The sequence below is a fragment of the Pogoniulus pusillus genome, chromosome 13 (assembly GCF_015220805.1).
Source record: "Pogoniulus pusillus isolate bPogPus1 chromosome 13, bPogPus1.pri, whole genome shotgun sequence".
Lineage (NCBI taxonomy): Eukaryota > Metazoa > Chordata > Aves > Piciformes > Lybiidae > Pogoniulus > Pogoniulus pusillus.
In genome coordinates this window covers 3,708,166-3,996,523 of record NC_087276.1, presented here as the reverse complement: position 1 = coordinate 3,996,523, position 288,358 = coordinate 3,708,166, and the positions used below count along the sequence as shown (strand labels likewise).

The 288,358-nt window shown below is 48.0% G+C and overlaps 1 protein-coding gene and 1 long non-coding RNA gene across 4 annotated transcripts; both read right to left on the bottom strand.

The window, feature by feature from the left end:
- Window positions 1-83,355: 83,355 nt before the first annotated feature.
- On the bottom strand, window positions 83,356-275,064 carry NYAP2 (neuronal tyrosine-phosphorylated phosphoinositide-3-kinase adaptor 2). 3 transcript variants are annotated; one of them, XM_064152797.1, is made up of 8 exons: window positions 273,897-275,063; window positions 264,865-265,107; window positions 188,840-189,138; window positions 154,748-155,845; window positions 129,904-130,116; window positions 120,200-120,303; window positions 87,901-88,174; window positions 83,356-85,102 (listed from the first exon to the last, which is right to left on the bottom strand). In XM_064152797.1, the coding sequence occupies exons 2-7, from the start codon at window positions 265,068-265,070 to the stop codon at window positions 87,947-87,949; spliced, it is 2,148 nt and encodes a 715-aa protein (XP_064008867.1). In that variant the 5' UTR covers window positions 265,071-265,107; window positions 273,897-275,063; the 3' UTR covers window positions 83,356-85,102; window positions 87,901-87,946. The 3 variants fall into 3 exon arrangements, with proteins under 3 accessions (XP_064008867.1, XP_064008866.1, XP_064008868.1); XM_064152796.1 differs by lacking the exon at window positions 83,356-85,102 and having other exon boundaries at window positions 86,532-88,174; XM_064152798.1 differs by lacking the exons at window positions 83,356-85,102; window positions 87,901-88,174 and adding an exon at window positions 103,760-104,214 and having other exon boundaries at window positions 273,897-275,064.
- Window positions 160,521-163,087, bottom strand: LOC135180414 (uncharacterized). The gene is made up of 3 exons (XR_010304420.1): window positions 163,003-163,087; window positions 162,846-162,917; window positions 160,521-160,672 (listed from the first exon to the last, which is right to left on the bottom strand). It is a non-coding gene; the product is annotated as an uncharacterized LOC135180414 (long non-coding RNA).
- Window positions 275,065-288,358: the final 13,294 nt, after the last annotated feature.

Below are 288,358 nucleotides of genomic sequence, written 5' to 3'. Positions count from 1 at the left end.
GGAAATGTGGTGCCAGCTTTTCACTGAACTACATTTGTGTGGTCCCAGTGAAGGTAATGGGGTTATACGAGGGGAAAGCCCGTGCAGAAATGGGCTCAGCCAGACTCTCCAGAGGCACACTGAAACCATAGGGGCTGGGGCTGATCTCTTTGGCTGTGATTTGAATTTGAATTATGTTAAAGCCTATTGATTGCAGTGGATGAACTGTGAATGTATGCCTGTGTAAATGCTCCTAAGAGTCAGATCACCCACAGCTTCATCCAGCCCTGCAGCTGTGAAACAGAGTCAAATTTTGATCAGCTGGGTTCAGTGCTTCTGGGCCGTGTCACTTCCTTATGCAAACGCTGAGTCTGCAGGGAAACAATCTCCCAGCCTGTCTGCTTCTCGGTTGTGATGGTTTGGGTGTTCCCTGCCCCCACACACTTCAGAAATCACCCAGACTAGACTCAGACAGCTCTGGAAATATGAATGAAGCTTATATTTACAGCTAGCACAATATACAAGCAGATAGTTACACTATAGACAGTTATAGACAGAAATAGACAAGGTAAAAGAGAGCCAATGGCATCCTGGCATGGATCAGGAGCAGTGTGGCCAGCAGGATGAGGGAGGTTCTTCTGCCCCTGGACTCAGCACTGGTCAAGCCACACCTTGAGTGCTGTGTCCAGTTCTGGGCTCCTCAGTTCAAGAGAGATGTTGAGGTGCTGGAGTGTGTCCAGAGAAGGGCAACAAAGCTGGTGAGGGGCGTGGAGCACAAACCCTATGAGGAGAGGCTGAGGGAGCTGGGGGTGTGCAGCCTGCAGAAGAGGAGGCTCAGGGCAGAGCTCATTGCTGTCTACAACTACCCGAAGGGAGGCTGTCGCCAGGTGGGGTTGGGCTCTTCTCCCAGGCAAGCAGCACCAGAAGAAGGGGACACAGTCTCAAGTTGTGCCAGGGGAAGTATAGGCTGGATGTTAGGAGGAAGTTGTTGTCAGAGAGAGTGATTGGCATTGGAATGGGCTGCCCAGGGAGGTGGTGGAGGCACGGTCCCTGGAGGTGTTGAAGCAAAGCCTGGCTGAGGCACTTAGTGCCATGGTCTGGTTGACTGGCTAGGGCTGGGTGCTAGGTTGGCCTGGATGATCTTGGAGGTCTCTTCCTACCTGCTTGATTCTATGCTTCTATGATTCTAAAAGGTAATACAGAAACACAGCTCCTCTCCCAGAAACCTGAGTCCCCAGGAGGGGCTCTCAGCTGCCCCTTCACCTTCCCCCTGCCCCTCTCAACCTTACCCCAGTCCCAAGGAAGAATGGAGGTCCTGAAAATGGCTTATTCTACCCTCTTGCAGTTAATCAGCAAATGGGATTTTCAGTAGTAACTGTTCATGTGCAGCTTCCAGTAAATCAAGGAAAACAAGTTTCGCTTGGACTTCAGCCAGGAGATCTTTAGATGACTGGAAAAAGCCTTACTTGGACAGCCAGGAGCAACAATGAAACCCGAACAGCGAGCAGCCTTTGTCGCTGAAACCCAGCGATCTCATTTCAAAGCCACGCACATTCGTCAAGCAAGGAAGCCTTTAGCTGCTGCAGTCACTTGTCTGAGTGCAGCTCTTTTAAAATTTGATCACCTACATAAAAGTAAGAGCAGGATCACAGCGTCGCATTGGCTGCCAGTCATAACCTCCCTTCAAAAGTGCGCGCTACCGACGGGGTCCTGTAGATGCAGCAGGCAGTAAAAGCCAGCTGTTAGCCATACATTACCTAGCTTGGAACAACAGACAGTCTCTTGGGGTGGAGATCTTTTGTCAGCATAGTAGGGCCAAGTTTTTATGGTCCAGCCAGTTCAGCTTTCTCCTGGATAACAAGGAGGTACTGAAGGGCCAGGCTGGGCGCTCTATCCACTCAAGTACATGACTTTGGCTGTTGACACAGATGGTGAGCACCTGAATGTAGCTGGCTGGCAGCTGTGGCACTGGCGTTTCAGATGTAAGGGTGCCTAAGTTCCTCTGACTTGTAACAAAGCCAGGGATGTCTCTGTCCCAGAGGCAATGTCCTTTGTAGACTCATAGATTCATAAAATCATAGAATCAACTAGGTTGGAAGAGACCTCCAAGATCATCCAGTCCAACCTAGCACCCAGCCCTGTCTAATCACAGAATCATAGAATCAACCAGGTTGGAAGAGACCTCCAGGATCATCCAGTCCACCTAGCACCCAGACCTGTCCAATCATAGAATCATAGAATCAAGCAGGTTGGAAGAGATCTCCAAGATCACCCAGTCCAACCTAGCACCCAGCCCTGTCTAATCATAGAATCATAGAATCAACCAGGTTGGAAGAGATCTCCAAGATCACCCAGTCCAACCTAGCACCCAGCCCTGTCCAGTCATAGAATCATAGAATCAACCAGGTTGCAAGAGACCTCCAAGATCACCCAGTCCAACCTAGCTCCCAGCCCTGTCCAGTCATAGAATCATAGAATCAACTAGGTTGGAAGAGACCTCCAAGGTCATCCAGTCCAACCTAGCACCCAGCCCTAGCCAGTCATAGAATCATAGAATCAACCAGGTTGGAAGACACCTCCAATATCACCCAGTCCAACCTAGCACCCAGCCCTAGCCAGTCATCTAGACCATGGCACTAAGATCATCAAATCCAACCATCATCTATCGAGGTTGGTACTAAACCATGATCCTTAGCACCACATCTCTGCACCTTTTATAGACCTCCAGGGACAGGAATTCAACCACCTCCCCCTGGAAATTGTCCCAGTGTTATACAACACTTTCAGTGAAGAATTTCTTCACTGAATGCAAACCTCCCCTGGTGCAACTTAAAACAAATTCTTCTTGTCCTATCACTTATTACTAGGAAGAATAGACCAGTGGCCACCTTGAGGCAATACTAAACAACCCCAGCTCCTTCAGCCACACCTCAAAAGACCTTTTCTCCAGACTCTTCACCAGATTTGCTGTCATTCTCTGGACCTGCTCCAGGATCTCAATGCCTTTCTTGTAGTGAGGGCCCCAAAACTGAACCCAGCACTTAAGGTGGATCTTTAAGGTCCCTTCCAACACAAATCATTCTGTGACTTTATGAACACCACAGAGAACATCTGATGTGAACAGAAAGATGCAGTCTGGCAGGGGAGGGCAGCTGATCTGCAGGTTGGTTCTCACTGCAGTTTTGCTGTATGGTTCTTCCCTCTGGATGGTCTTCATCTTTAAAAACATGATTCTAAAGTAACCTGCAGAATTATAAGCCATTGATAATTTGGACTGGGTGAGCTTGGAGGTCTCTTCCAGGATGCTTGATTCTATGCTTCTATGATTCTTTTTTGCTAAAGAATACCCAGCCTGTTCACCTACTGACTTGTACCTGTGGTTTTACTTCTTTGCCTTAGAATTCAAATTGAGTTTGACCATCCAACTTCCAATACAGTGAGTAGTAGTGGAGTCATAGAATCATAGAATCAACCAAGTTGGAAGAGACCTCCAAGCTCATCCAGTCCAACCTAGCACCCAGCCCTATCCAATCAACCAGACCATGGCACTTAGCCTCATCCAGGCTTTTCTTGAAGACCTCCAGGGACGGTGCCTCCACCACGTCCCTGGGCAGCCCATTCCAATGCCAATCACTCTCTCTGTGAAGAACTTCCTCCTTAACATCCAGCCTAGACCTACCCTTAATGAATTTCCCCTTCATAACACCCAGAGGAGAGAAGTTTGGCTTTGTTAAGTTCACAAGCCACACCACTTACGCACATACTTAGAGCACAATATGGAAACTATGTGAAAGGAAGCGAGGCTCACGTAATTAATCTCAAACACTGCAGTTATAAGTGGGGTTGCTTTGTCTGTTTATTTGTTTGCTTGTTTTTCCTGCTGTTGTTTGGTCATTTTTGTTTTGTGTGGTTGGGTGCTTTTGTTTATTTGTTTGCTTGTTTTCCTCAGACTCTTAAGCAATCACTTTGGTTATCACGGAAATTACTTAATATCAGAATATCACAGTATCACCAGGGTGGGAAGAGACCTCACAGATCATCAAGTCCAACCCTTTACCACAGAGCTCAAGGCCAGACCATGGCACCAAGTGCCACGTCCAGTTCTGCCTTGAACAGCTCCAGGGACGGCGACTCCACCACCTCCCCGGGCAGCCCATTCCAGTGTCCAATGACTCTCTCAGGGAAGAACTTTCTCCTCACCTCCAGCCTAAATTTCCCCTGGTACAGCCTGAGGCTGTGTCCTCTTGTTCTGGTGCTGGCCACCTGAGAGAAGAGAGCAACCTCCTCCTGGCCACAACCACCCCTCAGGTAGTTGTAGACAGCAATAAGGTCTGCCCTGAGCCTCCTCTTCTCCAGGCTAACCAATCTCAGCTCCCTCAGCCTCTCCTCGTAGGGCTGTGCTCAAGGCCTCTCCCCAGCCTCGTCGCCCTTCTCTGGACATGCTCAAGCATCTCAATGTCCCTCCTAAACTGGGGGGCCCAGAACTGAACACAGCACTCAAGGTGTGGTCTAACCAGTGCAGAGTCCAGGGGCAGAATGACCTCCCTGCTCCTGCTGGCCACACCATTCCTGATGCAGGCCAGGATGCCACTGGCTCTCTTGGCCACCTGGGCACGCTGCTGGCTCATGTTCAGGCAGGTATCAATCAGCACCCCCAGATCCTTCTCTGTCTGGCTGCTCTCAGCCACTCCGACCGCAGCCTGTATCTCTGCATGGGGTTGCTGTGGCCAAAGTGCAGCACCCTGCACTTGGAGCTATTGAACACCATCCCCTTGGACTCTGCCCATCTGTCCAGGCGGTCAAGGTCCCGCTGCAGAGCCCTTCTGCCCTCCAACCCAGCCACATCTGCCCCCAGCTTGGTGTCACCTGCAAACTTGCTGATGACTGACTCCATGCTCTCATCCAGATCATCTATGAAGATGTTAAAGAGGATGGGGCCCAATATGAAACACCTCAGGTTAGAAATGCTAATGGCAAATGAGCTTAGGTGAAGGTCTTCTAGTGGTGGATCAATGGAAGTGGTGTAGCTGGCAGGCAGCCATCAGCTCAGGGGGTTTCTCTGTTTTAGAGCTGTTTCTTGCAGAATCTGGCAGTTTTCAATTTCACTTTTCATATAAAATGAAATGGAAAACCAGAGGTATGTTTTCCTTAGATTTACCTACCTAGTGCACTATTTCCTGAGTGAAGCAACAGTCAGGTCTTGGTCTCTAATGTAGAAAGGCTCATAATTTCCCACTGCACAGCTGAAGCAAAACATGGCCTTCGTTCTTACTCCAGAACACACCCTAATGTGGTAGGAATGACAATTTAGATACAATGCTTAAGTGACTTGTTCTCCTCTGCTCAGTGTTGGAGTCTGCTAGCATATCATGATAGGTTGGATGTTAGGAGGAAGTTGTTGGCAGACAGAGTAATTGGCATTGGAATGGGCTGCCCAGGGGGGTGGTGGAGTCACTGTCCATGGAGGTGTTGAAGCAAAGCCTGGACAGGGAACTTAGTGCCATGGTCTGGTTGATTGGACAGGGCTGGGTGCTAGGTTGGGCTGTAACACTCCAGAGCACGACTGTAACACTCCAGAGCATGACTGTAACACTCCAGAACCCATCTGTAACACTTCAGAGCACGGCTGTAACACTCCAGAACACATCTGTAACACTCCAGAGCATGACTGTAACACTCCAGAACCCATCTGTAACACTCCAGAGCATGGCTGTAAGACTCCAGAACACATCTGTAACACTCCAGAGCACAGCTGTAACACTCCAGAGCACGGCTGTAACACTCCAGAACCCATCTGCAACACTCCAGAGCATGGCTGTAAGACTCCAGAACACATCTGTAACACTCCAGAACACAGCTGTAACACTCCAGAGCACGGCTGTAACACTCCAGAACCCATCTGCAACACTCCAGAGCACGGCTGTAACACTCCAGAGCATGGCTGTAACACTCCAGAGCATGGCTGTAAGACTCCAGAACACATCTGTAACACTCCAGAGCACGGCTGTAACACTCCAGAGCATGACTCTGACACTCCAGAACACATCTGTAACACTCCAGAGCACGGCTGTAACACTCCAGAACCCATCTGTAACACTCCAGAGCATGGCTGTAAGACTCCAGAACACATCTGTAACACTCCAGAACACAGCTGTAACACTCCAGAGCACGGCTGTAACACTCCAGAACCCATCTGCAACACTCCAGAGCACGGCTGTAACACTCCAGAGCATGGCTGTGACACTCCAGAACACATCTGCAACACTCCAGAGCACAGCTGTAACACTCCAGAACACATCTGTAACACTCCAGAGCACGGCTGTAACACTCCAGAACCCATCTGCAACACTCCAGAGCACGGCTGTAACACTCCAGAGCATGGCTGTAACACTCCAGAGCACATCTGTAACACTCCAGAGCACGGCTGTAACACTCCAGAGCACGGCTGTAACACTCCAGAGCATGGCTGTAAGACTCCAGAACACATCTGTAACACTCCAGAGCACGGCTGTAACACTCCAGAGCATGACTGTGACACTCCAGAACACATCTGTAACACTCCAGAGCACGGCTGTAACACTCCAGAACACATCTGTAACACTCCAGAGCATGACTGTAACACTCCAGAACCCATCTGTAACACTCCAGAGCATGGCTGTAAGACTCCAGAACACATCTGTAACACTCCAGAACACAGCTGTAACACTCCAGAGCACGGCTGTAACACTCCAGAACCCATCTGCAACACTCCAGAGCACGGCTGTAACACTCCAGAGCATGGCTGTGACACTCCAGAACACATCTGTAACACTCCAGAGCACAGCTGCAACACTCCAGAGCACGGCTGTAACACTCCAGAACACATCTGTAACACTCCAGAGCACAGCTGTAACACCCACATGAAGGCATTTGGCTCTCAGTGAAAAGTCCAGGTTTAGAGGACATGTGTTCTTTTTCATAGGCCAAATTCTTTGGGTTTTGGTGACAGGCACAAGTATCTGGAGCTTATCAGTGAGGAGAGGAAATGTCTCATACATCCTATAAGGTGACCAAAACACTTTGCTATTTGAAGACAGAACAAAGTGTTGATGAAGTTGCTGAACCACTGCCCATCATATTTGAAAGGTCCTGGCAGACTGGTGAAGTTCCTGCTGACTGGAAAAGGGCAAACATAATGCCCATCTTCAAGAAGGGAAAAAAGGATGACCCCAGGAACTACAGACCACTCAGTCTCACCTCTGTGCCTGGCAAGATCATGGAGCAGATCCTTCTGAAAGCTCTGCTAAGGCAAATGGAAGACAAAGCAGAGGTGGTTGGTGGTAACCAGCAATGGCTGCACCAAGGGCAGATCCTGCTTGACACATTGAATGGCTTTTCATGATGTAGGCACAGCAACAGTGGACAAGGGAAGGGGAACTGACAGCATCTTTGTCAGTGACATGGACAGAGGAATCAGTGCACCCTCAGCAGGTTTGCAGATGGCACCAAGCTGTGTGGCACAGTCGACTTGCTAGAGGGAAGGGATCCCTGCAGAAGGACATGGACAGGCTGCAGAAGTGTGCCCAGGCCAAACTAATGACATTCAACAAGGCCAAGTGTAAGGTTCTGCAACTGGGTTGGCACAATCCCAAGCACAACTCCAGGCTGAGTAGGGAATGGCTGAGAGCAGCCCTGAGGAACAGGCCCTGGTGGTCTGGGTTGGTGAAAAGCTCAACATGAGCCTGCAGTGTGAGTGCAGCCCAGACACAACCCTGTGCTGGGCTGCAGCAAGAGCAGTGTGGCCAGCAGGGCAAGGGAGGGGATTCTGCCCCTTGGCTCTGCTGTCCTCAGACCTCACCTGGAGACCTGTGTGCAGTTTTGGAGCCCCAGCATAAGAAGGACATGGAACTGTTGGAGCCAGTCCAGAGGAGGCCACCAAGATGCTCAGAGGGCTGCAGCAGCTCTGCTATGAGGACAGGCTACAAGAGCTGGGGCTCTGCAGTCTGCAGAAGAGAAGGCTTCAAGGAGACCTTAGAGTGGCCTTCCAGTATCTGAAGGGGGCTACAGAAAGGTTGGGGAGGGACTATTGACAAGGTCTTGTGATGACAGGACAAGGGGGAATGGGTTTGAACTGGCAGAGGGGAGATTGAAAGTAGCTGTTAGGAAAGGGTTGTTTGCAGTGAGGGTGGTGAGACACTGGCACAGGTTGCCCAGGGAGGTTGTGGCTGCTCCCTGCCTGGAGGTGTCGATGGCCAAGCTGGATGAGGCCTTGAGCAACCTGTTCTAAGTGAGAGGTGTCCCTGCCTATGGCAGGGGGTTGGAAATGGATGATCCTTGAGGTCCCTTCCAATCTAAACCATTTTATGATTCAATGTTGGCTGCATCTTGGTAGAACAGGGAGACTTTGGCTACCATACCAGAACCATTTGCATCCTTAAGTTCTCTGTGTCCCCAAGCAAGAAATGGTGTTTCCCCTTGCATTATATAATCATTAATAGAAATCATTTAACTGATTTATTGTAATGACCAGCAACTCTGGCATTGAACACTTCAAAGCATTGCACAAGCAATTAAAAATCCAATCCTGCAGAAGGCATCATGAAACTTGTAACATAGCATTAAATAAGATATTAAAATTCCATGTAGAAGCCCTTATGAACCAATAAATATAGGATGCTGAAAAATGAAGTTACTTCTCCCCAACATAGATAGATAATGCTGAAACATGGTGAAAAATAAGGTATAGAATGAGAAACAAGGGACCTGAGCTTCACTCCATACATCTGAATACCTCTTTGCCACACAGGTTGTGCAAAACTATCTCACATGAGGATAACTAGAAATCCTTTGCTCCCAGAGATAGCATATCCCTGAGATTTGTCCCCACTTTGTCTATCCCAGAACCAGAGCATTATATTGTAATTGCTGATTCTGCAATAAAAATGCAAGCAATGTTGTTAACTGACTTCCCCTCCCACTTTCTGTTGGTAATACAGTAATTTTTCTACCCCTGGGATTATATTACCTGCCAACACAACCACAAATGGCCTGGAAAAGAAGGGAATTTTATTGCACTGCTTTAGGCCATGTCTACATTGGGTTGTTGAACCACTTTAACTGTGGTTAGCTTGCATTAAAGTATCTGGTGCATACATCAGGCTGGTTTTCAAAGTGATTTAGTACCCCAGGCTACACTAAGCACCCCTCCTTAGAGCAGGCGTGAATGCATTTTGCAGGGAGCATGTTCCCTGGGGAGTTCATGTGGTCCTGACTGCTCCAGTGCCACAAATCCTGTACTCAGTTACTTGCACTGTGCCTTAGAATCATAGAATCATAGAATCAAGCAGGTTGGAAGAGACCTCCAAGATCATCCAGTCCAACCTAGCACCCAGCCCTATCCAGTCAACCAGACCATGGCACTAAGTGCCTCATCCAGGCTTTTCTTGAAGACCCCCAGGGACAGTGACTCCACCACCTTCCTGGGCAGCCCATTCCAATGCCAATCACTCTCTCTGTGAAGAACTTCTTCCTAATATCCAGCCTAGACCTCCCCTGGCACAACTTGAGACTGTGTCCCCTTGTTCTATTGCTGGTTACCTGGGAGAAGAGGCCACCCCCCACCTGGCTACAATGCCCCTTCAGGTAGTTGTAGACAGTAATAAGATCACCCCTGAGCCTCCTCTTCTCCAGGCTAAACAACCCTAGCTCCCTTAGTTCTTTCTGTGTCTCCAGTGTGTGGAGGCTGCCTTGGCTAGATAGGCTTTCTGTTTAATTACCTGTAGCCCTACAGATATCAGCACATGAAGTTTAGATATCTGCTCTAGGAGATGTGTATTTCTCTGGGGTTCATGCATAGCTCTTTGGCCTGACTGCACTTGCCAAAAACACATAGCCTCACCACACTTAAGACATCCTACAATAAGGAATTTCTAGAGCAGAAAGGCAACAGGCTGACCAAAGATGCCTCTGGGCTCAAGCATAGCAAAGGACTCTGCAAAAGTGCCATAATAGTAAAGACTATGATGGAAACACAAGCAAAGCTCCTAGGTGTGAGATGGTGACTCTATTCACTCTGTGCTGGATCAAGAACTGGCTGGATGGCAGAGCTCAGAGAGTGGTGGTGAATGGTGCCACATCCAGTTGGCAGCTGGCACTAGTGGTGTGCCCCAAGGATCAGTGCTGGGCCCAGTCCTGTTCAACATCTTTACTGATGACCTGGACGAGGGCATTGAGTCCAGCATCAGTAAGTTTGCAGATGACACCAAACTAGGAGCAGCTGTGGAGCTGTTGGAAGGTAGGAGAGCCCTGCAGAGGGACCTGGCCAGGCTGGATGGGTGGGCAGAGGCCAATGGGATGAGAATGAACAAGGCCAAGTGCAGGGTTCTGCACTGTGGCCACAGCAACCCCAAGCAGCACTACAGGCTGGGTACTGAGTGGCTGAGAGCAGCCAGGAGGAAAGGGACCTGGGGGTACTGATAGATAGTAGCTGAAGATGAGGCAGCAGTGTGCCCAGGTGGCCAAGAGAGCCAATGGCATCCTGGCCTGCATCAGGAGCAGTGTGGCCAGCAGGACAAGGGAGGTTCTTCTGCCCCTGTACTCAGCACTGGTCAGGCCACACCTTGAGTGCTGTGTCCAGTTCTGGGCCCCTTAATTCAAGAGAGATGTTGAGGTGCTGGAAGGTGTCCAGAGAAGGGCAGCAAAGCTGGTGAGGGGCCTGGAGCACAAATCCTATGAGGAGAGGTTGAGGGAGCTGGGCCTGTTTAGCCTGGAGAAGAGGAGGCTCAGGGGTGATCTTATTACTGTCTACAACTACCTGAAGGGGCATTGTAGCCAGGTGGGGAGTGGCCTCTTCTGCCAGGTAACCATCAATAGAACAAGGGGACACAGTCTCAAGCTGTGCCAGGGTAGGTCTAGGCTGGATGTTAGGAAGAAGTTCTTCACAGAGAGAGTGATTGGCATTGGAATGGGCTGCCCAGGGAGGTGGTGGAGGCACCGTCCTTGGGGGTCTTCAAGCAAAGCCTGGATGGGGCACTTAGTGCCATGGTCTAGTTGATTGGTTAGGGCTGGGTGCTAGGTTGGACTGGATGATCTTGGAGGTCTCTTCCAACCTGGTTGATTCTATGATTCTGTGATTCTGTTTTTACACCCAAGGAATTTCTAGAGCAGAAAGGCAACAGGCTGACCAAAGGTGCCTCTGGGCTCAGGCAAAGCAAAGGAGTCTGCAAAACTGCCATAATAGAAAAGGCTATGATGGAAACACAAGCAAATCTCCTAGGTGTGAGATGGTGACTCTATTTTTACACCCAAGGCAGAGCAGCAGCCAAAACTAACATAGTGCATATTGTCTGCTACTGCACTGTGATAAGCACCCACCAGCAAACTGGCAGGCCCTGGAAAACCACTGAGAGCACCCAGCACCCCATGCACACATGAGGTCTGACCTGGAGAAGAATTACAGGGTGACTGAGACTCAGCAGATGTGGTGGAAGCACACAGAGACCCAGCTAGGCAGCCACATTGAAACACGAACTCAGCAGCCAGCTGCAAACCGCTGCTGGGACTTGCCAGCAAGTGTGGTGTGCTGTAGTTCCTCAAGTGCCCATGGGGATTTCAAAGAGCTGGGGTATTACAAGCTACACTGCAGCAGGCAGCCTCCTTCCACTTGCTTTTGAAGCCCCTTCACATAGACACTACCTTTGTCATTTGCTGCATAATATTCACATTGTTTCTTCACTGTTCCCAAGATTGTGTCCTTCCTCCTTCCAAATCCTGTCCCCACACTGAAAATATTGATGCTTTTAACTTCTGATTGAGAGTACATCTTTGTATTTATGGCTTCATCCTCCTCACCCAAGCCTATATAAGATTTCCAAGAGGACTGTGGCTGAGAGGAATGGGCAGGACTCAGCCCTTGCATGGCAGCCCCCTCAGCCTGATCTGCTGGTGGTGAAACCCTCTGCATAGCAGCTGTGGGGCAAACAGACATCAGGAGACTTTGCTGATTCAGGAGCAGGAAAGAATCCTTCCTTGGTGAGTGCTTGTTTGCAACAGGAGGTTGAGAAAGGAGAGCAAAGCCAGAATCCTCCCTGCCCTTCTCTACACAGCCAGCTGAGGGTACAGAGGGGATATGCATCTGTTCTCTCCCAAGCCAAATCACCTCATGTGATTTATTATGCAAAATTATTAATCTGTATTAATTTTGATATCCAGGTGAAGATTGTTAATAACTCATGTCCAGAGAAGGGCGACGAGGCTGGGGAGAGGCCTTGAGCACAGCCCTACGAGGAGAGGCTGAGGGAGCTGGGATTGGTTAGCCTGGAGAAGAGGAGGCTCAGGGGAGACCTTATTGCTGTCTGCAACTACCTGAGGGGAGGTTGTGGCCAGGAGGAGGTTGCTCTCTTCTCTCAGGTGGCCAGCACCAGAACAAGAGGACAGAGCCTCAGGCTGTGCCAGGGGAGATTTAGGCTGGAGGTGAGGAGAAAGTTCTTCCCTGAGAGAGTCATTGGACACTGGAATGGGCTGCCCGGGGAGGTGGTGGAGTCGCCGTCCCTGGAGCTGTTCAAGGCAGGACTGGACGTGGCACTTGGTGCCATGGTCTGGCCTTGAGCTCTGTGGTAAAGGGTTGGACTTGATGATCTGTGAGGTCTCTTCCAACCTTGGTGATACTGTGATAACCACAGTAAAGCATTGCCAATGTTTCTACTGACACTAAATCTGGTAACAATCAACAGCTACATCCAAAAGGAGTTGGTTTTACTTCAATTTAAATCAACTACAGGATGTCTTCTGCAACTCCTTATGTAAAGCCAATGAGTGTGGGTGCTCATTGCTGCCATGCAGTGACCTTGCAAGGTCACCAAGATCGTATCTCTGGGGCTTTTCCTTCTGAGTGAGCAGAGGACCAGGATCCACATTTGTGCTTCTGCAGAAGAGAAACAGCCTGGAGTTAGAATTTCAGAGATGAGAATGGCCTGCAAAGCCATGTGAGCTATCAATAGCCTTTGATTAGAATTCTCTCACTCATACTGCCTTGACTTTCACATTTCGGATAGAGAGGAGAGCACTTGATTCTCAATCCAATTCTTTCTCAAGAGAGAAGACTCTTTTCCTTTCCAAAAGCAACAAAAGGCAATAAATTCTGTTTCAGTGTTTTGCATGAATAGAAGAGGACTATAATTCCTGGGCAAATGAAAATAATATATCACAATGCTGCCTTTGTATTTCTCTTTTATGCTGCAAGCTCTTTGCTTTACTCTTGAACTGGCTATTAGCAAAGGGAGCGAAGAGAGCTACAAATATAGTATTCAGACCTCTATATGTGAAAGCATAAATCAGTGGTTACTGGTTTATTTGCCTGACAACAAGCTTCTAGTTCCAGCTAAGTGGCCAGAGCAGCCTGCTGACCTCCACGTTGCTATTCAGAAAGATGCAGGCCTGTGTGAAATCCTCCATTGCATCTCCTCTCCAGCCCCCATCCTTGATACCCAAATGTCTCAGACTTTCTCTCTTCAAGGTACCTAAATCAATCCCACTGATGCTTCTGCTTCCAAACCACAATATGTGTCAGTATGCAACACTGTTTCATATTCGATGTAGTAATGGACAGAAAAATAGGTGAAGGGAGAGCAATGGATATTGTCTACCTTGACTTCAGCAAAGCTTTTGATACTGTCCCCTGTAGCATTCTCTTGGGTAAACCAAGGTGTTCAAGGCCAGGCTGGATGGGGCTCTGGCCAGCTTGATCTAGGGTAGTGTGTCCCTGCCCATGGCAGGGGGGTTGGAACAAGATGATCCTTGTGGTCCCTTCCAACCCTGACTGATTCATAGAATCATAGAATCAACCAGGTTGGAAGAGACCTCCAAGATCATCCAGGCCAACCTAGCACCCAGCCCTAGCCAGTCAACCAGACCATGGCACTAAGTGCCTCATCCAGGCTTTGCTTCAACACCTCCAGGGACAGTGACTCCACCACCTCCCTGGGCAGCCAATTCCAATGCCAATCACTCTCTCTGCCAACAACTTCCTCCTAACGTCTAGTCTAAATCTTCCCTCTTCCAGTTTAAACCCATTACCCCTCATCTTGTCATTACAAGACCCTGTCAATAGTCCCTCCCCAACCTTCCTGTAGGCCCCCTTCAGATATTGGCAGGCCACTCGAAGGTCTCCTTGAACCCTTCATCTAAGACCCACATGATTTACAGCTACTCTACAGCAAAATAAGTCTGTCACTTTGATTTTATGCTGTGTATCCCTCACACTTGAAGAGCCAATAAGCTGTGCTCAGGCAAATGGCCTCTTTTAGGCTGTACTTGTAATTCTATTAGGAAAACACAATTAGAGAAGTGCCCATTTAAATTCAGAGGTACTAACAGGTCACTAAAAAGCCTGTCTGACACCAGAAAATCACATGGTGCATGTTTCTCTGAATAAAGCAGATTATATTTTATAGACAAATGCATAACTTATGCTGATTTGTACCTCTGGTAGCAGTTCTTCCACAGTCTGTCCTTCCTGTGCCAAATGTTGCCTGGTTTTTAGAGTCCTGTAGTTCTAGGACACTTGCATTCTCAGAACCATCCTTTTGGAATGTGCATGGCCTAATAACTAAGACAAATATTCCTGACTGAAGGACAGCTCAGTGAGGATTGAAGAATGGCAATCATTAGTGATGCTAAAGAGTTTTATGGATTTGGGGTTTGTATTGTCTCTGACAGTTAATCAGGGATACTACATTGTGTTGACAAATGAAACTGACTTCAGGTTAACTTGTGCATAAATTAACATCAATGCAAACATGCACTTATCAAATTATAGACTTGTTTAGTCTGGAAAACACCTTCACAATCATTTAATCCAACCATTAACCCCACGCTACCAAGTCCACTGCTAAACTGTGTCCCTCAACAGAGCTACACAGCTTTTAAACTTCTCCAGAGATGATCATTCAACTACTGGGGACAGATTGGCTAAACAGCAGCCAGGAAGAAAGGGACCTGGGGGAATTGGTAGACAGTAGCCAAAGATGAGGCAGCAGTGTGCCCAGGTGGCCAGGAGAGCTAATGGCTTCCTGGCCTGGCTCAGGAGCAGTGTGGCCAGCAGGACAAGGGAGGTTCTTCTGCCCCTGTGCTCAGCAGTGCTCAGGCCACCCCTTGAGTGCTGTGTCCAGTTCTGGGCCCCTCAATTCAAGAGAGATGTTGAGGTGCTGGAAGGTGTCCAGAGAGAAGGGTTACAAAGCTGGTAAGGGGCCTGGAGCAGAGCCCTGTGAGGAGAGGCTGAGGGAGCTGGGGGTGTGCCGCCTGCAGCAGAGGAGGCTCAGGGCAGACCTCATTGCTGTCTGCAACTGCCTGAAGGGAAGCTGTAGCTAGGTGGAGTTGGTCTCTTCTGCCAGTGTGGTGGTTTGGCTGTTATCCACCCCCACACACTTTAGAAAGAACCCCAGCTGACTCAGCTAGGCTCTGGGAATATAAATGAAGCTATTTATTTACAGCAGCACAATAGACAAGCAGCTATTTACAGTATAGACAGTTATAGACAGAAATAGACAAGGTAAAAGGCAATACAGAAACACAACTCCCCTCCCAGAAACTTGAGTCCCCAGGAGGGGCTCCCAACCACCCCTGCACCTTCCCCCTGCCCCTCTCAACCTTACCCCAGTTCTAGGAAGAAAGAGGTTCAGCTAAGAGGTTAAGGAGCAAGGTTAGTGGCAGTGAGGTTAGGGAGATGTAGCTCAGTCTGAAGCCAGAAGCAGAGTGAGAAAATGGTGAAAAGTGTTATCTAATGTTTACTTTCTTGTTCCCATACCTCTCAGCGAGACTGTGAGGGAAGGAGACATAACCATTGTTTTCCTTTCACAGCCAATTATCTACTTTCTCTCACCCAAACATTCTAGCCTGCTTCAAACTAGCACAGCCAGGCAAGCAGCAACAGAACAAGGGGACACAGTCTGAATTTGTGGCAGGGGAGGTCTAGGCTGGATGTTAGGAGGAAATTCTTCACAGAGAGAGTGATTGGCATTGGAATGGGCTGCCCAGGGAGGTGGTGGAGTCGCTGTCCCTGGAGGTGTTGAAGCAAAGCCTCGATGAGGCAGTGCCATGGTCTGGTTGACTGGCTAGGGCTGGGTGCTAGGTTGGAGTGCATGATCTTGGAGGTGTCTTCCAACCTGGTTGATTCTGTGATCTTTTAAACTTCTCCTGGGATGATGATTCAAATATTGCCCCATGCAGCATGTGCATTCACACAGCCTTGAAGTATTTACTACATTGCAGTTTGTGGATGTTGTTGCTTTATCACAGAATTTCTTAGATTGGAAAAGCCCTTCAAGATCATGGACTCCAATCATTAGTTTCACACTGAGAAGTCCTTGACTAAACCAAATCCCTCAGCACAACATCTCATCACTATGAATCACTGTGGTTGAAAAGGACCACTAGGATCATCCAGTCCAACCTTCATCCCCGCATCCTTCATCACTAGACCATAGCCTCAAGTACCACATCCACTCTCCTTTTAAACACCTCCAGGGTGTTATCTCCAGATGCATCAAGACATCACATCTCTTCTGTTTGTGTTTTTTTTTTCAAAGAACTTACTTTTAAACATAAAGATATATTCTTTGTATTTATTTAATGCCCTCCTCCTGACAGACATAAAGCACTTGCCTGTCTTGACAAGAGATATATCCTTACTAACTCCAAAGGTGCCTTCTCTATGTTCTAAAAAGCTAGCTGTTAGCAATAAAGCATCAAGGTCTCAGTGAATTATAGACAGTAATCTGGTACTCCAAAGTCATATTGCTCTATAAAGTGGAACAGACAATTCTTGACAGATGCCAGGAAAAGCAAGGGGAAAAAAAAAAGTCTATTAAAAGAATATATTTAAAATTAGAGGTTATCTTTGAGAAGAACAATTGTGATTACAGTAATTATACTGTAACTGCAAACCATGTCATTTAGTAATGTTATTGCCTGCCTTCAAGTGAGATGTTGCTGACACCAGAGGAACATAGAATCGTTTAGGTTGGAAGAGATCTTTAAAGACCATGACATGATCTGGTAAGAGAAAATTCTGTATATCAGGACAGAATTTCACCAACAGAGCATCACTGTTTCTCAGATTTCCAGAGACAATTTAAGTCGTTAAACACCTTCACTGTGAGGAGTGACAACCTTGAAACAGAAAAGATCTGGGGGATTTGACAGCCATAGCAAGGCACAATGTGACCAAGATCCCCCAGCAGTGAGGTTAACATACTCTAATGAAACTACAATAGTTGATGGAGGAGATGCACAGCACTCCTGAGTACAGAGGGGGGATACTTAGGGTCCTTATATGTGTCATAATACACTGGTGGAGACTCAAAAGTATGCTATAGCCATTTGACTCAAGAGTATGCTCTAGCATACTTTAGATTAAGTGAAGTCCAGTAGCTTAAAGTCAGCTGAGTTTCTTGCATCACTTAACATCATTTTTGCCTCATACCCTGATGAGTCTTCACTCCCACTTGCTTTATGAATGTCATTATCACAGTACCACAGTATCACCAAGGTTAGAATAGACCTCACAGATCATCAAGTCCAACCCTTTAGCACAGAGCTCAAGGCCAGACCATGGCACCAAGTGCCACGTCCAGTCCTGCCTTGAACAGCTCCAGGGACGGCGACTCCACCACCTCCCCGGGCAGCCCATTCCAGTGTCCAATGACTCTCTCAGGGAAGAACTTTCTCCTCACCTCCAGCCTAAATTTCCCCTGGCACAGCCTGAGGCTGTGTCCTCTTGTTCTGGTGCTGGCCACCTGAGAGAAGAGAGCAACCTCCTCCTGGCCACAACCTCCCCTCAGATAGTTGCAGACAGCAATAAGGTCTCCCCTGAGCCTCCTCTTCTCTAGGCTAACCAATCCCAGCTCCCTCAGCCTCTCCTCGTAGGGCTGTGCTCAAGGCCTCTCCCCAGCCTCGTCGCCCTTCTCTGGACACGCTCAAGCATCTCAATGTCCCTCCTAAACTGGGGGGCCCAGAACTGAACACAGCACTCAAGGTGTGGTCTGACCAGTGCAGAGTCCAGGGGCAGAATGACCTCCCTGCTCCTGCTGGCCACACCGTTCCTGATGCAGGCCAGGATGCCACTGGCTCTCTTGGCCACCTGGGCACACTGCTGGCTCATGTTCAGGTGGGTATCAATCAGCACCCCCAGATCCCTCTCTGTTTGGCTGCTCTCAGCCACTCCGACCCCAGCCTGTATCTCTGCATGGGGTTGTTGTGGCCAAAGTGCAGCACCCTGCACTTGGAGCTATTGAACTCCATCCCCTTGGACTCTGCCCATCTGTCCAGGTGGTCAAGGTCCCGCTGCAGAGCCCTTCTGCCTTCCAACTCAGTCACATCTGCCCCCAGCTTGGTGTCATTTTATCTGAGGCTTTGTGTCATAGAGAGCACTGTCTTGGTTCTAGTTTGTATTTCCCAGAGACTCAAATATGGGTAATAAAACCAATAATAATTTATAGGTTACTTTTCCCTCTTTCCCCCCTTTTTCAAAGAAAAGGAATTAGATGTAGAGAGGAAAAGGTAAAACACACACAAATAAAGAGTCTCACTTTGATTTGGAAGTTAAAAGAGAAACCTTTAACAATAAAGAAGAGGCATTTGAGGTAGGGAAGTTACAAAGATGTATAGGGAAGGGAAAACAAGATACAAAATATACATATACAACCAGATTGATGTCAGTGGTTTTGTCTGCCTCGTGGATTGATGGCCATGTGGTGAAACAAAGAGCAGCAGGAACAGGAGTATGATGCTGTCAGGCAGGGAGGCAGGGCAAGAGGGAGAACAAAAGTGAAGTTCCTCTGTTTTTACAGGGGGCTAGGCTGGCAGTGGGAGTGGGCTAACCACTACACCTGGAGTAAGGCTCAGACCCACCTCTGGGGAGGAGTTAGGAGGACCTGGAGTCAGGGTCAAGACCACTTCCCCAGGAGGGTTAACCCTTTACAAGCACAAATGAGAGAGACATTTTCTTAGGAAAGCATGAGAGAAGTTACAGGTGTCCTGCTTGATGCCTCAGCCCTGTGATTTCTGAGAGAACAATCCAAGGGTAGTGAGGCTGTTTGGTTAAACCCTTGTGTTCAGAGAAAGCATCTGACAGCTGAGGGCTTCAGCTTCAGCTTGGAAAGAATTAGAAAATAAGCTAAGTTTCCTAGAGGGAAATTATTATAACAACCATTGCTTAGATGTCATAATCATGAGTATTCCACATGTGAGGCTGGGAGAATAAAGTTTCAAGAAGCCAGAAGTCTTTTGTGTCTAACTGTGCTAGTTTGAAGCAGGCTAGAATGTTTTGGTGAGAAGAGCTAGATTACAGGCTGTGGAAAGAAAACAGTGGTGATGTCTACTGCACTCACAGGCTTGCTGAGAGGTATAGGAACAAGAAATAAAACCATTAGATAACCACTCTCACTGGGGCTGCTGGCTGAGCTGCATCTCTCTAACCTCACCCTCCCTTTTGGACTAATCCGCAGTCTCACAGTATCATCAAGGTTGGAAGAGACCTCACAGATCATCAAGTCCAACCCTTTACCACAGAGCTCAAGGCCAGACCATGGCACCAAGTGCCACGTCCAGTCCTGCCTTGAACAGCTCCAGGGACGGCGACTCCACCACCTCCCCGGGCAGCCCATTCCAGTGTCCAATGACTCTCTCAGGGAAGAACTTTCTCCTCACCTCCAGCCTAAATTTCCCCTGGCACAGCCTGAGGCTGTGTCCTCTTGTTCTGGTGCTGGCCACCTGAGAGAAGAGAGCAACCTCCTCCTGGCCACAACCTCCCCTCAGATAGTTGCAGACAGCAATAAGGTCACCCCTGAGCCTCCTCTTCTCCAGGCTAACCAATCCCAGCTCCCTAAGCCTCTCCTCGTAGGGCTGTGCTCAAGGCCTCTCCCCAGCCTCGTCGCCCTTCTCTGGACACGCTCAAGCATCTCAATGTCCCTCCTAAACTGGGGGCCCAGAACTGAACACAGGACTCAAGGTGTGGTCTAACCAGTGCAGAGTACCTTGTCTATTCCTGTCTATAACTGTCTATACTGTAAATCTGTGCTTGTCTGTAGTGCCAGCTGCAACTATAAGCTTCATTCAATTTCCAGAGCTGTCCGAGTCTAGTCTGAGTGATTTCTAAGGTGTGTGGGGGCAGGGAACACCCAAACCATCACACTAACTTTCATTGAGTTCCTCAGGTCTCTCTGAAAAAGCTCTTCCTTTATGAAGGCTGTGGCTGCAGTGCTGTTTCTAAAGCCCTCAGCAAGGTCAGGGTTCCACACTGGCTGTTACTCTAACACGAATACCCAGTTTCAGCTGCAGGCAAGAGGAGCTGCAAAGATTACTGTGAAGTTGTGTCATGCCTTAAGTAAGAGGCTGGCCCAGATAGTCCAAATGGACCCTTGTGGCCTCATGAAACAATCCAACCTCCCATGCCAAAGCTATTATAATTGGAAGAAAACAAAACTTTTGCAAAATCAAACCTTTTGGATACCGTGCACATACCTAAAGGCTCTGCCAAATCCAGATTTTTTTGCCTTGTTATTTTAAAGTCAGGCTTTTGTTGGCTGGAATTGCTTAGTAATTGTGGTTGTTGTGCTTTACTACAGAAGTACAGGACAGCTAGCAATTGGGCATGTCACTTGAAGAGTTCACTGGGCCAATTAGAATCATTATCCAAGTCTTATTAAACTCCTTGATGCAGAAGTAGCATGTCCCAGGGCTGCAGATTGGCAAGAGGGTCTCTTCTATCACAACTAAACAGCTCACTCTTGGGTTTCTTTTACCCAATCTATCTCACATAGACCGAGGCTCTATTCTAGCAGAATATGACAAGCTGACAAGAGCTGTGGTACCAAAGGGACCTGACTTCTTCTCCAACACCCAAGGCAAAGGGTCTCTTTGGGAGCGCGGTGCTGGACTAACTCTGTGATGATGGAGGAAAAAGGCTGATAAAAAGGAATTGACTCAAGGTGAACTTTTAACTGTCTTCAGTGGCCAACAACAATTTTTTCATCAGCCAGCCATGAAGCAGGGCATTTTCCAGCAAGGACATGGCAGTAGACTTCTGAACCTGCTTCAGCTACCTCCTCATTTCCCATTCTCAAATCCCAGGCATGTAACGGATCCTCCAGCCCTGCCACATGCATTAGCCACAGGTTTTATCTGGGGTAAGCACAGCTCCTTGCTTGGAAGAAATGGAGCTCTTTATCTGTGCTAGTTTGAAACTAGCTAGAAAGTTTTGGTGAGAATAACTAGTCTCTTCCAACCTGGTTGATTCTATGATTCTAAGTACTCAAAGCCAGGTTGGATGTGGCCTTGAGCAACTTGGTCTCATAGGGCATGTCGCTGCCCATGGCACTAGGGATGGAAGTGGAATGTTTTTAAGGTTCCTACCAAAACAAAGCATTCTGTGATTCTATGAACTACTTGTCAGTGAAAAAGATCTAAGTATCACCTAAGTAGCAGATGATCTTTTGTGTAGTTCTGTGACTCACACAAAGTCAAACCTTTCACTCGTTATCAGGAAGGGAGAAAACTGAGCCACTCTAACACTGCTACCCTAAAGAAGGTTAATATTTGACCACAGTGTTATTCTCAATTAACAGAAGGACTTTTTTTTCCTGAAATACTGTTCTCAACAGTTATCTATGGAACATACCTGATTAAGAAGAGGAGGCTCAGGGGAGACCTTATTGCTGTCTACAACTACCTGAGGGGTGGTTGTGGCCAGGAGGAGGTTGCTCTCTTCTCTCAGGTGGCCAGCACCAGAACAAGAGGACACAGCCTCAGGCTGTGCCAGGGGAGATTTAGGCTGGAGGTGAGGAGAAAGTTCTTCCCTGAGAGAGTCATTGGACACTGGAATGGGCTGCCCGGGGAGGTGGTGGAGTCGCCGTCCCTGGAGCTGTTCAAGGCAGGACTGGACGTGGCACTTGGTGCCATGGTCTGGCCTTGAGCTCTGTGGTAAAGGGTTGGACTTGATAATCTGTGAGGTCTCTTCCAACCTTGGTGATACTGTGAGACTGTGATACTGTAAAATAGACTGGATGAGGCACTTAGTGCCATGGTCTAGTTGATTGGCCAGGGCTGGGTGCTAGGTTGGACTGGATGATCTTGGATGATCTCTTCCAACCTGGTTGACTCTATGAAACTCAAGTGGGAGGAAAAGAGCATTGTTTGTAGTGTAGCTCTTTAACAATTTACACAGTAACCATCACTTTGGGTTTCCCAGCAGAACAAGCAGGAGTTTTCAAGTAATATCTGCCTGACCTTTTGCAGCTTATGGAAAATAAAAGTTAAAAACCAAATTTAATAAATACATTTTTAAAACTGCACATTTCTCTCACTTGTAGAAGCATGACACCAAATTAGGCAGAAGTGTGACACCAAAGTAAGCAGAAGTGTCAATCTGCTGGAGGGTAGGAAGGCCCTGCAGAGGGATTTGGATAGGCTGGAGCCATGGGCTGAGGCAAATTGCATGAAGTTTAACAAGACCAAGTGCCAGGTGATGCACTTTGGCCACAACAACCCCCAGCAGCCCTACGGGCTGGGGGAGGAGTGACTGGAGAGCTGCCTGGTGGAAAAGGACCTAGGTATGTCGGTGGCCAGCTGGGTGAAAATGAGCCAGCAGTGTGCCCAGGTGGCCAAGAAGGCCAACAGCAACCTGGCCTGGCTCAGCAATGGTGTGACCAGCAGCAGTAGGGAGGTGCTCATGCCCCTGCATTCAGCACTGGTGAGACCACACCTCCAGTACTGTGTCCAGTTTTGGTCACCACAGTACAGGAGGGACATTGAGGTGCTGGAGCAGGTGCAGAGAAGGGCAACGAGGCTGGGGAGAGGTCTGGAGAACATCACCTATGAGGAGCAGCTGAGGGAGCTGGGGGTGTTTAGTCTGGAGAAGAGGAGGCTGAGAGGGGACCTTATTGCCCTCTACAGACACCTAAAAGGAGGTTGTAGTGAGGCTGGAGCTGGTCTCTGCTCCCCAGTTACTAATGACAGGACAAGAGGAAATGGCCTCAAGTTGCATTAGGGGAGGTTTAGGTTGGCTGTTGGGAGGAAGCTCTTTCCTGAGCAGGTGGTCAGGCACTGGAACAGGCTGCCCAGGGAGGTGCTGGAGTAGCCAGCCCTGGAGGTGTTTAAAAGGAGAGTGGATGTGTTGAGGCTATGGTCTGGTGATGAAGGCTGCTGGGATGAAGGTTGGACTGGATGATGCTGGTGGTCCTTTGCAACCATAGCAATTCCTAGTGATGAGATGTTGTGCTGAGGGATTTGGTTTGGTCAAGGACTTGTCAGTGTGAAACTAATGATTGGACTCAATGAGCTTGAAGGGCTTCTCCAGTCTAAGAAATTCTGTGCTTCTGTGATTCTATATAAAGCAAGAGCAGGGATGCTGGCTACAGAAGATAGGAGTCTGCAAGTACATGAAAGGAAATATTACACCTGATCAGCTTTGACTTTACCTTTGAATTCATTATGGGACCAAGAACGGCTTGCAGCAGCTTAAGCAGGTGAGGAGAGAGGCAGGGGAGAGCTGCCAGCACTGATGTACCTTGTTTCTGTAAAGAGCATGCTTTCCCCTGGGCCCTCAAGAAGGGGGACTGAGGAAAATACCAATGGCTTCATGTTCTCTAGACTCACTACTATAAGAGGGATTAGTTTAATCCTTTAGAGTTTGAGGATGGAAGGGGAGGAGAAAGGCTTCATTCCAGATACATGCTCAGCTATAGATCTCAACTGAGACCAAGCTGGCTCCAACTTCCTTTTATTTTATTGAAGAATCATTTAAAGAATAAAGAACTTAAAGAATAAGGAATTGACATCAACATAGCAACCTTACAAGGCAGGTTTCAGCTGACACCTTATGTATTAGAGCTATCACACAACTTATTAGCTGTCAAGTTGATCACATTGCCTTTCAACTAATTTTCCCCGTTGTTTTAACCTCTTCTAGAGAGAGGGAGGCTCATTTTAAGTATGTTCCATATTTACAGCTCCTCAAGCAGTTTGTAAATAAACTCCATCTGTTAGGCCCATTTCTATTTGTTTGGCTGAGCTATGGCATTGTTCCTGCTCATGCTTTGGATTACTCAAACTTCTGAAGTGAGCAGCATCATTAGTCCCAGCCAACAAATGCTGCTGCAAGCTCTGTGCTCTGCTCTTGGCAGAGCTGTGCAGATTGAGTGGCCAGTAGGATGAGGGAGGTTCTTCTGCCCCTGTACCAAGCACTGGTCAGGCCACATCTTGAGTACTATGTCCAGTTCTGGGCTCCTCAATTCAAGAGAGATGTTGAGGTGCTGGAAGGTGTCCAGAGAAGGGCGATGAAGCTGGTGAAAGGCTTGGAACACAAACCCTATGAGGAGAGGCTGAGGGAGCTGGGGGTTCTTCAGCCTGGAGAAGAGGAGGCACAGGGGTAGACCTCATTGCTGTCCACAACTACCTGAAGGGAGGCTGTAGCCAGGTGGGGTTGGTCTCTTCTCCCCGGCAAGCAGCAACAGAAGAAGGGGACACAGTCTCAAGTTGTGTCAAGGGAAGTATAGGCTGGATGTTAGGAGGAAGTTGTTGTCAGAGAGAGTGATTGGCATTGGAATGGGCTGCCCAGGGAGGTGGTGGAGTGGCTGTTCCTGGAGATGTTCAAGAAAAGCCTGGATGAGGCACTTGGTGCCATGGTCTATTTGACAGGATAGGGCTGGGTGCTAGGTTGGACTGGATGATCTTGGAAGTCTCTTCAGACCTGGTTGATTCTGATTCTATGGTTACTAGGTTAAGGACCTGGTACTATACCATGAACAGAAGCTGCAGCCAAGTGGACTTAACAGGCAACTAAGCTACAGACAGTGCCAGTCTCAGCATTGGCACTGGGCAGTCAGGAAATTAAAGGCACCAGAAGAAAATTGGTGGCTTTCAGCTTTTCTTGAAGATTGGATCCACCATGTCTGTGCATTTTTTAGGCAAGTCAGGATCACTTCTCTGGAAGAGCTACATGCATGTCCAGAGAAGGACAATGAAGCTGGTGAGGGGTCTGGAGCACAGCTCTATGAGGAGAGGCTGAGGGAGCTGGGGGTGTGCAGCCTGCAGAAGAGGAGGCTCAGGGCAGAGCTCATTGCTGGCTACAACTACCTGAAGGGAGGCTGTAGCCAGGTGGGGTTGGTCTCTTCTCCCAGACAGCCACCAATAGGAGAAGGAGACAGAGTCTCAAGTTGTGCTGGGGGAAGTATAGGCTGGATGTGAGGAGGAAGTTCTTCACAGACAGAGTGATTGGCATTGGAATGGGCTGCCCAGGGAGGTGGTGGAGTTGCTGTCCCTGGAGGTGTTGAAGCAAAGCCTGGATGAGGCATTTAGTGCTGTGGTCTGGTTGATTGGCTAGGGCTGGGTGCTAGGTTGGCCTGGATGATCTTGGAGGTCTCTTCCAACCTCGTTGATTCTGTAATTCTGTGTCACAGCTCTGCTAAATCTGATGTTAACTGGAACCATTTTGATGGTTAAATTCAAGGAGACCAACTTACTTCCTTAAGGCAATATGCAAGAATTCTCCTGGCACATAGGCTTTCCTCTCAACAGGACTACATCAGTAAGGAAAAACAAAGCAGGGAAGGTATCCTCCCCTTCATTTCTCTGCTAGGCATGGTTTTAATTACAGAATCAGATGTAATAACTCAAGAAATAATTCAAGACTGAAACAAAAAAAAACAAACCTTTTTCACTTTCCTCTTTATTTTCTTTCCCTCCCAAAGGAATGATTTCTTTCCCCTCTTTCACACCTCTGAGTAGTTTTCCACAGAAACCCAATAACCAAATTTCCACTTCGTACCACAGGCTCTGACTTGGTGTTCAGTGTCATGGTCTTTTGATTTTTACAGTCCACAGCTCTTAACTTGAGAGTTGAGAATTCAGCTAGGTGGTGAGGACACCCCAAAGGCAACCAGAACTGGGTTATTCTACAAACTAGATTTTATGCTCTGCACAAAGTCTTCCTCATGAGGAGGTCAGCATGTGCCCAGAGCATGGCCATGGCTCAGTGCTTGGAGAAGATGACTGCTGCATTGCTCCTTGCTGTATGCCACCAGCCTTCCACGTCCTGCCAAGCACTGGTGGCTGAGAAAACAGAAAGTAGTAGAGATGGGAGGATCTCTTTGGACCATGCACATCATGAGTCACTGTCTGCAAGCAGTCCTATAGCGCTGCCATGCCAGCCTGGTAGCAAAGAGCTGTTGTCTAATATGAATTTGGAGAAGAAACAGTTTTCCTCCTGAGTTTAATTAGACTGAGTTATGTCTGTGTTAGGGAGGCATCCTCCCTGCCAAAAGCCATACCTTGAAGTAAGTTTCTCACATTACAAAATCTAGGATTAAAACCAGATACTGCTAAGTTTCCACCTTCACAAGTCGTGTTAAGATGATTAGTCAATGTATATATATATAATCATAGAATCACAGAATGGTCTAAGTTGGAAGGGACCTCAAGGATCATCCAGCATCACCCCCTGCCATAGGCAGGGACACCTCCCACTAGAACAGGTCACTCGAGGCCTCATCCAACCTGGCCTTAAACACCTCCAGGCAGGGAGCAGCCACAACCTCCCTGGGCAGCCTGTGCCAGTGTCTCACATCCTCACTGTAAAGTGTCTCACATCCTCACTCCTAGCATCCAGTTTCAATCTCCTCTCTGCCAGTTCAAACCCATTCCCCCTTGCCCTGTCATTACCAGACCTTGTCAATAGTCCCTCCCCTTCCTTCCTGTAGCCCCCTTCAGATACTGGAAGGCCACTATAATTTCTCCTCAAATCCTTCTCTTCTCCAGGCTGAAGAGCCCCAACTCTCATAGCCTGTCCTCATAGCAGAGCTGCTGCAGCCCTCTGATATATGTTTTACTACTAAATAAGATAGTTGCAAGGAAACACTAACATGGGGCTGGGTGCTAGGTTGGACTGGATGATCTTGGAGGTCTCTTCCAACCTGGTTGATTCTATGGTTCTATGGGTAAGACATTTCTTACACACCAGTTTTACTGGTTAAGCTGTATGTAGAACCCATGTGAAACTGGCAGTGGTTAATACAATGCAGGCAAATATGCTGACAGTCAAATGCAAGAAATGTGACCTTTAGAAAGGTTATAGCTTGCTAATTTCCATCTTCAAGAAGGTAGCAAATGGTGATACACAGAGTTTCATCTGCTGGACATTCACTTGCTCCCTAAGGGCAACAACTTGCACAGGCAAAGTGTCATTATGCTACAGGACAGAGTGGTGAAATGCAGTGATCATTCTGGAGAGCCTTTTAACAATGCTTTTGAAGTGATAGCTGAGTTTGTAAGACTCAACATTTGAGAACTTGCATCAAGAGAGAAAAGAAGCAGCAATATTTCTTAAGGAACAGAGGAAAGGTGACTCAAAGGGTGAGTTTAAGCAGCTTTGAATGTGAAAATGCTAAAAAAATCTAAGGACAAATTGATTCTTGTTCACAAGATTAACAAAAGATGCTTGCAAATGATGCTGTAAGGTCTGTAAGCAATGCATTGTAAAACACTGTCTGAGAGCATGAAAATCCGTGTTCAGGTGTGTGCTACTTTGAGTCTAGCTGGGGTATTTCAGTGAGTAGAATTAGATGATAGGCTGTGCAAAGGAAACAGTGCTGATGTCTGCTGCACTCATAGGTTTGCTGAGATGGGTAACAGATAAGGGAGACTGTCTCTGGGGCTGCATGAACTTCTTTCTAACCTAATCTGCTGTCTGTGTGACTACTCCTTCTGCTTCCTAACCCCCCTGGCCGACCCTCCAAACTACCTTAAATGTAAGGCAAATTCTGGGGTAAGGATAAAGTGGTGGGAGGTGGAATCATAGAATCATAGAATCATAGAATCAAGCAGGTTGGAAGAGACCTCCAAGATCATCCAGTCCAACCTAGCACCCAGCCCTAGACAATCAACCAGACCATGGCACTAAGTACCTCATCCAGGCTTTGCTTCAACACCTCCAGGGATGGTGACTCCACCACCTCCCTGGGCAGCCCATTCCAATGCCAATCACTCTCTCTGCCAACAACTTCCTCCTAACATCCAGCCTAGACGTCCCCCACCACAACTTGAGACTGTGTCCCCTTGTTCTGTTGCTGCTTGCCTGGCAAAAGAGACCAACCCCACCTGGCTACAGCCTCCCTTCAGGGAGTTGTAGACAGCAATGAGGTCTGCCCTGAGCCTCCTCTTCTGCAGGCTGCACACCCCCAGCTCCCTCAGCCTCTCCTCACAGGGCTCTGCTCCAGGCCCCTCACCAGCTTCATTGCCCTTCTCTGGACCCTTTCCAGCACCTCAACATCTCTCTTGAATTGAGGAGCCCAGAAATGGACATAGCATTCAAGGTGTGGCCTGACCAGTGCTGAGTACAGGGGCAGAAGAACCTCCCTTGTCCTGCTGGCCACACTTGAGAGCCTCTCCTGGGGACTCTGGTTTTGGGGAGGGCTGTTGTGTTTCTGTATTACTTTTTAACTTAAATATATATATATATATATATAATGTATGTATATATATAGTAAATATATATATGTATGTAGTAAATATCTGCTTGTATATTGTGCTCTCTATATATATACAATGAATATATAAATAGATATATATATATAGTAAATATCTGCTTGTATATTGTGCTCTCTCTATATATATATACAGTAGATATATAAATACATAAATATAGTAAATATCAGCTTGGAATGGGTTGCCCAGGGAGGTGGTTGAGGCCCCATGCCTGGAGGTGTTTAAGGCCAGGCTGGATGGAGCTCTGTCCAGCCTGCTCTAGGGTAGGGTGTCCCTGAGTATGGCAGGAGAGTTGAAACTGGATGATCCTTATGGCCCCTTCCAACCCTGACTGATTCTATGATTCTATGATTCTGATTCTATGATTCTATGATTCTGATTCTATGATTCTATGGTTCTGATTCTATGATAATGCTTTTTACAAAGGGATGCCACTTTGCCAAATCTAAGAGGTACCCTGAAGATAATATTGAGCAAGTGACATATTAAGGCATCGGCACACAGTGCTCTTGAAACTGCAAGAAGCATTAAGGGCTCTAAAAGAAACTGAACTGTCAGAAGATCTATGCAAAATCCTCTCAGGAAAGAAATTGCTCAGGAATAAGAAAGTTACTCTACAAAATAATTGAGTAGGCATCAAAATGATTGAAAAATTGCAGGACGACTTCATTACATCAAGCAAGCAATAAAGTGGCAAGAGAAATTCACATTGAAATCACATGTGCAAGGAAAATAACCCTAAATACATTAGAATTCATCATTGCTTAATTAGCTATAGCATGAAATTTACATTGGATTCCATGTAGATACCTGTCTGGAAAATGCAGCTTGATGCTGAGCAGCGCTCAAGAAGGCAAAAGGATGTGAAAGCAGGACAAGAAGCTGTGGTGGTAGGCTTGATGGGGCAAACATGGACATATCTATGCCAAGACATGTTCCCCTGCCCCCCTTACTCCTGTGCTGGGGGGAGGCAAATGTGTGTGCTAGTTTGAAGCTAGCTAGAATGTTTTGGTGAGAAGGATTAGATCACAGGCTGTGAAACAGAAACAATGGCGAAGTCTGCTTCACTCATAGGCTTGCTGAGATGTATAAGAACAGGAGTATAAACACAGATAAGGCATTTGAGCACTGCCTATGCTTTGAGCTGCATTTCTCTCTAATCTCACCTTCTGTCTCACTGATTAATCCACTTGCATCCTAACCCTCCTGGCTGACCCTCCAATCTTCCTTGGGTACAAGGCAATGTCTGCGGTAAGGTAGAGGGGTGGGAGAGGGTGGAAGGGTTGTTGGAAGCCCCTCCTGGGGACTCAGGTTTCTGGCAGGGCTGTTGTGTGTCTGTATTACCTTTTACCTTGTCTGTTTGTGTATATAACTGTATATACTGTAAGCATCTGCTTGTATATTCTGCTAAGCTCTAATAATAATAACCTTCATTCAGTTTTTGCAGAGCTGACTGAGTCTAGTCTGGATGATTTCCAAAGTGTGGGGGCTGGGGAACACCCAAACCATCACACTGTGGGAGGGGAGGGTGAAAGCCCTGGCTTCACCTAATATGGTGAGGCCTGGCAAAGTGCCATTCTGATTGGCTAATCTATGTCCAATGCCCCATTTGTCTTGGACTGGATATTGATAAAAGGGATAAGCAGGTAGCACAGGGGCTGCTGCTGCTGCTGTCTCATTTTGCATCCTGAATTTGCCTGGAGAGCTTAGCAGGAACAGGCTCTAAATGCCTGCACGTGATTGGCCTGCACAGCCAGCCAGACATGCGCATGGCAAGACATCCTGCCTGCACCTGAAAGTCTCCTGCTAAGATGAGAAGTCCTGGAGATACACAGATCATCCAGAGGAGCCAGCAGATAAGGTCAGCGATTGTCTGCCTCCTTTCCCCAGAAGCCTGGGAAGAATCAAGTCTCAGAGGCCAACATGACAGAGTTCCACCTGCTTTGGGCACTGTCTGATTTATAATTTTGTGAGTAAATACTTAAAAACCTCTTCCAGTACAATAATTGTGTTTGCCACTTTAAGAAACAAGTGCTCAGGTTTTGCCTGTGCCCTGCGTGTCTAGATTTCCAACTTGTGCATTTTTGAACCTGTGAATCAGTTTTCTGGTGAGATTTAATGTTAGTGAACAGTTCTCATAGTTATTAACCATCATTGCCTGGATAGCAAAATTAGTACAGATTGTTGATTTTGCATCTTCTGTCATGGAAGCATGGTGAACCTTAAAGAAAATGTCATTGAAGTGCTGTGCTAGTGAATAGTACAGCCACATGGTACTCTGTGTAGCTATGGTGTGCTAGTTTGAGCCTAGCTAGAATGTTTTGGTGAGAAGGACTAGATTACAGGCTGTGAAAGACAACCAAGGCTGATGTCTACCTCGCTCATAGGCTGGATGAGATGTATGAAAACAAAAATCAAAACACAGATAACTCTCTTCTGCTGCTGGAGAGTTCTGAGCTGCATCTCTCTTTGACCTCACCCTCCATTTGTAATCCACTTTGCTTCCTAACCCCCTGACCAAACCTTCATTCTTCCTTGGGACTGGGGTGAGGTTGAGAGTGGTAGAGGGAAGGTGAAGGGTTGGTTGGGAGCCCCTCCTGGGGACTCAGGTTTCTGGGAGGGCTGCTGTGTTTCTGTATTATCTTTTACCTTGTCTATTTCTGTATGTAACTGTTTATACTGTAAATATCTGCTTGTATAGTTGATTGGATAGGGTTGGGGGATAGGTTGGACTGGATGATCTTGGAGGTCTCTTCCAACCTGGTTGATTCTATGATTCTGTATTATGCTAAGCTGTAAATATAAGCTTCATTCATAATTCCAGAGCTGGCTGAGTCTAGTCTGGGTGATTTTCCAAAGTGTGGGGGGGCAGGGAACACCCAAACCATCACATATGGTCACCTCACCTCAGAACAAGAAAGAAGCCTAGAAAAGAACAATGAGAATAATCTGAGAAATCCAAAACAGCTTCCACATAATGAAAGATTGAACAACTTCTCGTGTCCAGAGAAGGGCGACGAGGCTGGGGAGAGTCCTTGAGCACAGCCCTACGAGGAGAGGCTGAGGGAGCTGGGATTGGTTAGCCTGGAGAAGAGGAGGCTCAGGGGTGACCTTATTGCTGTCTACAACTACCTGAGGGGTGGTTGTGGCCAGGAGGAGGTTGCTCTCTTCTCTCAGGTGGCCAGCACCAGAACGAGAGGACACAGCCTCAGGTTGTGCCAGGGGAAATTTAGGCTGGAGGTGAGGAGAAAGTTCTTCCCTGAGAGAGTCATTGGACACTGGAATGGGCTGCCCGGGGAGGTGGTGGAGTCGCCGTCCCTGGAGCTGTTCAAGGCAGGACTGGACGTGGCACTTGGTGCCATGGTCTGGCCTTGAGCTCTGTGGTAAAGGGTTGGACTTGATGATCTGTGAGGTCTTTTTCAACCCTGATGATACTGTGATACTGTGATAACTTGGGACTCCGATGGAACAGCTGGAAGAGAGTGCACAGATGTGAAGGGGCTTTCAAATAGCAAAGGGGCAGAAGAGGTCAGCACTTGACTGCCAGGCATTCACCATGAAAACACTGAATGAGTGCTGAGTTCAGAAATAAAAGCAAAATGCAATGTAGCTAAAGCTGCAGAACACCACTACTGGAAGCACTGAATTCCAACCAAGGAGCATTGCTTTTACGTCATTTGTAGAAGTCCAAAGGAAAAGGCCTCAAAGGGCTATTCAAAACAGCAGTGCAAATGGAGTTTTAGTCTTAAAAAGACTACAGGTTGCCAAAAAATAGTATTCCCCACCAAGCATCATTGTATATTAGCCCTAGTTTTATATCCCTTTCCCCAGCGTGTGCTGCTGGTTGGCTGCTGTCAAAGGCAAGATATTAGTTCAGAGGGACCATTAAGCTAACCCAGCAGGGCTGTTCTGGATTCAGCCAGGTCAGAAGGGCACATGGATTAGATGCTGTAAAAGTTTTGAGCATTCACACTTCACATCAATTATTGCAGGAATCTGCTTTATTGATGTTTGTAAAACAGACAAACCAACCAGCAAACAAAACCCAACACAACCAAACTCCCCCCCCCCCCTCTCTCTCTCTCTCTCTCTCTCTCTCTCTCTCTCTCTCTCTCTCTCTCTCTCTCTCCCCCTAGTAATATGAGTTTTCTTTGCATTCAGTCAGATCACAGAAACATAGAATCATAGAACCAACCAAGCTTGTCCAGTCCAACCTAGCACCCAGCCCTGTCCAATCAACCAGACCATGGCACTAAGTGCCTCATCCAGACTTGGCTTCAGCACCTCCAGGGACGGTGACTGAACCACCTCCCTGGGCAGCCCATTCCAATGCCAATCACTCTCTCTGACAACAACTTCCTCCTAACATCCAGCCTAGACCTTCCCCGGCACAACTTGAGACTGTGTCCCCTTGTTCTGTTGCTGGTTGTCTGGGAGAAGAGACCAACCCCAAATGTCAATGACTTTCAGCACAAAGCAGGAGTCTGATACATGATCTGATGTTGTCTAGACTTTCTTGGGACACACTTCACCCCTTGCATGAGCCACGTGGACACCAGCACAAGCTATCCAGGAGGATATATTTCTAGCATTTGCTGTGCCAAAGCAGAAAAATGAAGTAGGAAAATGTAACAAGTCAGGCAAGTGGAATTTCCTTTCACTCACAAAGTGTTGCTAGGCTGTAGGGCAGATCCAGTTGTGATATGTCCAAGTCCACTGCATGTGATACGTCCAAGTCTGCTGCATGTGCAGCAGAGCAACAGAGTGACCTCACTTTGCACATTGATCTGAACAGGACACCCCTGTATACTGAGTAAGTTGGTCTAATAAGAGGTGCTTCTGCTTTGCACAAAGCTTGCTTTGTATTGAATCAGTGACAGTCAATCTCTTCATGTTTCCTTGAGGCCATTTTGCCTCGGTTTAATAGCACAGAAAGAGCAATCAAAACAGATCTCCTCTGACTTTCAGAAGGTTTCTGACCATAAGGAAGCTAATCAAGAGTAACAACCTTCCATTTTGTCCTGAAGCACTGACTGGTAAACCAAGTGACCAAACTTAACCTCTCCTACAAGCATTGTTCAAACCAATTTATATACCATGTGTCTGCTGACTGAACTGGATTCTTTTTCATTCCACTCTCCAGATCTATCACTATTTGTAACAACCCTACTGTATTTTATTGCTGTGAGTGTCTGCTATTACAATAAAGAGTCTGTGCAGGTCATTTACATATCAGAGTTGTGTTTTCCATTTCCAATTTCTTCCTGCTTTCTTCCCGTCCTGGAGGCCTACTCCCACTTTATATCCTGGATGCTTGATATCCAAATCAGCCATACTGACATGAGTGACACCATAGAACCATAGAATCATAGAATCAATCAGGTTGGAAGAGACCTCCAAGATCATCCAGCCCAACCTAGCACCCAGCCCTGTCCAGTCAACCAGACCATGGCACTAAGTGCCTCAGCCAGGCTTTGCTTCAACACCTCCAGGGACAATGCCTCCACCACCTCCCTGGGCAGCCCATTCCAATGCCAATCACTCTCTCTGCCAAAAACTTCCTCCTAACATCCAACCTAGACCTCCCCTGGCACAACTTGAGACTGTGTCCCCTTGTTCTGTTGCTGCTTGCCTGACAGAAGAGCCCAACCCCACCTGGCTACAATGTCCCTTCAGGTAGCTGTAGAAAGCAATGAGGTCCCCCCTGAGCCTCCTCTTCTCCAGGCTAAACAACCCCAGCTCCCTCAGCCTCTCTCCTGAAACAGTTTGAAGGTTTGTCATTTCCCCTCTGTGCTCAAATATCCTTTAAAAAACAAAGAAGACTCAAGACATAACTGCAAGAATGCAGGTTTTCTGTTCAAGCTCATTGTCTGCAACCTTGTTCTCAGTATGCTCTACAGAATGTCTTTGCCAGTTGCTCTGTTATTACTTTCCTACCTCTCTGCACCCAATTTTCTTATGAAACACTTAGTATTTGGCTTAAGTTCTGCTCCCTAGTGTGCATAATCCGAAGTCACAAGCGTATCCAAGAATTGGAATTGGCCCTGGCTGCTCACCCACAGCCTGTCACATCTTTGATTGTTTGGGATTATGTCTGTTTTGGTTTTTTTATGTGATCCCAGAGATTTCCCTGAGGCAGCTTTTAAGAGACTGTGCTAGTTTGAGCCTAGCTAGAATGTTTTGGTGAGAATTAGACCACAGGCTGTGAAAAGGAAACAATGCTGATGTCTGCTGCACTCACAGGCTTGCTGAGGTGGATAAGAACAAGAACACGATCATAGATCACAGAGTTGCTGTCTGGGCTTTGGGCTGCATCTCTCTCTCTAACCTAATCTGCTGTCTGTGTGACTAAATCCACCTGCTTCCTAGCCCCCCTGGCAGACCCTCCAATCTTCCTTGGGCATAAGGCAAGATCTGGGGTAAGGGAGAGGAGTAGGGGGAAGGTGGAAGGGTGGTTGAGAGCCCCTCCTGGGGACTCAGGTTTCTGGGAGGGCTGTTGTGTTTCTGTATTACTTTTACCTTGCCTATTTCTGTCTATAACTGTATATGCTCTCTTCTCTCAGGTGGCCAGCACCAGAACGAGAGGACACAGCCTCAGGCTCCGCCAAGGGAGATTAGGGCTTGAGGTGAGGAGAAAGTTCTTCACTGAGAGAGTCATTGGACACTGGAATGGGCTGCCTGGGGAGGTGGTGGAGTCTCTGTCCCTGGAGCTGTTCAAGGCAGGATTGGATGTGGCACTTGGTGCCATGGTCTGGCCTTGAGCTCTGTGGTAAAGGGTTGGACTTGATGATCTGTGAGGTCTCTTCCAGCCCTGATGATACTGTGATACTGTGATACTGTAAATCTCTGCTTGTCTATTGTGCTAGCTGTAAATATAAGCTTCATTCAATTTCCAGGGGTGCTGAATATAGTCTGGGTGATTTCCAAAGTGTTGGGGGGCAGGGAACACCCAAACATCACAGAGACACAGGTGTATAAACAACAGCATCTTTACCAAATTCAACATTACTCAGATTTTGTGAGTTTAAGCTTCGCATGGAGCAGGTTCTTTGATATGATACATGCCATAGGCAAGCAGAACTTTGTTCTTCTCACACATCAGTGCCATTTCTAAACTCACTTCAATTAGGAAACCCAATTACACGAGTTATATCAGCTTTCCAGCAAATTTAATCTAGAATACAATATCCATTTGCCAAGTGTAGGGTCGTTTTGCTAATTGTTAGATTCCTCTGCTTTACAGCTCTGTAATGTATTTCCAGGCATTTTATCATTTCACTCTGCCTAAGCACATGGCAATCCTTTAGGCAAGCTGGTGTGCCTTTAACATAAGGCACAGCTGTTAGTTTGTGGAATTCAACATTTTGAATCCAGTAATAAAATCTTGTTACTTTCATAGAATCAGAGAATCAGTCAGGGTTGGAAGGGACCACAAGGATCAGCCAGTTCCAATGCCCCTGCCATGGGTAGGGAAACTCTACCCTAGAGCAGGCTGCCCACAGCCTCAGCCAGCCTGACCTGAAACACCTCCAGCCATGGGGCCTCAACCACCTCCCTGGGCAACCCATTCCAGCCTCTCACCACTCTCCTGCTCAACAACTTCCTCCTCACATTCAGCCTGAATCTCCCCACCTCCAGCTTTTATCAATGCAGGCTGAGATTAATTGCCCTTTGGACACAGAATAGCCAATCAGAATGGCAGTTAGCCAAGCTTACTGTATTAGGTGAAACCATAGAATCACAGAATCAAGCAGGTTGGAAGAGACCTCCAAGATCATCCAGTCCAACCTAGCACCCAGCCCTAGCCAGTCAACTAGACCATGGCTCTAAGCATCCCAGCCAGGCTTTGCTTGAACACCTCCAGGGACAGTGACTCCACCACCTCCCTGGGCAGCCCATTCCAATGCCAATCACTCTCTCTGACAACAACTTCTTCCTAACATCCAGCCTAGACCTCCCCTGGCACAACTTCAGACTGTGTCCCCTTCTTCTGTTGCTGCTTGCCTGGCAGAAGTGACCAACCCCACCTGGCTAAAACTCCCTTCAGCTAGTTGTACACAGCAATGAGCTCTGCCCTGAGCCTTCTCTTCTGCAGGCTAAACACCCCCAGCTCCCTCAGCCTCTCCTCATAGGGTTTGTGTTCCAGGCTTTTCATCAGCTTTGTTGCCCTTCTCTGTTAGGAGGAAGTTGTTGGCAGAGAGAGTGATTGGCATTGGAATGGGCTGCCCAGGGAGGTGGTGGAGTCACCATCCCTGGAGTGTTGAAGCAAAGCCTGCATGAGGCAGTGCCATGGTCCAGTTGACTGGCTAGGGCTGGGTGCTAGGTTGGACAGAATGATCTTGGAGGTCTCTTCCAACCTGGTTGATTCTATGAGGTGAAATAAAAATAGATGTGGAGAGTTATTTTTTCTCCCTTCCTACTGCCCAGTTACTCAACAGTGTGACTCAATATTAGAACATTTGCTAAGCAGGAAACATTTTGAAAGTTAGGAGGTTTATCTTAATTTACACTGAATTTTTCATATGAAAAAAATTATTCCTCCAAATGTTAATCTCAAGATAATTGCACACAAAGGTATGGATGCTCAATGGGAACATTCCTTCTCCGTCAACAATTAAACACCATGGAACTGCCATCAAGAAGTGGTAAATAACTTCAAGTAAAGATGACATACCCTGGATATTGTCATGGAGGGGGACTCTCAATACCTACACCAGTTTTGGTGGAGGAGGGAAATTAATTGAGGTGAGATCGTAGAATCATAGAATCAACCAGGTTGAAAGAGACCTCCAATATATTTACTAATCTCAATATTCTGAACTCTCACCACCCCCAACCACTGTATATTAATGTTAGTATTTGGCACACGGTTATGAAAACAATCTAGGATAAAATATGTAGAGAAACTGGTTAATTAACTAGCAAACATTCAAACTATAAACAGAGAGAGGAGTTTTCCCCATGGCTTAATGCTGTTTGGGGTCTGTATGCTATTTGTCCAGCTCTTATTAATTATTAATCACCCTCCAGGGCTATGTCACAGCCTGTATGAATGTTCAATTCCCCAGGGTCTCTGCCTGTGGACTCTGAGGCTGGAATTCTCCTGGCTTGAGGGGAAAGGATAAAAGGATAAATCTTCCCAGCTTCTGGGGAAATAGGTTTCTGACCTTGTTCTCCTTGGTGAAGAATGTGATCTCTGCCTTGGTGCTGCTGGCTTCTTCTGGATGCTGTATCCAGGAACTCTCAGCTGGCAGGATTTGAGGAGGATATTGTGCTGTCTCTGGCATGGTTGTCACGGCTTCAGGCTGTGTGTGCAGACAATCCAGTGTCTGCTTCCTGGTTAACTCAGCAGCAGTGGCTCTTACCAGGCAATGGGAGGCAGCAGGCATGCAAAGTGTGCAGCTGCTGGGAGTCTGAGATCTGTAGGTAAAGGCAATGCAGGATCTGGTCCTGATAACACGGTAGTGTGCAGATGTGCACAGCTGGCTTAGGAGACTATAAGCTCCTCATATATATACTATAGACAGGCTTAAATGAGCTCTGCAAGAAAGGTACGCAGGCAGGTGAGCTGCGAATGGGTCAGAGCATGAAGGTCTGAGCCTCTGAGCAGCTGAGCTATGCAATGGAGTCCGAGCGTGGGGGTCTGAGCAGCTGAGCTAGCAACGTAGTGGCTGAGCAGCTGAGCTAGCAACGTAGTGGCTGAGCAGCTGAGCTAGCATCGTAGCGGCTGAGCAGCTGAGCTAGCAACGTAGCGGCTGAGCAGCTGAGCTAGCATCGTAGCGGCTGAGCAGCTGAGCTAGCAACGTAGTGGCTGAGCAGCTGAGCTAGCAATGTAGCGGCTGAGCAGCTGAGCTAGCATCGTAGCGGCTGAGCAGCTGAGCTAGCAACGTAGCGGCTGAGCAGCTGAGCTAGCATCGTAGCGGCTGAGCAGCTGAGCTAGCAACGTAGCGGCTGAGCAGCTGAGCTAGCATTGTAGCGGCTGAGCAGCTGAGCTAGCAATGTAGCGGCTGAGCAGCTGAGCTAGCAACGTAGCGGCTGAGCAGCTGAGCTAGCATCGTAGCGGCTGAGCAGCTGAGCTAGCATTGTAGCGGCTGAGCAGCTGAGCTAGCAACGTAGCGGCTGAGCAGCTGAGCTAGCAACGTAGCGGCTGAGCAGCTGAGCTAGCAACGTAGCGGCTGAGCAGCTGAGCTAGCAACGTAGTGGCTGAGCAGCTGAGCTAGCAACGTAGCGGCTGAGCAGCTGAGCTAGCATTGTAGCGGCGGCGCAGCTGAGCTAGCAACGTAGCGGCTGAGCAGCTGAGCTAGCATTGTAGCGGCGGCGCAGCTGAGCTAGCAACGTAGCGGCTGAGCAGCTGAGCTAGCAACGTAGCGGCTGAGCAGCTGAGCTAGCATTGTAGCGGCGGCGCAGCTGAGCTAGCAACGTAGCGGCTGAGCAGCTGAGCTAGCATTGTAGCGGCGGCGCAGCTGAGCTAGCAACGTAGCGGCTGAGCAGCTGAGCAGGGGTCCGAGCGGCTGAGCAGCTAAACTGCAAGTGAGGGTCAGAGCACGTTGCTTACCTGTGCACCCCTATTTATTGAATGTGGGATGAGATTAATGGCCTCTGGCCACTAGAATGACCAATCAGGTTGGCAGTCAGCCAAACCTTCCCATAACAGGCTCTTGCCTGGGCTTTCTCAAAGATGGGGATCACATGGGCTTACCCAGGGAGATACAAGCTGGGTGCGTGGGGGCTTACACAACCTGTTTACAACCAGGGGTCCTGGCAGGAAAACATGTCCAGGCAAGGCAAGGCATAAGCAAGCCTCTTTTTGGGCCTACAGGCCCTCCACGACAGATATCTGTGCTGCTTACATTGGCAGCTCAAGCCTTTACCTTACACTCACAAGTAATGCAAAGTTAACATTCTACATCAGCAGGCTGCCTGCTTGATTTGCATTCTTCAGAGATAGCAACAGAATCCTGTATTCCTTTAGGTTGGAAAAGACCTTACAGATCATCAAGCTCAACCACTAACTCAGCACTTCTAGGTCACCACTTAATCATGTCACTCAGCACCACGTCTACATGACTTTTACATCCCTGCAGGGGTGAGGACTCAACCGTGGCCCTGAGCAGAATGTTTTAGGCCTTGACAACTTCAGGGATGAAATTGTTCTTAATGTGCAACCTAAACATTACCTGGCACAATTTGAGGCCATTTCTTTCTTGTAGTGAGAGGCCCAAAACTGATCCCAGTATATCCTCCCAGGCAAGCAGCAACAGAAGGGGACACAGTCTCAAGTTGTGTCAGGAGAGGTCTAGGCTGGTTAGGAGGAAGTTGTTGGCAGAGAGAGTGATTGGCATTGGAATGGGCTGCCCAGGGAGGTGGTGGAGGCACCGTCCCTGGAGGTGTTCAAGCAAAGCCTGGCTGAGGCACTTAGTGCCATGGTCTGGTTGACTGGCTAGGGCTGGGTGCTAGCTTGGACTGGATTATGTTGGAGCCCTATTCCAACCTGGTTGATTCTGTCTGAGTCTATGATTCCATGATTCGAGGTACACCTCAATAAACAAGCCCTTCTCTGAGCCACATCAGAGCTGTGAGACCCCCATGCTCTGTTGAGGAGCTGCAAAGAGGTCTCTTCTCACCCACTGAGCTGCCCTTGGCTTCAGAATCTGCAAGTCTGTGTTTCTGCAGACTGTTTCTCTGGCTAGATTGAATTAAGTTTCATTTCAGTCCTTATTTTGTCAGGGACTTTGTATATCAAGATGCTGAACTAATGCATGTGTTTGGTTTGTTTCTGTGAACCGCACGCTGAGCCCCACTGAAGCAGAACTTTAACAGTTATGGGGGAAGGTATGATTATAACAGAATCACTGAATCAGTCAGGGTTGGAAGGGACCACAAGGAGCAGCTAGTTGCAACCCCCCTGACATGCGCAGGGACACCCTACCCTAGAGCAGGCTGCACACAGCCTCAGCCAGCCTGGCCTCAAACACTTCCAGCCATGGGGCCTCAACCACCTCCCTGGGCAACCCATTCCAGCCTCTCACTGCTGAAGATCTTCCTCTTCACATCCAGTATGAACCTACCCATCTCCAGCTTTGCTCCATTCTCCCCTGTCCTGTCACTCCCTGACAGCCTCAAAAGTCCCTCCCCAGCATTTTTGTAGCCCCCTTCAGATCCTGGAAGGCCACAAGAAGGTCACCTGGGAGCCTCCTCTTCTTCAGCCTGCACAGCCCCAACTTTCAGTCTGTGCTCACAGCAGAGCTGCTGCAGCCCTCTGAGCATCCTCCTGGCCCTGCTCTGGACACACTCCAGCATCTCCACATCCCTCTTGTAATGGGGGCTCCAGAACTGGATGCAGTATTGTGGTGGTTTAGGTGTTATCCGCCCCCCCACACTTTAGAAAGAACCCCAGCTAACTCAGCCGGAGTCTGGGAATACAAATGAAGCTATTTATTTACAGCAGCACAATAGACAAGCAGCTAGTTACAGTATATACAGTTATGTACAGAACTATACAAATGAAAAGGTAATACAGAAACACAACTCCCCTCCCAGAAACCTGAGTCCCCAGGAGGGGCTCTCAACCACCCCTGCACCTTCCCCCTGCCCCTCTCAACCTTACCCCAGTCCTAGGAAGAAAAGAGGTTCAGCCAAGAGGTTAAGGAGCAAGGTTAGTGGCAGTGAGGTTAGGGAGATGTAGCTCAGTCTGAAGCCAGAAGCAGAGTGAGTAAAAAATGGTGAAAGAGTTATCTGATGTTTACTTTCTTGTTCCCATACTCTCAGTGAGACTGTGAGGGAAGGAGACATAACCATTGTTTTCCTTTCATAGCCAATTATCTACTTTCTCTCACCCAAACATTCTAGCCTGCTTCAAACTAGCACAAGTATTTTCCACGACCATTTTGAAAGAGAAAAGGTAACTCTTCCTTACCCAGATGCTGGGGTTTGGGCAGCGCTGAGTGATCTGAAATAAGAAAGCAAGAGGGGTAACATTATGTGGTGGTTTGGACTGTTATCTGCCCCCCCCCCCACTTTTGAATTTTGCCCCAGCTAACTCAGACGGGCTCCAGGAATATAAATGCAGCTATTTATTTACAGCAGCAAATATACAAGCAGCTATTTACAGTATATACAGTTATAGACAGAAATAGACAAAGGATAAACAATACAGAAGCACAACTCCCCTCCCAGAAACCTGAGTCCCCAGGAGGGGTTCTCAAACCACCCCAACACCTCCCCCTGCCCCTCTCAACCTTACCCCAAATCCTGAGAAAGAATAGAGGTGTAGCCAAGAGATTAAGAAGGAAGGTTAGTGGTAGTGAGGTTAAGGAGATGTGGCTTGGTCTGAAGGCAAAAGCAAAGTGAGAAAATGGTGAATGTTATCTAATGTTTACCATTCTTGTTCCCAGAGCTCTCAGCGAGACTGATGAGGGAAGGAGACACAACCATTGTTTTCCTTTTTCAGCCAATTATCTAGTTCTTTTCACCAAAACATTCTAGCCTGCTTCAAACTAGCACAAGTATCTTCCACGACCATTTTGAAAGAGAAAAGGTAACTCTTCCTTGCCCAGATGCTGGGGTTTGGGCAGCGCTGAGTGATCTGAAATAAGAAAGCAAGAGGGGTAACATTAGAACATAGAGAAGGATGTGAGGTAAGGAGTGGACACCTTCCAGTACCTCAACATCTCTCTTGAATGGACACAGCACTCAAGATGTGGCCTGACCAGTGATGAGCACAGGGGCAGAATAACCTCCCTTGTCCTGCTGCCCTCACGGTTCCTGATGCAGGCCAAGATGCCATTGGGTCTCCTACCCACCTGGGCACACTGCTGCCTCATCTTCAGCTACTATCAACCAATACCCCTAGGTCCCTTTCTTCCTGGCTGCTCTCCAGCCACTCTGTCCGCAGCCTGTAGCACTGCTTGGGGTTGCAGTGCTTCTTCTGCAGAGATTGCTCTCTGTTGCTAGGTTTTTCAGAACTGTTTGAGTACCATCTAGCATTGCAGCTATCTTTCTTAAATTAGCTACAGAAAATTTCACAACACTTCTTGAAGCAAAAAGTGCTCGAGGAAATGTATCAGAATTGGCCATAAATAGGCATAAATTGGTCTCAGCTTTGATTGAGATGAGCTCCAGATTGCAGCTCATCTTGAAGAAGCAGAATCTATTTAGGACTAAATAATTTTACTCTTGCTTGTGAAATCAAGCCATGCAATAACGGGGGACAAATTAGAAGCTACTCACACCTGCACCAGTGCAGACAAGAACAGCTCAAATGTCCCCTTGAGCACTGCCAGGTATGCTGCAATGATCAGATGCAATCACATCACATCCTGCCTACAGTATTACAGGTGTTGCCCATTTAAGTTTCTCCAGGTTTTTGTCTCCAGTTGAGAAACAATATCTGAGCACAATGCAAGCATGGACAGGGACTCATCCAGGCTGTGGTACAGCAGCCAAGGTGTCCTCTAGTCACAAAGCAAGCTCTGCCCATCCCTGAAACTTGTTTTCCCCTACCCATACACTGAGGTGACAAAAATTCTACCTGCGTGATGCAGCAGAGATGACCACAGTGCACCCTTGGGACTGGCAGCTGCTGCTGCCTCTTCATTTGCCAGGTTCTGTCTCGAAGGCACTACAGAGAAAAGGAAGAAATCATGTCAGAGTCCACAGCACTCTGTAAGACCATAGAATCATAGAATCAAGCAGGTTGGAAGAGACCTCCAAGCTCATCCAGTCCAACCTAGCACCCAGCCCTAGCCAGTCAACTAGACCATAGCACTAAGTGTCTCAGCCAGGCTTTTCTGATTGGCATTGGAATGGGCTGCCCAGGGAGGTGGTGGAGTCGCTGTCCCTGGAGATGTTGAAGCAAAGCCTGGCTGAGGCACTTAGTTCCATGGTCTGATTGACTGGCTAGGGCTGGGTGCTAGGTTGGACTGGCTGAGCTTGGAGGTCTCTTCCAACCTGGTTGATTCTATGATGATGATTCTATGATGGTGTGGCCTGAGCAGTGCTGAGCACAGGGGCAGAATAACCTCCCTTGTCCTGCTGCCCACACTGCTCCTGAGCCAGGCCAGGATGCCATTGGCTCTGCTGCTCACCTGGGCACACTGCTGCCTCATCTTCAGCTACTATCTACCAGCACTCCCGGACCTCTTTCTTCCTGGCTGCTCTCAGCCACTCTGTCCCCATCCTGTAGTGCTGCTTGGGGTTGTTATGGCCAAAAATCACTGTATCAGGGAGGGAAAATGAAACCACATAAGCTTTCTCTGTCAGTTTGTTTAAATCCACCCTTCGAGGTAGAGGGTACTAAAGTAAAACTGTTCTGTAGCCTGTGTGTCCATACTAGACACAACTATCACACATACAGTTAAGTTGTCCACAGGTTAAACCAGAGCATACTGGTCTTGCTAGATAGAATGTAGCAATTTTGGAGAAATAGCTCTTTTCAGTGCAATTTGACAATAAGGATGTCTTGGGTTACCAGGATTTAGCAGATTGTCAGTGGGATTTGGTAAATTTTGAAACATGCTCTCAGATTTTTGCTATGGAGGCAGTTCAACCTTGACAGATGCCAAGATAGTGATCCTTTAAGGGCATTGTGTACTCAGCTGACACAAATAACATATTTTAATTGCAGTTAATAAGAATCAGATTTTGTTTTGGATTCCATGATGTCAAACCTGGCATGCTTCTGTAAGGAGTCTGCACAGAGAGCACAATCACTTTTTTTTTCTGTAACCCATCTAGACTTCTTTTTTTTGCTCGTGTCAGTTTGACCTTGAAGAGAACATGATGCCCTTAGAGAGCCTTTTTAAAGAGAGTCACATGCAAGGCCAACAATTCTTTCACTGGAGAGACCTCTGACTCTTTAGCCGGTGAAATCTCCTGCTCTGTCATGCATTAAGAGGCAGTGTTCCTTGTGCTCCTTGTTCTGAGGTGCTGGAGGGTGTCCAGAGAAAGGCAACAAAGCTGGTGAGGGGGCTGGAACACAAACCCTATGAGGAGAGGCTGAGGGAGCTGAGGGTGTGCAGCCTGCAGAAGAGGAGGCTCAGGGGGGACCTCATTGCTGTCTACAACTACCTGAAGGGAGGTTGTAGCCAGGTGGGGTTGGTCTCTTCTCCCAGGCAGCCAGAAATAAAACAAGGGGACACAGTCTCAAGTTGTGCTGGGGGAAGTACAGGCTGGATGTTAGAAGGAAGTTCTTCACAGAGAGAGTGATTGGCATTGGAATGGGCTGCCCAGGGAGGTGGTGGAGCCACCGTCCCTGGAGGTGTTGAAGCAAAGCCTGGCTGAGGCACTTAGTGCCTTGGTCTGGTTGACTGGCTAGGGCTGGGTGCTAGATTGGCCTGGATGAGCTTGGAGGTCTCTTCCAACCTGGTTGGTTCTATGATTCTATGAGTACAGCTACAACTGAGCTTGCAGAAGCACCATCAGTAGTAGAGGCATTGCTTGCATCAGCGTCGGGAGTCTGATGAGCCAGGCTGCTAAACACGCAGCGAGGGGATGCAATTCTGTACACGCTTACACAAGGTCTGATCTTCCAGCTATTTAAGATACAAAGCAGGGCTCCTGGAAGTTACTAGGCTTGTGAATAGCCCAGTCAGTTTTGGCAAGGGTATTTACACATTAGCCATTACTAACTGCCTACAGATCTGGGCTATTGCACTACAAATCAGTTATAACTGATGTCAGTTGATTCATTACATTTGCCTGCATATAACACCTGGTGTTTTACTGATAGCCTGAGCTGTCCTTCAGCTTCCTTCATTCTGGAATAGTCCAGCAGATAGCAGCTGTGCTAGTTTGAGCCTAGCTAGAGTGTTTTTGTGAGAAGAACTAGATTCATTATCTAGTGTGAGGCTGTGCTAACATGCAGTGGTGTGTGCTGGAGAGCAAACTTTGAGCTTCAGCATCTTCCTTTTGGCTGTAGCTTAAGGAGTCTCAACTTACAAATTACTCAAGTCCCCAGATGTTTCTACCAAATGTCACAGTGTCTGGAAAACTTGGGTCCTTCCTAGATTTCCTACAAATTTAACTCAGAAATTGAGAGCTATTGCCTCATACCTAAGGTCTGTGCTGTCCCTGTGCACAGGCTGGATTTTAAGTACAGCTCACCAATATAGTTTTGGGATTGTCCCTGCCCATGGCAGGGGGTTGGAACTAGGATGATCCCTGTGGTCCCTTCCAACCCTGACTGATTCTATGGTTCTATGATACAGGCTGTGAAAAGGAAACAATGGTGATGTCTGCTGCACTTGTAGGCTTGCTGAGATGGATAAAAACAAGAACACAAATACAGAAAACAGAGTCACTGTCTGGGCTTTGGGCTGAACTTTCTCTATAACCTAACCTGCTGTCTGTGTGACTAATCCATCTGCTTCCTAACCCCCCTGGCCAACCCTCCAGACTTACCTTGAACATAAGGCAAGATCTAGGGTAAGGTAGAGGGCTGGGAGAAGGTGGAAGGGTGGTTGGGAGCCCCTCCTGGGGACTCAGGTTTCTGGGAGGGCTGTTGTGTTTCTGTATTACCTTTTCCCTTGTCTATTTCTGCCTATAGCTGTATAGATTGTAACTATCTGCTTGTCTATTGTGCTAAACTGTAAATATAAAGCTGAATTCAATTTCCAGAGCCACTGAGTCTAGTCTGGGTGATTTTCCAAAGTGTGGGGGGGCAGGGAACACCCAAACCATCACAGCAGTGAGTATGCTAGCAGCCTCACCAAGGCCTCACTGAATAGTTGAATGGAATTCATCAAGCAAGGATGATAATAACAGAGATCCTTTCCCCCCATGACTTTTCTAAGGAATTGGCTAGAGTTGAGAGAGGGATTTGCCATTAGAATGGGCTGCCTAGGGAGGTGGTGGAGTGGCCATCCCTGGAGGTGTTCAAGAAAAGCCTGGCTGAGGCACTTAGTGCCATGGTCTGGTTGATTGGACAGGGCTGGGTGCTAGGTTGGACTGGATGATCTTGGAGGTCTCTTCCAAGCTGGTTGATTCTGTGGTTCTCTGAATAGGCACTAGAACCATTGTTGTGGCCAATGAATTCAAAGCTTTGTGCCTCAAGTGATGACTCAGGCACACTGAGGGCCAGCACAAGGCACCTGAGATGTGGTGCTGTGCCCCTAGCCCTCAGAGCTTTGCTGAGGCCAAACCCTCCATTGTTTTGCTCATGCACTTAGCACAATATACAAACAGAGATTTACAATATACACAGAAGCATACAAGTTAAAAGCAATACAGAAACACAGCAGCCCTCCCAGAAACCAGAGCCCCCAGGAGGGCCTCTCAACCACCCTTCCACCTTCTTCCTACCCCTCTACCTTGTCCCAGACTTTGCCTTATACTCAAGGTTGGCCAGGATGCTTAGGAGGCAGATGGATTAGTCAGGCAGCAAGTTAGTTTAGAGAGGGAAGTGCAGCCCCAAAGTCAGAGAGCAAACTCTGTTATCTATGTTTGTGTTCTTGTTTTAATCCATCTCAGCAAGCCTATGAGTGCAGCAGACATCAGCATTGTTTCCTTTTCCCAGCCTAGCATCTAATTCTTCTCACCAAAACATCCCAGCTAGCCTCAAACTAGCACACACCTATAGTTAAGTCTGATTTCTCTCCACCATTAATATAAGTTTCTTTCTTTCACAAGTCTGTATGGGAGAGCTTGTTGCATTTTTACTTTACCAGATTTAAGCCCCCCACCCCCCCCCCCCCCAGCTTAATACTGCATGCAGCTGAATCCATTACTCCATTACTAAACACAAGAATTTCTTGTAACTACCCTTTACTTAACAGGAGTGAAACCAACTTCAAGTATTTTTAGAATGCCTGATTTTATCTAAACTTCATATTTGGGTGTGTCATGTTTAGCTTTAGGCTGCACTTCAGTTCCCAGAACCCTAAAAAAATAACAAACCCCAAACCCACCATAAAAAAATCTCCGTAACAACAAAACCACAAACTTCAGGCACTCTATTTTTTTTTTTGCTCACATTTACAGAGTCAGATTTGAGAGGAAAGAAGTTGTTTGCCAGTGAGGTCTGTATGGTTGGGAAATAAATAAACACAAACAAGCAATTAGTTCTACTTGGTGCTGCTTGGAAGTGGCAGGCAGTTAAGTAAGCCCCAAAACTTCTGAAAGTTTATGCGTGGGAACAAGCACTCCAAACAGCAGCCACTGACCTATTCCTTAGCTTGGGCCAGGAGCTCTTCTGTTTCCATGTTGAGATGTCTCCCAGGAAACTGAAGCAAGCAGTCACTTCTGGGCTCCTCACTTCTGGGCTCCTCAATGCAAGAGAGATGTTGAGATAATGGAACAAATCCAGAGAAAGGAGACAAAGCTGGGGAGGAGCCTGGAGCAGAGCCCTGTGAGGAGAGGCTGAGGGAGCTGGGGGTGTGCAGCCTGCAGAAGAGGAGGCTCAGGGCAGAGCTCATTGCTGTCTACAACTACCTGAAGGGAGGCTGTAGCCAGGTGGGGTTGGGCTCTGCTGCCAGGCAAACAGCAATAAAATAAGGGGACACAGTCTCAAGTTGTGCCAGGACAGGTCTAGGCTGGATGTGAGGGGGAAGTTGTTGTCAGAGAGAGTGATTGGCATTGGAATGGGCTGCCCAGGGAGGTGGTGGAGTCACTGTGCCTGGAGGTGTTGAAGCAAAGCCTGGCTGGGGCACTTAGTGCCATGGTCTGGTTGATTGGCCAGGGCTGGGTGCTAGGTTGGACTGGCTGAGCTTGGAGGTCTCTTCCAACCTGCTTGATTCTATGATTCTCTACTCTCCACAGATCTATGTACCTTGCTTTCCACTTTTTCTTCTTCCTGCTTATAACTGGGAGATCTCACTGATTTCTCTTGGCTCAAGCCCATGTTGTGTGTGTCTGTGCATAAATGTATGTACCTGCACATACATGTGTAGCTGAACTGGCTTTTTCCCCTCTTCTTTTTTCTTCTAAATTAGGAGGATTGCATGTGCACAAAGGCTTCTCTGGCCTTGGCACCAGTGCCCTGCCTAGGCCAGGCTAATCACTACACCCAGCTACAGTGTGAGGCTCAACAAGTACTGGGAAATTAGTTGTCTGTGTACCTCATGGAGACAGGGAGCTTTAGTGTCATACAAACAGGGAGTAGAATTCAACTCAAAAGTTACAAGACATTTGTTTTGTCTGCCTAACAACTGTTTGACATGGAGCTCTTTGCACCTTGTTAGACCTCATTATCCAAGACACAAAAAAGCTGGGGAGGACTTTTTAGGATATCAGGGAGTGATAGGACTGGGGGGAACGGAGCAAAGCTGGAGGTGGGAGGTTCAGGCTGGAGGTGAGGAGGAAGTTCTTCACCATGAGATTGGTGACAGCCTGGAATGGGTTGCCCAGGGAGGTGGTTGGGGCCTCATCCCTGGAGGTGTTTAAGGCCAGGCTGCATGGGGCTCTGGCCAATCTGATCTAGGGAATCATAGAATCACAGAATCAGTCAGGCTTGGAAGGGACCACAAGGAGCATCTAGGTCCAAGCCCCCTGCCATGGGCAGGGACACCCTACCCTAGATCAGGCTAGACAGAGCTCCATCCAGTCTGGCCTTAAACACCTCCAGGCATGGGGACTCAACCCCCTCCCTGGGCAACCCATTCCAGGGTCCCACCACTCTCATGGTGAAGAATTTCCTTCTCATGTCCAGCCTGAACCTACCCTTCTCCAGCTTCACTTCATTCAGGGTAGGGTGTCCCTGCCCATGGCAGGGGGTTGGAACTAGATGATCCCTGTGGTCCCTTCCAACCCTGACTGATTCTATGGTTCTATGATTCTATGACTGCATTGCATTGCACTAGAGAATCACTGAGGACAAACCAAACCAAACAACAAACCAAAGCTGCTTGGTGAATGTGAGATACCTTCTCTGATTGCTTTGGCTACCCAAACTCCTAATACACCCTGAGACATGCTGTCTTATTGCCTGCTTTACAGCCTGCACAGAACATCACATTCCTGAGCCAGGGCCACCCAGGATGGGGGCATCTTTTATCAATGAGTTGAGTATAAGGGCAAATGGGGTTAGGGGATTTCTGTTCTGAAACAGTGCTAGATCAAGAGCCAGCACAACTAAGTTCAAGGCTCTCATTAAAAATCTGGGTGACTTCTTTGTAAGCATTAAAAATTAGAAGCCAGCTGTGAAGATATGTTTAATAAGACTCATGCCTGAGGCCCCAGGGCTGGCAAGACATCTCTTCATATTTAATGCCTTGTACAGCTATCCCAGATCTCATCTTTCTGTTAAAGTATCTGTGTATATGGGACTGGGCAAGACTCTCTCTGCAGGTGCCTCTGCCTTGCTTTAACATGTAGTTGCTCCAGTTTATAAAGAACAAGTCCAGGTATCAATATAGGCTAGGGACTGACTAGGCCTATAAAGAGGAAAAGGATCTGGGGGTCCTAATGGATGGGAGGTTGATCATGAGCCAGCAATGTGCTCTTGTGGCCAAGAAGGCCAATGCCATTCTGGGGTGATTTAAAAGGGGTATGGCTGGTAGGTCGTGATTGGTTCTCCCGTCCCTCTCCTCTGCCCTGGTGAGGCCACATTTGGAATACTGTGTCCAGTCTGGGTCCCCAGTTCAGGAGCAACATAGAACTGCTTGAGAGAGTTCAGTGCAGAGCCACAAAGATAAGTAAGGGAATGGAACAACTCTCTTAAGAAAGACTGAGGGAGCTGGGGCTCTTTAGCTTGGAAAAGAGGAAAGTGAGAGGTGACCTCATCAAAATAAAGGGTGAGTGCCAAGAGGCTGGAGCCAGGCTCTTCTCAGTGATGCCTGATGACAGGGCAAGGGGCAATGGGTGGAAGCTGAGGCATAGGACTTTTCATTTAAACATGAGGAGGAAGTTTTTCATTATTAGGGTGTCAGAACCCTGGAACAGGCTGCCCAGGGTGGTTGTGGAGTCTCCCTCTCCGGAGGTAGTCAAAACGCGCCTGGATGCACTCCTATGTAACGTGGTATAGGAGATCCTGCTCTGGCAGGAGGGGTGGACTGGATGATCTTTTGGGGTCCCTTCCAACCCCTGACATTCTGTGATTCTGTGAAACCCAGTCTCAGCAGTGCTACTGGCAGCCCATCAGACATCTGGGTCAAACATGAAGGGATCAGTACAGGAAAGACTTAGCCTTCCCCCCATCCTCTGCCCCTGTCTATTCCATGTGAAGAAACATAATCATGAGGTCAATATAGCCTTTGGAACATTGTTTAGCAGCCATTGATTGAGCTGTTAGTGATCTCATTTGGATTATCCTTCTATTCTATGGCTCATTTATCTGCTGTGCTTTTGAGCTTTGCTTGCATTCGTATTTCCTATTCATAGAATCACAGAATCAACCAGGTTGGAAGAGACCTCGAAGATCATCCAGTCCAACCTAGCACCCAGCCCTGTTCTATCATTCATTCATACATCAGGAAAAAAGAAAAGAGAAAAGTGGTCATGTCCAGCCCAGTTACTCTGTGGGAAGCCTCCCTTGTTCTGGAAAATATGCCTTGGTTCTCCAACCTCTTCTGGTGCCCTCCATAAAAGAGGAAGGAAGCCTTAGCAACACAACAGGACATTTTTACCTCTCTACCCCTGTAAATTGAGCTGCAATCTTTTCCCAGACACCTCTAAGTATCCATGTTGGCTGCTCCAAGCCAAAAACAACCTCCTGCTCTCCCACAGTTCCCTCTGTGCAGGTGCCTGGGTGAATGCAACACACCTGAGCCTCATCACCCTTGACAAGATTAACTCCAGAGTTCCAAGGGAGACACAGGTGCTGGCACTTACCACACCCATGGTTAATGTAGGGACAAGCTGTGCATGTACTTAGATGCTGCACATGCTGTAGGGCTTCTCTGTTACACACAAAGCTGACTTTAACATTAATGCATTCAATTGCAGATATAAATATATATCTATATTATTTGGCAGAACATTTTACAGGTGCATATTGTGTAATTCATCAGGATTGCATGACTCATTTGAAAATTAGAGGCCTTTTAACAGGCACAGACAAGATCTCAGGAAGCTAATGCCTTACAGGAGACTTCCTTTTCCCCTCCTAAGTGTTGTATACCAGTGAGGAGTGGCTGACCACCAGAGCTGCTCACCTGGCAACTCTTATTGTGAGGTTACTGAAGAACCAAATTAGAGGCATTAGTGACCTTCATTAGACTTCATTGTCATAGAATCTTAGAATCAACCAGCTTGGAAGAGACCTCCAAGATCATCCAGTCCAACCTAGCACCCAGCCCTAGCCAGTCAACCAGACCATGGCACTAAGTGCCTCAGCCAGGCTTTGCCTGAACACCTCCAGGGACAGTGCCTCCACCACCTCCCTGGGCAGCCCATTCCAATGCCAATCACTCTCTCTGACAACAACTTCCTCCTCACATCCAGCCTAGACCTCCCCTGACACAACTTGAGACTGTGAGCCCTTGTTCTGTTGCTGCTTGCCTGGGAGAAGAGCCCAACCCCACCTGGCTACAGCCTCCCTTCAGGGAGTTGTAGACAGTACAAAAGAATCATATGAGAAAAAATGTAGAGTAAGAACATGCACTACTAATGGTACTATCTGCCCTTCTCAAGTACAATTTGGATTTGCTATTCATTTATTTGTATGAAGAAGTTAGGAAATTATTGCAGTATGTATATTGTTGTTGCTAGTAGGTGTTGATTAAACTCTTAGGAGCTTTAAAAGAAGCTTCACTCCTGTAACACTCTTCATCTTTGCTCAGCTACAGTATGATTGAGGAAGCAAGTGACTAAGGGGCTTGCAGTAGAAAAATGTCCAGTAGCAAGGAAGAGAGAAAAGAAGTATAAAAAGTCATAGAATCAAGCAGGTTGGAAGAGACCTGTGAGATCATCCAGGCCAACCTAGCACCCAGCCCTAGACAATCTACTGGACCATGACATTGCCTCATTCAGGCTTTGCTTGAACACCTCCAGGGACAGTGACTCCACCACCTCCCTGGGCAGCCCATTCCAATGCCAATCACTCTCTCTGACAACAACTTCCTCCTAACATCCAGCCTAGACCTCCCCTGCCACAACTTGAGACTGTGTCCCCTTCTTCTCTTGCTGCTTGCCTGGCAGAAGAGACCAACCCCACCTGGCGACAGCCTCCCTTCAGGTAGTTGTAGACAGCAATGAGCTCTGCCCTGAGCTTCCTCTTCTCCAGGCTGCACACCCCCAGCTCCCTCAACCTCTCCTCACAGGGCTCTGCTCCAGGCCCCTCACCAGCTTCCTTGCCCTTCTCTGGTCACCTTCCAGCACCTCAACATCTCTCTTGAATTGAGGAGCCCAGAACTGGACACAGTACTCAAGCTGTGGCCTAAGCAGTGCTGAGCACAGGGGCAGAAGAACCTCCTTTGTGCTACTGGCCACACTGCTCCAGAGCCAGGCCAGGATGCCATTGGCTTGTGTTAGCAATGTCCTTAGATTTATATTGCCTAATGTCCTCATTGTATGAATTTCAGTTTTTGTTGTCCTGCAGGGTCATTGTCATAGGCAGAGCATATAGTTAGCATAAATCCTGTCCTTTCTCAGGTAGATAAAGCATGCATTCACATCTAGTCCAGCACAGGCTACCTCTGACTTGGGCCACCTCACCTTTGTGACGAAATAATCAAGCTTAGTTTAGCTTCTGCTGCCTGCTGAAGGATCAACATCATCTGACAGTCAAGTCAACATCTTCAGCCTTGAGCAGGACAGAGGAAGAAGCTAGAATGAGACAGAGTAGGTGTAGGCAATCAGCTTAACATAGACTCATAGACTCATCGAATCATAGAATCAGTCAGGGTTGGAAGAGACCACGAGGAGCATCTTGTTCCAACCCCCCCCCCCCCCGCCATAGGCAGGGACACACTACCCTAGAGCAGGCTGGCCAGAGCCTCATCAGCCTCATCCATCCTGGCCTCAAACACCTCCAGGCATGGGGGCTCAACCACCTCCCTGGGCAGCCCAGTCCAGGCTCTCACCACTCTTATGCTGAAGAACTTCCTCCTCACATCCATCAGCCCGTGGCAGGCTGTGCAGAGCAGTTTCAGACACAAAGACAGGCTCGGTGCCTGAAAGCCTGTATTTTTTCCAAGAATATCAGCCTAATAAAAGCTACTCACTCTGCCTGCAGATCTTGCCTCCCTTATAAACTCCCATGGCTTCAGAAATGATCGTACAAACATCTGGGAGCCACCACTGGAGGGGATGGGATCAAGGCTGCTCCCTGCCAGACCATCCTTCTCATTTCCCAGCCAGAAATAAAGAGATGTGCTCCATAGAACAGTGCTTTGAAGGCAGGGTGGCCATCATCTTCCCCACAATTAGAGGGAAGCCTTGTAAAAAGTATGCTCTGGGATTATAAAAGAACAACCTTGCTGCTTTTTATGTCTCCAGTTCAAAGCTGCCCATCCTGTCTCTGTGTGTTGGAATAAAGCTGATTTAGACCACAAGATACAGATTGTTACAGATAAATGGCTAACTTCAGGCCAAAGTTAACACCAAAATATAGCTTTTAAAGAGGCAGGTAGAGCTTGGAGAGAAATGAATCAACCTTTCCCATTCATCCCTGACCTTTTACAGTATGTGAAAACTCAGTCAATTAAAGAAAACAAAAACTAAAACGGCCAAACCAAAAACCCCAAACCAATCCCAAACCCCTCTCTCTCTCTCTCTCTTTTTTTTCCCCTTTTACTAAACATCACAGCTGGATTTACTAAAATTATAGTTGAGACCACTGGAAAATTGCTAGGGTGATAAAACAGCTTGTATTATAACCACCACTTTCATTCTACTCTGTGGTTTCAAACTCATCTGAATTACTTGCTAGCATTTTTCTACTCTGACCCAAAAAAAAACCCTCTCGGTGCTGCACAATCCTTAGTGGTTAAAAATATGCCTGAGTCATTCTACTTTGTCACAGCTGATTTATCCCTCACAAACCCTGCTCCCACTAAGAGTGATTGGACAAGGTTTGGCTTTTGCAGAGCTGTCTCATGGAAGAAGAAAATGTAGTATTCCCACGGCTTGAAACCACACAGCAAGTTCTTTAGAAGCTAGAGACTAGCCAGGAAAGTGGACATGAGAAGGAGTGTCTAAAAAAAGCACAGGAAGAAAAGTGTGTTTCAGCAGTTGTTAGCCTGTGTCATGCTTTGACCAGCAGCTCTTCTGGGCAGTAGGCTACTTCTAACGCATCTCAGCTTTCTACCTGTAGGCTCTCAGCAGATTATCTCTGTCTACAACAGATTATCCATTGGACTGGGAAGAAAGAACAGAGGCAAGAAACTCAAGACTGGGAGAAATGTGAGGTTGAGACAAGGTAAAGAGAGGGCAAAATGGGTTGGAGAAAGGTGAAAAGGAAAAGCTCCATCAAATCAATTCATTACAACAAGATCACTTTTCAGTGTCTTCCCCTTCTACTTACCAATAGAATCATAGAATCAAGCAAGTTGGAAGAGACCTCCAAGATCATCCAGTCCAACCTAGCACCCAGCCCTAGCCAGTCAACTAGACCATGGCACTAAGTGCCTCATCCAGTCTTTTCTTGAAGACCCCCAGGGACAGTGCCTCCACCACCTCCCTGGGCAGCCCATTCCAATGCCAATCACTCTCTCTGTGAAGAACTTCTCCTAACATCCAGCCTAGACCTACCCTGCCGCAACTTGAGACTGTGTCCCCTTCTTCTATTGCTGGATGCCTGGCAGAAGAGGCCAACCCCCACCTGGCTACAATGTCCCTTCAGGTAGTTGCAGACAGCAATGAGGTCTGCCCTGAGCCTCCTCTTCTGCAGGCTGCATACCCCCAGCTCCCTCAGCCTCTCCTCATAGGGTTTGAGTTCCAGGCCCTTCACCAGCTTTGCTGCATGGCCATCCTATGCTGGCTTGTAGATCACAGTATCACAGTATCATCAGGGTTGGAAGAGACCTCACAGATCATCAAGTCCAACCCTTTACCACAGAGCTCAAGGGTTCCAGCAGACCCTGTTACTCCCTCTACTTCTGTCACCACATACTATAACTATGTTAGCTCCAAGCATCAGGGATGTGGTAAGTGTGCCTCTGGAGCTGTGCTGGAAGGTCCAAGTTATACCTAGAATACATATCCATCACATGCCCTAAACACCTGCCTGGAAACCCACCTTGCCCCACCCCCTCTCTTCTTCTTCCTGGGTGGAGGAAGCGCAGGAGGGTGGACAAAAGCCTCAGCACCTCTCACTCTATCACAGACCCCATATCTGGCCCTGTTTTGCAGCCTGCTTTGTTTGTGGCAAACACAGGTCACGGATGTGCATTTCCCTTTTCAGAGATGCAACTCAGGGTTGGTTCTAGGGGTGGTTTTATATGTTGCTGTTGGTCAAGGATGCTCATCAAAACACTTCAAACCGAGCAAACTCGTTTGTGTGCTGCTGCTGCTTTGTTTTGTTCGCTACCCCTTTGCCTTACCTGCCTCTGTGTATAGGGTTAACACTCCTGGGAGAGTAACCCTGAACCTGACCCTAGGGGTCTTGGCCCCTCCCCAGGGGTGGGCCACACTCCAGGTGGTGGTTAGCCCACTCCCCCCACTACCTGTCCTATAAAACAGAGGAGCTTCCTGCTCCTCTTCCTCTTTTCTTCGCTCCCTCTGGATACACACACACACACTGCATACCAGCACACCATGTGGCAGCCACGAGGCAGACACCATCACATTGCTCGGGTTGTATCCATCTCTTGTTGTATTTTGCTGTTTTCCCTTCCTTATCCTTTGTAAACTCCCCTACCTCCAATACCTTTTCTAAGTTATAGTTAAACTTTTTCCTTTTTAACTTCCAAATCGAGTGAGATTGATTTATTGGGGTGTGCTTACCTCTCTCTCCCTATATCTACTCCCTATCTTTTGGGAAAAGGAGAGGGAAGAGGGGAGGGCACTCTATAAATTCTACAAATTGTCATTGGGTCTATTAAATTTATTGGAGTCTCTGGGAACCTGCATTTGAACCCAAGACACTCTGTGTGCCACCACACTTTGCATCGTGCCTCAGTGGGGACTTGCCTATGACCGGCAGCCCTGGCCCTGCCTGACCGAGCAGAGGGACTGCAAACAGCTTGCCCTTAGGCTGGGACACAGCTGCTCACTTGAGAGCAACATAGCAGCAGCCTAGCAACGGGTTGCAACACTGGGACCTGCTGGCTGGCCATGCCAGCCCACTGTGCCAGCCCCAGGGTCAACTCATTGCCATACATCACACCTGATTGGACTGCTCCAGCCTGCAAACCTGGATCCTGCTTTGCCCAAGTGGCTGAGCACTCTGATGACTTCCTGGGATCCACAGAGGACTTGTCTTGTGCCTTGGGCCTTCTCTGACAACATGCTCGAGCTGAACTGAACAAGCAGCAAAGCCCCATCACGCCATTACCACTACCACATGGAAGGCCACCAGGTGGCTGTGACTATAATTTTCTCTGTTTATGCTTTTAGATCATAGAATCATAGAATCAACCAGGTTGGAAGAGACCTCCAAGATCATCCAGGCCAACCTAGCACCCAGCCCTAGCCAGTCAACCAGACCATGGCACTAAGTGCCTCATCCAGGCTTTTCTTGAACACCTCTAGGGATGGTGACTCCACCACCTCCCTGGGCAGCCCATTCCAAGATCACAAATATTGAGACTCTTAACCAGTGAGTAAACTAACTCTCTTTTCTCAAGTTTGTGAAAGTTTATGCTTAGCCTTTAAGCAGCAGCTTGTGCTGCAAGACTCTCCAGTCATAAAACTTTTAGAAGACCTTTCCTAAACCATTTAAATTTAATCTGACAATACATATATATATGTTCTGCAAATTGGTTTCATCACAGCATCACAGTATCATCAGCGTTGGAAGAGACCTCACAGATCATCAAGTCCAACCCTTTACCACAGAGCTCAAGGCCAGACCATGGCACCAAGTGCCACATCCAATCCTGCCTTGAACAGCTCCAGGGACGGCGACTCCACCACCTCCCCGGGCAGCCCATTCCAGTGTCCAATGACTCTCTCAGGGAAGAACTTTCTCCTCACCTCCAGCCTAAATTTCCCCTGGTGCAGCCTGAGGCTGTGTCCTCTTGTTCTGGTGCTGGCCACCTGAGAGAAGAGAGCAACCTCCTCCTGGCCACAACCACCCCTCAGGTAGTTGTAGACAGCAATAAGGTCACCTCTGAGCCTCCTCTTCTCCAGGCTAACCAATCCCAGCTCCCTCAGCCTCTCCTTGTAGGGCTGTGCTCAAGGCCTCTCCCCAGCCTCGTTGCCCTTCTCTGGACATGCTCAAGCATCTCAATGTCCCTCCTAAACTGGGGGGCCCAGAACTGAACACAGCACTCAAGGTGTGGTCTAACCAGTGCAGAGTCCAGGGGCAGAATGACCTCCCTGCTCCTGCTGGCCACACCATTCCTCATGCAGGCCAGGATGCCACTGGCTCTCTTGGCCACTTGGGCACACTGCTGGCTCATGTTCAGGTGGGTATCAATCAGCACCCCCAGATCCCTCTCTGGCTGCTCTCAGCCACTCCAACCCCAGCCTGTATCTCTGCATGGAGTTGTTGTGGCCAAAGTGCAGCACCCTGCACTTCGAGCTATTGAATGCCATCCCCTTGGACTCTGCCCATCTGTCCAGGTGGTCAAGGTCCTGCTGCAAAGCCCTTCTGCCCTCCAACCCAGCCACATCTGCCCCCAGCTTAGTGTCATCTGCAAACTTGCTGATGACTGACTCCATGCCCTCATCCAGATCATCAACCGCATAGTAGAAGGTCTCTGTGTGTTAGCTGCAAATAGGTTTGGGGAAAATGTCTTTATGTATCCAATAAACTATTTAATATTTGTTATCTTGGCCTCATTACAATTCACTCCTAACCCAGACTCAAACCCCTCCTTATCAGGAGCCTTGCTGGGTTTTCATGACGTGAGCCACCTATGAATTGAAAACCTGATTTTCTCTGGGAATAGCAATTTCTCACTCCTCAGCAATAAAATCATCAGCAATCACTGTGCTCTCTTCCAAAACTCAGCATCCTCCTCACTGAACTTTATCACCAGAGAAGATGGTGAGATTGGTCAGGCAAAGGAAAACAGCCACATAAAAATGAATATTTATTTAAAACAACCCTATGATCAAAATTGTTCTTTGGCTCTCACATCCCAAGAGTAATAACAGAAGAGCTTATTGAAAGTAGAGGTTCAGATATGACAGTCTTCAATGATCAGAGAAAGGGGAAAAGCAAGCTGTTCTTGGCTCCAAAATGCTCCACTGGATTAAATTTAACAGATTTACTGCAGCTCCCAAGGGTGCATAGTAAAAAGGTGTATTTTTCACTGTACAGTCCTGTCCCAAGATTAGAAAAGGATAAATAGAGCAAGGGTTCCCTCCTTGAGGTTACTCGCCTTGAGAGTTCCTGCCTTGAAAGAGCTTAGAATCATAGAATCATAGAATCATAGAATCATAGAATCAACCAGGTTGGAAGAGACCTCCAAGATCATCCAGTCCAACCTAGCACCCAGCCCTATCCAATCAACCAGACCATGGCACTAAGTGCCTCATGCAGTCTTTTCTTGAAGACCCCCAGGGACGGTGCCTCCACCACCTCCCTGGGCAGCCCATTCCAATGCCAATCACTCTCTCTGGGAAGAACTTCTTCCTAACATCCAGCCTAGACCTACCCTGGCACAACTTGAGACTGTGTCCCCTTGTTCTATTGCTGGTTGCCTGGGAGAAGAGGCCACCCCCCACCTGGCTACAATGTCCCTTCAGGTAGTTGTAGACAGTAATAAGATCACCCCTGAGCCTCCTCTTCTGCAGGCTAAACAGGCCCAGCTCCCTCAGCCTCTCCTCATAGGATTTGTGTTCCAGGCCCCTCACCAGCTTTGTTGCCCTTCTCTGGACATGTTCCAGCACCTCAACATCTTTCTTGACTTGAGGGGCCCAGAACTGGACACAGCACTCAAGGTGTGGCCTGAGCAGTGCTGAGTACAGGGGCAGAATAACCTTCCTTGTCCTGCTGGCCACACTGCTCCTGATGCAGGCCAGGATGCCATTGGCTCTCTTGGCCACCTGGGCACACTGCTGCCTCATCTTCAGCTTACTATCTATCAGTACCCCCAACTCCCTTTCCTCCTGACTGCTCTCCAGCCACTCAGTCCCCAGCTTCTGTCATTATAGAGTGCCTGGCAGGACAGGTTTCTGCTGAGACTGGACTGTCCCCATTTTTGGATGGCTCCTACCTTTTGGATGGCTCTTGGTTTTATCCTGTCCCTGCTTTTAGACAGTGCTCCCCACTTTTGCACCCCTTTGTGTAAACTGGCAGGCTTGGCAAGTCTGGCAAAGGTCCTTTGAGAGAGAGAGGCAGCAGCAACTGGACCTGCCTCTCTCAGACCCTATCAGTAGCCAACATCCTGGCTGCTTCTCAGACTTGGGGGCCCTAACAGTTTTGACTCTCCTCTGCTGCTGCGAGGGCAGCATCGTTCCATGACCATTCCACTTGGGAAGAAGTGCTTGAGACATTTCCAAGTCTGGCAGCTCTGCCACTCACCTAAGGGATTCTGTGGCATGGATCTCTATGACTGGATATTGCCTGCAGCGTCAGAAGCTGCTCCTGCAGAGGAACCCAGCAAGGGATCATTGCTGAATGCCAATCTCACCTCGGTGAGTAAACTGCTCCCTTAATCTTCTGCTCAGCCTGATTGCTAGTGGGGTAAAGCTGTGTTTGTAGCTTAGCCTTTGCCATTTCCTGACTTCCTAAATATCCTGATTTATCTCACTTTGCAGTGAGGGTGGTCAGACACTGGCACAGGTTGCCCAGGGAGGTTGTGACTGCTTCCTTCCTGGAGGTGTTTAAGGCCAGGTTGGATGAGGCCTTGAGCCACCTGTTCTAGTGGGAGGTGTCCCTGCCTATGGCAGGGGAGTTGGAGCTGGGTCATCCTTGAGGTCCCTTCCAACCTAGACCATTCTGTGATTCTAAGATTCCAGTTTATCAGCACATAGTTCCTCTTATTCAAGCACAGGCTGTCCGATAACCAGGCATGGACAAGGTGGCAACCAACAGGACAGCTGAGCTGTGTTGTTGTTTCACATCAGTCTGTGTATGAGCCCCTTCAGGAGAGATGCAAATTATCCATTTGGGCAGGTTTCAGTGGAAGTTTTTCAGGTCACAGGATCACAGATCACAGGATGTTAAGGGTTGGAAGAAACCCAAGGAGATCATCGAGTCCAACCCCCTGCCAGAGCAGGACAATGCTATCTAACATAGATCACAGAGGAACACATCCAGAGAGGCCTGGAAAGCCTCCAGGGAAGGAGACTCCACAACCTCTCTGGGCAGCCTGTGCCAGTGCTAGGGGACCCTTACAGGAAAGAAGTTCCCCCTTGTGTTGAGGTAGAACCTCCTGTGCTGCAACTTATACCCATTGCTCCTTGTCCTATCCCAGGCAGCAGTGAGCAGAGCCTGTCCCACTCCTGGCAGCCCTCAGATACTTATAAACATTTATCAAATCCCCTCTCAGTCTTCTCTTCTCCAGACTAAACAGCCCCAGGTCCCTCAGCTTCTTCTCATCAGGCAGTGCCATCCTGTCCCCTAATCACCCTTGTAGCCCTCTGCTGGACCCTCTCCTGCAGGTCCCTGTCCCTCTTCCACTGGGGAGCCCAAAACTGAAGGCAGTATTCAAGATGAGGTTTCAGCAGGGCAGAGTAGAGATGAAGGAGAACCTCCCTTGGTCTGCTGCACACACTTTTCTCCAGCAGACCCCTGCCCCTCTTCAACTGGCATGCTGAATGAAAAAGCAGAATGTCACCTTGTAGTGTCTTTGTGGCTGATGGAAGAGGACAAAGCATTCTTCTAAATATTGCATTGTGATTTGACAGCAAACATAAAGAAGTTTTGATTTCAAACAGCAAAGAGAATTTAAGCAAGCCTGAGTTGAAATGCCTTGCTGTTAATATTTTAAATCACTCGACCCAAAGTCCTTTCACATTCAGCAGATGGAACTCTTCCTCTAATGGCAAACCCCAATGTGATTAATCTTGGATTTAAAACCTATTTAACTCCAAAGGGCTCAAAAAGCTGAGGCCCAATGTTGTAACCATAACTAATCTCAAAACAAATGAGAGCATTGCAACACAATTCAAAGCAAAAGATGGAAGCTGAATGTTAAGAAGCATCTGGGAGAGGAGCAGGCATAGGAAGGGCCTTAATTCTAAACAATAATTGCAAATGGCCACAAAAAGCAATTTTGCTTAAGGAGATGAATTAGAAAAGATAAACACATTCTCCTGTAATGGAATAACTGAGCTCTACAGAGCACCTGAAGTGTCAGAGAGTGTAACTGAGGGGCAGGACACAAAGGATATTTCATAACTGTGATCTGCACTCCAACACAAGTGCTGACGTGAGAATTAATATGTCTTTGAAGCCCTTGAAGTCATTTAGTGCATCATGGGCTACAGAAAACCACAACTTCTCTCACTAGAAGTATCTAAAAGCAAAAGAAAGGGTTGCCAGCTGACTGCATTCTGGCTTTTATTCCCTCTCACACAGTCTGTCTGGAAATAGATGTGGTGACTCTTTGCTTTCTTTAATGGAAAAAGCTGCTGCTACAAAAGATGAAGAAATCCTGCAGAATCACACACACTGCTCAGAAAAAAAAAGTCATTGTTTGACAGGATGACAGCAAACATTGTCATTAAAATTCCAGGCAGACTTATAACAAACATCTGCCTGCTGAGCAGGAGTGCAGGCATGCTTAGACAAATGTAAGGTAGGGCTGCTGCTGGAGGAGAAGCTCAGCAGGAGCCAGCAGTGTGCACTTGCAGCCCAGAAAGCCAAGCAGAGCCTGGGCTGCAGCAGCAGAAGTGTGGCCAGCAGGGCCAGGGAGGTGATTCTCCCCCTCTGCTGTGCTCTGCTGAGACCCCACCCTGGAGTCCTGCATCCAGTTCTGGAGCCCCTGGGACAAGAGGGATGTGGAGATGCTGGAGTGTGTCCAGAGCAGGGCCAGGAGGATGCTGAGAGGCTGCAGCAGCTCTGCTGTGAGCACAGACTGAAAGAGTTGGAGCTGTGCAGGCTGGAGCAGAGGAGGCTCCCAGGTGACCTTCTTGTGGCCTTCCAGCATCTGAAGGAGACCTACAAAAAAGCTGGGGAGGGACTTTTGAGGCTGTCAGGGAGTGACAGGACTGGGGGGAATGGAGCAAAGCTGGAGGTGGGGAGAGTCAGGCTGGACATGAAGAGGAAGTTGTTGAGCATGAGAGTGGTGAGAGGCTGGAATGGGTTGCCCAGGGAGGTGGTTGAGGCCCCATGGCTGGAGGTGTTTCAGGCCAGGCTGGCTGAGGCTGTGTGCAGCCTGCTCTAGGGTAGGGTGTCCCTGGGCATGGCAGGGGGCTGGAATTGGCTGTTCCTTGTGGTCCCTTCCAACCCTGACTGATTCTATGCATACCTGCCATAATTCTGTGTGCATTTCTAAAGCAAATCTAATTAGCTCTCATCTGAGGCCCAAGGACCTTTTAGTCACTTGGCAAGTATTGGGTAAATACCAGTTCAAATGAATCAACACCACTAAATCCAGAATGGAGCAAGGCAAAAGCAAAAAACACCAAGGCCCTTATATTGCAGTATTTTAAGACAAAGAAAACCACACATTTCATGCAACTGTTTTCATGTTGCTGTCTTGGGGGTCCTAGTGGCTAACAAGTTACCCATGGCACAGCAATGTGCCCTTGTGGCCAGGAGGGCCAATGAGATCCTGGGGTGTATTAGGAAGAGTGTGTCCAGCAGATCAAGGGAGGTTCTCCTTTTCCTCTGCTCTGCCCTGCTGAGACCTCATCTTGAATATTGTGTTCAGTTTTGGGCTCCCCAGTTGAAGAGGGACAGGGATCTGCTGGAGAGGGTCCAGCAGAGGGCTACAACGGGGACAGGATGGCACTGCCTGATGAGGAGAGGCTGAGGGACCTGGGGCTGCTTAGCCTGGAGAAGAGAAGACTGAGAGGGGATTTGATAAATGTTTCTAAGTATCTGAGGGCTGCCAGGATGGGGGGGGGGACAGGCTCTGCTCACTGCTCCCTGGGATAGGACAAGGAGCAATGGGTGTAAGTTGCAGCACAGGAGGTTCCACCTCAACACAAGGGGGAACTTCTTTGCTGTAAGGGTCCCAGAGCACTGGCACAGGCTGCCCAGAGAGGTTGTGGAGTCTCCTTCTATGGAGTCTTTCAAGGCCTGTCTGGATGTGTTCCTCTGTGATCTGTGTTAGATAGCATTGTCCTGCTCTGGCAGGGGGGGTTGGACTCGCTGATCTCCTTGGGTCCCTTCCAACCCCTAATGTCCTCTGATCCTGGTCTTTCCTTTCAGGAAGGGAATATTGCTAAGACAGTGCTTGCTGCCCTTGTAGCTATCCTTGGCAAAAGCATTCAGGCTGTGCCATTTCATTTCCTTGCTTTTCCTGTGCCAGAAGGAATATGTTGTCACTGCCTAGTTCTTCTATTCTGTCCTGCATTGACAGTATCTTTAAATATCATGAAGGTTGAAGACACTCTTATCAGGAGGAAGCAGGATTGAATACAACAGATTCTCTGTCCCCCACCTTCAAGAAGGAAATTTCTCTGGAAAGAGACTAAGAAAACAAGGAGATGATATGTACTGAGAATGGTAGCAGAAAGAAAGGAAAGATAAACCAGAGGTAAAGATAAGCAAGAGAGAACAGATTGACAAAGCCCCCAGGAACAAACATGCTTTTAATGATTCAGTCAGAACAATATTCATGACCAGCTCCAAGTACTGTGTTGTGGCTCATTTTCTTTTAGGTGCAGGACACAAAAATGCAGAGTGTCTTAATTTCTCCTGTTCCACAGTACACTGTAGTGCTTTGGGTGTTCCCTGCCCTCCCACACATTGGAAATCACCCAGCCTAGGCTCAGCCAGCTCTGGAAATTGAATGAAGCTTATATTTACAGCTGGCACAATAGACAAGCAGAGATTTACAGTATAGACAGTTATAGACAGAAATAGACAAGGGAAAAGGTAATTCAGAAACACAGCAGCCCTCCCAGACACCTGAGTCCCCAGGAGGGGCTCCCAACTGCCCTTCCACCTTCTCCCACCCCTGAACCTTACCCTAGACATTGCCTTGTGCCCCAAGGAAGACTGGAGGGTTGGCCAGGGGGTTAGGAAGCAGATGGACTAATCAGAGAGATGGAAGGTGAGGTTAGAGAGAAATGCAGCTCAAAGCCCAGGCTGTGCCCGAATGCCTCATCTATGTTTTCACTCTTGTTCTTATACCTCTCAGCAAGCCTATGAATGAAGTAGATAGTATCACAGTATCACAGAATACTGTGATACTGTCTACTTCACTCATAGGCTTGCTGAGAGGTATAAGAACAAGAGGGAAAACACATCACCATTGTTACTCTTTCACAGCCTGTAATCTAGTCCTTCTCACCAAAACATTCTAGCTAGCTTCAAACTAGCACAGACAATCCTTGTCCACTGCATCCTTTGAACATTCACCTTTCCTGGCTTTACCAAGTCAAAGTGAGGTTGTAACCAGGTGGGGTTGGTCTCTTCTCCCAGGCAACCAGCAAAAAAGCAAGAGGACACAGTCTCAAGTTGTGCAGAGGAGATCTGGGCTGGATGATAGGAGGAAGTTGTTGGCAGAGAGAGTGATTGGCATTGGAATGGGCTGCCCAGGGAGGTGGTGGAGTCACCATCCCTGAAGGTGCTGAAGAAAAGCCTGGCTGAGGCACTTAGTGCCATGGTCTGGTTGACTGGCTAGGGCTGGGTGCTAGGTTGGACTGGATGAGCTTGGAAGTCTCTTCCAACCTGGTTGATTCTATGATTCTAAGTAGTCAGTGTAGACTAAATGCCAACAACAAGAAGTTGATTTAGTTTGGCTGAATAACATGAAAAGCCCAACACAGATCCAACCTCATAAAAAGTCCACCCTGTACCCAGTTTGCTTTGTGATTCTTTTGGATGCTGTGATTATCTTGCCTCAGAAACACCTCTGGGAAGACTCCCCTAAACTAGGAAGCCTTGTAAAAGTGTAGATGAGCTTATGAATTACCCTGACACCAACACCTGGCATCACTTGGTTGATATAATACTTTGTGTATTTGTCATCTTCTAAGAGCACTGTACACACTGTTCCTTCCAGAAAATTCCTGAGAACAACTGAGGTCTGTTCTTAGAAAGGAAAAAAGATGAACAAAGGAAGCACAATGCTGCTTTGTAAGTATTCTGGCAGAGACAACTGATGAGTTAAAGTCCTGATGAAGCACTGACAGCTCGAAACTGTCAGACCTATAATCATCCTCAATGTACTTTACAGGCTTAATTAATAAAGTCTTTAAACATTGGCTCCTTACAAACCATTAGTTGAGTCGTAGATCTCAGTGTAAGTCAGCACCTGGCAAATCTGAGCAAATCTTGCATGACACAGTTTGAAAGCCAAAATGGGCTTTATGGGGGAAGCCTCATTCCTTTGACACTGTCTGCCACAAGAAGCTCCTAGCCAAGCTGGCAGCTCATGGTTTGGACAGATTCACTCTGATATGGGTCAAGAACTGTCTGGATGGCAGAGCCCAGAGAGTGGTGGTGAATGGTGCCACATCCAGTTGGCAGCTGGCACTAGTGGTGTTCCCCAAGGATCAGTGCTGGGCACAGTCCTGTTCAATATCTTTATTGATGATCTGAATCAGGGGATTGAGTCCAGCATCAGTAAGTTTGCAGATGACATCAAGCTAGGAGCAGGTGTGGAGCTGTTGGAAGGTAGGAGAGCCCTGCAGAGGGACCTGGCCAGGCTGGATGGGTGGGCAGATGCCAATGGGATGAGATTTAACAAGGCCAAGTGCAGGGTTCTACACTTTGGCCACAACAACCCCAAGCAGTGCTATAGGCTGGGGACTGAGTGGCTGAGAGCAGCCAGGAGAAAAGGGACCTGGGGGTACTGATAAATAGTAAGCTGAAGATGAGGCAGCAGTGTGCCCAGGTGGCCAAGAGAGCCAATGGCATCCTGGGCTGGCTGAGGAGCAGTGTGGCCAGCAGGACAAGGGAGATTATTCTTCCCCTGTACTCAGCACTGGTCAGGCCACATCTTGAGTACTGTGTCCAGTTCTGGGCTCCTCAATTCAAGAAAGATGTTGAGGTGCTGGAACATGTCCAGAGAAGGGCAACAAAGCTGGTGAGGGGCCTGGAGCACAAATCCTATGAGGAGAGGTTGAGGGAGCTGGGCCTGTTTAGCCTGGAGAAGAGGAGGCTCAGGGGTGATCTTATTACTGTCTACAACTACCTGAAGGGACATTGTAGCCAGGTGGGGGGTGGCCTCTTCTGCCAGGCAACCAGCAATAGAACAAGGGGACACAGTCTCAAGTTGTGCCAGGGTAGGTATAGGCTGGATGTTAGGAAGAAGTTGTTCACAGAGAGAGTGATTGGCATTGGAATGGGCTGCCCAGGGAGGTGGTGGAGGCACCGTCCCTGGGGGTCTTCAAGCAAAGCCTGCATGAGGCACTTAGTGCCATGGTCTGGTTGATTGGATAGGGCTGGGTGCTAGGTTGGACTGGATGAGCTTGAAGGTGTCTTCCAACCTGGTTGATTCTGTGATTCTACAAGGTGCCCCAATCAAAATGAAGGTGGTGGAGTCACTGTTCCCAGAGGTGTAAAAGAAAAGACTTAGTGCCATGGTCTAATTCATTGGCTAGGGCTGGGTGCTAGGTTGGGCTGGATGATCTTGGAGGTCTCTTCCAACCTGGTTGAGTCTATGATTCTTTGCCTCCTCTGGCACAACTTGAGACTGTGTCCCCTTCTTCTCTTGCTGCTGGCCTGGCAGAAAAGACCAACCCCACCTGGCTACAGGCTCCCTTCAGGGAGTTGTAGACAGCAATGAGCTCTGCCCTGAGCCTCCTCTTCTGCAGGCTGCACACCCCCAGCTCCCTCAGCCTCTCCTCACAGGGCTCTGCTCCAGGCCCCTCACCAGCCTTACTGCCCTTCTCTGGACACCTTCCAGTACCTCAACATCTCTCTTGAATTGAGGAGCCCAGAACTGGACACAGCACTCAAGGTGTGGCCTGAGCAGTGCTGAGCACAGGGGCAGAATAACCTCCCTTGTCCTGCTGCCCACACTGCTCCTGATGCAGGCCAGGATGCCATTGGCTCTGCTGCCCACCTGGACACTGCTGCCTCATCTTCAGCTGCTCTCTCCTGGCACCCCCAGTTCCCTCTCTGCCTGCCTGCTCTCAGCCACTCTGTCCCCAGCCTGTAGCACTGCTTGGGGTTGTTGTGGCCAAAGTGCAGAACCCTGCTCTTGGCTTTGTTGAGTCTCATCCCATTGGCCTCTGCCCACCCATCCAGCCTGGCCAGGTCCCTCTGCAGGGCTCTCCTACCCTCCATCTGCTCCACACCTGCTCCTAGCTTGGTGTCATCTGCAAACTTACTGATGCTGGACTCATGTCTCCTCATCCAGATCCTTCATTTTAATTATAGTGTCAAGGTACTTGTTAATCTACAATTAGCACATTGTGAAGCTGAAGGCAAGCATCACTTGGATCCAGAATAACCTCCTAATTTTCTTCTTATTAGGTTTTCTAAGTTCTAAGGCTCCAGGTTACTCGATTCCTATTTGGATTTTTAGCCCATGGTGAACTTGACACAGTTGCTAAGCTACGTATCAGCCTGCACCATGTTGGTACAATATTACTTAAACACTTTAAAGGGCAGCCTAACAGCTCTCTGTGAACATGGAACCTGCTGAAAACTGCTCTCAGCAGAAACAGTCAGCCTGGCACCGAAATTAAGTCCAGGGTGATTCAAAGAGTACTATGGAAGGCTTCATGAGTGTGATGGTTTGGGTGCTCTCTGCTCCCCGCCACTTTAGAAATCACCCAGACTAGACTCAGCCAGCTCTGGAAATTGAATGAAGCTTATATTTACAGCTGGAACAATAGACAAGCAGATAGTTACAGTATAGACAGTTATAGACCTTATTGCTGTCTACAACTACCTGAGGGGAGGTTGTGGCCAGGAGGAGGTTGCTCTCTTCTCTCAGGTGGCCAGCACCAGAACAAGAGGACACAGCCTCAGGCTGTGCCAGGGGAAATTTAGGCTGGAGGTGAGGAGAAAGTTCTTCCCTGAGAGAGTCATTGGACACTGGAATGGGCTGCCCGGGGAGGTGGTGGAGTCGCCGTCCCTGGAGCTGTTCAAGGCAGGACTGGACGTGGCACTTGGTGCCATGGTCTAGCCTTGAGCTAGGGTTGGACTTGAGGGTTGGACTTGATGATCTGTGAGGTCTCTTCCAACCTTGGTGATACTGTGATATTGTGATAGACAGAAATAGACAAGGGAAAAGGTAATACAGAAACACAACTCCCTCCCAGAAACCTGAGTCCCCAGAAGGGGCTCCCAATCACCCCTTCACCTTCCCCCTACCCCTCTCAACCTTACCCCAGTCCCAAGGAAGAATGGAGGTTTGTCTAGGGGGGTTAGGAAGCAAAGTGAATTAGTCAAAGAGGCTAGAGAGAGATGCAGCTCAGCCAGTTCCCCTGCAGAAGTAGAAGTGAGAAGTACTTTATCTATGTTTTGATTCTTATTATACATCTATCTCAGCAAGCCAATGAGTGAGGTAGGCATCAGCCTTGTTTTCCTTCCAGAGCCTATAATCTAGTTCTTCTCACCAAAACATTCTAGCTAGGCTCAAACTAGCACAACGAGCATCCACCCCCCAGCAGCAAAGCACCCCACAGTTGTCTTGGTGCTGTGGCAGAGTCTCACTGTACGCAGACATCCTCCACCTCAGTGCCTATAGCAGACCTCTCCCTGCAGCTCTATAATGAGTGAGGCTTCTCTCCTGCCTGGGCTGTCACAAGGATGCAGGGAAGTTGATTGGATGTTGGTAGCTTAAGGACAAGAGTTGTTCTCAGGCTTCTGTACCCTGCCTGAAGTTCAACCTGGTGAAGAGCTCTGCTCATGACCCAAGGTCTTGTTGCATTGCATGATGCTGGAATAATAGTAATAGTAGTAATAATAATAATAGCAACAATATCAACAAAAACAGAAGTAGAAGTTCAGCCCTTTGCTAAGGCTGGAGAGTCACAGCCAGCAGGGAAATACAAGGAGATGTCACAGGCCAAGCTCAGGAAGCTTTTTGTGTCACTGACGTTTGCCATCCATGATACTTTGTTAATTTGGGTAAGCCTATGGAAAATGGTTTGGAGACTTGCAAAGATGATGCTGTGCAATTTTCACTGAACTACAAGGAAGTTCTTTCACAGAAGTAAGATTTTGTGACAATGTTTTCTCAGTCATCTTTGCTGCTCAGCTTTACTTAGTCCAGAGACTGATGAGCCACACACCACTTGATGTGACAGCCACTACTGCTCATAGGATTTCTCACCCAAGTGCTCACACAGGGAAGTGTTTGATGGTGCCTTGCAAATACCCAATAAATCAGAGCAGCTTGCTCACCACGGGACAACCATACACTGACATTTTTGTTTTCACTGCTGATACAAATCTCATTAACTCCCAAGCCCATTTCCAACTTTCTGAAGCTAGTGAGGAACAACTTCGGGGTCAAAGATTCATAGAATCATAGAATCAGTCAGAGTTGGAAGGGACCACAAGGAGCAGCCAGTTCCAACCCCCTGCCATGGGCAGGGACACCCTACCCTAGAGCAGGCTGCACACAGCCTCACCCAGCCTGGCCTCAACCACCTCGAGCCATGGGGCCTCAACCACCTCCCTGGGCAACCCATTCCAGCCTCTCACCACTCTCATGCTCAACAACTTCCTCCTCATGGCCAGTCTGACTCTCCCCACCTCCAGCTTTGCTCCATTCCCCCCAGTCCTGTCACTACCTGAGACCCTAAAAAGTCCCTCCCCAGCTCTTTTGTAAGCCCCTTTCAGATGCTGGAAGGCCACAAGAAGGTCACCTGGGAGCCTCCTCTTCTCCAGCCTGCACAGCCCCAACTCTTTCAGTCTGTGCTCACAGCAGAGCTGCTGCAGCCTCTGAGCATCCTCCTGGCCCTGCTCTGGACACACTCCAGCATCTCCACATCCCTCTTCAATGGGGACTCCAGAACTGGATGCAGCACTCCAGGTGGAGTCTCAGCAGAGCACAGTATAGGGGGAGAATCATCTATCTCACCCTGCTGGCCACACTTCTCCTGCTGCAGATTCATAGATGGATCCCAAGATCCAGGGATCATGGCTCATGCTGGGTGCTAATATCACTACCCTAGTGAAGACATCTGCTGAAACAAAACCAAGAGCAGCATTAACAGCTCAAGCTTTCAAAGACAGGAGGAAAATAATAATAAATAATAATAATAATAATAATAATAATAATAATCCCAAACTGAATTTTGTTTCCAGAGTAAAAATATTTGTATCCATAACATATCTTGACAAGTCCAGGATATCATAATATTGAGAGCTGTTTCACAAGGGCCAGGCATCTAGATAGGTAATGCAGGTGCTCCAAACACCTGAAAATTCTTCTCTGTTTACTTAGTTAATGCCTGCAGGGTTTGGTTTATTTTTTTCCCAGTAATTGTGCCAAGTTGCTTTGTGCCAGGCTGAAGTCTAATATTATCTTTGGCTGTTTTCCTAGTGGTATTTAACCACATTAGTGATGACATTAGTAAGTGCTTGTTTTCTCCTTTTTAGTTCTGCTTCCTCCACTGGAATGTGTTCAGTTTATTATTAAGTAATCAACCAGGTTGGAAGAGACCTCCAAGCTCATCCAGTCCAACCTAGCACCCAGCCCTAGCCAGTCAACCAGACCATGGCACTAAGTGCCTCAGCCAGGCTTTGCTTCAACACCTCTAGGCACAGTGACTCCACCACCTCCCTGGGCAGCCCATTCCAATGCCAATCACTCTCTCTGCCAAAAACTTCCTCCTCACATCCAGCCTGGCACAACTTGAGACTGTGTCCCCTTGCTCTGTTGCTGATTGCCTGGCAGAAGAGCCCAACCCCACCTGGCTGCAGCCTCCCTTCAGGTTGTAACATAGTATGAGACTTTTTTGATATGAAAGTCCTGAACAGCAAAAGAAGTCAAACTAATCACAGGCTCACAGGATATTAGGGATTGGAAGGGACCCAAGGGGATGATCAAGTCCAACCTCCTTGCCAGAGCAGGACAATGCTATCTAACACAGATCACAGAGGAACACATCCAGACAGGCCTTGGAAGTCTCCAGGGAAGGAGACTCCACAACCTCTCTGGGCAGCCTGTGCCAGTGCTCTGGGACCCTTACCGGAAAGAAGTTCCCCCTTGTGTTGAGGCAGAACCTCCTGTGCTGCAACTTACACCCATTGCTCCTTGTCCTATGCCAGGGAGCAGTGAGCAGAGCCTGTCCCTCCCCCACCTCCTGGCAGCCCTCAGATACTTATGAATATTTCTCAAATCCCCTCTCAGTCTTCTCCAGACTAAGCAGCCCCAGGTCCCTCAGCCTCTCCTCATCAGCCATGCCCTCCTGTCCCCTCATCATCCTCACAGTCCTCCACTGGACCCTCTCCAGCAGATCCCTGTCCCTCTTCCACTGGGGAGCCCAAAACTGAACACAGGATTCAAGATGAGGTCTCAGCAGGGCAAAGTAGAGGGCAAGGAGAACCTCCCTTGATCTGCTGGACACACTTCTCCTAATACACCCCAGGATCCCATTGGCCTTCTTGGCCACAAGGGCACATTGCTGTGCCATGGGTAACTTGTTAGCCACCAGGACCCCCAGGTCCCTCTCCACAGGGCTGCTCTGCAGCAGTCACCTCCCAGCCTCTACTGCTGCAGTTTATTATTCCTCCCCAGGTGCAGGACTCTGCACTTGTCCTTGTTGAACCTCATTTGGTTCCTCTGTGGCCTGCTCTGTCTGCCCAGGTCTCTCTGGATGGCAGCACAGCTTGCAGCTGTCTCAGCCAAGCCTCCCAGCTTGGTGTCATCAGCAAACTTGCTGAGCAGACTCTGTCTGTCTGTCTGTCTGTCTGATGTGGGCATCAATGTCATTAATGAAGATTGGACTGGCCCCAGCCTTACAGTAGAGTGTCAGGAGAACAGAAACATAGTGAAAGACTTTAACCCACAAGCCCAGAGCAAAACCTATGAGGAGAGGCTGAGGGAGCTGGGGGTGTGCAGCCTGCAGAAGAGGAGGCTCAGGGCAGAGCTCATTGCTGTCTACAACTCCCTGAAGGGAGGCTGTAGCCAGGTGGGGTTGGGCTCTTCTGCCAGGAACCAGCAACAGAACAAGGGGACACAGTCTCAAGTTGTGCCAGGGGAGGTCTAGGCTGGATGTTAGGAGGAAGTTCTTGTCAGAGAGAGTGATTGGCATTGGAATGGGCTGCCCAGGGAGGTGGTGGAGTCACTGTCCCTGGAGGTGTTGAAGCAAAGCCTGGCTGGGGCACTTAGTGTCATGGTCTGTTTGATTGGCCAGGGCTGGGTGCTAGGTTGGACTGGCTGAGCCTGGAGGTCTCTTCCAACCTGGTTGGTTCTATCATTCTATGATTCTATGAAACTAGCTAGTAGCAGGAATCTTTAAAGCATCTATAAGCTACACATGAAGGGAAATGAAACTAGATTTTAAAAGGTGGAAAGGTAAGGGAGGACTCGAGGTTAAGACCTCCAAAGTTAAGGTGCTCTCTGAAACAGAGTGGGACAGGTTGACATTAGGCCCTTGTTAAGGCTTTGGCTTACCTTCAACAGTAGCAGACAGCCAACAATAGTTTACCCAAAGATAAATCAAAAGTGTGTAAAATATTCTCACTGCAGGGTAAACCTGAAAGAGTATTTCTCTGTGCTAGCACAGCAGTACAGGTACCATTAATTATCCCTCTCAGTTGTATAAGGTAGTGCTCTTCAGTGGAAACACAGTTTGAAGGACAGAGGAGACTTTGTCACAAGCAGAAATCCCAAGTCAGCATTTTATCCCATTTCCTATGGGTTTGTCATGGAAACAGTGTAAAACTTTCCTAAGACATGCCTTGAACTAGCAGAATATGCACATTAAGCTCTATATTTCACCATACCGAGGCACTAAACCATCCTTCCCTCTCCTAAACTCACTAACCTCACTTGCCAGAGCACTCATTTATCTTGGACATGGAGATGAAGCAAAACCTGAGCAAAAAGCACTACATAGCCATCCTTCCTCAGAGAAGGACAGAGAGGTGATGTACGTGGGGCAGTGAGTGGGTGAGACTACAGCAGCAGCTCTGTGGAGGTGCAATAGGCAGCAAGAAAGCTTTCTTGGGGAAGTGGAGGAAACTCGAGCTCAGATTGGCTTTTCTTTGTTCCCAAAGGGAATCATAGAATCATAGAATCAGTCAGGGTTGGAAGGGACCACAAGGAGCAGCAAGTTCCAACCTCCCTGCCATGCCCAGGGACACCCTACCCTAGAGCAGGCTGCACACAGCCTCAGCCAGCCTGGCCTCAAACACCTCCAGCCATGGGGCCTCAACCACCTCCCTGGACAACCCATTCCAGCCTCTCACCACTCTCATGGTGAAGAACTCCCTCCTTATGGCCAGCTTGAATCTCCCCACCTCCAGCTCTGCTCCATTCCCCCCAGTCCTGGCACTCCCTGATGTCCTAAAAAGTCCCTCCCCAGCTTTTTTGTATCCCCCTTCAGATCCTGGAAAGCCACAAGAAGGTCACCTGGGAGCCTCCTCTGCTCCAGCCTGCACAGCCCCAACTCTTTCAGTCTCTGCTCACAGCAGAGGGAAGATTATGCTTAGATTGTGCTCACTTCAGTTAAAAGTTGTCAAATTTTGCAATTCCTGTTTGTACCAAGGCTCAGGATATTATGTGTGCTTGAATTCCCAGAGCAGATGGAAACTAAAGGAATCTGAAACTTTTTACTCATAACAAAAAAAGAAATTCTGAAATTATGTTTAGTTCACTCACAGGCAGCTCCTGGCACAGCTGGGAGCTCATGGCTTGGACAGATTCACTCTGATATGGGTCAAGAACTGGCTGGAGGGCTGGGCCCAGAGAGTGGTGGTGAATGGTGCCACATCCAGTTGGCAGCTGTCACCAGTGGTGTGCCCCAGGGATCAGTGCTGGGCCCAGTCCTGTTCAATATCTTTATTGATGATCTGGATGAAGAGATTGAGTCCAGCATCAGTAAGTTTGCAGATGACACCAAGCTAGGAGCAGATGTGGAGCTGTTGGAGGGTAGGAGAGCCCTGCAGAGGGACCTGGCCAGGCTGGATGGGTGGGCAGAGGCCAATGGGATGAGATTGAACAAGGCCAAGTGCAGGGTTCTGCACTTTGGCCACAAGAACCCCAAGCAGCACTACAGGCTGGGGACTGAGTGGCTGAGAGCAGGCAGGCAGAGAGAGACCTGGGGGTACTGGCAGAGAGCAGCTGAAGATGAGGCAGCAGTGTGCCCAGGTGGGCAGCAGAGCCAATGGCATCCTGGCCTGTATCAGGAGCAGTGTGGGCAGCAGGACAAGGGAGGTTCTTCTGCCCCTGTACTCAGCACTGCTCAGGCCACCCCTGGAGTGCTGTGTCCAGTTCTGGGCTCCTCAATTCAAGAGAGATGTTGAGGTGCTGAAAGGTGTCCAGAGAAGGGCAGTGGGGCGAGGTGGGGTTGGTATCTTCTGCCAGGCAACCAGCAACAGAACAAGGAGACAGAGCCTCAAATTGTGGCAGGGGAGGTTGTTGCCAGAGAGAGTGATTGGCATTGGAATGGGCTGCCCAGGGAGGTGGTGGAGTCTCTGTCACTGGAGGTGTTGAAGCAAAGCCTGGCTGAGGCACTTAGTGCCATGGTCTGGTTGACTGACTAGGGCTGGGTGCTAGGTTGGACTGGATGAGCTTGGAGGTCTCTTCCAACCTGATTGATTCTCTGATTCTATGATTTCACAAAACATTTTGAAGGGTTTTCAGCATCTCTCAAACAGACATTCAGCATATTCATTCAGACACCTTACTGGAGATTTGTGCTACTCTTTCTGTCTACAAAGATAGATATGTGATGAAGCACAGACCTAGGCAGGCACAACCTTCTGCCAGGAACTTATGGTAACAAATGTTTTGCATGGAGAGGTGATTATGGCTCCACTCCCCAGGGCAGTTCTTCATGACACAGTGTGCACCTTCAGAGTCCAGATTGTCACAGCCACCAGCAGTAGGCTCCACAAGCCAGACAGAGCCCAGCCAGTCAAACATGCTCTGCAGAGAAGGACTCAGCCTGCAACACACTCTGTATGCAACTCCCCTCGCCACATCTCACACACAGTGTAGGAGCTGGGAAAAGAAGTTGCTGCTTTCAGACTTTTTGGATGGGCCACATGCTTGAGCAAGTGGTGACAAAATTCTCAAACACTGATGGGCCCAAAAGCCTGGCAGGAAGCAAATCCCCCCACGTGCTCAGCCAAGGGCATCTCAGCCTTTTGAATGGGAAGGAAAAACATACCAGATGTTTGGTTGTTGTGTTTGCAAGAACAGTAAAACTACCTGAAGGACCTAGTCTGATGGTTTGAGCCTAGCTGGGGTGTTTTGGTGAGAGGAATTAGATGGTAGGCTGTGAAAAGGAAACAATGCTGATGGCTGCTGCACTCATAGGCTTGCTGAGATGGATAAGAACAAGAACATAAACATAGATAACGGAGTTGCTCTCTGTCTCTGGGGCTGCATGAACTTCTCTCTATAACCTAAGCTGCTGTGTGACTAATCTATCTGCTTCCTAACTCCCCCTGGCTAACCCTCAAAACCCACCTTGAACGTAAGGCAAAGTCTGGGGTAAAGTAGAGGAGTGGAAAGAAGGTGGAAGGGTGGTTGGGAGCCCCTCCTGGGGACTCAGGTTTCTGGGAAGGCTGTTGTGTTTCTGTATTACCTTTAACTTGAGTTGGAAGGCAGAAGGGCTCTGCAGAGGGACCTTGACCACCTGGACAGATGGGCAGAGTCCAAGGGGATGGCTTCAATAGCTCCAAGTGCAGGGTGCTGCACTTTGGCCACAGCAACCCCATGCAGAGATACAGGCTGGGGTCGGAGTGGCTGAGAGCAGCCAGACAGAGAGGGATCTGGGGGTGCTGATTGATACCCACCTGAACATGAGCCAGCAGTGTGCCCAGGTGGCCAAGAGAGCCAGTGGCATCCTGGCCTGCATCAGGAATGGTGTGGCCAGCAGGAGCAGGGAGGTCATTCTGCCCCTGTACTCTGCACTGCTTAGACCACACCTTGAGTGCTGTGTTCAGTTCTGGGCCCCCCAGTTTAGGAGGGACATTGAGATGCTTGAGCGTGTCCAGAGAAGGGCGACGAGGCTGGGGAGAGGCCTTGAGCACAGCCCTACGAGGAGAGGCTGAGGGAGCTGGGATTGGTTAGCCTGGAGAAGAGGAGGCTCAGGGGAGACCTTATTGCTGTCTACAACTACCTGAGGGGAGGTTGTGGCCAGGAGGAGGTTGCTCTCTTCTCTCAGGTGGCCAGCACCAGAACAAGAGGACACAGCCTCAGGCTGCACCAGGGGAGATTTAGGCTGGAGGTGAGGAGAAAGTTCTTCCCTGAGAGAGTCATTGGACACTGGAATGGGCTGCCCGGGGAGGTGGTGGAGTCGCCATCCCTGGAGCTGTTCAAGGCAGGACTGGACGTGGCACTTGGTGCCATGGTCTGGCCTTGAGCTCTGTGGTAAAGGGTTGGACTTGATGATCTGTGAGGTCTCTTCCAACCTTGGTGATACTGTGTGATACTGTGATACTGTGATACTGTGATCTCTGTCTACAGCTGTAGATATTGTAACTACCTGCTTATATATTGTGCTAAGCTGTAAATATAAAGCCTCATTCTTCAATTTCCAGATTGACTGAGTGTAGTCTGGGTGATTTTCCTAAGTGTGTGGGGGGACAGGTAACACTCAAACCATCACACCTAGGAAAGAAAAGAGCTCTTTAAGTGGGAGCTGGCTTCCACAGGAGTCCTTTTGAATTTCCCCAGCCAGCTGGAGTCAGGGCAAGGCTGATTTTACACTACCCTGCACCTCGTAGAATCATTTACACTCCTCGGGTGGATGAAAAAATGTTACAGACACTAACAGCACCATTTAACACCCACTTTGCAGAGGTGTTAATGTCTAAACAAAGTATAAGGTCATAGAGAGCAGGTCCAGAGATATCCAATTAAGAGGGATGGCTGAGCATGTGCAGGCTCCTCTACTCAAGAGCACTGACAGCTGGGGCACTCCCCACTGCTTCCCCAGACAGGAGTTGTTCCGTGGGGCACACTGTGATGGTTACCAAAACACTTTGCAGGGGTTACCTTTAGGTGAGTGGCATGTGTGCTGGGGAGCTATGCCTCCGTGGCCTCCCCTCAGTCTGAGATGTGCCTCCAAGACAACCTACAGTGCATTCCCTGCTTCTGCCCCAGCTAGCCATGGGCTCCATCCCCACAGAGCACTGCCCTGCTGCTGTGCTCCTCTGAAAGAAGTTTATGGGAGGGAGGTTAGAATCATATAACAGTTCTCAAGCCCTAGAACAGGCTGCCCAGGGGGACACAGTCTCAAGTTGTGCCAGGGGAGGTCTAGGCTGGATGTGAGGAGGAAGTTGTTGTCAGAGAGAGTGATTGGCATTGGAATGGGCTGCCCAGGGAGGTGGTGGAGTTGCTGTGCCTGGAGGTGCTGAAGCCAAGCCTGGATGAGGCACTTAGTGCCATGGTCTGGTTGATTGGCTAGGGCTGGGTGCTGGGTTGGACTGGCTGATCTTGGAGGTCTCTTCCAGCCTGGTTGATTCTGTGATTCTACGATTCTAAACATATCTAGTCAAACTATAGCTCAGGCACTTCACACACACTGCTCAGCTCTCACTTCTGGCTCTGCCTTCTTTCTGCAGGTCTGCTCTCTGTGCCTGCCTCTGCCTTTAACTCTCTAATCCACCTAACCTCTTTTTCCTCTAACCTCCTTGCCATCTTTTTTTTGACATCTCACCTCAGATCTCCAGATTTATCACATGACATCTATATGGGTTGATCTGGTTATTTCTGAAGGGGTGGAAGGAGGGAGAGGGAAGGGGGTTTGGGTCAGGAGCTTCTTGTGGATGGGCATCACATTGGCAGCTTCCAGTCTTTGGGAACCTCTCCAGTGAGCCAGGACTGTTGACAAATGATGGAGAGATTTAGTTTTAATACACATGATTATACTTTTGATATTGATATGTGATATTCAGTTTTAATACACATGCCTCCTGGCCTGCCAGTTGCAGTCAAAGACCCTAACCCCTAGCAGTACTCTTCCTGTTTCTCAACTCAAAGTTATCTTTTGGATGAGGATGTTTGGGTCCAGAACATGGATATCAGTCATGGCTTTGCTGCCCACCAACTGCAGATATGGTCCAGTCTACAGCTTCTCAGTACCTCTCTGTGTTTTATTAACTCCTTTTGGCAGCTTCTGAATCCCTCCACATAACCTGTTATGTATGTTCTGAGAACAGCATAGATAAATGCTACCCTCTAAAATAAAATCAGTGGTGGCTCCTGCTCTCATTGTTTGTTTTACTGAGTGTTAGAGAGCACAGAGCCAGCTGGGATCAAGGGAGGGAGAACATTAACAGGAACAAAAGATAATAGGGGAACTCTCATTGTACCCACAAATATATTTCCCAAAGCACATCACAAAAGAAAGGATGGGGACAAAAAGAGAGACAGGGGCAAAGCAAGATGAAAATGTGCCACAGGTGGAGAGAACACTAAACTCACCACCCTGCTCCAGTGCCAGCAATCTCAATTTAAAGGTGACAGATGCATAACTTTGTTTTAAAGGCAAAACCACACCACAAAAGAGACGTTGGCAGGTTTAGAAAATAAAGGCCAAATGTGTTGAGTCTTGCTTTTGAGCAGTGTTTCTTTTCAGCTGTCTTTTGTTTCTGTCAATGTTCTTTAGTTTCCTGTGGTTCCCTTGCCAGCCCTGTCAGCGCTGGCTGCAGATCTAAGAGATGCTGGCCCTTCTCTTCTCTTAACGGCTGCCTGACTTCTCTGCTTTGCTCAGGGCAGGTTGCTTGTTCCCAAGCAAGACAGGCCCCTGTGTGCTTTAATTGCTTTGCAGCCACTCTGGCACCAGCTAAGGTCACTCTGAGTGACTGCAGTGGGGAAACAGCCCAACTCCAGCCAGCATTACTCGGTTGGCTTTTAGGATGCGAAAGGAGCAGAGACCCAAGACAGGGAATTGCAGACAGCTCTCCACTTTTAAATGAGCTTAGAGCAAGGAGGAGCCTAAAACTCAGCCATTGCTTTTGATGGTCTCATCTCCTTTAAACTTAAAACTCTTCTCTTTAAGAAACAATGGCACAAAGAAAGTCTCTCTGCAGTGACAAATACACCGATTACAAACAGGGGAAAAGATTAATTTACCCCAGATTTATGCTCCCTGCTGCCCTGGGTAATTTTTGCCATCATGTTCCTTCTCTGGGTCAGGTGCTGCTGTCCCCAGCAGCAGACAGGCATGAGATGGAAACTCAGGTGGATATTTGACATCATCCTGAAAAGTCTTTATAAAACAGTTAGGACACAAGACTTTGTGAGCTGTCCCACTACACAGTACAGATAGCAACCTGACCCTAAAGCTGACAGAATCTCTTTTAGCTCTGGAGAAATGCCAGTAAAACCTTATTTTGTTAATTTATATTCATCCTTAAAGGATTTCCCTATGAAATATGGAGCCTGGGACAAAAGGCTGGAGTTTACTATGAAGGACTAGCCACCTGAACATCTATATCAAAAGCTGAGGAAGAACAACAAGAGCAAAAAGAAGTAGTCAAGCTCTTAATCTATTATAAAAGTCCTGGCAATAGGACTGCTGCTGAGGAGAGAGACTGAGCTTGGAAAAAGAACCATGGCGTGACTCCTGGGGCAGGGAAGCACTTGGAAAGCACTTTTTGGATCACCTGCAGCCTGACACAGAACTAGCATCTACAGAAGACAACCAAAAGATTCCCACTGGTTCATATCCACATACAGGTCTGCCCTGGGATACCCCAAATTCCTCTCTTCTCCCTCTCACTCTGTGGGTTTGAATGGGAGAAAAAAAGGCATGAAAACCTGCTGCCCCCCACCCTGCCCTGTGGGCTTGAAGGGGGGCAGCAAAAAGTGCCTTTTCTGCAGGTGGGCTGACCTGTGTGGAAGCCTGTGCCGGAATCAGGCTGGTGGTTGGCTGGGTTTCTGCACCCTGTATAAATGGTAAATGGACACTTTGTCTAGAAAAAGGATAAATGGAGCAAGAGTTCCTGCCTTGAGAGTTGCCATCTGGAGAATTCCTGTCTTGAGAGTCCTCTGCTACTGCAGAGGACAAGTTCCTGTTGTGACTGGGCTGTCCCCGCTTTTGGATGGCTCCTTACCTTTTGTATGGCTCTTGGGTTTTTCCTGTCCCTGCTTTTGGACAGTGCTCCCCACTTTTGCACCCTTTTGTGCAAGCCAGAAGGCTTGGCAAGCCCTGGGGTCCTTTGAGAGAGAGACAGCGATATCTGGACCACTCTCTCTCAGACTCTCTCAGTAGCCAACCTCCTGGCTGCCTCCTGGACTGGGAGAAGCTAATAGGTTTGGCTCTCCCCCGTTGCTGTGAAGGCAGCATTGTTCCAGACTGTCCCACTCAGGAAGAAGTGCTCAAGACATTTCTGAGTCTGGCAGCTCTGCCACTCATCTCAGGCTTCTGCGGCATGGATGTCTACGAATGGATATTGCCTGCAGCATCAGAAGGCTGCTCCTGCAGAGGAACCCAGTAAGGGAACATTGCTGAATGCCAATCTCACCTCGGTGAGTAAGCTGCTCCCTTAATCTTCTGCTCAGCCAGACTGATAGTGGGGTAAAGCTGTGTTTATAGCTTAGCCTTTGCCATTTCCTGATTTCCTAAATATCCAAATTTATCTCTGATAGCCTTTTTTTTTTGGTAAGATATTCCTGATTGAACTGAATCTGCTAATAAACTGAACCAATTCTGCATCTAGTTTTGGGGGCAGGGTTCTGGGAAAATAAAATCATTCTATTTTTTATGTTTCCTCACTCAGCCATGTTAATTCCCTGCCTCCATGACAAAGTCTACACTTTTTTTGGCATAGTAGAGGAAGCTTTTTCCAGGAAAGGAGAGAAATTTGGTGTCAATCCTGTTACAAGAACATTACTGTTTCTTGCTGGGCTCTTTATCACACATTTGCTCTTGGAAAGCTTTTTAAATTATAGTGTATTTTCTTAATAGAATTATAGGAGAAGTTCTCTTGGTCACAGAGTCTCACCTACAAAACTTTGCTATTGAAAAACTGAGCACTGGAAGATCAGTGTTACTTGCAAGACTGTACAGGTGCTTTTCTTCCCTCACAGCCCCTGTCCCATGCTCTCCTTCCCACTGTGGAATTCCTTGGTAAGGACTGGCTTTTGCATCCTGATGGAAGTAAGCCTTCTCTCTGGAGATAGGAAGATTATACTGACTTTTGGGTAGATATTTTGAGAGCTTTATGATAAATGTCCTTATCCCACTCCTGGATATTCTGCAAATGGAGATCTCTGAGGAAGAGGTCTTTGAAGTCAATATTTCCATCCCAAACTGTGGAAGGCACTTACAGAGACATTTCTGTCTGCCCATCAGAGAAGTCTTACTGTAAGAACTTAGTTGAGGGTGGCAGTTGTGACATCAGATGCAAGCAGACATGACTTGCAACCAAGAACTTAGTGGAGGGTGGCAGTCGTGACATCAGATGCAAGCAGACATGACTTGCAACCAAGAACTTAGTTGAGGGTGGCAGTTGTGACATCAGATGCAAGCAGACATGACTTGCAAATATCACCTATTAAAGCAATTAATTAATTCCCTACAACAAATGATACAATTGAAAATTGTGCTAGTTTGACCCTAGCTGGTGAGAGGAATTAGATGCTAGGCTATGGAAAGGAAACAATGCTGATGGCTGCTGCACTCATAGGCTTGCTGAGGTGTATAAAAACAAGAACATAAATATAGATAACAGAGTTGCTCTCTGGCTCTGGCTGCCTCCCTTCTCTCCCTAACTTGCTGTCTGTGTAACTAATCCATCTGCTTCCTAACCTCCCTGGCTGATTCTCTAAACTCACCTTGCACGTAAGTCTGGGATAAGACAGAGGGATGGGAGGGTGGTTGGGAGCCCCTCCTGGGGACTCAGGTTTCTGGGAGGACTGTTGTGTTTCTGTATTACCTTTTTAACTTGCATATCTCTGTGTATAGCTGTATAGATTGTAAATATCTGCTCGTGTGTCACGCTAAGCTGTAAATATAAAGCTCCATTGTGATTTCCAGCTCAGCTGAGTCTAGTCTGGGTGATTTCATAAGAGTAGGGGGGCAGGTAACACCCAAACCATCATAAAAATGTACCTAAAAAGTGTTATAAATCCACATTTAGGAGGGACATTGAGATGCTTGAGCGTGTCCAGAGAAGGGCGACGAGGCTGGGGAGAGGCCTTGAGCACAGCTCTACGAGGAGAGGCTGAGGGAGCTGGGATTGGTTAGCCTGGAGAAGAGGAGGCTCAGGGGTGACCTCATTGCTGTCTACAACTACCTGAGGGGAGGTTGTGGCCAGGAGGAGGTTGCTCTCTTCTCTCAGGTGGCCAGCACCAGAACAAGAGGACACAGCCTCAGGCTGCACCAGGGGAAATTTAGGCTGGAGGTGAGGAGAAAGTTCTTCACTGAGAGAGTCATTGGACACTGGAATGGGCTGCCCGGGGAGGTGGTGGAGTCGCCGTCCCTGGGGCTGTTCAAGGCAGGACTGGACGTGGCACTTGGTGCCATGGTCTGGCCTTGAGCTCTGTGGTAAAGGGTTGGACTTGATGATCTGTGAGGTCTCTTCCAACCTTGGTGATACTGTGATACTGTGTGATACATCTATGTCTTGACTTCTCTTCACGAGTATCTCTAGCTAGTCCTGAGCAATTAACTTGTCCCTGAGCTGATGCCACCAGATGAAAAAGAACAGTCAAAATATTTTAAACTATTGCTTTTTATTATAATTACACCGGAGCACAAATAAATAAGCACTAAATGATTGTAAAATATCGTCAATGCACTAAAGAAAGCAGAATTGATCTCCAAACAACATCTTATTACTTCAGAAGTATCAAAGTACGTTTAATTACATCTTACCTAAAAAAATCAAGTACAAAAAAAACCCAAAAAGCAAATGAATATGTATTTATACTGTGTATATAGAAACGGCTAAGAATATATGATTACAGTTAGCCTCTAGCTACTCCTTACTCCTACACAATCTCAGGCACATACCTGACAAGTTCTAATGACTTAGGAAAGAAAAGCAACATGACATTCAGTTTCAAGATATTGGTCAATGCATTACATCGGAATGAACACAGAATGGTTTCCTTTCAGTTTAAAAACCCTGTCATTTAAAAACATAGTGCTGTTGCCCACTTGAAAACAAAACAACCCAACCAAACGACCAACCAAAGAGAAAAAGAGTCCCATAACCATTTGATACCATTTGCTGCATCAAAAGGAGCAATAAAGTAGACATACATTGGCTAATATACGTAAACACATTTTTAGTGCAAGAATAACAAGACCTGTGACTTTTACTGTGCTTTCTTGGAATCACAGTGCACTTGACACGAATTGCTACACTATAATGTTCAACTTCAGGAGTTTAAAGCAAAGTAAGTGCATACCAAACAATTCCATATATACAGTCTTTGCAAGTGTGTGTATATATGTGATCTGTATGTATATACAGATTGCATATTTATACAGACTACAGCTTTAATGACCGTGTGTAACTAAGCACTGTCATTGACCCTGTGACGCAGAGACTGCTGAGACGAGAGGCGATGTAGGGAACGTCTGACGCTGGCACGCTCTGGGCAGCGCGATGGGGTGGGCCGGCGGTCACGGGAGGGGACAGTGGCCTGTGGCCTGCTCTGGCTCTGCCCATGACCTTGGAAATGACTCCACCTGAGCCTTGCTTCCCTCCTCTGCAAAACAGTTCTCGTGAGCGTGAGGTTTAGTTCACATTTCTAAAGTGCTTCGAAGGTTAAGTGCTAAGTTATATTTTACTTCTTAGTGTACTGTTGCAGTTTCAAACAAAAAGCCATTGTTTCCATGGGATACAATGGAGGTCTGGAAGCACATGGGTAGCTCTCTAGGAAGGACAACGCAAACAGTGCCGAGCAATAGAACCAAAGGAAGGAGCGGTGTTAGGGTGGGCTAAGTATACAGCAAGTCTGCTTAGGACAAGTATGCTTCAATTCCCTGATCATTATTCCTATTACGTATCGATATGAAGAGGACACGAGATGAACAAACACTGTTAAACATATCACTGTTAGCATTAATGTTTGCCTTCCCCCAAAGGGCCTGGCACTGCAGAGCCCATGTGTACCCCCAGGTCTGGACCTCAAGGTCGATGCGTCAGTAGCATGTTGTTCGTGGAACCAGCCCAGGAAGAGACCAGTGTGGGGAAGGAGCATCAAGACTGACTGAGCTGGCTCTCATTTTATTACCAGAGACTTGGTGCAGTTGGGGGAAACGGCTGAGCTAAGTGTTTTGCACTATGAAAACCTCTTCTCTTGCCATGTAACAAGGAAGACAAAGCATGAACACTTTCTGAACAATGAACGTGTTATCTCAACAGATTTCTCACAACCAACAAGCCATCTTCTTTCCAGCAGACTCTGGAACTTTGTGAGATCTCTGGAGTTTTTCTTCTGCCATTTTCTTTCTTTAAAATAGAAAAGAGAATAAGCAAAATATACAGTTGGTGTCTTTTGGTTGCAACATGTGTTCAAAGATTCCTTCACAGCCTCTGGGTTTTGTCACATCTTCTGTCACTGTGGCTGTGAGGGGCTCTTTAAATCTGCATTTCAACTGCGTACCCATTCCAGTCGCTGTATATTCGTAACACACACCAGTACTCAATGCATGTGGATCTATACCTATGCACACATCTATGAGCAGATATAGAGAGATACATGCATATATACATATATATGTGTGCACACATATGCATATATACATACACATAATGCTAATATACATACACACATATAAACACACACTTCATCTTTTACAGAAATCTCAGTTTGGACATCAAAATATACATCAATTAGTTATAAAATATCTCAAAACTTTATTTCAGAGGCTGAAAAAGAAACTATGACTGATAAAACATTACTCAAAATCAAACTTTTAGCAATATAGATTAGAAAAAACCTTCTAAAATTTGTCATTTTTGGTTTTTGTTTGGGGTTTTTTTTGTGTGTTTTTTTCTTTTCCTTTTTTTTTTTTTTTTTTTTTTGTTCAGGAATTGCAGCTGTGGCAATGCTGTAGGAATTGATTGCAAAGAAAAGCCGATATAACAAGAAGTTTCAAACAACACAGCTTTTTTTCTTCTTGGTGAAAATAGCATTAGAATGATTGTTTTAAAGAGGGGCTTTCGTGCTGCCGACTTCAGACGCTTGGATAGAAATTTAACTATACAAAATATATGCCATAGAGTTTTTTTTTCCATGGTTTTTTTTACCCCTACTCCACAGCAGTACCACATTTCCCTTGTCTTCAACAGATGCTTTTGGAAGATATTTCACCGCATGAATTTCACCCAGGATAAGCCATCTCTTTCCCCTGTTAAAACCAGGAGGTCATAATTCTTTGGTCACGACATCATGTTCTGTTACAATGGGTGTGATACCACACAGGATTGCAAGCCAATTGCAGAAGCAGCTGGGAAGACAACACAGTAGAACCCAGGAGAAGCTGTTAGGTGGGCCCTTGCTTCAGACTGTGTGAAATGGAGAGGGTTTTCCCCGCTGGCTTTCGAGGGGTCTGAGCTTCTGATTTACACAAGGAAATCTGACACGGCGCAAAGCAAGTATGTGTTGCTGGATTTAAAAACAATAAACATGTAAACAGATTCTGTCACCTCTATGTCCTGGTCCGCAGACAGACACGGACAGGAGCCGTGGCTGCAGTGCCACTGCCTCAACCTGCCAAGCGACTGCGTCTCCCGTCACGGGCTGCACTATGCCTAGTCACAGTGAACCATGGTCTCTGCTCGTCAGTGGAATCTAACGAAGGAAGAGTTTCTGCTGCAGGCTTTTCTGCAGAAAATTTAGTTTCTTGGCCAAATCATTCTAGCAACTGGTTAAAATCCAGGGCAATTAATCTGATGAACTGGATGGGAAATCCAATGTGGAAGAATCTGCATTTTTAAATGCAACTTTGGGCATCTGCATTCTGCACTTTCATTTGCATTGCTTGCAGTTTTGCTGTTTCCCACCAAAGCTCTCTCCTCTGTCCAAGTGTCCTCTCCAAGAAGCTAAGGATACCTAAAGAGCACAACTTGGGCATCTGCATTCAGCTCTTTCATTTGCATTGCTTGCAGTTTTGCTGTTTCCCACCAAAGCTCTCTCCTCTGTCCAAGTGTCCTCTCCAAAAAGCTAAGGATACCTAACGAGCACAACTTGGGCATCTGCATTCTGCACTTTCATTTGCATTGCTTGCAGTTTTGCTGTTTCCCACCAAAACTCTCTCCTCTGTCCAAGTGTCCTCTCCAAAAAGCTAAGGATACCTAACGAGCACAACTTGGGCATCTGCATTCAGCTCTTTCATTTGCATTGCTTGCAGTTTTGCTGTTTCCCACCAAAGCTCTCTCCTCTGTCCAAGTGTCCTCTCCAAAAAGCTAAGGATACCTAACGAGCACAACTTGGGCATCTGCATTCAGCTCTTTCATTTGCATTGCTTGCAGTTTTGCTGTTTCCCACCAAAACTCTCTCCTCTGTCCAAGTGTCCTCTCCAAAAAGCTAAGGATACCTAACGAGCACAACTTGGGCATCTGCATTCTGCTCTTTCATTTGCATGGCTTGCAGTTTTGCTGTTTCCCACCAAAACTCTCTCTGTCCAAGTGTCCTCTCCAAAAAGCTAAGGATATCTAACAAGTACAACTCCAGATAACTCCTACAGCCCTAGCACCAAGTTGCTTTGCACATTGTCTCATTCATAGAATCATAGAATCAATCATAGAATCAACCAGGTTGGAAGAGACCTCCAAGGTCACCCTAGTCCAACCAGAAGTACAACTGTAGGCTTTTGTACAGAGGCCAAATCTAGGCAGGCAAGAGAAATGAAATGGTGGCAGCAGGGTATTTGGGAGGGGGAACATTAGAATGCCACATAGAAAATAGGTAATAAAACAGTATAACAGTAACATTATATAGTAAAATTCTTCATAATTTTTTAACTTTATATATATATATATATATTTATGTGTGTATTTAAACAGTGTATTCGTTTGGGTGTTTTCAATATATTGGTGAAATATTTACATTTTGATATCTTCTGGATCCAAAAAAATCCTGGATAAATATGTGTGTCTTAATCCAGTTGGAAACTTAACTCTCTCTCTCTCTCTCTCTCTGAACAGGTGAGCACTGTATCGATGAGGTGTTCTCCTCTAGGAAGTTCAACACCTGTGGGTAAGTCTTAGGTTAGAGCCTTTGCCTTATTAAGAGAGCAGGCTACCTGTGCACGGTGCACCACAGTGGAGAGGACATCCTCCACATGCCTGTCAAATGGCAGTGTCCCAGAAAACAGTCTGCTGTTTGGAATAAGGAGGAGGGCTGTATTTCTTGGTCCCAGTGTTCTTCTTCCAACTGGGCAAAATAGGCATGCTGTCCTGTTTGCAGAGTCCCTTCTCTGACTTCTGACGAGCTTTTATTTCTTTGCAGAGGCAACGTTTCTTCTCAATCATATCCAGCATGGTGTGGTCCCCTTGCAACCACTGCATACATGTCACCTATTAGGGAGAGGGGGGTCAAAAAGAAGGAAAAAAGAGGGGGAAAAAAAGCATACAAATAACTGTTTTGGTGATAGATTGAATACATTGATTCTTTGCAAGGTTAACATCACTCCTTTTTGGAACACTGATATGTTTGATGAACAAAAAAATATTCTATGGCAACAACAGGAATAAAATCAATCTATTTTATAGAATCAAATATCAAGCAGGTTGGAAGAGACCTCCAAGCTCAGCCAGTCCAACCTAGCACCCAGCCCTAGCAAGTCAACCAGACCATGGCACTAAATGCCTTATCCGGGCATTGCTTAAACACCTCCAGGGAAAGCAACTCCACCACTTCCCTGGGCAGCCCATTCCAATGCCAATCACTCTCTATGCCACAACTTCCTCCTAACATCCAGCCTAGACCTACCCTTACACAACTTGAGACTCTGTCCCCTTCTTCTCTTGCTAGTTGTCTGGCAGAAGAGTCCAACCCCACCTGGCTACAGCCTCCCTTCAGGGAGTTGTAGACAGCAATGAGCTCTGCCCTGAGCCTCCTCTTCTGCAGGCTGCACACCCCCAGCTCCCTCAGCCTCTCCTCACAGGGCTGTGCTCCAGGCCCCTCACCAGCATCATCACCCTTCTAACCACTATTTTAAAAGAAGGGGAAAAAAAAAAAACAAAGGAAAAAAAAGGAGATTAAAAAAAAGAAAAAAAAAAAGAGGAAAAAAAAGGAGAAAAAAAAAAGAGAAGGCACTACAAGGTCCCATTTTAAACTTTTCCAAAGTACTAAAAGCTAATAAAGACAAATGTTTTCAGCAGACTAGCACTGGTTGGATTTTAAATGATGGAATAAATCTTAAAAAGACAAATGGATCCTAACAGCAGCCTGAAGTCGTGGAAATAAGAAATTCTATACAGTGAAAGCCTTGTTTTATATCACTCTCCAAATCCAATCTGCCACATTAAAAGCATGGTGTTAGTGCTTCTGAGTATCAAGCTAAATATAACTCTGGGCTTAATTTTGTTCAAATGAGTTAAGGAGCTCCATGTGAGCTATGTGAATTAACCTATCCTATCCTGCCTTGATCCTTCATGAGCTGAAAGGCACCAGGAGTTTAGGCATTCCGTGTTTTCTTGCACGTAGAATACTTGACAACACGATCATCCTGATCCAAAAAAAGGAGGTTAGCATATGTTGAGTTGTAAGGACTTGCCACAGCTCCTCTGAAGCCTGAGAATGTGGCTTCGTTTGAGTTCAGCAGGGTGCTCTTATGATTGGAAATGTGTGTGCCTTCAAAGGCTTTGCATTGGAGCTGAAATCACTGAGCCTAAGCTCTTGAGAAGGGCTCCTAGTACTCGGGTGACAGCCTGTCCACCTGTGAATCAGAAAACTTGCTCTGCACACTTACTTTTCAAATTGGAACCGTTGTCTTGAGTCTCCCAGCATTTGTTTTCCACATTAGCCACCTATCAAGGACTTGTGTGTAAGCAAATGCCTGCCACACACCGCATCCGTGGGGCTCGTCCCACTGCGGCTCTGATGTTGCCGTGAAAATGCACACTCACAGCAATGCTTTGGCAGCATTTTATGGCTCGTGGGAGCAATGAATGTTTATTGTTAAGACTATTTCATTGCATTTAATAATGCATACGCCTTCTGCTTGAAAAATCTTAGCATGCCAAGAGCTGGGGACTTGTCTTAGAAGCCAGAATAGAAACTTGCTTCCATCTCAGTAGGTTTCCAATCAGCTGGAAGCAGATATAGTGATTTTGATAGCTAGAGAAAATGTTTAGATTCATAGCCAGAAACAAAGCAAAAGATACAAATGTGAGCAAGACTACCACAAAAAAGTAACAATATGTACTTGATTAGCAAGTACTGATGTGCTAGTTTGAGCCTAGCTGGGATATTTTAGTGAGAAGAATTAGATGATAGCTGTGAGAAAGAAACAATGCTGATGTCTGCTGCACTCATAGGCTTGCTGAGATGGATAAAAACAAGAACATAAACATAGATAACAGAGTTGCAGAGCTGCTCTCTGGCTTTGGCTGCCTCCCTTCTCTCTGTAACCTGCTGTCTGTGTAACTAACCCTTCTGCTTGCTAACCCCCCTGGCTGATTCTCCAAACTCACCTTGAACTTGAAGCAAAGTCTGGGATATGATAGAGGGGTGGAAAGGAAGTGGGAGAGTGGTTGGGAGCCCCTCCTGGGAGAGCTGTTATGTTTCTGTATTACTTTTTAACTTGTCTATTTCTATCTATAGCTGCATAAATTGTAACTATCTGCTTGTATATTGTGTTAAGCTAGAAATATAAAACTTCCTTCTACTTTCCAGCTTGGATGAGTCTTGTTTGGGTGATTTTCTTAAGGAGGGGGGGTGGGGGCAGGTAACACCCAAACCATCCAAGAGAGAAAGAATGAGAAGACTCATTCAGTATTCATACAGAAAAATGAATATAGAAATGTCCCAAACTTTTTTAACACCTGTGTGGAAATAGGCTACAAGGAGAGACATGGGATTAAAAGAATTTCAGATAGACTTGTGTTTATGCTGAAACAAACCCACACTTACCTTACATAGCAGATAGTGCTTTGAGTAAAACAAAGTGTAAACCACAACATGAATTCTCTCCTTGAATTTTCTTATGGATTTAGAATTATACAGGAAATGTATCTGCAACAAGTCCTCCTGAACGGCTGAGCTAAAAGTCTTCTGCAAGTCTGCTCTGCCTGCTCATCCTAATCAAACACTTAGGTTTTAATTTCAGGAGTGAGCTAATGTTTAGTGCAGGCAGGAATGAGGCATAGTATCCATTGAGGCTGGGAGGCTTCCTCTCCTTGGGTACCCAAGTCCAGCCCAAACCTTGCCTACTGGACAGGAGATACTTCTCCCATCCCCCAACTCCTCCTCAGCTCTACACTGCTACTCTACTTATCGTTGATGGGTTAGTACTTACCCAGCAGTGTCTTCATGTTGGCTGGGTCCTCCTAAGTGGAGTGGGACAGGGGCACAGTCTGCACACAATTAATTATACAACATATTCACCACATACAGCTGTACAGCAGTTTCTGGGCTGGATTATGTGACAACGGTGCATGAGTGCAGGTTTCCTCTCCCAGGCATCAGGAAATACCTTCTCTTTTATAACTCATCATGTGAAGAAACAAAGCATGTGCCAACACCAGGTCCTTACAGCCACCATGCACCATAAGTACCATCCATAGAATATACCACACTCACTGTGAGGGTGTTGCATCCACATAGAATCATAGAACCAAACAGGTTGGAAGAGACCTCCAAGATCATCCAGTCCAACCTAGCACCCAGCCCTATCCAATCAACCAGACCATGGCACTAAGTGCCTCAGCCAGGCTTGGCTTCAACACCTCCAGGGACAGTGACTCCACCACCTCCCTGGGCAGCCCATTCCAATGCCAATCACTCTCTCTGACAACAACTTTCTCCTAACATCCAGCCTACACCTTCCCTGGCACAACTTGAGATTGTGTCCCATTCTTCTGGTGCTGATTGCCTGGCAGAAGAGACCAACCCCACCTGGCTACAGTCTCCCTTCAGGTAGTTGTAGACAGCAATGAGCTCTGCCCTGAGCCTCCTCTTCTGCAGGCTGCACACCCCCAGCTCCCTCAGCCTCTCCTCACAGGGCTCTGCTCCAGGCCCCTCCCCAGCCTTGCTGCCCTTCTCTGGACACCTTCCAGTCCCTCAGCATCTCTCTGCAATGGAGGAGCCCAGAACTGGACACAGCACTCAAGGTGTGGCCTGACCAGTGCTGAGTACAGGGGCAGAAGAACCTCCCTTGTTCTGCTGCCTGCACTGCTCCTGAGCCAGCCCAGGATGCCATTGGCTCTGCTGCCCACCTGGGCACTGCTGTCTCGTCTTCAGCTCCTCTCTCCCAGCACCCCCAGCTCCCTCTCTACCTGGCTGCTCTCAGCCACTCTGTCCCCAGCCTGTAGTGCTGCTTGGGGTTGTTGTGGCCAAAGTGTAGAACCCTGCACTTGGCCTTGTTCAGTCTCATCCCATTGGCCTCTGCCCACCCATCCAGCCTGGCCAGGTCCCTCTGCAGGGCCCTCCTACTTTCCAAGAGATCGACACTTGCTCCTAATGCTCCAATGCTCACTACCCAAATGCTCATGACTGTACACAGGCAGTGCTATTGACAATATTGTGTCTTCTGGTAGCTAATTTCCCTCCTGGGCTCAGAGGACAGAAGCACAGTTTTGACATGCTAGGCTCTAACATACCAATCGCAACTTCCTTAAGGTAGAAATGGTGTTGCTGAATGTATCAGTTACACAAACACTCTGCTACCCTTCCCACAAAACAGCCCCTAAAATAAAACTGGGTGTAGGCAGCTCCAAAATCAGCTTTTTATTGTAGCCACCACATTGTTGCAGTTAGTGAACAATTCATTATGAATAATTTGAGGTTTTCTATTTTCCTAGACACAGATTTCCAAGACTACTTCTGATTTTCTTAATGTTGTTTTTTGTTTGATGGTTAAGCCCTTAGATGTGCTGTCTGCATGGTACATCCCCCTTCTGTAACTGCATTCAGGTGATGGCCTTTGCAGCACAACCACGCAGAACCGGTGTGTGCAAAGCCATTTGCTAAACCTGATTAAGTGAACACACATGATGTTGAAAGGCTTGGGGGGAAAAAAGATGCTTAGAAGCAAGAACAAATGTTAAAGGGGGTTATCTGATGGCTTTGCTCAGTTCTGGTGTTGACATGCAACCAAACAAAAATGTGCTGAACAAGGTTGCATGCCTCAAATCTGCAAGACAGACCTGAGAGGGAATCACTCCTTTGTAGCTCAATGAGCTACAGACATGACAGGAATTCTGTTGCTAAAAGAGCATTAACCAACTTTTCAGTGTGCCCTAGACAAATGGCAGGCACTAAGGCTCACAAGCCAGCTCTCAGATTTTTAAGCACAGCAGTAGCCCTCCATGACTTCAGTAGGGCCACTGAGATCTTTAACACTAATGTATTTAACACTGCAGACTTAGGACTAATCCGTCCTGTGACTGGACTAATGCTGTCCACACTTGATTCCAGCACTAATATTTTTCGTATCCTCCCTCCTTTCTGGCTTCAACCTGCTCTGCTGGCCATGACCCAGTTGTTAATAACCCTGATATATCATAGCAGGGGATGTGTTCAGTGCCATAGGCACCGAAAAAAAAAGATATTACAACTTAATTTATGGGGGAAAAAAAGGAGCCCATTTATCACATTATACAGCTACACAGCCCTCCTGGTCCTGGAAGATTCTACAGCACATTAGAAGCAGTACTCATATAGAAGCAGCACTCATACTGCAGCGTATCACAGCTCGGCTGCAGATGGGGATGTAGCAAGAAGGCACAGAATGCATCAGCACTGGGACATAGCACTGGGACACAGTGCAACAACTGCAACAGCCAATGGGACACAGGACAGGACGTGCTAACTGGGTTTTGAGCAGAAAGTCTGGGTCCAAAGCCTGTTCTTACTGAAACCAGAAGAGCGAGCCAGCAGCTAATGGTAGGATGGTAAGAGGAGATCTCCTGGAGACTCCAGGATGCCAGCTGGGTACTATGTCACATAGTCACTTTTCAGTGATGACATTTCCTGGTTGTACATAAACTTTTATTTGGAAGGAAGTTTTACTGATCCAATTGTCCATGGTCTAAGGACACTTTTAAATTTAAATGTCTTTTTTTTTCCCCCCTAAGAGTAAGAAAGTGAAGCAAAACACCATCCAAAGGCCCAGGAGCTTGGACATTCACCTAGACGAGGGGTAGGGTCAAATTCTTGCTGTTAAGGAGGCAGTAAAATCTGTGGGAAGCCCTGGTGTGATGGAACCATAGAGAAACAGAGAGTGGCTCCATAAGTTCTCTTGCTTGCATGTGTCTGAGTGTAAGTACAGGTAAGCATGCCTCATGAGTCCCTGGTAAACACCCTACCTCTTTCATTAGTCATTAGTCATTGTTCTCTTTTTTTCCCCAAAAAATAATCTTTACAGTTCCAGACTTGAACAGGAACAAGTAAGGAAGTTCTTCCACTACACAAAACTGAATTCTTCTGTATGCTTTTAATCACCAGCTTTCTGAAGGCCTTGGGAGAAACCAGTCTATGTTTTCATTAGCAAAACGCTGGAAGTGAATTTTGCTAAGATCTGTAACGCGTTTTCAGATTTGATGTTGGCAGTGCCACAGACGGGAGGTGAGATTGTGTGTTAGTTTGAGTCTAGCTAGAATGTTTTGGTGAGAAGAACTAGATTACAGGCTGTGAGAAGAAAACAATGGTTATGTCTCCTTCACTCATAGGCTTGCTGAGATGTATAAGAACAAGAATCCAAACAGAGATAAGAGAGTCGCTGTCTGTCTGGGCTTTGGGCTGCACTTCTCTCTCTTTAACCTAACCTAACCTGCTGTCTGTGTGACTAAATCCACCTGCTTCCTAACCCCACTGCAGACCCTCCAATCTTCTTTGGGCACAAGCCAACGTTTGGGTAAGGTAGAGAAGGGTGGGAGAAGGTGGAAGGGTGGTTGGGAGCCCCTCCTGGGGACTCAGGTTTCTGGGAGGGCTGCTGTGTTTCTGTATTACCTTTTCCCTTGTCTATTTCTGTCTATAACTGTCTATACCGTAAATCTCTGCTTGTCTATTGTGCCAGCTGTAAATATAAGCTTCATTCAATTTCCAGAGCTGGCTGAGTCTAGTCAGGGTGATTTCCAAAGTGTGGGGGGCAGAGAACACCCAAAGCATCAATATTGTAAAACCATCTTCCAACCAAGGGAAAAAAGAACAGCTTTTTACACATCCTCAAAACAGTGCAGAATATTTTGTCTATGAAAACCTAAGTAAAAAAAAACAAACATCACCTTTGGTGAGTGTTCTAATGCTTCATGAAGATCTGAGAAACAGACTAGTTCCCTGCTCTGCAAAGTGCAGCTGAGGTACTTTTGTGGATGGGTGCCTCCAATAGAGGTGAGTCCATCCTCATCTCTTTTTCACCTCACAGGACTGAAAGTTTGCATTACTTCAGAAAGATAAGCAGCAGTCCTGATGGCTTGCAAATATGAGCACTGTTTAAATTAGATTGCCCTTAGCTAAATCCCAGCTCTGTCTCTGAGTGGAGATAAGCAGAACATCTACAGCTCCATTGCTCCTAGAGGACAGGCCCTGGAGCCAGAGGTCAATACATGTCACAGCTCTCTGCCACATGTGAAAATCTTATAATCCCAGAGAAAACTCAAAACAGGCTTTGGGGAACAGTGACTCACACTGCCAGGAACTCCCTGGTGTCACAGCAGCCTATTTCTGTTTTCTATGGCCCTGGCACAGTCTTGGCCCTGGCCTCAGGCAGCCTCATCACTGCCTAAAGAATGAAGCCATAGCAGCTCCTGCCAGTACTGGACCATGGCAGCCTGGACCAGCAGATCCATGAAAATGATCAAGATATGGGAGTATAAAGCAAAAAAATCCCCCAAACCAAAAAGCAAACAAACAAAGTATAACTAAGCAGGATAGTTTGGTTTGACAAAGAGAATATAGCCACAGATGGAAAAAGAAAGAAGAATATATTTTGCACTGATGCAAATAAGCAGCTCCTCATGGACATAACTACATGTGCTAGCTCTGGTCACTAAGCAGAGCAAGCAGTGTCTCCTTTGTTTGCTGACTATTCATAATGTGAGATAAGACTTTCTGGCCCTTCAGGAAATGGATTTTCACCGTAAGGGGCAGCAAGTGAAGTGCTTCAGTACTGTGCACATGTAGATCTCTGTTACTGAACTTACATGCATGGTGCTGAAAATAATATGCAACCTGTAAGTTATATTCAAAACAAATGATCCCATGTAGCATAGCCTTTCCAAATGGAAACATGAGGGATGGGTGTGAAAAGGAAACCTGGGAGCAGGACTGAAAATATAGAGTGAAAAATCCACAGCACCAGGCCTGGGACCCTCTCTGGCATGACAAATTTTGCTTGCTTGTGTGTGACACAAACAGCTACATAAGTACACAGACAATGCTCTCTCTTGGTGAAAATACACAGGTACTGCAGAAGTTCCCTTCATATGCTCTCATCTCAAACTGAGCCCCATGTAATGGCCTGTACCTCTGCTTGTGCTGGGACCAGAGAAGAGCAAGGGCCAGGAACAATTCTGCTCCTCCAAAGCCATGCTACAGGAGTGGAGTGTAGGTGGGATAAAAAGTCATGCTAGTTCCTGGTGATGAGAGGCAACTGTGCTGAAATTGCAGAGGTCAGGGCATGAGGAATGTGTGGTTGTCTCCCAGCCCTTGTGAGTGTCTCCCTCTCCTGCTGAAAGGGCAGACTTCATTTACAAAGGGGGACCACATCACACATACGTGATCACGGGTGTCAGGTGCAAACACCCTTGTCTTTGTGACAGCTGAATATCATAGATAAAACAAAAGGCCAAGAGCTCAGGTGAGGCTGTAACAAGGTGAAACTGACACAAAGCAGGATGAAATAAAAAAATCTCATCACCATTTGGAGGAGATTATGAGAAACGTCTCCAGCATCTGCAGCCAAAGCGATCTCTTGCAGTGCAGGCTGTGTGCAGTGCTATGTACGGTTCAGCAGAGGCAAGCATGCTGCTTTGTCTGGGCAGGCTACAGCAAGAGAAGAAGAAAGGCTTTCTGAAAGCCACTTACCATCCTTGGGGAGGAAAAGGTCCACCCTCCCTCTTGCCTGCTCTCAGACAGGAGTTTCCAAACTCTCTTTCCCATTGACGACATTTATCAGATACAGATGGGTCCCAGCCACAGGGCAGGGCACGGCATTTCCACTCAGGAGGGTGTGAAATCCCACTCCTTGAAGGCAGCTGTGTGCCACGGGTGCAAGTGGTGGAGGGCTATGTTAAGTAGCAGCAGTTACTTCACGATCTGCTATCTGATACTCTTAGCTTGACGCAGAAGTCCTCTCAGCACATGTTCATGAAAGGGGAGTTGTCCAAGGCAGAAGTTCAGCCAGAATCAGATTTCAGAAAATCTGAGCAGTGAGATTCTCACCCATGTGAAGCCAACAGGAATGTACTGGCTAACTTCATGGCTCCAAGATTCTGACTTCAGTTTGTGCAAACAACTATGTAAAAGCCCCTCAAATGATTTAAGAAGTCTTTGGAAGGGCACTTGGGAAATCATGTTGGGCAAGGTTTCTTTCACTAACTGTGGGCTATAACCATTGCACTGCAGTTGAACGGTGTCGCTTCCGATGGCTGCGGAGGCAGTAAGTGTGGGCAGAGCTACAGGCTAAATCTGCAGGCATTTCCTTCTGTCTGGAATAACACTGACAAGAAAGACAGCAGAATTGAATTTGGCCCAGGATAGTGAGTCGTTCGCAACAGCTCTGTGCTGCTAACCCGTTGTCCTCTTACTGTTAAATTCAAAACAACAATTGATTATTAACACAGAGGTGATTAAAAGTAGCAGCACATTCAGGTGCACGCAGGGTGTGCAAGGTGAGCTGTGAAAGCAGACACTCCTTGAGTGATTTGTGGTGCATGGTAAGGCTCCCCAGGGACACCAGATAGCATAACTGCAAACGCCTCTCTTCAAGTGTCCAAAGTGTTCCCTGGAAGGTGTTCTGTGACATCAGCAGCCACACCAGAATGAACCTGTGCATTCACAAGCACACACAAGGTGCTGACCACTACACAAACTTCTGTTTCTGGCCCCCCACGAATCTTTAAGAGATGCTAGTAACACCTCTAGTTTTCCTCTAAGCCCTTGGGAAAGAATTCCCCCTGCACATACATCTTAATTTTACCAAAACAGTTGGGTGGGAAGGAGCACTTTGTAACCTTCTCCTGTAGCTGACATTAAAAGAACTCACTGACACCTGCTACCTCCACTTACGAATCCTCACATGCACCTCATTCTAGGGCTGCTACTGGAGCACTCAGATTGCTGTGTTTAATGTTTTGCTTCACACTGCTCTGAATTTCTAAAGTTCTGGAAACTTGTTTTCTTACAAATGATGCTGCTACAAAGATAAAGGAAGATCAGAGTCCCCATAAGAACTCTTCTACCACTTAATGTAACCATACAGCGCAGTACTGGAACACAACTCTGGACACCCTTTGGCACGCCTAGGACTCATTAAAAGATTTGCTAAAATCTCATGCTGTATGGCCTGACTGATCTACCCCTGAAAATCATCTGACAGGAAGCTTTGGGGCTCCAGAAATTCCTGAAGATTCAAGATTACAAGCAATTAATATTTACCCTAGAATTCAATCAGGAAATGGTGAATAAACCTTCATCACCCTTGATTCCAGACCTCCAGTTTTACGATTCATTGCTTCCAATTACTAAATGTCACAGTTACTTTACACAGAGCCAGCCCTGCACATGCTGCTATGCCTTGAATTTTCCAGTAACCCATGAATTATTTCTGAGGCTATTGATCAAGCAAACTTAAATGATAAATTCACCCTTCCTGCTTTCTGGTTTTGTACTGGTGGTCAGTCTGGTGGTAGGTCTTCCTGAACTTGCATTATTCTCTTATTTGGAAGTGTTTTCTCCTCGTCCAAGCTTGCTTTCAAACACCAACCAACCATCTGAAATTTCTCCTTGATTTATCATTAGTTGACACACTGTGCAAGTGGCAGTACATTTAAAGTAAGAGCCTGTACAAGCAGCCTGCATGCAAAGTATTCTCATGCACCCCGTTTATGCAACGGATCATCTCACAGCTCATTCCTATTGAGATGGCTCATGAAAACTCACAGCGCAATCTACGCCACCTGAAGCAGTGAATACACAACTCTAGCAACACACCACACTACATCCAGTTATTCACTGTAAAGCAGAAAGGACAATTCAGCATTGTGTTAGGCCAGTCACAGGGCAGAGCACTAGAGGTTGGTGACAGAGATCTGCTGGCTGCGTTTTACAGCACAGCTTCCACAGGGTAGCACTCTGCTGTTCTAGATTCCTTCAGAGGTTACTAACTTTGTCTCCACACCTCTCCCTCTCGATGGAGGCTGCAGCTCTTCTGTCTGTGTGCCTTAACTGCTTATGAATCATCCTTAAAACAGGGGACAGTCTGAGGCAGTGGCCTCAATAACCATTAGAGGTGGCCCTTGCCTGTGACCATGTCTATGGTACAGCATACCTGTAATTAACGTTTCTTACTCTAAATCATGGCCATTTGGAAAAGCTGCAAGAGCCTAAATCTTGGCTGTCTACAACTACCTGAGGGGTGGTTGTGGCCAGGAGGAGGTTGCTCTCTTCTCTCAGGTGGCCAGCACCAGAACAAGAGGACACAGCCCAAGGCTGCGCCAGGGGAAATTTAGGCTGGAGGTGAGGAGAAAGTTCTTCCCTGAGAGAGTCATTGGACACTGGAATGGGCTGCCCGGGGAGGTGGTGGAGTCGCCGTCCCTGGAGCTGTTCAAGGCAGGACTGGACGTGGCACTTGGTGCCATGGTCTGGCCTTGAGCTCTGTGCTAAAGGGTTGGACTTGATGATCTGTGAGGTCTCTTCCAACCCTGATGATACTGTGATACTGTAACTGTTGAATATAGTAATATAGCCTATGACATTGACCAGCCCATCCCCTTTTGTATTAAGCGGTGTCATGGAGCAGTGAGAGCTGCCAATAGACAGGATCCTTTCCTCCTCCAGCTCCAACCCCTGCAGACTCATGTACAAAAGAAGCTGAGGACAGCAGGGTGTCGTGGTAGGCCTCATAGGCCAGAAATGGGCTCATCCATGTCCTGGCTTGCCCAGGCATGTTTTTCTGCTCTCCCTCCTTCTATTTTGGAGAGAAGCAACCGCACAAAAGAGGACAAAGAATTTGGAACCACTGAGTCTGAGGACTCTGCCTGCCCAGACTTGTTTTGCTCCTGTGGTAAACAAGGTACACAGGCTTAGCTTGTGCCTGCCTTGTGCAAGGCCTATGCTTTTCCCAAATTTGGGTAAAGCAAGCCTATGGTTTCACATAATATGGTCAGGCCTGGATAACTGCCATTCTGCTTGTCTATTCTGTGTCCCAAAGCCCATTAATCTCAGGCCATATTGATAAAAGGAGTTGGGCAGGTAATGCAATGTGCTCTGCCATTGTATTCGTGCCTGCTGTTGCCTGATGCCTTTGTTTACTGACTCTATGCATCCTGAATTGCCTGGAATCTGCCTGCCTTGAGTTTACCAAGAACAGGCTCTAAATGCCTCCAGGTGATTGGCCTGCATAGCCAATGTGACATCCTGCTAAGACTGCACATGGCAAGACCTCCTGCCTACACCTGAAAGTCTCCTCCCAAGACAGGAAGTCCTGGAGATACCAGTCCAGAGGATCAGGTCAGAGATTGTCTGCCTCCTTTCCCCAGAAGCTTGGAAGGAATCAGAAGTCTCAGTGGCTGACAAGACAGTAACAGAATTCCCTGAAAGCATTTGGGTAGTGTTTGAAACTGCAGCTAACCCTGCGGGTCGAGAGATAATATTTCATGAGTAAATACTTAAAGCCTCTTGTGATTCTGCCACTGCCTTCTGCCAGAAGTAGAAAGAAGCTCCTTGAGTCCATCTAGTGGGCAAGCAGTGTATTGACTGCAAGTGGTATGGGGCCACAAGAACCTTCTCTTCCAGTTCAATGAATGTTTATATACTTTTGCAAGTTATTTCTAGGTCACAGAATCACAGAATCACAGAATCACAGAATCAGGTGATCCTATGCTGTTATCTGTATAAAGTTTCCATGACCATGTGAGGAACCCATGATTAATAATAATTAGTGGTCCGGGGTGGTGAGAGTTCTGAATATCAGCATTAATAAACAAATTAATTTGGGGAAATATCATCTCACATTAATTAATTAATTACCCCCTCCATAACACAGGGTAGAGGTTGCAGATACTGCTTCTGAAAATGTACCGGAGGCTAGGAGAACTCAGAAATTGAGCAGAAACAAGACCAAGACTTTGGAAGAATCAAGAACTAAGAGAAAGTGGACATTGAGTCCCATCCTAAAGTTACAAAATGTGGCATGTGGTGACCCCACAAACTTCTTTAGCTTCGCCATTTATTGGACCTCATTTTTCCCAAGCCATGAACACATTATGTGAGTTTCAGAACTCTTACCACTCAAATCAGTGCTAGGACTCGGGATTTAACTACCTGTTGTTGCTGTGACAAATGAAGGACCTCACCACACTAGGTTGCCAGAAAGTCCTCCAAATCTATTTCTCTGACACTTTCAAGCAAATGGACACAAGGGCAATTTAAAACTAATAAAAATATTATTAAAAAAAAATATAGAGGGGCAGAGTGCCTCAGTATTACAAGGCCTGGTGCCTTCAGTTCCTCCTGTTTTGTGTTAGGTGATCTAAGTACACAAAAATTATCTTAGTTACAGATTGTGAACTTGCTTTAAAGGTGAGAAATTCTGAAATATGCTCTTAGGTTTCTCCTTTCTGGATGGTGAATTTGATTCAGTAATATTTTTCTTAGACTAAATGCAGTTTCTCAGTTATTGTGCTAGTTGTACAGAGGAAAAAAAATAGGAAAGCATGACTAAAATCAACACATGTTCTTGTGGGTGGTCACATCTTTTAAAGAGGCATAGACACATGATGAAAGACAGAGACCTCAAGTTATGATTCACTTCTAACTCCACTTCAGAATATGGTTAATGGACAGGTACCAGAGTTATGAAATGTGCTGTGAGTTCCAAAGAATCCAAACACATCAAAGCCTGCCTTCACATGGGGTGCTTCATCTGCTGAATCCCTGCACTAACACCACAACATTGCACTTAGGACAGAAACCGTTAAACAGTGTAGCACCCAAATCTCATCCAAACATGATTCCCTGTTAGGAGGATAGCTCTGATAACAGCAAGGAACTGAGACTGGCACACACGTGCTTCAGAAAAAGGGATTCACTGGGAGCAGCTGTTCCTCAACCTTATTTCTGTTTATCTGTTTACAAGGTGATCTCCAAAAGGACAGCACTGGCTGATAGAGCATGTGACAGGGAACCAGCACTGAGGAGACTGAGCACACTAAACCACCAGCACTGTCTGCTGAACCGGGGCTTTGCTCACAGGCTGCCATGCATGGAGTGACCAGGTAAACCTGACTGAGCCTAGGGTTGAGTTCAAGGTCAGAGGTCCAAAGCAGGGTTGAGGAAGGACAATTGCACTGAGAAGACTGAGCACACTAAACCACCAGTGTTGACTGCTGAATCGGAGCTTTGCTCACAGGCTGCCATGCATGGAGCGACCAGGTAAACCTGACTGAGCCTAGGGCTGAGTTCAAGGTCAGAGGTCCATAGCAGGGTTGAGAAAGGACAATTGCACTGAGGAGACTGAGCACACTAAACCACCAGCACTGACTGCTGAACTGGAGCTTTGCTCACAGGCTGCCATGCATGGAGTGACCAGGTAAACCTGACTGAGCCTAGGCTTGAGTTCAAGGTCAGAGGTCCAAAGCAGGGTTGAGGAAGGACAATTGCACTGAGGAGACTGAGCACACTAAACCACCAGCATTGACTGCTGAACCGGGGCTTTGCTCACAGGCTGCCATGCATGGAGTGACCAGGTAAACCTGACTGAGCCTAGGGTTGAGTTCAAGGTCAGAGGTCCAAAGCAGGGTTGAGGAAGGACAATTCAGTTTTGTGTTACAAACTGTGAACCAGTAACAAAACGCTGGTTTCTTCTGGTAGTGTTTATGGCTTAAATTTCAACACAGGAACCAAGCAAAACCTAGGATGTGACCAATATCAATTTAAAAATGTATATTGCTATCATGTTTTCTTTTTTGCATGTTGTGTTTTCTATTGTGAGTGATACAGTCAGAATTATAAACCCCAGAGAGTAAATGTGCTTTTCCAGGCTAAAAAGGAAGATATGCCAATCCACAAGTCCAGTAATTGCCACTGACTTGCAAAGATTTATGATCAGGCCCATAAACACCAAGCTCCATTAGTGGAACATGTCCTTTCCCCATCCTATTTTTTTTCTGAGGAAAAGCATTTCTTGAACATTCTACTTACAGCTTGTAAGTGAAATGGGAATTTGTTGTCGATGTGAGTGGGGTCAGAGTTTAACCATGGAACTTTACATTAAAAAAGGAAAAGGATTTTCTTCTGTGTGATTTCAGTTGCAGTGAAGGCTCTTCTAGCTGTGGTTTTGCCACCCTAGAAGTTCCCCACTAATTCCTGCACAAGGATCTGCCTTCTGAGAGTTTTCTGAGTAGCTGCTGCCACTCTGCTGCAGGAAGTCACTGCACACAGAGACCAGTTTGGCTGGACAAGCTAACACAAGGATAACATTAACTGGAAAGAAACAGTGTGAATAAAGTCAAAATACGCAGCACCAAAGGTTAAGGTTGTCCATCCTTAACCAGTTGTCCATCTGGTTAAGGACATTTCTGAACCTGGGAGCTCTTAACCAGCATAAGATATACACCAGAACCACACAATGTTGGCTGTTCTGCTACAGATACCTGTCAGGAGAAACAAAAATTTACCTTGGCAGTTTTTGGATCTGTTTAAGCATTATTTTTTTTTTTTAATGAAGAAGAAGAAATCTTATCCTTGGGAAAAAGAATAATCTTTTAAAGTTCTCATTTAAAATAAGATGATGTTTTTATTTGCATCGTTTAACAAGACAAAATGAGAAGAAAAGTTATCCAGGTTATCAAAAGTGAGTGCTGGCATTCGTACCTCTTTACAATTGGCATACACAGAATGTCAATGAACAGCCACAGGTTGCTAAGTGAAAGACTATGAACGAACACACATACATATACAGAGCTATAGAAACAGCCTATACATACATACATGGGTGAATATACATACAGTATACAGACAAGATACTATACAGGTACAGTAAGTGCAATATACTGCATAAGGCTCTACAAACACCAAAAGGCTCTGGTGAAATGGTGACGACCATGAGAACAAAGCTTGGATGGCTCAGGACTGAAGGCAGGCAGAGGCAGCAACCTCGCCCTTCCGTGCCGTGTTTTATGCGTCAGGCACACATGGCTTGAACAGAAACATGGTACAAGACATTCAGTTCCTAGACAAAAGAAGGCAAAAGACAAGTGGGAGCCCATGGAGGTCAGAGAAATGCACATGAGCAGAACAAGTTCTACCTAGGACAGAGAATGCTTGCTTCATTTACAGAGAAAGCCTATAATTAACCCCATGCTTTCAGGAATTCATGCCATTTTTATTACTTTATCTGTTTCCCCTTAAAGAACATTATAAAATTCTTGCCCTGAGTTAAACATAAACACAGACAGAAAAGGGGGGGGGAATAAAGGAATTCACATGCTTCTGGGGTTGGGGGTTGTTTTTTGATGTATATTTTTTTGAACCAAGGCACAATGTCTTCAACAGTGGTTTCAAGACCATCTTAAATAACCTCAGCAATGGCTATTGTTCTGGTGCTGCATCCTTCTAAATGTGACTAAACTAATTGTTTGCACACAAAAGCCTCAGAACAAGTTTTGAAGTGAGTTTACAATTTTTAGAAGAGAATAAGTAAGTTTATGAAGAAATACCTTGAAGACAGATTCCTCAGAGAGGGAGGAATGCCACCAAATTAAATTCCTTTATAGGCAACCTACTATGTTTGGACTGAAATTATATCACACAGGTTACGTTATATATTTGTTTAGTGCTACTGGGAGTTGCTACCTAATTTTAGTAGAACTATGTACAATGTTGTAAGAGCAGCTAAACATGAGATTAAGAACTTACAAATGATGTATAGTTTCTTGTTGTAGACAGGACAGGACAATCCTGTTTCAAAGCACTGAAACACACCGCCCCAACTCTATCAAAATCAGGCACAACCCCCTGACACCACAGCCGTGTAGGTGAGATCTTCTCAGGCCTGTCCTACTCCTTTTAAATAGCTTGTAACTCTCAATCTGAGAAACAACTGGGTAAGGACAGTAAAAATATGCTGAGTGGGAAGTGAAAACCCTCATAAATGCTGTGTTTTATGCTGTGTTGGAATGTTGCACCTGAGAAGTTTCAACAAGTTCTTTGAGGACCTAGCCTCTCCCTGTGCTCTGCTGGCAAGCTCACAAAGCCTGTGCAAGAACAAGGAGAGATCACGGTAAGGGGGTGGAATATTCTTCCCCCTACACTTCCATCACAGCTGAAATTGAAGCAACCAAGCCAGCACTCAAGGACAAGGCAAGGTGTGAGTGAAGACAGCCTCTAGGTCTGGTGCTCAGAGACTGGTCTCTTTGTTCCTGTATCTGACACCCACCTTCTATGACGTTACTTTCCCTGCAGCTGACCTGCTTTCACCCATCACTGCTTCTCCCCAGAGTATCTTGTTTGTGCCTGAAATCCATGCTGCTGAGCAGCGTGGAGAAGAAGAGCCACCAAAGCCATGACTGGGGCCTGAGACCTACTGTGGCAGCAGATCCACCTCTGCCAAGCTTCCCCCACGTGCTGAGGCAGAGGGTATCTCGGCGGTGTGAGGACTGCCAAGTAAGTACTCACAAACTGAAATGAGAGTCCTGGCAAAGGAGGACCTGCTTCTGCTGCATGACCAGCCTGGCTGAACGCTGAAGAAAAGCTGCTGGGACAGCACAGCAGGGCTGGCTGCCAACAGAAGATGGCTTTGACACATTTGCTTCTCTTGCCAATCAGTCAGGCGTGCAATGGAGCTGAGTGATGATGGATGGGGCAATTCCATCCACTTCAAGGTTTCTGTTTCCTTTCTTTTCTTTCCTTTTTAAATCTGTGCCCTCTGTTTGCAGTCTGCATATTTAGAAACATTTTAGGCTGCTCTGGACCCACTCACTGATTACATAACACCAGATTCAGTTGAAACTCTACACAATGCACTGTGGAGCCTTCCCTAAAGCATTAACATTCTTCTTGTAGCTCTCATCCAAAATGTTGACTGTATTTAGCTGGACTGATGACAACAGAATTTTGCCTTCCTGCATGCAAGAGATTTGTCCTTGCAGGGAACCTCCAGCGCAGTATAAAGTAAACCAAGGGCTCCCTCTGGTGGGCATGGGGGGCTCTGCTGCACCACCTAAAGGCGCAAGGGGAGCACTCGGAAATCTGAACTCGCTGACCCCTAGCAGCTCATAGGCCGTGTGACACATCAGGATACACCTCATGTCCCAGCACTCCTTTCTAGGTGGTGGTAGTCATTGTGATGGCTCACCTCTGATTTCTTGTGAACATTCTGCCTGAACGGCTCTGGGTGATTCGGGTTTCAGAACATACTCGGGCCACACACAGGTCAAGTTCAGGCATGATCTCATGAGAAAAATTGGCCCATGTCCCATCAGTGAAGGGTTTGTGCCAGGGGTTTTGCTCTGTACCTTACTGTGGGTTCTTCTGTGCCTGTCAATTCCCCCAGCTGCCCAGAGGAGCTTTCTCCCCCACTGGAGAAGCAGGACATCATTTGTACAATGGTGTGCTTCCAAACTTGAACCTTCCCTTTGCAGACAGGCAGGACAGACCTCTGTTCTAGTCAAATGTACCTAGTTTCCTGGTTTTAGACATTCAAATGCATTTAATTATATTAGTGGCATATAAGACCAACTAAAATCACGGTCAAAGATACAGCAGATTGCACCTCAAATAATTTTTGCACTTTCTCACTTCACACAAACCAAAGCTTAAGCAAATCCTGACAGCCACATAGTCACCAATCCGCTCCTAGCTGCAACTGCTTCTTTTCTCATCTGTTTCACTGAGCTTACAAATCCCTGGAGTAAGGACAGTGCTTCTTCTGCACACACTGTCTACCAACACGGAGACTTCATTTATGATTATGGCCCTTAGACTGTGGCCACAAACGTTACTATGGTAGATCGTCGCAGCCAACAGTGAGCAGGTTTTGGACCAGGTGACTATGCCAGGCCTTATTAAAGGTGATGGTTAAACACAAGGAGTAACTAAGTCCCTTTCAGAGAACACCTTTGCAGGCAGAAATAGAATCATAAAATCAACCAGGTTGGAAGAGACCTCCAAGATCAGCCAGTCCAACCTAGCACCCAGCCCTATCCAGTCAACCAGACCATGGCACTAAGTGCCTCATCCAGGCTTTTCTTGAACACCTCCAGGGACGGTGCCTCCACCACCTCCCTGGGCAGCCCATTCCAATGCCAATCACTTTCTCTGTGAAGAACTTCCTCCTAACATCCAGCCTATACTTTTCCTGGCACAACTTGAGGCTGTGTTCCCTTCTTCTATTGCTGGTTACCTGGGAGAAGAGACCAACCCCCACCAGGCTACAGCCTCCCTTCAGGGAGTTGTAGACAGCAATGAGGTCCCCCCTGAGCCTCCTCTTCTGCAGGCTAAACACCCCCAGATCCCTCAGCCTCTCCTCATAGGGTTTGTGCTCCAGGCCCCTCACCAGCTTTGTTGCCCTTCTCTGGACACCTTCCAGCACCTCAACATCTCTCTTGAATTGAGAGGCCCAGAACTGGACACAGCACTCAAGCTGTGGCCTGACCAGTGCTGGGTACAGGGGCAGAATAACCTCCCTTATCCTACTGGCCACACTGTTCCTGATGCAGGCCAGGATGCCATTGGCTCTCTTGGCCACCTGGGCACACTGCTGCCTCATCTTCAGCTACTATCTATCAGTACCCCCAGGTCCCTTTCCTCCTGGCTGCTTTCCAGCCACTCAGTCCCCAGCCTGTAGTGCTGCTTGGGGTTGTTGTGGCCAAAGTGCAGAACCCCTATTTGGGGTTGTCCAGAACAACAAATAGTGTATAGAAAGTCCAGAGCAAAACCCCAGGGGACTTTGATTACAGAGTGGCATGGGAGTGTTCCCACAGTGCAAAGATCCGTTTTGAATGAAGAGAAGGATCGGGTATCAAAAAGGAACAACCAGACTCTTGGCTCCAGAAGCAGAGAGATGGAGATCTCAGAGGCATTGTGCTGGCTGAAGGGGAACACTTGGCAGTTACACACAAGAAGAGGAAAGTGATTGCCACCAGCCCATAAACAGTTTCATGTGTTCTGCTAGTCTACATTCAAAACACACAACAGACTCTAAAAACTTTTGACAATTAGAGGAAAAAAAGAGGGATAAAGTTGCACTTGAGTGGCAGTTAGCACAGTTGTTAGGTATTCCTTTTGACTAGCATTACATGACTGCATCTTCCCTGAGACCTTTAACTAGAGCTCAGGGGTGAGCTTTTTCCCATTTGGTGTAGAGAGGAAGCACGACAGAAGTTGGCTCTTTCCCTGAAAATCCTTCTGCATTACAAGAAGCACAGGAGCAGAACCACTAGATTTTGATGTAGCTGTTGTATTGTGGCAAAAATACTCATGGTACTGAGCACTGACATGGGTTAATGCTGCATGGCAGACCTGAATTCACACCTTTTGTTTTTCCACTACAATTTCCCTGGTATGCAAACTGGATGAGTGAGTATTTCAGCCTATGGAGTTTTCCATCTACCTGCAAGGACTATATTTCCTTCATGTATCATAGAATCACAGAATCAAGCAGGTTGGAAGAGACCTCCAAGGTCATCCAGTCCAACCTAGCACCCATCCCTATCCAGTCAACCAGACCATGGCACTAAGTGCCCCAGCCAGGCTTTGCTTCAACACCTCCAGGGACAGTGACTCCACCACCTCCCTGGGCAGCCCATTCCAATGCCAATAACTCTCTCTGCCAACAACTTCCTTCTAACACCCAGCCTATACTTTCCCCGGCACAACTTGAGGCTGTGTCCCCTTGTTCTATTGCTGGTTGCCTGGCAAAAGAGGCCACCCCCCACCTGATTAACAACCTCATTTCAGTTAGTTGTAGACAGCAATGAGGTTTGCCCTGAGCTTTCTCTTCTCGAGGCTGCACACCCCCAGCTCCCTCAGCCTCTCCTCACAGGGTTTGTGTTCCAGGTACACTTCCATGTAATGGAAGTTAGAAAGAGACTGCTGTGAGCAGACACAGAACAGAGGCTCTTGATTTACAGATGCTCATTTTTCAGCAGCAGAATCCATGCAATGCAGCAGCGAGTCACCCAGCCCTACTCTGGCACCCAGCACCTGCAGGATATTTACTGCCTGCTTTGGACCCCTGTATGTGACTGCAGGGGGAAATGGCAACTTGAAGCTAAGAATAACAGAAGAGTGCAGATGCTTTGTTTATGCTCACAGAGCAGCACAGAGCCCATATGCTTTCAGATCTATGTGTGCCAACTAAAGCATGATAATGTCAACCCGTCAGAGAACCGCTCTGTCTAGGTGCCTTAAAAAACAATTATAGCCATAAGAGTAACAAGTAACCCTTCTCGCCCTCATTAACTACAGGCAGGACACGCTCAAGCATCTCGATGTCCCTTCTAAACTGGGGGGCCCAGAACGGAACACAGTACTCAAGGTGTGGTCTAACCAGTGCAGAGTACAGGGGCAGAATGACCTCCCTGCTCCTGCTGGCCACACCATTCCTGATGCAGGCCAGAAGGGCAACAAGGCTGGTGAGAGGCCTCGAGCACAAGCCCTACGAGGAGAGGCTAAGGGATCTGGGATTGGTTAGCCTGGAGAAGAGGAGGCTCAAGGGTGACCTTATTGCTGTCTACAACTACCTGAGGGGTGGTTGTGGCCAGGAGGAGGTTGCTCTCTTCTCTCAGGTGGCCAGCACCAGAACGAGAGGACACAGCCTCAGGCTGCGCCAGGGGAAATTTAGGCTGGAGGTGAGGAGAAAGTTCTTCACTGAGAGAGTCATTGGACACTGGAATGGGCTGCCCGGGGAGGTGGTGGAGTCGCCGTCCCTGGAGCTGTTCAAGGCAGGATTGGACGTGGCACTTGGTGCCATGGTCTGGCCTTGAGCTCTGTGGTAAAGGGTTGGACTTGATGACCTGTGAGGTCTCTTCCAACCCTGATGATACTGTGATACTGTGATAACACAGACCCTTACAAGGCATAGGAGGACTCTAATACGCTTTGCATACCCAACTAAAGCCAGACACATTCAGAGCTGGGTTTGTGATATTTAGAAGGCCCACTACAGAGTTATTCATGAGTTTAGGTGAGAGACAAACGCTCCATTGCTGAAAAGCAGACAGTACTGAGTACTCAACTCAGAATTATACCTCTAAAGCTTTGTGAATGTCTTTCAATATGCTTATACTGCACTTAAATTTCAGTGTATCACAGTATCACACAGTCTCACAGTATTATCAGTGTTGGAAGAGACCTCACAGATCATCAAGTCCAACCCTTTACCACAGAGCTCAAGGCCAGACCATGGCACCAAGTGCCACGTCCAACCTTGCCTTGAACAGCTCCAGGGACAGAGACTCCACCACCTCCCCGGGCAGCCCATTCCAGTGTCCAATGACTCTCTCAGGGAAGAACTTTCTCCTCACCTCCAGCCTAAATTTCCCCTGGCGCAGCCTGAGGCTGTGTCCTCTTGTTCTGGTGCTGGCCACCTGAGAGAAGAGAGCAACCTCCTCCTGGCCACAACCTCCCCTCAGGTAGCTGTAGACAGCAATAAGGTCACCCCTGAGCCTCCTTGCAAGAACTCATGGGCAGAACAGTTAAATATATATCTCAGCTTTTTCTTTGCCACATTTTACTTCCATCACTCGTTGGGTGTAAAATGGAGCAGTCAGAATGGGGTTCTGTAGCTAAAGTACAAAATTAAGTTCCTCCAGTGATTAGCATTCCCCTCCTCTTAGAATCATAGCATCAACCAGGTTGGAAGAGACCTCCAAGATCATCCATTCCAACCTATCCCCCAGCCCTAGCCAGTCAACTAGACCATGGCACTGAGTGCCTCATCCTACCCCTCCATGAAAACATAGAATTGTGTAGTGGTTTTGGTTGGAAGAGATTTGTTAAGTTCTCAGAGTCCAACTGTTAACCCAGTACTGCCAGGTCACCACCAAACCACGTCCCTCAGCACCACATCTACACACACTTCAAACTCCTCCAGGGATGGGGACTTCACCACTGCCCTGCACAGCCTGTTTTGGGTCTTGACAACCCTTTTGGGTAATAAACTGTTTCTCCTCTGGCCATTTTCTCCAGTCCTATTCCTTGTTCCCTGGGAGGGAAGATCGACTCCCCCCCCAAGTCTTGCTCCAATCTCCTTTCAGGTAGTTGCAGACAGTGCTAAGGTCTCCCAGTGTCTGTGTTTCTACTCTGTTTTTTGTTAGCACCTAAACACTGAGCCTTAAAACATTACCTAAGCCGCTGTACGGAACAACGTGTGATCTGACAGGCGAGGCTCCCGCAAGCCTCCTCCCTCTGCAGCGCCAGACGAGGCGGCGCAGGGCCGGGCGCGGTGCGGGCACGGCAGCGGCCACACGGCAGCGGCCACACGGCAGCGGCCACACGGCAGCGGCCACACGGCAGCGGCCACACGGCAGCGGCCACACGGCAGCGGCCACACGGCAGCGGCCACACGGCAGCGGCCACACGGCAGCGGCCACACGGCAGCGGCCACACGGCAGCGGCCACACGGCAGCGGCCACACGGCAGCGGCCACACGGCAGCGGCCACACGGCAGCGGCCACACGGCAGCGGCCACACGGCAGCGGCCACACGGCAGCGGCCACACGGCAGCGGCCACACGGCAGCGGCCACACGGCAGCGGCCACACAGCGGCCACACGGCAGCCTCCCTCTGTGGGCATGGCTCTTAACGGCTTCTGCACGGGGCGACGGCAGCTGCTGAATGCCACACTTCTCCTTAAGTCGGAGGGAAAATAAAACCCTAACACGTCGAAACTACGCTTTAAACAAAACAGTGGTCTCCCTGACCACGGGTCGAAATCCCCGTGCCGCTTGATCAGGCTCTGTCTCTCTTCCCGGGCAGGGCTCTGCGCGCTGCCCCCGGCTTTGTCAGGCCGCAGCCGGGCAGAGGGCAGGCGGCTTCGCCGCGACCAGCAGGCGGCGCCGTAACACCGCCCAGCCGAGCCTGGCTGCGGCAGTCGGCGCGGCGTGGCCAGGGAGACAGCCAGGCTGGAGGAGGTCAGGAGGGATGGAATCAAACCGCCCCTTGTCAAGCAGACCGCGGCTGCTCAAGGCGTCCCACCCGCAACTCGGTCCTGCCAGCTGCCGGCGCTTTTACTGTGTTTCTTCTGTCTTGTCCGGCTGAGGAGGGCAGTGACACAGCGGCTTTGGTGGAGACCAGCATCCAGCCAAGCTCAACAAGACACTAGACAATGCTGCTAGAAAAGCCCCGGTCTCTTGCTTTCATGACTCTGCTAAGCTTGGGTTCTATTTCCTTGAGCCACTGCAGGTTGCTGCTCTCTGTCCCCCGAGCACTGCGACCGAACCCCAGCAGGAAGCCCGGCAGGAGAGCTGCAGCTTTACACGGTCGCTGCGGGAGTCACTGCCCGCTGCAGGCATCCCCCAAAAAACCCACAGAGAACCCGCCTCTTAACCCCGCTCAGACACAGTATCACAGTATCACAGTATCACCAAGGTTGGAAGAGACCTCACAGATCATCAAGTCCAACCCTTTACCACAGAGCTCAAGGCCAGACCATGGCACCAAGTGCCACATCCAACCTTGCCTTGAACTGCCCCAGGGACGGCGACTCCACCACCTCCCCAAGCAGCCCATTCCAGTGTCCAATGACTCTCTCAGTGAAGAACTTTCTCCTCACCTCCAGCCTAAATTTCCCCTGGCATAGCTTGAGGCTGTGTCCTCTTGTTCTGGTGCTGGCCACCTGAGAGAAGAGAGCAACCTCCTCCTGGCCACAACCTCCCTTCAGGTAGTTGTAGACAGCAATAAGGTCACCCCTGAGCCTCCTCTTCTCCAGGCTAACCAATCCCAACTCCCTCAGCCTCTCCTCGTAGGGCTTGTGCTCTCACTTAAACAGCACACTTGGTTCCTCTACAGGTCTACTCTTTATCTGTCTAGAAGAAAACCTTAAGGAGCCAACTTGTACTTTAAATTCTTGCCTGCCAAATATACACACACGATTGATGTATTCACATCGTTTGGGGCAAGGCAGTGAGTAGAGTCAGGTCCATTCTTTGAACGGGAGCCCTGCGCCTTTGGCTGTGTTGTATTCAGATAAATCAGAAAGTAAGTGAAATCTCTTCTCCTGTCTGCTTAGTTTGGCCATTGCATGGACCTTCTGCATCATGTTCACTGATGGGATTGTCTAGGGGAAAAAAAATATTTCCATTTCATCTTGCTAGGGGTTCAGGCAGATACCAGGCAAGTAACAAGCTCAGCTGCATTCTTTCAGGGGAAATTGCCACAGAAACAGTGTCAGTGATGATTATGATACATTTCTAGCTTTTTCTTCATTCCTTCAACACTTGAATTTATAGCTGTCCATGCATCTTCATTCCATCTTCTGCGTCGTGCCTTCTAATCTCAGCATGGCTTCTGGATTTCACTTTGATCACCACTGTAAAGTTGAAATCTTCTTTCCTTGCTTAAATTTGAGCTAGATATCACTGCCCAGACCTTATATTTGAGCTAGATATCACTGCCCTCTGCCCACAAGAAGGCACCAGACCTTAAAAGAGGCATACAAACCTTCAGAATTAAGATAGCAAAACTCGAGGAAGCAACACTAAAGGATGCTGATGTCATCCCAAGTGACTGCTAGGCAGCAGAAAGAGAGGCTGCACATGTGCAGATAAGGCACAGAGTTTGGTGGAGATCTGTCTGAAAATAGTCTCTGCTTTACAGAAAAGCTGAAATACCATATTGCAACCACCAAGAGTTCTGTTTTCAGAGGGTGTGCTGTGCTACTATGCAGCTCAATACCTGTGATTTTCCAACAGCTGTTAGGTCTTAATGAAAACAAATTTCACTTTCTAGATTTCATTTGCAGCAAAAAAAATGGAGAGAGTTGTATTGGTTCCTTTTTTTCCCTTAAACTGGAAACTGGTGGGGTTTTGGTGTGCTGACTGGTTGCGTTTTCGCATGCTGAAGACTGTTTTGGAGAAGCCTGGCAGTGACCTCAAGATGATTTTATGTCCACTAAAAATAGGAATGTGGGATGCTCTGCTCTCCAGGAGAGGGACTTCCACAGTGCAGGCTGCTTGAAATGTTTTCTTCTGTCGGGCTCAATGCATGTGTATCCTGGATGTGACAGGGATTTTTGTGTCCATCAATAGAGTGCAATCTTTTGTTACCCTGAGGTGAAGATGTAGGGAATGACAGGGTGCAGGAAAGCATTGCTATGTTGCAGTGATACTCGTGACTCCAAATCCTGATGCTTGATGTAAGTGAACAGTTCTGTTTACCATGAGGACCTTCTGACATGGCAGAGCATTTACTACTGCAGAGTGAAACACCTGAGCATGCCTGCTGCAGAAGGCTCAGGCACCTGCCTGGAGGCTCCAGCACTCTGGGTGAAGAGCTATTTGCTTGGGCAGATGGCTTTTTGCTATTTCTAATTCTATTCACATGTTTCTTGTCTCTAAGATGTAATGTACTGTACCTTCTAGAACACGTTCCCATTCCCTGTGAGCTCTCTGCTAACACCAGGGAACAGCACACAGCATTCCATTCTGTAACACCTGGAACCCTTCTCTGCTATTATGCTCCTCTCTTTGGGATATTTATATTGAGTTCTGTATTTAGGTAAAATAGTTATATGTCACTTCTGTGGAACAAATACGCTTCATGCTTCTGCCCTATCACAGTTACAGGCTCTTTCACAGTATCACCAAGGTTGGAAGAGACCTCACAGATCATCAAGTCCAACCCTTTACCACAGAGCTCAAGGCTAGACCATGGCACCAAGTGCCACATCTTCCTTTCCTACTCCCTTAATTTCTTCAACTTTCCCCTCACACAATCAGTCACCTCAGTTCCAAGATCACCTTGTGCTTATTGGGTCAATTCACAACTTCAATCGAGGTTACTTCCCACAGCCAGCTCTTGCAACATGCCCTCACTGTGTACCAGAGCCAAGTGCAGAACCACGTGCTCGCTGTCTGGCTCATCCTGTTGGCAAGTGATGCCTGCCGCTGCACTACAGAACTGCAAAGTCTTCTCCATGAGAGCCCAGCCACAGGGTTAATCTCTGCTTGTCAGCTCCTTCTTTTTATTTACAAGTGGTCACTATAGTGCTTACCATCAACACACCATAAATGTGTTATGTGGCCATTAACTGGTTAATCCTCACAATCCCTGCACCAATAAACAAACAAGAAAATAAGGCGTAGGGGAGTTAAATGCCAACAGTTACATTCTGAGTCAATATTTTATTAGAATTATAGTTTAGGTTTCCTTAGATCAGACTTATTTTTGTTTAGTAAGCATCCTCACCAATTCTTCATACATTTCTGTGTTCAAAATGATGGGCCCTGAGAGCTCAGCTGCAAATCTGACTTCTTTTCCCCCCTCCAAGTTCAACATTTCAAAACCCATCAGTTTGAGATACAGGAAGATTTGAGAAAACTGATTAACAGCAACTTGCCCTTTTCTCAATCCTGTATCCCTGTGTCAGTGTTAGCTGTGCCCATCTCATCAACAAAGAAGTGGATGGCAGGATGCATCCTCATCATTTTGTGGAAAGCCTAACTGCTGATTGGGGTGTGGTTAAGAAAACCAATGTCAATACAATCAATAGCCACAGCACAGTGAATAAATACCCTGTCTGCCATAACCAGCCAGGTTCAGAATGGGCCAACCATCAGGCTGTTTCCAAACATGTTTCATGCCTCATAGGTTATTTGCACATTAAGATAGATCAGGTGTATAAAGTAAGGTTTATATCTGCCATGGAGAATTTAATAGGACTCCTGTCACTCTGCTGGGATCAGAGCCAAATCTGCCCCTTTACAAAATTATGTCATCATAATAAATGACACCTCATAAGTGACAGTAAGAGATGGACTTGAAGTGAAGACTTATGGAGGGAGAAAGCTTTTACTAGCTTCTCTTGCTTCTCATGAAGCCATGCCCGTTCTGTATGTAATTCAATTAACAAGATCACCCTTTACAGTCACTTGAAAATTCCTCTTATCATCTTTGTTCCTTTTTTCTGTGTGAAGTGAGGTGGATTTTTCCTGCACAGTCTCAGTGAACCCTAGCTGCAGCTTCTAAGAGGCTCATTATCTCTTCTATCACATCGGCTTCTGCTTTCAAGGCTTATTGTTTAGTTCTTAATACAAACTGAGAGACTCAAATCCCTTCAAAACACTCAAGGTGCCTTTGCCGCTGAGTAACCAGCAAGGCATCGTGTCTGCTGTAAGACCCATTTAATCACAAATCATACACTACATGAACACTGGGACACTCAGAACCTTTGGAAGAACAATTACCCTAATTTCTTCCCTAGATGAAGGCACACTTGACATGGTATTTAAACGGGCTGTCATTTGGAATCTCCATTATGAAACTGATTTTTTTCTTGTGTAAAATATGCTTTAGAAATGTGTCAGGTTCTGTGTCTAGAAGGAATACTCCAGCAGTAGTTTTGAAGGTTAAAGAATATTAACCTGTATGGACTCAGCTACCCAAACAGAACCTTCCTAAAAGCAAACCAGCCTTACCCTTCTGTGGTGGAAAGTCCAAATTATACCTGAAATACATATCCAAACATGTCCTAAACACCTACCTGAATACCCACCCTGCCCCTCCCCACCTTCTTCCCGGGTGGAAGAAGCAGGAGAGGAGGCAAAAGCTTGGTGCCTCTCAGTCTGCCACAGAGACACCATATTTGGTCTGGTTTAGCACCCTGCTTTATTTTTGGTAAACATAGGTCAGGGGTGCTAGGCATGTGCATCTCCCCTTTTTTTTTTGGTGAAATAACCTAGGATTGGTTCTAGGGGGTTTTTTATCTGTTCCTATTGGTCAAATGCTTTAAAACTTGGCCAACTTATAGAATCATAGAATCATAGAATCAACCAGGTTGGAAGAGACCTCCAAGATCATCCAGTCCAACCTAGCACCCAGCCCTATCCAATCTACCTTTGCTGCTTGCTGCCCGTCCTGTTTCTCCCACGAACGGCAGACCTGACCCTGCCTGTCTCTTGGACTGAACCAAAGGACAGAAACAGCTTGCCCCACACTGGGGTACAGCTGCCCGCCTGAGCTCATCTGAGCCCAAGTCCCTTTGACTCTGGCCAATCTAGGTGATGACCTAGCTACAAGTTGCGACATCGAGGACCTGCTCCTGGCCGTTCACACCAGGGCCAGCCACGTGCATCCCTAAACCTGGATCCCCCTCCACCCAAGTGCCTGACCACTCCAACGACCTCCTCAGAGCCACGGAGGATTTGCCTCACGCCCGTGGATCTTCTCAGACAATCTGCTTGATTTGAGTTACACACACAGCGACCCCCACAACCCCCTGCATCAGCACCACGTGGAAGACCCCCAGCTGGCTGGGACTATCTTTTTCCTTGTTTATGCTTATATATATACTTTTGGATGACAAACATTGAGACTCTGCCCAGTGAGTGAACGAATTCTCTTTGCTGAAGCTCACAAATGTTTCTGTTTAACATTTAAGCGGCAGTTTGTGCTGCTTTCTAGTTGTTTAAATTTCCTGACACCTTTCCTAACACCTTTTAAATCAATCTGATTGAACATACATAGAATCATAGAATCATAGAATCAACCAGGTTGGAAGAGACCTCCAAGATCATCCAGTCCAACCTAGCACCCAGCCCTATCCAATCAACTAGACCATGGCACTAAGTGCCTCAGCCAGGCTTTTCTTGAAGACCCCCAGGGACGGTGCCTCCACCACCTCCCTGGGCAGCCCATTCCAATGGGAAATCACTCTCTCTGTGAAGAACTTCTTCCTAATATCCAGCCTATACCTACCCTGGCACAACTTGAGACTGTGTCCCCTTGTTCTATTGCTGGTTGCCTGGGAGAAGAGGCCACCCCCCACCTGGCTACAATGCCTCTTCAGGTAGTTGTAGACAGTAATAAGATCACCCCTGAGCCTCCTCTTCTCCAGGCTAAACAGGCCCAGCTCCCTCAATCTCTCCTCATAGGGATTGTGCTCCAGGTCCCTCACCAGCTTTGTTGCCCTTCTCTGGACATGTTCCAGCATCTCAACATCCTTCTTGAATTGTTCTGCACAAATCAGTTTTGCCAAGCTTAGAACAGAGTCTCTCTGTGTGTGTGTGTTAATTGTAAATAAGTTTGGGGAAATTGTCTTTATATATTGAATAAACTATGTAATAATTTTATATCAGCCTCGTTACGATTCACTTCTAACCCAGAGTCGACCCCCACTTTAACACCTTCTGGTCTCTACTAGGGTCAAGACCCTCCAGAAGCAGCTCACCAAGCTATAAACAATTTGCATATGTGATTATCACAAAGCAGTCCTTGGGGAATTTTCCACTCACATCTCATTGAGACTCAATGGGATTATGGGGAATCATTCCCTTGAAAGCCAGCCACAAATTCCCCATCTAGATAAGGGTGTCTATGTGTGCATACATAATACCTATGTGCACATCTACGCATGGATGTCTGTGTCTCTGTGCAAATAGACACACACAGCCCCCCCCACACACAGAGTGATGTGTAGGCCCATACACATGAGTGACACCACACCGGAGTGCTCTGAGCTTGACAGAAGGCATTCACATCGTGTTGAAATGAAACCTCTTCTCTCAATTGCTACTCTCAGCAGTTAGTTCTGTCAAACTAATGATACAAGTCTGCACAGCAAAATGATACAACCTCTGAATTAGCATATAAAATAAAGGTAAGTACAGGTTTCCTGTGTCTTTATTTCTTCTTCATTTCCTCACTGTTGGGAGAAATTTGCCAACCCCAGACACTTTCATATCCTTCTCCAGGCTCTATGTGGTACTTTTGGTGCCTCTGTTTGAGTTCAAAGGCCATGTTAGCCCTGTGATGTGGTTTTTGATTCCTTATGTAAAGGGTTAACCCTCCAGGAGGAGTAACCTTGAACTTGACCCTAGGTGGTCTTGACTCCTCCCCAGGGGGGGATCTGAACACCACCAGGTGATGGTTAGCTCACTCCCCCTTCCTGTCTAAAGACCCATAAAAGCAAGGGGACTCCCTGTTCTCTCTCTCTGTGCTCCCTGCCTCCCTGCTTACCAGCATCACCATCCTGTTCCTGGTTCTCTTTGTTTCACCATGTGGCCATCACCCGCGATGTGGGCAAAGCCATCACCATCAAAATCTGGTTGTATCTACACATTTTGTATTTGCTTTTTTTTCCCCCTTCCCTGTACCTTTGTAACTTCCCTACCTCAGATACCTTTTTAAGTTATTGTTAAACTTCTTTTTTTTTTTTTTGACTTCCAAATCAAGTGAGATTTATTTATTTGGGTGTGCTTACCTTTTCCTCTCTCTCCACATCTAATTCCTTTCTTTTGGGAAAGAAGGGGGAAGAGGGAAGGGCACTTTATAAAATTGTTATTGAGTCTATCAAATTTATTTGAGTCTCTGGAAATATAACTTAGAACCCAGACACCTAACAATAGGCAATAAATATAACCATGGTGGACTATGTAATGGTCCTGTAAGGATTGCATGGCCTGGAGCTGAAGAGAGTCCAGCTGCCTTAACTGAACAAACCAACTTGCTGTGGGAGCAGCTTTCAGGACAGTGAGAAATCAAGTGTCACACAATCATGCACTAAGCTCAAAACAAAGGTGAGACGGGCACGAACACTGAAGAACAACTGGGCAGAAGTCAGTTATGTACAAGTCATTGACAAACAAGTGCTTTAGACAAGACATCCAAAAGAAATTTACAGAGAAACACAGATTAAATTTATCAAAGCTTGATAAATTTCAAAGACACAGTAAAAAAGTACAGAAAAGGTGAAAAAAAAACCCCAACTAAAAAAAAGCCTCCCCAGCCAAGTCATACAGTACTGTTTTTCTACATTGATATTACAGAATGAAGACAGAGGAGGATACAAGGAATTAAGAGCAAAGGAAATTCAGCTGGCAGTGGCCAAGGGAATTCCATTGCTGATGAGGGATGCGCACACACAGATGCACGCACAGGAAAAACAAAAGACAAACCCCAAAGGAATTGTTTACTGTAATAAATGACAGACACGGAGGTGAGAGACATTTGGCATGTTGCAGCACATGAAGTCATTCACGATTGGCTAACGATGGTACCTGGCTGGGCTGGAGATCGCTGCCTTGCCTGAGCGGAGTGACGGATGGAGGAGGCACACCTGATGTGGAGGCAGACCGGCCTAATCTGCAGCTCGCTTTAGGTTCTGCAAGGGAAAAGAAAGGAAAAGGCACCAGGTAAGAGGAAGTGGGTGCTGCGACTGAGGGACAGGGAGACAGCTTGGTGCAAGCAAAGTTCCAATTTATTTTAGCAACATACAGGGATATATATACTACCTTAAAGTTTAACCTATTGATTGGTCATTTTATCACACAAAAAATCGCCTTCTAATCTGTAATCTGTCTGCCACATCTGGTTCCCGTGGAGGAACAGTCTCAGCACACTCAGATAACAAGGTCCTGTTTCCTTGCTTCTTCTAATCTGCAAGTTCTCATTCTTCTCTCTTGCACAATGTTCAGGATCATGCTGACTTAGTTTGTGCCCAAGGTTTATGTTGCAACTGGTCCATGATTGACCATTGTTCTACACTAACGACCTGTGATCCTACAAGTGGGTTAGTGCTGTGCTAAACTAGGACATGGAGGAGCTGAGATTCCCCTGAAATGCAGGTTCCAGGCTTGGGCTCTTATTAAAGTTTGGGCATTTGGTCAAATCGTGGTTAGATGCTGCAATCAAGCCAGAACCCAAATCGTGTCCTCTTTCCTGTCCTCTGGCATCTCTGAACCATAGAGCGTAAACCAGCAAACAGTTAGGACACATATTACAGAGTCCTAGCATGGTAGGGATTGGAAGGGACCTCCAGACATCATCTAGTCCAACAGCCCTCTAAAGCAGGATCACCCAGAGTAGTTGCAAGGAAACCTTCTGGTTGCCACCTCAGTGCCATTCTCTGCTCCTCATCAAATATAGCAATGAGTAAGGGAGTAAACAGCAGCTTCTAGTTTCATCTTTCTATCCTGGAGCCGAGGGAGATGGTAGCCCAAAGATGGAGTACTGGGGAGATGCATGAAATAGCAGGAAATGATGGAAGAAGTGTGTAAAAGTGGTGAGGACACTGTTACACTTGGGGATTTGGAATGGCATCAAAACTACTTGGAGATTGACTGCTAACAGCAGGGAATTGAGAGACAGAAAGTAGAAAGGAGAGATATGAGAACATCAACTGTGGTGGCAAATTCTGAAGCCAGTTTCCCAGAACCAAGCTGGGTGAAGAATCAGAGATTGCCTTGAGAGAAAGCCCTGCTCCAGAGCACTGCACAGAAATGACACAGTTAGTTCATTTCCCCTCTGCTGTTGTGCATGGAGGCATTTCTCAGAAGGCTTCCCACTGGCTTTCAGTGAAGGTTACTAATGTGGGCAGACCAGCACAAGGGTGACTATGCAGCTCACAAGTTCTGGATGAAAGTTCTTGTGTTTGAGCCATGACAACAATGTGCCACTCCAGTGTTGAACACCTTAAGAAAAGGGTCTGCCTGTTTCTAGCCAGAAGAAATATTTGTCATTACCTGTCATAGAATCACAGAATGTCAGGGGCTGGCTGGAAGGGACCTTGAAAGCTCATCCAATCCAACCTCCCTGCCAGAGCAGGACCACCTATACCAGATCACAGAGGTGGGGTTTGAATATCTCCAGAGAGGGAGACTCCTCAATCCCCCTGGGCAGCCTGTTCCAGTGCTCTGTCATCCTCACAGGGAAAAAAATTCCTCCTCATGTTTAAATGAAACTCCCTGTGCCTCAGCTTCCACTCATTGCCCCTTGGCTTGTCATTGGGCATCACCAAGCAGAGCCTGGCTCTATCCTCCTGGCACCCACACTTTCCTGTTTATGGCTGAGGAAGCATCACTAACTTTTGGCTCAGATGCATGTGTTCATTTTCTTCATGTTTTATAAGCCTTCCTTCAATTGTTTTTTCTATTTAGTGGGCAAGCATGGAGGCTAAGGACATTTAGGTGTTGATCTGTTGGAAAGTAGGAGAGCCAAGCAGAGGGATCTGGGCAGGCTGGATGGGTGGGCAGAGGCCAATGGGATGAGATTGAACAAGGCCAAGTGCAGGATTCTGCACTTTGGCCACAACAACCCCAAGCAGCACTACAGGCTGGGGACTGAGTGGCTGGAAAGCAGCCAGCAGGAAAGGGACCTGGGGGTACTGAAAGATAGTAGCTGAAGATGAGCCAGAAGTGTGCCCAGGTGGCCAAGAGAGCCAATGGCATCCTGGCCTGGATCAGGAACAGTGTGGCCAGTAAGACAAGGGAGGTTATTCTGCCCCTGTACTCAGCACTGGTCAGGCCACACCTTGAGTGCTGTGTCCAGTTCTGAGCCCCTCAATTCAAGAGAGATGTTGAGGTGCTGGAAGGTGTCCAGAGAAGGGCGACAAAGCTGGTGAGGGGCCTGGAACACAAACCCTATGAGGAGAGGCTGAGGAAGCTGGGGGTGTGCAGCCTGCAGAAGAGGAGGCTCGGGGGGGGCCTCATTGCTTTCTACAGCTACCTGGCGGGACATTGTAGCCAGGTGGGGTTGGTGTCTTCTCCCAGGCAAGCAGCAACAGAACAAGGGGACAGTCTCAAGTTGTGCCAGGGGAGGTCTAGGCTGGATGTTAGGAGGAAGTTGTTGGCAGAGAGAGTGATTGGCATTGGAATGGGCTGCCCAGGGAGGTGGTGGAGTCTCTGTTGCTGGAGGTGTTGAATCAAAGCCTGGCTGAGGCACTTAGTGCCATGGTTTAGTTGACTGGATAGGGCTGGGTGCTAGGTTGGTCTGGCTGATCTTGGAGGTCTCTTCCAACCTGGTTGATTCTATGATTCTATGATTTGCACTCAGCAGACACTCTTTGTACAAGCTCAGACTCTGATAGTGCTGCTTTACCAAGAGTAACAAGCAACTACCTTAACACCATGTCCCTTACAGTGGGTTGAAAAAGTTCCTCCTGTGCAATTTCATGCTTTCAAGACAAGAGGAAGGGGCTATGTGTCGTGCACCCTGGTTTAGCCTCTGAGCCACATGTTTTCTCACATATCTTGTGCTTATGTCTCTCTGAAGTGTTTTTGTCCTCATGCCTCATTTACACTGCTGCTTTGTCTGTCTTTGTTTTATACTAATATCTCCATTTTCTGTGTGAGTCTCTAGTACCATCACTAGCCACCAGCTGGGGCATTATTTGAAGGGAGTAAGACATCCACCATTAGCATGTCCATAAGGTCACTTGGCACATCTTGGAAAGCTAAGGGCAGCTGGCACATTCCACCACCCACCAGCAACGTGCTGAAATGTGTCTGTCCAATCTCCCTGCTGCTTTCTCATTGTCACCTTAAATGCTTATTTTTTCTGGGCTGTTTCAGAATTCCGTGGCTATGGAGAAGAGCTTTCCACTTAAGCTGGAGCACTCAGACCAGTGACAGCATCTGTATGGGTGAATATTCATCAACTAAATATTAATGGGTTGGTTAACATCCAGCTGGCAAAGCAGCAAAAATATTTATGCTGCTGAAGGAATGCATTATTCAAGTCACTCGCTGCGCGTCGGTCTGTAAACACCCTGCAAGTCAGCACAGGAAGAGGAGGCTGCTCTCTCCCCTGTAACCTTGTGTTTTGTACTGGATCTGTCCACTCTATTTGAACTGGAGCAGTTACTCTGCAGGTTTGATTAGGTCTGGGCTTGCACTCTCTGTGCCAGATTGCTGGCTGTTTCTTTCAGTAATGCAGATGCAATAATGGATCTGTCTGTTCCCTTCTGGAATTTTGCTGGGGGTTCAGAGAGGAGAAGATTGAGGAATTTGGGTTGTTTTTCTCCCTTTTGTTTTCTGCTGTGACAAGCAGAATATGACACCCAGCGCATAAAAATACCCTCCAAGGTACTGTCTGCTCTTCCCTCTGAATTGTTTTCTTTGCTTTTGGAAAGCAGAGAGAATGTCATCATTTCCAGTTTGGATATCTGTGCAACAAGATTATCATTTTCTTGCCAAAGAGACTCCTTTCAACTGGCATCAAAGAAATAAAACCTATCACAGACAGATGAAGCATTACCTCCTTTATCTCCCTGTAATATATGTTACAGTATTAAGGAAACCATTGAGATTTCCATGGTGATCTCCACCAAAAGAGGTTTCAGGGATAGCTCCATTTAGCTTCTCTTTACATTCAAGGTTATGCAGTGATGGGGAATGTTCTTTGTTTTCTAGTAGCCGTTCTGATTGTCTCAGTGGTAATATTTTCAGACCAAATAAATACTCCATCCTGCTGTAATTAGTGCCCTGAGGAACATCTTTACATTGTGGGGAAAAAAAATACCCCACAGTACATTCATAGTGGTCTGTTGTGACCTACTCTATACCCTGCAGTGTGTGGACTGCTTATTCACTCTACTGAGGCTAACTAGACTTTGAGCACTTCAAAATAACAATGAACCTTTCAAATGATAACTGCTGCTTTGGGCCATCAAACAACTAGTAAAAGGTATTCTTTCATAATTCTGTCTCACTCTGGTCACTTTCAGTCCCTTGACCTTGCTTGAGCGTGTCCAGAGAAGGGCGACGAGGCTGGGGAGAGGCCTTGAGCACAGCCCTATGAGGAGAGGCTGAGGGAGCTGGGATTGGTTAGCCTGGAGAAGAGGAGGCTCAGGGGAGACCTCATTGCTGTCTACAACTACCTGAAGGGTGGTTGTGGCCAGGAGGAGGTGGCTCTCTTCTCTCAGGTGGCCAGCACCAGAACAAGAGGACACAGCCTCAGGCTGTGCCAGGGGAAATTTAGGCTTGAGGTGAGGAGAAAGTTCTTCCCTGAGAGAGTCATTGGACACTGGAATGGGCTGCCCGGGGAGGTGGTGGAGTCGCCGTCCCTGGAGCTGTTCAAGGCAGGATTGGACGTGGCACTTGGTGCCATGGTCTGGCCTTGAGCTCTGTGGTAAAGGGTTGGACTTGATGATCTGTGAGGTCTCTTCCAACCCTGATAATACTGTGAGACTGTGATACTGTGATACCTCTTCATGTTTATGCTTTAAGTGGTCATTTCAGCTCATCTGCAAGGTCTGCATATTAATGCTGATTCCAGTCCTGGAGTGAAAGTGGGTTTTCTTATTTACTGCTCAGAATCCTGAAGGAAGAACATTGGAATGGGCTGCCCAGGTTGGTGGTGGAGTCACTGTCCCTGGAGGTGTTCAAGAAAAGCCTGGCTGAGGCACTTAGTGCCATGGTCTGGTTGACTGGCTAGGGCTGGGTGCTAGGTTGGACTGGATGATCTTGGAGGTCTCTTCCAACCCGCTTGATTCTATGATATGATATGTAAGAAGTATTTCTCTGGACACGCTCCAGCATCTCCACATGCCTCTTGTCCTAGGGCCTCCAGGACTGGATGCAGTACTCCAGGTGAGGTCTCAGCAGAGCAGAGTAGAGGGGGATAATCCAACCTTCAAGTGGTTCCAGCCCATTGATGAAGACGTTAGAGAGAAGTGGCCCTGGTGAGGAATTTTAGGAGAGACTATTCCCCACGGAAGCACAGCCTTTCCAACCACGGGTAGGACTGCTTTGAAACTGCCTCCTTAATTATGTATGCAATCACTGCCAGAAAGGACTTGCTTTCTAAGAGCACAAGTGCTGTCACCACAGCTGAAGATGTGGTGCGTTTGTGGCAGGGGGTGGTGGAGGATTTTCTGCAACAAGGAGGAGTGCTGAAACACGACAAGGTTTTATGGAAATATTTCCATCACTTCTATACCAATGTGCTCTGAGTTTCTATATTCTCCAGCTCTGCATGATTGTTATTTTTGGGTCTTAACAGGAAAAGTTCTTTTATTCATCCAAGGAAGGCTTCATTCTGCCTATCCTAATCTTAATTCAAAATATACTCTGGCTGTCACTTACATTGGAGAAGCTTCTTATCCTGTCACAGTCTCTTCTTTGCACATGAAAAGAGAAATATTGCTTATTTGCTACAGCTGCCAAGAAGCATGGTTTGAATTAAACAAGGAAATGTGACAGGCTGAGAGTAATCACATGCAAAAAGAAAAATAAAGAAGAAGGGGGAAAAAAAAGAGAATATATGCATCCTGGAAAAATGAATCACACCTATTAGCATGGTGATGGGCTGGCTGTGGTGGTCTCCTAAAAAAGAGATCATAGAATCATAGAATCAGCCAGGTTGGAAGAGACCTCCAAGATCATCCAGTCCAACCTAGAACCCAGCCCTATCCAGTCAACCAGACCATGGCACTAAGTGCCTCATCCAGGCTTTCTTTAACACCTCCAGGGATGGTGCCTCCACCACCTCCCTGGGCAGCCCATTCCAATGCCAATCACTCTCTCTGCCAACAACTTCCTCCTAACATCCAGCCTAGACCTCCCCTGACACAACTTGAGACTGTGTCCCCTTGTTCTAATGCTGGTTGCCTGGCAGAAGAGGCCAATCCCACCTGGCTACAGCCTCCCTTCAGGTGGTTGGAGACAGCAATAAGGTCTCCCCTGAGCCTCCTCTTCTCCAGGCTAAACAACCCCAGCTCCCTCAGCCTCTCCTCATAAGCTGAAGCTAAAACACAACTTGAGGTTAGGAAGCCTTCAGGAGGAATAAGCCATGTAACATTCTCTTGCTTAAAAAAATATTTAGGCCTTCACCTACACAAGCCACTTAGTCCTGAAACAGCAGAGCAGGGTGTCAAACTGGCCCCTGTTCACAAAGGGAGCTGTGCTAGTTTGAAGCTAGCTACAATGGTTTGGTGAGAAGAATTAGATGACAGGCTGTGAGAAGGAAACAGTGGTGATGTCTGCTGCACTCACAGGCTTACTGAGATGGACAATAACAAGAACACGAATACAGATAACAGAGTTGCTCCCTGGGCTCTGTGGGCTGTGCTTCTCTCTAACCTAACCTGCCGTCTGTGTGACTAATCCATCTGCTTCCTAACCCCCCTGGCCAACCCTCAAAACTACCTTAAACATAAGGCAAGATCTAGGGTAAGGTAGAAGGGAGGGAGAAGGTGGAAGGGTGGTTGGGAGCCCCTCCTGGGGACTCAGGTTTCTGGGAGGGCTGTTGTGTTTCTGTTTTACCTCTTAACTTGTCTATTTCTGTCTATAGCTGTATAGATTGTAACTATCTGCTTGTCTGTTGTGCTAGCTGTAATTATAAAGCTGAATTCAATTTCCAGAGCCACTGAGTCTAGTCTGGGTGATTTTCCAAAGTGTTTGGGGGGGTGAGGAACACCCAAACCATCACAGACCAGCTGGAGCAGAGCCCTGTGAGGAGAGGCTGAGGGAGCTGGGGGTGTGCAGCCTGCCTGTGAGGAGGCTCAGGGCAGAGCTCATTGATGTTAGGAGGAAGTTCTTCACAGACAGAGTGATTGGCATTGGAATGGGCTGCCCAGGGAGGTGGTGGAGTCTCTGTCCCTGGAGGTGTTCAAGCGAAGCCTGGATGAGGCACTTAGTGCCATGGTCTGGTTGATCGGATAGAGCTGGGTGCTAGCTTGGAGTGGATGATATTGGAGGTCTCTTCCAACCTGGTTGGCACTTAGTGCCATGGTCTGACTGATTGGATAGGGTTGGGTGCTAGGTTGGACTGGATGAGCTTGGAGGTTTCTTCCAACCTGGTTGGCACTTAGTGCCATGGTCTGACTGATTGGATAGGGTTGGGTGCTAGGTTGGACTGGATGAGCTTGGAGGTCTCTTCCAACCTGGTTGATTCTATGATACAGCTTTTTGAACACAATGCCCCCAACCAACAGTAAAACATGTTGCTGAGGCAACAGCTAGAGACACAAGGGAAAAAAAGCATTCACAGCAGATGAGAGGCAATATGCAGCAAATGAAATGTCATAAAAACAGTGGGGAAAGGACAATCATAATCAGCACTCAGATTTTAAGCATAAAAGAAAAAAAAAAAAAAAGAGTAAAATTTCAGCCAATAAAATATTTCCATAATTTCTCTTTGACAGTCCCAGTTCTGTAAGACAGAGTCACAGCTAACTAAATCAAGGAGTGATTCAACAACTATTACAGTTTGATGATGCCAGATGAAGATTGAGCCAAGATGTTTTGTCTGCTCTTGGTGATCAACCAACTCTTTAAAACAAAAGTGATGCAGGGAGGTTGGACAGAAGGGCTACATTTTGCTACAAATTTACTGTTCCATTTTTATTTCTCTTCCATTCTGCTCTGTGCTGTCATCTTGCAGAACTGCAAAGGTTGGTTCTCAGCTTTGCTCTAATAGTCAGATTTTTTCAATACTTTCATGTAGTGCCTTTACACTAAGCCTTGCACCTGTATTAATGCAGCTCACAAGATCACAGAATATTAGGGGTTGGAAGGCACACGAAGAGATCATTGAGTCCAACCCCTGTTGCAGAGCAGGAGCACACAATCTAGCACAGATCACAGAGGAACACATCCAGACAGGCCTTGAAAGTCTCCACAGAAGGAGACTCCACAACCTCTCTGGGCAGCCTGTGCCAGTGCTCTGGGACCCTTACAGTAAAGAAGTTCCCCCTTGTGTTGAGGCAGAACCTCTTTTGATGCAACTTACACCCATTGCTCCTTGGCCTATCCCAGGGAGCAGTGAGCAGAGCCTGTCCCCCCCATACTGACACCCAGCCCTCAGATGTTTATAAACACTGATTAAATCTCCTCTTAGTCTTCTCTTCTCCAGACTAAGCAGCCCCAGGTCCCTCAGCCTCTCCTCATCAGGCATGGCCTGCAGACTCCTAATCATCCTTGTAGCCCTCTGCTGGACCCTCTCCAGCAGATCCCTCTCTGTATTCATCCAGGGACCCCAAAACTAAACACAGTATTCAAGATAAGGTCTCACCAGGGCAGAGCAGAGGGCAAGGAGAACCTCCCTTGATCTGCTGGACACACTCTTCCTAATACACCCCAGGATCCCATTGGCCTTCTTGGCCACAAGGGCACATTGCTGTGCCATGGTGAACTTGTTAGCCACCAGCACTGCCAGGCTGGTGCAGTTCATTATTCCTCCCCAGGTGCAGGACTCTGCACTTGTCCTTATTTGAACCTAATTTAGTTCCTCTGTGCCCGCACAGCCTTCAGCTGGATCAGCCAAGCCTCCCAGGTTGGTGTCATTACAAACTTGCTGAGCAGACTCTCTCTTTCTGTCCCCTCATCAATACCATTGAGGAAGATGTTGAACAGGACTGGACCCAGCACTGATCCCCTGCAGGGACTCCACTGGTTACAGCTCTTCAGCTGGACCTAGTACCATTGATCATCACTCTGAACTCTGTCTTGTAACCAGCCACTCTTTGAAGTCTAACTTGTCACCAGAACTCTATCTTGTCACCAGACCTCTGTCTTGTAAGCAGAACTCTGGTTACAAGATAGTTCTTGTTACAGATAATGCTCTAATTCACTGGGAACAGATTTTTTTTTAATGAGCTTTGTATTAATCTGGAAAATTCCTACCTTCCAGGATGCTTTGTAAGAATGGACAAGTAAGCAAAAGGGATTTGGGGCATCTGTAGCAAGAAAAGCTGGAATGCATGACTGCTGCAAATGATAGATGCCATCAGCAGAGCCTGTGCAAGTTAAAGACTGAGTGTCAGGAGTCATTTCCAGCAATGCAGAGAAAATATGAGTCCTGAGGGAAGGAAATCATTTGCTCCACAGCAGGAAGTGATGCTCTGGGTGAAGGGGAAGCATGTCTTCTAGGTGGGCACTGACTGCCCACCAGCAGGTCTCTCACCTGAATCTGTGCATCTTTAGAGATCCTTGAGCTCACAAGATCGTTCATGAGCTCTTCCCTGCTGTCCTACTTGACGTACCTGAGCTGTTGCTTCCGGCCAGCATGGTTGGACTGACAGAGGATCTCCCCAGCCTGCTGGACACCACTGGTGGGCCTGGCGTTCCATCCCATTCCTGAGCTTTCCCTGGCTCCCTGGAGGAAGCTGTCCCATGATGGCCTCCCCTCTCTTTGTTTTCCAGCTTTGGTAGTGGTTCAGTGCTGTGACTTCTGATCTTCAGCTCATCTAGTGGTTCTACAAAGCACAAGAGCACGTTTCGTTAGGGTGTGTCTGACAACTGCCAACATCATGTAACAATCTTTTGCTTGATATTCCATATATACCAACCACAAACCTTAGCTTTCCTTCCAGGCCTCAGCCCTACAATTTCTGTGGATTTCAATACACTTTTTTTTTGCCCCTACTGAAACAATACACAATTGAGCAAAATGTAACTTTTTTTTTTGCTACAACATTTGTATGACAGGAAAATATTTCTGAGCACAGTATCCTAATAAGTTATTTTTTTTTGTTGTTGTTGTTATTAATAATATTTGGAAACATTTGAATTCTTTTCAGCTGTTACTCCACTGCAGATAGATTCTTCTTCAGCCACTTGCTAGGGAAGTGTGATGGTTTGGGTGCTCCCTGCCCTCCCACACTTTAGAAAATCACCCAGACTAGACTCAGCTGAGCTGGAAGTTAAGGAATGAGGCTTTATATTTACAGCTTAGCACAATATACAAGCAGGTAGTTGCAATCTATACAGCTACAGACAGAAATAGGCAAGTTAAAAAGTAATACAGAAACACAACAGCCCTCCCAGAAACCTGAGTTCCCAGGAGGGGCTCCCAAGTGCCCTTCCACCTTCCTCCCACTCCTCTACCTTACCCCAGACTTTGCCTCACACTTAAGATAGTTTTGAGGGTCGTCCAGGGGGGTTAGGAAGCAGCTGGATTAGTAAGGCAGGTTAGAGAGAGAAGTTCATGCAGCCCAAGAGACTCCCTTATCTCTATTTGTGTTCCTGTTTTAATCCATCTCAGCAAGCCTATGAGTGCAGCAGCCATCACCATTGTTTCCTTTTCCCAGCCTAGCATCTAATTCTTCTCACCACAATATCCCAGCTAGGCTCAAAGTAGCACAGGAAGTTTTTTTTCCCAAGGCAATGCTGTGCAATCAACACATCCCTGCTCCTCAGAAGTTCTGATAATGAGCACACAATGCAGGGAACTTGCCAGTGTAAATATTTTGGGTGTGCCCAACATAGTCACCTAGGGAACAAAATATCACTCGGTTGGAAAATCATTAGAGTCACGAAATGGTTTGCTGCTTGCAACACCCTGAGTCAATCAATACAAAGAGGAGAAAGCCAAAGAACCACTGAATGCTTTCTCAAGTGTCTGCTTTTCTTCCTGGCTGCTGGGGTTTGGTTCTTATCCGGACTCTTTCATTTCTTGTGCAGGTTGAGCAATGCAAGGAGAAACAGTTCATTCTTGTTTTCCATCTGCAGCTGTGTAAAATTCATGTGAAGAGCCAGATACAGAAGAAACATTAGACTGCTTTTAGTTGCAGCAGCCAATTACTGCGCTAGCCAGTTACTCAAAGTGTTGCTGAAGTGTTTTAGCAAAAACCCCACCCAAATCCCTTTGAGTTTGGAATTTTACACATCATATTTAAGCCCAAAAACATCCCTATGTGATACTCTGAGTTCTAGACAATCAGGCTTATAAATCGACCTCCTGATGTAGCTTGATTTCTGTATGTATCTGCAGCTTTGGAGCTCACATTTGAGAGTGACTGACAATCTTCCCCTGAGCCCTAGCTCAGAATCTTTTAGTGGCTACAGGATTTGGGAGAGCCAAGCACAGAAAAACATAGAATCATAGAAACAGTCAGGGTTGGAAGCAACCACAAGGACCATCCAGTTCCAACCCCCCTTGCCATGAGCAGGGACACCCTGCCCTAGAGCAGGCTGCCCACAGCCTCATCCAGCCTGGCCTTACCTCCAGGGATGAGGAGAGTAGCCCTGAGGAGAGAGACCTGGAGGTGCTGGTGGATGAGAAGCTCAACATGAGCCAGCAGTATGAACTTGCAGCCCAGAAAGCCATCCAAAGCCTGGGCTGCAGCAGGAGAAGTGGGGCCAGCAGGGGGAAGGTGATTCTCCCCCTCTACTCTATTATGATGAGACCCCACCTGGAGTACTGCATCCAGTTCTGGAGCCCCCCATTTCAAGAGGGATGTGGAGATGCTGGAGTGTGTCCAGAGAAGGGACACGAGGATGCTCAGAGGGCTGCAGCAGCTCTGCTGTGAGGACAGACTGGAAGAGTTGGGGCTGTGCAGTCTGCAGAAGAGGAGGCTCCCAGGTGACCCTCTTGTGGCCTTTTCAGGATACCAGGGAGTGACAGGACTAGGAGGAATGGAGCAAAGCTGGAGATGGGTAGGTTCGATCTGGACATGAGGAGGAAGTTGTTGAGCATGAGAGCGGTGAGAGGCTGGACTGGGTTGCCCAGGGAAGTGGTTGAGGTGTTTCAGGCCAGGCTGGATGAGGCTGTGGGCAGCCTGCTCTAGGGTAGGGTGTCCCTGGCCATGGCAGGGAGGTTGGAACTAGATGATCCTTGTGGTCCCTTCCAACCCTGACTGATTCTATGATACACAGTGTCTGTGACATAGCTCTGTCTGTGACTGTACGAAGAGACATGCAGTGAGGTGCAGAAGCCACGTTCTAACTAGACTGAACCATTTCAGTTATCAATAAAAATGCCCATATACATATATATAAATATGTTTTTATTTGCAAATGACTGATGTGCCTTTTCACTGAACAGATACACACAATCCTATCTGATCTGTCTGCTTTACAACAGTAACATTTACTTCTTTAAGACATTACTTATCTAGGGAAAGAAAGATACAGAGCTAGGAAATTCTTTGGAAGTGCACTCAAATCTCTCTCCCACCACTACAGGATGCTGCCTAGGTTGCAGCACTTCCTTTCCAAGCAAGCCAAAAACCAAAGGAATAGAATACACTAAAGAAATCAGCATCTTAAATGCATCATTTGATAGGTTTAATTTGCTGCCATTGGGCTGCCACTGGCAATGTGTGATTACCTTGATGAGAACCTTCTCTGCGGGTGTCTCATTGACACCACTTCACTACCACCCCTCGGAATTCCACATGCCCATATTGCAGTGGAAACACTCTGGTTGAGAGTGGAGCTGAGGATTTACCCACTTCAGTTTACTTAAGAGAGAAGCATTTGTACTTGTTGCCTGATAAAAATGATTTGTGTGTTCTTAGTTCTATTATCAGCTGAATCAAAGCACAGCAGTTCTCTGCAACCAGCTGGGAACTAGGGAAATATTCAGACTAAATAAAGATTTGGCTTCTGGTCTGCTTCTTTAGAAGGTGTAGAAAATCAGTTTTCAGCTGGCTGTCTAGACTCTGTAAATTTACATTCCACTCTCCCTTCTTGGGGATTTTCAAGTCAGTTTATCTAAAAAGTAATATATTCTAAAAATGAAAAGCAGAATGGATCAGATTATGACTCCGTGCAGCCTGTCATAGAGCCTGGATCAGTGTTATTTGGTGATCACTATCACTGACATGGACACACAGTCAGGAAAGCCTGTCACTGGTTTGGATCATTTGCTGCAACACAACTTTGCTGCTCGCTTCTGAATACAGAAAGAAAGAAAGAAATGAAAAAAAAAGCAATTTAATGCCTCCCTTTTGCTCAAATATTTGGGGAGAATTCAGCTTCCTTAATAAGAATCAAAGAGAACCCAATCGGAGTGCTGGTTTTTGCTCAACTGAAAGAGAATCTCACAGAAGGCACCTCTGGATATCAGCTGATCCAACCCCCCTGCTAGAGCAGGGTCACCAACAACAGGTTGCCCAGGTTCACAATGTCCAGGCAGGTTTGGAATCTCTCTAGAGAAGAAGACTCTGCAGCCTCTCTGAATAGCCTGATTCAGGGTTCCAGCATCCTCACAGCAAAGAAGTTTTTCCCTCGTGTTCAGATGGAACCTCCTGGGTTCTGGTTTGTGCCCATTGCCCTTCGTACTGTCACTGGGCAACACTAACAAGAGTCTGGTCCCATTCTTTAGATACTGATTAACAATGAGAAGATCCCCTCTCATTCTTCTCCAGGCTAAACAGACCCAGGTCTCTCAGCCTTTCCTTGTGAGAGATTTGCTCCAAACCCCTCAGCATCTTTCGAGCCTCTTCTGGACTCTCTTCAGTAGTTCTTTGTCTTTCATGAATTGGAGAGCCCAGAACTAGACAGAATAGTCCAGTTGTGGCCTCATCACGGCAGAGCAGAGGGGGAGGAGAAACTCCCTCAACCTGTTGGCCACACTCAGTGCAACCCAGAGGAGTATTGGCCTTCTTTGCCAGAAGAGCACGTTGCTGCCTCACAATGAACATATCCAGCAGCACTCCCAGCAGCTTCTCTGTGGAGCTGCTTTCCAGCAGGTCAGCCCCCAGACTGTACTGGTGCAGGCAGTTATTCCTCCCCAGGTGCAGGACTCAACAGTTGTCCTTGTTGAACTTCATGAGGCTGCCCTCACTGTTAGGCTTCTCTCCAGCCTGTCCTCAGTTCTAGCATGCCCATAACAGTTCCAGAAACACAGAACACTCCCCTCCCAGGGCATAGCACATCACTGGCATCACAGGCTCACAGGATTTTAGGGGTAGGAAGGGACCCAAGGAGATCATCGAGTCCAACCCCCCTGCCAGAGCAGGACCTTCTGCAGATGTCCCAGTCACTTGGATGTTTCCATACTGGCAGCTCCTCTCTGCTGCAGATGCAGCTCCATGGAGCAGGATTTAGTGGTACAAATTACTCTCTCTCATAAAAGCTCCATGTTGATTGCTCATTGTTTTTGTCACCACAGTCAGGCACAAGGAGTTGACAGAAACCAGAGCACATAGATGACTTCCAGCTATGGTTACCTGTGGGTCAGTGACCTTAGCCTTAGCCTTGACTGAAAATTAAACCAGTTTGTTTTAAAGAGGGCAACCCTTTGTAAAAGCTACAGCAGGATTTAAACAGCCACTTTGTTTACATTGATCCCACCCTGAAAGCATGAACCAGCCACATGCATATTCCACTGAAAAGTAACAGTGGCTGCTGCTCAACTTTATATTTTAGTTGAGAAGTGCAGAAACAGATACAAGGGAGCTGGGGGCAGCAAGGCTGGTCAAGGGCCTGGAGCAGAGCCCTGTGAGGAGAGGCTGAGGGAGCTGGGGGTGTGCAGCCTGCAGAAGAAGAGGCTCAGGGCAGACCTCACTGCTGTCTGCAGCTACCTGAAGGGAGGCTGTAGCCAGGTGGGGTTGGTCTCTTCTGCCAGGCAAGCAGCAATAGAAGAAGGGGACAGAGTCTGAAGTTGTGTCAGGGGAGGTATGGGCTGGCTGTTAGGAGGAAGTTGTTGTCAGAGAGAGTGATTGGCATTGGAATGGGCTGCCCAGGGAGGTGTTCAAGAGGAGACTGGATGAGGCACTTGGTGCCATGGTCTGGTTGATTGTCTAGGGCTGGGTGCTAGGTTGGACTGGCTGAGCTTGGAGTTCTCTTCTAACCTGGTTGATTCTATGATTCTATAATCTAAGTTACCTTACGCTGCTGAAAACCTTAGTTTGGAGTTAGGAGATACCGAAGCTCAGTGTTAGCATTGGGAACTCACTCAATCATCTGATGACCAGAGGCAAATCTTTTCAGAGTCAAGCACTGTGCTTTGACAGCTGAAATTATTATGGAAAGTATCTTTATTGTTCAATAATTTGTAAGCCAAAATAGGACATAAAAATGTAAATTCTAAGAAATAATTCACTACTTTAAACATTTATGGATACAGTTGGTTGAACTGCCATAAAGGCATTTAAGTGGTTCAAGCACTTGCAGGTGTCGCTGTATTTCGATATTCAAAACTATGCATTTTTCTTCTTTCTCCTGAATCTCAGGCTCTGCCACTTCAAGAGCAAGATGAGGTCTAAAATCTCTCAGAGAGAACATAATTTACCATTTTCCCCCTATGAAAGTTTCCCCAACAGTTGCATGGTGGACAAGGCAGGCACTGAACTGAAGCCTGTAAATGCTAATGGAAGTGAGAAACAAACTGGGTTAGTCAGGTATGGCTTGGGCTGCAGCAAACTGGAAAGTACACCTACAGAAAATATCCTACCAGCTATCACTGACTTCATAGGCTCACAGGATGTTAGGGGTTGGAAGGGACCCAAGGAGATCATCGAGTCCAACCCCCCTGCCAGAGCAGGACAATGCTATCTAACATAGATCACAGAGGAACACATCCAGACAGGCCTTGAAAGGCTTCAGAGAAGGAGACTCCACAGCCTCTCTGGGCAGCCTGTGCCAGTGCTCTGTGACCCTTACAGGAAAGAAGTTCCCCCTTGTGTTGAGGCAGAATCTCCTGTGCTGCAGCTTCCATCCATTGCTCCTTGTCCTGCCCCAGGGAGCAGGGAGCAGAGCCTGTCCCCCCTCTCCTGGTAGCCCTCAGGTACTTATAAACATTTATCAAATCCCCTCTAAGTCTTCCCCAGACTAAGCAGCCCCAGGTCCCTCAGCCTCTCCTCATCAGCCATGCCCTCCAGTCCCCCAATCATCCTTGTAGCCCTCCACTGGACCCTCTGCAGCAGATCCCTGTCCCTCTTCAACTGGGGAGCCCAAAACTGAGCACAATATTCAAGATGAGGTCTCAGCAGGGCAGAGTAGAGGGCAAGGAGAACCTCCCCTCATCTGCTGGACAAACTCCTCCTAATACACCCCAGGATCCCATTGGCCTTCTTGGCCACCAGGGCACATTGCTGTGCCATGGGGAACTTGTTAGCCACCAGGACCCCCAGGTCCCTCTCCACAGGGCTGCTCTCCAGCAGTCACCTCCCAGCCTGGACTGGTGCAGTTTATTATTGCTCCCCAGATGCAGGACTCTGCACTTGTCCTTGTTGAACTTGATCTGGTTCCTCTGTGCCCAGCTCAGACATGAATCTGTAGGCTGTGGCCACTCTGCTACTGAGCACAAATGAATTGCAGGTCCTGGTGTATCCTTAGTGCAACCTCAAGCGATAAACAGCAAAACAGCTCAGGGTCTGGGGTTAGAAAGAAGAGCAATTGTTTTAAGGAACTTAAAAGCAGGATTGCTGTCTGCCATCTCTCCTAGCTGTGAGCTGAAATGTGTAAGCTAATTATCCATGTATTATTCATTTGCTCTTCCTTCTGTGTGTTTGTTATAAAGCTAAATAAATAATACATGGCTTTGGGTACCTCTGTCTTACTCTAGGACGTCAATGGTCTCAATCACAGGGTCCAAACTTTAGTGTACACACAAGGGCGTGAACCAGAGGCAAGTCACTTGAAGTGGGGTTTAGATGTGATTCAGAGCTCCTGATCTCCAGCTCCAGATATCAGACCTCACCTTGTAGGGCTGCAAAATGGGTATAGACCTGCCTGATGGAGAAAGAGCAGAGCATTCCCATGGCACAGCTGGAGTGTGATGTGGGATTCAACTGCAGCCACCATACATGTATGATGATGGCATGTCCTAGGATCTAGCTTTCATCCTCATACCTGGAGCAGAGATGCTGAGCTCCAGCAGCCCTGCTCAATGAGCCAGAAGGATGACCAGAGAATAGGCACAGCACCAGCAGTGTCCCATGCAAACTGACAGCATCACAACAGCGTGCCCACTTCAGACTGGCCACTTCCATGACCATCAGGCATGCAGCAATACCACATCCTTGTGGAAATCCTGGTTTCTGCTTCCTGCACACCATGGATTTCATTCACCTTTGTTACAGAACTGCCTTGCAACAGCTTTCTGGGTGTGTGACTCTGATCTGCACAGCTGTAAATCTACCCCAACCTCTCCCAGAGGAAACTAATAGGCTATTCATACCACATGCAAGAAACATGGGTAATGCTCAGTACTTGAGCTGTTCCCCCCCCAATACAGGAGTGTGTTACACTGACAGTGAAAGCCACTTCCTCATCTTTATTAACTATGGTGGTTTGTCTATTCTGACTTCATCTGCCTGCTAATTAAGCAGAAGTTTGCTTTGCATATCAATTTTTAATACCCCTTTTCTACAGTTAAGTGTGAGTTGCAGCAGCCAGCTTGTTGAATTAAAAGCAGCTCTGACCTAGTTCCATGCAAAATCAATAAAGAACCAGAAAGAGCCTCACAAACCACCTAAACAGTTAAGGAGATACGGCTGAAATGTTTTCCAGTGGTCACTGAGTACATGGTTCTCTGAGCAGCCCAGGTTTTAGTTTGGTTCGTAGGGTGAAATCTGGTGATCACAGGAGCCTGCTGCAGACCTGCAAGCACCAGCGCTTTGTGGGATCAAACCTTTGTTTCCTCAGCCGAATACAAAGGCTGTATAGTGCAGGGCCCTACACGTTGGCCGCAACCCCAAGCAGTGCTACAGGCTGGGGACAGAGTGGTCAGGAAGAAAGGGACCTGGGGATGCTGGTAGAGAGTAACTGAAGATGAGGCAGCAGTGCCCAGGTGGGCAGCAGAGCCAATGGCATCCTGGGCTGGCTCAGGAGCAGTGTGGCCAGCAGGACAAGGGAGGTTATTCTGCCTTTGGACTCAGCACTGCTCAGGCCACACCTTGAGTGCTGTGTCCAGTTCTGGGCCCCTCAATTCAAGAGAGATGCTGAGGTATTGGAAGGGGCCAGAGAAGGGCAATGAAGCTGGTGAGGGGCCTGGAGCAGAGCCCTGTGAGGAGAGGCTGAGGGAGCTGGGGGTGTGCAGCCTGCAGAAGAGGAGGCTCAGGGCAGAGCTCATTGCTGTCTACAACTATCTGAAGGGAGGTTGTAGCCAGGTGGGGTTGGTCTCTTCTGCCAGGCAACCAGCAATAGAAGAAGGGGACACAGTCTCAAGTTGTGGCAAGGGAGGTATGGGCTGGCTGTTAGGAGGAAATTGTTGGCATAGAGAGTGATTTGCATTGGAATGGGCTGCCCAGGGAGGCTGTTAGGAGGAAATTGTTGGCATAGAGAGTGATTGGCATTGGAATGGGCTGCCCAGGGAGGTGGTGGAGTCACTGTCCCTGGAGGTGTTCAAGAATAGACTGGATGAGGCACTTAGTGCCATAGTCTGGTTGATTGGCTAGGGCTGGGTGCTAGGTTGGACTGGCTGAGCTTGGAGGTCTCTTCCAACCTGGTTGATTCTATGATTCTATGAATTGGGTCTTTCTGGAGACTGCAAGCTGGGGACAGAAACTCACTCTCATACTTTCACACATCAAAAAGACCCAAACCCAAACAATTAGAAAGTTGGGGTCAAAATCAGTCTTCTCCTGGCTATTTTGTCCATTTTTTGACTACCTTTATGAAAAGCATTTTTATTAATGCTTTGCTCTTTGACTCCATTAGAGAATGAGAAAATTTGCCTTTCATTATCAGAACAAGTGTCCTGTGTGTGCAGCTCCCCTTCGGCCAGTAAAAGGTATCCTGATGTTGCCTCATCGTTGGCCCAGCCTGGCCCTTGCCTTCAGTTTTACAAAGCCAGGCAGAAGGGTACAAGCTGTGCCAAACCTATCTGAGTCAGGGTCCCAGGCACTGTTTCCTCTACAGGCTGACACTCAAGGTTTCTCCTGATTGCAAAGTGAACCCTGTAAGTCATTCTGCTGCCTTATACTTTTAACAGTGAATAATTTCATGCTCTCCTCACTTTGTAGTCAGAGGTTTCATTTTGTGAACTGATTTTACTCTTGCCAGCCAAGCCAAGGTTACTGTTAAGCCATGACAGCAGCGACTTCAGATCTCGAGGAATTAAGTGGAGTTGCAAATGGCCTTAGGCAGCCCCAGATCATGCCTGTGCTTGCAAGATGTGGCTAATACTGCTCTGACAAGCATGCAGAGCAGCTAGTGTGGCTGATACAAGTGCCTCTGCTGTGTTCCAGCATGTGCAACCTAAATAGAAACCATGCCAACATGGCCCAAGCAGTGAGGTAGCTGTAGATTGCCTGAAAGAAGGTATTGTTTGAGTCACAGGCAGAAATGAAGTCATTTTCATCTCCAGCAAAATTAAACACACAGCTTCTCTTCCTCACATCAGTAGTTGGAAGAACAATATTCTCCTTACTCATTCCTAAATGTCGGATTAAGTGATTAAGTGCTAATTACATGTTACTGTTTTAACAAAAAAGTAATTATTAGGGATGGATAATTCTGTTGAGAGGAGTAAAAGTAACCTTCATCTTCACATCACCTCCTGTGTAAATGAGCCTAATTTTTTAATACGCATTATTATCCTGACAATTTTTTTTCCTCAGTGCTCTTGTACTTCTTCCCTTACTTACACTCAGCATGTTGGGACACCCCTACCTACACTCAGCATGCTGATACACCCTTACCTACACTCAGCATGTTTGGACACCCTTACCAACACTCAGCATGTTCACACACCCTCACCTACACTCAGCATGTTTGGACACCCCTACTTACACTCAGCATGCTGATACACCCTTACCTACACTCAGCATGTTTGGACACCCTTACCAACACTCAGCATGTTTGGACACCCTTACCTACACTCAGCATGTTCACACATCCTCACCTACACTCAGCATGTTGGGACACCCTTACCTACACTCAGCATGTTGGGACACCCTTACCAACACTCAGCATGTTCACACACCCTCACCTACACTCAGCATGTTGGGACACCCTTACCAACACTCAGCATGTTTGGACACCCTTACCTACACTCAGCATGTTCACACACCCTCACCTACACTCAGCATGTTTGGACACCCTTACCTACACTCAGCATGTTTGGACACCCTTACCAACACTCAGCATGTTTGGACACCCTTACCAACACTCAGCATGTTTGGACACCCTTACCTACACTCAGCATGTTCACACACCCCCACCTACACTCAGCATGTTTGGACAGCCTTACCAACACTCAGCATGTTCACACACCCCCACCTACACTCAGCATGTTTGGACACCCCTACTTACACTCACCATGCTGATACACCCTTACCTATGCTCAGCATGTTTGGTCACTCTTACCTACACTCAGAACATTCATACACCCTTACCTACACTCAGCATGTTTGGTCACTCTTACCTACACTCAGAACATTCATACACCCTTACCTACGCTCAGCATGTTTGGTCATTCTTACCTACACTCAGAACATTCATACACCCTTACCTACACTCAGCATGTTCATATACCCTCACCTACACTCAGCATGTTTGGACACCCTTACCTACACTCAGCACGTTCGTACACCCTTACCTACACTCAGCACGTTCGTACACCCTTACCTACACTCAGCATGTTCGTACAACCTTACCTACACTCAGCATGTTCGTACAACCTTACCTACACTCAGCATGTTCGTACACCCTTACCTACACTCAGCATGTTCGTACACCCTCACCTACACTCAGCATGTTTGTACACCCTCACCTACACTCAGCATGTTTGTACACCCTCACCTACACTCAGCACGTTCGTACACCCTCACCTACACTCAGCATGTTCGTACACCCTCACCTACACTCAGCACGTTCATACACCCTTACCTACACTCAGCATGTTCGTACACCCTCACCTACACTCAGCACATTCATACACCCTCACCTACACTCAGCATGTTTGTACACCCTGACAGCCTCATGGCCTAATATTTGTATCAGTGTTACATGCATAACCCAAATTAAGCTTTGTAACCAGTTGACTTCTCTTGTTACTGATGGGCCTTTGGCCGGCCCAGAGGAAAATTATCTCAGTTAACAGCCTAAAACTTTGTATTACAGGCAGATTAGACAACACACTGATGAAAATGTGCAGTAGATCATGAGGTCATCCCCTACTTTTTCTCAGGCTGTGTGTAATTCACAGGCTCACAGAATTTCTTAGATTGGAAAAGCCCTTTGAGCTGATCCAGTCCAGTCATTAGTTCACACTGACAAGTCCTTCACCAAACCAAATCCCTCAGCACATCTCATCACTAGGAATTGCTGTGGTTGCAAAGGACCACCAGCATCATCCAGTCCAACCTTCATCCCATCAGCCTTTGTCACTAGACCATAGCCTCAAGCACCACATCCACTCTCCTTTTAAACACCTCCAGGGCTGGCAACTCCACCACCTCCCTGGGCAGCCTGTTCCAGTGCCTGACCACCCGCTCAGGAAAGAAAACTTTCTCCCAACATCCAACCTAAACCTATCCCTGATGCAACTTGAGGCCATTTCATCTTGTCCTATCATTAGTAACTGGGGAGCAGAGACCAGCTCCAGCCTCACTACAACCTCCTTTTGGGTAGTTGTAGAGGGCAATAAGGTCCCCTCCCAGCCTCCACTTCTCCAGACTGAACACCCCCAGTTCCCTCAGCTACTCCTCATAGCTGATGTTCTCCAGACCTCTCCCCAGCCTCGTTGACCTTCTCTGCACTTGCTCCAGCACCTCAATGTCCCTCCTGTACTGTGGTGACCAAAACCGGACACAGTATTTGAGGTGTGGTCACACCAGTGCTGAGTACAGGGGCATGAGCACCTCCCTGCTCCTGCTGGTCACACCATTGCTGATAATTCACTATGACATTCTGGATACCTTGGTTTGCAAAGTGGTGTTGCAAGAAAAAGCAGTCAGAGACAAAGGAGAGGACCCCTCCTGACATAATTTATTGCAGGATCCCTTGAAATACATCTTATTGCATACTCCAAAGAGCTTTGACTTGGACCTTCGATGATGAGGCTTAAGAACTGACCTCACTCTGCCAGTAATCAAATCAGACAGATCAGGAAAAAAATATGTTTTCTAAAAACTGATACCTCAACCATTTTTCAGTCTGTGTTTCCCAGCTCAGGAAGGTAAAGGTGTATAAAAAAACCCACCAAGAGGAGAAATAGCAGTCAGAAGTATTGCAGGATTTTTGAACTGAAGGAGGAAACTTTGTCCTTTCTTGTATTCCCCCTAAAGTTCCTACCATCTCCTCTTAAACTCACAGAGCTTCTACAGCCAGAGCTGTGTCACTGTAAGCACAGATAAGGCATTTAATTAAACTCCATCTCTTGTAAAGATGCAGTGACAGCAGCTCAAGAGATCAGGAACCAGGCTTCAGATCAGAAGCCAGCATGTAAAAGATTTTCATTTAAGGATGATTTTGAGCAGCTCCTCTGGCTATGATGTGATATTCCAGTTTCTGGGGGTGGGGGAAGGAAAAGGTAGATTTTTGGTTTGCTCATGGTGAATCTTGGGAAACTTGTTGTATTCTGCTCTCTTTGGAACTTGCACAGCATTTCACCTTCCAAAAGCTCACAGTGATTGGCACAGAAGTGGTGGAGTGGTCTGGGGGATTTTGGTTGTTTATGCACAATGAAGCTGTGATTTAGCTTAAACAGACTTTACTATCTTTATGTATCCACTTGTGGAACATGTCCAAGTGTTTTATGAACATCATGCTTCTTAAAATCAGGCACAACAAATGTAAGCCTTCCTACTAACAGTGTCTGGATTTAAAAGTCAAGGAGCAAAAATGCATTAGTATCCTAATGCAAAAACCATCTGATTCTTAGAGAAGACAATTCAGGGTCCAGCATCTGGTCATAGAGTTCTCAAATATCCATCCTTGAAGCAGGAACCTCATCTGCCAAAGCCATGGCATCAGAAGCACCAGCTGGTCTGTGATGCTTTGGGTGTTCCTTCAGGGACTTGTAGACAGCAATGAGGTCTGCCCCGAGCCTCCTCACAGGCAGGCTGCACATCCCCAGCTCCCTCAGCCTCTCCTCACAGGGCTGTGCTCCAGCTGGTCTGTGCTGGTTTGGGTGTTCCTCACCCCCCCAAACACTTTGGAAAATCACCCAGACTAGACTCAGTGGCTCTGGAAATTGAATTCAGCTTTATATTTACAGTTTAGCACAATAGACAAGCAGATAGTTACAATCTATACAGCTATAGGCAGAAATAGACAAGGGAAAAGGTAATACAGAAACACAACAGCCCTCCCAGAAACCTGAGTCCCCAGGAGGGGCTCCCAACCACCCTTCCACCTTCTCCCAGCCCTCTACCTTACCCTAGATCTTGCCTTATGTTTAAGGTAGTTTTGAGGGTTGGCCAGGGGGGTTAGGAAGCAGATGGATTAGTCACACAGACAGCAGGTTAGGTTAGAGAGAAGCACAGCCCACAGAGCCCAGGGAGAGACTCTGTTATCTGTATTCGTGTTCTTGTTCTTATCCATCTCAGCAAGCCTATGAGTGCAGCAGACATCACCATTGTTTCCTTCTCACAGCCTGTCATCTAATTCTTCTCACCAAAACACTCTAGCTAGCTTCAAAGTAGCACATGGTCCCATCAGAAAGCCACTGCTTCAGGCAGCCAGCCAAAGCAACCCACCAAAGATGGTGGCGAGTCCACTACAGTCTCCACTCATTGTCATGGACTTGCCTTCTCCTCTTCACACAGCCAAGATGCACAGGTGTCTTCTCTTACACCTGAGCTGTAATTTCTGTGTAAATGGCTGCAATACATGGTGGAAAGATTCTCTCCTAAATCCCTGTGAAGAAAGCTGACACCAGCAACAGGCTTCGTGCAATTTTCAAGCAAAGGGAAAAGCCTTCTGAAGTCCATGCCTGCTGCTGCCCCACCAACTGCTACAGTAGGGAGCTCCAGGGACTGGAACACCTTCCATAAAAGGAAAGGCTGAGGGAGCTGGGGGTCTTTAACTTGGAGAAAAGGAGATTAAGAGGTGGCCTCATTCATATTTAAAACGATGTCAAAGGCAGTGTCAGGAGGACAGAGCCAGGCTCTTCTCAGTGATGTCCAATGACAGGACAAAGGGCAGTGGGTGGAAGCTGGAGCAGAGGAGGTTCCACATCAACATAAGGAAAAACATTTTCACTGTGAGGGTGACAAATCACTGAAACAGGCTGCCCAAAGAGGTTGTGGAGTCTCCCTCTCTGGAGGCATTCAGAATCTACCTGGATGCATTCCTGTGTGACCTGCTCTAAGTACTCTTGCTCTGGCAGGGGGATTGGACTGGCTGATCTTTTGAGGTCTACTCCAACCCTGATGTTCTGTGTGACACCAGTTAGAAATAATTTCTGAGTGACACCAGTTAGAAATAATCAGGCAATCCCTTAACATCTCTAATGGGTGTACACATCTCTCCCTTCAAATCCACCACACACTGTTGTAGCAGACAGAACCAAAGCACAGACCCTATCAAACCCAGCAGCCCCAAGGAAACATGGATGAGTGTGGGTTGACAGTCACAGCTGTGACCCACCAGGCATGTTCCCTTTAACCTTAGCACCACCATCCTGGCTGATTTCATTCCACATGGCTGCACCAAATTCCTGAGGAGAGGTTTCATGAATAAAACTGCACCATTCCTTTAAATTAGTGTTGTTCCATTCCTGTCCTCTTCCTTTGTTTCCTTAGTTCTCTCAAGAGGAGGATGCAAATACCCTGAGTTACCATAGAATCAACCAGGTTGGAAGAGACCTCCAAGATCATCCAGTCCAATCTAGCACCCAGCCCTAGCCAAGCAACCAGACCATGGCACTAAGTGCCTCATCCAGGCTTTGCTTCAACACTTGCAGGCACAGTGACTCCACCACCTCCCTGGGCAGCCCATTCCAATGCAAATCACTCTCTCTGACAACAACTTCCTCCTAACATCCAGCCTAAATCTCCCCTGCCACAGCTTGAGACTGTGCCCCCTTGTTCTGTTGCTGGTTGTCTGGGAGGAGAGACCAACCCCACCTGGCTACAGCCTCCCTTCAGGCAGTTGTAGACAGCAATGAGCTCTGCCCTGAGCCTCCTCTTCTGCAGGCTGCACACCCCCAGCTCCCTCAGCCTCTTCTCACAGGGCTCTGCTCCAGGCCCCTCACCAGCCTTGGTCCCCACCTCCCCCAAAAGACAAGAAGAATTAGGAAATGGTGTTCAACCTTTTTGCTGAGGATAATGCATGCCTGTGGGAAACATCACCAGATGAAGCACTTCTTACCATCATCACTGAACACCCATAAACTGGTCATAAATTACATGGCCTATTGGAAACAAGATGACAGTAACCTCTCCATTCACTGTCCTGCTGTGTGCCTACATCACCCTGAACGCAAGCTCTTGTAGTCACCAAGGACACATTCATTTCCTTGAAGCCAGAGACACAGATGGTGTAAAGCAGAGTAGCTCTCCTGGTTTCAAAGCAGCAGTGGTGATTTACAAGTGCTAAGGATTTGGCCTAAAGGTCAAGACATGTCTCTGTCATGGTTTAGAAAGCTCTGTTCAGAAAAAATAATAAATTAAAACAATCAATGGCACTTACAGCTCCAAAGCTGTTATCATTGCCTATGGCCTTAAGTGCAGCATATCTTGCTTTGCTAATTCACAGCACTGAAGTAGGTGCTGGGAAGTGTATTTAAGGCATTTTCCCCCTTTACTTTTAACAACTTTCAGGCAATTGACATCCTTCTGTATATTAAATCTCATGAGAAAATGCCTCGTAAACAAGCACTGGTCAGGCCACACCTTGAGTGCTGTGTCCAGTTCTGGGCTTCTCAATTCAAGATAGATGTTGAGGTACTGGAAGGTGTCCAGAGAAGGGCAAGGAAGCTGGTGAGGGGCCTGGAGCACAGCCCTGTGAGGAGAGGCTGAGAGAGCTGGGGGTGTGCAGCCTGCAGAAGGGGAGGCTCAGGGCAGAGCTCATTGCTGTCTACAACTACCTGAAGGGAGGCTGTAGCCAGGTGGGGTTGGTGTCTTCTGCCAGGCAAGCAGCAACAGAACAAGGGGACACAGTCTCAAGCTGTGCCAGGGGAGGTCTAGGCTGGATGTTAGGAGGAAGTTGTTGTCAGAGAGAGTGATTGGCATTGGAATGGGCTGCCCAGGGAGGTGGTGGAGTCACTGTGCCTGCAGGTGTTGAAGCAAAGCCTGGGTGAGGCACTTAGTGCCATGGTCTGGTTGACTGGACAGGGCTGGGTGCTAGGTTGGACTGGCTGAGCTTGGAGGTCTCTTCCAACCTTTTTGATGCTATGATTCTATGAAATAGCCTTACTGCCAGTGGAGCACCTGGGTACAACGACTCTTTGTTCACCAATATGGTTAGATGGTCATAATCTACTTTATTTCCATGATACAGAGACTGATATGCATTCCAGCAAGAGACGTGCTCCACCAAGTTTGGTTACAATCAGAGGGTACAGGGTTACTTGTAAGGCATGGGTAGGGTAATATACCATAACAATCTGAGGGTCAGCCTCTGGGGCTGGCTAACTCTGCCCACCTGCAGCTGGCACTCCACCCCCTGCAGCTGCATGTGGGGGGTGCTACCCAGCGCCTGGTATCTTAACTCCCAAGATGCACTCAAGGATGCTCCCAGCACGGGTTGCTCATGTTTATCATTTTGTGTCCTCTGCTAGCAAGAATCTCTCCAACACTTTACCTCTGTTGATTTTTCTTTCTCACCTCTTGCAAGTTTCTATCTCCTTCCTAAAAAGAAAGGCTGATGAAATTGCTAACCAGAAATCCTATCAAACAGTTAGGCAATATAAACAGAAGGAATGCAAAACTCTGTAGAGATAATCAGCCCTGGCAGCTGTCTCTAGGAAAACCTGAGCAATTATTTATGAAATTATGTCTTCTTCAATGCCTCTGCACACTGCCTCAGTCCCGGGAGGGCTGGCTTTGCTGAGGAGCCTAAATTGCTGAATTAGGAGAGGAGACAATGTCGTGGTACCAATTAGCAGAAGCATTGTGGATCCTCTCAAAAGGAGTGTTTTCTGGTTTAATGACATTCCTTCAGCTTAAAAGTGCAGGGCACATCCTACCCAGCAGTAACTTGAATTGCCTTTAAAACAGACCTACTCTCTTGTGTGAAAGCAGCAAGACAACAAAGGACAGAACAAGTATTTCAATCAAGGAGCTGCTACCGACTCATTTATGCAGTTGAGCCTTGAGTCCTCACGCCTGGAATTGCCCTTGGTGCCAGGAAGGATCTGAGTTACTGGCTCACAATGCCAAACAGGGTAGTGGTGGCATGGCTATGGCAGGGGATTTGCACCTGGGGATGCACAAGCTGCCACACATGCTTCCACAGACCTTTTTTGTACCTCTGCATCTCAGCTCACTCCTTGTCACCTAAACCCAGGTGTCACGTTGGTTTCCTGCCTTTTGCTGCTTAGCTACAGGACCTTACTCTCACATTATGACTTCTCTCCCATTATAGCCTGTGATTGTTGATTTGGGAACACATACCAGCTTCAATAAGCAGAAGGTTCCAGCTGGCTAGGCTGGCTGATATGGATGAAAAAAAATACAGTCCAGTTTCCACCTCTTTTAAACCACAGTAGCTAAGGATTGCTGGTGAAGGACAACAACAGCTATGTCTAAAGCAGCGCTCAAGACCACTAACCTCTGAGGACTGATGCTTTCCTTCACAGGAGTTCTGCCAACTGTTAGGGTGAATGACCATGTTATCCCACACAAAAGCAGGAAAGGTTGGAGTTCAGCCAATGACAGTTAGCAATTTCTATCTTTTCCACTCTTTCATATTTTTCATACTTGACATCTTCAATTTTCATAGAATCAAGCAGGTTGGAAGAGACCTCCAAGATCATCCAGTCTAACCTAGCACCCAACCCTGTCCAGTCATAGAATCAACCAGGTTGGAAGAGACCTCCAAGATCATGCAGTCCAACCTAGCACCCAGCCCTAGCCAATCAAACAATCAAGCAGGTTGGAAGAGACCTCCAAGCTCATCCAGTCCAACCTAGCACCCAGTCCTTTCCAATCATAGAATCAACCAGGTTGGAAGAGACCTCCAAGCTCATCCAGCCCAACCTAGCACCCAGCCCTGTCCAACCAACCAGACCATGGCACTAAATGCCTCATCCAGGCTTTTTCCACAGGAGTTCTTCTTTGTCTTTTTGCTTTTGTGAAACTATTTCATTTCTAATTACGCCTTAGCATTCATTTTTCTTTGTTCTTTACTCCCTTCCTTCATAACTGTGCTGCAATGCATATTTAAGATGCTAACAGCACACAAGAGGATTTCTAGAGGAGCTCAGCACAATAAGTGAGCTGCTGCTTCTAAAACCCAGCTCTGCACATCATGGCTGCAGCCAGTGGGTGCTGAGTGCATTCAGCAGCGTCTGGTGCTTTGGTGGATGCTCTTATCCTTAGAAAATGTGCCCCTGAGGTGACAGTCTCCTTAGAATCACTGATTTATCCCAATTTCCCACTAATGCAATCCTAGTGAACTCCAATTAAATGGAATGGGATAAACAAAACCCCAAAAAATGGCAGAAGGAGTAAAGAAAACAGTAGAGAAAAGCTAGGAAGGCAGCTTTGCTCATGTATGAAAGCTGCTGGCTGGGAAGAGGGTTGAGGCAGTCCCTGGCCTCAAAAAGAACTTCCCTCAAAAATGCAATCCTAGTGAACTCCAATAAAAGTGGATAAAAAAAAGGGATAAAAATGGGATTAAAAAGACCACCAGAAATGGCAGAAGGAGTAAAGGAAACAGTAGAGAAAGGCTATGAAGGCAGCTTGGCTCATGTATGAAAGCTGCTGGCTGGGAATAAGTTTGAGGCAGTCCCTGGCCTCAAAAAGAACCTCCCTTGAAAGTGCAATCCAGTGAACTCCAATCACAGAATAGTTTAGGTTGGAAGGGACCTCAAGGACAATCCAGCTTCAACCCCCTGCCATAGGCAGGGACACCTCCCATTAGAGCAGGTTGCTCAAGGCCTCATCCAACCTGGCCTTAAACACCTCCAGGGAGGAAGCAGCCACAACCTCCCTGGGCAACCTATGCCAGTGTCTCACCACCCTCAATGAAAAGAACTTCCTCCTAACATCCAGTGTAAACCTCCCCTCTGCCAGTTTAAACCCATTCCCCCTTGTCCTGTAATTACCAGACCTTGTCAATAGTCCCTCCCCAGCCTTCCTATAGCCCCCTTCAGATACTGCAAGGCCACTCTAAGGTCTCCACAAAGACTTCTCTTCTGCAGGCTGAAAATCCCCAACTCTTGTAGCCTGTCCTCATAGCAGAGCTGCTGCAGCCCTCTCAGCATCATCTTCGTGGCCCTCCTCTGGACGGGCTCCAACAGTTCCATGTCTCTTTTGTGCTGGGGGCTCCAGAACTGCACACAGGACTGCAGGTGGGGTGTGAGGAGAGCAGAGCCAAGGGGCAGAATCCCCTTCCTTGCCCTGCTGCCCACACTGCTCTTGCTGCAGCCCAGCACAGGGTTGCTCTCTGGGCTACACTCTCACTGCAGGCTCCTGTCCTCAAAAAGAACCTTCCTCAAAAATGCCAGACACTAAAAGCCAGTGAACACACTCAGAGTTTGGAACCATATGCCAGATTTCCAGCAAGTCAGCTGCAGCAATAACAATAAAGATGAGAGAGAATTTCCCTTGGAAGTGCTGCAATGTTTTCCAAATCCACTCAGTGAATATAAAACTTGCTGTTGTGCTATTTTTTTTAGTGACTAGCATATGGCAGCAAGAGCTTCTGAGAAGTCACAGAGGGTCAAGCCTTGGAAAATGCAGTGAGAAAGTTGCTTGAGATGTGTTCAGAATAATTTTATGGTTTGGAAGCAAATAGTCTCAGTTCCCTAGCCTGATTTCCTAAGTCATATAACTTCTTGCCCAGGGAGGTGGTGGAGGCACCGTCCCTGGGCGTCTTCAAGCAAAGCCTGGCTGAGGCACTTAGTGCCATGGTCTAGTTGGATAGGGCTGGGCACTAGGTTGGACTGGATAATCTTGGAGGTCTCTTCCAACCTGGCTGATTCTATGATTCTTTGCAGTGTTTATTAGTGTCTAACTCCTGGAAATCTTTCCGTGTGCTGAGAGCAGATTACCATGGAGTGACAACTATAAAACCATGCCAGTTTCAGTCAGTCCTGTGCTCTTCATTTTGCTTTAATAAAAAGCAATCCAGAGTTGTTTGAGTGCCTTAGGCTTCCAAGAGCAATTCTGCTTTAAGAGATCACAAAATCAGTCCAGTCTACAGTACCTACCACAGAATATAACCATGGCAGGCACATAGAATCAACCAGGTTGGAAGAGACCTCCAATCTCAGCCAGTCCAACCTAGCACCCAGCCCTAGCCAGTCAACTAGACCATGTCTGGGCAGATTCTATGTCCAAATACCACAGTTTAGATGCCTTATGGTGGATCATTTTCACATAACATAGCAAAACATAAAAAGCTCAACCTGTGTGTTCACTATAAATCTCAGAGTGTCTTCTATGTCTGTGATATAGAATCATAGAGTCAACCAGGTTGGAAGAGACCTCCAATCTCAGCCAGTCCAACCTAGCACCCAGCCCTAGCCAGTCAACCAGACCATGGCACTAAGTGCCTCATCCAGACTTTTCTTGAACACTTCCAGGGATGGTGACTCCACCACCTCCCTGGGCAGCCCATTCCAATGCCAATCACTCTCTCTGACAACAACTTCCTCCTAACATCCAGCCTATACTTCCCCCAGCACAACTTGAGACTGTGTCCCCTTGTTCTGTTTCTAGTTGCCTGGAAGAAGAGCCCAACCCCACCTGGCCACAGCCTCCCATCAGGTAGTTGTAGACAGCAATGAGCTCTGCCCTGAGCCTAATCTTCTCCAGACTGCACACCCCCAGCTCCCTCAGCCTCTCCTCACAGGGTTTGTGTTCCAGGCCTTTCACCAGCTTTGAGCAAACTGAGCACAAACCTGGTTCCTGTGCTTGGTGCAGTAAATCCCATGGAATTAAGCCATACTGTAAACACCAGACAAATTAAAATCAGATTAGATGGGCAGGCTGCTCGTTTACTCCATACAGCTGCACTCCAGAGACTTTTCATTGCTGGTGTCCCTTTACAACATGAATGTTTTGCCCTTGAAGCAAACAAGCACAATTTCTTTTTCACATCTCTCTTGTCTTACCATTTGTGACCAAAAAAAACCCACATTTCTACTTCTTAAAGAGCAGCAGGATGCTCCTGGAGAGGCCAAGATGAAAGATGCTCCTGGTACAGATCTGCAGGGCAAGACTGAAGGGCCTGGAACACAAACCCTATGAGGAGAGGCTGAGGGAACTGGAGGTGTGCAGCCTGCAGAAGAGGAGGCTCAGGGCAGAGCTCATTGCTGTCTACAACTCCCTGAAGGGAGACTGTAGCCAGGTAGGGATTGGAATCTTCTGCCAGGCAACCAGCAACAGAAGAAGGGGACACAGTCTTAAAGTGTGCCAGGGGAGGTCTAGGCTGGATGTTTGTTAGGAGGAAGTTGTTGTCAGAGAGAGTGATTTGCATTGGAATGGGCTGCCCAGGGAGGTGGTGGAGGCACTGTTCCTGCAGGTGTTGAAGCAAAGCCTGGATAAGGCACTTAGTGCCATAGTCTGGTTGATTGGATAGGGCTGGGTGCTAGGTTGGACTGGATGAGCTTGGAGGTCTCTTCCACCCTGGTTGATTCTATGATTCTGTGATTTGTGTTGTTCAGTGAAAAGCCCCTTGAAAGGATTGCATTCAACTGCAGTCAAACAGAATATAGAGAACACCTTTCTGGAGGCAGCTATGAGACAGGAGCTGAATTTTCCCAGCACCTGCCACATCTGCTGCAGGTATTTTCATAGCCCCCAAACCAGGTACTTCTGCCAACCCTGGTGTGCATAAACACATCCATCTTAGGAAGCTCATCAGGTAGATCTCATGCAGGGTGGGGTTTCCAGGGGATTTCTGCTCACTCCTTGATAAAAAGCATATTTAATGCTGTTCAGTAGTGCTTGCACCTTGCCAAAATCTTCCTGCCACTTCATTGCAATTATTCACAAATGTCACATCACATCCTTCATAATTGTTCCAAATTACAGGAATCATCTCACCTTTTGGGTAAAAACTTGCTTCAATCAAGCATATGACTCTGGGGTTAGTGTTTTCATTCCTGTAATCACTTAGTGAAACCCTCCTGAATCTCAGAGCTAAGACTTTCCTAGAACAATATTTGTGATTGCAGGCCACAAAAGTATCAAAGCTGAATTAAGCAAACTGCTTAAACCTAAATTAAGTACCCTGAAAATTCCATTTTCACAGAATCCCAGTGTGGTGGGGATGGATAGAATCATAGAATCAACCAGGTTGGAAGAGACCTCCAAGCTCACCCAGTCAAACTTAGCACCCAGCCCTAGCCAAACAACCAGACCATGGCACTAAGTGCCCCATCCAGGCTTTGCTTCAACACCTCCAGGGATGGTAACTCCACCACCTCCCTGGGCAGCCCATTCTGGAAGGGACCTCTGAAAAATAACCCAGTTCAAGTCCCCTGCTAAAGAATGATCACCCAGAGCAGGTTGCCCAGAAGGGCTTGCAAATGGTTTTGGATCTCTCCAGAGAAGGAGGCATTTCACCTCCAGCTTCTGATTTCAGTCACTATTGCTGGTTTGCAGAGAGGTAAATAAAAATGCTGATGTTGTCTACCAAAGTCCATGAATCAGGAGGGATCCTCTGCATGTCGACCCAAACCACTGCCTCTTCTCCATACTTACACATTTGCACATTCTCACTCAGCTGCAGAGGTGCAAGGCAGTCTCTGCCTGTGAAAATCCAAGGAGAGGGGTTCTGGTGAGCCACCTGAGCATGACTTGAAGGGCTGGGAGCACACTGCCATAAGTGATATAAGAGAGCAGCAGAGAGCCAACCAGAAAGGTGGTGCAGAATTCTCTTCTGTGCAGCCTGGAAACCAGAACATCCTTCCTGTGTCAGGTATAGACCAGTTTATCACATCTGGATGATCTTGGAGGTCTCTTCCAACCTGGTTAATTCTATGATTGTCTTTAACATGTTGCAGCTGCCAAGCAGAGCTAATACAGCACTTAAACAAATGATCAGCTGCTCTGTGAAGAGAGCTTCTCCCACTAAGTAGGTGTCAAGAATTCAATGTCACACACTGATTTTCCTGGAGGAAAAGGTGCACAGAGCCCACCTTGCACTCAGACAGATGGTGTTACAGCTGCACTCCATGGCAAGCCCTTCTTTGGCAACACCAAACACAATGGTTTTTGCAATAGAATACTGCTGCCAGGTTCTATGTTCCCTCACACCTCTGACTCCTGCTGATTTCTTTCAGAGCTGCCATCTTTCCCTAACTCAGAATCAGGTGTATGCAGTGTAAGCCTGAACGCGTCTGGAACGAGGATTTTATGACACATCATGTGAAAAGTCAATATTGGCTTAAGCTTTTCCTGCACAGCTTCCTCCCATGCTTTACTCCACGTGTCTGGGATGTTGGTTTTCAGATCAATTCACAGTGTGGCCTCTCAACCAGTCAGAGCAGCACAGCTGAGATGGATGTTCTGTGGCATAGTGCAGAAAGAGGCAGTGGGAAGGATGGTTTCAGCTGGTACCCTCTGCTTGCCACCATACACACTGATGTGCTGATGTTGTCTAGCAAAGTGCATGAATCAGGAGGGATGCTTTGCATGCCAACCCAAACCACTGCTACTTCCCCATACTCACAAGTCAAGTTAAGGCTGATCAATGGATCTGACAAAGGCAACTAGTGGCCATTTTGCTACAAGCTGCTTGGACAATTAGTGTGTCTTAGAACCCACAAAGGACAGATGTGGTGTGGTGGAAACATCCCAACTCACCTGGGTCTTCTACAGCTATGGAAAAGTTACTATAAACTGACTACTTTTGCAAAACCAAGCCATGGATTTTACTTTTGCAGTGCAGTGTGCAGATGTAACAATCATAAAACTCTAACAATATGACAGCCAAAAGCAATTTAACCCTAAAAACTTTTCTTCCTGCTGATACAGGAATGACACAAGGAGCTCAGAGTTTGGAGGCATTCGATTTTTTGCAAACACTTGATTTAGCAAAACGTAGTGAAAGGAAGAAGGAGGAAAAAAAATTACATCAAGCACTTACTTTCTGCAGGTTCCTTAGATCTTCTGCCACTGGAGGACTTCCTCAGGAGACTTCGTCCTGAGGTGAAGAGGCTGGTTAGTTCCTCCAGAGGACTGGTGGGTGTCCGAGAACGGGAACCACTCTGAGATGATGACCCATAGGTACCGACTGAGACATTTACCATCTTTCCTCCTTCTTGCAATGTGTTCCTGGCTGTAGAATGAGGCACTGATGGAGAGCTTCTTGAGAGACTTCCTGAATGTACAGAGTCATAAGGTGGAGGTCTTTTGAGGCTTAAAGGGGTAAGAGACCTACCCATACTGACAGGAGAAGGTGAGGCAGAGTGACTTTTAGGATAACCATGTGGAGACTGTGTTCTGTATAGGGTAGCAGGATGAGGAGGTGAAGAGGTGTGCCCAGGGGTGCTAGTTCCATGAGAAACTGTCTGGTCTTTCTCCAGCTTTTGATGGCCTGGTGTATGAGGTGGCAGTGAAGATGGGGAAGCTCCAGCTTGTTGTTTGATGTAAGACACATTTTCTAGCACTGGAAGCTTGGTGACCTCCAGCGGAGTCAGAGGAGACTCGTCAGAATTTGGGGAACACTGTACTGGTGCCGGTGGGAACACCAGCAGTGGAGGTCTGTGAGAAAGCAGGTTTGGAAATGGTGGGGGTATGTCACAAAGCAAGCCCTTGGGAGTAGATGGCACTGAAGACTTGGTGAAATCCAGGTCAGGCACTGTGGGAGTAGCACACTGAGAAGAACAAGTGTGATGGTCGTATTCACACTGACACTTGGGCTCTTGGCCTACGTCATCAAATATAGGGTATTTCATCTCCTCGTAGACTGCTTCACTTTGGTCATCCTCCTCTTTTTTGAAGTCTCTGAGAATATTCCCAACCATTTCGATATAAACAGGCTCCTCTTCCTCTGCATCTGGGGCAGGACTGCTGACCTGTGACAAAGAGGCATCCCTGGTGAGCATTGTCTTCATGGGGCCATGCTTTTTGATGTAGGTCTCGTCAAAAGATGTGCTTAGCTGAGTGTTGGGATTTCTTTTCGGCTTAGGTGGTGGAATCTTCTTTGTGTACTCATCACTGTGAGGTCTTGGTTTGGCTGACACTGAAAACAGAGCAGAACACAAATATATCAGGCGTGCGTCTAACACTTTGTCAACTCCAGGATCCTTGTTAGGGTGTCATAAGACTGGAATGGATTTCCAGGGCCCAGCCCAGTGCTGGCTTTCTCTGCTATTACATCAGCAGAACACTGTAAAACTAACACCCTCTTTAAATCCCTCCTAATCTTCCTCAGACCTCCAGTGTTAAGTACTTAGTGAACACTTCCCTTCCTCCAAGACAAACCCCTGGGACCAGGGACTTTCCACTTTCATGTATTACAACAAACATCACTGTAGGATTTGAAAGTCCCCAAGAGTTGCCTGAGACATAAAACTAAGCATCCAAATGAGCTCCTTGTGGCTCTAAGAGAACATTTGTGGTCCTGGACCTTAATACTGGAGTGAAAATGACATAGCTCTGCAGTGACATGGTGATGAATTGAGACCTTTTCATTTACAGTAACTTCTTGCATGATGCACAGCCCTGTCAGCACTGCCTGAGAAAGCAAACAAGCACACACAGACACTGCAGTCTGCTCTTGGGATAATCCTAACCATTCACCTGGGCCACATCCCACAAATTAATGACACCTTGGTGAAGCCAAGCAGGAACAAAGTATCTCACAGGATCACAGGATGTTAGGGGTTGGAAGAGACCCAAGGTGATCATTCAGTCCAACCCCCACCCTGCCAGAACAGGACCACACAATCTAGAACAGATCACAGAGGAACACATCCAGACAGGCCTTGAAAGTCTCCAGAGGAGACTCCACAACCTCTCTGGGCAGCCTGTGCCAGTGCTCTGGGACCCTTACAGTCGAGAAGTTCCCCCTTGTGTTGAGGCAGAACCTCCTGTGCTGCAGCTTCCATCCATTGCTCCTTGTCCTATTCCAGAGAGCAGTAAGCAGAGCCTGTCCCCCCGTCCTGACCCCCAGCCCCCTCAGATGTTTATAAACACTGATTAAATCTCCTCTCAGCTTTCTCTTCTCCAGACTAAGCAGCCCCAGGTCCCTCAGCCTTTCCTCATAAGGCAGTGCCCTTGTAGCTCTATGCTGGACCCTCTCCAGCAGATCCCTGTCCCTCTTCCACTGGGAAGCCCAAAACTGAACACAGTGCTCAAGATGAGGTCTCAGCAGGGCAGAGTAGAGGGGAAGAAGAACCTCCCTTGATCTGCTGGACACACTCTGATTAGTGCCCCCCAGGATGCCATTGGCCTTCTTGGCCACCAGGGCACATTGCTGTGCCATGCATAACTTGTTAGCCACCAGGACCCCCAGGTCCCTCTCCACAGGGCTGCTCTCCAGCAGTCACCTCCCAGCCTATACTGCTGCAGTTTATTATTCCTTCTCAGGTGCAGGACTCTGCACTTGTCCTTGTTGAACCTCATTTGGTTCCTCTGTGCCCTGCTCTCCAGTCTGTCCAGATCTCGCTGGGTGGCAGCACAGCCTTTAGCTGGATCAACCAAGCCTCCCAGCTCGCTGTCAGCAGCAAACTTGCTGACCAGACCCTGTCTGTCTGTCTGTCCCCTCATCAATATCATTGATGAAGATGTTGAACCAGACTGGCCCCAGCACTGATCTCTGAGGACCTCCACTGGTTAAATCTCTCCAGGCAGACCTAGTACCATTGATCACCACTCTCTGAACTCTATCTTGTAACCAGATCCTAATCCACCTCACTGCCTGCTCTTCCACCCCACACTTCCTGAGTGCTCAGGAAATTCTCCCAGATATCTGGAAGGAAGAGACCAATTTGTCTTTGAAATTATAAATCAAAACAGTCTGATAAATTTTACTTGAAATGAGAGGTGAAGGATTTAAACAAGGGAACTCATGGAAATTCTATTTGGTCCCTTTGCATAAATAGTTAAACATCTCATTAAATGGTGGGGTTAATGAAATACCTCCTTCAGTGGTTGGATGAACTCAGTCCTTATTCTGAGTGGATTCATCAAACTTACTCAGAAAGTTTATCACATACACAAAATCTACCTCATATTCCTATAGTTCATAGAATCAACCAGGTTGGAAGACACCTCCGAGCTCATCCAGTCCAACCTAGCACCCAGCTAGAAGGATTTTGCAAGGTGCAAGCAATACTGAACAGCATTAAATATGCTTTTTATCAAGGAGTGAGCAGAAATCCCCTGGAAACCCCACCCTGCATGAGATCTACCTGATGAGCTTCCTAAGATGGATGTGTTTATGCACACCAGGGTTGGCAGAAGTACCTGGTTTGGGGGCTATGAAAATACCTGCAGCAGATGTGGCAGGTCCTGGGAAAATTCAGCTCCTGTCTCATAGCTGCCTCCAGAAAGGTGTTCTCTATATTCTGTTTGACTGCAGATGAATGCAGCCCTTTCAAGGGGCTTTTCACTGAACAACACAAATCACAGAATCAACCAGGGTGGAAGAGACCTCCAAGCTCATCCAGTCCAACCTAGCACCCAGCCCTATCCAATCAACCAGACCATGGCACTAAGTGCCTCAGCCAGGCTTTGCTTCAACACCTCCAGAGACGGTGACTCCACCACCTCCCTGGGCAGCCCATTCCAATGCCAATCACTCTCTCTGACAACAACTTCCTCCTAACATCCAGCCTAGACCTCCCCTGCCACAACTTCACACTGTGTCCCCTTGTTCTCTTGCTGCTTGCCTGGCAGAAGAGACCAACCCCACCTGGCTACAGCCTCCCTTCAGGTAGCTGCAGACAGCAACCAGGTCACTCTGTCATCTGCATTTCTTCTAAGCTTAATGTCTAACTAAGGTGCAGCAACACAGAAAGGAAAAGAAATCCAGCTAGAATTAAAGACACAATAACCAATCTCAAAGAAAACAACAAAGAAAAAGATGCTTTCACAATGGCTCCAATTAATGTGCTCCACTTAGCAGCAGGCTAGGGACATGGAAAAGCCACCACAGATAAGAGTATTTGGTGGGTTGATCGTTTTTCACTATGTGGATATATCCTAATGCACTTGAAATTTGTCTTTCTAATTAACCCAAATTAATTTTCTTGAATGCATTAGGATAGACTTTTGGGAATGAGATGTAGGCTACTAGAATCATTTGGGCTTTGCAGGAAATACCACTCCAGATGTATCTGACAATCCTAGCAGGGTTGTCTTGCTGTGCTTTCAAGCAGAGTCACTCTTTCCATTTAATCTGTTGTTTGCATATTCCTTTCATATATTTTCTACTGACACAAATGTGATCTCAGGCCTCTCTCAACACCTCTGCTAAGCTGCTTTACAACCCTGGCAAAAGCAATCTTAGATTGGTGTCATTAAAGAGATGGTCATTGAGCCTGGCATGAACAGCCTGATCTGAGCACGTTGCCCAGGACTTGAACTCAGCGAAAGGATTACAGATTTTGCTGTGTTTGAAAATCAGGTATCTCACAGACACAGGCTTCTCACAGTCCTCAGCCCCTGGTGCTCCCTGCTACCATCCTCAGTGCAGACCTGAGAGGTTTCCCACACCTACACCCACCTCAACTCTACTCCTTGTGCTGTCCTCCACATCTCTTGTGCCACCTGTGTCACACTGAGAATATGTTGACTCACTACCCAGGGATCAGTGCTGGGCTCAGTCCTGTCCAATATTTTTACTGATGATCTGGACGAAGAGATTGAGTCCAGCATCAGTAAGTTTGCAGATGACACCAAGCTAGGAGCAGGTGTGGAGCTGTTGGAGGGCAGGAGAGCCCTGCAGAGGGACCTGGCCAGGCTGGATGGGTGGGCAGAGGCCAATGGGATGAGATTGAACAAGGCCAAGAGCAGGGTTCTAAACTTTGGCCACAACAACCCCAAGCAGTGCTACAGGCTGGGGACAGAGTGGCTGAGAGCAGCAAGGCAGAGAGGGAGCTGGGGGTGCCAGGAGAGAGTAGCTGAAGCTGAGGCAGCAGTGCCCAGGTGGGCAGCAGAGCCAATGGCATCCTGGGCTGGCTCAGGAGCAGTGTGGCCAGCAGGACAAGGGAGGTTCTTGTGCCCCTGTGCTCAGCACTGCTCAGGCCACACCTTGAGTGCTGTGCCCAGTTCTGGGATTCTCAACTCAAGAGAGATGTTGAGGTGCTGGAAGGTGTCCAGAGAAGGGCAGCAAGGCTGGGGAGGGGCCTGGAGCAGAGCCCTGTGAGGAGAGGCTGAGGGAGCTGGGGGTGTGCAGCCTGCAGAAGAGAAGGCTCAGGGCAGAGCTCATTGCTGTCTGCAGCTACCTGAAGGGAGGCTGTAGCCAGGTGGGGTTGGGCTCTTCTGCCAGGCAAGCAGCAACAGAAGAAGGGGACACAGTCTCAGGTTGTGGCAGGGGAAGTCTAGGCTGGATGTTGTTAGGAAGTTGTTGTCAGAGAGAGTGATTGGCATTGGAATGGGCTGCCCAGGGAGGTGGTGGAGGCACTGTCCCTGGAGGCATTCAAGCAAAGCCTGGCTGAGGCACTTAGTGCCATGGTCAGATTGTCTAGGGCTGGGTGCTAGGTTGGGCTGGCTGAGCTTGGAGGTCTCTTCCAACCTGGTTGACTCTATGATTCTGCCATATCCCTGCTTTTCCACTTCTGTGTCTGAGAGATGCTCATGATGTGTTCAGAACAAAGTAAATACAAAGATGCCTTTGTGCTCCTGGTCATTTAAGGCTAGTATTCACTTATAGTTTTCCCCTTACACAGTTAAAGGAGTTAAGAGGACTGTGTTTTCAAACAGATTGCTAGAAACAGGCCATATTGCCCTTTGCCTCCTTCCATTTTCCCAGGTTTTCTCTGACTGATGAGGTTCTGCCATGTGATCTAGGCCTGTCCCTGGATGCTGAGTTTTGGACATGCCACGTTCATGGGTGATTACACTGCAGAGGAGGAAAGAAGAAATGCCATGGGAAAATGATTGAGAATCTGCCATCTATTCTTGTGAAGCACTTTTGCATGGGTGGAAATTAAGTACCATAGTGACACAGAGAGTGTTCACATCTGCCTTTGCACGATATGCAGCATTGGCCTGAAATATCCTGCTGGCATTATCAACAAGAAGGTCAAATGATGCAATCTGGCTGCATGACACAGGCTAACACACAACAAGGTGAAAGATTTACCTTCTGTCCTCTGCCACAGTTTATTTCATTAATGCATCTGTTTCCAGGAGGGTGGTGTGGTACTGAGATATTTTTCTTTCCTTGGCTAATGGGGCTCTGAGGAAAGGCTGTTCAGAAGGGCTTACAGCAACAGGACTGGGGCAAAGGTTTGAAACTGGAGCAGGGTAGGTTATGTTTGGACATAAGGAGGAAGTTCTTTGCAATGAGGGTGGTAAAATACTGGAACAGGCTGCCCAGGGATCAGGTTGAGGCTCCATCCCCAAAGGCATTCAAGATTAGACTTGATGTGGCCCTGGGCAGCCCAGTTGCATCCTGCTCACTACAAGGGTTTGGGCAAGGTGACCTCTGAGGGCCCTTTCTAACCTGATCTAATCTGTGAGTCTGCAAAACTTGAAACTGAAATGTTTTAAATATTTTATAAACCTTATAAAGGCACAGAGATTTGTATTTGTGCTTATGTTTTATCAGCCAGGTTGGAAGAGACCTCCAAGCTCAGCCAGTCTGACCTAGCACCCAGCCCTGTCCAATCATAGAATCAAGCAGGTTGGAAGAGACCTCCAAGCTCAGCCAGTCCAACCTAGCACCCAGCCCTGTCCAATCATAGAATCAAGCAGGTTGGAAGAGACCTCCAAGCTCAGCCAGTCCAACCTAGCACCCAGCCCTGTCCAATCATAGAATCAAGCAGGTTGGAAGAGACCTCCAAGCTCATCCAGTCTGACCTAGCACCCAGCCTTGTCCAATCATAGAATCAAGCAGATTGGAAGAGACCTCCAAGCTCAGCCAGTCCAACCTAGCACCCAGCCCTGTCCAATCATAGAATCAAGCAGGTTGGAAGAGACCTCCAAGCTCATCCAGTCCAACCTAGCACCCAGCCCTGCCCGATCAACTAAACCATGGCACTAAGTGCTTCATCCAGGCTTTTCTTCCACACTTCCAGGGACTCCACCACCTCCCTTGGCAGATACCTCCTCTATGCTACATAGACCCAGAAGATTTGGTGCTGGAAGACTTCCTTAAAAAATACACAGGTAAATGGATGGGATGAATGGAATAAAACAGCTTATTGTGGCTGGGAACAGGGGAAATGCTCAGCACCAACAGGGAACTCTCCTCAGCTGCAGAGAGGCATCTGGGAAGAAGACTGAATCAGCTTTAAGAAGGCCACCACCCTAGATACATATTTATCTAGAATCACAGAGTCAGGGAATGATAGAACAACTGCAGATGAAAAAGACCTTCAAGATCATCGAGTCCAATCATTATCTAACTCCACCAAGGCTGGTGCTAAATCACATTTCTCAGCACCACATCTTTTACACACCTCCTGGGATGGCAGTTCAACCACCTGCCTGGGGAGCCTGTTCCAGTCTTTGATAATCCTTTCAGTGAGGAAGTTTCTTTTAATGTCCAACCTAAACCTCCTCCAGTGCAACCTGAGCTCACTTCCTCTTGCTACTAGGGAGAACAGACCTAGCCTCATTTAACAAAGATTTGTGCAGCTCCAGAGGCAGGGCTGAAGTCTACAATAACAGACTATGGGTCATGAACTACTGCTCCAGCCCAGAAAAAGAGAGAAAAACTGCCATGAATCCTGCAACTGAAGAGACCCATGAGAAACTCTTGAAAGGAGCAGGGAGTGTTTGTACCACTCCTGTGGCACCAACATTTGGCAGGAATAAATATGCATGAAGGCAGGAGCCCTGGCAAGATCCCCTACCCAATGAAAGGAGATCATCTGGCAATCTCTAGAGAGGAGCAGGCAAGATTGCTTTAGGTACTTGACATTTCTCAGGCAGAAAAAGCCTTCGGTGCCTGCTGGGAACATACACTCCTGTGGAAAGCAAACCATGCTGACGTATTGGTGATACACAGAGAGCTGTGTTGTCTGCTCTAAACATGAAGTAATTAAGAGCTTTTCAACATGGATTACCATGTCCTTGGTGCAACTGTTGCCAGTAAGTTTCCTGAAGGCTCTGCCAGCCATAGAGGGCCTGATCCAAAGCTAAAAGGGAGGAACAGAAGTGAGGATGATTCCTTTTCCTGCCAGGTGCAAGTTCCCTTGAAGAGCCATCTCAAAGTGCACATACTCACAAAGCTTTTGTGAATGCCTCCATCACAGATGCACACAAACACAAGACATGTCCAGCTCTTCAAGGAAGGGGTTTGAGTAGCCTGGAGGTGATGGGATGAAATCAGATCAGCAGTGTCTCCATGCTCATCTGCCCTCTCTGGAGGTGCCCTAGAAGCTCAAGGTGCTCTGCCAGCTGATACTTGGCACCACAACCACTCAAACTACCACATCTGATACTGAGAACCACTCAAACTACCACCCTGGCTCTAGAAGCTCAATGTGCTCTGCTGCCACTCCTTGGCATCAGAACCACTCAAACTACCACCCTGGCTATAGAAGTTCCATGTGCTCTGCCAGCTGCTACTTGGCATCAGAACCACTCAAACCACCACATCTGATCCTGAGAACCACTCAAGCTACCACTCCGGCTACAAAAGCTCGATGTGCTCTGCCAGCCACTCCTTGGCATCACAACCACTCAAACTACCACATCTGATACTGAGAACCACTCAAACTACCACCCTGGCTACAGAAGCTCAATGTGCTCTGCCAGCCACTCCTTGGCATCACAACCACTCAAACCGCCACATCTGATACTGAGAACCACTCAAACTACCACCCTGGCTCTAGAAGTTCCATGTGCTCTGCCAGCTGCTACTTGGCACCACAACTACTCAAACCACCACATCTGATCCTGAGAACCACTCAAACTACCACTCTGGCTACAAAAGCTCGATGTGCTCTGCCAGCCACTCCTTGGCATCACAACCACTCAAACTGCCACATCTGATACTGAGAACCACTCAAACTACCACCCTGGCTCTAGAAGTTCCATGTGCTCTGCTGCCACTCCTTGGCATCAGAACCACTCAAACCAGCACATCTGCTAAACTAGAGGCACAGTGTTCATTGCTAACAAACCTCATCTTCAGTGTTCACACTGCTTGGGCAGGAAGGTCCCCAGTTCATACCCGGGTGCCCCCTCCGATACTGTGATTTCCCAGGACAGGCTGAGCTTTTATTTTCCATCACTTCCAGATCAGTAAAATGTCAAGATTTGCCCACAGTTTCACCAAGTTTTTTTTTTCCTTAAATTAAGTTATTTTTTTTTAAACACAGCAAAATCTGCAAACATTACACATCAGCCCAGGCAAGGACAAGCAAAACTGAGGTCCTAAAGAAAATGAGGTTCCTGGAGCATATTACAGTCCCGTGTAGCACTGAAGAAACTTGGTTGTTGCAAACATTTTGTCACCACCCCAGAACAATATTACTTATTGTAGTTAGCACTCCCTTTACCCAGCACCCGTGAGCGACGTCAGAGCAATCATGAGACCATGCCCTACCAAGCCGGGGGGCCCACCAGGCCCCCCAGCCTTTGAATCCCCTCCACCATTCACCCAGTGATGCACCACAGAGGACTCACTGGTGATGATCCAAGGAGGATCCTTCTGCCCAATTGGGCAAACTTGGGACTTGCCCGTCCTGGGGCCACTTATAAAGGGGAGTGGGTGGGTGGGGGGCTAAGTAGTGACACCTGGGGTGGGAGGAGACTCCAACAAGACCCAGATTGAAAAGGGGAGTGGGTAGGGAGGGCAAAGTGGTGACACCTGGGGTGGGAGGAGACTCCAATAGAATCCAGATTGAAAAGGGGAGTGGGTAGGGAGGACAAAGTGGTGACACCTGGGGTGGGAGGAGACTCCAACAAGACTCAGGTGTTATGAGTTTAGGGGGAAAAAAGGGGGAAAAGCATTGTGCAAGAAAGAAAGAGGTGGATATGGTGGAGAAGGGAGGGAAATCACAGTCTCACAGTATCATCAGGGTTGGAAGAGACCTCACAGATCATCAAGTCCAACCCTTTACCACAGAGCTCAAGGCCAGACCATGGCACCAAGTGCCACGTCCAGTCCTGCCTTGAACAGCTCCAGGGACGGCGACTCCACCACCTCCCCGGGCAGCCCATTCCAGTGTCCAATGACTCTCTCAGGGAAGAACTTTCTCCTCACCTCCAGCCTAAATTTCCCTTGGCACAGCCTGAGGCTGTGTCCTCTTGTTCTGGTGCTGGCCACCTGAGAGAAGAGAGCAACCTCCTCCTGGCCACAACCTCCCCTCAGGTAGCTGTAGACAGCAATAAGGTCTGCCCTGAGCCTCCTCTTCTCCAGGCTAACCAATCCCAGCTCCCTCAGCCTCTCCTCGTAGGGCTGTGCTCAAGGCCTCTCCCCAGCCTCGTCGCCCTTCTCTGGACACGCTCAAGCATCTCAATGTCCCTCCTAAACTGGGGGGCCCAGAACTGAACACAGCACTCAAGGTGTGATCTAAGCAGTGCAGAGTCCAGGGGCAGAATGACCTCCCTGCTCCTGCTGGCCACACCATTCCTGATGCAGGCCAGGATGCCATTGGCTCTGCTGCCCACCTGGGCACACTGCTGCCTCATCTTCAGCTACTCTCTACCAGCACCCCCAGCTCCCTCTCTGCCTGGCTGCTCTCAGCCACTCTGGCCCCAGCCTGTAGTGCTGCTTGGGGTTGTTGTGGCCAAAGTGCAGCACCCTGCACTTGGCCTTGTTAAATCTCATCCCATTGGCCTCTACCAGAAAGCCAGAAACATGCTCTGATTTCAGCTTGTAGACGAGAAGACTCCCCAGAGACCTAATAGTAACCCTCCAGTACCTAAAGGTGGCCAACAAGAAGGTTGAAGAGGGACTGTTTACAAAGGCCTGAAGTGGCAGGATGAAGGGCAGTGGTTTTAAACTAGAGAAGATATTTAGGTTGGATATTGGGAGAAAGATCTTTACCATGGAGGTAGTGGAGCACTGGAATAGGTTGCCCAAGGAGATAGTTGAGGCCCCATCATTGGAGATAGTCATGGTCAGGCTCATCAGGGCTCTGGGCAAACTGAATTAGTGCAGGATGTCCTTGCTGACTGCAGGGGAGTTGGACTAGATGACCTTTGGAGGTCACTTCCAACTCAAATTGTTCTATGATTCTATGAACTCTCTATCTTTAACAGCATCTTACTACGAAGCATGATCTTGGAGGTCTCTTCCAACCTGGTTGATTCTATGATTCTATGATTTATCTGGCCCTAATAAACTGCAAAGTGTAACAGAAACACAGAGGCTGCAACAGCTTCAGCTCTCATCCAGAGGGGAGAAGCAGAGGGCTTAAAATAGCCTTAGTGGAGCCCTACTGAATAAGCAGAACCTGACATTTCTGAAATGAGCTCTTTGTAGTGCAAAGGTTAGGCATAGCTTTCAGACATGCCCAGATAATCTGCCTTCCACAGTTCATTTTGCAAGTCCAGACTGCTGCTGGTCCTCTCAGCCATTGAATCATAGAATCATAGAATCAAGCAGGTTGGAAGAGACCTCCAAGATCATCCAGTCCAACCTAGCACCCAGCCCTAACCAATCAACCAGACCATGGCACTAAGTGCCTCAGCCAGGCTTTTCTTGAAGACCCCCAGGGACGGTGCCTCCACCACCTCCCTGGGCAGCCCATTCCAATGCCAATCACTCTCTCTGGGAAGAACTTCTTCCTAATATCCAGCCTAGACCTACCCCGGCACAACTTGAGACTGTGTCCCCTTGTTCTGTTGCTGGTTGCCTGGGAGAAGAGGCCACCCCCCATCTGGCTACAATGCCCCTTCAGGTAGTTGTAGACAGTAATAAGATCACCCCTGAGCCTCCTCTTCTCCAGGCTAAATGGTTGGTTTACTCTTTGAGGGGAAGCCGAAATAGGAACATGTGTTATTGGATTGGGGTTTTTTATTTGCTGACTGTATAAGGAATGAGTGGAAATGTCTAAAAACTACAGCAGATGCTGTCACTTTCTGTTGTCCTTTGGGTGTTTACCAGCTTCTGTAGTTCACAGACCAAGCCCATTTATTGTGCTCTTCACTGTAACAAACTGAATACAAATACATGTAAGCAGGAAAACTCTCCCCCCAGTCCACATAAGGATCTCCAGCATTCAATTTCTTTCTACCTGAAGGAATGGTTTGGGGTCTAAAAATTCTTTAGTGTCATTGTAAATGCAGATGGAATTAATCTTGCTGCATTTTGAGGGGCACCTCTATCCAAAAAGAGCCTCCAGGAGTGAAAGGAAAGAGAATTTCTTTAATTAAACCCTGAATGCACTGGGTACCCAATCAAAGATGCACAGATCATGATTTACATCACAGAATTCAGCAGAGACAATCCAGCTCTAGGGCAGCACTGAACCTATATATGTGTGAGTAAGGTCAGGACTTGGAGTAACCCCACTGGCTTTACTGAAACGAGCTGCTTGTTCAAAGCTCCACATGCTCTTAAGTGCATTTCTGCACCACTGCTTACACTGGGTCAGATTTCATTATCTTTGTAGATGAGGTTTGAATATTCTTAGTGCAGCTGAATAGAAAGCTGCACAGTCCTCTAAACAGCACAAGGAATCAGCACTTGGGAGACTCAAGTTTAATTCATTCCTTTGTCACAGGCCACAGGGCTGTCAGCCCTTCAGCTCTTTTTTTACCACCTATCTTTTGCCACTTTAAGCTCAAATAATTTCTTTTCACAAGGTTTTTGTTTCAGTTTCATTATTTAGATCCATCTTTGCACGCTGAAAAGCAATGGCAGAAAACAAAAGTGGATTTCATAGAATCACAGAGTGGCTTGGGCTGGAAGGGACCATAATGATCATCTAGACACCTCCTACTAAACCAGATTGCTCAAGGCCTCACCCAGCCTGACTTTGAACACTTCCAGGGTTGCAGTCTCCACAATCTCTCTGGGCAGCCTGTCCCAATGCCTCCCCACTCTCATGGAGAAGAATTGCTTCCTAATGTCAACTGTAAATTCATCTTCTAGCTTGAACCCTTAGCCTTTATCCTGTCAGTGCCATGCCTTTGTTACAAGTACCTCTCCAACCCTGTGCTGGGCAGCAGGGCAAGGGAGGGGATTCTGCCCCTTGGCTCTGCTCTTCTCAGCCCCCACCTGCAGCCCTGGGTGCAGTTCTGGAGCCCCCAGCACAAGGACATGGAACTGTTGGAGTGAGTCCAGAGAAGCCACAAAGATGTTCAGAGGGCTGCAGCAGCTCTGCTATGAGGACAGGCTACAAGAGTTGGGGCTCTGCATCATGGAGAAGAGAAGGCTTTGAGGAGACCTCATAGTGGCCTTGCAGTATCTGAAGGGGGCTACAGGAAGGCTGGGGAGGGACTATTGACAAGGTCTGGTAATGACAGGACAAGGGGGAATGGGTTTGAACTGGCAGAGGGGAGATTGAAAGTAGATGTTAGGAAAGGGTTGTTTGCAGTGAGGGTGGTGAGACACTGGCACAGGTTGCCCAGGGAGGTTGTGGCTGCTCCCTGCCTGGAGGTGTTCAAGGCCAGGTTGGATGAGGCCTTGAGCAACCTGTTCTAGTGGGAGGTGTCCCTGCCTATGGCAGGGGGTTGGAACTGAATGATCTTTGAGGTCTCTTCCAACCTAAACCATTCTATGGTACTATGAACTATCCTATATGTCACTTCAAATATCAGAAGGCTGCTCTAAGGTCACAGAATTAAGCAGGTTGGAAGAAACCTCTAGGATCACAAGTCCACCCTATCACCTAATCCTTCTAATTAACCCATGGCACTAAGTGCCTCATCTGGCCTCCTTTTAAACACCTCCAGGGATGGTGACTCCACCACCTCCCTGGGTAGCCCATTCCAATGCCAATCACTTTCTGTGAAGAATTTCTTCCTAGTGTCCAAGCCTAAACCTGCCCTGGCCCAGTTTGAGACTGTGTCTTCCTGTCTCTTTGGAGCTTTCTGCTCTCCAGGCTAAATTTAAGTGTACCTGCCAGAAACATGCAGTGCTGAACATGCACCTTTTCACAGAATCACAGAATGAACCAGGCTGGAAAAGACCTCCAAGATCATCGAGTCCAACCTATCCCCTAACCCTTCTAATTAACTAACCCACGGCACTAAGTGTCTCATGCAGCCTCCTCTTAAACACCTCCAGGGATGGGGCAATCCACCACCTCCCTGGGCAGCCCAGTCCAATGCCAATCACTCTTTCTGTGAAGAATATAATCTTTGCTCCTTTCCCACCTCACATTTCTCCCTTTTCCCCCCAAACCCACAGCACCTGGGAGCTGTTGCAGTCTCCTCCCACCCCAGGTGTGACCACTTTGCCCTCCCTGCTCACTCCCCTTTATAATAGGCCCCAGAAGAGGCAGCAGCCCTAAGTTTGCCCAACTGGGCAGAGGATCCTCCTCTTGTCACCATTGGTGAGTCTCCCCTTCTGGTGAGTGTGCACTGGGTGAATGGTGGAGGGGATTAAAAAGGCCGGGGGGCCTGGTGGCCCCCCGGCTATGTAGGGCTAGGCTTGATGATTGATTGCTCTAACCGTCACCCATGGGTGCTTTCACAGCATCATCAGGGTTGGAAGAGACCTCACAGAGCTCAAGGCTAGACCATGGCACCACCTCCCCGGGCAGCCCATTCCAGTGTCCAATGACTCTCTCAGGGAAGAACTTTCTCCTCACTTCCAGCCTAAATTTCCCCTGGCACAGCTTGAGGCTGTGTCCTCTTGTTCTGGTGCTGGCCACCTGAGAGAAGAGAGCAACCTCCTCCTGGCCACAACCTCCCCTCAGGTAGTTGCAGACAGCAATAAGGTCTGCCCTGAGCCTCCTCTTCTCCAGGCTAACCAATCCCAGCTCCCTCAGCCTCTCCTCGTAGGGCTGTGCTCAAGGCCTCTCCCCAGCCTCGTTGCCCTTCTCTGGACACGCTCAAGCATCTCAATGTCCCTCCTAAACTGGGGGGCCCAGAACTGAACACAGCACTCAAGGTGAGGTCTAACCAGTGCAGAGTACAGGGACAGAATGACCTCCCTGCTCCTGCTGGCCACACCATTCCTGATGCAGGCCAGGATGCCACTGGCTCTCTTGGCCACCTGGGCACACTGCTGGCTCATGTTCAGGTGGGTATCAATCAGCACCCCCAGATCTCTCTCTGTCTGGCTGCTCTCCAGCCACTCTGACCCCAGCCTGTATCTTTGCATGAGGTTGCTGTGGCCAAAGTGCAGCACCCTGCACTTGGAGCTATTGAAGCCATCCCCTTGGACTCTGCCCATCTGTGCAGGCAGTCAAGGTCCTGCTGCAGAGCCCTTCTGCCTTCCAACTCAGTCACATCTGCCCCCAGCTTGGTGTCATCTGCAAATATCCCTTCCAGCCTAAACCACTCTATGATTCTCTGGTTTTGTCTGCTTAATGTCCTGCTTCTGAATACTTTGGCTAAATTGAGAGTCCCATTAATCAAATAGTGGAGAAAGTGATCTTGGTGGTGAACAGTTGGTGCCTCCCATCTGATGTCCATCAAGGTTTCTTCAAGGTGAGCAAAGTGAAGGCTGAACTCCCTGGGTGCAGCCATCAGCCTACCAAAACCCAGTTAAGCCCTGGAATTTCTGAAGGCAAATATTTTTGCACATAGGCATGAAAGGTACACAGAAAAGATGCATCTGAGCAAATTACTCCTACAGAAGCACCATCACCAGGTTGAGGTAACATCAGAGAATACAGCTCTGTCACAAAAACCTTTGGCTTTCAGAATAACATTGTCCTCATGGACACAAGTCCTTTTCCCTGCAGGTTTTCATCTCCTCTGGAAGATGCTAGTAGGAAAAAACAGAGGGAAAGGATTCTGGAGGAGGGAAAGAACATTCCTTCAAAGAGCTCTGCAAAGCAATAGGTGCTTGCAGCACAGCGATTTCATGCACTACATATTTCTTCTCTATGCTTAATCTATTGGCTCTTACTGGAAATGATTTGGGCATTTTCAGAGGACAAAACCACACTCAAAATGAAAGGACTAAAGGACAATGTCATAAAACAAGGCTGATATGATTGCTACTTGAGTGTCTCATGGCTATGATTAAGGAGATTTCAGAGCCCTTTATTTTAGCTACAGCTTCTCTAGGTTTTGGGAATGATTGATTTCTGCTCTCATTCGAGGTGGTGGAAACCTAGTGGCTTCAGCAGCAATGTTCCACAACTGAACACCAGCATAATGGAGAGCAGAATGGGGTCCTGCAGTTGCATTCAAGTCTGTTTTTATCACAAACAGCAAAATAAGAGGCACCACAGCAGAAGATGTGCTGCCCAAAGGTAAAGCTTAGGGATCTATATGAGGGCTGCAACCCTGAATTCTCAGCCCCAGCACCATGTCTCATGCACTTTGTACATGCCAAGGCAGCCACACCTTCCTGGGGTTCACCTAAGTCCTGCTACCAGAATCTCCTTCCAGCATAGCAGGGCTGCAGATCTTTTGTGGTCCCAAAAGGAGGATAGACCCAAAGATGCCTGCATCAGGGGCAGTGTGGGCAGCAGGACAAGGGAGGTTATTGTGCCCCTATGCTCAGCACTGCTCAGGCCACACCTTGAGTGCTGTGTCCAGTTCTGGGCCCCTCAATTCAAGAGAGATGTTGAGGTGCTGGAAGGTGTCCAGAGAAGGGCTCCAAGGCTGGGGAGGGGCCTGGATCACAGCCCTGTGAGGAGAGGCTGAGGGAGCTGGGGGTGTGCAGCCTGCAGAAGAGGAGGCTCAGGGCAGAGCTCATTGCTGTCTGCAACTACCTGAAGGGAGGCTGTAGCCAGGTGGGGTTGGGCTCTTCTGCCAGGCAAGCAGCAATAGAACAAGGGGACACAGTCTCAGGTTGTGGCAGGGGAGGTCTAGGCTGGATGTGAGGAGGAAGTTGTTGTCAGAGAGAGTGATTGGCATTGGAATGGGCTGCCCAGGGAGGTGGTGGAGACACTGTCCCTGGAGGTGTTGAAGCAAAGCCTGGATGAGGCACTTAGTGCCATGGTCTGGTTGACTGGCTAGGGCTGGGTGCTAGGTTGGACTGGATGAGCTTGGAGGTGTCTTCCGACCTGGCTGATTCTATGATTCTATGCCAGGATATTTCCAAACCTTTGGAATATCAGCATGTTGGTGAGGGTCTCTCCCCAAACTGCCATGCTCCAGAGCAGGCCAGCTTCCAGGTTTTCTGCTCTGCAGTGGACATGCTGAGCTCTCCTTGTTGTCATGCCCCACAGGAAAAAGGTTTCCAAAAGCTTGCAGGAAATTGCAAAGGGAGTAAGTGTCCTCCTGAATGCCCAACCTCATACTTGCATATGTTGGAACGTTCCAGTTCTATAAAAAGAGTAATAGATATCCCTGATTTTTTCTAGATGACACTGAACAGGGAAACAAAAGGGAAAAAAAATAACAGAAAGAAGAAAATTAATTCCTAATCCTTTGCAATCAAGTCTCTTCACAGGGAGAGTGATTTCCCATTGGAATGGGCTGCCCAGGGAGGTGGTGGAGGCACCGTCCCTGGGGGTCTTCAAGAAAAGACTGGATGAGGCACTTAGTGCCATGGTCTGGTTGATTGGACAGGGCTGGGTGCTAGGTTGGTCTGGATGATCTTGGAGGTCTCTTCCAATCTGATTGATTCTATGATTTTATGTACTGTTCACTGAAGCTAAAAGTTATTGTCAGTTGGCACAGCCCTGGAAAGGCAGCAAAAGCAAGATCTGGGATAAGTAAGACCAGAAAAGCAAATCTGAATCCTGAATCATCCTCCTTTGACAGGAGAATAATGAAGGCAAACAAAAAAACCCTCACAGCAACATCTTTTAGGTTGCAATGATTTCTGAGTATCCACTGGGAAAAGCATCCATGAACTAGTGTGGCCAGAGACACAGGACCTGTGACACTGCAGGGGTAAGAGCTGCAGCAGCTCCAGTGGAAGCAGTTCCAGCAGTCCCAATGGAAGCTGGCTCTGAGGAGGAAGAAGTGGGAGGATTAGTGGGGAATTGGGAATCTCAGTGAAGGATCCTCCTGCTGCCCACACCAGCAGCCACTGTTAATGTAGTGCTGGTCTGTTCTGCTCCAGAGCCTCCAGCCTGCATATGCCAAAGAGATTTTTGCAGCCAGAGAAGCACTAGCACTAACAAAAATTCCTGTAGCTGTATAATCTGAAGGAATTGTAGCTATAGAAAGCCACTTGGCATGGGAATTATCCATCTCAAGCACTATTAGATGGATTATGTGGAGAGTGTGCAAACAGAACTACTGAATCATGCTTGCAGAGACATTAATTGACAGAACATATGTCCTCATTTTCCAGCACCTCTGGTGCTCTGGTGTGAGAGCCTCCAGAGTCAGGCACTGAAGAGTTAAACACAGTCACAGCAGCTTGGAAAACCAGCCACAGAGCAGCAGGATAAAGCCTTTCCCTTTCAAAGCAGCAGTTATGGCATCCTGACAGTCATTTTACAGCTGAAACCTGAGCAGCTCTCACTGGTTCAGTGCAAATTAGCAGCTCTCGCTCTGCTCATGCTGCTCCCACAACCCCACTGCAGTTCATGCTGAGGATGGGTGACAGCAGCCCCCACACCCCCTGCCCAGAACTCATTAGAGCCCCATCCTCACAGAGCTCTCACCCTGTACTAGCTGTCCCCTCTTCCACTCTGTTGCTGCCTAATTCACACACCCCAAACATCAGACAGAAGATTTTGAGGCCCTGAATTCTGTCTGAGTTTCTACACTCTGTGTCATAGGATTACTGCCAGGGCAGAAGTGTTCCTGATGAGCTGCAGGAAGAAAAGGTCTCTGTCCTGCTCAGAAAGGGATCATAGAATCAGTCAGGGTTGGAAGGGACCACAAGGATCAGCCAGTTCCAACCCCCCTGCCATGCCCAGGGACACCCTACCCTAGAGCAGGCTGCACACAGCCTCAGCCAGCCTGGCCTCAAACACCTCCAGCCATGGGGCCTCAACCACCTCCCTGGGCAACCCAGTCCAGCCTCTCACCACTGAAGAACTTCCTCCTCATGTTCAGTGTGAACCTACCCACCTCCAGCTTTGCTCCATTCCCCCCAGCCCTGGCACTCCCTCACAGCCTAAAAAGTCCCTCCCCAGCTTTTTTGTAGTCCCCTTCAGATGCTGGAAGGCCACAAGAAGGTCACCTGGGAGCCTCCTCTGCTCCAGACAGAACAGCCCCAACTCTTTCAGGCTGTGCTCACAGCAGAGCTGCTGCAGCCTCTGAGCATCCTCCTGGCCCTGCTCTGGACACACTCCAGCATCTCCACATCTCTCTTGTCCCAGGGGCTCCAGAGCTGGATGCAGTACTCCAGGTGGGGTCTCAGCAGAGCACAGCAGAGGGGGAGAATCCCCTCCCTGGCCCTGCTGGCCACACTGCTGCTGCTGCAGCCCAGGTTCTGCTTGGCTTTCTGGGCTGCAAGTGCACACTGCTGGCTCATGTTGAGCCTCTCATCCAGCAGCAGCCCCAAGTCCCTCTCCTAAGGGCTGCTCTCCAGCCACTCACTGCCCAGCCTGGATTTGTGCTTGCCATTGCCTCGACCCAGATGCAGGACCTTGCCCTTGGTCTTGTTGAACTTCCTGAGGTTCCTGGGCTTGTGCCCACCTCTGCAGCCTGTCCAGGTCCCTCTGGATGGATCCCTGCCCTCCAGCCTGGCTGCTGCACCACACAGCTTGGTGTGCTCAGCAAACTTGTTAGGGCTGCACTCAGTGCCTCTGTCCATGGCACCCATGAAGATGTTGAACAAGACTGGTGCCAGGACTGATCCTTGAGTATGTCTGTGTCTGGAGAGCTAAGTCCCACCAAGATATGCCTCGGGTACGTATGGCATATGAACTTGGTATGTGGTTGGCATCACCACAATACTGGTAAGCCTTTGAGGGCTGAGCTGTTTATTCATCTATTATCTGCTGCTCACAGGATTGTGAAGGCCTCCATGCTACCAACAATTCTGATTGGAAAAGGTGTTTAAGATCACTAAGTCCAACCATTAACCCAGCACCACCAAGTCACCACCAAACCATGTCCCTCAGCACTGCATCTACACAGCTTTTAAACTTCTCCAGTGATGGAAACTCCACCACTCTCCTGGGCATCCTGTTCCAGGTCTTGATAAGTCTTTTGGGGAGGAACCTAAACCTCCCTGGGTGTAACTCGAGGCTGTTTCCACTTGTCCTGTCACTTGTTGTGAGAAGGGACTGACTTCTATCTCCAGGCTCTGTTCAGGAAGTTGTAGAGGAAGAAGGTCTCCCCTCAGGCTCCTTTTCTCCAGGCTAAAGAATCCCAGTTCCCCCAGATGATCCTCAGAATAGATGTTCTCCAGACCCTTTCCCAGCTTCACTGTGTGTCTTTGGGCATGCTCCATCTCCTCAATGTCCTTCTCAGAGGGAGGGGCTCAAAACTTAACCCAATATCTGAGATGTGTAATTTGAGGTATTCAGGCTTGACTAATATGTCCAGAGACACATGGCTCCTTACCTTTTAGACCCAACTATTTTCTGCTTAGACAAGAAGTAGGTCAAATCCAATATCTGCTTAAATAAACAGCAAGGGCTTTGCTGAGCTTCTAAAATAACTACAGCCCATTGCACCAGGCTGGCAGACCTGAGGAGGTGATGTTGGGCATGATATTGACCTGTTGGGATTTTCAACATGCAATGTATTGTTTCTAACTGCTCCATGGGCAGAGCAGCAGCACAAATGCTGCTGAACTTCCTCAGCTTTTCCCACTTGTGACCAGGAACTTCATGAACCTCCTCTCTCTCTCTCTCTTTAGCTGGTAAGAGGCCTGGAGCAGAGCCCTATGAGGAGAGGCTGAGGGAGCTGGGGGTGTGCAGCCTGCAGAAGAGGAGGCTCAGGGCAGAGCTCATTAGTGTCTACAACTCCCTGAAGGGAGGCTGTAGCCAGGTGGGGTTGGGCTCTGCTGCCAGGCAACTAGCAACAGAAGAAGGGGACAGAGTCTGAAGTTGTGCCAGGGGAGGTCTAGGCTGGATGTTAGGAGGAAGTTGTTGGCATTGAGAATGATTGGCATTGGAATGGGCTGCCCAGGGAGGTGGTGGAGTCGCTGTCCCTGGAGGTGTTGAAGCCAAGCCTGGATGAGGCACTTAGTGCCATGGTCTGGTTTATTGGATAGTGCTGGGTGCTAGGTTGGAGTGGGTGAGCTTGGAGGTCTCTTCCAACCTGGTTGATTCTACAATTCCGTGATACAACTGCCCCCAAAAGTGGTCAGAGTTGTAGGGAAAAGTTGTGGCAGGGTCATCAAAAATAACATCAAGATTTAGATACTACACTTACAATAATTTCTGCTTTATTTCCAAGCTAGGGTGCTAGCTTGGTGTGGATGATATTGGAGGTCTCTTCCAACCTTGTTGGCACTTAGTGCCATGGTCTGGTTGATTGGCTAGGGCTGGGTGCTAGGTTGGACTGGATGAGCTTGGAGGTTTCTTCCAACCTGCTTGATTCTATGACAGAATTCCCCAAGGAATGCTGTGAGCTCTGTACAATTCTTTTCCTTGATGGCACTGTATGAAAGCCTCTTGCTGCTGCTGCATGACACATCTGACAGGTCCTTCTGCCTCACAGCCTGCATTTCAGAACAAGGCAGAAGGTTGAAGGCAGGGGTCAGACAAGTCACCACAGCACGAGCATCATGAAAGCAAATGAGCCTCAATGAACAACAGTTCATCTAAAGGGGCACTCTTCCCTCTCCCTGAAGGACACCAGCTGACCCTACAGAAGCAGCTCTGCAGGTTGTCACTCAGCAGCTATGGGGTGAATATGCTGATAAAAGAATTGGGCCAAGCACTGTCAGAGAGCTTTGGAGGTAGGCAGCAGTGCTTGGAGATCTAAGAGCTCTGCGGTCAGGGGCTGAGCAAACTGAAGCACTCAGTGTCATCGGCTTTGAGAAGAGAGCCTCAGAGTTATTCATTGTACTTCCACCCCCATAGGGGTGACTCCTGTCTCCTCCTCAGCTCTAAATAAAGTGGTGACAAAATTACAGATGAAGCACAAGTTATCAGCTGCCTCCTACTCAGAGCTTTTCTGCATGCCTGGCTTCTACTGCTTCATCCTGCTTTTATGTGCAGATTGGTCTAGTGGAACTGCTAGAGGCTTTAAGAGTGTTGGGTCACCTTTAAGAGAGTAAGGGTCATAGAATCAACCAAGTTGCAAGAGACCTCCAAGATCATCCAGTCCAAACTATCCCCAGCCCTATCCAGTCAACCAGACCATGGCACAAAGTGCTTCATCCAGGCTCTGCTTCAACACCTCCAGGTATGGTGACTCCACCACCTCCCTGGGCAGCCCATTCCAATGCCAATCACTCTCTCTGACAACAACTTCCTCCTAACATCCAGCCTAGACCTCCCCTGCCACAACTTCAGACTGTGTCCCCTTCTTCTGTTGCTGCTTGCCTAGCAGAAGAGCCCAACCCCACCTGGCTACAGCCTCCCTTCAGGGAGCTGTAGGCAGCAATGAGCTCTGCCCTGAGCCTCCTCTTCTGCAGGCTGCACACCCCCAGCTCCCTCAGCCTCTCCTCATAGGGTTTGTGTTCCAGGCCCCTCCCCAGCCTTGTTGCCCTTCTCTGGACACCTTCCAGTCCCTCAACATCTCTCTTGAATTGAGGAGCCCAGAACTGGACACAGCACTCAAGGTGTGGCCTGAGCAGTGCTGAGCACAGGGGCGGAAGAACCTCCCTTGCCCTGCTGGCCACACTGCTCCTGAGCCAGCCCAGGATGCCATTGGCTCTCTTGGCCACCTGGGTCATGGCAGCCAGGCCTGATCACCATAAAATAAATTCACCTGCCATGGCCACAGTACCATTTTGGCAGTGTTGCAAGCAGTTCCAGACAAGCTTCAGGGCAGCCCTTTTCCTGTTTCAAATGCCAGCCTCACCCTCAATGTGCCACCTAAGAATCGAGATGGAGGACAAGAGGGCAAGGACAGAGCACAAAAACGGAACAGAAGAATCACTGCCAGAAGCTGTTCCTGCCTCCCCCACACCCACAGAACCTGTTCAGTTCAACTCACAGGCAAAACTAGAGAGACTTGACTGAAAACTAGCACCTTGCAGGAAAGGGGGAAATTGACCAAGAAGTTGGAAAGAGAAGAAGGAACAGCAAGGGAAAGTGGAGCTCTCCAGCAAAAATGGGAATCTGAGGTAAATGAAAGCCAGTTAAAGTGAGAGCAGCAGTTCTGGGCCGCTCAATTCAAGAAAGATGTTGAGGTGCTGGAACATGTCCAGAGAAGGGCAACAAAGCTGGTGAGGGGCCTGGAGCACAAATCCTATGAGGAGAGGTTGAGGGAGCTGGGCCTGTTTAGCCTGGAGAAGAGGAGGCTCAGGGGTGATCTTATTACTGTCTACAACTACCTGAAGGGACATTGTAGCCAGGTGGGGGGTGGCCTCTTCTCCCAGGTAACCAGCAATAGAACAAGGGGACACAGTCTCAAGTTGTGCCAGGGTAGGTCTAGGCTGGATATTAGGAAGAAGTTCTTCACAGAGAGAGTGATTGGCATTGGAATGGGCTGCCCAGGGAGGTGGTGGAGGCACCATCCCTGGGGGTCTTCAAGCAAAGCCTGGCTGAGGCACTTAGTGCCATGGTCTGGTTGATTGTCTAGGGCTGGGTGCTAGGTTGGACTGGATGAGCTTGGAGATCTCTTCCAACCTGGTTGATTCTATGATTCTATGATCACACTTTAAAAGATCTTAGCCAAGATCTAATAGGAAAAGCAGGCATCAACTACCAGAGTGTAACTGGAGAGAGGGTGCCAAGACCATTATCTGTTCCCTGAAGTTCACAGAATAGTTTAGGTTGTGGCTAGGAGAGCCAATGGCTTAGCAGAGTAGTTAAAAATAAGGCAACACAAAGAAGTGGCATGAAACCACAGCTGTTCTCTTCTTCTCCCTTTCATTCCGAATGAGTTTTGCCAGATGTCTATTGTCACAGACCAGGTCTAAGAGCAAACAGAGACTTTAAGATCTCAGTCTGGTCCCTCAAGCCCTTTACTCACTTGTCCCTAATGTCTTTTACCGGCAATGCCAAAGATAGCATGAAAACAAAAGTATACTGTGAGCACTCCAAAGCTGTTAGGTTTGCAGTCTCATGGGCACCTCTTCACTTAACCAACTCTGAAAGGCTGTCAAAATGAGGTGAGAGAACGACCTGGATTCCTCTTCCTCTCCTACCTTTTGCTTCCTAACCCCCTGGCCAAACCTCCATTCTTCCTTGGGACTGGGGTAAGGTTGAGAGGGGCAGGGGGAAGGTGAAAGGGCGGCTGAGAGCCCCTCCTGAGGACTCAGGTTTCTGGGAGGGCTGTTGTGTTTCTGTATTACCTTTTCCCTTGTCTGTTTCTGTCTATAACTGTCTATACTGTAACTATCTGCTTGTCTGTTGTGCCAGCTGTAACTATAAGCTTCATTCAATTTCCAGAGCTGGCTGAGTCTAGTCTGGGTGATTTCCAATGTGTAGTGGGGCAGGGAACACTCAAACCATCACATTCCCAATCAAAGAAATTCTGTGATTCTGATGCAGACCTGGGTACATCCCACAGCAAAGAGCTCCAGGGCCACAAGACTGTCTCAATCTGCCAGCACTTGCCTGCCCTGAGCAGCTCTGCAGACTTTTAGCCCAAGCTGGAGATGTGAGATCCATGTTGGCTCTGCCATTGGAATGGGCTGCCCAGGGAGGTGGTGGAGTCGCCGTCCCTGGAGGTGTTCAGGAGGAGACTGGATGGGGTGCTTAGTGCCATGGTCTGGTTGACTGGCTAGGGCTGGATGCTAGGTTGGACTGGATGAGCTTGAAGGTCTCTTCAACCTGGCTGATTCTATGATTCTATGCAAAAGAATGCACTAACCTAGTGTTGCATAGCATTTCACAGTCTCACAGTATCACCAAGGTTGGAAGAGACCTCACAGATCATCAAGTCCAACCCTTTACCACAGAGCTCAAGGCCAGACCATGGCACCAAGTGCCACATCCAATCCTGCCTTGAACAGCTCCAGGGACGGCGACTCCACCACCTCCCCGGGCAGCCCATTCCAGTGTCCAATGACTCTCTCAGGGAAGAACTTTCTCCTCAAGCCTAAATCTCTGGTGCTGGCCACCTGAGAGAAAAAAGCAACCTCCTCCTGGCCACAACCACCCCTCAGGTAGTTGCAGACAGCAATAAGGTCTCCCCTGAGCCTCCTCTTCTCCAGGCTAACCAATCCCAGCTCCCTCAGCCTCTCCTCGTAGGGCTGTGCTCAAGGCCTCTCCCCAGCCTCGTTGCCCTTCTCTGGACATGCTCAAGCATCTCAATGTCCATCTTAAACTGGGGGGCCCAGAACTGAACACAGCACTCAAGATGAGGTCTAACCAGTGCAGAGTACAGGGGCAGAATGACCTCCCTGCCCCTGCTGGCCACACCACTCCTGATGCAGGCCAGGATGCCACTGGCTCTCTTGGCCACCTGGGCACACTGCTGGCTCATGTTCAGGTGGGTATCAATCAGCACCCCCAGATCCCTCTCTGTCTGGCTGCTCTCCAGCCACCAACCCCAGCCTGTATCTCTGCATGGGGTTGTTGTGGCCAAAGTGCAGCACCAGGGGTGGAAATGCTGAGAAGCCCCAGTACTGTGGTTCCCTGAGGTATGAACAAAGTACAAAGTGAAACAGAGTCACGAACGTGATGTCTTGCTTCTTTTTGCAGTGCTATTCCAGGCTTGCCTTACGCTGACCTGGTGACAACAAATGGATTATCAACGCTACAACCTTACAGTTACTGGGGCTGTCTGTTGAAGAGGCAAACTAATCATGCAGTGCATAAGAGGACTCACATGACAGCTCTCTTCAGAGACTCTCTTCATCGTGCTCTTTCTGCTAAAGACTATTGATTCAGACATCTCAAGAGCACAGCTGAAGCACTTCCAGGGCTGGACTGGCTCTAAAAGCAGCCCAAGTGACTTTCCTATGATGTGAAATCTGTGCTAAGACTCTTTCCTAGGTCACAGATGGCTGCATGAATAAGTAGCTTACATTTCCTCACCTTGTTGATGTGTCCTGGGACTGCAGTGACTCTACTGGCAGTGGCCTGGGAAAGGTCTCCTACTTGGCACGTCTGCAGTGTACTCCACACTGTTTTGAAGTCCCTAAAGGTTTGCTAATTCTGGGGCAGAATAGTGTAAATCCACAAGCACACTCTGGGTCTGGGGTTGCAACTTTAATGAGCCCTGGTGCCCGGGGTACACAGTGCAGAAAAGCCCACATGCTTAGCAGAGCTCAGCCTAGAGCAGGCAGCCTCCTCCTGGACTGGATGCATTTGCAGTCGTTTGGTAAATCAGCACCACGCTCCCTGAACTCACATTACTGAGACTTTTCCATTATCAAGCACATCCCAGCTCGCATCACCCTGGAGAGCAGGGGGATGTTTGTACTGCAGGGGGCTGCACATTCAATTTTGTGCTGTTTTCCAGGGGTGCAGCATCTCTTAATGAACAAGCAACATCCCAGGGTGGGAAAAAAAACCAGAGAACACAAAAAGCAACTTTGTGAAATGAAAAAGAAGAAGGAAAGGCAACCCAAAGTACACAGGATAGACTAGCACAGCACAGCTAAAGCACCAACTGCTAAGTCTTGGGCATGATGCATTTCCCAAGAGGGTAACTAGAGCTTCTTCTTTTTTTTTTACCATGGCATGGTCTATTTTCTGCTCAATGCTTGCAACTTTCATTAGTGTTAATGAGTATGCATATGTGCCTGCAGGGTAAGAACATATTCCCTCTGTGTCTTCAAAACTTGTTTATAAGTCCCTCCAAAAATTGCATTGTGTCCATGGTTCTGCTCAGAAAGTCATCACCACAACTGTAAGAACTGCTGCTTTCATTTCCTCCTTCACCCTTTTCCCCTCTGAGCTGAAAACATGAGAGGCTGGAGGAGATAGCATGCACAGGAAAGTGACCCAGTTTTGAGAGCTGTCATCTGAAAACTTAGAATCATAGAATCAAGCAGGTTGGAAGAGACCTCCAAGATCATCCAGTCCAACCCAGCACCCGGCCCTAGCCAGTCAACCAGACCATGGTACCAAGTGCCCCATCCAGCCCCCTCTTCAACACCTCCAGGGACGGTGCCTCCACCACCTCCCTGGGCAGCCCATTCCAATGCCAATCACTCTCTCTGCCAACAACTTCCTCCTAACATCCAGCCTGTACCTCCCCTAGCACAACTTCAGACTGTGTCCCCTTCTTTTGTTGCTGGTTGTCTGGCAGGAGAGACCAACCCCACCTGGCTACAGCCTCCCTTCAGGGAGTTGTAGACAGCAATGAGATCGGCCCTGAGCCTCCTCTTCTGCAGGCTGCACACCCCCAGCTCCCTCAGCCTCTCCTCATAGAGTTTGTGTTCCAGGCCCCTCCCCAGCCTTGCTGCCCTTCTCTGGACACCTTCCAGCACCTCAACATCTCTCTTGAATGGAGGAGCCCAGAACTGGACACAGCACTCAAGGTGTGGCCTGAGCAGTGCTGAGCACAGGGGCAGAAGAACCTCCCTTGTCCTGCTGGCCACACTGCTCCTGAGCCAGCCCAGGATGCCATTGGCTCTGCTGCCCACCTGGACACTGCTGCCTCATCTTCAGCTACTCTCTACCAGCACCCCCATCTCCCTCTCTGCCTGGCTGCTCTCAGCCACTCTGTCCCCAGCCTGTAGTGCTGCTTGGGTTTGTTGTGGCCACAGTGTAGAACCCTGCACTTGGCCTTCCTAGATCTCATCCCATTGGCCTCTGGCAGTATTTGGTTCATGGTTGGACTTAATGACCTTGAAGATCTCTCCCAACCTAAACAGTTCTGTGATTCCATGGTTCTATATAAAACCAGACACATATGAGCAGGGCAGATGTTCTGAACACACAAAACCAATGGCATGGTTGAAGGCTTCTGCCAATCTGAAATCTCCAGGAACTGCTTCATAATAACCTATAAGTTGTTGCTGCACAACCTACCAATCCTCTTCTGTTGCTGCACTAGATATAAACCAGCAGAAGGAATCCAATATGGGTTATATATTAAGCATACTAGAGTTCTTCAATATTCCATGAAGGCACTTAGCCACACTAAAAGGTAACACTTAAGTATCACCTTTTATGTTAGTGATAGAATATTACTCATTCATTAGTTCTTTCCAGAGATCTTGCTATGAATATTCAGCTCATGATTTGAGTACTGATGCTGAGGAGCCCTGCAATACTTTAGAATTTCATAGAATCAACCAGGTTGGAAGAGACCTCCAAGATCATCCAGTCCAACCTAGCACCCAGCCCTAGCCAGTCAACTAAACCATGGCACTAAGTGCCTCATCCAGGCTTTTCTTGAAGACCCCCAGGGACGGTGCCTCCACCACCTCCCTGGGCAGCCCATTCCAATGCCAATCACTCTCTCTGTGAAGAACTTCCTCCTAACATCCAGCCTATACCTACCCTGCCACAACTTGAGACTGTGTCCCCTTGTTCTGTTGCTGGTTGCCTGGGAGAAGAGGCCACCCCCCACCTGGCTACAATGCCCCTTCAGGTAGTTGTAGACAGTAATAAGATCACCCCTGAGCCTCCTCTTCTGCAGGCTAAACAGGCCCAGCTCCCTCAACCTCTCCTCACAGGATTTGTGCTAGGTGTAGGAGTACTGCTGTAGTACAGCTTACCCAAGGTGAGCACTGTCACAATACCACTCAAAACCACCACGTGATGGGATAGATCAAGCTCAACCTTTGCAGAATGGGAGGCAGCCAAGTGGAAACAGAGCTGTCAATCCATGTCAAACTCCAAAATCTGTCAGAAGAGGCATGATGATAGGTTATGTCCCTGTGCCAATGTTAGATGGCAAGAGGAGACAGGGGAAAGGAAACAAAATGTTCAGAACAATGATGCTGAAGAAGGCTTAGTTCATGAGGACACAGACTGCTTAAGGAGTCTGCCCTGGCTTCTATGAGAGTGGTTAAATGCTTGCATGTATTTCAATTCTCACTACCATTATCATTAGTGCTACTGTAGAGCTGTCAGAAGTCTTTTGCTTCTCAGTAAATGAGGAAAAGGGCTGTGTGTGTAAAATAGACCTCACCTATCATCCTTTTTGCATACAAGGAATGTAAACCAGACTCTACCCCTAATCATCCTAGAGACAATGCCAGCTACACTGGAGAGCACAACATGCTGTGTGACTTAATGGACACCTACAGGAGTATTTGCTGGGGAACTCAGGAAACCTCAGGACCTATCTTACTGCCCTGGCTGCAAAGAAAATTCCATTTAGCTTTGGTAATTATAGTTGTGCAGACTGAGGAAGAAACAGTGCCCAACATGAGCCAGCAGTGTGCACTTGCAGCCCAGAAAGCCAACCACAGCCTGGGCTGCAGCAGCAGAAGTGTGGCCAGCAGGGCCAGGGAGGGGATTCTCCCCCTCTGCTGTGCTCTGCTGAGACCCCACCTGGAGTACTGCATCCAGTTCTGGAGCCCCTGGGACAAGAGGGATGTGGAGATGCTGGAGAGCGCCCAGAGAAGGGCCAGGAGGATGCTCAGAGGGCTGCAGCAGCTCTGCTGTGAGCACAGACTGAAAGAGTTGGGGCTGTGCAGGCTGGAGCAGAGGAGGCTCCCAGGTGACCTTCTTGTGGCCTTCCAGCATCTGAAGTGGGCTACAAAAAAGCTGGGGAGGGACTTTTGAGGCTGTCAGGGAGTGACAGGACAGGGGGGAATGGAGCAAAGCTGGAGGTGGAGAGATTGAGGCTGGAGGTGAGGAGGAAGTTTTTGAGCAGGAGAGTGGTGAGAGGCTGGACTGGGTTGCCCAGGGAGGTGTTTGAGGCCCCATGGCTGGAGGTGTTTGAGGCCAGGCTGGCTGAGGCTGTGGGCAGCCTGCTCTAGGGTAGGGTGTCCCTGGCCATGGCAGGGGGGTTGGAACTGGGTGGTCCTTGTGGTCCCTTCCAACCCTGACTGATTTTATGCTTCTATACTTCCAATATATATTAAAGAATCAGTTAAATATTTTAAACCACAGCATTTTTCAAAGAACTTGTGAGTAATTAAAGAGTTCCTACCTTCCACCTCAGAGTCTAGGAGACAGAGAGGCCTGTGCCATGCATTCTGCTCTTGTGTTAAATTAAAGACTTGACAAGCTTTCTGATATGGCATTTTAAATCTGTCTTTAGCACACATCTGAATGGTTTCTTTGCAGAGAAGTCTAGGTCTAGTAACCTGCTTTTACTAAGGACAGCTAGTTAATGCTTGGGTCTGCCACATTAGAATCATAGAATCATAGAATCAACCAGGTTGGAAGAGACCTCCAAGATCATCCAGTCCAACCTAGCACCCAGCCCTTGACAATCAACCAGACCATGGCACTAAGTGCCTCATCCAGGCTTTTCTTGAAGACCCCCAGGGACGGTGCCTCCACCACCTCCCTGGGCAGCCCATTCCAATGCCAATCACTCTCTCTGCCAACAACTTCCTCCTAACATCCAGCCTATACCTACCCTGGCACAACTTGAGACTGTGTCCCCTTGTTCTATTCCTGGTTACCTGGGAGAAGAGGCCACCCCCACCTGGCTACAATGTCCCTTCAGGTAGTTGTAGACAGTAATAAGATCACCCCTGAGCCTCCTCTTCTCCAGGCTAAACAGGCCCAGCTCCCTCAACCTCTCCTCATAGGATTTGTGCTCCAGGCCCCTCACCAGCTTTGTTGCCCTTCTCTGGACATGTTCCAGCACCTCAACATCCTTCTTGAATTGAGGGGCCCAGAACTGGGCACAGCACTCAAGGTGTGGCCTGAGCAGTGCTGAGCACAGGGGCAGAATAACCTCCCTTGTCCTGCTGGCCACACTGCTCCTGAGCCAGGCCAGGATGCCATTGGCTCTCTTGGCTGATGTCACAGGCACTATAAACAGCAAGCCATGGGAGCAGTGGTAAATGTCATATGCAAAATAATGACCAGCAACAGCATAAATGAACCTATGGCTTTGTTCAGTGTTTGTGTTCAGCCTCACAATCACAGGCATATGTGCCACTAGCTGAAATGCAGAATTGTTTCTATCCTTATTATCACTGTGTAGTGGATTATGCAACACTAATGATCTGTATTCATTTTGATATCCAGGTGAAGATTGTTAATAACTATGAGAACTGTTTATTAACATTAAATCTCACAAGAAAACTTATTCACAAGGTTCAAAAGGCAGGGTTTGGAAATTTATACACACAGGGAACAGGCACAACTGGAGCACTTATTTCTTCAAGTGTCAAACACAAACATTATGCTGGAAGAGAAGGTTCCTGTGGTTAATTATACTGCTTGTGGTTAATTACACTGCTTATCCACTAGAGGACACAGGAAGCTGCTTTCTGCTTATGGCAGAAGGCAATCAGTGAATTCCAAGAGGCTTTAAGCATTTACTCACAAAATAGTATCAGACAATACCCAAAGCAGGTGCAGGGGTTGCTGTCAGTGGTCTCAAAGCTGTTAGAGGCTTTGGAGTTTCCCAGGCTCTTTTCTCAGAAGCTGGGAGTCTATGGCACAGTCTCTGACCTGGCTCCTCTTGATTCCCCATTCAGCAGAAGCCTTGCAGAGGGGCAGGAAGGCTGCAGTGCCATATGCAGTCTGGGCACAATGTCAGGCTGGCTGTGCAGGCTGATTGCCTGCAGGCATTTAGAGCCTGCTCCTGGTGAACTCGAGGCAGTGGAGTTCCCAGGCAGTGCAGGATGCAATGAGGCAGCAGCAGCAGCAGCAGCAGCAGCACACTGTGCTACCTGCTCATCCCTTTTCATCAATACAGCCCAAGACTAATGGGCCTTTGGACACAGATTAGCCAATCAGAATGGCACTTGGCCAAATTTGACCATATCAGGTGAATTCAGGGCTTTTGTTTTCCTTACCTGTGCTTGCCTCCCCCAGCACAGAAGGAGGGGGAGCAGGGGAACATGTCTGGGCAAGCCAGAGTCCTTAGACTCAGTGGATCAGGTTCTTTGTCCTCTTTCCCATGGTTGCTTCTCCTCACACCAGAAGTGGGGAGAGCAGAAAAACATGCCTGGGCAAGCCAGAACATGGATAAGCTCTTTTTTGGCCTATCAGGCCTACCATGACACACTGATGACTTCTTAAAATCAGCTTGCTTAGAAGAGGTTGTAGCATGAGTGCAACTAACAAGGATTTCTGCCCACAGTCGCAAGGAAAACAGACATGCATTAAGAGCACAACATCCCACATTGGATGTCAAAACTGATCTGCAACAGAGCAGTGGGATGGACCAGCAGTGGTCAAAAATGTTTGTTCCTAAAGGCTCCTTCTTGCAGCTCACACTGTGAAAAAGAGTCATCCTGATCTCATCTAGCAGGGAGCACAGCTGGCCCTACTGCTCCACAAAACACATCCCAGCATGGCAGAAAGAACAGAGAAGATCCCCATAGTGTTAGCTCATCTGTAGTACATCAGAGTGAAGGATTAATATCATTATTCCACACATTCATTTGTTTTCTTCTGAATACTGCATTACTGAGCACTGAGTGCTGCATTAGCTGCAACACAACTGGGAGGAATGGGCAGAGAAAATGGAAACCTGTAAGATTATTTGAGGACTGGAGCACCTCTGCTGTGGAGTCGCCATCCCTGGGGCACTTCAAGGCAGGACTGGACGTGGCACTTGGTGCCATGGTCTGGCCTTGAGCTCTGTGGTAAAGGGTTGGACTTGATGATCTGTGAGGTCTCTTCCAACCCTGATGATACTGTGATACTGTGTGAAGGAGCTGGAGGTGCTCAGCCTGAAAAAGAGAAGTCCTCAGGGAGACCTTAAAGCAGCCTTCCAGTATTTGAAGCAGACCAACAGCATAGCTGGAGAGGGACTTGTTACAAGGGTATGTGGTGACACAACAAGGGGTAATGACTTCACACAGGAGAAAAATGGATTTAGACTAGATATTAGGAAGCAATTCTTCCCATGAGGGTGGTGAGGCACTGGAACAGGCTGACCAGAAAAGTTGTGGAGGCTCCAACCCTGGAAGTGTTCAAGCCTGGGTTAGATGGGTTCTTGAAACACCTGGTCTAATTGCTGAGGTGTTGGAACATGTCTAAAGAAGGGCAATGAAGCTGGTGAGGGGCCTGGAACACAAACCCTGTGAGGAGAGGCTGAGGGAGCTGGGGGTGTGCAGCCTGGAGAAGAGGAGGCACAGGGCAGAGCTCATTGCTGCCTACAACTCCCTGAAGGGAGGCTGTAGCCAGGTGGGGTTGGTCTCTTCTGCTAGGCAAGCAGCAATAGAACAAGGGGACACAGTCTCAAGTTGTGCCAGGGGAGGTCTAGGCTGGATGTGAGGAGGAAGTTGTTGTCAGAGAGAGTGATTGGCATTGGAATGGGCTGCCCAGGGAGGTGGTGGACTCACCATCCTTGGAGGTGTTGAAGCAAAGCCTGGCTGAGGCACTTAGTGCCATGGTCTGGTTGATTGTCAAGGGCTGGGTGCTAGGTTGGACTGGCTGAGCTTGGAGGTCTCCTCCAACCTGGTTGATTCTATGATTCTATGATTCTATGATTCTATGAATAGGTGTGCCTGGCCATGGCAGGAGGCCTTGAACTAGATGAGCATTAAGATTCCTTCTAACCTAAACCATTCTTTGATTCTAGCATCTTGGAGAAATTTTTACCACTGGAAGATATTTTCTTGCTGTAGAGTTTCAAGGTCATACAGTACTCTTTCACCTTTTTCCTGAGGAAGTTCCTTCCTCAAGCTGTGATTTGCCCAGTGCTACTGGTCCTTGGCTAGCATGCAGATAACATTGCCCTACATGACATCTGTTAGCAATCTCTTTTTCCCTTCACTCTGAGTAAATTCAACTCATTCCCCAGTATGTAACAACTCCAAGTAAGTGCTATGGTTCTGTGGCAGTTCCCCAGTGGTTCAAAGTGCAGAGAGCCCTCATCTGGTATATCTATGCTGGCTGTCACACAGATAAAGAAACACACAGGTAATGCTTAAATGCAAGAGTATCAGCTAGATAGCCTTAATTTTGGGTCACCAAACCCTTTTTGTCCAAAGATCTATAGTGTTTACCTTCAGTCCTGTCCGGTAGTTTCCCACTTTTACTTGTTGTTCCAGTGTTGACTGTTTCAGAGGAGGTGCTCAGCTTGGTGTTGGGGTCTCGCTTGGGTTTTGGAGGTGGCTGCTTTCGAGAGCTGCTGCTTTCATCATCGGTTCCTCCAACAGAATGAAGAGACTGGGACCTCACGGTAAAGCCACTGGAGCAAGGATGTGGCAGTCTGTCCTGAGGAGCAGGCATTGTCATAAATCCCATGCGGAAATGTTTCCCCACGTAGCTTCCTTCATTGCCTCTCACTACTTCTCCACCTATGCTGTAAGAGAAAATATGCATGTAAATAAATCACAGTATCACAGTCTCACAGAGTATCATCAGGGTTGGAAGAGACCTCACAGATCATCAAGTCCAACCCTTTACCACAGAGCTCAAGGCCAGACCATGGCACCAAGTGCCACGTCCAGTCCTGCCTTGAACAGCTCCAGGGACGGCGACTCCACCACCTCCCCGGGCAGCCCATTCCAGTGTCCAATGACTCTCTCAGGGAAGAACTTTCTCCTCACCTCCAGCCTAAATCTCCCCTGGCACAGCCTGAGGCTGTGTCCTCTTGTTCTGGTGCTGGCCACCTGAGAGAAGAGAGCAACCTCCTCCTGGAGCAACCTCCAGGCACTCAAGGGGTGGCCTGAGCAGTGTTGAGTACAGGGGCAGAAGAACCTCCCTTGTCCTGCTGCCCACACTGCTCCTGAGCCAGGCCAGGATGCCATTGGCTCTGCTGCCCACCTGGACACACTGCTGCCTCATCTTCAGCTACTATCTATCAGTACCCCCAGGTCCTTTTCCTCCTGGCTGCTCTCAGCCACTCAGTCCCCAGCCTGTTGTGCTGCTTGGGGTTGTTGTGGACAAAGTGCACTTGGCATTGTTCAGTCTCATCCCATTGTCCCCTGCCCACCTGTCCAGGTCCCTCTGCAGGGCTCTTCTACCCTCCAACAGCTCCACAGCTGCTCCTAGCTTGGTGTCCTCTGCAAACTCACTGCCGCTGGACTCAACCCCCTCATCCAGATCATCAATAAAGATATTGAACAGGACTGGGCCCAGCACTGATCCTTGGGGCACACCACTAGTGACAGCTGCCAACTGGATGTGGCACCATTCACCACCGTGCCCTGGATAGACCTGGACAAGTTCCCCTGAGCTGATGGGTTTTACCCTTCTCCTAAGAACCCACAACACTACTTACAAGAACCATTTCCCCCCTCCAACTGCTATACTTTGTATTCCAGAAGCAAAAACTTCCCACCTCTAAGTCCAGTGTCCAAAGGCACTACCTCATTAAACAATTCCACCACAGCCTTTCCTGTTCCTTCCCTGATCTTTTTTTTTTTTCATTCTGCACTGAATTCCTTTCAGCATCACACATGGAAACCTGTCTTACTTGCTTTCTGTGCTGACTCCACAGTACAAAGCCTGAGTCCAAGAGGCTTTGGTTGCAGGCAGAGATGGGAACAAACCTTGCTGTGTCGCTTTGTGGAAATCTGGTCTTGCTTTTCTACATCCTCTGCTCAGCTACTACACAGAGCCATCGTGATACCCTTTCCCTCTTTTCTGCAATATTTAAAACAGAGTCTCTTTTTCTCTGAGCTTAGAAGCCAACCCTCAGCTGATATTTAGGCACTGTACACCCTAAACTCAACGCTAGTCAGGCCACACCTCACCACATCTGTGTGTGCTGAGCACTATTTCTTGTAAGCACAGCTACTTGGAACATACCACTCAATGAATGCCAGCTCCAAAAACTACCTGAGGTATAAAGGCAGTTTGCACCTTGAGTGTTGTGTCCAGTTCTGGGCTCCTCAATTCAAGAGAGATGTTGAGGTGCTGGAAAGTGTCCAGAGAAGGGCAGCAAGGCTGGGGAGGGGCCTGGAGCAGAGCCCTGTGAGAAGAGGCTGAGGGAGCTGGGGGTGTGCAGCCTGCAGAAGAGGAGGCTCAGGGCAGAGCTCATTGCTGTCTGCAATTACCTGAAGGGAGGCTGTAGCCAGATGGGGTTGGTCTCTTCTGCCAGGCAAGCAGCAACAGAACAAAGAGACACAGTGTCAAGTTGTGGCAGGGGAGGTCTAGGCTGGATGTAAGAAGGAAGTTGTTGTCAGAGAGAGTGATTGGCATTGGAATGGGCTGCCCAGGGAGGTGGTGGAGTAGCCTTCCCTGGAGGTGTTGAAGTGAAGCCTGGCTGAGGTGCTTAGTGCCATGGTCTGGTTGATTGGCCAGGGCTGGGTGCTAGGTTGGACTGGCTGAGCTTGGAGGTCTCTTCCAACCTGGCTGATTCTATGATTCTGTGATGCTCATGTTACATCATGAAATTAGCCAGAATTAAGGGATTTATTTACATATCCTCCTGTTTGCAACCAGAGACTGGGACTGTCTCACTCCAGCACAACGGGCTGAGAAAAGTTTATCTGCACCTTGCTGCATGAATGACTAGAGACAGACCAGGAAGAATAATTGTGCAGCTCTCACTCCACTATTTCTGACAGGAAAGAGCCTGTGCTCCTCACTGGACTGATAATGAGTTCTATCTCAATTCCAAACTGTATTATATGAGTTGCTGCAAGTATTACCCAGTGTATTAATATATATGGAAATACAGATTTGGATTATTCCTCTGGGAGGTTTCAATTTGAACTTGACCAGGTTCAAATGCTTCTCTGACAAAGAATTATGCACAGTGCTCAAGTAACCATTAAAAGCATGAGACGTGTGTCTACAAAGACAGGCATGAATTATCTAGCATCATGATTAATCATACAATCACTCGGGTTACAGGCTTACAGCAAAGCTCCCTCTCTGCTGAAAAGCACTTTGGCATTTCCTAGGTCTGGTGATGGATGCTGCACTGGATGCACAAAAGGCCAGTGCAGGGACCCTGGCTCCAGACGCTCTCTGGAAGAGTATTCTGAAACAAACACATAGAATCACAGAATCAAGCAGGTTGGAAGAGACCTCCAAGCTCAGCCAGCCCAACCTAGCACCCAGCCCTGGCCAAGCAACCAGACCATGGCACTAAGTGCCTCAGCCAGGCTTTGCTTGAATGCCTCCAGGGATGGTGACTCCACCACCTCCCTGGGCAGCCCATTCCAATGCCAACCACTCTCTCTGGCAACAACTTCCTCCTCACATCCAGCCTAGACCTCCCCTGATTGCACAACTTCAAACTGTGTCCTCTTGTTCTATTGCTGCTTGCCTGGCAGAAGAGACCAACCCCACCTGGCTACAGCCTCCCTTCAGGGAGCTGTAGACAGCAATGAGGTCTGCCCTGAGCCTCCTCTGCTGCAGGCTGCACACCCCCAGCTCCCTCAGCCTCTCCTCACAGGGCTGTGCTCCAGGACCCTCCCCAGCTTCATTGCCCTTCTCTGGACTCTTTCCAGCACCTCAACATCTATTTTGAATGCCACAGGCTTCTCCAAAGCCAACCTTACAAGTCCAGTGTTGACCATGGAGTGCTGCCAGGTTACACACTCCCTCCTTAGCTGCACTGGAAGGTAATGAGTTTCCCACCCTTCTCCCTGCTCTATGCAGTTCTGCAGCTGGATCACTATAACAAACACCAGAACAGCTGGATCTGCCTTAAATCAGCAAGACTAGATTTCAGCTTTCATTTCCAACATGTGGACCAGAGCTCCAGCTGAAAAGTCTTGTTTTACCTCCTGTAAAACCCTGTCTTACTGGAGATAAACCTCTAGGTTTTATCTCTTGGTTGGCATTTTTTAGGTCAGAAGTGGGCTAGCATAAAATCATACTAACCTTGCTGTTCCCACCTGCAACATCAGGCTGACTTGATACAGGCTGTAATGATCATGGTCCTGGAGACATTACAGCTTGGCTCATTAGCAAGCAGATACTGGAGCACTCGGAGACTATAGAATCACAGAATGGTTTAGGTTGGAAGGGACCTCAAGGATCATCCAGCTCCAACCCCCTGCCATAGGCAAGGACACCTCCCACTAGAACAGGTTGCTCAAGGCCTCATCCAGCCTGGCCTTGAACACCTCCAGGCAGGGAGCAGCCACAACCTCCCTGGGCAACCTGTGCCAGTGTCTCACCACCCTCACTGCAAACAACCTTTTCCTAACAGCTACTTTCAATCTCCCCTCTGCCAGTTCAAACCCATTCCCCCTTGTCCTGTCATTACCAGACCTTGTCAATAGTCCCTCCCCAGCCTTCCTGTAGTCCCCTTCAGATACTGCAAGGCCACTCTAAGGTCTCCACAAAGACTTCTCTTCTGCAGGCTGAAAATCCCCAACTCTTGTAGCCTGTCCTCATAACAGAGCTGCTGCAGCCCTCTCAGCATCATCTTCGTGGCCCTCCTCTGGACTGGCTCCAACACTTCCATGTCCCTTTTGCGCTGGGGGCTCCAGAACTGCACACAGGTGGGGGCTGAGGAGAGCAGAGCCAAGGGGCAGAATCCCCTCCCTTGCCCTGCTGCCCACACTGCTCTTGCTGCAGCCCAGCACAGGCTTGTGTCTGGGCTGCACTCACACTGCAGGCTCCTGTTGAGCTTTTCACCAGCCCAGACCCCCAGGGCCTGTTCCTCAGGGCTGCTCTCAGCCATTCCCCACTCGTCCTGGAGTTGTGCTTGGGATTGCACTCATCCAGGTGCAGGACCTTACACTTGGCACAGAATAACTAAAACACTTATAACTTTGAAGAGCTGGAGAGGGAGAATCTTGTATGTCATCCATTTTATCACATCACAAGAGGACAAGTTATGGAAGAACATTAGAAACCAACACAGGTAATATTCTAAAGGGACAGAACACAGGTAAGGTCATTTCCACCACATTTTCACAGTATCACAGTACCACAGTCTCACAGTATCATCAGGGTTGGAAGAGACCTCACAGATCATCAAGTCCAACCCTTTACCACAGAGCTCAAGGCCAGACCATGGCACCAAGTGCCACGTCCAGTCCTGCCTTGAACAGCTCCAGGGACGGCGACTCCACCACCTCCCCGGGCAGCCCATTCCAGTGTCCAATGACTCTCTCAGTGAAGAACTTTCTCCTCACCTCCAGCCTAAATTTCCCCTGGCACAGCTTGAGGCTGTGTCCTCTTGTTCTGGTGCTGGCCACCTGAGAGAAGAGAGCAACCTCCTCCTGGCCACAACCTCCCCTCAGGTAGTTGCAGACAGCAATAAGGTCTGCCCTGAGCCTCCTCTTCTCCAGGCTAACCAATCCCAGCTCCCTCAGCCTCTCCTCGTAGGGCTGTGCTCAAGGCCTCTCCCCAGCCTCGTTGCCCTTCTCTGGACACGCTCAAGCATCTCAATGTCCCTCCTAAACTGGGGGGCCCAGAACTGAACACAGCACTCAAGGTGTGGTCTAACCTGTGCAGAGTACAGGGGCAGAATGACCTCCCTGCTCCTGCTGACCACACCATTCCTGATGCAGGCCAGGATGCCACTGGCTCTCTTGGCCACCTGGGCACACTGCTGGCTCATGTTCAGGCAGGTATCAATCAGTACCCCCAGATCCCTCTCTGTCTGTCTGCTCTCAGCCACTCCGACCCCAGCCTGTATCTCTGCATGGGGTTGTTGTAGCCAAAGTGCAGCACCCTGCACTTGGAGCTATTGAACCCCATCCCCTTGGACTCTGCCCATCTGTGCAGGTGGTCAAGGTCCCTCTGCAGAGCCCTTCTGCCTTCCTTGTAGCTACAAGTCACAACATTCCTATTATCTAGGAAGAGATTTTCAAGTTATTGTGGTAGAAAACTAAGAAAAAGGACTTCTCATCACATTGCTGAGAAATACATGGCAAAGAAGTGCCCAGAGATTGTTTGCATTGGTGTGGTCCTCCTCATGTGCACTGCTCCTACTGGGCATTGCAAATAACAGTTTTAACTTGCCATGAAGTTTCACTACCTGGTCCTGTCAGGAGTGGAATTCATTCCTAGAAAACAAATGTACAGTTGTGTGAAAACTTTTGTTTTACTTAGGGGTTGCTGCTTTAATTCTAAGTGATGTGGAATACAAAATCCCTCAGAGATGCTGTAAGGAGTAGAGAATTCTTGGGAATATCAAAGACCCATACATTCAGAATATCCTAGAGCTGCATTTTCTTCCCAGCCATTTATCTACCCTTGTTCTTGGTATTCATCCAGAAATTCTCTTATCAGTTCAGACATACAATGGATTAGTTTCATGCCTCAGGCACTAAGAACCACTTGGTTGCTCTCCTCATCTTTCCATGGTTTCTGTTTTTCTTCTTATGCTCCTTCATGTGAGATTTACTCACTTTGTATCCACTAGTTCAAAGAGGGAACCACAGCTGATTATGAGACTTGACCTCCTGAGCAGTAGGAAGGGGAATATAGTGACATGGCACCTTTGAAGGCTTTTTGCCACTTCATTGCCTCTTCTGCCAGGCAACCAGCAATAGAACAAGGGGACACAGTCTCAAGTTGTGCCAGGGGAAAGTACAGGCTGGATGTTAGGAGGAAGTTCTTCACAGAGAGAGTGATTGGCATTGGAATGGGCTGCCCAGGGAGGTGGAGGAGTCACCGTCCCTGGAGGTGTTGAAGCAAAGCCTGGATGAGGCACTTAGTGCCATGGTCTGGTTGACTGGCTAGGGCTGGGTGCTAGGTTGGCCTGGATGATCTTGGAGGTCTCTTCCAACCTGGTTGATTCTATGATTCTATGATTGCTTTCTGGGTAATACACCCACCCCAGTTGGGGACCACAGCAGGTAACTGTCCTCTGAGTGCTGAAACCCCACACAACCAGGAGAAGCCATTTCAGTAGAAGCTGCTCATTCCTCTTGAGCCTGAGGAATACTCAGTCACAGATACTGTTTTTTCACCTGACAGAAGCTTATCAGGCTTCTCTGCAGAAAGCAGGGAGAACTCTGGAGTACAAGCCAAACAACACACAGGAATCACAGAATCATAGAATCAAGCAGGTTGGAAGAGACCTCCAAGCTCAGCCAGTCCAACCTAGCACCCAGCCCTAGACAATCAACCAGACCATGGTACCAAGTGCTTCATCCAGGCTCTGCTTCAATACATCCAGGGATACTGACTCCACCACCTCCCTGGGCAGCCCATTCCAATGCCAATCACTCTCTCTGACAACAACTTCCTCCTAACATCCAGCCTAGACGCCCCCTGGCACAGCTTGGGACTGTGTCCCCTTGTTCTGTTGCTCGGTGCCTGGCAGAAGAGACCAACCCCACCTGGCTACAGCCTCCCTTCAGGTAGTTGTATTCAGCAATGAGCTCTGCCCTGAGCCTCCTCTTCTGCAGGCTGCACACCCCCAGCTCCCTCAGCCTCTCCTCATAGGGTTTGTGTTCCAGGCCCCTCCCCAGCCTTGCTGCCCTTCTCTGGACACCTTCCAGCACCTCAACATCTCTCTTGAATTGAGGAGCCCAGAACTGGACACAGCACTCAAGGTGTGGCCTGAGCAGTGCTGAGCACAGGGGCAGAAGAACCTCCCTTGTCCTACTGGCCACACTGTTCCTGAGCCAGCCCAGGATGCCATTGGCTCTCTTGGCCACCTTCCCTGGGAAAGCTGCAAACCCACACAGCACTACATCCTTCTGCCCACAATACATCTAATCCATCAGGAAAGCCATGTGAGTCAGAGGCAAGTAAAGAGATGCCACAAAAAAAGATGTTGGAAGGGTTTTATAAGTCCATCATACACATGACTAATCATCAGCAAAAATAGAAAAGGAATAAAACTACTTAGCTCAAGGGTAGTATATGAGCTGGCTTGACAGATGAAACAGCAGTTCATCCCTCTCTCTATCCACCTTTTCTGAGTGAGGAGAATAGCTTCAGTCATTTTAACCACTTCCTTCCACCCAGCTCCTCTGCTCACAGCAAATGTTCTGAGCAGAAAGGGCTGAAATGGTTTTGAAATGTCTATTCCTCATCAGAATAAATTATACACACATGTACTAAGGATGACACATTTTACTTTGTATCCAGGAAGCACTTTTGAGATTAGCATAAATTATATTTGTAAATTAGAGGTTGGATGCCAAAAAAAAAAAAACAAACCCCAAAACCAACCAGGAGATCCACTATTTTTATCCCCCTACACATGATTTCAGCAGACCATGAAATGTAATGCTGAAGAAGGAAGGGCAGGCTCACAAGTGCAGATTCAGGGACTGCGCTGTAAGGATGGTTTCACACAAACCTACATCCTTTCTGTTGTGAAAACCAAACATTGAAAGAAATTACACACATTTCTTTTTTAACCACCCTTCAGAGCTCTTGCTCATTCCCAAGGAGTATATACATACATGACTTTCTTTTCCCCCCCTGCATTACTTTTCTGATAGACTCCAAAACAGCTGGGAGGCTGTAGCCAGGTGGGGTTGGGCTCTTCTCCCAGGCAACCAGCAATAGAAGAAGGGGACACAGTCTCAAGTTGTGCAATCAGGGTTTGGATGGTAGGAGGTTCTTGAAAAAAATGGTCTAATTGTTGAGGTGTTGGAATGTGTCCAGAGAAGGGCAACAAAGCTGGTGAGGGGCCTGGAACACAAACCCTATGAGGACAGGCTGAGGGAGCTGGGGGTGTGCAGCCTGCAGAAGAGGAGGCTCAGGGCAGAGCTCATTGCTGTCTCCAGCTACCTGAAGGGAGGCTGTAGCCAGGTGGGGTTGGGCTCTTCTGCCAGGCAAGCAGCAACAGAACAAGGGGACACAGTCTGAAGTTGTGCCAGGGGAGGTCTAGGCTGGATGTGAGGAGGAAGTTGTTGTCAGAGAGAGTGATTGGCATTGGAATGGGCTGCCCAGGGAGGTGGTGGAGTCACTGTCCCTGGAGGTGTTGAAGCCAAGCCTGGCTGAGGCACTTAGTGCCATGGTCTGGTTGCTTGGCTAGGGCTGGGTGCTAGGTTGGACTGGCTGAGCTTGGAAGCCTCTTCCAACCTGCTTAATTCTATGACTCAGGATGATCTTAAACCAAGATCCAGAGGATAACATTAACACCCTTCTAGATACAGGCTAAAGTGTCAATGAGCCATGACAAAGGTCAGGTTCAGAGTCATCTTTTCCTCTGGGGAACTATGTCAATTGAGCAGCTGACATGTCTGTGCACATCTAACACCTTACCTCAGCCAAATGCCTCTGCCTGGGAGGGAGAAAACCAGATGCTGCCTAAAGAGTCAGACTTCTCAAGAGAAAGGGTTCAGTAATGCTCTAAAATAATCTTTATTCTTTTATCATGTCTGTGAAAGCCAGAGGCCAGGTTTCATAGAATCATAGAATCATAGAATCAACCAGGTTGGAAGAGACCTCCAAGATCATCCAGTCCAACCTATCACCCAGCCCTGTCCAATCAACCAGACCATGGCACTAAGTGCCTCAGCCAGGCTTTGCTTGAAGACCCCCAGGGACGGTGCCTCCACCACCTCCCTGGGCAGCCCATTCCAATGCCAATCACTCTCTCTGGGAAGAACTTCTTCCTAATATCCAGCCTATACCTACCCTGGCACAACTTGAGACTGTGTCCCCTTGTCCTATTGCTGGTTGCCTGGGAGAAGAGGCCACCCCCCACCTGGCTACAATGCCCCTTCAGGTAGTTGTAGACAGCAATAAGATCACCCCTGAGCCTCCTCTTCTCCAGGCTAAACAGGCCCAGCTCCCTCAGCCTCTCCTCATAGGATTTGTGCTCCAGGCCCCTCACCAGCTTTGTTGCCCTTCTCTGGACATGTTCCAGCACCTCAACATCTTTCTTGAATTGAGGGGCCCAGAACTGGACACAGTACTCAAGGTGTGGCCTGAGCAGTGCTGCGTACAGGGGCAGAATAACCTCCCTTGTCCTACTGGCCACACTGCTCCTGATGCAGGCCAGGATGCCATTGGCTCTCTTGGCCACCTGGGCACACTGCTGGCTCATCTTCAGCTTACTGTCTATCAGTACCCCCAGGTCCCTTTCCTCCTGGCTGCTCTCCAGCCACTCAGTCCCCAGCCTATAGCACTGCTTGGGGTTGTTGTGGCCAAAGTGCAGAACCCTGCACTTGGCCTTGTTCAATCTCATCCCATTGGCCTCTGCCCACCCATCCAGCCTGGCCAGGTCCCTCTGCAGGGCTCTCCATCCTGCAAACCCACAATGAACTGCCATGCCATCTTCGTGTACCTGCAGCGTGGCACTGGCATCCCTAGGAAGCCTGGCAGAAATTGCCTGTGGCTTATGAAACTGCCCCAAGCAACACCACACACAGAGGTGTGCCCGCAGAGTTTGACGCCAGATTATCTCCAGCAAACCCTCTATTCAAGCCAACCTGTATGTGTGACAGACCTCTGACAGACTCCTCTGTGCTGCTGCCAAGTTTGGCTCCTGCCTGCTACAACAGGACTCGATTTTGCATGCCAGAGCTTCTCCAGATCAAACTGAACTCCTACGTGTTGTTGCTGCACTGTAAGATTAACCAGGTCCCTGGTGAGCATCCAAAGACAGCTCCAATTCCTACACAGTGCACAAGGGGTGACAACAGCAAAACTAACCAAGACTCTCCACAGCATGTGGCCAGATAACTTCATTTCAAATGATGGGGTGCTGGTTTAAGCCTAGCTGAGATATTTTGGTGAGAAGAATTAGATGCTAGGCTGTGAAAAGGAAACAGTGGTGATGGCTGCTGCACTCATAGGCTTGCTGAGATGGATAAGAACAAGAACACAGACATAGATAAGGCAGTGAGTTGTTTGCTCTCTGTCTTTGGGGCTGCACTTCTCTCTAAGCTAACCTGCTGTCTGTGTGACTAATCCATCTGCTTCCTAACCCTCCTGGCTGACCTTCCAAACTACCTTAAATGTAAGGAAAAGCCTGGAGTAAGGTAGAGGGGTGGAAAGAAGGTGGAAGGGTGGTTGGGAGCCCCTCCTGGGGAGTCAGGTTTCTGGGAGGGCTGCTGTGTTTCTGTATTAGCTTTTTAACTTGTCAATTTCTGTCTATATTGTAACTATCTGCTTGTATATAGTGCTAAGCTGTGAATATGAAGCTTCATTCAATTTCCAGATAGACTGAGCCTAGTCTGGGTAATTTTCTTCTGCCAGGCAACCAGCAACAGAAGAAGGGGACACAGTCTCAAGTTGTGCCAGGGGAGGTCTAGGCTGGATGTTAGGAGGAAGTTGTTGTCAGAGAGAGTGATTGGCATTGGAATGGGTTGCCCAGGGAGGTGGTGGAGTCACCATCCCTGGAGTTATTCAAGCCAAGCCTGGCTGAGGCACTTAGTGCCATGTCTGGTTGACTGGATAGGGCTGGGTGCCAGGTTGGACTGGCTGAGCTTGGAGGTCTCTTCCAACCTGGTTGATTCTATGATTCTATGCTCCACAGTCCACAGTCAACTATTTTATAACACTAAAGGTTGAAAATTCCAGCAACTGTTGGGTGGATTGAGAGAACAAACAAATGAAGAAACCCAAAATAACAAACCCAAAATGCTTTATAAGAAGCACTGATAAAAAGAACCAGCTATGTGTGTTGTTTTTCCAACAAATCTAACATAAGCAAGACAACCTGGAAAGCAGTAACTAAGGAGTAAGGACCTTCTGATCTGCAGAGAATCACAGAATCATAGAATCAAGCAGGTTGGAAGAGACCTCCAAGATGATCCAGTCCAACCTAGCACCCAGCCCTATCCAATCAACCAGACCATGGCACCAAGTGCCTCAGCCAGGCTTTGCTTCAACACCTCCAGGCACTTCACCACCTCCCTGGGCAGCCCATTCCAATGCCAATCACTCTTTCTGACAACAACTTTCTCCTAACATCCAGCCTAGACCTCCCTGCCACAGCTTGAGACTGTGTCCCCTTGTTCTATTGCTGGTTGCTTGGCAGCAGAGCCCAACCCCACCTGGCTACAGCCTCCCTTCAGGGAGTTGTAGACAGCAATGAGCTCTGCCCTGAGCCTCCTCTTCTGCAGGCTGCACACCCCCAGCTCCCTCAGCCTCTCCTCACAGGGCTCTGCTCCAGGCCCCTCCCCAGCTTTGTCACCCTTCTCTGGACACCTTCCAGCACCTCAACATCTCTCTTGAACTGAGGAGCCCAGAACTGGACACAGCACTCAAGGTGTGGCCTGACCTTGAGTCTAAGGGCAAAATAATCTCCCTTGTCCTACTGGCCACACTGTTCCTGAGCCAGGCCAGGAAGCCATTGGCTCTGCTGCCCACTTGGGCACACTGCTGGTTCATCATTCAGCCTACTATCTACCAGTACCCCCAGGTCCTTTTCTTCTTGGCTGCTCTCAGCCACTCTGTCCCCCCAAACAAATATATATACAGCTCTGTAATTCACGAGTTTGAGCTGATATCCACTGGCATTCCACTAATTCCTTAAGCAGTTTAAAGCTGTCTTTTAAACCCAGGACTAATGATGAATACTTTGGGCTGAATATCCACAGTGTGCTGATGGTGCTTTCCTTAGAAGGCCAATGTTGGCTGCTGTACCCAGTGCTCACCTCTCCATGACTGGGGACTAACTGGTGCATATGTAAAGGTTTAAGTTGTGAAGACTGAGGACACTTATCAGGCAGGGTGAGGAGTGCTCTGCTTTTACTCCACTATGGATACTTTTAATTTTGCATGGGAGATGCACAGCTAAAAGTCAGGAAATGAAAGTTCCTATGCTCAGTCACCTAGAATTAGACATCAGCCACATGCAATGTTTCATCTGAGTGCAAATGTGTGTTCAGGTTAACGAAGTGGGGTTTGCATCCCATCAGAGAGAGGAGGAACTGGAGCAAGGCTGTGGCTTTGTCGCCTTCCCCAGCAACCCACATGGTGCAGGCTCCACTCTGCCTCAGCAACTGTGGCTAAATAAATATTTCAATGAGATATGGGAATAAATTAACATCCAAAACCACTTGTGTGGGGTGGGGTTTGCTTTTTTGGCAGTAAAATGCCTCTTTGGTTTGGAGCCGAAGAGTTGTAATGGAAGGAAAAAAATCTGCAAAAAGCCTTTTTGGGCATCAGCTGCTGGGAAAAGTTTAAAGCCAGACAAAGGAATGAAATGTGCCAACATTCCCAAGAATGGCAATTTGTAAGCCAAGCTGAGACATTACACTCTGAGGCATTACACTGTGCCTAACCTTTCCAGCTTCAGCCTTATTTCAAACAGTGATTGTACAGATGCTTCTCTGAGTCCCTTGAGCAAACATGACTCTCCTTTGCTTTGAAAAGCTAAGCTCAAACAAAGGAAATGAAAGGTTTTAAATAAATGCTTCCTATGGCTTCCAGTCCTAAAGAGAACAGAGTTCAATACTGAGCTGGCAGTGAACATCAAGAACATTTTGTTTTGGAGGAAAGTGCCTCACAAATTTCACTTCAGTATGACCCCTAGCAAAACATATAGATTTTCCTCTTCAGCCAATGACCTCAAATCCCACTTATTCTTCTGATAACACTGTCATTCATGACTCTTACTTCAAAATGTATTCCCTGGGCTGGATTGCCTCTGTTTTCTTCTATAAATGCCCTATGGATCACAGGCTTACAGGATGTTAGGGGCTGGAAGGGACCTCAAGGAAATCATCCAGTCCAACCGCCCTGCCAGAGCAGGACAATGCTACCTAACAGATCACAGAGGAACACATCCAGACAGGCCTTGAAAGGCTCCAGAGAAGGAGACTCCACAATCTCTCTGGGGAGCCTGTGCCAGTGCCCTGGGACCCTTACAGGAAAGAAGTTCATCCTTGATCCTTGTGTTGAGGCAGAGCCTCTTTTGCTGCAACTTACACCCATTGCTCCTTGTCCTATCCCAGGGAGCAGTGAGCAGAGTCTGTCCCCCCCTGCTCCTGACACCCAGCCCTCAGATTAAATCCCCTCTCAATCTCCTCTTTTCCAGACTAAGCAGCCCCAGGTCTTTCAGCCTTTCCTCATCAGCCATGCCCTCCAGTCCCCTCATCATCCTAGTAACCCTCCACTGGACCCTCTCCAGCAGACCCCTGTCCCTCCTCAACTTGGGAGCCCAAAACTGAGCACAGTATTCAAGACGAGGTCTCAGCAGGGCAGAGTGGAGGGGGAGGATAAGCAGGAAAAGGAGAGGCTCTGCTTGGTGCCTGGAGGTCTCAATAGCAGTGTCACAGCAGGAGTGTGACAGGGATACAGGGACAGTTTGATGCAAATGCTTGTCTTTTGGCAGCTCCTCACAGGAGATCTGTTAGATTTATATAGGGCAGTTCCAGACATCTTGGCACATAGCAGAGCTCAAGGATTTGAATTGTCTTGAACAGGCATCCAAATATTCCAGGTACAGTTTTAGATACTGCTTTGTCGAATAATCAAGGTCAGATTGCAGTCAAAACAGCACCTGCAGATCAGCAGTTTAAATGGCACTAAAACTGCTCTAATCTTCAAACTGCAATGTGAACGTTTTTATTTCAAGGGAATGCCCAGAGCAAGTTCCTACCACAGAGTTCAAGGCTTACTTGGGGATCTCCCCCACTCACAGTGTCTCTGTGAACTGATACTTGCACAGGAAACAAACAGAGTAACTGCCTGCAATTCACCCCTCTCTGACTACACCAACACCTTTCTGGATACCTCTCCTAACTGCCCTAAGAGGTGGAACCCATAGAAAAGCTCACTAGGAAACCCTTTGTTTGCCCTGGAAAGGCCCTGGCAGACTCCACTGCATTGGCTTCTACTATCCTTGTGCTATTTGGCATAAGTATTACCATCTCCCTGTGCTTCTCATTTCCTCCTTTAATCAATCATAGAATCATAGAATGGTTTAGGTTGGAAGGGACCTCAAGGATCATCCAGTTCCAACCCCCTGCCATAGTGGGAGTTCCAACCTCCCACTAGAACAGGCTGTCCAAGCCCTCATCCAGACTGGCCTTGAACACCTCCAGGGAGGTTGTGTTGAGGTGGAACCTCCTGTGCTGCAACTTACACCCATTGCTCCTTGTCCTATCCCATGGAACAGTGAGCAGAGCCTGTCCCCCACCTTCTGACCCCCCCAGCCCAGAGGTGCTTATAAACATTGATTAAATCCCCCTCTCAGTCTTCTTTTTTCCAGACTAAGCAGCCCCAGGTCCCTCAGCCTCTCCTCATCAGCCATGCCCTCCAGTCCTCTCATCATCCTCATAGCCCTCTGCTGCACCCTCTCCAGCAGATCCCTGTCCCTCTTCAACTGGGGAGCCCAAAACTGAGCACAATATTCAAGATGAGGTCTCAGCAGGGCAAAGTAGAGGGCAAGGAGAACCTCCCTTGATCTGCTGGACACACTCTTCTTAATACACCCTAGGATCCCATTGGCCTTCTTGGCCACCAGGGCACATTGCTGTGCCATGGGTAACTTGTTAGCCACCAGGACCCCCAGGTCCCTCTCCACAGGGCTGCTCTCCAGCAGTCACCTCCCAGCCTGTACTGCTGCAGTTTGTTTTTCCTCCCCAGGTGCAGGACTCTGCACTTGTCCTTGTTGAACCTCATTTGGTTCCTCTGTGCCCAGCTCTCAGTCTGCCCAGGTCTCTCTGAATGGCAGCACAGCCTTCAGCTGGATCAGCCAAGCCTCCCAGCTTGGTGTCATGACAAACTTGCTGAGCAGACTCTGTCTGTCTGTCTGTCCCCTCATCAATATCATTGATGAAGCTGTTGAACAGGACTGGACCCAGCACTGGCCCCTGAGGACCTCCACTGGTTACAGCTCTAAAGCTGGACCTAGCATCACGGATCACCACTCTTTGAACTCTATCTTGTAACCAATTCCTAATCCACCTCACTGCCTGCTCTTCCACCCCACACTTCCTGAGCTTGCTCACTAGAATGTCATGGAGACGGTGTCAAAGGCCAGTTGATTTGAAATTGCATGTCACAGCATGTGACAAGCAAGTGTGATGGGCATAGAGGCAGAGAAAACTCACTAATTCCAGTCAGGACACTGGAAGAGAGCAGCCAGTAGAAGTACAGCTTGCTGCATGCACACATGTACCCAGAGTGGTCCTGAACCCATCCTACACTCAGCTCTGCATCCTGGTTTTGAGGGAAGGGAGTCAAATTCAACCTCATATCTCAAGTTCAACAAAAGAAAAGAACAAAACTAGAATTCTGAGGAGGACTGAGGACCTGAGCACCCTACAGCCCCTCTGTCCCATTATCACAGTCAGGTTGCATCCTTTGTCAAAGTCAGCCTCGGACCCCTCCTCCTGCTTCTAATTATGCTTTGTTTGGACTATAGGGTTGGAGCTGGGTATCAACACAGCTCTGCTTCCTGTGGAAGTAAGCAAATGTGTTTGCTTTATTTTCTTACAAGTGACAGTAGTGCATGTGAATTGCTGGACAAGTGACTAAGGCTGTTCCCAGCAGGGAGCACTCTCTGCCCTGCACCATCTACAGCTACCTGAAGGGAGGCTGTAGCCAGGTCGGGGTTGGTCTCTTCTCCCAGGCAACCAGTAACAGAGCAAGGGGACACAGTCTCAAGTTGTGCTGGGGGAGGTCTAGGCTGGATGTTAGGAGGAAATTCTTCACAGAGAGAATGGTCCTGCTCTGACAAGGAGGTTGGACTTGATGATCCCCTTGGGTCCCTTCCAACCCCTAATATCCTGTGAGCCTGTGATTAGTTTGCCTTCTTTTGATGATCAGGTCTTTCATATCAAAAAAGTCTCATACTATGTTATGACCTGAAGGGAGTTGCAGCCAAGTGGGAGTTGGTCTCTTCTCCCAGGCAACCAGCAACAGAACAAGGGGACACAGTCTCAAGCTGTGCCAGGCTGGATGTGAGGAGGAAGTTGTTGGCAGAGAGAGTGATTGACATTGGAATGGGCTGCCCAGGGAGGTGGTGGAGTCACTGTGCCTGGAGGTGTTGAAGCAAAGCCTGGCTGAGGTCCTTAGTGCCATGGTCTGGTTGATTGGCTAGGGCTGGCTGCTAGGTTGGGCTGGATGATCTTGGAGGTCTCTTCCAACCTGGTCAATTCTGTGATTCTATGATCTTGGGGCTTAGTACATAGGAGTGAAACAGACACATCCACTGAATCATTTGGCCACCTCAGGGCTATTGCTTTGTCCTGCCTCTTACCTGAAGTGCAAGGTAACTGAGAGAGGACTGAACCACCCACAAAACAACATTCTTGCAATTCAAGCTCCCACAAACTTCTTTTGGAGACAGTTATGTGCACATGTGCTTCCACACTTACCATTTACACATCTTGCACACAAAGCTTCAGTCTCAGTGATTGCCCTTTCCCAATGACAGTGCTCCAACATATAATTTAACAATCCCATTGGCATTCCCTGGGGATAATGACCATTGCTGATCCTTCTCATTCTGATGCATGTTCTATGATTTTTTTTTGCTGTCTTCTATTCCCAGTGTCTGATATTATTCTGGTCCTTGCCAAGCCTGTCTGTTACATGCTCATTAGAACCTATGTGGCAGAAAATGTTCATGCAAGGAACTAATTCTAGTACCTTTCCATTTATTTTCAGGCTGTGTGAGTCTATAAACTTAGATTATGATTAAGGTGAGCTTGCAGTGATGGGTTTGATAGACTCTGAATCTTGTTAAATTAGGGCAAAGGGAAATCAACCTACATAGCTTTAACTTAATACTTTGAAGGCTGAACAATTGTTAGCAGTCCTAGACCCCCTAAAGCAGATTGCCTGCACCAGGCCTTTAAAAGGACAAGCAGCCCAACAGGCAAGACAATTTAGGGAGTTTCTCTGTTAGGGATATAAGGGGATTACTTCCTGGCCTGGCTCAAGAGCAGTGTAGCCAGTAGGACAAGGGAGGTTCTTCTGCCCCTGTGCTCAGCACTGCTTAGGCCACAGCTTGAGTGCTGTGTCCAGTTCTGGGCTCCTCAATTCAAGAGAGATGTTGAGGTGCTGGAAGGTGCCCAGAGAAGGGCAACAAACCTGGGGAGGGGCCTGGAGCAGAGCTCTGTGAGGAGAGGCTGAGGGAGCTGGGGGTGTGCAGCCTGCAGCAGAGGAGGCTCAGGACAGAGCTCATTGCTGTCTGCAGCTCCCTGAAGGGAGGCTGTAGCCAGGTGGGGTTGGGCTCTTCTGCCAGGCAACCAGCAACAGAAGAAGGGGACACAGTCTCAAGTTGTGGCAGGGGAGGTCTAGGCTGGATGTGAGGAGGAAGTTGTTGTCAGAGAGAGTGATTGGCATTGGAATGGGCTGCCCAGGGAGGTGGTGGAGTCGCTGTGCCTGGAGGTGTTGAAGCCAAGCCTGGCTGGGGCACTTAGTGCCATGGTCTGGTTGATTCTGTAGGGCTGGGTGCTAGGTTGGACTGGCTGAGCTTGGAGGTCTCTTCCAGCCTGGTTGATTCCATGATTCTCTAAGTGCAGAGGTATGCCCAGTGAATGTGGTGAAGTACCAAGGCTGAGGGGACCAGCAACAGCTGGAGACAAAGTAAGTTATTTTTGCCTTTTAGAAGGCAGATAAGCAGGAAGAGGAGAAAAATGAGAAGGCAAGGGGGAAGCCCTGAGCATGCTGCAATGCTTCCTGGATGGAAGCATGTTTGCTGCACTGCAGATACACTTACACATAATAAACCTGAATTCATTAATACTGAGTATTTACGCTCAGCTTGTCGCTGGTCCAAAAAAGCAATTATGATGCATCATGTTGATGGAGAGTACCAAGCCATTAAAACTTGGGTCACTCACAGAATACACTGTGTCAAGGCAGAGTTAACAACACCCCTGGTATGGCAGGTTTCAGCAGAGAGAGGCCAGTGCTTTCTAATAAAGCAAGGCAGAATCTGTGTTTTGCTTGGACAATCATGCAGCAGCAAAGTCCCTTTCACTGAAAACATGCTCCAGGGAGAACCATGAATATAGTTTCAGTTGCCCATTCAATTTTAGCATAGCTGATCTGGTAAGCTGAGAGGCAGCCTGTGGGCCTCTGCTTTAGTTGTAATATTTTTCCAGTAGCCTAACATGCTATAGATGTCACTCACAGAGACATGGGCTGGCAGCAACATCTTCTTTAATCTCATAAAGTTGAAGAACTTCCAGAGGGCTGCAGCAGCTCTGCTGTGAGCACAGACTGAAAGAGTTGGGGCTGTGCAGTCTGGAGCAGAGGAGGCTCCCAGGTGACCTTCTTGTGGCCTTCCAGGATCTGAAGTGGGCTACAAAAAAGCTGGGGAGGGACTTTTGAGACTGTGAGGAAGTGACAGGACTGGGGGGAATGGAGATGGAGGTGGGTAGATTCATACTGGACATGAGGAGGAAGTTTTTGAGCCTGAGAGTGGTGAGAGGCTGGAATGGGTTGCCCAGGGAGGTGATTGAGGCCCCATGGCTGGAGGTGTTTCAGGCCAGGCTGGCTGAGGCTGTGTGCAGCCTGCTCTAGGGTAGGGTGTCCCTGGGCATGGCAGGGGAGGTTGGAACTAGATGATCCTTGTGGTCTCTTCCAACCCTGACTGATTCTATGATTCTATGGATGGATCATGACAGTATTGACTCACCTGGACAGATTTGACATTGGAATGGGCTGCCCAGGGAGGTGGTGGAGTCGCCATCCCTGGAGGTGTTTGAAACAAAGCCTGAATGAGGCACTTAGTGCCATGGTCTGGTTGATTGGCCAGGGCTGGGTGACAGATTGGACTGCATGAACTTGTAGGTCTCTTCCAACCCAGATGATTTTATGAAGAACACAGAGATCTGCTCCCTGCTATGGATTTCCATCTATGGGTGAGAGGCTGGAATGGGTTGCCCAGGGAGGTGTTTGAGGCCCCATGCCTGGAGGTGTTTAAGGCCAGGTTGGATGAGGCTGTGGGCAGCCTGATCTAGGGTAGGGTGGCTTGGAACTGGATGATCCTTGTGGTCCCTTCCAACCCTGACTGATTCTATGATGGCAGATGAAGAGAAGCTGTAGATGGAGAGACTCTGCAGTTCCCATCCACCACCTATTGCCAGTCTACTTGAATCTCGTTGAGAAGGGAATAAACAAGAGTGATTTACTGCTCAGAAATGATGAGTGGAGCTGTCAAAAGTCAGCTCTCAAGGTGTGATGGACACATTCTGTTCTCCCCTCTCTTTTATTAGTAAAAGTATATAAAAGTTAACCACGTGGCCTTTTGAAGAGCAACCTGCTCCCTGCAGAAATCATCGTGCACAGAACTGCTATGTGGCACCCAGCTCTTATCAGAGCCTTATCATTTCAACCTTGGATTCAAAGGCTGAAGTGGAAAGTAAAAGATAACCAGCAGCTGTTTGAAAAGATCTAACCAAAAACACAGTCCAAATACACTGCAGGGAAACTGAAATACAAGCTGGTGTCAGACAGAGGTTATAGGGGAAGGAGCTGTCCAGTTTGGCACTACAGTGCTACAGTACTACAACAACGATGACCTACACAAGTCACAGGCACCCCCTAACTTAATTTACTCTTCTTTGGATAACTGTGTGCAAGCACATGCTGCCATGGGTCAAACAAACATCTGCTGCCAAGATGAACAGTAAAAGATGTAGTATTAAACCAGCCATTTCCAGGGCCTAGATCCAAAGACATTAATCCCTTCATTAGGATTCAAACTGGCAGTATTCCATAGAGAAGGACACTTTTTTCCCTCTCTGCACTGGACAAAAACCCATTGGTTGAAGAGAACAAACTCTCTTCTGCTCTCACCTCCACTGTGGTACAAAGGCATAAAATCACATTTGCCTTTTGGGGTGTTTCCAGAATCACAAAAGTGACCATGAATCATAGAATCAGGCAGGGTTGGAAGGGACCACAAAGATCATCTAGTTCCAACCCCCCCTGCCATGGGCAGGGACACCCTACCCTAGAGCAGGCTGGGCAGAGCCCCATCCAGCGTGGCCTAAAACACCTCTATGAGTATAATGACAATCCAGTGGCACTACCTGGGTAGATGTTGGAATCATAGAACCAAGCAGGTTGGAAGAGAATGCACAGGTTTAACTCAGATACAAGAATTTGCAGTGCATTTTATAAAGCTCAGTGATAGAACAGGAGCATGCCACACATTTGGCCTATGTTGGAAGCAAACATCCTTATCTAATACGTTCTGATGGAGCCCTTTGCTTGTGTCTTGATGACAGTCTTGAGTCGACAGACAAACCCAGAGCCTGGATTTCAACCTGCTAACCTGGATCTCATTGCTGGCACAGCAGTGGTATACTTTAACATTATCTTCAACATTCATTCTCCCAGGTAACCAGCAACAGGATGAAGGGATACAATCTCAAGTTGTGCCAGGGGAGGTCCAGGCTGGTTGTTAGCAGGAAGTTTCACTGACAGAGAGAGTGACTGGCATTGGAACGGGATCTCCAGGGAAAGATTTTGGATCAGGACCATCTTTTAAACAACCATCCTAGGAAAAACTCTTTTTCTATAGCTGTGCTGGTTTGAGCCTAGCTGGGATATTTTGGTGAGAGGAATTAGATGATAGACTGTGAAAAGAAAGCAATGGTGATGGCTGCTGCACTCATAGGCTTGCTGATATGGACAAGAACAAGAACAATAAATATAGACAACAGTCTCTCTCTGGGCTCTGGGGCTGCATGAACTTCTCCGTAACCTAACCTGCCATCTGTGAGAACAATCCTTCTGCTTCCTAACCCCTCTGGCCGACCCTCAAAACCCATCTTGAACGTAAGGCAAAGTCTGGGGTAAGGTAGAGGGGTGAGGAGAAGGTAGAAGGGTGGTTGAGAGCCCCTCCTGGGGACTCAGGTTTCTGGAAGGGCTGCTGTGTTTCTCTATTACCTTTTTAACTTGTCTAATCCTGTACCTATTGCAAATCTCTGCTTGTCTATTGTGCTAAGCTGTGAATATAAAGCTTCATTCAATTTCAATTTCCAGATCGACTGAGCCTAGTCTGGGTGATATTTCTTAAGTAGGAGGAGAGGGCAGCACCTAAACCATCACAATAGCTTAAAACCAAAATCAAGGCTCAATAAGCTGTGTTTTAGCATCTTCTGGGATAAAATTACATTTTAGAAGCATGAAATAAAATACTATTCAGTGGTTGAAACCAGCAATAAAGTATTTTCCCAATATTTTATCAAGCACTTCTGTACACAGTACATAAGAAGTGCTTGGTATGAACATCATGCACCAGTAGAACTCCTGATCCTAAGTTATGGTGTAAATGTTAGCAAAATCCACAATTTTCTTAACTTTGTCTGAGCCAAAACTGATGAATAGTCTTGCAAATATGTTAGAAGAATGTTCTCCAGTCTCTTTCCAAGGTCAGGTAATTCCTGTCTTCAGTTTTTCCTCGTCTTGCTGTCGGGATGGAGACACATTGCAGCAACAGTAAGTTTGCAGACTAGGAGCAGCTGTGGATATGCTGGAGGGTAGGAGAGCCCTGCAGAGTGATCTGCACAGGCTGGATGGGTGGGCAGAGGCCAATGGGATGAGATTGAACAAGGCCAAGTGCAGGGTTCTACACTTTGGCCACAACAACCCCAAGCAGCACTACAGGCTGGGGACTGAGTGGCTGAGAGCAGCAAGGCAGAAAGAGACCTGGGGCTGATGGCAGACAGGAGCTGAAGATGAGGCAGCAGTGTGCCCAGGTGGGCAAGAGAGCCAATGGCATCCTGGGCTGGCTCAGGAGCAGTGTGGGCAGCAGGACAAGGGAGGTTCTTCTGCCCCTGTGCTCAGCACTGCTCAGGCCACCCCTTGAGTGCTGTGTCCAGTTCTGGGCTCCTCAATTCAAGAGAGATGTTGAGGTGCTGGAATGTGTCCAGAGAAGGGCAACAAAGCTGGTGAGGGGCCTGGAGCAGAGCCCTGTGAGGAGAGGCTGAGGGAGCTGGGGGTGTGCAGCCTGCAGAAGAGGAGGCTCAGGGCAGAGCTCATTGCTGTCTACAACTCCCTGAAGAGAGGCTTTAGCCAGGTGGGGTTGGTCTCTTCTGCCAGGCAAGCAGCAACAGAAGAAGGAGACACAGTCTCAGGTCGTGGCAGGGGAGGTCTAGGCTGGATGTTAGGAGGAAGTTGTTGGCAGAGAGAGTGATTGGCATTGGAATGGGCTGCCCAGGGAGGTGGTGGAGTCACCGTTCCTGGAGGTATTGAAGCAAAGCCTGGCTGAGGCACTTAGTGCCATGGTCTGGTTGATTGGATAGGGCTGGGTGCTAGGTTGGACTGGATGATCTTGAAGATCTTTTCCATCCTGGTTGATTGTATGATTCTATGAAGATTGTCTAGATGGGGAGATGACACACTTTAGACTATGGCTTTTTCCCATGTAGCAGAAGCTTTCTATTAGGGAGGTCAGGACCTTACACCATCCTCCTCAAACTGCTCTCCAAAGGAATGATGTGTCCAATTGCTGAATTTCCAAAGAACAGCCCAATCCTTTTGTCCTTCATAAAGTACCTCTTACTGACCAGCACATAACCTCAGGTAATGAGGTAGTTTCCTAGATAGAAATACCCCATTTAGTCTTTAATCTCAAGGGAAAGAATAGTGACAGGGCTTTTAAAGGATTTTCAGGTAATTCACAGAGATATTACATCCCTCATTACAGTCACCTTAAATGCAGCAGAATTGACTGAGTTTGAGTTTTCAGAGCGAAATGAGATACAGACTGAAGCACATTGAACAGCCCATTCCTAAGCATCCCCCCTGCTTTGTACTCACCCTCCTCAGACAGGTGATAAATGAAGGCTCTCCATTTACTGGATCATATTTCATCAGACACAACTATACCTCTCTCTATACATCTGCTCACTCCCTAGACAGCCTCTCCTGACTGTGCTAATGGGGCTGTAGCAGGACAAGATCAGGCTCAAGTCCCCATACAGCAGAACTCAGGCACTACAGGGAACTCTGGCACTAGAAAGTAGCTTCATTCAGGACCAACATGAGAACCAATCATCACAGTATCATTAGGGTTGGAAGAGACCTCACAGATCATCAAGTCCAACCCTTTACCACAGAGCTCAAGGCCAGACCATGGCACCAAGTGCCACGTCCAATCCTGCCTTGAACAGCTCCAGGGACGACGACTCCACCACCTCCCCGGGCAGCCCATTCCAGTGTCCAATGACTCTCTCAGGGAAGAACTTTCTCCTCACCTCCAGCCTAAATCTCCCCTGGTGCAGCCTGAGGCTGTGTCCTCTTGTTCTGGTGCTGGCCACCTGAGAGAAGAGAGCAACCTCCTCCTGGCCACAACCTCCCCTCAGGTAGTTGTAGACAGCAATAAGGTCTCCCCTGAGCCTCCTCTTCTCCAGGCTAACCAATCCCAGCTCCCTCAGCCTCTCCTCGTAGGGCTGTGCTCAAGGCCTCTCCCCAGCCTCGTTGCCCTTCTCTGGACACGCTCAAGCATCTCAATGTCCCTCCTAAACTGGGAGGCCCAGAACTGAACACAGCACTCAAGGTGTGGTCTAACCAGTGCAGAGTCCAGGGGCAGAATGACCTCCCTGCTCCTGCTGACCACACCATTCCTGATGCAGGCCAGGATGCCACTGGCTCTCTTGGCCACCTGGGCACACTGCTGGCTCATGTTCAGGCGGGTATCAGTCAGCACCAGGAGACCCCTCTGTTGGGGTTTGGGCAGAACTGAACAGTCTAAGAAAATAAGGAGAGTAAGCAAGATTGAGCAACTGAACTGATAAGGAGTCACAGCTGCAGAGGGGCGGCCTTGGGAGGCTGGCAGAGAAGCAGAGGGAGTTGTGAGCTGTGTGAGGAAGGCAGGCTGCTCAGCCCTGGGAACAAGCAATGTTGTGGCTATGTTCTTGCAAAGGGGGATTTAGGGGGGTAGTTGGTCAGGTCTGCCTCTGTGTGTGTGGACAGCCCATATTCTGCTGTGTGAGCCTATCAAAGTACACACCCCTCTACCCAGCTCCACTCTACAGGTATCAGGCTTAGCTTCAATAAACGGATTGACCATTGTGCATCACATTGGTGTAAGCCTGGGGTCTCTCCCATGACCTAGAAGAGAGGCCAGCTCAACACCCCTTTAATTTGATTCTTAGCTAGATGACCACAGTTTCCATTCTCACCTGACCTAAGAGACTCTGGCAGGAGCAAATCCTCAAATAAATGTCTGAGGTGACTTCCTCTGATCTGGGGTCAGTCCAGAGCTGGCTCAGTTTAGGGCTAAGCATCACAGAATACTCCCAGACAGCAAGATTCCAAAATATCAAAAGCCTAAACCACTACACTTCTAAATCAGCCTGGATGAAGTCACTATCATTTCTTTTCTGCTTCATTTGACCTTAGATGTCCCACGCAGGGACCCAAACCCCATCTCAAAGATCATTGACGAAGTGAGAACACAGAGTTAACCATGAGCTCAGGAAAGCAGCTACTGACAACCCCCCCAGATTCTGAATTAGAAACTGCTCCAAATAAACTGCTTATAAACTATTGCACAGCCCCAGAATTAGCTACAGAATTATCCAAAGAGTCATAATAAATACATGAAGAAAATCATAAACCCCCTTCAGCAATTTGCAATGCAGAAAAAATAACATGTCAGTTATTTGCTGTAGACAAATATCTTCCACTGTAGCTTCTCATGTAGCTGCAAAAAGAATCATAGCTTTCTTGGCTTTCTTGGCTGCAAGTGTACACTGCTGGCTCCTGCTGAGCTTCTCGTCCACCATAGAATCATAGAATCAACCAGGTTGGAAGAGACCTCCAAGATCAGCCAGTCCAACCTAGCACCCAGCCCTAACCAATCAACCAGACCATGGCACTAAGTGCCTCAGCCAGGCTTTGCTTGAAGACTCCCAGGGACGGTGCCTCCACCACCTCCCTGGGCAGCCCATTCCAATGCCAATCACTCTCTCTGTGAAGAACTTCTTCCTAATATCCAGCCTAGACCTACCCTGGCACAACTTGAGACTGTGTCCCCTTGTTCTATTGCTGGTTGCCTGGCAGAAGAGACCAACCCCACCTGGCTACAATGCCCCTTCAGGTAGTTGCAGACAGCAATGAGCTCTGCCCTGAGCCTCCTCTTCTCCAGGCTAAACAGGCCCAGCTCCCTCAGCCTCTCCTCATAGGATTTGTGTTCCAGGCCCCTCACCAGCTTTGTTGCCCTTCTCTGGACATGTTCCAGCACCTCAACATCTTTCTTGAATTGAAGGGCCCAGAACTGGACACAGCACTCAAGGTGTGGTCTGACCAGTGCTGAGTACAGGGGAAGAAGAACCTCCCTTGTCCTGCTGCCCACACTGCTCCTGAGCCAGGCCAGGATGCCACTGGCTCTGCTGCCCACCTGGGCACACTGCTGGCTCATCTTCAGCTTACTATCTATCAGTACCCCCAGGTCCCTTTCCTCCTGGCTGCTCTCAGCCACTCTGTCCCCAGCCTGTAGTGCTGCTTGGGGTTGTTGTGGCCAAAGTGCAGAACCCTGCCCTTGGCCTTGTTCAATCTCATCCCATTGGCCTCTGCCCACCCATCCAGCCTGGCCAGGTCTCTCTGCAGGGCTCTCCTACCTTCCAACAGATCAAGAAGCAGCCTGCAAGCAGGTCGTTTTGGCAGTTTAACTCTTGAAAAGCAGCACTTGAGGTTCACTTTCAGAATAACAGCAAACATATACTTTAGTTTTGCTCTGTGTGCTTAGAAAGCAGAGGGCATGGCAACCAGGCAACCAGGCAACTAGGCAAGCAGCAACAGAAGAAGGGGACACAGTCTCAAGCTGTGCCAGGGGAGGTCTAGGCTGGATGTTAGGAGGAAGTTGTTGTCAGAGAGTGATTGGCATTGGAATGGGCTGCCCAGGGAGGTGGTGGAGGCACCGTCCCTGGGAGTCTTCAAGCAAAGCCTGGCTGGGGCACTTAGTGCCATGGTCTGGTTGATTGGTTAGGGCTGGGTGCTAGGTTGGACTGGCTGATCTTGGAGGTCTCTTCCAACCTGGTTGATTCTATGATTCTATATGCTAACCACCAACAGAGAGGTCACACATCCAAAACCCAGACACAACTTGAGAGTAATAATCAGAGAAACCTGAACCCCTTTGTGAGTCTAGTGCATGAAAATTGCTTTATCCAAGGTGATTTTAGGAAAGAAATCTCTAGGTTTGGCTGTTAACAGAAGTAGTATAGGGAAGAACAAAACACCAGAGCAGTCTAAGGCTCCTTTGGAGGAGAGGACACTCCTGAAGTTACAGGCCATTCAAAACCAGGAAGGTTTTGTTCTTATAGAATCACAGAATCAGTCAGGAGTGGAAGGGACCACAAGGATCAGCCAGTTCCAACCCCTCTGCCATGCCCAGGGACACCCTACCCTAGAGCAGGCTGCACACAGCCTCAGCCAGCCTGGCCTCAAACACCTCCAGCCATGGGGCCTCAACCACCTCCCTGGGCAACCCATTCCAGCCTCTCACCACTCTCATGCTCAACAACTTCCTCCTCACATCCAGCCTGATTCTCCCCACCTCCAGCTTTGCTCCATTCCCCCCAATCCTGTCACTCCCTGACAGCCTCAAAAGTCCTTCCCCAGCTTTTTTGTAGCCCCCTTCAGATGCTGGAAGGCCACAAGAAGTTCACCTGGGAGCCTCCTCTGCTCCAGCCTGCACAGCCCCAACTCTCTCAGTCTGTATATGTCACTTCTATTCTGCTCTTCTGGATGCATGTGTGGGAGGGAGCAGGGCTGATGTATGTTGGAAAAGTTAAGTCAATTAACCAAAGCCTGCATTTTTACAGAGCTAACCCTCGTGGAGTGGGAAAGAAATGAATTCTAAACCGACAGCAGAGAATCAACAGCATTAATTAGACCTTTAATAATGAGTGACAGTAACGTCCCCAGAGAATAAACTCCATTTTACCTCTGAGGAATAAAAGATGATGCAACAGACTTGCAGTTTAGGTTCACTAGCAGAGATTTGTGTGCTTCAACAAGTACCTCACCCGAGGAGAGTGAAGGTCTTGCTGAGAAGATGCTGGGTTTGGATACAGTGGCAAATTGTCTCGGACAGAAGCATTTGAGCTCCTTCTTTACTCCCAGGAAGCTGATGTGAGTAGCTAGGCTGATTTTACACCAGTTTAACACATCAATAACATTTCAGTAGCATAATTCAGCCTCTGAAGCCATGCCTTGCCTTACACTGATAGCCAGGCAAGGTGAGAAATCAGGCCAAAAGAACAATTCCAGAAGCAAGGGAGCTATTGCCTGGAGACAGAAATGCTTCTGCCTCCCACGTACCCATTCTCTGCAGAGAGAATCATTTCAGTTCATTCATCCAGAACAAGCAAAGCCACAAATAGAAGAAATGAAGTGTTCTCCTTTGTGCTTGGATCCACAGCATAATGAGCTAAGATCCATCCTCTCTGCCACGGGCATATTAAAGAGCAGCTCCTGTGCCCCAAGGAAAGAAGGAAAGGGGGGATGAGACAGCTCGATCACACTCACACCTACCTGCTGCACCAGCAGGAGATGGGCACAGCAGGTCTGGAGCCAAGAAATGAATTTGTTCTCCTCTAACTGCTTCTCTTCCCTCCCTTATTTCTGTGGCTGTTATCCTAAGCTGCCAGCCTAGGCTTCTGCTTTTCATAACCACAGCAAGGACTGAGAGGGACCTGAAGACAGAGAATCTCAGTATGACAGAAGGAATGAAGTGACCTCTGTAAACCCAGTCCCACTTCCCTGCTAAAGCAGGGTCACCCAGAGCAGGCTGCCCAGGATCACAATCTCTAGATGGCATTGGAATCTCTCCAGAGAGACTCCACAAGCTCTCTGGGCAGCTTGCTGAACACTGAGAAAGTCTCCTTTCAGTCTTCTCCAGGCCCCAGGTCTCCCAGCCCTTCCTTGTCAGAAAGATGTGACAGTCCCCTCTTTGTAGCCTCTGCTGGACTCTCTCCAGTAGTTCCTGGATGATGAGGGACTGGAGGGCATATCCTATGAGGAGAGGATGAGGGACCTGGGGCTGCTTAGTCTGGAAAAGAGAAGACTGAGAGGGGATTTGATAAATGTTTATAAGTGTCTGAAGGCTGCCAGGAGAGGGGGACAGGCTCTGCTCACTGCTCCCTGGGATAGGACAAGCAGCAATGGGTGTAAGTTGCAGCACAGGAGGTTCTGCCTCAACACAAGGGGGAACTTCTTTCCTGTAAGGGTCCCAGAGCACTGGCACAGGCTCTCCAGAGAGGCTGTGGGGTCTCCTTCTCAGGAGACTTCCAAGGCCTGTCTGGATGTGTTCCTGTGTGATCTGTGCTAGATTGTGTGGTCCTGCTCTGGCAGGGGGGGTTGGACTCGATGATCTCCTTGGGTCCCTTCCAACCCCTAACATCCTGTGAGCCTGTGATTTCTCTTGAACTGGGGAGATCAGAACTGGACATAGAACTCTAGATGCAGCTTCACCAGGGCAAAGTAGAGGGTCCTGTGGATGCAGCTCCTTCTCCACAATCCTTTTCCATGCTTCTTCTGGCCAGCAGCCACCTTTTCCTTTGGCAGTGCTGCCACAGAACAATCCCATCCCTGAGGAGGGGAGTTTGTGTTCCCCAGCTCTGTGAAGACATATTTATTCGAAGCAGGCTCCAAACACAGCAGAGCTCTCCCCTTTCTCACAGGTCAGTCATTAAAAGTGACTGCAAGATTCTGCCTGCTCGCGTCTGACAGCGCAGCCCCAGCGGCTGGCTCCCCATTTGCTGCTCTGTGCAAACATCACCAATTACAGCTCACATCAACGTGAGATGTAGGAGTGTGGGCTTCATTAGGGCTGAAGAGATTTAAAGCCAAATATTTTCCTTTGAGAAAACCCATCTGAAATCATCCTCTAGACACTTGCTTGGCCAGCTTCTTTGTGCTAAAAAGAGTTATCCACATTGCACTGGGCTGGAAAGCTTTAAGATGAGCGGAGGAATCGAGAGCTCAGAGCAAGCTTTAACTCCAAATGCACCACTGATGTCTGTATTCCTGTGATCCCCTGACACGTTTCTTTCAACAGCCAGCTGGGATTGCAGCCAGGCCAGTACCAGTTAGTTCCAGACTAGAGGAGAAGCCATTTGTGCATTCATCCCACTAGCGTAGATTGGCAACGCTAATAGTTACCATTATGTTCATATATAACAATGAGTTAGAGCTCAAACATAAACCAGCTTTTAGAAAGTGCTTTCATTAAACCAGACTGCAGAGAGCCTGAAAGCAATTAAAATGCTGTCACCTGTCTCATGTGAGCTGACTTCTACAGTTCTAGGCAGTCAGTCTATTGCCACTTGCAGAAATAGCAGAGATATTTTTAAGCACCTTTGATCAGGCTTTGTTTGGGTTGGGTTGGGTTTTTATGTGTGTGGAAACAGCTGAAAAAAGAAGTGTCTGGTGCCATGTCATCCTGTCCCCACTCCTACCACTCACATTCACTCCAGAGAAGTGAATTTCTTGGCTGATGGCAGAAATCAAGTGGCCCAGGGAGTCGCTGTCCCTGGATGAGCAAAGCCTGGATGAGGCACTTAGTGCTATGGTCTGGTTGACTGGCTAGGGCTGGGTGCTAGGTTGGACTGGCTGAGCTTGGAGGTCTCTTCCAACCTGGCTGATTCTATGATTCTCTTTCTGATTCTCTACAATGTGAAGTCTGAATGCTTGAACCTTTGGCTGGATGAGGATTTATCTACCATACCAAAACACAGTTCTGGATAGCAATTTGTTTCCTCCAGCAAAATGAAAAACTCAAAGTTAAATCTTTAGAACATTAAAACAGGAAATCTGGGTTGGGTTTTTTTTTCCCTCACACAGACCCCATGCAGAAACTTCAGAAGTCTGAATCTTCATAAGCAGATTAACTTTGGCATCTCCCACCATGAAGCAGGAATATTTAAAGCTAAAAATAGCAGGCTAAAGCTGTTTTAAGTTGGATAATTCAGCCGGAGGTGGCTCTCATTTCATCTAGCTCTACCTAATTTGCTACAGCTAAAACCTATTTGAGACATGCTGAGCAAAAGGGACAAGCAAAGCATCTCCCTCCCCACCCGTCCTGTAGCTTAAAAACCCCACATTAAATCTTGCAAGTCACTGCACTCATCCTGTACTGTGTTTGAAAGGTCACATTTATGCAGGCTATCATTAATCACACATCCTCACAATTTAATCCATTGCTAGAGAGATTATATCAGTAGCTTCTTAACGGCACCATGCAAATCTCTTTTTTGCCCTAGTTCAGCTTCTTTCCAACTGTGCTAGTTTGAGCCTAGCTAGAATGTTTTGGTGAGAAGAACTAGATTACAGGCTGTGGAAGGAAAACAAGGCTGATGGCTACTGCACTCATGGGCTTGCTGAGATGGATAAGAATAAGAATCAAAACATAGAATCGTAGAATCAGAATCAACCAGGTTGGAAGAGACCTCCAAGATCATCCAGGCCAACCTAGCACCCAGCCCTTGACAATCAACCAGACCATGGCACTAAGTGCCTCAGCCAGGCTTTGCTTGAAGACCCCCAGGGACAGCAACTCCACCACCTCCCTGGGCAGCCCATTCCAATGCCAATCACTCTCTCTGTGAAGAACTTCTTCCTAATATCCAGCCTAGACCTCCCCTGGAACAACTTGAGACTGTGTCCCCTTGTTCTATTGCTTGCTCTTGTCTCATAGACAAGAGAGTCTCGCTTCTTCTGGGGAACTGGCTAAGCTGCATCTCTAACCTCACCCTCTGTTTCTTTTCTAATCCACTTTTCTTCCTAACCCCCTGGCCGAACCTCCATTCTTCCCTGGGACTGGGGGGAAGGTTCAGAGGGGTAGGGGGAAGGTGAAGGGGTGGTTGGGAGCCCGTCCTGGGGACTCAGGTTTCTGTGAGGGCTGCTGTGTTTCTGTATTACCTTTTACCTTGTCTGTTTCTGTCTATAACTGCATATACTGTAAATATCATAGAATCATAGACTCATAGAATCAACCAGGATGGAAGAGACCTCCAAGATCATCCAGTCCAACCTAGCACCCAGCCCTACCCAGTCAACCAGACCATGGCACTAAGTGCCCCATCCAGTCTTTTCTTGAACACCTCCAGGGACGGTGACTCCGCCACCTCCCTGGGCAGCCCATTCCAATGCCAATCACTCTCTCTGACAACAACTTCCTCCTCACATCCAGCCTAGACCTGTCCTGGCACAACTTCAGACTGTGCCCCTTTATTCTATTGGTGGTTGCCTGGGAGAAGAGCCCAACACCACCTGGCTACAGCCTTTCTTCAGGGAGTTGTAGACAGCAATGAGCTCTGCCGTGAGCCTCCTCTTCTCCAGGCTGCACACCCCCAGCTCCCTCAACCTCTCCTCATAGGGTTTGTGTTCCAGGCCCCTCACCAGCTTTGTTGCCCTTCCCTGGACATCTTCTAGCACCTTAACATCTTTTGAATTGAGGAGCCCAGAGCTGGGCTCCTCTGCTTGTCTATTGTGCTAGCTGTAAATATAAGCTTCATTCATATTTCCAGAGCCACTGAGTCTAGTCTGGGTGATTTCTAAAGTGTGTGTGTGGGGGGGGGGGGGGGGGGGGGGGGGGGGGGGCAAGGGAGCACCCAAACCATCACACCAACACAGCCAAGCCAGTTTCCAGCACGAGAGGTGATAAAACCAATGCTCAGATGGTAGAGAAACAAACAGGAATCCTTCTCCTCTTTTTGTTTTAGCTACTCAGAGACCAAGGATCATGGTGTGGGGAGGTGGTTGGTTAATTATACAATAGGCACCAGAGAGATAACAACCTCTTTGAAGTGCTTTAACTTCTGTGCCACTTCCTCAACTGAAAAAAAAACCAAACCCAACCCAGAAGAGAGATTCCTCATTACTTTGAATGCCTGCCAGCTTAGATCTGGGGGAGGAGACAAGGGGGGGAAGAATGTCACATCGAAGGAGATATATATTCAAAGTGATTAATAAATGTAAAACACATCATTAGATTAAATAGCAGGTTAGTTTCCTGACAGCCAGGTTGTCAGCAGTAGAGAAATGAAAGATCACCAAACCCCATCAAGCAGCAGGTAAAAGGCAGAGTTTTCTGCAGCTGGATGCTGCTTCTGTTTGAGCTTGTGAGAATCCCTCCCTCAAGCTGGATTGCAGCAGGAGATAGCCTTGGCTTCCTTTGCTGCAATCTTCTATGTTGGGTCAATTAGCCAATTTCTACTTGATTCAGCTTATACAAAGTAAGACTCTAATTTTAAGCACGTGGTGACTTCTCTTTGCCTCTCCAGGACTAAGAACGAAAGAGAGATGAGGAGGCTCTGAGTGACCCTTATTGTGACCTTCCAGTATCTGAAGGGAGGGGACTATTGACAAGGTCTTGTAATGAGACAGGACAAGGGGAATGGGTTTGAACTGGCAGAGGGGAGATTGAAAGTAGCTGTTAGGAAAGGGTTTGTTCTGCAGTGAGGATGGTGAGACACTGGCACAGGTTGCCCAGGGAGGTTGTGGCTGCCTCCCTGCCTGGAGGTGCTCAAGACTAGGGAAGGGGACTTTTTAGGCTATCAGGGGAGTGGCAGGACTCAGGGGAATGGAGCAAAACTGGAGGTGGGAAGATTCAGAGTGGACATGAGGAGAAAGTTCTTCACTGTGAGAGTGGTGAGAGGCTGGAATGGGTTGCCCAGGGAGGTGGTTGAGGGCCCCATGGCTGGAGGTGTTTAAGGCCAGGCTGGCTGAGGCTGTGGGCAGCCTGCTCTAGGGTAGGGTGTCCCTGGGCATGGCAGGGGGGTTGGAACTGGATGATCCTTGTGGTCCCTTCCACTCCTAGACTGATTCTGTGATTCCATAGAATCTAGCATCATAGAATCATAGAATCAAGCAGGTAGGAAGAGACCCTCCAAGCTCAGCCAGTCCAACCTAGCACCAGCCCTGTTCAATCAACCAGACCATGGCACTAAGTGCCTCATCCAGGCTTTTCTTGAAACACCTCATGGACAGTGACTCCACCACCTCCCTGGGCAGCCCATTCCAATGCCAATCACTCTCTCTGTGAAGAAACTATGGATTTCTTGTTTTAATGAGGATACTTGGCTTGTGGTAGAAGGGAACACCCCACTGCTAGCTAAGGAAAGATTATCTTCAGCTATGGAAATATTTAGAAGTAGTTGTGGAGAAGGAAAATTCCCCCAAGTGCCTTGAAGCTGTGTGGTAAAGGGTTGGACTCGGTGATCTGTGAGGTCTCTTCCAACCCTGATGATACTATGATACTATGATATGATAAATCTGCAAGCCAGAAAAGGATACATTTTAGATGATGCCTTCTCGAACAGGGAAGGAGAGTACACTGATGACATTTTTCCTTTCCACTGGGTCCTTTAGAAATGTGTATTTTCCACAGGCAAACCACTAACTTTAAACTGATCTATAGAACAGAAGGAAGATCTAGAGGCAGGAAACATGAAGAATAAATTAAATCCAATCCACTGTCTCTGTTATTTATGGAGTGATCAAAACTCTCCAGCTGAGACTTTTCTCCATTCAAAACCATCTATTTTTTCAGCATAAGGATGGTGAATTTCCATGAGAAATAAGGACTGATAACCCCAGGAATGAAGTGTTGCCAATGAAACTTACACAGCTGATTAGCACTCAATAAGCAGAGGAAAAAAGGAAAGTTGATCATCTAAGCACAATGTGAACAGAGGAGATAAAAGGTGATTCCCTATTCTTGAGGTCTGCAGATCTGATCAGGCATCCCAGCTAGAGAATTTTGGCCCCTTCCATAATGTCTACAACTCCCTGAAGGGAGGCTATAGCAGGTGGGGTAGGGCTCTCTCTGCCAGGCAAACAGGCAACGATCCGACGGGGACACAGTTCAAGCTGTGGCAGGGGAGGTCTAGGCTGGATGTTAGGAGGAAGTTGTTGTCAGAGAGAGTGATTGGCATTGGAATGGGCTCGCCCAGGGAGGTTAAAGCAAAGCCTGGATGGGGCACTTAGTGCCATGGCCTGGTTGACTGGATAGGACTGGGTGCTAGGATGGGCTGGATGAGCTTGGAGATCTCTTCTAATTGGCTGACTTCATGATTCCATGATCTATGTACACTTAATCTTCTCTACAAGATAAATGCCAAGTGTGTTTTTCATGAACTGTTGCTTAATTAAACAATGTTTTATTTTTCCTTTTTAATTAACTAGTAATATCCTTTCAGTTGTGCCATATGACACACATGGTTTATCACAGCAATAACTTACATATATCTCTGTGTATCTGCAAACACTCCCCAGAGACCAATAAAAGGGCATATGGCATACTGGCTTCTCTTTAACTGTGATCATCGTTAGTGGGACATATTAAAGTACTGACGGGGACTGAGGGCCTTGTAAAAGATGAGATCTTTAATATATACATATATATATATATTGTTTGTGTAAAATGATCTCAGAAGATGGCACCTTATCCAATCACCTCACAGTGATGGTGCAACTTCAGGAAGCATTAGCTTTGGCAACAAAACTGCTTAAGTTCTACCTCCTCTTTTCTTCTTTAACAGCTCAGAAGTCCTTCCAGTTGGGCTATTTTATTAGTATTATTATTTGGAGGCACAGCAGAATTTGCTCCTCAGTAAATATTCTGTAGCAAGAGTGCTTTGCTCCTACCTGCTTTGCTCTACTCCTTTGAGAGAGTGATTGGCATTGGAATGGGCTGCCCAGGGAGGTGGTGGAATCACCATCCCTGGAGGTATTGAAGCAAAGCCTGGATGAGGCACTTAGTGCCATGGTCTGGTTGATTGTTTAGGGCTGGTTGCTAGGTTGGACTGGCTGAGCTTGGAGGTCTCTTCCAACCTGCTTGATTCTACAACAGAATTCCCCAAGGGATGCTGTGAGCTTTGTACAACCCTTTTCCTTGATGCCACTGTATAAAAGCCTCTTGCTGTTGCTGCATGACTGGATGAGCTTGAAGGTCTCTTCCAACCTGTTTGATTCTATGATTCTACCTTGGAAGGTTTACTTCTAGAGAGGAGAAAATATTTCTAATCACTACCCAATCCCCCTGCAGCAGACAAACTGGTTCCATCTTATTTGGAAAACAAAGCTTTGTTTCCAAGGCTCAGAGTCTCTCAAAGCTTATGAGAGCATCTAACATGCAGTGAAATTTGAAGAATCAGATCCACAGTTAAAATTCCATAGAGTCACAGAACACTAGGAATTGGAAGGGACCTTGAAAGATCATCTAGTCCAAACCTCCTGCCAGAGCAGGATCACCTAGAGCAGGTCACACAGGAAAGAAAGATTTTCCCAGATCTTTGGAAGCTGTCTGGATTCAAAGAATGATGAAAGCCAAACACAAAGATTCAGTGCCTAAACTCACATAGGGGAAAACTGGACTAACATCCAATAATACCAGTGAGGATGTCCATCATCACTACTCTCCTTAATGAAGATTTAGTGGGTGTAAATAAGGAAATTATTTCCACATAGACCTGCAAAAATTGCTGTCTGCTGCAATTTCTGATGACAATATCCATGTGGTGTCAGGCATAATTACACCTTTACCTGAGAGCTGAAAGCCTCCCAACTTTCATCCTAGTAGGTCAGATGCATTCAGGTCTCCCAAACACGGTGTCCAGAAGCCCCACATTACAAACACTACATTTAAAGAGAGACTTTGGCTGAGGAATGTAACTTGAGCAACATAGAATCATAGAATCATAGAATAAACCAGGTTGGAGGAGACCTCCAAGATCATCCACTCCAGACTAGCACACAGCCCTAGCCAGTCAACTAGACCATGGCACCCACTGCCTCATCCAGTCTTTTCCTGAACACCTCCAGGGACAGTGACTCCACCACCTCCCTGGGCAGCCTATTCCAATGCCAATCACTCTCTCTGTGAAGAACTTCCTCCTAACATCCAGCCAATACTTTCCCCTGCCACAACTTGAGAATGTGTCCCCTTGTTCTATATCATACATCTCATTCCTCTCTGATTTCATTCTAGCTTCCAAACATGAACTGTCAGTGCCTCACATTTTCTCATGAGCTGTGTTCAGTGCCTGGGTCCTCATAGATGTCATTAGAATATGAAGCATGAGGCTATTTTTAATCTTCCTTACAGCTTCTGCATGGTGCAGCTGTACAAATATCAGACAGACTTAATACTTATTGATTTCCAAACAAGAATAATTAGGATGCATAGGACTTAAAATCATAGAATCAACCAGGTTGGAAGAACACCTTCAGGGATGGTGCCTCCACCACCTCCCTGGGCAGCCCATTCCAACACCAATCACTCTCTCTGCCAACAACTTCCTCCTAACATCCAGCCTAGACCTCCCCTGGCACAACTTGAGGCTGTGTCCCCTCCACAGATCATCCAGTCCAACCTCCCTGCCAAGGCAGGATCCCCCAGGGTACTTCACTCAGGAACTCATCCAGGCATGTTTTGAAAGTCTCCAGAGAAGGAGACTCTACAACTTTCTGAGCAGCCTGTTCCAGGACTCTGTCACCCTTACTGTAAAGTTTCTCCTCATGTTGAGGTGAAACCTTCTGTGTTCCAATTTGCTCCTTCCAAATTGCTGCTGACCAGCAAAAAGAGATTGGCTCCATCCACTTGACACCCACCCGTCAGATATATGTATACACTGATAAGATCTCCTCTCAGTCTTCTCCAGACTAAACAATTCTCCAGATAATGGTCTCTGAATCAGTAGGCTTCAGTTTAAGATGATGTAGAAAAGAACCGAAGGAGCTTTGCTTGGGAAGAAGCCAGGATACAACACACTGCTGCCATTGAGGCTGTCTCCAGCATCCCTCATTCACCACATGGCTGCCTCTTATGTACAGGACAGTGACCACCAGACACTGTCCCTTCTGTAAGTATAGAAGGGACTTTCCTCATCATCTGAAAGAAGGAAGTGGGCAAAGAGAGGAGAAGAGAAGACAAAGCTGTTTAGTTACTGCAAGGCTGCATTTCTCAACAGTGACAGAACAATCTTCTCTCCAAAGCCCTACTCTTGTAACTTTCTGCCCACTGGAGAGCTGCTTATGTCATGAGAGATTAAACAAGGTCATAGAATCACAGAATCAACCATGTTGGAAGAGACCTCCAAGATCATCCAGTCCAACCTAGCACCCAGCCCTAGCCAGTCAACCAGACCATGGCACTAAGTGCCTCATCCAGGCTTTTCTGGAACACAAACCCTATGAGGAGAGGCTGAGGGAGCTGGGGGTGTGCAGCCTGCAGAAGAGGAGTGACCTCATTACTGTCTACAACTACCTAAAGGGAAGCTGTAGCCAGCTGGGAGGTGGCCTCTTCTCCCAGGCAACCAGCAATAGAACAAGGGGACACAGTCTCAAGTTGTGCTGGGGGAAGGTCTAGGCTGGATGTTAGGAGGAAGTTGTTGTCAGAGAGAGTGATTGGCATTGGAATGGGCTGCCCAGGGAGGTGGTGGAGTCACTGTCCCTGGAGGTGTTGAAGCAAAGCCTGGCTGAGGCCTTAGTGCCATGGTCTGGTTGACTGGCTAGTGCTGGGTGCTAGGTTGGACTGGATGATCCTTGGGAGGTCTCTTTCAACCTGGTTGATTCTATTAGTCTATGACCCTCCAGGATGGTGACCTCTCCAACCTTCTCCTCCTGGTCAACAGACATTCCCAACACTTTAACTCCTTGTCTTATTGAAAAGGACTTGAGGATTTACTGACATCATCCCTCTTATCAGAGACTTTTGAAGCACATGTACACAATTTCCAGGGGACATATATTATTATTATTATATTCCTTTGACCATGCTCTCCTACTCTTCCATCCTCCTTTCCTGAAGTCCAGGTGAATCAGTTTTCAGGAAGAAGAAAGCATGGAAGCAGCACATGCAAAAAATCCCTGTTAAAGGAAAAACCTGTGCAGAACTGGATGAGCTTGCCAGAACAGATTCACGTGCACCATAGAATCATAGAATCATAGAATCAACCAGGTTGGAAGAGACCTCCAAGATCATCCAGTCCAACCTAGCACCCAGCCCTAGCCAGTCAACCAGACCATGGCACTAAGTGCCTCATCCAGGCTTTTCTTGAAGACCCCCAGGGACTGTGCCTCCACCACCTCCCTGGGCAGCCCATTCCAATGCCAATCACTCTCTCTGTGAAGAACTTCTTCCTAATAGCCAGCCTAGACCTACCCTGTCTTTCTGTGCTTCTGCTTGAAGACCTCAGCAGCTTCAGGTCCACCAATGCCTTTGTATTAAACGCGGCAAGGACAAAGCACAACAGATATTGATACTGGAATGGGCTGCCTGGGGAGGTGGTGGAGTCACCGTCCCTGGAGCTGTTCAAGGCAGGACTGGACGTGGCACTTGGTGCCATGGTCTGGCCTTGAGCTCTGTGGTAAAGGGTTGGACTTGATGATCTATGAGGTCTCTTCCAATCTTGGTGATATTGTGACACTGTGATATTCTTCGTGTCTCTCACACAGCAAAGTTATTCCTTGTGATTTAGGAAGTGTTCAGTGTTATCTGCTAGCCTCTAGACTTGAAAGTTGTGTACAGTAAGAAAATCCAATCAAATCCCATCGTCACACTAAGATAAACACAAAACAACTCACGGGAAGTCTATAGGCTGAAATTTGTTTGCACAAATTATTCAGCGAGCGCTTATGAATAATGAATGCGTCGTGGAAGTCGTGAGCAGCTTATGAATGATTGATGAGCTGAAATATGGGCTGAATTTGTCAGATAACCTTATTTTTCCACAAATCACTCAACCATCTCCTACATTAAATGGCACCAACTGGTTTCCAAGCAGCCCTACCTGCAAAACACAATCTCTGTTTTCTATAGCACAAGAAGTGCCTCATAAACCACATTGCTGGAGACCTTCCCTAACGTTGTCTGTCAAAGCTCTTCTTGAGAACCAAGCAATTACCCAGAATCTACACTAATGCCATCCTGTATTTTAATTGCCAAAAGCCACAACTTGACAATTTGGCACCTACTCTATTAATCTCAAGTCTGCAAAGAGAATATGGAAGGAAATTACCTATCACACATAGTGCTTTATACACTAGAAATAGTCCTGCCAATCACGGTGCCTTTAAAAGGAGTCATTATTTTTGAGTGAGTTGTCTAGGAGAGAGAGAGAATCACTAAAACAACCACAGCAAGTGAAGGAACACAATCAGAAATTTCAGAGATTTTATTTTGAAGCATTTTTTTTTCAGGAATTCAACTCCAACTTGACAGCTTGTAACACAGTCTCATTTCTTGAAGGTTTTTCTCTGCAGCCAGTTTAAGCGAGGAGTCTGAAAGTAATCTATAGGTATATACAAAAGGCTTCTCTACCACAGGTAGCACTGCTACACAGAAAGTGCACAGAGTCTGCCTGGCCTGCTCTCTTTCATCCCAGAATTATTGCTTTGGTTGGAGAAGACCTTTCACATTAATGAGACCAAACATCATCTAACTCTGCCAAGTCTGGTGCTAAATCACGTCCCTCAACAGCAACATTTCTGCATCACTTCAATACCTCCAGGGATGGTGATTCAGTCACCTCCCTTGGGAAGCCTATTCCAATGTTTGATAACCCTTAAAGTTCCTTGTAACATCTAATCTAAACCTCCCCTGGTGCGACTGGAGACTATTTCTGTTGGAGAGATTCTTGCTAGCAGAGGACACAGAAATCATAAACATGAGCAACCTGTGCTGGGAATGTCCTTGAATCCATGCTGGGAGTTAGATAGCAGGCACAGGGTGGCTTCCCCCCACATGCAGCTGCAGGAGGTGGAGTGCAGCTGCAGGTGGGCAGAGTTTAGCCCAGCCCCAGAGGCTGGACCCTCATATTTGTTTATGGTATGCTGACCTATTGATGCCTTACAAGTAACCCTGTACCTCTGATTGTAACCAATCTTGGTGGAGCACAACCTCTTGCTGGAATGCATATAAGTCTCTGTACATGGAAATAAAGTGGATTATGACCATCTAACCATATTGGTGAACAAAGAGTCGTTGTACCCAGGTGCTCCACCAGTTTATACGCCAATAAATTTCCTCTCCTGCTATCATTTGTTACCAGGGAGAAGACTGACACCTGTCTCCCTAGAACCTCCTTTCGAGTTGATGACACCCAAGTTTACAGAAAGTCGTTTAAAACAGGCTAGATCTGTCACACTCATGCATCAGAAGGGCAAGCTGTACCTCCTGCCCTAACTTCTCTTTGGTCCCAGAAGGACATGGCAGGTGCTGTCACTTCACTGCATCCTCCAGACATCAGGCACTGCTCATCTCTGCCCTTTCACAGCAGTCACAAGGCAGAACGCCCTTCTGTTCCCCATGAACCAGGAAAAACTTGGCTACAGGTGAACCAAGGGAGCATCCTTTCAAAAAGCATTATGCTTTTACAAGTCAGCCCTGTAAAGCCCAGACAGCAGCAGATTTAACCCCATTACTGTCAAACAGCCTGTGGGACCCACTGCCTTCATTTAATGCTCCTGATTTGCTGAGTGAACACAAGGATGCAAGGAGGCTGCGAGCCGTCGCACGCGATGTCAGCAGCCACCTCGGCGGTTCCTTCACAGTCTGTCACACCTTCAAAGGACAGGGACATGAAACAGCTGCTGCATGCACTGGCTTGAGCAGGAACAACTTCTCAGGTGGGGTTCCATCTCCCTTGGGCTGGAACAGCTCCACGCGGTGAAAGCCACTAATGATCATGCAGTGCTGAGCTGAGAAAGGGTCAGCCTTTCTTGTACCCCTGATTGTACTGTGTTTGCTGCTTGCTTATGCAATTGTAAGGAAGGATTGCTGCAGTATTTGCTAGAAGAGGGGGAGGGCAACTAACTAACCTTTTGTTTTGCTTACTGCAATCTCTGACAGCTTCAGCATCACAACAGGTCACAGCAAACAGCAAGCACCGAACTATTTCTTTGGAGCACAAATGAATAATGAATAGGAGCCGAATCAGGACCCCTGCATCAGCATTCTTACTCTCAAAGTGCCACACCTTGAGTGCTGTGTCCAGTTCTGGGCCCCTCAATTCAAGAGAGAGGTTGAGGTGCTGGAAGGTGTCCAGAGAAGGGCAACAAAGCTGGGGAGGGTCCTGGAGCAGAGCCCTGTGAGGAGAGGCTGAGGGAGCTGGGGGTGTGCAGCCTGCAGAAGAGGAGGCTCAGGGCAGACCTCATTGCTGTCTACAACTACCTGAAGGGACATTGTAGCCAGGTGGGGTTGGGCTCTTCTGACAGGCAACCAGCAACAGGAGAAGATGACACAGTCTTAGGTTGTGTTGGGGCAGCTCTGGGCTGGATGTGAGGAGGAAGTTGTTGGCAGTGAGAGTGACTGGCATTGGAATGGGCTGCCCAGGGAGGTGGTGGAGGCACCGTCCCTTGAGGTCTTCAAGAAAAGACTGGATGAGGCAGTGGGTGCCATGGTCTGGCTAGGGCTGGGTGCTAGGTTGGACTGGATGATCTTGGAGGTCTCTTCCAACCTGGTTGATTCTATGATTCTGTTCTGTATATAAATGCAACAGGTCACTCACAAAAAAATCCCACAGAGATGAAAAAAACAAACCCAACCCAGCATTTCCCCAATGATTTATTGCAAAGTTCAGGAATGAGTTCATCTCATGTGTTACTCCAGTGAATAAAGGAAGCTGCATTAGAGCTGATGTTAGCTCTAAGTGCTTCAGGAGAAACTGTGGTTTGGGGAAAGTGAGAGAAAGCATTAATTAAAGATTTTTTGGAAGTGGTTGGAATCGATTTCTGGCTTCTTATCTGGACAGATACAATGAAATCAAAGCAGAAACAGATTTAACATATTCTGAGAGGCACTTTATACTTTTTGTTTACAAGCACCATCCCAAATCAATAGGTATTCTAACACAATTGAGACATCAGATGGGTATTAGAACAGGATGTACTATTAGTGTGGTCAGGAAATGGTTCACTTGAGGCAATTAGGAGAATGGACATAGAAGCCTTCATTGTAGTTGAAACTGTGAAGTGTTTTGGCCATCCAGGTGTTTGGTTGGTGGGGTTGGGTTTTTTCTTTCCTTCCAGCATGGGTATAGAATGACCTAACCACAGACTCATCAAACACTCTCATTAGAAAGAAACAAAGAGCACATCAAAAGCATCAGCCTGCCAGGAAGAGGATGAAGACTAAACTGTCTTAATTGTTTCCTCCGTAGAGGACCTGAATGAAGATCAGCACAGCTGTTCTAAGTGGAAAAGCTACCACATGATAAATGGTTACAGCCTGTGGCTTGGAGAGATGACCTCTCTGCTTCTGTTACTTACAGGCAAATACAAAATCAAAGAGAAGCAAATGGTAGTGCTTGAGAACTCTGCTCCAGAAACCTACTTGCTCTGGACTGAAACCCAAATTTTTAATCATCCATGGAATGAAGTTCTGAAACTGAAGTGGTGGAAAACTGGCCACCTCAAAGATCAGAAGGAATCATAGAATCAAGCAGGTTGGAAGAGACCTTCAAGATCATCCAGTCCAACCTAGCACCCAGCCCTAGCCAATCAACCAGACCATGGCACTAAGTGCCTCAGCCAGGCTTTGCTTCAACACCTCCAGGGACGGCAACTCCACCACCTCCCTGGGCAGCCCATTCCAATGCCAATCACTCTCTCTGACAACAACTTCCTCCTAACATTCAGCCTAGACCTCCCCTGACACAGCTTGAGGCTGTGTCCCCTTCTTCTGTTGCTGCTTGCCTGGCAGAAGAGACCAACCCCACCTGGCTACAGCCTCCCTGCAGGTAGTTGTAGCCAGCAATGAGCTCTGCCCTGAGCCTCCTCTTCTGCAGGCTGCACACCCCCAGCTCCTTCAGCCTCTCCTCACAGGGCTCTGCTCCAGACCCCTCACCAGCTTCCTTGCCCTTCTCTGGACACCTTCCAGCACCTCAACATCTCTCTTGAACTGAGGAGCCCAGAACTGGACACAGCACTCAAGGGGTGGCCTGACCAGTGCTGAGCACAGGGGCAGAAGAACCTCCCTTGTCCTGCTGCCCACACTGCTCCTGAGCCAGCCCAGGATGCCATTGGCTCTGCTGCCCACCTGGGCACTGCTGCCTCAGCTTCAGCTCCTCTCTCTCAGCACCCCCAGCTCCCTCTCTGCTTGGCTGTTCTCAGCCACTCTGTCCCCAGCCTGTAGTGCTGCTTGGGGTTGTTGTGGCCAAAGTGTAGAACCCTGCACTTGGCCTTGTTCAATCTCATCCCATTGGCCTCTGCTCACCCATCCAGCCTGGCCAGGTCCCTCTGCAGGTCTCTCCTACCCTCCAACAGCTCCACACCTGCCCCTAGCTTGGTGTCATCTGCAAGCTTACTGATTCAATCCCTGCTCCAGATCATCAATAAATATATTGAACAGGACTGTGCCCAGCACTGATCCCTGGGGCACACCACTAGTGACAGCTGCCAACTGCATGTGGCACCATTCACCACCACTCTCTGGGTCCAGCCCTCCAGCCAGTTCTTGACCCATAAAGCTAAGCTGAAGCTCTGATGGAGCTCAGTTCTCTCCTGAATGTTTCAGCAGCTTTGTAGGAGACTTGGTGGAAAAAATGCACAACCAATGTCACCTTCCTCTTCTGTGTTTGAATGGATTCAGGCTCTGAGTGCAAGCTGTACAAGCTTCAGCCACCACAGGCTCAAACACACTCAGAGGAGGTGTGTTTCATCGCTTTCCAGGCACACACAGATCAGGATAAAAAGGGCTGGGAAAACTGATTTGCATCAGCTCCATCAGCAAGTACTGCGAAGAGACAAATGAGGACAGAGCAGTGAAAGCAAAACAACTACAAAGCTTTGGGTGAAGCAATCTGAGCATGAATCACCTGAGGAACTTCACCACTGCTTGTCAAACAAATTATTCATCCAATTACTTCTGCTGATATTTGACTGGTTCTAACAAATATCCCAAGTTTCAGAGAAAACACACAGTGGTAAAGCAGCAGGATTAGATATCTTTGTACCCTGGGGTCCCAGAGCCACAGTGAAGAAACTCAACATTTGGGCAGTGAGGAGGCAAAGAACTGATTTTGCTCAATCTGATTTTTTTTTTGTAGTTCAAAGTAAATTATTATTTATTATTAATAATAATAATGTTTTGACTTCACCAAGAACGAGAGGAGAACAGCAGGCTGTCTACTTCTTTCTCAAGCTATGATTTCATGCTCCTCCTTACGAACATGTTCCACCAGCCTTAACTGCAAGTTGGCAGATGACACCAAGCTGGGGGCAGCTGTGGCTGGGTTGGAGGGCAGAAGGGCTCTGCAGCAGGACCTTGACCACCTGGACAGATGGGCAGAGTCCAAGGGGATGGTGTTCAATAGCTCCAAGTGCTGGGTGCTGCACTTTGGCCACAGCAACCCCATGCAGAGATACAGGCTGGGGTCGGAGTGGCTGAGAGCAGCCAGACAGAGAGGGATCTGGGGGTGCTGATTGATACCCACCTGAACATGAGCCAGCAGTGTGCCCAGGTGGCCAAGAGAGCCAGTGGCATCCTGGCCTGCATCAGGAATGGTGTGGACCAGCAGGAGCAGGGAGGTCATTCTGCCCCTGGACTCTGCACTGCTTAGACCACACCTGAGTGCTTGTGTGTCAGTTCTCGGGCCCCCCAGTTTAGGAGGGACATTGAGATGCTTGAGCGTGTCCAGAGAAGGGCGACGAGGCTGGGGAGAGGCCTTGAGCACAGCCCTCGAGGAGAGGCTGAGGGAGCTGGGATTGGTTAGCCTGGAGAAGAGGAGGCTCAGGGGAGACCTTATTGCTGTCTACAACTACCTGAGGGGAGATTGTGGCCAGGAGGAGGTTGCTCTCTTTCTCTCAGGTGGCCAGCACCAGAACGAGAGGAAACAGCCTCAGGCTGTGCCAGGGGAAATTTAGGCTGGAGGTGAGGAGAAAGTTCTTCCCTGAGAGAGTCATTGGACCACTGGAATGGGCTGCCGGGGAGGTGGTGGAGTCGCCGTCCCTGGAGCTGTTCAAGGCAGGACTGGACGTGGCACTTGGTGCCATGGTCTGGCCTTGAGCTCTGTGGTAAAGGGTTGGACTTAATGATCTATGAGGTCTCTTCCAACCTTGGTGATACTGTGATACTGTGAACTGTCCTAAGGCTACTGCAGCCTTTAACCCAAAAGCTCTGGCAAGTCTACACCATGCTGAGACCATGCATCCCCTTGCCAATTGTAACACTAAGTGACTTCGAGCCATAGAGTAAATATTCAGGCATTCTTGTTCATCCAGGCAATCTTCTACTAGAACTTAAGTACTGGGTCTTAGAGGTGGAAGCATTTACATCAGGATGTAGTGAAATACCTGAACCTCAGGATGGCTCAACTTGAGCACCATCTGCTCACTGGGGAAAGCAAGAGGCTGCCAACTTCACAATGCAAAAGGCAGCTGTTGTGTCCTTTAAAACCTTGTGCTTGCCAGAACCACAACTCCCCATGATCATACAACTCTCACCACAACGATCAGCTAATAGGTGTGGCCTGAGCAGTGCTGAGTACAGGGGCAGAATAACCTCCCTTGTCCTACTGGCCACACTCTTCCTGATCCAGGCCAGGATGCCACTGGAGTGCAGGCACACACAAAATATTTTAGAGGAAGGGGACACCAAAATTAACCAAAAAACTTCTGCTGGCCAACCCTTATAAACTGATCATCAGCACACATCACCAATAGAACCATAACACAGGGACACTGAACACTGCTGCAACCTGAAACAATAACATCTCATTTTCAGGAGGTGCTGGCTATAAGAGTTTACTAGAAGAATTTGATGTTCTCTACATTTCAATTCTTTCAACAGCTTCTGTGTTATCAGACAAAAATGCATGCAATGTTGTGGAGCCTTCAGGACTAAGAAGGAAATTAACTGATGCTGTACATTTAGAAAGGAAACACCCTGGTCAGACTTAGTGCTCAAGCATCATTTCCAAATGCCCTCTTTAAACCTGCATTTGTGTGATGGTTTGGGTGTTTTGCCCACCCCCACACACCTTAAGAAAATCACCCAGACTAGACTCAGCCAAGCTGCAAATGAGAATGAAGCTTTATACCTCACCCCACCACACACTTAACGAAATCACCCAGAGTAGACTCAGCCAAGCGAGGGAAATGGAAGAATGAAGCTTTGTATTTACCGCTTAGCACAATGGACCAAGCAGATAGCTGCAATCTCTGCAGCTATAGACAGAAATATACAAGTTAAAAAGTAATACAGAAACACAACAGCCCCCCCAGAAACCTGAGCCCCCCAGGAGGGGCTCCCAACCACCCTTCCACCTCTTTTCCACCCTCTACCTTATTCCAGACTTTGCCTTACATTCAAGGTGAGTTTGGGAGAATCAGCCAGTGGGGGTTAGGAAGGCAAAAGGATTAGTCAGGCAGCAAGTTAGGTTAGAGAGAAGTTCATGCAGCCCAAGAGCCCACAGAGCAGCTCTGTTATCTATGTTTGTGTTTCTTGATCTTATCCATCCCAGCAAGCCTATAGAGTGCAGCAGGCATCACCATTGCTTCCTTTTCACAGCCTAGCATCTAGTTCTTCTCACCAAAATATTCCAGCTAGCTCAAAACTAGCACAGTTTGAGAACCAGACATGTTCAGCTTATTTTGAGTCCAGCTTGGAATTACAGGGCAGTTCCCAGCTCCATCCTTCTGAGTGTCTGGGAATGGTAAACAAATTGCAGATAATTACATTCTGTCTCTTAGCAACCTTAACTGTCTTGCAATGAAGTTCTTGGGCTGTTTTTTTTTTTTTCCCTTTTCTCCTGATGTATTCTTTAGACCCAGTCTGACAAACCCCTTTTGTACAGTCTCCTGGAGCAGCTTACCAGTAAGTGATGATGAGAGATCAGCTGGTGAAAACCTGCCATCTTGTTTAGCATCTCTTGGGGAGACAATTCAATATTGAGGACAAACAAATGACTAAGTAGGAAGAGGCTAGTCAAAATATTTTGTCATGAGCCTAAATAACCTTTTTCCACTGCTGCAACAGCAAACAAACACAATATAGGAATCTGTGGTTTTTAAAATACACAAACACCCTTTAGATTGCAAAATCTTCACTCCATTTTGGTGGAAGTGGGCAGAGCCTTTGTTCAGTGCCTTCCTGAGAATGAACTGATCTCAAGGTTGGGAGGTGACTGCTGGAAAGCAGCCTGTGGAGAGGGACTTGGAAGCACTACTGGGTAACAAGTTACCCATGGCACAGAAATGTGCCCTTGTGCCAAGAAGGCCAAGGGGATCCTGGGGTTGTAATTAGGAGGAGTGTGTCCAGCAGATCAAGGGAGAGTCTCCTCCCCCTCTACTCTGCCCTGCCTGATGACCTCATCTTGAATACTGTGCTCAGTTTTGGGCTCCCCAGTTGAAGAGGGACAGGGATCTGATGGAGAGGGTCCAGTGGAGGGTTACTAGGATTGATGAGGGCACTGGAGGGCATGGGGGGCTGATGAGGAAAGGCTGAAAGACCTGGGACTGCTTAGTCTGGAGAAGAGAAGACTGAGAGGGGATTTAATCTGAGGGCTGAGGACCAGGAGAGGGGGGACAGGCTCTGCTCACTGCTCCCTGGGATAGGACAAGGAGCAATGGGTGTGTAAGCTGCAGTACAGGAGGGTTCCACTTCAACACAAGGGGGAACTTCTTTACTGTAAGGGTCCCAGAGCACTGGCACAGGCTCCCCAGAGAGGTTGTGGAGTCTTCTTCCCTGGAGGCTTTCAAGACCTGTCTGGATGCATTCCCCCTTTGATCTGTGCTAGATTGTGTGGCCCTGCTCTGGCAGGGGGTTGGACTCAATGATCTCCTTGGGTCCCTTCCCAACTCCTAGCATCCTGTGAACCTGTGAAAGTTCTCCCTACCCCTCCTACTGATATCAGAGCTGGTTATTTGCAGCAAAGTAAAGATGTTGAGAATCATCACTGTCATAAGACACACTTAAAACAATAGCTTAAAACCACCTCAACAACAACCCTGCCAAAAGAGTTTTCATTACACACCATTCTAAAATGCCTCCTGACTCAAACGGCTGATTGAGCATCAGAGTCCTCGCAAGGAATGCTGGCAGAGATGCAAGGATACTCTATGCACCTTCCTTATCTCTATCCCTAATAACACCCATTAAGGCTCCTTCTCAATTTAAATGACATTTTATGTACAAGTTATCTCTCTAAATTATACTCCCAAAGCAGGTTATCATTTCCAAAGTGGTAACCAAACAACGAACTCATCAGGAGCAGAATATGATGAGCTGGCAGCCTCTCACTGAGTGGTGTTAATTTGCAAGTATTATTTGCACCTTGACTGATTACTTGGGGAATGAAGAGGAAAACCTGACAGCCTCAAGCCAGACACACAAGGCAGATTTCCCTAATGTTCAAAAGCAACACCATAAATCACAAAAATGGTTTATTTCAGCAGAGGGACCTGACAATTGGTTCTTTCCCACTCCTGGTAAATTGCACCTGCACAGAAGACATAAGAGACTAAAATAACTTCAGGGTTTTGGAGAGCCAATTAATAATTAAGACTAATGCAAGCCTTTTCACAATGTTTTATTGCTGTTTCTCCATTTCAGCTGAGCAGCTACTGATGTGGCCTGGGCCTCAAATGAAGTGCTTGCCACAAAAACCTCAGGTTGCAACTATGTGAGAAAGAGAAGCTGAGACACTTCAGCCAGAGATCTCATAGAGAAATAGAAAACAGAATGGGAAAGGGTTTCCTTTCCAATTGCATGCTGCTTTTAGTAGAGAATCCATTTTCCAGCAGGTCCTGGGCATACTGGCATGCTGCACTCAAGCACAGTGCCAGCAGCAGCAGAGAGAACTCCAGCAGCAGCACATGCTGCGTGTGCCCTGCAGTGATGGAATCAGGGCAAGTCTGCATTTCTGCTGGTCCCCTTTCCTTCAGAGGCATGGGCTTGATTCCACTCCAGCTTTTCTGTGTTCATCACCATGTATTCCAGGTTGAGGCCAAATGTCAAGCACAAATCCAGGCTGGGCAGTGAGGTGGCTGCAGAGCAGCCCTTAGGAGAGGGACTTGGGGGGTGATGGTTGATGAGAAGCTCAACAGGAGCCAGCAGTGTGCACTTGCAGCCCAGAAAGCCAAGCAGAGCCTGGGCTGCAGCAGCAGAAGTGTGGCCAGCAGGGCCAGGGAGGTGATTCTCCCCTCTGCTGTGCTCTGCTGAGACCCCACCTGGAGTACTGCATCCAGTTTCTGGAGCCCCCATTGCAAGAGGGATGTGGAGATGTTGGAGCATGGCCTGACAAGGGCCAGGAGGACGCTGAGAGGGCTGCAGCAGCTCTGCTGTGAGCACAGACTGAAAGAGTTGGGGCTGTGCAGGCTGGAGCAGAGGAGGCTCCCAGGTGACCTTCTTGTGGCCTTCCAGGATCTGAAGGAGGCTACAAAAAGCTGGGGAGGGACTTTTGAGGCTGTGAGGGAGTGGCAGGGCTGGGTGGGGGGATGGAGCAAAGCTGGAGGTGGGTAGGTGCAGGCTGGAGGATGCTCCAGCCCAGTTCCCTTTAAGAAGCTGGCAGAGCTGGAGCAGTCCCATGGCAGGCGAGGCCTGTGCTGCCTGTTTTAATAAGCCATGGAGCTCTGCTGTGTGTCATGTGAGAGCAGGGTTTGCCATGGCGAGGACATAGGCACTTCTCCATCGGTTCCCTCACAGGCACAGCAGAACTCAGATTAACAACGAGGGAACAGGATTTCTCAGGAAGAAAAGCTGCACTTTGCTGAGGCTAACAGCTCAGCTCTGAAGCTGAAATCAGGTAAATCATCTCTTAAATGGTATTTGCCATGCGCCGATTGGAAGAGTTTTTATCTCCAAACAAAGCCATTTAACACGAACACTGCCAGCTCAGTGGCCAGCAGCAGCTGTGCATTTGGTGTGTATTCCAGTGCATGCACTGCAGTATACTTCACAGAATCATAGAATGAACCGGGTTAGAAAAGACCTCCAAGCTCAGCCAGGTCCACCTAGCACCCAGCCCTATCCAGTCAACCAGGACCATGGCACTAAGTGCCTCAGCCAGGCTTGGCTTCAACACCTCCAGGGACGGTGACTCCACCACCTCCCTGGGCAAGCCCATTCCAATGCCAATCACTCTCTCTGACAACAACTTCCTCCTAACATCCAGCCCAGACCTCCCCTGCCACAACTTGAGACTGTGTCCCCTTCTTCTGTTGCTGCTTGCCTGGCAGAAGAGACCAACCCCCACCTGGCTACAGCCTCCCTTCAGGTGGTTGTAGACAGCAATGAGCTCTGCCCTGAGCCTCCTCTTCTGCAGGCTGCACACCCCAGCTCCCTCAGCCTCTCCTCACAGGGCTCTGCTCCAGGCCCCCTCATCAGCATTTGTTGCCCTTCTCTGGACACCTTCCACCACCTCAAACATCTCTCTTGAACTGAGGAGCCCAGAACTGGACACAGCACTCCAGGGGTGGCCTGAGCAGTGCTGAGCACAGGGGCAGAAGAACCTCCCTTGTCCTGCTGCCCACACTGCTCCTGAGCCAGCCCAGGATGCCATTGGCTCTGCTGCCCACCTGGGCACTGCTGCCTCAGCTTCAGCTCCTCTCTCCTCCCAGCACCCCCAGCTCCCTCTCTGCCTGGCTGCTCTCAACCAGTCTGTCCCCGACAGAAGAACTATCCTTTCTGCTTCAGCCCTCAAAGGCAGACATAACTAGTGGAGAAGAGGAACGAGGGTCAACTGTTTCAGTGGAACAACCAAAACTGTGTCAAACCAGACTGTAAACTTCAGTCCTTTTTTCTCTTTACTGTGGTCATCCTCAGGCTGAACTCAATGCAAGAGATTTGGTGAAAGATATTCCTGATTGAGACAGAAAACAGAGTTTTAATGTTTGGTAACAAAATGAAGCAACTTGCTACACAATAGGCTGATGAAGGACCCTGCCTCGTAGCGATGCTGACATTCCTAACTCAGAGATGGAGTACAGTTGGAGTTACTTGGTATCCCAAAGGCAGGTTTTCAGTTCATCCAGTTCTTGGATCCAGTTTCAGTGCCATCCAGTTCTGGAGCCCCCATTACATGAGGGATGAGGAGATGCTGGAGTGTGGTCCAGAGAAAGGCCCCGAGGGTAGCTCAGAGGGCAGGCAGCAGCTCTGCTGTGAGCACAGACTGAAAGAGTTGGGCTGTTGAGGTCAGGAGAAGAGGGCTCACAGGTGTGACCTTCTATGTGGCCTTCCAGCATCTGAAGGGGGGCTACAAAAAAGCTGGGGAAAAAGAACCTTTTGTCTCTCCAGGGAGTGACAGGACTGGGGTGGAATTGGAAGCAGAGCTGGAGGTGGTGTAGGTTTTCCATTACTGGATGTGAGGGAGGAAGTTGTTGAGCCTGAGAGTGGTGAGAGGCTTGGAAATGGTGTTGCCCAGGGAGGATGGTTGAGGCCCAGTGCGTGGAGGTGATTGAGCCAGCTAGCTGAGGCTGTGTGCAGCAAGCCTCTCTGGGTAGGGTGTCCCCTGAGCATGGCAGGGGGTTTGGAACTGGCTGATTCCCTGTGGTCCCTTTCCAACCCTGCCTGATTCTATGATTCTATATGAAGATTCTGTCCCTGCAGAGCAGCTTCAGGAGTCTTTGCCCTGACTAAAAGCAGGTCCAGCAAGGCATATTGTTGCTGCACATCTAGGAATCTGGTGGTAGCAGAATCTAACATGAAGTGCTAGACCTTTGGCACAGCTTGAACTTCAGTGTGCAACACACATGTGGGGAATTTTCATCTGTGCTGCTGCTCCCAGAAAAAAAGTAGATATCCAAGTCCTTAGATAATTTCTGATACCACAGAAACAGCAGAACTTCAGGCAAAAAATTGACAATGAGCCTAACCTACAGAGGTGGCACCTGAGCTTCACACACAAGATCAGCTAAGGCTCAGTGCAATCGGAATAGCTAATAAAAGTTAGCCCTTTGCCTTTGGGTTTCTTTGAAGGATAACTCCATCTTAAAAAGACAACTAAATATCACAGTGTTTCCTCCTGACAAGCAGAAAGCCAAACAAAAATTATATACAACTTAAAGCCCAATGGATTCTCTCCCCTCCCTCCCTACACTGGCTTCCAGACTCCTCTCATCACTTCCCTGGGACTGGTCTCAAAACCTACATAACCAATCAGTGCTGGGCACAGTCCTGTTCAACGTCTTCATTGATGATCTGGACCAGGGGATTGAGTCCAGCAGCAGTAACTTTGCAGATGACACCAAGCTAAGAGTAGGTGTGGGGCTGTTGGAGGATAGGAGAGGCCTGCAGAGGGACCTGGCCAGGCTGGATGGGTAGGCAGAGGCCAATGGGATGAGACTGAGCAATGCCAAGTGCAGGGTTCTGCACTTTGGCCACAACAACCCCCAAGCAGCACTACAGGCTGGGGACTGAGTGGCCTGAGAGCAGCCAGGCAGAGAGGGAGCTGGGGGTGCTGGGAGAGAGGAGCTGAAGATGAGGCAGCAGTGCCCAGGTGGGCAGCAGAGCCAATGGCATCCTGGGCTGGCTCAGGAGCAGTGTGGGCAGCAGGACAAGGGAGGTTCTTCTGCCCCTGTGTTCAGCACTGCTCAGGCCACACCTTGAGTGCTGTGTCCAGTTCTGGGCTCCTCCATTGCAGAGAGTTGTTGAGGTGCTGAAAAGGTGTCCAGAAAAGGGCAACAAGCTGGGGAGGGGCCTGGAGCAGAGCCCTGTGAGGACAGGCTGAGGGAGCTGGGAGTGTGCAGCCTGCAGAAGAGGAGGCTCAGGGCAGATCTCATTGCTGTCTACAACTCCCTGAAGGGAGGCTGTAGCCAGGTGGGGTTGGTCTCTGCTGCCAGGCAAGCAGCAACAGAAGAAGGGGACACAGTCTCAAGTTGTGGCAGGGGAGGGCTAGGCTGGATGTTCGGAGGAAGTTGTTGTCAGAGAGAGTGATTGGCATTGGAATGGGCTGCCCCAGGGAGGTGGTGGAGGCACTGTGCCTGGGGGTCTTCAAGAAAAGCCTGGCTGAGGCACTTAGTGCCATGGTCTGGTTCATTGGTTAGGGCTGGGTGCTAGGTTGGCCTGGCTGAGCTTGGAGGTCTCTTCCAACCTGGTTCATTCTATGATTCATGTTTATAATCACTACCAGCTCAGGGCAGAGACAAGGTGTTGCTTTTGTTCCTTCCCTCTGTTAAAATATACCGTGTTTGAGTTTTTATGTCTAAATTTCAGTTGCTTTTCTTTAACCTAGTGCTTCTTGCTCCACTTGGCTTCTTGTCCCCCCACACCTCTCACTCCCTCTGTATTGATAGGAATAAAAGGGTAAATCTCCATTGCAAATCAGTTGCTGATTTGAAGGAATTGAGATACTAAACCACAAAGCAATGCTCAGGATTTGCTCTTCATTAGACTGGGCTGCATTCAGCTTTGATTATCATTATTTTGTATTGGATCTCCACATAATTGAAGATCTGCATCATTGCTGATCCACTCAAGATGCTTCCCTGTAATAAAATTGCTTAATAGAGTGGCTGGAGAGCAGCCAGGAAGAAAGGGAGCTGGGGGTGCTGGTAGAGAGCAGCTGAAGATGAGGAAGCAGTGTGCCCAGGTAGCCAAGAGAGCCAATGGCATCCTGGGCTGGCTCAGGAGCAGTGTGGGCAGCAGCACAAGGGAGGTTATTCTGCCCCTGTGCTCAACACTGCTCAGGCCACACCTTGAGTGCTGTGTCCAGTTCTGGGCTCCTCCATTGCAGAGAGTTGTTGAGGTGCTGAAAGGTGTCCAGAGAAGGGTGACAAAGCTGGTGAAGGGCCTGGAGCACAAACCCTATGAGGAGAGGCTGAGGAGCTGGGGGTGTGCAGCCTGCAGAATAGGAGCTCAGGGCAGACCTCATTGCTGTCTACAACTACCTGAAGGGAGGCTGTAGCCAGGTGGGGTTGGTCTCTTCTCCCAGGCAAGCAGCAACAGAAGAAGGGGACAAGGTCTCAAGTTGTGGCAGGGGAGGTCTAGGCTGGATGTTAGGAGGAAGTTGCTGTCAGAGAGAGTGATTGGCATTGGAATGGGCTGCCCAGGGAGGTGGTGGAGTCACTGTGCCTGGAGGTGTTGAAGCCAAGCCTGGCTGGGGCACTTAGTGCCATGGTCTGGTTGACTGGCTAGGGCTGGCTGAGCTTGGAGGTCCCTTTAACTGGGTTGATTCTATGACTCTATGACCTCTAAGCTTACAGAAGACGAATAACAAAACCCAACCACTGCAACACTGGCTGCACTTTCAAGATGCAAAGAGCTGATCTGGTTGTGCTAGATGGCTTTAAGACAGAATTGCTGACATCTCCCCAGGTCATCTCATTACCAAATATTAGAAAAATGAGATCACTGCTCAGATGCCCTAATGTGATTTTGGTGTTAGCAGACTCAATTTTTAATTAGCATCTCTTTGTTTCTTTACTCAGACTTGCCCATCATGGAGGGCTGCAGGATTCTCTGGTCAGAGTTAAAGCTGAGCATAAGCTAAATAACCTCTGATATTGCTTGGTACCTCTCTTCCAGCCTTGAGCTTTCTGCAGCCAGCAGGAATTTGCTTCTCCATAGCTGCATGCAGAGAAACAAAACAAACTTTATGTTTTAATATGGAAGATTATTCTCTAGATGGACTCCATTTCTAACAATCTCCTTGGCAATACTGAAGGACTCAGCAGTTTCCTTTTGTCTTTAAAGATTCAATTAAAAGTATGTTTCAGAAATTAAATTACAGCATGAAATTAGCTAAGGGTATGAAATACTGCATTTGCCCTGGCATTCAGGGAAAGGCTCTGCAGAGCAATTCACTTAATGGCTCCTAACATGTGATCCCAAGTTAATAACTAAAGTGCCCTCAGCTAGCAGAGGATCTACTGGCAAGATATGCCCTATATAATCCACCAAAAGGAGAGATGGATTAAACTCAGGTAACTCCTATGAATTTATGGTAAAATTAACCACCATTCTCATTTTTCACAGTATCACAGTGTCACCAAGGTTGGAAGAGACCTCACAGATCATCAAGTCCAACCCTTTACCACAGAGCTCAAGGCCAGACCATGGCACCAAGTGCCACGTCCAGTCCTACCTTGAACAGCTCCAGGGACGGCGACTCCACCACCTCCCCGGGCAGCCCATTCCAGTGTCCAATGACTCTCTCAGGGAAGAACTTTCTCCTCACCTCCAGCCTAAATCTCCCCTGGCACAGCCTGAGGCTGTGTCCTCTTGTTCTGGTGCTGGCCACCTGAGAGAAGAGAGCAACCTCCTCCTGGCCAAAACCTCCCCTCAGGTACTTGTAGACAGCAATAAGGTCTGCCCTGAGCCTCCTCTTCTCCAGGCTAACCAATCCCAGCTCCCTCAGCCTCTCCTCGTAGGGCTGTGCTCAAGGCCTCTCCCCAGCCTCGTTGCCCCTTCTCTGGACACGATCAAGCATCTCAATGTCCCTCCTAAACTGGGGAAAGGATCTCTTCAAATGTTATGGCTTTGTCCAGTGGCAAGCTCACTGCCAGGGAGATTTCTGAAGGGTTTAGCTGACTCTGGTCTTCTCAATCGTGACATGTTCCAGCAGCATCTGTCTGGGCCTGATGGAAGCATTTGTTGCTCTGTAGCTTTCAGAGAGTACTGCTGGATGCAATTCATCACAACCACTGGGAATACAAGGCAGTTTGTTCTCTGCTGCAGTAATAGAAGGAAGGAAATGAGCAGTCCCCTAACGCCTCACATGTGCCTTTAGTCACCTGTTGGGTACAATTTCAGCTCGCACTGTGAGCTGCCTTTGTGCTAGGTTAGTGTTTCACAGGAATCTAATTGCCATGCAGGGTCCTTGGGTACTGTGCAATACAAAATAAACCAAACCCAATTCCACTTATGGCTGCCTTCTGTGGGACTAAACCAGCAGACTGCATCCACAGGCTCCTAGCAGTGTTGGATGCTTCAGTGCAGGGCATTGACAGGCCCCAGCTGAGCTGAGCTCTCCCACAGCTACCCCACAACAGCTAAATCATGGCCTCCCAGCATAGGATGGGGCTGTGGGCTCTGTGTTGTTGATGAAGACCCCTTGCTGAGGACACTCTTTGCAGTGGTTTTGTTTGTTTGCTTAGTTTTGTGGCTTTGGGTTTTTTTTTAATACTCTTAAACTGACTTCACTTAGGATTACAAGTAAATTAGACTGGAAAGCCAGAAGGAAAAATAAAAGGAGTCTCAAATTAACTATAAAACCTACAGCTAGTACCATCTCTGCAACCCATTTCTTCTCTAATCTCTCCTTACTCCCATTTTAGTCCAATTGCATGAAAACAGAATCAGTGCACAAGCACATTCCTCTCCTCAGACACGTTTTAGCCACTGATCTGGCATGACTTGGCAACGAGATGCCCACCTCCAGCTGCTTCTGCTGCAGCAGCAGCTCTGTATGTGCTAGCTTGAGCCTAGCTGGGATATTTTGCTGAGAAGAATTAGATGATAGGCTGTGAAAAGGCAACAATGGTGATCTCTGCTGCACTCATTGCTCAGATGGATAAAAACAAGAACATAAACATAGAGAAGGGTGTTGCTTTTTGGCTCTGGCTACCTGCACATCTCTCTCTCTCTAACTTGCTGCCCAACTAATCCTTCTGCTTCCTGATCCCCCATGCCAAACCTCCAAACTCACCTTGAATGTAAAGCAACACTCTAGGGTAAGGTAGAGGGGTGGAGAGAAGGTGGAAGGGTGGTTGGGAGCCCCTCCTGGGGACTCAGGTTTCTGGGAGGGCTGCTGTGTTTCTGTATTACCTTTAACTTGTCTGCTTCTGTCTGTAGCTCTATCAATTGTAAATCTCTGCTCCTCTATTGTGCTAAGCTGTGAATATAAAGCTTCATTCTTCCATTTCCAGCTTGGCTGAGTCTAGTCTGGGTGACTTTCTTAAGTGTGTGTGGGGGAAGGTAACAACCAAACCACCACATTGTACTAACATTCTCTTCTTCCAGGAGTATGCCCAAGAACAGACTTTCCTCTTTAGCCTAAAGAACACCTCCATGCTTTCCTGTGGAGGCAAATCATAGAATCATAGAATCACAGAATCAACCAGGTTGGAAGAGATCTCCAAGATCATCCAGTCCAACCTAGCACCCAGCCCTATCCAATCAACCAGACCCATGGCACTAAGTGCCTCAGCCAGGCTTTTCTTGAAGACCCCCCAGGGACGGTGCCCTCCACCACCTCCCCTGGGCAGCCCATTCCAATGCCAATCACTCTCTCTGGGAAGAACTTCTTCCTAACATCCAGCCTATACCTACCCTGGCACAACTTGAGACTGTGTCCCCTTGTTCTATTGCTGGTTGCCTGGGAGAAGAGGCCACCCCCCACCTGGCTACAATGCCCCTTCAGGTAGTTGTAGACAGTAATAAATACACAGACAAAAGCACACATAGGCAGTCAGGAGGGGGCTGAGAAGGACAAGCAGAAGAAGCAAACATCTGCCAGCTGTGAGGCATGAAATAATCTTTATTATTAATAACAGCCAAATAAGCTGTGCTTTATGGCCCTGAAAGAGCACTACACTGAGCTGGCTTGCTCAAAGAATGTGCTTTCCTTTAGCTTTATGCACAGGTTCAATGGGTTTTCCTGCAGGCAGAGAAAGATTCACTCATGCAGGCACAGACCTTCACAGCTTCTAGGTTACCAGATTGGTGCTGTCTGTTGCCAGTGTTTACTCTGCACAGTTTGGCCTGAATTCTCAAAGGACAAGTGGCTGAACAAGCACATGGACATGTCCAGGAGTGCATCTAGCTGCAATCCCACTACTTATGGTTCAGGAGATTCCTTTTGCAGGTCTTCTGTGCAAGTATCTGTCCTGCATAAATCACAGAATCAACCAAGTTGATTCCTCCAAGCTCATCCAGTCCAACCTAGCACCCAGCCCTAGCCAGACAACCAGACCATGGCACTAAGTGCCTCAGCCAGGCTTTGGTTGAACACCTCCAGGGACGGTGCCTCCACCACCTCCCTGGGCAGCCCATTCCAATGCCAATCACTCTCTCTGACAACAACTTCCTCCTAACATCCACACTAGACCTTCCCTGGCACAACCTGACACTGTGCCCCCTTCTTCTGTTGCTGCTTGCCTGGCAGAAGAGCCCAACCCCACCTGGCTACAGCCTCCCTTCAGGGAGTTGTAGACAGTAATAAGATCATCCCTGAGCCTCCTCTTCTGCAGGCTGCACACCCCCAGCTCCCTCAGCCTCTCATCATAGGGTTTGTGTTCCAGGCCCTTCACCATCTTTGTTGCCCTTCTCTGGACACCTTCCAGTAGCTCAACATCTTTCTTGAATTGAGGGGCCCAGAACTGGACACAGCACTCAAGGTGTGGCCTGACCAGTGCTGAGCACAGGGGCAGAAGAACCTCCCTTGTCCTGCTGGCCACACTGCTCCTGAGCCAGCCCAGGATGCCATTGGCTCTGCTGCCCACCTGGGCACACTGCTGCCTCATCCTCAGCTTACTATCTGTCAGTACCCCCAGGTCCCTTTCCTCCTGGCTGCTCTCCAGCCACTCAGTCCCCAGCACAGCTTGAGACTGTGTCCCCTTCTTCTCTTGCTGATTGCCTGGCAGCAGAGCCCAACCTCACCTGGCTACAGCCTCCCTTCAGGTGGTAATATGGATTCTTGATTCATGCCAAAGACAATTAGAATGTTGGTCAGGTGCCAGTGCACATCAGTATGGAGCATGTTTTGGTTACTGGAAGTCTTGTGAGATAACAGATCAATGCTTCCACATTGCCAGCAAGTCATGGGCTAGATTGTAGTGAAGCCACATGACCTATGAATTGTCCTGTTTTCACTGAGTATTTCTCCATGAATGAAGTCCACCCTAGCTCAGCTGTAAAGACTATACTATCTGGGTATTGAAATCAGCCTTCCTGGTTTTCAATCCAGTTGTCACAACAACAGGTTTTATTTATTTCTCTCCTACTTGATGCAATATACACCCTCCCTGGAGGTGTTCAAGGCCAGGCTGGAAGAGTCCTTGAGCAACCTGTGGGAAGGTGTCCCTGGATGATTCTTAAGGTCCCTTCCTACCTAAATCATTCTGGAGCAGGTCCCTGTGAGGAGAGGCTGAGGGAGCTTGGGGGTGTGCAGCCTGCAGAAGAGGAGGCTCAGGGCAGACCTCATTGCTGTCTACAACTCCCTGAAGGGAGGTTGTAGCCAGGTGGGGTTGGGCTCTTCTGCCAGGCAAGCAGCAACAGAACAAGGGGACACAGTCTCAAGCTGTGCCAGGGGAGGTTTAGGCTGGCTGTTAGGAGGAATTTGTTGTCAGAGAGAGTGATTGGCATTGGAATGGGCTGCCCAGGGAGGTGGTGGAGTCACTGTGCCTGGAGGTGTTGAATCAAAGCCTGGATGAGGCACTTAGTGCCATGGCTTAGTTGACTGGCTAGGGCTGGGTGCTAGGTGCTAGGTTGGACTGGATGATCTTGGAGGTGTCTTCCAACCTGGTTGATTCATTCTATGATTTTAATTTCATGTTCTACTTGAAAACATTTTCCAAAGAGCTGCAAAACCTCTGACTAGAAACAGCAGTAGCAAGAGAACGCTGGCTGGTGGTGCAAAATATCTCCTTCCCCACAGCTCAGACTCACAGAATCAGTCAGGGTTGGAAGGGACCACAAGGATCTTTTAGTTCCAGCCCCCCTGCCATGGGCAGGGACACCTTACTCTGGACCAGGCTGGCCAGGGTCTCATCCAGCCTGGCCTTAACACATGCAACACTCACCTCTGTCTTGCTAAGAAGGGCTTTTTGGTTGGAGGCAATGCTGAGGCATTTTAACTACTGGGTTAAAATTACAACCTCACATCCTATAGTTAAGGAGTAATAAAGAGAGAAAAAAAAAAAGAAAAAAGAAGAAAAACAGAACAAAAAAATCCCAACCAACAACAAAAAAACCACCACACACAAACCAACAACTCAAAACAGATGTGGGATGGGAAGGAATGACTAAAAACTGACCAGGAAGCCCCACACATCTCCCAGCAGATTTGAATGCTGGTTGCCAGTGTAGAGCAGATCTGCATGACTCAGTGTGCAGAGGAGGCAGCAGCTCACTGGCTGCATGTGAGCACACACTGAAATGGAACTGGAGAGCAGCCAGCTCGCCCATTTGCAGAGGTGGGCTGGCAGCCTGCAAATACCCACTGCATGGAGCTCTGACACTGCATGTTAAGAGGAAGAAAAGGAGTGTGTAACACCTTCGGGGTGTTACAAAAGGGAGGCTATTCTTCCCCTGTGCTCAGCACTGCTCAGGCCACCCCTTGAGTGCTGTGTCCAGTTCTGGGCTCCTCAATTCAAGACAGATGTTGAGGTGCTGGAAGGTGTCCAGAGAAGGGCAACAAAGCTGGTGAGGGGCCTGGAGCACAGCCCTGTGAGGAGAGGCTGAGGGAGCTGGGGGTGTGCAGCCTGCAGAAGAGGAGGCTCAGGGCAGAGCTCATTGCTGGCTACAACTACCTGCAGGGAGGCTGTAGCCAGGTGGGGTTGGTCTCTTCTGCCAGGCACCCAGAAACAGAAGAAGGGGACACAGTCTCAAGTTGTGCCAGGGAAGGTCTAGGGTGGATGTTAGGAGGAAGTTGTTGTCAGAGAGAGTGATTGGCATTGGAATGGGCTGCCCAGAGAGGTGGTGGAGTCACTGTCCCTGGAGGTGTTGAAGCAAAGCCTGGATGAGGCACTTAGTGCCATGGTCTGGTTGTCTGGCTAGGGCTGGGTGCTAGGTTGGAGTGGATGAGCTTGGAGGTCTCTTCCAACCTGGTTGCTTCTATGATTCCATGATATGAATGCCCCAAAAAGCAGTCAGAGTTGTAGGAAAAAGTTGTGGCAGGTTCATCAGAAATAACATCAAGATTTAGATACTACACTTCTGATGATTTCTACTTTATTTCCTTGGGATCCCCAAGCAAGCTCTCAGCCCCTGTGCTAAATTTTAAATGTCATTTGCTGCCTGCCTGTCCTAAAATAAAACTCCTCAGCATAACACCACCAGCACTCTCATATAGCTTGCATTGTGTCTGTTGTTTATTTTGTGTGGCAACAATACAGACAGCCATATGGATCCGAGCATTTGGAAGGGAGGATTTGTTGGCTAGATCATCACATCTGTTTGCTTATAAATGCAACAAAAATACATTTGGAGGTCACTGCCTGCACAACCATTTTCCTTACTCTTGATGAAGGAAAAAAAATAAGCTGTCAGTGCTGCTCTTCCTACACCAACCCAACTTTGGAAAAGACCCTGCAAAATCTTCAGGAGGAAAACGTTTTGGAATCATAGAAAAATCAGTCTTTTATCATACCTCTGCAGTCACTTCCACCACAAAGGTGGTATCACAGCAGTCATTTAATCTAGGATGAAATGAGTGAGCAGCATGCCCAGGAGGAAGATAAAGAAAACAACCAGGGCCACAGTTAAGCTTCCTCGTTACATGCTCTGATTAAAGGAGCATGTACCACTGACCTCATACCCAACAATCTCGTTCACCAAGTGAACTCGGGTTGGAATTAAAAGCAACAACAACAACAGAACTCACACACACAAACCAACCAACCCACCCCAAGCCAACCCTAAAACCAAACAAGCCCTGATTTCCCATTGGAATGGGCTGCCCAGGGAGGTGGTGGAGGCACCGTCCCTGGGGGTCTTCAAGAAAAGCCTGGCTGAGGCACTTAGTGCCATGGTCTGGTTGACTGGATAGGGCTGGGTGCTAGGTTGGACTGGATGAGCTTGGAGGTCTCTTCCATCCTGGTTGATTCTATGATTCTATGAATGCACCAGTAACGACAGCTTCATAAGGTTGCAATGGAGAAGACCTCAGTAACATGCTTGCAGGAGCTCCAGCCTAACCCCCTGTGCTAGTCTGAAACTAGCTAGAATGTTTTGGTGAGAAGAATTAGGTTACAAGCTGTGAAAAGGAAACAATGGTGATGTCTGCTGCACTCATAGGCTTGCTGAGACGGATAAGAACAAGAACACAAACATAGATAACAGAGTTGCTGTCTGGGCTTTCAGCTGAGCTTCTCTCTCTCTCTAACCTAACCTGCTGTCTGTGTGACTAAATCCATCTGCTTCCTAACCCCCCTGCTCTACTCTAAAATCTTACCTTGAACATAAGGCAAGATCTAGGGTAAGGTAGAGGGAGGTGGGAAGAAGGTGAAGGGTGGTTCAGAGCTCCTCCTGGGGACTATGGTATGCTAGTTCAAGACTAGCTGGGTTGTTTTGGTGGGAAGAATTAGATGCTAGGCTGTGAAAAGCAAACAATGCTGATGTCTGCTGCACTCATAGCCTTGCTGAGATGGATAAAAACAAGAACACATAGATAACAGAGTTGCTGTGTTTCTCTGGCTGCCTGCACTTCTCTCCCTAACCTGCTGTCTGTGTAACTAATCCTTTTGTTTCCTAACCCCCCTGGCCAATTTGCCTTGAACATTAGGCAAAGTCTGGGATAAGACAGAGGGGTGGAGAGAAGGTGGAAGGGTGGTTGGGAGCCCCTCCTGGGGACTCAGGTTTCTGGGAGGGCTGCTGTGTTTCTGTATTACCTTTTAGCTTGTCTATTTCTGTCTGTAGCTGTATCTATTGTAAATCTCTGCTTGTCTATTGTGCTAAGCTGTAAATACAAAGCTTCATTCTGATTTCTAGAGCCACTGAGTCTAGTCTGGGTGATTTTCCAAAGTGTGGGGGAGTGGGAATCACCCAAACCATCACACCTCTCACCATGATCCAAAACTGCCTTCACCTTTTTGTTGAGTCTGACAGTGCCAGTTTGAGGCAAATAGGAACATCTGCATGAGAGAAGTTAGATTATAGGCTGTGAAAAGGAACCAATATTCCTATTTGCCTCAAACTAGCTCACTGGCCATAAGAATATCATCACCTAGCATGCACAAGGCATGCCTGCACAATCACAAATATCTAGCTCACTACACCCAACAGCTTCATTCACCAAGTGAGCCCAGGTTGGAATTAAAAACAAAACCAACAGATCTCACAGACACAAACCAACCAACCCTAAGCTAACCCTGCAACCAAACAAGCCCTGGACACCCCCACATCAACACACTGCGCCAATAATGACAGCTTCACAAGATTGTCATTTAGAAGATGTCAATAACCTGCTTGCAGGTGCTGCAGCCTAACCCCTCACCATGATCCAAAACACTTACTGCACTGCCTTCACCTTTTTGTTGAGTCTGACAGTGCCAGTTTGAGGCAAACAGGAACATCTGCATGAGAGAAGTTAGATTACAGGCTGTGAAAAGGAACCAATATTCCTATTTGCCTTGAACTAGCTCACTGACCATAAGAATATCATCACCTAGCATGCACAAGGCATGCCTGCACAATCAGAAATATCTAGCTCACTACACCCAACAGCCTCATTCCCCAGGTGAGCTCAGGTTGGAATTAAAAGCAAAACCAACAGATCTCACAGACACAAACCAACCAACCCTAAGCTAACCCTGCAACCAAACAAGCCCTGGACACCCCCACATCAACACACTGTGCCAATAATGACAGCTTCACAAGATTGTCATTTAGAAGATGTCAATAACCTGCTTGCAGGTGCTGCAGCCTAACCCCTCACCATGATCCAAAACACTTACTGCACTGCCTTCACCTTTTTGTTGAGTCTGACAGTGCCAGTTTGAGGCAAACAGGAACATCTGCATGAGAGAAGTTAGATTACAGGCTGTGAAGAGGAACCAATACTCCTATTTGCCTCAAACTAGCTCACTGGCCATAAGAATATCATCACCTAGCATGCACAAGGCATGCCTGCACAATCACAAATATCTAGCTCACTACACCCAACAGCCTCATTCCCCAGGTGAGCTCAGGTTGGAATTAAAAACAAAACCAACAGATCTCACAGACACAAACCAACCAACCCTAAGCTAACCCTGCAACCAAACAAGCCCTGGTCCCCCCCACATCAACACACTGCGCCAATAATGACAGCTTCACAAGATTGTCATTTAGAAGATGTCAATAACCTGCTTGCAGGTGCTGCAGCCTAACCCCTCACCATGATCCAAAACACTTACTGCACTGCCTTCACCTTTTTGTTGAGTCTGACAGTGCCAGTTTGAGGCAAACAGGAACATTTGCATGAGAGACATTAGATTACAGGCTGTGAAGAGGAACCAGTACTCCTATTTGCCTTGAACTAGCTCACTGGCCATAAGAATATCATCACCTAGCATGCACAAGGCATGCCTGCACAATCAGACATATCTAGCTCACTACACCCAACAGCCTCATTCCCCAAGTGAGCTCAGGTTGGAATTAAAAACAAAACCAACAGATCTCACAGACACAAACCAACCAACCCTAAGCTAACCCTGCAACCAAACAAGCCCTGGTCCCCCCCACACCAACACACTGCGCCAATAATGACAGCTTCACAAGATTGTCATTTAGAAGATGTCAATAACCTGCTTGCAGGTGCTGCAGCCTAACCCCTCACCATGATCCAAAACACTTACTGCACTGCCTTCACCTTTTTGTTGAGTCTGACAGTGCCAGTTTGAGGCAAACAGGAACATCTGCATGAGAGAAGTTAGATTACAGGCTGTGAAAAGGAACCAATATTCCTATTTGCCTTGAACTAGCTCACTGACCATAAGAATATCATCACCTAGCATGCACAAGGCATGCCTGCACAATCAGAAATATCTAGCTCACTACACCCAACAGCCTCCTTCCCCAAGTGAGCTCAGGTTGGAATTAAAAACAAAACCAACAGATCTCACAGACACAAACCAACCAACCCTAAGCTAACCCTGCAACCAAACAAGCCCTGGACACCCCCACACCAACACACTGCGCCAATAATGACAGCTTCACAAGATTGTCATTTAGAAGATGTCAATAACCTGCTTGCAGGTATCATAGTATCATAGTATCATAGTATCATCAGGGTTGGAAGAGACCTCACAGATCATCGAGTCCAACCCTTTACCACACAGCTGCAGCCCAGCCCCTCACCATGATCCAAAACACTTACTGCACTGCCTTCACCTTTTGGTTGAGTCTGACTCTGCCAGTTTGAGGCAAATAGGAACATCTACATGAGAGAAGTTAGATTATAGGCTGTGAAAAGGAACCAATATTCCTATTTGACTCAAACTAGCTCACTGGCCATAAGAATATCATCACCTAGCATGCACAAGGCATGCCTGCACAATCAGACATATCTAGCTCACTACACCCAACAGCCTCATTCCCCAAGTGAGCTCAGGTTGGAATTAAAAACAAAACCAACAGATCTCACAGACACAAACCAACCAACCCTAAGCTAACCCTGCCACCAAACAAGCCCTGGACACCCCCACACCAACACACTGCACCAATAATGACAGCTTCACAAGATTGTCATTTAGAAGATGTCAATAACCTGCTTGCAGGTGCTCCAGCCTAACCCCTCACCATGATCCAAAACACTTACTGCACTGCCTTCACCTTTTTGTTGAGTCTGACAGTGCCAGTTTGAGGCAAATAGGAACATCTACTTGAGAGACATTAGATTACAGGCTGTGAAGAGGAACCAGTACTCCTATTTGCCTTGAACTAGCTCACTGGCCATAAGAATATCATCACCTAGCATGCACAAGGCATGCCTGCACAATCACAAATATCTAGCTCACTACACAAGATTTCAACCACAAACAAAGAGATGATCAGAAAAATAAGGAGCAATACTTGAACACTTCTTTGACTTTAAGCATTCTTCTGGCTTCAAGATATTATTCTAACCAGCAAACCCACAACAAAAAACAACACCATTTTGCTTGTGTCCTTTTTGATTCTGTTAGCAACTTTTTGCTAGAAGCACCCCAGCATGTCCATATTCTCTGAGATCACAGCTGAAGGGAGATTTTTGGGCAGTGCAAAATGCCATGGACAAAAAGAAACATCTTTCAGATTTGTTTGCTCTGGTGAGCTATGACTTTTATCTGCAGGATGTGATTCGCATCTTGCTCATGAAAGGAAGCTAAAGACAGGAACCCTTATGGACAGGTACTATCTGAATTCAACTAATTCCACAACCTTAAAAAAAAAGCCAACATAAAATTGAACAAAATAAAAGACACACACACACACAAAAAAAAAACCCAGCCCAAACAAACCTCCCTCTCCCCCCAACAAAACCCACCCCAACAAAGAGAGCCAGAGAAAAACACGATCTTACTGTTGCCGGTGGGTTGCCCTTCCACAGATTTGCTTTGCCAAAGGCAGGAGAGGTTAGGATGACAGCTGTTGATTACAATTCCTGCTTTATTACAAGAGCTTAGCTCTGCCCCTGGCTTGGCTGGCCCATTTCTGCTCGCTTTAGCACAGAGCAGTGCTCCTAAAGGCTCCTCCTCTTGACAGCATCTGTCTGGCTACTTCCCTCGCCACACAGAAACGAGGCTTTTCACACAGCCATTTAGGTTCTGAGAGCAAACTACAAAGGGGGGGGGGGAAACCATCAGAAGCAAAAATAAATATATTTGATGGCTATGCCCAGGTAGAAATTCCTGCCCACTAGCACCAGCAGGGCAGAATGAAATCTTCTCCTGTTAAAAATCAAAATGATGATTTCCCCAACAACAACAACAAAAAAGAGTAGCTTGAATGACACCTGAAAACTAGAAGGCAGAACTCTGAATGCCTGTGACTCCTAGGCAAGTGTGTACACTCCCTGTGATTAATGCACCACGTCTCAGCCTTCAGAGGAGGAAAGTTCATTATTTGTTTCTTACTCAGACTTGGTATTTCTACAATTTAAAGAAGCACTGGTGATGTATTCACACAAGGCTATAAATAATAGATGAAACATGTTTAAAATGTATGCATTTCAATTACAGATGAGTCAAGAAAGTGACTGCTCATCCTAGCAGATGCCCTATGTATGCTTAAAACACCTTTTCCCTGGCACTCATTAACAGCTGAGGCAAAGCTACTTTCTATTGCATCATAGTAAACGTCCATGCTGCAGTGCCAAGACTTCATTACCAGTGACAATGATCATAGAATCAACCAGGTTGGAAGAGACCTCCAAGATCATCCAGTCCAACCTAGCACCCAGCCCTATCCAATCAACCAGACCATGGCACTAAGTGCCTCAGCCAGGCTTTGCTTGAAGACCCCCAGGGACGGTGCCTCCACCACCTCCCTGGGCAGCCCATTCCAATGCCAATCACTCTCTCTGTGAAGAACTTCTTCCTCACATCCAGCCTATACCCACCCTGGCACAACTTGAGACTGTGTCCCCTTGTTCTCTTGCTGGTTGCCTGGGAGAAGAGACCAACCCCACCTGGCTACAATGCCCCTTCAGGTAGTTGTAGACAGTAATAAGATCACCCCTGAGCCTCCTCTTCTTCAGGCTAAACAGGCCCAGCTCCCTCAGCCTCTCCTCATAGGATTTGTGCTCCAGGCCCCTCACCAGCTTTGTTGCCCTTCTCTGGACACCTTCCAGCACCTCAACATCTTTCTTGAATTGAGTGGCCCAGAATTGATATTGCTTCATAACTTTATTTGCTGTCCATAACCCCTGGGTGACATGCCAGTCTGTTCCCTTGGTCTGGACACAGGCACCTGTGATGGTTTGGGTGTTCCCTGCCCCCCCACACTTTGGAAATCACCCAGACTAGACTCAGCAGCTCTGGAAATTGAGTGAAGCTTATATTTACAGCTGGCACAATATACAAGCAGATATTTACAGTATATACAGTTATAGACAGAAATAGACAAGGGAAAAGGTAATACAGAAACACAGCAGCCCTCCCAGAAACCTGAGTCCGCAGGAGGGGCTCCCAACCACCCTTCCACCTTCTCCCACCCCTCTCAACCTTACCCCAGTGCCAAGGAAGAATGGAGGTTCAGCCAGGGGGTTAGGAAGCAAACTGGGCTAAACAGAGAGACAAGCACAGAAGCTAGAGAGAGAGAGATGCAGCTCAGCCAGGTCCCCCAGAAGAAGTGAGACTCCCCTATCTATGTTTGGATTCTTGCTCTACTACCTCTCAGCAAGCCTGTGAGTGAAGTAGACACCATTCTGTTTTTCTTTTCACAGCCTGTGATTTAATCCTTCTCACCAAAACATTCCAGCTAGCTTCAAACCAGCACACCACCTGCACAGGCAGCGATCAAGGAGTGAGACTGGGCAAACAAAAGGTAGAAAAAGAAAAGGGTCTAAAAAGGAGTTCCCAAATAGACCAGTGAATGTCTTTATCGTGGCTGCCTCCCAGCTCCCGATCAGCATCTTAATCTTATTTTCTCTGCATGATCGCTAAGTACCACACCAAAATTAGGTCAGAAATTCAGATCAGATCAGCTGACTCAGCCCAGCAAGATCAGACAAAGACTAGTTGCTTTCTTTTCCCCAATCCAGTAGGATGTGTTATTCCCTGCAACGTGCAACAGATCTATGCGTCCCCCCCCATAATTAATCTATCGGAATCACACAGGAGGAGAGAGCAATCACACTGAAGGGGCACCAATGCCACCAAAGAAACACAAAGCAGTGCATCCTCAAGAAGGCAAAATGTCCCATCAAACAGCTATTCTGGCTTTTTCTTTTTAGGTCATCTTCCAGATCTTGTTTCCAAACTGCTCAGGCTAAAGCATTTCAATGAACTTTTAAAGTCACTCATAGAATCATAGAATCAACCATGTTGGAAGAGACCTCCAAGATCATCCAGTCCAACCTAGCTCCAGCCCTAACCAATCAACCAGACCATGGCACTAAGTGCCTCAGCCAGGCTTTGCTTCAATACCTTCATGGACAGTGACTCCACCACCTCCCTGGGCAGCCCATTCCAATGCCAATCACTCTCTCTGTGAAGAACTTCTTCCTAACATCCAGCCTATACCTACCTTGGCACAACTTGAGACTCTGTCCCCTTGTTCTATTGCTGGTTGCCTGGGAGAAGAGGCCACCCCCCACCTGGCTACAATGTCCCTTCAGGTAGTTGCAGACAGTAATAAGATCACCCCTGAGCCTCCTCTTCTCCAGGCTAAACAGGCCCAGCTCCCTCAACCTCTCCTCATAGGATTTGTGCTCCAGGCCCCTCACCAGCTTCATTGCCCTTCTCTGGACATGTTCCAGCACCTCAACATCCTTCTTGAATTGAGGGGCCCAGAACTGGACACAGCACTCAAGGTGTGGCCTGAGCAGTGCTGAGTAAAGGGGAAGAATAACCTGCCTGGTCCTACTGGCCACACTGTTCCTGATGCAGGCCAGGATGCCATTGGCTCTCTTGGCCACCTGGGCACACTGCTGCCTCATCTTCAGCTACTATCTATCAGTACCCCCAGGTCCCTTTCCTCCTGGCTGCTCTCAGCCACTCTGTCCCCAGCCTGTAGTGCTGCTTGGGGTTGTTGTGGCCAAAGTGCAGAACCCTGCACTTGGCCTTGTTCAATCTCATCCCATTGGCCTCTGCCCACCCATCCAGCCTGGCCAGGTCCCTCTGCAGGGCTCTCCTACCTTTCAACAGCTCCACAGCTGCTCCTAGCTTGGTGTCATCTGCAAACTTACTGATGCTGGACTCAATCCCCTGGTCCAGATCATCAATAAAGATATTGAACAGGACTGGGCCCAGTACTGATCCTTGGGGAACACCACCAGTGCCAGCTGCCAACTGGATGTGGCACCATTCACCACCACTCTCTGAGCTCTGCCATTCACCAGGGTTATGAGCTGATGAAGGTAAATAACAGCTGGTGTGTGTGAATACCACCACTCCGTTAGATAATAAATCACCCATTATTATGTTAATAGACCTGATCAGCCCTCTTCTGTGTGACCACTAAATCTGAACAGCTTCTTGAAAAAAATTCAATAATCAGACTAATAGGTAATTTTTAGTAGGTGCCAAAGACTTACAGCTGCTTTATTTGGATTCCTACAAGCAAACAGAGAGCTGGAACTCCCTCCCCTGCTCCAAATCTACCTGCATTTAATCGCAGGGGATGGCTCCTGGTTGCTAAGGAGATTGTTTTCAGCTGTTGGTAGTCTCCAGCTTAGTAGCTGCTATCGCTGCACATGTGCATCACTTGCTATCTAGGCCACACTATCAGGAATTAAGGATAATATAAATACCCACCAAGATAAAGTAGAGACCTAAGTAATAGAGCACAGAACAAAGGAGAAATCAATAGTTCTACTTTACCTTTCCGGGCTGCCGTGTTTCAACAGACAACTTGGTCTTGGATGAATCTCTGGAGGTTACTACAGGGAGCAGGCTCAATTGCAATCAGGCTAAATGACTTCACAGTATCACAGTATCACCAAGGTTGGAAGAGACCTCCCAGATCATCAAGTCCAACCCTTTACCACAGAGCTCAAGGCCAGACCATGGCACCAAGTGCCACGTCCAGTCCTGCCTTGAACAGCTCCAGGGACGGCGACTCCACCACCTCCCCGGGCAGCCCATTCCAGTGTCCAATGACTCTCTCAGGGAAGAACTTTCTCCTCACCTCCAGCCTAAATTTCCCCTGGCACAGCCTGAGGCTGTGTCCTCTCGTTCTGGTGCTGGCCACCTGAGAGAAGAGAGCAACCTCCTTCTGGCCACAACCTCCCCTCAGGTAGTTGTAGACAGCAATAAGGTCTCCCCTGAGCCTCCTCTTCTCCAGGCTAACCAATCCCAGCTCCCTCAGCCTCTCCTCGTAGGGCTGTGCTCAAGGCCTCTCCCCAGCCTCATCGCCCTTCTCTGGACACGCTCAAGCATCTCAATGTCCCTCCTAAACTGGGGGGCCCAGAACTGAACACAGCACTCAAGTTGTGGTCTAAGCAGTGCAGAGTCCAGGGGCAGAATGACCTCCCTGCTCCTGCTGGCCACACCATTCCTGATGCAGGCCAGGATGCCACTGGCTCTCTTGGCCACCTGGGCACACTGCTGGCTCATGTTCAGGCAGGTATCAATCAGCACCCCCAGATCCCTCTCTGTCTGGCTGCTCTCAGCCACTCCGACCCCAGCCTATATCTCTGCATGGGGTTGTTGTGGCCAAAGTGCATCACAGATCCTTTAGTCAAATCAGATGTCCTCCCCTTGATCTGCCATTGCTTTTAGTTTTCCTAATCGAGGATCGATCACAAACACCTTGTCTTCCCTCCTCATGTTTACACAGGAAAATGACAGACTGAAAAACTCAGAGTGTTTTCTGAGATTTCAGAGAATGGGGTGGGCTGGAAGGGACCTCCAAAGTCATCTGGTCCAACCCTGCTGCAGTCAGCAGAGGAATCCTCAACTAGACCAGGTCATCCAAAGTCTTGTCAAGCTTCATTTTCAATACCTCCAGAGATGGTGTCCCAACCACCATCCTGGGCAACCTGTTCCAGTGTTCCACCACCCTCAAAATGGATAGCCTGTTCCTAACATTCAATCTAAATCTGCTCTTCTCAAGTTTGAAGCCATTGCTCTGAGTCCTTTGTAAACATTCTCCCTCCACCCATTTGAGGTACTGGAAGGCTGCTATTAGATCATAGAATCATAGAATCAAGCAGGTTGGAAGAGACCTCCAAGATCATCCAGTCCAACCTAGCACCCAGCCCCAGCCAGTCAACCAGACCATGGCACTAAGTGCCTCACCCAGGCTTTGATTGAACACCTCCAGGGATGGTGACTCCACCACCTCCCTGGGCAGCCCATTCCAATGCCAATCACTCTCTCTGACAACAACTTCCTCCTCACATCCAGCCTAGACCTGTCCTGGCACAACTTGAGACTGTGTCCCCTTGTTCTCTTGCTGCTTGCCTGACAGAAGAGCCCAAGCCCACCTGGCTACAGCCTCCCTTCAGGTAGTTGTAGACAGCAATGAGCTCTGCCCTGAGCCTCCTCTTCTCCAGGCTAAACAACTCCAGCTCCCTCAGCCTGTCATCACCAGAGGTGCTCCAACACCCTGAACATTTTCATGGCCTAAGGTGTTTTTCCTTCTTTGTTTCCTGAGATGCATATTGTTCACCCATCAATGCTACTGAGATGAACCAAGTGGGGACAGAACAGATGGGACCACTGCAGACACAAAATGCCACAGAAGAATCCTCTGTTGAAGAAGTGCCAGTACCTCAAGTCTATGTACATGCACATGCTGTTCCTCTGACAAACCAGGCAGGCAGCCTGAAAGCTCTCAGTCACCCCCAGCCAACATTGTTGATAATCTTCCCTGTGTCCTCCAATAGTTTACTCAGTGAGTAGACTTCTGCTCTTAGTGATCTCAGTGGAGCATCAGCAAGAATTCCATGGTTTGGCTCAGCCCTAATTTATCTGCACTTATCCAGAGCTCTTCATCAAATCACTTGTCCAAGATCAATAAACCATCCCACACAAAGCAACCACAAGGTCAGAAATACTGTTTCCACCATTCAAACAATGCAGAGAAGCTTGGCTAGAGGAGAAGAAGAACCAGGTAGATACACAACTTAGGCCTCAAGAAATTCATTCATAACAAGATCTGTTTCTGGCACTTGGTAACCTTCATGGGCACACATGCAGAAATGCATTGAAACAGGACAGACAGAGTCAGATATATATTAAGGTGAGTCTCCCTACCCTTTCCTCTTGGATACTGTGAAGTTTATATGGCTATGCAGTAATCAAAAGAGAGATGAATCATAGAATCATAGAATCAGTCAGGTTGGAAGAGACCTCCAAGCTCATCCACTCCAACCTAGCACACAGCCCTAGCCAGTTAACCAGACCATGGCACCAAGTGCCTCATCAAGGTTTTCCTTCAACACCTCCAGGGATGGTGACTCCACCACCTCCCTGGGTAGCCCATTCCAATGCCAATCACTCTCTCTGACAACGACTTCCTCCTAACATCCAGCCTAGACCTCCCCTGGCACTACTTGAGGCTCTGTCCCCTTCTTCTGTTGCTGCTTGCCTGGCAGAAGGGACCAACCCCCACCTGGCTACAGCCTCCCTTCAGGCAGTTGTAGACAGCAATGTGCTCTGCCCTGAGCCTCCTCTGCTGCAGGCTGCACACCCCCAGCTCCCTCAGCCTCTCCTCCAGGCCCCTCACCAGCCTTACTGCCCTTCTCTGGACACCTTCCAGAATCACAGAATTAAAGAATCACAACATTTCTTAGATTAGAAAAGACCTTCAAGAGCATTGAGCCCAGTCATTAGTTTCACACTGACAATCTGCTGCAAGGAAAAACATTTTGTCTCCTCAGTTGCACCTAGCATAAATCCTGCAACAAGCTGCCTATGCCTTTGGCTACCCAAAATCTTGAATCCCCCTAAAGATCACCCAGAAGCTGAACTGAGGAGAGAACAGTCCAGAAGGTACCAAATTACACATTTCATGGGCTTTTGTTAATCACTTCAATTCACATTATTCTTACCCCCTCAACCAAACTAGTGACAATTCAAAACATTCTACTGCCTGGAACATAAAGCAGCCATCATTTTGCTTTATGGTAGTGCTTCTCCCTCCCCTGCACAAGTGTTTGTGCTGCTCTTTTCCTTTCAACATCCCATCGTTACCAGACTAGCGAGGCGTTGCCGGAACATTCAGGGCACAGCATGTCTGTTAGACCTGGATGTACAGTACCCAAGACACAGCATAAAATTTAATCACAAACTGGAATACAGAAGATTCATGTTGGGGGGAGGAGGGGGTAAGGGAGGAGGGGGGTAGCAAAGGAGTTTCTATCTGTTTGTGCTCAAGTTATCCATCTGCGTGTAGAAGTTCAGCACTGGGATGGATGATTTCCTTGTGATACACAATTCATCCTTGTCTTCAAGAAAAGGCAGATGTGTATAGAATCATAGAATCAGGCAGGGTTGGAAGGGACCACAAGGAGCAGCCAGTTCCATCCCCCTGACATGCCCAGGGACACCCTACCCTAGAGCAGGCTGCACACAGCCTCAGCCAGCCTGGCCTCAAACACCTCCAGCCATGGGGCCTCAACCACCTCCCTGGGCAACCCATTCCAGCCTCTCACCACTCTCATGCTCAACAACTTCCTCCTCACCTCCAGGCTGAATCTTCCCACCTCCAGCTTTGCTCCATTCCCCATAGTCCTGTCACAAATATTCACTTGTATTCAAGTGTGTATATGTTAAATATTTCATCTATCCCATTCAACCTTCTTCTCCTCTCCATGAGGCTGCAGATGTTCCATTGCTCTCCACTAGTACAAGGTCTTGGCCATGTCATGAGAGCACTCCTCTCATTAACAGTCAATTAAAATTAGTGTGGTGGCTGAGAAAAAGCCATGATGGGTTCTGCCCATCAGGGGCTTGGTTCACTTTCCTTTTTACTGACTACAGCACATGCAGAATTGTAAACAACAGATATTTTTCTGTATAACCTCAGACAGCAATTAGAGAGCTTTGAAAGCTGACCAGACTTAAAACAACAACTCAAGAAGAGTCAATTTTGACCTGTCTTTGTCTCATGAGGGCTCACACACAAGCATCCTGGCCTGGCTCAGGAGCAGTGTGGCCAGCAGGACAAGGAAGGTTCTTCTGCCCTTGTACTCAGCACTGCTCAGGCCACCCCTTGAGTGCTGTATCCAGTTCTGGGCTCCTCAATTCAAGAGAGATGTTGAGGTACTGGAATATGTCCAGAGAAGGGCAAGGAAGCTGGGGAGGGGCCTGGAGCAGAGCCCTGTGAGGAGAGGCTGAGGGAGCTGGGGGTGTGCAGCCTGCAGAAGAGGAGGCTCAGGGCAGAGCTCATTGCTGTCTACAACTCCCTGAAGGGAGGCTGTAGCCAGGTGGGGTTGGGCTCTTCTGCCAGGCAAGCAGCAGCAACAGAAGAAGGGGACAGAGTGTCAAGTTGTGCCAGGGCAGGTCTAAGGTGGATGTTAGGAGGAAGTTGTTGTCAGAGAGAGTGATTGGCATTGGAATGGGCTGCCCAGGGAGGTGGTGGAGTCACTGTGCCTGGAGGTGTTGAAGCCAAGCCTGGCTGGGGCACTTAGTGCCATGGTCTGGTTGATTGGACAAGGACAGGTGCTAGGTTGGACTGGCTGAGCTTGGAGGTCTCTTCCAACCTGGCTGATTCTATAATCTTAGCACGAATGTGACACTGCCTATCTAAAACCATCTAAAAGCACTGAGGCGATGAGGACCTGTTTTCCACTAGATCTACATCTTGTATCCCAAGCAGACAAACTTTTTGTTTCAGATCACACCCCCTGAAGATGCCACACGTGCTCAGACTGCATACATTTGGGTACAACACCCTTCCACTGCGGAAGGCAGAACTACTCAGCATCACTTCTACATAAAACCTGCGCAGTTAACAGCCTGGGATTAACAATCCATGCTCCTTTTTACCAGCAAGGGGCTTGGAAATCAACTGCAGAGTTACTGTACCCAAGCCCAAGCCCCTCAGTCTGCACTCCCTCTGCCAGGCCACGCATCTTTGCACCCAAACATTTACCGTTTTATTGCTTCTTCCTGTTTCCGCCGCTTTTCGCTCTTCTCCTTCAAGTAAGCCAGGTTTGTTTCGTTCCTCATGCGGTCATTCTCTCGAGCAATGTCTGATGCATTCTGTATAACCAAGGCATCATAGGCCTTCATCCCCATGTCTTCAATGTACTGGAGAAAAGCGCCCAAAGTGACCTCCTCCTGATTAGAACTCATCATCTTGCAGGAGATAATGAACGAAGGAAAGCAACGTTCCCTGCAGGGTGAAAAACACACAGTAGCTTAGTCAGTAGGAAAGCAGCTTCAGGTTTATGACAGTGAGATTGGGTCAATTGTAATTAGCATCTCAGTAACAGTCAGGGTTGAGACTTTTGCCTGTTAAAAGGATAACAAACTAAGCAACACAAACCCTATGAGGAGAGGCTGAGGGAGCTGGGGACGTGCAGCCTGCAGAAGAGGAGGCTCAGGGCTGACCTCATTGCTGTCTGCAACTACCTGAAGGGACATTGTAGCCAGGTGGGGTTGGGCTCTGCTGCCAGGCAAGCAGCAACAGAACAAGGGGACACAGTCTCAAGTTGTGCCGGGGGAAGTTAGCTGGATGTTAGGAGGAAGTTGTTGTCAGAGAGAGTGATTGGCATTGGAATGGGCTGCCCAGGGAGGTGGTGGAGTCACTGTGCCTGGAGGTGTTGAAGCAAAGCCTGGATGAGGCACTTAGTGCCATGATCTGGTCGACTGGCTAGAGCTGGGTGCTAGGTTGGACTGGATGATCTTGGAGGTCTCTTCCAAGCTGGTTGATTCTATGATTACTCAAGACAAGGGGAGATGCAAAGCAAAAGTCTCTCCCATGTACTGCATATCCATCCAGTTGAACATTGTTCAAATCCCCAAATGTTTTCTCCCACTTCTTCCTTTTTCCTCACAGCCTTCAGTTATAGAACCATAGAGTGTTAAGAATATTGTAACAGATTACATAGAAATGATTCCACCAGTTAACAGCTGCTCCCTTGAGCTAAACAAAATGGGTTTTATTGTCACAGAATCATAGAATCAGTCAGGGTTGGAAGGGACCACAAGGAGCAGCAAGTTCCAAGCCCCCTGCCATGCCCAGGGACACCCTACCCTAGAGCAGGCTGCACACAGCCTCAGCCAGCCTGGCCTTAAACACCTCCAGCCATGGGGCCTCAACCACCTCCCTGGGCAACCCATTCCAGCCTCTCACCACTCTCCTGCTCAACAACTTCCTCCTCACCTCCAGCTTTGCTCCATTCCCCCCAGTCCTGTCAATCCCTAACATCCTAAAAAGTCCCTCCCCAGCTTTTTTCTAGGTCCCCTTCAGATCCTGGAAGACTACAAGAAGGTCACCTGGGAGCCTCCTCTGCTCCAGACTGCACAGCCCTAACTCTTTCAGTCTGTGCTCACAGCAGAGCTGCTGCAGCCCTCTGAGCATCCCAGTGGCCCTTCTCTGGACACACTCCAGCATCTCCACATCCCTCTTGTAATGGGGGCTCCAGAAGTGGATGCAGTACTCCAGGTGGGGTCTTACCAGAGCTGTATCAGTGCTGACCTCCCTGAACACCAGTTTGAACTGGACTGAAAAGGCTTTCCCCCCCAGGACAAGAAGTCCTATTTAAAGGTTAGACAAAGCTGCACCTGAACACATCACTGGACAAAATCCCAACTCTGCAGGATACTCCAAAGCTCAGGGGAGAAATGCCATTCTATTTTTTGGAACTAAAAAAAAAGTAACATTTTCTTCAGCTTCAAAATTCAGAAAGAGCTACTCAGAAATACTTGCTTACATTTCCCTAGTAACAGAGATATGAGCCAATGTGCACCAGTCATCTGTCACCCAACAGCTTGTTAACTTGAAGCCCCAAGAGCAGGTGAGAAATCCCAGATGTGCTGGGACCCTCAGAACAATAAAGCCTCTGAATTCTTCAAGATTTCATGAGTTTACAGTGCCTTCAGCCAAGCATCATGGAGCACAGGCTCCCTTGGATCCCCAGGTTACTACTAGCTCCATGGCTAGCAGCCTAAGAACTCTCAGAAAGGCTCCAAAGGTTTTCAACTCAGCAGCAGCAGGGAGTCACCAGAACTCTTATGTGTGGACCCATCAGTGATTGCTTCTAGAGGCAAGATATGGTTTCAGGAAACATCCTAGCTATATATATTCTATGCAATACAATGTTGTGTAGATGTATACAATGTATAGATGTATGCAACACAATACAATATATTAAACAAGTAAAACAGAACTTAAATAAACCAGAACTATCTCATCTTATGTTGAATATTGAGTATTTGCAGATCCTGGGACATTAGAATCATAGAATCAGCCAGGTTGGAAGAGACCTCCAAGCTCAGCCAGTCCAACCTAGCAACCAGCCCTAGACAATCAACCAGACCATGGCACTAAGTGCCTCATCCAGGCTTGGCTTCAACACCTCCAGGGACAGTGAGTCCACCACCTCTCTGGGCAGCCCATTCCAATGCCAATCACTCTCTCTATGATCTTATGTTAAATATTGACTACTTTCAGATCCTGGGACATTAGAATCTGGAGCAGCATTATCCTTGCACACCCTGTGAGTGGGTTCCTCATCATACAAGCAAGGAGTCAATGCAGAGTGACAGAATGACCTGCTGGCAGAGCTGGCAGCTGAATCAGCTCTCTAAGGCATGTTTGTTTCTTCCCTGCTAGGGCATCCCTCCCTTCCCCGAAGGGGGCTGGTGTGACTGCTTGGAAGCAGCCTGAGAATCATGCCAACGCTGCAACTAAGAGTGATCTTAGTGAACAAGCAAGGAGCATCCTGTGTGCACACAGATTTCAGGGGCAGAGTCCCTGTGAAATCAGTGACAGAGATCCTGCCTCTATTTCCTGATATGCTGTCACATTTACTATGCTGCTGGACAGGCAAAATTCTCATCAGGCAGATGATTAAAAAAATACATTTAACAATTAAATGAAAAGCTCTTATGGATTCCAGTAATCCACTCTGGCCTTTCACACACAGCTCTGAACATGTGAACAAAATGCTTTTACAGCTGTGCACTCAGCAATCCACAAGAGATGAGATGAGAGAAATACTTTTCCACTCTTTCCCCACCCCCCCACCCCATCATTTGCTGTTGCAATGGCAACAAGCATCTGGTTTCAGACACTTAATACTTCAAAAGTACATGAATATTATTTTTTCCTTTCTGTTCATGTATCTGTATAAAGATTAGTCCTGTACAATGGTAACCTGAGTGATAAAATCATGAAGATTCAAAGGATGCAGAAAAAGGGGACACAGTCTCAAGTTGTGCTCTTTACAACTACCTGAAGGGAGGCTGTAGCCAGGTGGGGTTGGTCACTTCTGCCAGGCAACCAGCAACAGAACGAGGGGACACAGTCTCAAGTTGTGCCAGGGCAGGGCTAGGCTGGATGTAAGGAGGAAGTTGTTGTCAGAGAGAGTGATTGGCATTGGAATGGGCTGCCCAGGGAGGTGGTGGAGTCACTGTCCCTGGAGGTGCTCAGCAAAGCCTGTCTGGGGCACTTAGTGCCATGGTCTGGTTGATTGTGTAGGGCTGGGTGCTAGGTTGGACTGGATGATCTTGGAGGTCTCTTCCAACCTGTCTGATTCTATGATTCTATGAAACACACCTCTGCTTCTACCACCTCTTTCACCTCCCAGGTCAGCCATGTCTATCAACTAAGCCTCAGAGTGAACGTAAGGCTGAAGTTCAGGGTCACTACATAGACAAGTATTGTTAGGATTGGGTATAAGTATCTTCTACTAATCCCTTGCAGGAGAGAAGCAGGGAAGGATGTCTTAGTGCAGCCCAAAGTACACCCATGCAATCTCACATGCCTGTCACACTGGAAGTGGCTGGAACTCCTCTGGGTTGGGGTGATTTCCCATTGGAATGGGCTGCCCAGGGAGGTGGTGGAGGCACCGTCCCTGGAGGTGTTCAAGAAAAGCCTGGCTGAGGCACTTAGTGCCATGGTCTGGTTGATTGGTTAGGGCTGGGGGATAGGTTGGCCTGGATGATCTTGGAGGTCTCTTCCAACCTGGTTGATTCTATGATTCTATGATTCTATGCACTGAGCTATTCCATAGAACCATCCTAAGTGACACAGTATCAGCAAAGGAGTGTATTGGGAAGCTGACAGTGAGCTAAGCAGACTGTTACCAATGTTGCTGGTGTTTCAGCAGACATCAGTTTAGACCAGCTCCTGGTTTTTCTAGTTAAGTCCAGACACCACAGCCACTTCTTGGAACTTGGCTATAGTAAGAGGCCTACCTGGGCTAACAGCATAGACTGCCCTACCTCCACTGGCTTCCAAATTCTGCTTTCTGAAGGTTGAGGTTTGAGCCATTTCCACAACAGATGGCTGGTTCACTCTATTCCCCATTTTGACTTGTGGAATAGCCTGGCTTCTGCCCATGTTGGATGAAATGTAGATAAGCAAGTAGAGCAGAGTTCCCATCCTGGGAACATGAGTGGCATCTTTGCCTTTGAGTCTAGTGGCCATGGTTTGCTCCTGGAATACAGCATGCAATTGTATACTGCAGGTGACTCCAGCAGGCTTTCAAAAACTGCAATTCTGCTCCGTTGTTCCCAAAGACATACAGAACTGAATTTGCTTCATGGTCTCTTTTAAGACAGCACTGTCATTTTTAACTCCTTGTTTCCCTTTATTTTTTGTTTTTCCTTATTTATTTTTCACAGAAGAGGATAAAATAATTCCAATCCCTCAAAGACTGACATTTTCTGCTGCATGCACTGGCCAGATACTGTCCCTGCTGGTTTATCATTGATGCTGTCTGCTCATGCAGAATGACAAAAAATGTACCCATTATTTAGCAAATAAATCAAAATCTATTCTTTGTCCTAATAGAGGTTCAGTCCTGCAACAGTACTGAGCAAACTGGAGCTCTTGAATTCCTGTGATGGCTAATGTTGATGATTTGGTTGTCATAATGACAAATTAACCTTGGGATACTCCTGAAAGGGGTTTAAGGGGCTCCCAGATATTTAAAAACCTTAACTCAGCTCTCAAGGCACTCAGAAGCATTCTTCTGTGGATTAAACCTTGTGTGTCACTTGTGTGCAGGGCATTTACAGCCTCACTGCAGTGGGCTATGAGTGGACAGTTGTGCATGGCATGCTGAAACAGAGAAAAACTGCAAGTAGCAGAGTCAAAATCCTGAACTGATTCCTGTGAATATCAGAATTCCTTGTAGAGCACACCAAGACTGGTTTTATTTACAGGAATTAATGCCACTTCAGAAATACAAGTTACCTTAATAGAATCATAGAATCAACCAGGTTGGTAGAGACCTCCAAGCTCATCCAGTCCAACCTAGCACCCAGCCCTATCCAGTCAACTAGACCATGGCACTAAGTGCCTCATCCAGTCTTTTCTTAAACAATAAATGTGCTTTATAGCTACAATGGGCTGCAGCCAACACACAAGGCCCCTCAAGTGTCATGCATTGCTTGTCACCCTCCTTGGAAGGTGCACAGACAGCACTGATCATCCTCTGATCAAAGGTTCTGCTGAGTGATGAACACAGGCAGTGAGCAATTCCTGGCCATCTGGCAGGGTAGATATGAATACAAGCAAGTGTTCCATCCAAGAACATTTATATTTGATTACAAATATGCAAATGCAAGTTGTTAAATAAGTAACAAACTGTAGGTGAGGCACCACCATTTGGCAGCCCTGATGTGCACACTACGGTGAGGTATTGTGTTAGCTGGTGGCAAAGACCACAGAGGTTCACCTCTCTGTTTACAAGCAAAATGTTTTCATTGCAGTTTGTTTCCTGAAAACATCCAGCCCTGGGAAATTTAAACTGAGAGCAGGTCTGATTGGGAAATTCTTGACAGCCTTTTCTATTCCTCTCTTTCCTTTTAAGGAGGAAGCTCTTCCCAGAGAGAGTGATTGGCATTGGAATGGGCTGCCCAGGGAAGTGGTGGAGTCACCATCCTTGGAGGTGTTGAAGGAAAACCTGGATGAGGCACTTGGTGCCATGGTCTGGTTGACTGGCTAGGGCTGGTTGCTAGATTGGACTGGATGATCTTGGAGGTCTCTTCCAACCTGATTGATTCTATGATTCTATGATTCGTCTCTCTTTTGATTACTGCATAGCCATATAAACTTCACAGTCTGAAGTTGTGCAATCAGGGCAGGTCTAGGCTGGATGTTAGGAGGAAGTTGTTGTCAGAGAGAGTGATTGGCATTGGAATGGGCTGCCCAGGGAGGTGGTGGAGTTACCATCCCTGGAGGTGTTGAAGCAAAGCCTGGCTGAGGCACTTAGTGCCATGGTCTGGTTGACTGGCTAGGGCTGGTTGCTAGGTTGGACTGGCTGATCTTGGAGGTCTCTTCCAACCTGGTTGATTCTATAATTCTATGATTCTTTGCTGTGAAGGGACAGAAGCAAAGATCAGGGAGGAGCAAAAGGCCTGGATTTCAGCTGTAGAAGCCAACAGAAAGTGGTGCAGGAACTTTGCTGTGAGTGTTCACTAAACACATGTTGGGAAATTCACCTGAGTGCAAGGATACAAAGTTCTCCATCATGTTCACTTTGCTTCTTAAAGGTCAAAGTAACACTAAGTGAAACCTCACTGGGGAAAAGAAATTAACAAAGCCACCACAACCACTCTCCTCCAGGTAATCCCTGATCAGAGTGACACTGGCAGAGGAGCACAGAGCAGCTCATGCCATCAGCTGCCTGGATGGCAGAAGAAAGGCAAGAGAAAATTTGGTTTGATTTTCTTCCCTACCAAGGCATTTGACAAGGGCAAGCAGTCCCCTTACTAATTTGCCTAGAAATATTTACATAACTGCACTGAAAATCCTTGTGTTGAGTCACTTTCCTAGGGCAGGATAATGCATTGTGCTTCACAAGGCTGGTGCACACCTTACTGCTAATTTAATTCTGTGCTTTGATGCCAAACACACAACGCTCTTGGTCAAGCCCAAATCACCTCCTCTCAACACGAAACAGTGAATTTGGAACGAGGAGCAATCAACCTAGCATCACAGTACCGAAGCAAGGTTAGATGGTAATAGTGAGATGTGCTGCTCTCCTTTATTCAAATGAGGGTCCCCAAAACATCAGTTGCTTTTCAGCATGCTCAACAAGCACAAGCTGCAGCTGTGCTGCACTGAAAATTGGCAATGCTGACATTAAAAGTGAAGGAGCTTTCTGAAGTACTGACAAAAGCACTGATTTCTTTCTTTCAAACCAGAGGGATTTGGGTTCCATTTTAACTCAGGAGAGCAGAACATGGAAATAAAATTTGGGTTGTCCAAAATCCCATGTCCTAATTCCATAAAGGTCTACACCCTACCTTAGTCCTGCCTGTCCCCCCTTCAAATACTGCCTCCTCTCTCTGAGGACACCTCTGCTTTCCAATTGAATGGCAATTCCCTGCACTAAATTCAGTGTATCAGAACAATTCTGCACAGACCAAAGCTGCCATTCAGCCACCCAACCCGAGTTTGAGCTGTTGCATTCTAGCTGCTTGCAAGGCAGTAAGAGCCAAGCAGACAGATCAGCCATATCCAATTGTCACAAACTGCTGACCACAGCAGCACTAATAAGGAACTGATGGTATCGGCTGTGCAAAGGACACTGCCACTGCAACCAAGGAAAAGCCAGCAGTTAACAAATATTTCCTAGAGACTACCTTGCAGAAGTCTATCTCTCATTAGACCTGAGCCTTACACCAAGTGAGCTCTTAAATATCCAGACAGTTGGCTGTGTTGAGACAAATGGCTAAGTCATGCTTTTTGGAGTTGCATTCCCTGCTTGTCTTTAACAAGCTGGCAATACTGTTCTCACATAGTGGCACATTAAATTCTACCATCAAAGACAAAGGACAGCATGAAATAGTCTGCAAGTTTCCTACTATGTCTCATTTGACAACTTTTTGGGCAGATGTCTGAAGAAAGAGGACCACTATGCTCAAGAGGAAGTACAAACCACACTTTGTATTTGGACTGGAATTAGAGGTTATAGACCTCAGCCTCCCTGCATTGCACACAGCATGAGCTCTAGCACCTGGTGAAATCAGTGAAGCTAAGGAATGCTAAGCCCTTCACTTAAAGAGGTTAAAAGTGGCTTCTTTGGCAGAATGAGAACACTAAGGTATGGTTTTAAAGAAGTAATCTATTTCCACGGAAATCCCATCCTTCACAGGGGAAAGTTTTGTCAATTCCTAAGAAAATCAGGGAACACAAATCCTGAGTTTTGACAAAGGGAAAGGTCTTTGACAAAAATGATTCCTCTATGACTCCAGGACTTACAGAGCTGTTGTTTACTTTGCAATGCTGAAACACTTTCATCTCTTTTATGCCCTGAGGAAAAGAATTCTACCTCCTAACCCTGGGGATGTCAGACAATTGCAAACCTGGAGTCAGAACGACCCACACTTCAGTGCAATTACGCCCTTTTCCCATCCCAATACTGTGCAGAGAACTTATGAACCTCAAGAAATAAACCCACATGACACACAGAGACACGAACACGCATGTTCTGTGCGCAAACAGGAGTGTGTTTGGACTCAGAAGAGTGAGCTTCTTGCTGATGGAGATGTTTTCCCCCCCTTCTCCTCAGAAAATGAAATGGAGATTTCACTCCCAGCAGCACCACATTAAGATGCTGTAAAATATTAATGGTGCAGCAGGTCTGATAAGTAACTAACACAGACATTAGAAATTATTTCAATTAATTCATCAGGAAACATCAAGGGTTGATTTTAATTATTTACCAGTGCTTTTTTACAAGCAAAACCAGCCCAGCTGCAAAATGCAACTATTACAGGCACGATCAACATGTGAAGCACACAAAACCAGCCGAGTAGGCTCCAGCTTTTGGTTCGTCAATGCCTTGGTTATTAAATAGCTCCCAAAAATACACACAGCCTCATCTTTATGCATTCTGGGCTACTCATTGTTTCATTTTGCAGCATTATTTTTTTTTTCATCCTAATTGGCACCAGATTTTAATTAGCATGCTCAGATAATGTATTAAACGTGTTACGTACCAAGATTTAAGTCCACGGGGAACTGCTAAGTGCAATAATCAAAGGTGACTTCTGCCTGTAAAAGCCCTTTCCTGTGGTTATCTCAGTGCAGTCGGAAGGGATATTTCAGCACCACGAACGGATTTGCAGTTAGGTTCAGTTCTTTTCTTCAGCTAAAGTGCATTAAATCTCGCTGGCAAAACTGCCCAGATTGTAGAATGCGACATCACCGCTCTAAGTCAGTGTGTTAGGTTACAGATCTTCTTACCACACGATGAGAACAGCATGGAAAGTTTGGCTCTTCAAACATGCGATGCTCGGGAAGATAGGTGCTTGCTGCTTTAAATCCACATTCAGAGAGGAGAGGGTGCAGAGAACGGGAGGGTATCAACAACACCCTGCTTTGAGGTCCAGCAGAGAACAATCTGGATGGGTTTTACCCACTTTACAACACAGAAGATCACAGCACCATCACATGCACTAACACAGAGGTTTCTAAGGTGCCTCATTTGAATGTGTTCTGTGGAGACAAAAAGGGCGGAATGCGAGGAGTAGAAACCACGCGATCCAAATGGCTTCTTGCAGCAGGAACGGCACCGGCTCTCTCATTGCCACCGAGAAGGGCTGAGGCAGTCTGGCTGCGGCATCGCCTCTCTTCTCGTGCCTACAGGCAGCCCTGCTCTCTCCAGCTGCCTCCGTCTGTCGCCGAAGCCGGGATCCTCAAACAAAGAGCGAGCCTACCTTGGGCTGCCGGCGGGCCGGCGGGGCTCCTCCGGGGCTGCGGTGGGGCTGCCCTGAGCCCCGCACCGCCCGCATCCCAGCACCGCGGACAGCTCCCGCCGACCGCGGACAGCTCCGGCGCCGCCGCTTCGGCCCTCGGCTCCGGGAGCTCGGCGCAGCCTCCCAGCTAGGCAACGGCCTTGCTCTTATCGCCACTGCGCTGGAGTCTGATTAGGAAATAATCCGACGCGGGGAATACATCAGCATGAGCAGCACTGTACATCACACTGAGCCTGTAGGTAGGGAGGAGTGTGAGCAACGCCCTTCGCCTCTCCTCCTCCCTTCCCCCCCAAAAAAGGGGAAAGAAAGCGCTCTGCCGCGGAGGACGTGTCGGTTAACCTTTAGCCCGTGTCATGGCTCAAGGAAGCGAGCAGCCACTTCAAAGGAACCCCTAAGCCCCAGCCTGATGGCTCAGGTTGCCGGATCCTGCGCACCCAGCCTCACGGAAAGCAGTGTGAGGGACACAATTCCTGCTGACGCAGAGCAGGATGCTGCGAGCGGAGCGAGGGGAGGAGCGTCTCAGCCTCAGCCAAACAACCTCCCACCACCTGCTCCCATCGCAGGAGAGCGCAACTATGCTGCTCGGACAGCACCGGCGCGGCGTTTGTGCTGCTTTACTCGCAATGCTTCTGGAAAGCAGCTGCTGTCTGGGTAAAAAAAAGCATTTGAGGTGGACCCACGACGTTTTATGGTCACCCAGCATCTGTGAAAGTAATGAGAAGGAAGGAAACATTTCCTTTCTCCTGAAATGGATCTATCTGTGGTATAGCACCTCCTTGCAGAACATGTACAGCTTTGCTCCCTCTCCCTCCTGACGTTCAGGATGGACACAAAGCAAGAGTATTCCTTCCTGTGCCGGAGCCAGAGAAAGGGGAGGTGGTTGAGTGGGCACAGAATGCATTGCTCAATCATTAAATGTCATCTCGTTCTTTCTCTTTTAAGTGGCAGGCCTATTTTCCTCTTGAATAAATCTTGATTCTGATGTTAACAGCTGAATTGATTTCTAAAATGAATAAGAGGAATTACAGTCATGGAACAGAGTCCTTTCAAAGCAGTGAGCATTCAGCAGGTCTAGCACACAAATAAAACCTCCCCTGTCAGGCACATGAGAACTCCCTGAGGATCTCCAAGCACCAACTGGAGTATCAGTATCACATCACATTCCAGAGCACCCAAAATAGACACCTAGCCACCCTGCAAAACGTGGTGGCCTCCTTCATGCAGCCAATACCGACACTGGAAGTGTAGCCTGAAACAAAAGCCTGCTCCAAAAACTCCCTCACGTTGGTGAGTAGCTCTCTTGCTGCTTGCTGTCACAACACACCTCCCAGCACATCTCTTACAAGCCTGTCAAACAGGACAGTGGAGCTTCTGAAGAACATCTCCAAGAGACCGTTCCAAAAGGATGCTTTAAGAAGGGTTACAAAGCTAGAACAGGGTTTGAAGATGTGGAGGGGTTTTCTTTCTGTCAGGGAATAAGATCTGGAAGGGAAGTATCTGCAGTGTAGCTTGGGAGGCAGCCCTGGAAGGAGAGCTCTTTCTCTAGCCCAGAGGCTAGCCCACAGCTCTGCTTCTGTTGTTTAACTTCCTTGTAGGATACCTTAAGAAGAGCCATGGCTGTATGGTAATTAAGGAATTCTTTGATTTTCATCAGCTGAAGATTCCTGTCACATAAAAGCTTCCTGCTTTCAATACTCCTTCAGGATTTAAGACCTTCCTTATCTCTTCTCCAAGCCATGCACCAAAACCAGAGAAACTACTCAATCATACTTTTTTTCCCCTACCTTATTTTTTAACAAAGATCTCATTGAAAAGTCATTAAAGCTTCATGGACAATTTGGCAAACTACAGCTTTTAATCCACAGGCCTGAAACACTTGGCTATGTCTTCACAGCATGGTTCACTGCAGCAAGTGAACTCACTTGGATACAGTCATCTTCCAGGCTACAAATGTTATTGCAACTCTGAGCAGTTTCAGCATCTCAGCACTCCTGTCCCAAGGTTCCTGAGAACCATGTCTTATAGAAGCATAGAATGGTTTGGGTTGGAAAGGACATCTAGTCCAACCTCCCTATACAGTGAGCAGGGAATCTCCATGAGTTAAGGAAATATCCATTTTGCCTTGCAGAAGCACCATGGAAAGGGCACTGGGGGGATATTATGACCTCTGCCAGGCTGCCCATTCCATTCCTTCTTAAAACACACCAAAGCCCATAACTTGCCTACGCACTCAGAGAGCATCAGCCTCAGAAAAAGCATCTACAGAATCAATCATGGGGCTCTCTGCTGATGGCAGAAAAGCCAAATCAAAACTCAGGTAACCCACCCCCTGCCTGTTTTCTTGTAGAGCAGTGGTGTCATCATCTTTAAACAAGTTTTATGACAGCCTTAATGAGGCTGTGAATGACTTCCTGCTCTCCAGACAGCTAAAAGCAGAGAACCATTCTTTCCTCACAGCAATTTCCAATCCCCATCTCCTTTGCTTCACATCCTTCCTGGAGGTTAGACCCCCATGTACCTCTGACAGATGCAGATTATTTGCACTGACTTTGAACTCATTAAAAGTTTGTGCAGGGCTTCAGTACATGGCAGAATTGTGCACGTGTGAAATGAGCTGCCTGGATTTTTATCTGGCTTGAAATCTGAGTTAATAAATATTTTAAGATGGGAATGGGTTAATTTGAGGAAGATTCATAGAAAGCAAACTCCATCTAAAGCCAAGCACAGAGCCCATCATAGCCTTGGCTCTAAGCACCTCTTTCAGATGTTGTTCATTCAAGCTTTTCATATCCATGCAAAGGGAAAGCTTAAGGATCTACTTGCAGTTAATTTTCAACATGATGTGCTGAAATACTAAATTAAGGGTTCAAGGCCACTCTTCCCAATTTTTTTCATTCCATGCCCCATATACACTCTAAAATATATATCTTTTGCCCTTGAGCATTATTCGAACCATGGAAGTTCTGCAGTTCCTCCTCTCCTGGATTTGTTTCACTCCTTTTGCCTCTCTCTTACCTCACATACACAGTGTTGTTACAAAAATCAGAACTAAGTCACACAAAGAAAGCTCTCATAGAATCATAGAATCAGCCAGGTTGGAAGAGACCTCCAAGATCATCCAGCCCAACCTAGCACCCAGCCCTAGCCAATCAACCAGACCATGGCACTAAGTGCCTCAGCCAGGCTTTGATTCAACACCTCCAGGCACAGTGACTCCACCACCTCCCTGGGCAGCCCATTCCAATGCCAATCACTCTCTCTGACAACAACTTCCTCCTCACATCCAGCCTAGACTTCCCCTGCTACAACTTCAGACTGTGTCCCCTTGTTCTGTTGCTGCTTGCCTGGCAGAAGAGCCCAACCCCACCTGGCCACAGCCTCCCTTCAGGTAGCTGCAGACAGCAATGAGCTCTGCCCTGAGTCTCCTCTTCTGCAGGCTGCACACCCCCAGCTCCCTCAGCCTCTCCTCACAGGGCTCTGCTCCAGGACCCTCACCAGCTTTGTCTCCCTTCTCTGAACACCTTCCAGCACCTCAACATGTCTCTTGAATTGAGGAGCCCAGAACTGGACACAGCACTCAAGATGTGTCCTGAGCAGTGATGACTACAGGGGCAGAATAACCTCCCTCATCCTACTGGCCACACTGCTCCTGATACAGGCATTGCTTCACCTTCATCTTGTTTCAGTGATTTCGCATCCCTCTGGAGCATCCTTTCACTTCCCTGGAGCACGTTGGCTGTACCCCCTCCCCCCAGCAACTGACTATCCACAACTGTCGCCGTCTTCTCTTTTCAGCGAGCTGAGAAGGACTCTTCTAAAGGTACAACAGTAGAGGGGTCCCCACTCATGTAAAAAGCCAATTAATGTTAAATGCTTAACTACCATCTGTGCCTTTAAGAAAAATCTCTTAATTTTCCCCAGTGATCCATTTTTTTCACATGGGACCAATTTTGCTGTTATTGCTCAGGCAAAATTCCCACTGAAGTCCACGGGGAACTTTGCCTGAATACCAAATGTGGAGCAAAGCCCCGTGCTTATTTGCATAGGCCACAAATCACAAGGATCACATCCTGATGCAAGTGATTTATCCTACATGACAGCTGGTGCAACGGGGCTATTTTTAACCAAGATTTGTTGTAAAATATTTCATGTTATTTACTATTCAAACAACAAAAAAAAGGAGTCAAAGGATTCTTCTTTTTTTCCTTAATCTGGATGAGATGGAAAGATTCTGGCTGCTTTCCAAAGCCATTAATTACTAAATGGTATATTTTCAACAGAAATGTTAAGCTATAAGTAGTTCTGGAACCAGTTAGCTCCTAGCTAAAATCAATTAAAGCTGGGAAAGATACATTGCCATGGTCAGGTCCCAAACATAGACAAGCAGTTTTTTATAGCTGAGTAGATGGTGGCACAATCCTCCAACATAGATGCAGCTGTACTAGAAAAACTGTGCATTTACTCTTTAGGTGACAGGGGTATAGAATGTAGTAGTAGTGGGTATCACAGTCTCACAGTATCACCAAGGTTGGAAGAGACCTCACAGGTCATCAAGTCCAACCCTTTACCACAGAGCTCAAGGGCAGACCATGGCACCAAGTGCCACGTCCAGTCCTGCCTTGAACAGCTCCAGGGACGGCGACTCCACCACCTCCCCGGGCAGCCCATTCCAGTGTCCAATGACTCTCTCAGGGAAGAACTTTCTCCTCACCTCCAGCCTAAATCTCCCCTGGCACAGCCTGAGGCTGTGTCCTCTTGTTCTGGTGCTGGCCACCTGTGAGAACAGAGCAACCTCCTCCTGGCCACAACCTCCCCTCAGGTAGTTGTAGACAGCAATAAGGTCTGCCCTGAGCCTCCTCTTCTCCAGGCTAACCAATCCCAGCTCCCTCAGCCTCTCCTCGTAGGGCTGTGCTCAAGGCCTCTCCCCAGCCTCGTTGCCCTTCTCTGGACACGCTCAAGCATCTCAATGTCCCTCCTAAACTGGGGGGCCCAGAACTGAACACAGCACTCAAGGTGAGGTCTAAGCAGTGCAGAGTACAGGGGCAGAATGACCTCCCTGCTCCTGCTGGCCACACCATTCCTGATGCAGGCCAGGATGCCACTGGCTCTCTTGGCCACCTGGGCACACTGCTGGCTCATGTTCAGCTGGGTATCAATCAGCACCCCCAGATCCCTCTCTGTCTGGCTGCTCTCAGCCACTCTGACCCCAGCCTGTATCTCTGCATGGGGTTGTTGTGGGGTGAATTCTTTATTCCAGGATAAGCCTGGTAGTGTCAGTATGGCTATGCTCACACTGCACTCTCTTCCTGCTGTTGAAGTCTTGATTTTCTGCCCCCTCAAGTGTGCTAGTTTGAGCCTTGCTGGGATATTTTGGTGAGAGGAATTAGATGTTAGGCTTTGAAAAGGCAGCAATGGTGATGGCTGCTGCACTCATAGGCTTGCTGAGATGGATAAGAACAAGAACATAAATATAGATAAGAGTCTCTCTCTGCCTCTTGGGGCTGCATGAACTTCTCTCTCCCTAACCTGCTGCCTGACTAACTGTTCTGCTTCCTAACCTCCCTGGCCAACCCTCCAAACTCACTTTGAACATTAGGCAAAGTTTGGGGTAAGGTAGAGGGGTGGGGGGAAGGTGGAAGGGCAGTTGGGAGCCCCTCCTGGGGACTCAGGTTTCTGGGAGGGCTGCTGTGTTTCTGTATTACCTTTTACCTTGTCTGTTTCTGTCTGTAGCTGTATCTATTGTAAATCTCTGCTTGTCTATTGTGCTAAGCTGTAAATATAAGCTTCACTCAATTTCCAGATTGACTGAGTCTATTCTGGGTGATTTTCTTAAGTGTGGGGGGCCAGGGAACACCCAAACCATCACATCAAGAAACACACTTTATCCTAAGAAGTGCAGAGGCACAATGGTTTAAACTTCTTTGCCACCCTCCCGCCCCGCTGCTCCTTCACATTTGTGTGGCCTTGCAGGGAAGTGGATCATGGAAATGATCCAGAACATAAATAATTTTGGGATGGGAATGAAGAGGAATTAAAAAAAAAAAAAAAAAAGAAGTTGCTCTTTTCAACCAAATCACTTCCTTTGCACTGCACAATGCAGAGGGCACTTCACAGCGTGAGAATGGTACCCTTGCCAAAGCCCTGGGTGACTTTTAAAGTGAAAAGTCCTCATCCTACAGACACTACCAGTGTGCTCAAGCTTCCAGCTGAATGGCTCTGGTGCAGCTCACATGCCAAAGCTGTTGTGCTGAGCCTTGAGCTGCTGAAGCCTGCAGCAGCAAGGAAAATCCTGCAGGCAGACAGGGAGCACATAGTCAGCTCGCCCTGCCCTAGAAATCCTACACAGCAGCACTGCTAAATACTTGAGCCACCTGAAGGCAGGCAGACAAAGGTATACATAGAGTACACAAATGTGGCCATATAAAAGCTGCACAGCACGTCACCAGAGCACTTGATCTCTGGGCACTTCATATTCATAGCCAGCACGAAAACCCAAACAGAATGAAGGACACAGCTTTGAGTTCCTTTCCACCCTGCCAGCTATTCCTCTGGCCTTACGCTGGCACGAAGATTCCTTGGACGTGTGGCAAAGCAGATTGGGAACTAGATCAAGCTGAGAGCTAGCCTGGGATTTTGGCACAGTTATTTCTGAGAGGACCACCCTGCCTATGTAACCAACAGACAGTAGAGCCTCGGTGTAGCCCCGCAGATGGAAGGCAGGCCAGTTGGAGCAGCCAGCTGCTTGCTCTCATTCCAGCTACTCAGACACTCAGTTGTGCACAAAGAGCTCCAATGAGCCCCAGGGCATTTCTGAACTCTGTGAAAAAATGGGTCTGGAAGGACACAGAACATTAAATCTTCAAGTGGGTGGGCAGAGGCCAATGGGATGAGATTTAACAGGGCCAAGTGCAGGGTTCTGCACTTTGGCCACAACAACCATAAGCAGTGCTGCAGGCTGGGGCCAGAGTGGCTGAGAGCAGCCAGGCAGAGAGGGATCTGGGGGTGCTGGTATAGAGTAGCTGAACATGAGGCAGCAGTGCCCAGGTGGGCAGCAGAGCCAATGGCATCCTGGCCTGTATCAGGAACTGTGTGGCCAGTAGGATGAGGGAGGGTATCCTGCCCCTGTACTCAGGGAATGTCTAGGCTGGATGTTAGGAGGAAGTTCTTCACAGAGAGAGTGATTGGCATTGGAATGGGCTGCCCAGGGAGGTGGTGGAGTCACCATCCCTGGGGGTGTTGAAGCAAAGCCTGGCTGAGGCACTTAGTGCCATGATCTAGTTGACTGGCTAGGGCTGGGTGCTAGGTTGGACTGGGTGATTTTGGAGGTCTCTTCCAATCTGGCTGATTCTATGATTCTAAGTCAGATGTGATGGAGTCTAGAGCAAGAGGTCTGGGAACCTGGGAAACTTTTCTGAAACTTTAAGCCACCTACCTGTACTCACTAATATAATCTGTAATTGTTTTCCAGCACTACAGGTTAAGTCCAACCCAGTCAGGAAATGGGCAAAGAGGAGGTAAGTCAAAGCTGCTCATTTCATCTGAAAAAGCATCTGGATCACTAAATAGTGACATGTTTAATGCTGTAAGACTGGAAAGACTCAAAGAAACCATAGTTTATGCTTAAGGATTGACAAATTGGCAGATTCCTCTATTAAATAATGTCTTTTTGTGATCATAGAATCAGCCAGGTTGGAAGAGACCTCCAACATCATCCAGTCCAACCTAGCACCCAGCACTATCCAATCAACCAGACCATGGCACTAAGTGCCCCAGCCAGGCTTTGCTTCAACACCTCCAGGGACAGTGACTCCACCACCTCCCTGGGCAGCCCATTCCAATGCCAATCACTCTCTCTGACAACAACTTCCTCCTAACATCCAGCCTAGACCTCCCCCAGCACTACTTGAGGCTGTGTCCCCTTGTTCTGTTGCTGGCTGCCTGGCAGAAGAGCCCAACCCCACCTGGCTACAACCTCGCTTCATCTAATTGCAGACAGCACTGAGCTCTGCCCTGAGCCTCCTCTTCTGCAGGCTGCACACCCCCAGCTCCCTCAGCCTCTCCTCACAGGGCTGTGCTCCAGGCCCCTCCCCAGCCTTGCTGCCCTTCTCTGGACATGAAGATGATATTCAAATGTGAACTCATTAAGACCCAAACTGTATGAAGATTCTACAAGATACTATTTGTTCACTCAAATACTCATAGCTTTATAACCAATCCAACTACATCATGCATCTTCCAAATATGCTTAATGAAAATCCACACAAAATGTTTGTTTCTACACATTGCAGGCAGGACAGGAGGATGGCAAACCTGTTAGACCCCTAGAACACAGCTTTTTGAAGGGGAGGGGAGGCTGGAGGTGAGGAGAAAGTTCTTCCCTGAGAGAGTCATTGGACACTGGAATGGGCTGCCCGGGGAGGTGGTGGAGTCGCCGTCCCTGGAGCTGTTCAAGGCAGGACTGGACATGGCACTTGGTGCCATGGTCTGGCCTTGAGCTCTGTGCTAAAGGGTTGGACTTGATGATCTGTGAGGTCTCTTCCAACCCTGATGATACTGTGAGACTGTGATACTGTGAAAATGAAGGGGAGACAGGAGAATGTCAAAAAGGAAACATCAAGCCAAAGAAGAGAAGGCCACAGTAGACAGACTGAGGGCATGGATGGCTGTATGCTTGTTTGTTTGCTTTTCTTAATGAGGAAATGTCTCATTAACTCAAGAGTTGAAGCAGCAGTGATGTTTGGTGGGAGAGGAAGGCTTCATATGGGGTACTTTAAATGTTAAGAAGGATATCTTGTACTGTTCACATCAACATCAGCAAGCCACGCTCAGGAAGGCAGGAACTATGGCAGGTTCTAACCTCAGTAGGTTCTAACCTTCCTTTTGATGCATAGAGAGCTAGGACTGAGAGATCATCAGCCCCTGCAGTCTGGCTCAAGCATAGAGAACTGTGGGCAGACGATGGAGACTGTCACACAGTCAGAAGTCCTTGCCAGCAGCTTGCCCTGGCAGCATGTGTCCAGGCTTGCCTAGCCCTCACTAGCCAGTCCTGGCTCAAACCCTGTGCAGTCATCTTAGCTTTAAAAGCATGAGGGGAAGAGCTTGCTAACAGGACAGGCTGGTGACAACCTCAGCTGGCATCACCTGTCCAGTTCCTTTGGTAATGGATCAGCTAAGCTTCTTTGAGGGCAGCAGGGAGCAGAAGAACAAAGCGTTCCCATCACTTCAAGGAGATAAGCCCCTTCAGGTTTATGTGTACCTGCATGCAGGCTGTGTAAACATTCCCCTCACCACCTCAGACTGAGCAGAAAGATAGAGCAGTAGCTTCTGCCTTCCATTTAGAAACCCTTTACCTGTACAGAGAAAAGGCTGGAAGTCTGCAACATGTAAGCTGCAGTAATGTCCTAGTTTGAAGCTAGCTAGAATGTTTTAGAATCATAGACTCAACCAGGTTGGAAGAGACCTCCAAGATCATCCACTCCAACCTAGCACCCAGCCCTAGCCAATCAACCAGACCATGGCACTAAGTGCCTCATCCAGGCTTTTCTTGAACACCTCCAGGGACGGTGCCTCCACCACCTCCCTGGGCAGCCCATTCCAATGGGAAATCACTCTCTCTGGGAAGAACTTCTTCCTAACATCCAGCCTAGACCTACCCTGGCACAACTTGAGACTGTGTCCCCTTGTTCTATTGCTGGTTGCCTGGGAGAAGAGGCCACCCCCCACCTGGCTACAGCCTCCCTTCAGGTAGTTGTAGACAGCAATAAGATCACCCCTGAGCCTCCTCTTCTCCAGGCTAAACAGGCCCAGCTCCCTCAGCCTCTCCTCATAGGATTTGTGCTCCAGGCCCCTCACCAGCTTTGTTGCCCTTCTCTGGACATATTCCAGCACCTCAACATCTTTCTTGAATTGAGGGGCCCAGAACTGGACACAGTTCTTTGGTGAGAAGAACTAGATCACAGGCTGTGAAAGGGAAACAGATTGATGTCTACTGCACTCATAGGCTTGCTGAGAGATACAAGAACAAGAATCCAAACATAGATAACTCACTACTTCTGCTGGGGAGCTCCAAGCTGCATTTCTGTCTCTAGCCTCTGTGCCGTGTCTCTGATTAATCCACTTTGCTTCCTAACCCCCTGGCCAAACCTCCATTCATCCTTGGGACTGGGGTAAGGTTGAGATGGGTAGGGGGAAGGTGGAAGGGTGGTTGGGAGCCCCTCCTGGGGACTCAGGTTTCTGGGAGGGCTGCTGTGTTTCTGTATGACCTTTTACCTTGTCTATTTCTGTCTATAACTGTCTATACTGTAACTATCTGCTTGTCTATTGTGCCAGCTGTAAATATAAGCTTCATTCAATTTCCAGAGCTGGCTGAGTCTAGTCTGGGTGATTTAACAAAGTGTGGGGGGGAGGGGAACACCCAAACCGTCACAGGTAACCACTTTGACAATCGTGAACCTCTCTGCCCATGCTCAGATATGAAGCAATTAAAACCAAACCCATCAGATTCTCCTAATTACTGTGAAAACAACCATTTCCTGAAGGCTCTCCCTACATAAACTCTCAGGGAAATCAGTTTTCTCTGCAGCTATAACTGGCTAATCATTGAGTCAGTTAACTTAGTGCTGCTGTTCCCTCCTGCTTATTTTCTCAGGGGGGAAATATTGTGATCCTTCATATTCTCTTGGTATAATAGCCATTGCTATCAATAGATGAGCTCAAATTGCCACCACTCAGGAAGAAAGGAATGCAAATGAGGAATACCAATTAACCCCTTTACAATTAAAAATATCTCTGTCTATTATAGCACCCATTAGTGATACTCTAGTTAATGGTCTGTCAACATTTCCATTAGACCTCTTCCCCTTGCTCCTGAACAAAGCTAAATCCAAGTTAATCACCTTGAATATACCTCTGTAGATTTACACAGTACAGGTACACAACTGAAATGAGGCAAAATTGAGACTTCTTGGTTACCTTGAGCTGTTACATCCTTCTAAGTGCCTGCTTTCCAATGTGTAATTCTAAATATTCTAAATATTCTATACTCCAAATATCCTGCAAAACTGTGCAGTGAGTTTCTGGATGTTAGGAGGAAGTTCTTAACAGAGAGAGTGATTGGCATTGGAATGGGTTGCCCAGGGAGGTGGTGGAGTCACTGTCCCTGGAGGTGTTGAAGCAAAGCCTGGATGAGGAACTCAACACTGGTCAGGACACACCTTCAGTGCTGTGTCCAGTTCTGAGCACCTCAATTCAAGAGAGATGTTGAGGTGCTGGAAGGTGTCCAGAGAAGGGAGACAAATCTGGCGAGGGGCCAGGAATACAAACTCTATGAGGAGAGGCTGAGGGAGCTGGGGATGTGCAGCCTGCAGAAGAGGAGGCTCAGGGCAGACCTCATTGCTGTCTACAGCTCCCTTGCCACAACTTGAGACTCTGTCCCCTTCTTCTGTTGCTGCTTGCCTGGCAGAAGAGACCAACCCCATCTGGTTACAACCTCCCTTCAGGCAGTTGTAGACAGCAATGAGGTCTGCCCTGAGCCTCCTCTTCTGCAGGCTGCACACCCCCAGCTCCCTCAGCCTCTCCTCATAGTGTTTGTGTTCCAGGCCTCTCACCAGCTTCATTGCCCTTCTCTGGACACCTTCCTGCACCTCAACATCTCTCTTGAATTGAGGGGCCCAGAACTGGATGTGCTCATGCTGAAAGTCTTTCAGCTGCAGCTGCAGTAATGGAGTCCTTGCTGTCTGCAGCCAGCCTGTGTTAAATGAGCAACAGTTCAATGAGGTCACCCCTGAGCCTCCTCTTCTCTAGGCTTAAACAACCCTCAGCTCCCTCAGCCTCTCTTCATAGGATTTGTGTTCCAGGCCCCTCACCAGCTTCATTGCCCTTCTGTGGACACCTTCCAGCACCCCAACAACTCTCTTGAATTGAGGGGCCCAGAACTGGACAAGATCTCTCAGTATGTTTACCACTATATTGTTTGATATCTACATACACCTTGGCATGGTTTGAAGCACTGGGCTTGCAAAGAGCGACTCAGCTATGCCAGGTTTTCCTGGCTTGTTTGTAATGCTCAAATAGGGAATCTGTAGCTCAAATAAAAATTAATTAACCACATCTCAGACTACCCTTCAGAAACAAAACCTGCACTCGGCTCCCCAGCAGTGAGCGTTTAACACGGCATGGCTGGCTTTTGTTTGGAATTACTATTTGCAAACTCTAAATAGACCAGCTGAAAGTGACTCACATTGTATGTGTTGCAGCTGATAAAACACAGCTTGGAAAACTAGTGTTTTCCTGCTCAATCTGGAGGCACACAAGGCAATGGCACCACATACCTAGCAGCTAGAAATGCTGTTTTCTGCAGCCCTGCAAGGATGTCCTCTTATGGCCCCAAGTTGCATCAGGGGAGGTTCAGGTTGGCTGTTGGGAGGAGCTCTTTCCTGAGCAGGTGGTCAGGCACTGGAACAGGCTGTCCAGGGAGGTGGTGGAGTCACCATCCCTGGAGGTGTTTAAAAGGGGAATGGATGTGGTGCTTGAGGCTATGGTCTGGTGATGGTCTGTGTTCAGTTCTGGGCCCCCCAGTTTAGAAGGGACATTGAGATGCTTGAGCGTGTCCAGAGAAGGGCAACGAGGCTGGGGAGAGGCCTTGAGCACAGCCCTACGAGGAGAGGCTGAGGGAGCTGGGATTGGTTAGCCTGGAGAAGAGGAGGCTCAGGGCAGACCTTATTGCTGTCTACAACTACCTGAGGGGTGGTTGTGGCCAGGAGGAGGTTGCTCTCTTCTCTCAGGTGGCCAGCACCAGAACAAGAGGACACAGCCTCAGGCTGTGCCAGGGGAAATTTAGGCTGGAGGTGAGGAGAAAGTTCTTCCCTGAGAGAGTCATTGGACACTGGAATGGGCTGCCCGGGGAGGTGGTGGAGTCGCCGTCCCTGGAGCTGTTCAAGGCAGGACTGGACGTGGCACTTGGTGCCATGGTCTGGCCTTGAGCTCTGTGGTAAAGGGTTGGACTTGATGATCTGTGAGGTCTCTTCCAACCCTGATGATACTGTGAGATTGTGATACTGTGAAGGCTGCTGGGATGAAGGTTGGACTGGATGATGCTGGTGGTCCTTTGCAGCCATAGCAATTCATAGTGATGAGATGTGCTGAGGGATTTGGTTTAGTCAAGGACTTGTCAGTGTGAAAGTAATGATTGGACTCAATGAGCCTGAAGTGCTTTTCCAATCTAAGAATTTCTGTGAGTGTGTTTTAGAGATTTGTTGAGTTTACAGTCCCCTGAATTTGTGCAGTTGCCCCAGAACACAAAGTTAGGAACAGACAGAACAGCTTGTAAGATTGTGTGATGGTTTGGGTGTTACCCAACCCCCCTACTCATATGAAATCGCCCAGACTAGACTCAGCTGAGTTGAAAATTAGAATGAAGTTTTATCTTTACAGCTTAGCGCAATAGACAAGCAGAGATTTACAGTAGATACAGCTATTGACAGAAATAGACAAGTTAAATGGTAATAAAGAAACACAGCAGCCCTCCCAGAATCCTGAGTCCCCAGGAGGGGCTCCCAACCACCCTTCCATCTCATTTCCACCCCTCTACCTTATCCCAGACTTTGCCTTACATTCAAGGTGTATTTGGAGAATCAGCCAGAGAAGTTAGGAAGCAAAAGGATTAGTTACACAGACAGCAGGTCAGGGAGAGAAGTGCAGGCAGC

What these genes read in the sequence shown, in the direction of transcription:
- NYAP2 (XM_064152797.1), bottom strand. Translation starts at nt 265,070, where the DNA reads ATGATGAGTTCTAATCAGGAGGAGGTCACTTTGGGCGCTTTTCTCCAG. An exon ending in GGCCGGAAGCAACAGCTCAG is followed by an intron (nt 120,304 to 129,903) that starts GTACGTCAAGTA and finishes TTTCCCTTGCAG; the next exon opens with AACCTAAAGCGAGCTGCAGA. An exon ending in GCGATCTCCAGCCCAGCCAG is followed by an intron (nt 88,175 to 120,199) that starts GTACCATCGTTA and finishes TCTCCCTAATAG; the next exon opens with GTGACATGTATGCAGTGGTT.